At 38.0% G+C, this 278,169-nt stretch overlaps 3 protein-coding genes across 8 annotated transcripts; 2 read left to right on the top strand and 1 right to left on the bottom strand.

Annotated features, from left to right (window-relative positions):
• Nucleotides 1-29,549: 29,549 nt before the first annotated feature.
• On the top strand, nucleotides 29,550-38,440 carry PTP4A1 (protein tyrosine phosphatase 4A1). The gene is made up of 6 exons (XM_004775650.3): nucleotides 29,550-29,688; nucleotides 33,178-33,726; nucleotides 34,751-34,843; nucleotides 35,152-35,282; nucleotides 36,495-36,569; nucleotides 37,010-38,440. The coding sequence occupies exons 2-6, from the start codon at nucleotides 33,622-33,624 to the stop codon at nucleotides 37,125-37,127; spliced, it is 522 nt and encodes a 173-aa protein (XP_004775707.1). The 5' UTR covers nucleotides 29,550-29,688; nucleotides 33,178-33,621; the 3' UTR covers nucleotides 37,128-38,440.
• A 37,864-nt stretch (nucleotides 38,441-76,304) lies between these two features.
• On the top strand, nucleotides 76,305-163,025 carry PHF3 (PHD finger protein 3). Of its 6 annotated transcripts, none has more exons than XM_004775653.3 (16): nucleotides 76,305-76,445; nucleotides 87,055-87,323; nucleotides 120,796-120,957; nucleotides 126,172-127,951; nucleotides 133,671-133,980; nucleotides 143,412-143,595; nucleotides 146,320-146,467; nucleotides 146,549-146,705; nucleotides 148,205-148,321; nucleotides 150,225-150,356; nucleotides 151,149-151,284; nucleotides 153,712-153,907; nucleotides 154,429-154,576; nucleotides 157,160-157,249; nucleotides 159,523-159,718; nucleotides 160,159-163,025. In XM_004775653.3, the coding sequence occupies exons 2-16, from the start codon at nucleotides 87,080-87,082 to the stop codon at nucleotides 162,282-162,284; spliced, it is 6,126 nt and encodes a 2,041-aa protein (XP_004775710.1). In that variant the 5' UTR covers nucleotides 76,305-76,445; nucleotides 87,055-87,079; the 3' UTR covers nucleotides 162,285-163,025. The 6 variants fall into 6 exon arrangements, with proteins under 6 accessions (XP_004775710.1, XP_012902839.1, XP_012902838.1 ...); XM_013047384.2 differs by having other exon boundaries at nucleotides 76,363-76,445; nucleotides 87,147-87,323; XM_004775654.3 differs by lacking the exon at nucleotides 76,305-76,445 and adding an exon at nucleotides 76,625-76,755.
• A 6,474-nt stretch (nucleotides 163,026-169,499) lies between these two features.
• On the bottom strand, nucleotides 169,500-277,922 carry LOC123389275 (protein eyes shut homolog). The gene is made up of 8 exons (XM_045070409.1): nucleotides 277,754-277,922; nucleotides 237,373-237,555; nucleotides 221,048-221,214; nucleotides 219,851-219,995; nucleotides 211,620-211,791; nucleotides 190,872-191,044; nucleotides 176,505-176,666; nucleotides 169,500-170,985 (listed from the first exon to the last, which is right to left on the bottom strand). The coding sequence occupies exons 1-8, from the start codon at nucleotides 277,875-277,877 to the stop codon at nucleotides 169,787-169,789; spliced, it is 2,325 nt and encodes a 774-aa protein (XP_044926344.1). The 5' UTR covers nucleotides 277,878-277,922; the 3' UTR covers nucleotides 169,500-169,786.
• Nucleotides 277,923-278,169: the final 247 nt, after the last annotated feature.

The raw sequence follows: 278,169 nt of genomic DNA, 5'->3' as shown, positions 1-278,169 counted from the left end.
TTTATTTGATGGAGAGAGAGAGAGTACAAGCAGGGGGAGTGGCAGGCAGAGGGAGAAGCAGATTCTCTGCCCAGGACTCTATCCCAGGCAGATGACCTGAGCCGAGGCAGAAACTTAACTGACTGAGCCAACCACGTGCCCCAATTAGCAGCTTTTTAATCAATTAACAACACTTAATTAATTAGGAGTTTAAAACATCCAAATTGATACTATTTATAGCTTCAGTGTTAGAAAGTGTCAGAGATGTAAGGATTAGATGTCCACACAGATGTAAAATCCTGTAGAAAAACTGGACACTATTTTTCTACATGTGTTTACATTTTAACTAGTTTTGCATTTGACACTATTCAATAAAATTTAAGGATTAGCTTTGCTTTTGAAAGCTTTGATTTTATTGCAAATACTAAAGAGCTGGAATGCTGTACATCCAAAAATGAAAGGTTTCAAATACAGTTTCCTCAGTTCTAGTGTTCTCCCAATGCTGCTTACCTCTTGAGTTGGCTTCAGTTCAGACCTCAGACCTCCCCCAGCTGCAGGGACCACATGATTCCTGATTCAGGGCCAATGAAAAGAAAGATTGTCAGTCCCTAAACCAATGAGGGAGGGACTGGCTCCGATTAATCAGGATTTACCCTAGACCAGGGACAGTTAATATTACTGTTACACAGAGGGGAATGGGTAGAATCAAGGACAAATACAAGTTTTGTGAGGGTTGGAATCTATACACTCTTGGAGTTCTCTTTTAGTAAAACAATTTAAAAATACAAATTCATTATGAAAATGAACATTTATTTAGAATTAAAAAATGAATTGTAAATTTTTTAAACACAAGATCCGTGGACATCACCAAATCTAAAAACAAGAACATAATTTTTTCGTTAACTTCCAGACACATTTCCATTACATGTTTTCTACAATTTTTTCACCACAAATTGTTTGTCTCTTCCTATGACAAGTATATAATAGTTCATAAAGAAATAATAAAGATAGAATTCAATCTTTCCTCTAGCATATATAATTTGAAATTCTTTTCATTTGATAATTTCAGTAACTTTCTTTTAGCATCACAATTAGTTATCTGTGATGTTCTACAAATTTTCAGGAATGTTATCAAATTTGGGTAGGCTCCTATCAAATTATTTTTTTCATATATGGCAATAAAATTTGGAGGAATCTTTCACAGTCCAGCTTCTGGATCTGACCTCTCAAATTTTAAATATCCTCCATTACCCACAGACTACCAGCACCAGGCACTATAGGATCTCCTTATGGTTCCATACATACATCCTATGCCTTGGTTGGTACAGCACAATGGGTGATTTCTGGAAACCATTTTACACCAAGGCAGCTATCTGTTCATGGGAGTAATTGAAAACCAGGTAAATATGTGTGCCATTAAACCCCCCCAAAATATTCTATACTCACCATTCACTAAATACCCTCGATTGGATCTCAGAAATTCAGTCCTAACCAATGAGAGTTAATGTGACCATGTTAAATCAGTATTCAGGTCCAATAACAATGCAATCTGTCTGAGAAGTGATCAAAAATTTTTCCTAGAAAAAAATAGTGCACAATTTTTTTTATTATAACAATCAACTTACATGTGCTTCTTAGTTAACTAGTTAATAATTGGTTAATGTATCCCATTCCTGATGTGGTTCCACATCCAGTGGCATGATGGAGGGGGAGATAGACATAGAAATATGTCACCAGACCTTGACTTTGAAGAACTAGTGACCGGATAGGGGCATCAAAATTTATAGGGCATTCATTTTCTGCTTTAAAATACTTGGTAGATTAAAAATAAACAATAAATTAAATATATATTGGCATTATGAACATTGTAGTTTTATATTGTACACATTAATTACATGAAAAATATAAAGGCTACTATATAACTATTTGAAAATGAGTTTGGTTGGAGATTCACACTGACGCTGTGGAAGGAACAGTGTCTACCCAGCTTTAGTGTGCATTGTTTCATCTTGGATTCAAAGCTATTTAACATTTTCATCACTTGTGTGGTTGATGGACTAGAGCGCATGATGATTAAATTTACAGATAATAGTAAATTGGAATAAGTGGTTATTGCTTTGGAGGACAAGATTAGAATTCTAAATGACCTTGCAAAGCTGGAAAGCAGAGTCATATAAATAGACTGATGAGCAATTGTGTTGAGAAATGTGTGAGGAAGTACACTTGGGATTTTTTTTTTTAACTACACAAACAAAATGTACCAATTTCTTGAACAAACATTTTTTAATGCAGAAGCCACTATCCATCACAAATTGAATACACACCAGTAAGTATAGCAATTACGTTTCTAAAATGTTTCATTTTAAAGGTGATTTTAACAACAGTGTAAATGGAAAGAAAGAGAAAATAATATATTTTCCCACTATGTCTGGTACCAGGCAATCTCTCATGGGTCAAGGTTTACTTTAATTCAGGAGATAATGATTTTCTAAGGGTATTTGGCTACAGAGTTTCTGCATCTGTTAGATTTCTCCATTGGGTGGAAAGAATGTTGGAGTAGTGTCAAGAGGGCCTAAAATTGGAGTCTGTTCAATCAGTACTCATAAAACATTTATACATAACATTGTACCAAATACTATAGGCAATAAGATACATAGGGCATGATGTCTCTGGGCAAAGGAGGATTTGAAAGGATTAAAAACACAGTAACAATATGCATTCTCTTCCTTAATTATGTAGCAAAAAAATTTTTTCACTTATTCCATAATTAAAATTGGTGGCATTTGTCAATTATATCTATCATTACAATTTTTCCAAGGTTAATGTTATGAGATAAATTGAATATTAATACAAATAAATATAGAAGTATTTATGAAAACATGGGGCACCTGGGTGGCTCAGTGGGTTAAAGCCTTCTGCCTTTAGGCTCAGGTCATGATCCCAAGGTCCTGGGATCGAGCCCCACATTGGGCTCTCTGCTCAACAGGGAGCCTGCTTCCCTCTCTCTCTGTCTCTGCCTGCCTCTCTGCCTACTTAAGACCTCTGTCTGTCAAATAAATAAATAAATAAATCTTAAAAAAAAAAGGAAATATTTATGAAAATAAGTCTGATACTCAGAGCAACATCACAAACCCACTTAGAATAGCTTTGATGAGTTAGTCACAAGCATTGTGCCCCACACGTATCAAAGGAGCAGAAAGCTGACAGCCTCCAAAACATTATGGTGAGTTAAAAATCAATACATGTTTATTTTTGGCACAAGTTATTTTATTACTCTGTTTTGCTGGTATTTGAAAGCCAGGCACAAAAGTTTAAGGAAGTCTTATTAACTTTGCTGAGAGAGCAAAATACATTTTAAAAAATTGGTTTAAAACAGTGGAATTAGAAAATATCTGAACCCAGGAACCCCGTAGGAAATAAATCACTGTTTATATTTTATCCACATCATTCTATCCAGTTTTAAGCTATGAATGATTTATAGTATTCCCCACTGTAACATTTATGCTTGCTATATTTTAACCTCAAAGATTAAAAAATGTTCTAAAGAAATTTTCTACTTTCTACAAAATAAACATCAAGAAAAAAACAACAGATGGGTCGCCTGGGTCGCTCAGTGGGTTAAAGATTCTGCCTTCAGCTTGGGTCATGATCCCAGAGTCCTGGGATCGAGCCTGCATCGGGCTCTCTGCTCATCAGGGAGCCTGCTTCCCTTCCTCTCTCTTTCTGCCTGCCTCTCTGCCTACTACTCTCTGCCTACTACTTGTGATCTCTGTCTGTCAAATAAACAAATAAAATCTTCCAAAAAAAAAAAAAAAGAAAGAAAGAAACAACTGCAAGAAAAAGAAACTGTAATTTTTATTATATTATTTATGTACCTTTTTTAAAGTCATCATAGTAAATTTAGTTTGGGATGTACAGTTCTCAACAGTCTTAGCTCTCTGTACAGGGCTCTTTTGTAATTTGAAGTTCCTCCCCAAGCACTCCAGATTTTAAATTCTCCTCTGAGCAAACTCTGTGACTGTAACTCTCAGGATTAATGTTTCTATTTCAAATGGCATTTTTAAAGATTGTATTTCTAGGGGCGCCTGGGTGTCTCAGTGGGTTAAAGACTCTGCCTTCAGCTCAGGTCATGATCCCAGGGTCCTAGGATCGAGCCCCGCATCTGCTCTCTGCTCAGCAGGGAGCCTGCTTCCTCCTCTCTCTCTGCCTGCCTCTCTGCCTGCTTGTGATCTCTCTCTGTCAGATAAATAAAAGCTTAAAAAAAAAAGTTTAAAGATTGTTTCTATATTATTACAAAACGTTGCATATCAATGAGTTAGAAGAAGTACCTTTGGTGAAGGAGGAAGGAATGAGAGTAAAAATTACAAATTAAGGTAAAAAACTTAAAAACTAAAATAAGAGGAAGTTTCATGGACTGATGATGAAAAAGTAGAAGGAAGTATGGGTATGGAGAATAATGTTCTTTTTTTTTAAGGTTCTATTTATTTATTTGACAGAGAGAGATCACAAGTAGGTAAGGAGGCGGGGGGCGGGGGGAGGCAGGGAGAGGAGGTGGCAGGAGCAGACTCCCTGCTGAGCAGAGAGCCCAGTGTGATGTGGGGCTCAATCCCAGGACCCTGAGATCATGACCTGAGCTGAAAGCAGAGGCTTAACCCACTGAGCCACCCAGGCATCCCAAGAATAATGTTCTTAATCATTCTAAAGTTTAAAAATAATTTTTTAAACATTTTATTTATTTATTTATTTATTTATTTGAGAGAGAGTGACAGATCACAAGCAGGGGGAGGGGCAGAGGAAGAAACAAACTCCCCACCGTCCAGGAAGCCCAACTCAGGACCCATCCCAGGACCGTGGGACCATGACCTGAGATGCTTAACCACCGACTTTGCCACCCAGGCACCCCTAAAAACGATTTTTTAAAAGGAGAGTGGCAGTAATTCATGGGGGAGACAAACGTTATCTAATAGCGGTTTTCAAGTTTTCACTAGGGAAGTGGTTCTCAGAATGTGGTCCCTGGACCAGCAGAATCAGCATCCCCCAGAAACTTGTTAGAATTGCAAATTATCAGGCCCTATCCCAGACCTACTGGGCCAGCAGCTAAGGGGTGGGGCCCAGTAATCAACTTTTGACAATGCTCTGGAGGTCATTCTATGCATGATAAAGGTGGAGAATCATATTAGTAACCCCTGAGAGCTTTTAAAACTACCAATACCCAGGCCCCTTCCCAGACCAACAATATCAGAATCTTTAAGGATGGGGCCTGGGCATCAGTATGGTTTTCAACACTCCCTGTCTGCTTTCAGTGTTGGGTAGATTTGGGTAAAGAAGCTGCCTTAGAGAGAGCCCTTCTTCAATCCCAGAGAAAGGAGCCAACTGGCTGAACTCCCAAACTAACCCCTCTTCCACAAGATTAGTCAAATCTCAAACCCATTTACTTCTTTTTCAATGACAGATGTTCTTAAAAGAAATTTGAAAACCACAGGTTGAATGCAGTCAGGATTGATTGATTCTATTTAAATCCATTAACACCTTTATCAGTAGATCCTAAAGCCAAGGCAATAAGGACACTACAGTTTCATTTGATAAGAGTAAGAGGGAAGATGACCCCCCTGACCATGGAATGCATGGGGTATGTGTTGAGGACACCTCAAGAGACAAGAATCTGGAGGAAGGGCCACAGCCCTCGTGGAGGGGAAGGTAGGAGAGAGTCCTACCATAGGAGGCCGAGCAGGCCCAGACAGGGATTTAAAAGAATAAAAAGCGGATATGCTGTCACAGACAAATCTCATTGGCGTCAATCAGAGTTTACCTGAGGCTAACCTTGTACAGCCAAATGGAGGTTAGTCAGATATAGAGATAAATTATCCCTGAAATTATTGAGCAAATAGTGGGGAAACTTTTTAAAATTTCCTGACATTAGATGTACATGCAAATTCCAGGCCCTATCTCAGCAGAACTGCGCTCAATCATCTCCATGAAAGGTTCCTCAGAAAAGGAGCTGGGTGTTCACTAACAAAATGATGGGTTTTTCAAGAGACGCCATTTGTGGGATGCCTGCCTGGCTCAGTCAGTTAAGCATCTGCCTGTGGCTCAGGTCATGATCCCCAAGTCCTGGGATTGAACCTCACGTCAAGCTCCGCACTCAGTGTGGAGTCTGCTGTTCCCTCTCCCTCTGCCCTCCTCCACTCCCGCAACACTTGTGCTTGCTCTCTCTCTCTCAAGTAAATGGATAAAATCTTTTAAAAAAGAGAGAGAGATGGTGTTTCCTGGGTTTCCAGTTGGAAGCTGGTATTAAGGGAAAGACACAGAAACTCCCAGAACTGTTCTATTAGTTTTCTCTGGCACCAAGATTTAAAAAATTATACTGAAAGTTTAGCAAACTTGGTTAGAGTGATCTCCATTCTTCATAAAAAAGAATAGACATACAAAAACTGAGACAATAACTTATTGATTAAATTATAAAAGATGAATGTTGAATATTCTGAGTTAAAGGAAATCAGACAGAAATTAGATTGGTTTAACTTTCAGTTGAAGACACTTAGTGATGAAGTTACATGTCCCAGTACTTAAGCTGTGGCATTAGAGAAGCAATACATAGCTTAAAAATTTATGAAATATGGTCCAGGCATATAAAATACCTCAAATACCAAGTAATGGCATTCAAAAAATAAAAATAGAAAAAGCAAATAGCTGAGGGTCTCAAGAGTAAAATTTCTAATTTTTAAGATAGCATAAAATGTGTTTTGGTTTTTCCCTACAACAATAGCTCAAAAACTTTAACTGTCCCAGAATCATCTGGGAGCCTTGATAAATCAGATTTCTGGGCCTTCCTTCCCTCCAGAGTTTCTGAGCTCAGAGTTCTGGAGTGCAAAATTTAAGTTCTCTGGTGATGCTAGGCTACTACTCTGAGAACCACAGTTTGAGAAGCACTGATTTAGAATACTGATTAAATTCTAGCATGTGCGATATGTTTAAAATTACATAACATGTAAGATTGATAAAGAGATAAAGAATAAGTCAATAAATATACTTGACCTACCACCCAATCTAAGAAATTAAACACTACAGTTGAATTCCCCTATTTATTTTTTCTGGATTCCATTCCCTTCCAACTTACCTAAGGGTAATCATTATCCCTCATGTTTAATCATGATTCTTTATGGTCTGCAAAGAACTGCAAATCAACAAGAAACACGAAAGTTTGTGTTTGTTTGTTTGTTTTTTAAGATGCAGAACATAATTGGGCTATTTTCAGAAGAAACTCAAAAGATGATCAGCAATTATATGAAGTCATGTTTGAACTTACCAATAATCAGAGGAATACAGAATTTTTTTTAAAGATTTTATTTATTTATTTGACAGACAGAGATCACAAGTAGGCAGAGAGGCAGGCAGAGAGAGAGAGAAAGAGAGAGGGAAGCAGGCTTCCTGCGGAGCAGAGAGCCCGATGCGGGGCTCGATCCCAGGACCCTGAGATCATGACCCGAGCCGAAGGCAGCAGCCCAAACCACTGAGCCACCCAGGCGCCCCAATACAGGATTTTTTAAAACTATGAAATAACACTTTACATCCATTTAATGGGCAAGAATTAGGAAGCTGGGTAATTTCACGTGTTGGAGGGTTTGTGGTGCAGAGGGAGACAGGAATGTCTGTGCCTATTGGTGCAGCTTTCTAGAAAATAATCTAATTTCTTGGTCATATCAGTATTGGTATATGCACAGTGCCCCCTGCACAGGACCTGCAGGTCCTGACTATCCTTCCCTAAGAAAAGAGACCTGTTCAAAGATTGTGCTGAAAGTCAGCGACAATCTAGTGTCTACAACTGGAGAGGTAGATAAACAAAATGTGGTAGAAGCAATCACCCCTTGAACTACCATCTCACAATTAGAAGAAACAGAAGACTACATTTACACATACAAACACAGATAAATCTTAAAATCTAGTCCTGGTTTTTAAAAAGACACAAAGTGAGGGTTGCCTGGGTGGCTCAGTCAGTTAAGCATCTGCCTTCGGTTCAGATCACGATCCCAGGATGCTAGAATCGAGCCCCACATCAGGCTTCCTGCTCAGGGGGGAGCCTGTTTCTCCCTCTTCCTCTGCCTGCCGTTCTTCTTGCTTGTGCTCTCTGCCAAATAAATAAATAAATAATAATAAAAATTAAAAGACACAAAATGAAATTTCTATCACAATGCCATATGTATACATATTATTTAACTCTCTACTGTTTGAAGGAAAACTGCAGACATGATACACTTAACCCCTTATTATCTAAGCCCCAGAGTCCTGAATAGAAAATAAGAACATTCTCTTCCATCATTGTAGACAATTATAATAATCAGGAAGTTAGCACTGACATGATTATATTAGCTAATTCACAGACTCATATTTTTTCCAATCATCCCAGTAATGTTTAACAAAAGAAAATCCCGGGTCATAGACTGTATTCTGCTGTCATGTCATGCTGCTTTAATGATGAGTACTGTAGTCCCCACTTGTCCACAATTTCACTTTCTGGGGTTTCAGTGACCCACATTCAACTGTGTTCCAAAGGCAGATGATCCTCCTTCTGATGTACAGTCAGAAGAGCAGGAGTAGCCCCACCCCACATCACAATGCCTACGTCATTTCATCTCATCACATAGGCATCAGGTTCAGTGTTATCTGTTATCTGCAGTTTCATGCGTCAACTGAGGGTCTTGGGCCCCCCCAAAGATAAGGGAGGACTACTGTACAAGTAATTGTTTTTAGGATATCCCTCAGTTTGGGTTTGTCTAAAGTTTTCTCATGATTACATTTCAGTTATGCATATTTGGCAAGAATACCCTTGAGGGCACTTGACATCAGTTTTTCCCATTATTGGTGATACTAATATTGCTCATTTTGTTAAGATGGCAGGTTTCCCTCGTTAAAGTAACTACTTTTTCCTTTGCAATTAATAAGTGTCTCTGGTGGGACGCTTTGAATCTATATAAATATCCTATTACATATCAAACATTCGCTCACTACTTTTAGCACCTATTGATTATTTCCTGAATTGTTATTTTGATAGTCGCCAAATGGTGATTTGCTAATTCCATTTCTTCCACATGTACTAAATGGCATTCTACAATAAAGAAGATCTTTCTCTACTCCCTTGTTTATTTAAGTAAGGCCTCATGGATTCTCACTTTATTCAGTGGGTTATAATCTGCTATTATCCTTACTTATTTTGATACCAAGTTGTCCCAGATTTGGCCAGTGAGAGCCCCTGTAAGTTGGTTTCTGACTTCTGTTTATATGTTTCCTTTCATCTCTGAGTACTTCTAAAATTTCTAGCTCAAGATGCTCCAAACCCATTTTGTATTTTCCCAGATTCAGTCCAGGAACCATTCATTTCTCCAAGGAGACCTGTTTCTCTTTAGAGGAGAATGCTTTTCAGAAACCAAAATCTGGACATTAAGTGTGCTTGATATCCAATCCAATATCCCAGCCTTCTCATGTTCCACACTTGCAACTCCCCTTTCCTGGCAGTAAAAAACCTGGTTCCATTATACAAAATATATTTACTTATTTTCTTAATTCATGAGTATTCAGAAAGTAGTTTCAGAGATAATCAAGGCTTCTAACTACACTTCAGTACTTATTTCGAGTTTTTGTCTTTGGGAAGTGTTCTTGAGTAAGGAGTGACAAAAAGATAATAGTCTCCCTGAACCAGGAGGTGGTCCCATATAACCCTGTTTCTCCAGCTGTCACAAGATCCACACATCTAATTGACTCTTGATAATGATTTATTTAATAAGTGATCCACTAGGTTTTTCTTTAATTTTTTTAAGGTTTTATTTATTTATTTACTCACTTATTCATCCAGTCATTCAGTTGGAAAGAGAGGAGAGAGAGATTAGGGGGAAGAGCAGAGGGAGAACAAGCAGATTCTGTGCTGAGCATGGAGGCCCACATAGGGCTCAATCCCACCACCCTGAGATCATGACCTGAGCTGAAATCAAGAGCTGGGTGCCAAACCGCTGAGCCACCTGGGAGCCCCATCCAAATAGTTTTTTGAGACTCATAAACATCTGGGGCACCTGTGTGGCTCAGTAGATTAATTATCTGTCTTTGACTCAAGTCTTGATCTCAGGGGCTGGAATCCAACCTGGGGTCCAGCCCGGGGTCCAGAGGGGCTGTAGCTCCACACTCAGCTGGGAGTCGGCTTCTCCCTCTGCCCCTCCCCCACCGTGCTCTTGTGAGCATGGGCACTCTGCCTCAAATAAGTAAAATCTTTAGATGCTCCCTGGTGGTCTAGTGGTTAGGATTCGGCCCTCTCTCTCAAATAAGTAAAATCTTTAAATTAAAAAAAAAAAAACAACACTCAAAAGCATTATGGGTTGAAATAAAGAATGATTAAAGAAACAAAGTTGGGGCACCGGGGTGGCTCAGTGGGTTAAGCCTCTGCCTTCAGCTCAGGTCATGATCTCAGGGTCCTGGGATCGAGTCCCACATTGGCTCTCTGCTCAGCAGGGGGCCTGCTTCCCTTCCTCTCTCTCTGCCTGCCTCTCTGCCTACTTGTGATCTCTGTCTGTCAAATAAATAAATAAAATCTTAAAAAAAAAGAAAAAAATTAAAATAAAAATAAAAAAAGTTTTGAATTAAAGTGGTAATAGTTGACCTTCACTTATTTTCTGTCAAAAACTTTTGCTTGAGAACTGCCCTTTCATAGACATCATTGAGTATAATTAACACACAATGTGACATTAGTTCCAGGTATACAACATAATGATTCAACTTCTCTATATGTTCTGCTATGCCCACCACAAGTATAGCTACATGTCATCATACAGCATATTACAATATCCTTACTTACTTTTATTTTAGAACTGTGTACATGATCATCTTTTCTATACCCCCTATGCTGTATCTTTTAGTCCCATGATTATCCATTCCATAACCAAACCTGTATCTCCACTCCCTTTCACGCATTTTGCCTATGCCTTGACCACCCCACCCCCTTCCCTCTGGAAACCAGAAACAAACATTGACAAGATTGAAGGCTTAAATTTTTTTTTTTTAATTGGGAAGTAGAAACCACACAGCAAACAACCAACCCACGGTGATTGCTTTCTGAATCTATTTAATATATTTAAAATAAAGGGCTCTGTGTGCCTCTTCCTGGAGAGCTATCAACAGAGGTGTGAAAAAAAGTTCTTGAGAGATAATGTAATCAGTCTACGGCCATACCACCCTGAACGCGCCCGATCTTGTCTGATCTCGGAAGCTAAGCAGGGTCGGGCCTGGTTAGTACTTGGATGGGAGAGATAATGTAATCAATGGGAGAGGAAAGGTTTTCCCGCTCCTTCAGGAGTATAAAAGGGGTTGAGAGAGGCCTGGGTGATCCACTCCGAGAGCTGAGAGTGAAGCCACAAGCTGTGGAATTTCCTTCTGACAACCAGCCCAACGAACGGACCCCAGGAGAACACCTTCAGTAGACGGTGAGTGGACCCACACCAACCGGTGTATTAAAGGGTCTAAAAGTCAATCTCCTCAGCCCTTAGAAACTGTTAACAGCGCTTTGGTGGAGTGAATCTATGATACAGGTGTGGGTGGGGGAATTGTTTCTAAATATATGTAAAATGTTTGATTTTTAGAACTGTGTACATGATCATCTTTTCTATTAAAAGTTTCAGTTTGTACAGAAGGAATCTGATCACCAGATTTCACATGTGTTCATATTTTACAGTCTAAATAATCAGGTCAGTCAATGGGACAAATGTGTGACATCAGACCTATCCCAGATAATTGAGGAAACCATGGCCATAGAATTTATATTTTAATTATTCAAGGTTACCAAACTTTGAAACAATGTCCAGTATAAGCTGTGCCAAGTCATAATGTAATGTAATATCTGGCCACTGGAAGTTTAAAAATCAATTTTTTTATAATTTTAAAAATCAGTCTGATAATGGAAAGGTGAGCCACAATTAATTTTTTATAGCCTGAAATTAATTTTGCTTTGGGAATCTAATTGAACAAACTTGATCATAATTACCTGGACCTTTAAAAAAATATATTGATAGGAGGGTGTGTGGGGGTGGCTCAGCCAGCTAAGTGTCTGTTTTTAGCCCAGGGTCCTGGGATTGAACCCCACATTAGGCTGCTTGCTCAGTGGGGAGTCTGCTTCTCCCTCTCCGCCCTCCCTACCTATCCCTCTCCCCACCCATGGCTTGTGCTCGCTTTCTCTCAATAAATAAACAAAATAAATAAATGTTGATAAGGTTCTTTCAGTACTTGTACTGAAAGCAATAGAAGTCATGTAGATAATTGGAAAGATAAAATAGAAAATAGAAAATAAAATGTCTATAATTTATGCAACTTCAAAAATAGTCACTCTGGAAAAAAAAAATAGTCACTGTATTTTGTTATAATTCTTTCCAGAATGTTTTTTCTTGTACATACAAACATTTTGTTTCAAAACTAGGATTATGTCGTATAATGTATATTATCCTTAACATTGTTTCATGACCAAGACCTCTTTTCAGTGAATACTCTTGGGAAATGTAATATAAATAGTTGCATAGACTTCTTCATACAAACTTACCAAATTGTATCAAATTGATCTGCAAAGATGACGTGGATGGAACTAGAGGGTAACATGCTTAGCGAAATAAGTCAATGGGAGAAAGACAACTATCATATGATCTCCCTGATATGAAGAAGTGGAGATGCAACATGGGGGGGTTAAGGGGGTAAGAGAAGAAAATGAAACAAGATGGGATTGGGAGGGAGACAAACCATAAGTGACTCTTAATCTCACAAAACAAACTGAGGGTTGCTTGGGGGAGGGGGTTGAGAGAAGAGGGGTGGCGTTATGGACATTGGGGAGGGTATGTGCTATGGTGAGTGCTGTGAAGTGTGTAAACCTGGCGATTCACATACCTGTACCCCTGGGGATAAAAATATATTATATGTTTATAAAAAAAAAAACTGATCTGCAAAGTTCAAGGTAGTAAAGAAAAGGTATATCTTAAAAATACTGATTAAATTCAAACCATCTTTCTCCTCAAAGTATACTATTCAACTTTAACCAACATATTTGTCTAATCAAATAAGCCCCCAGTAATCACGTGGTATGACTTAGTGAATGCAACCTCTTGATGATATCAAAGCTTTGCTTTGAAAGATACAGTTTGTTACTCAAGTCTGAGTAGAACCTGCTATAGTAACTGAATAATCTGCACACAGTTTTAGTCCCTGCTGCATAGTGAAAACCAAATGTCAATGTGCTTCCTCCTTATAAATAACCAATTACATGGGTGACCTAAAAATAGAGTTCTTGTTGGCTAAGACAGGTTAATGACAGCCAGCTTGGAATCCTGTCATGTAGCACAGCTATTTTTGTGCCACAGTGTAGCTAGATTTGTCAATCCTCTCTGGCCTTTAGCACATATTTTAAATCTTAAGGCCCCAAATAAGTAATCACAGCTAAGGAATGAGGAGTTTACTAGTGAAAAGTTGATTGCATTATTTCTGATTAGATCAGGAGGGAATTAGAATTCCATGTTTTTGTGTAGAAGAGCAAGAAAAGGTAAAGCATGATTCAAAATTCACAAAAGGGGGGGCGCCTGAGTGGCTGAGTGGGTTAAATCCTCTGCCTTCAGCTCAGGTCATGATCCCAAGGTCCTGGGATCAAGCCCCACGTCGTCGGGCTCTCTGCTCAGCAGTGAGCCTGTTTCCCTCCTCTCTCTCTGTCTGCCTCTCTGCCTACTTGTGATCTCTGTCAAATAAATAAAATCTTAAAAAAAAAAATTTAAAAGGTAACAGGACAAGGGAAAGGAAGAATAAATTATGGTGGGAACAGCTAAGCAGAACTTATTGTCCAGCTTGGGAGTGTAATTGTAACGGCATACAACTACCTTATTTGACTCAAAATATTTAAGAGGTAATGGTTACAGTTGTTTAAAGCAGAAAATAAGAATGAATAATAGCAGGTCATCAAAGTTACTGATGTCATATTCCTTGGCCTTATTTTAAGAAATATATAAAAACAGCTGGAAATACAGTTATCAATCTAGAAACTTCCACAGACCTTTTTTTTTTTTTTTTTTTGGTAACTCAGTGATTTAATTTTTTTCAAGATTTTAATTTTAAGAAATCTCTATACCCAATATGAGGCTCGAACTTACAATCCCAACATCAAGAGTCACATGCTCTACCAACTGAGCCAGACAGGTGCCCCTAATTTTTTTCTTAAAGTAGAATACTGGAAACATAAATATTCAGATTAACGATGGCAGACTTCACTCAGCAGAGCCAATAAAAAGACTTTACAATTCCTCTCACCAGAAATGTAGCTACAATTCAGTCTTACAGTCTTTTTTTTTTCCAAGTACATTTCATTACAGTAGAATTTTCTCTATTCTTGTCAGCTTTCTGATAACTCTGGAAAATTCAACACCTATGAAAACCATTTATGTTCTTTTTATCCAACTACCATTATACTGGGAGTATGTGGTTCAAAATTTGGGACAAAAAATTCTTCGATTCTTTCTTCTATACTCTGGTCCCTCTTTAGGAACACTGTCATGACTTCACATCTACTCCCCATTCCAACCTCCCAGGCAGAACTAGGCATCACCCTGCAGGGTTCCCGTAGGATACAACAGAAAACCTCCATTGTAGCTTTTATTGGCAGTACTATAGCTGTTTACATACGGGACACTTTTGAGGACAGCATCTTTGTCATGGTTGCATAGCCACCTTCTAGACCAGCGCCTAGTAAATGCCAACAGAAATTTTTGTCATAATTCTATAAGAATAAAATTGTTTCTAGGGGCACTGTGGGCAGTTCTGAAACACACAGTGTGGTTTCTGCTGAAGATGTTAACTTGTGGTTGATAGAAGAAGAGAGCCAAGCAAAGCAGCAATTATTCCATGTAGTCCTAGAAAACTTGTACCTCCATTTCCTTTCATCTTTTCACTCCCAGAACAACTCGTGTTTATTTCTAGTAATAGAAATAGTGTTAACTGATCCTCCCTTTTTCCAAGGAGAACATAGTTGGCTCGGCAGAGAGAATGGGCTCTATAAAAACTTTAGAGGCTGTCAAGATAGGTGGAGGTACACGTATGACTCACGATGGCAACCATCTCCATCATTAAAGGACTGAGTCAGTTTTCAGAGAACAGACAGGGACCTTGGAAAAGTTCCCTGGAAATCAGAACATTTAAGAATTGGGTTTTCTTGTCACACTCATTAGAGTAGTTCTAGACCTAAAGTAGGTAAAATACTTGCAATTCCTGTCAGCCAGAGTGTACCCCTCTCTCCTGTCTCTCTCTTTTTTTTTTTTTTAAGATTTTTATTTATTTATTTATTTGACAGAGAGAGAGAGAGATCATGAGTAGGCAGAGAGGCAGGCAGAGAAGCATGCAGAGAGGCAGGTAGAGAGAGAGAGAAGGAAGCAGGCTCCCTACCAAGGAGAGAGCCCGATGCAGGACTTGATCCCAGGACCCTGAGATCATGACCTGAGCCAAAGGCAGAGGCTTAACCCACTGAGCCACCGAGGCGCCCCTTCTCCTGTCTCTTTAGATACAGGTTTGTAGAAGTGACATAGGACCTGGGTTACCAGAATTATTGCTACTACTACTGTAGCTGTCATTGCAGTCACAATTTTGGAACCACAAAGAAGCTTGCATGTCCCACTGCATTCAAAATGGATGACTTTGTCTCCCTGAGTAACATACCTACCTTGTATTACCAAACATATGCTTCCACTCTATCCACCAATGGTGGCTATCTTAGAGCAAGAGCACCCGAAGCTTTTAAGATTCATGGACCCCACATTGTAAGTAAATAGAATCAGCACAGATGTCTCTAATGGGTTTGGGATCCAGGGTACCAGAGAAGATGTGAACATTATTTAAGGGACATGTGGACTCTCGAAGTATGGAAAGAATGAGTCTGGGAACAGTTTTGACTGGCTCACTTAGTAAGTGTGTTTTAACCTCTCCTTACATAAGATGGGATAGCAATTCTCCTCCCAATGCCTTGCTAGAGTAGATAAGGCATATGATCAGATTATATAAAGGAAAGTATTTGGGAAGTTAAATTGCATGGAAATGCAAGTACATTCCTGTTCAGAGGACTTCCCCCGTGGCTCTGTGATGACTACCACTATTAGTGACTCCTTGGATGAGTCATTTATCCTCTCCTGTTCTCGGAGGTATAATTGGGATATCTTCCAGCCCTTACCATTCTCTCTTTACATGACTCTGAATTTCTTTCATCTTCTTATATTTTGGAAAAACTCCGTCCTCCAATCCCTTACTGCATTTCCTGCCTGTCATCGTTCTAACGGCTTTGGAATCTCAGTGCCTCCTAAACAGCGTACAGATAGAAACCCTTCATCATTTCCCCCTGACAATGACCATGGCAGGCAGAAAAAGGTTGAGGCATGTAGTTTGAAAAGATAAAAGGCCCTTACCAATGAAAGATTATCATGTAGAAGCCAGGGATCCAAGAATAAATCACCAAGAACCACAAAGGGCCATTTTTAATGATTACCATAATATCACAAATTTTGGGCATGATTGCAGGATAAAACTCTAAATTGGATGCAACTACTCCCCAAGATATTTGCCATACTGAATTAATCTGTGTATGTACAATAGTCACCTGCCGGGATTTTCCCCACTCTAAAAGGGTGTAATTAATGGAAAACTATTAGAAATAGTGTGAGATCTGGGGGCACCTAGCTGGCTAAGTCAGTAGAGCATAAGACTCTTGGTCTCAAGGTTGTGAGTTTCAGTCCCATGTTGGACACAGAGATTCAAATAAATAAATAAATAAATAAATAAAGGGTTGAAAATCTTTTAAATTTTTAAAAATTAATAAAAACTTTGTAAAATGTTCTTAAATAATCATCATTACCACTGACTGGTCAACAGTTTCAGTGTATATAAAGATTACCCAATAGACAACTGAACATGTGCCATATTCTTCACAATTAAACTTTAACATTAATTAGTATTCTTTTGGTACAACCAACAAAATAAAGACAAAGGAAATATTTCCTTTAAAATTCCAAAAAGTTAGTCCAGTCTTCCATTTCACATTTTTTGCTAATCTAAAGGTTTAATCACACTAATACAGTATAACAATTTTGAAATATTACAATAAACTTGCTTTAGGTTTGCCATGTTAAATAATTTCTCAAGTGCATTGTTTCCATCTGCTTTATAGTACGCAAATTGAAGATAACACTAGAGGGGAAGTTAAATCTAGAATTCTCGGTTCAAGGGCTCTGCCAAAGAGATCAACATATCACTATCACTTTGGGTGAATCTGTACTAGATCAATAATTTATTCCTAAGTCACTGATACTATTTGTCAGTTCTTTTGCCTTGTTATTTTCAAGGAATAAAAAGTAAGTTTATTCTAAACTGTAATATAAAAGTGAATTGCAGTCTTTTAGGAGAAATTCTCAAACACACAAAAAAATAAAAATAAAAAGATAGCAAACAATCTGTCCTCTTGGGTGATACTATCCAAGATAAGTCAGCCTGTTATCATCATCACTTTCTTGATTTCACCTTCTAATCTCATTGTCTACTGCCAGATCCTATTTCTCAAGGTTTCTGTGCCTACCAAACACCGACATTGCCCTCCAAACATCCTTAACTCAAGCATAAAATAATAATAGCACAAAACACACTATTTGCTCATTAAATACCTACCATGTGCCAGGTACTGTGTTAGGAACAGGGAAAATAATAGGACATGGCCTCTGCCTTGGAGAACTTCATGGGATACGAGGGAGACAGATGGAGTTTACAAAAATGATTATCCTAATGCAATAGAGATTGCAATTGAGGTATGGACAGGATACTATGAAAGTACAGGGGATGGAGTATCTATGTTGATGGAAAGGCTGGGAAAATAGCAAAAGATAATTAATTTTCAGGGGCACCTGTGTGGCTCAGTCAGTTAAGCATCAGGTCATAATCTCAGGGTCCTGGTATCAAGCCCTGCATCAGCTTTCACTGAGTAAGGGATCTGCTTGTCCTTCTCTCTCTGCCCCTACGTGCTCTCATTCTCTCTCTCTCAAATAAATATTTTTTTAAAAAGTTAATATTCAGGGGAAGTAAAAGAATTTTCCAGATAAAAGGAATTGCAGATCAATCACGGTCTGAGAAAACATATTTTTTGGAAATCACAATTGGTTTCAAAGGCTAGAAGAGTAACAGTGAAGCAGAAGGTAGGGCTGGTAAGGCAAAGGCATGATTTGGAGTGTCTTAAATATCTTGTTAAAATTTTTAGATTTTATCCAAAACTTAATGAAGGGTCATTGGAGGATTTTAAGTAGGAGAATGACAAAAATACAGGATGGATTATGTGAAGACAAGACTAGAAGTTATTCAATCAAGCTATTTCAATACAACTCAGTAAATATTGTTAAAGGAATTAAGGGAGGTAGTGAGGGAGGGAAAAGGAGAGAAGGAAAGAAGAAAGGAGGAAAAGAAGGAAACTGGGGGTAGAAAATGGAAGGAGGGGGACAATTTCCAAGATATTTAGTAGATAAACTCAATAGAAATTGATAGCCAATGAGACAGAAAGGAGGAAAAGGGAGGAGTCTAGTATGACTGCTGGGTTTCTGGCTTGGGACCCTGAGGGGCAGAGGTGTGATTTACTGGTATCAAAACAAAGTAAGATGAACAATTTCAAGGGAAGGAAAGAGATTATTGACTCAGCTTTGACCATGCTGTGTATGAAGTACTTGGGAGTTTATCCCATGGAAATACAGATCTGAAACTCAAGAGAGAAGTCTTTACTAGAAGCACATTTTAGTTATCATTGGATGTTTGGAAGGTGAGACCAAAGAAGTTCTCTCTAAATGGCTCTGAGACTCTAAAGTGTAAGGGAATGCCACAGAAGAAATAAATAAATATTCTTACAATACCAACACCTGGAAGGCAGGAAAGTAGAGGGAGACAAGCCATCTCTGGAGCCCCCAGAGACATGGAAACAAGAGAGTTTCAGGAAGTAAATAAAGATAAAAATGAGTTTCCTCATCTGGAAAGTGGGTTCTCAGATAATGCTTGGAAAGTGTTCATCACCAAGTCAGCATGTAGTGAGTACTGAATAAATATTGCAGGATGATTAGGTTTGGGCAGGACATATTCAAGGCAGTAAGACTGAGGCAGGGTGGAGGATAATTTTGCTCCCTTTTCCCCCTCTTAGTAGAAAGAACACAGGAGGCGGGCACCTATGTGGCTCAGTCAGTGAAGCCTCTGCCTTCAACTCAGGTCATGACCCCAGTGTCCTAGGATCAAGTCCCACATCGGGCTCCCTACTCATTAGGGAGTCTGCTTCTCCCTCTTCACTTCCACTCTCCTCTTGATCTCTCTCTCTCTCTCTCAAATAAATAGATAAAATTGAAGGAAGGAAAGGAAGGAAGGAAGGAAGGAAGGAAGGAAGGAAGGGAGGAAGGAAGGGAAAAGGAAGGAAGAAACAGAAGTGTAAGTGATTGGCTCAGTGGGTTAAGCGGCCAACTCTTGATTTTGGCTCAGGTCAGGATCTCAGGATTGTCAGATGGAGGTCTGTCTTGGGCTCTGTGCTTGAGATTCTCTCCTGCTCCCTCTCTCTGCCCCTCCCTCCCCTTTCTCTCCATCTTTCTCAAATAAATAAATAAAAGTAAAAAAAAAAAAAGAACACAGGACAGATGAGTCATTGCTATTCACAGAAATGAACTCATATTTACAAATAACACACTAATTAAGAAAAATAATCTTGTAACTATAAATATTCCTTTGTAACAAATTTTTAAAGCCATTCCAAAGTAATTAAAAGGATCATGATGACACTTGTAAACAGCAGGGACTTAAATGGAGTTAGTAGGGGAAGTAATGTATAAAGCTATTCCACAGAGTTCCATTTCCATCATTACTTTTAAAACAGTGAATTTATTTTACACAATGAATATTACATAAAAGGAAAAAGCTTAAATAGCAGTAAAAAGCAATGTAATCATTGGTCTGTAATTTGCAGACATAGTTTTCCTGTCACCATTGTAAATATTTTCAGTCTCCTTTTGAACTCTGTGGAAGTGTGCTATAGTAACTCCAAATTGTCCTGACAGGTGCACACCAATGTAGTAACAAAAATATGTTCATATATTAGTAAAACCACAACCATTGTTCTTATTTAAAGCTTACTGAAGGGAGCTGAGAAATGGTATTAATGGTTTCTTTCTTCCCCATGACAGAAACCCAGGATGGATAGGCTCAGAATAAAAATATTGTAAAAGATGATGGAGTGGCCTCATTCATGAAAAACTAAAGAAAGTACTCACAGTAATGCTTTATATATATAATTTCCATAGTTTTCATGTGTTAGAAAATTTTTAAATGCTTAAATATAGGGACGCCTGGGTGGCTCAGTTGGTTAAGCAGCTGCCTTCGGCTCAGGTCATGATCCCAGCGTCCTGGGATCAAGTCCCACATCGGGTTCCTTGCTCGGCAGGGAGCCTGCTTCTCCCTCTGCCTCTGCCTGCCATTCTGTCTGCCTGTGCTCACTCTCTCCCCTCTCTCTCTCTGATAAATAAATAAAATCTTTAAAAAATAAATAAATAAATAAATGAAATTTAAAATGCTTAAAAATACAAATCTAATTTTTAAAATTGAATTTAATGGACATACACTAACCTTACCAAATTGCTGTAAAGTTTTTAAATGCTTCCTCTCAATTTCTGTACTTATCTCCCTCACACTTGGCCCAAGTTCACAAACTACACTTTGAGTAACATTGCTCTAGAGGACTATTTCTCTTGAAATATTCATGAGAATGAGAGGCGGAGTTTTTAGTAATTTACTACATAATCATATTTTATGATTTACTCATACCAAACTCTTTAGAAAGATGACGTATAAACCAGAATGCAAGTTCCTTAGCTATGGGATAATTCCTTCTAGGATTAGAATATGTGGGAATCCAAATTAGCAAAAGCTTGTTGAGGGGCACCTGGCTGGCTTGGCTGGAAGAGCACGTGATTCTTAACCTTGAGGTCATGTGTTTGAGCCTGACTTTGGTTGTAAGAGATTACAAAAAATAAATAAATAAATAAATAAAAATAAAAGTGTGTTGACCAAAGAAGCAGGGTATAAGAAATAACCAAAGAAGACAAAGAGAAAAAAAAGAAAGAGAAGAAAGGAAGGAAAGGAGAGTGGGGGGAGGGATGGATGGCAGGAGGGAGGGAGGGAGGAAATAACCTTAAAGGGAGGTTTCAAGGCAAAGAGAGCAGCTTGGCAGAGAGGTGGAGGCAGGGACTCTTGCATTCAAGCCACTGAGATTTGAATCCCAACTGCATCCTGTAATACTGGTGTGACCTGAAACTCTCTGAAGCTTCATGTCCTAATTTTTATAATGGAGACACTATCAATGTGGAGAGATTTATAAGAGGATTAATATAGTGCTTAATGCAACACTCAGGGCATAGTAAGCATTCAATAAATGTCAGTTGATGTTATTAATGCCATTCTATAATAATATATATCTCTACAACAACCAGCATACTCGTGGTGTACAGATTGGGTGCTTCTTCCCGAGACAAAGCTGGATAAACACTGCCTTAAATCCTTAGACTTTATTCTTCTGTGTACCTAGTCATCATCTTCCTTCTGTTCTCACAATCCTCTTCTGGACAGATACAAAAAAAATTGATTCTGTTTCAATTTACACATTCCAGTATGACTTCCCTTAGATCATACTCAAGTCACCTTGACTCAAGTTTTAGATATTTCTGGGATCTGGGATGGAGGGAGCAGAGTCTTGTTCTCCCTCTCCCTCTGCCCCTCCTCCCCTCAATCCTCTGCTCCGCTCGCTCCCTCTCTCTCTCACCTACAAAATAAATAAATAAAAATCTTTAAAAAAAAAAAAGAAAGAATCTTGGATATGATTAAATTCCTTTAAACATCCATTTGATCTCTCCCCACATTATAAGAGTGGCATTTTGGGAAAGAAATTAGAAAATAGAGAAAAGAAAAGAAAAAAAAATTGTTCATTCCCATCTCTCAGAGACACCTGCATAGCATTTAAATGTCAGTTACAACATGGTTAACATTTTGGTTTATCTTTTTTCTATTTTTAGCTTGTAGTTTTACATAGCTGTAATTATACAAATTATATAACTTGCATTGTTTCTTTTCACTTAACATCACAAAGTAAGCATTTTCTCCATGTTAAAGTCCTTAATATCTGAAGAATATGCCATTATGTAGCTATCTCAAGTGCTGTTACCTACTATGCGTTGGTTCTTTAAAGAATTTCTCAGAATCTGATTTTTCTAACAAGTTCAAGAAAAAATGCAAATGTGTATCTAACACAGCTTGGAAAGCAATAAGGGCACAATAAATTTTAGCTTTTATTTATTTTTGAGAGAGAGAGGGAGAGAGAGAGAGAAGGGGGAGGGACAGAGAGAAAGACTCTTAAGCAGGCCCCATGCTGCAGAGCCATCTCATGACCCGAGATCATGACCTGAGCCAAAATCAAGTCAGACTTAACCAGTTGAGCCACCCAGGAACCCCATGTTTTTCTTCCCATTATAGATATCTATCAGGAGTTTGATTGTTCTCTGAAAACTTAAATATGCAATTTTTAGGAGTTTCTACTCTACTATGTTCCTTAAAATATTCAGAAATAGTGCCATTCTCCACCCATGCTTTGAGTACCTTTATTTCTTTCAGGCTTCTAGTGTGTTCTTCACACAGTGCTCATGAAAATGTTCATGTGAATTATGGAACTTTATGTCAGTATGCCACCACCATTCAGCATCATACTGTAAAATAGGCTTACAATAATGGCCTTATATCTTTGTTGGACATTAACAAAAATTTCTGGAAGCCATGGGGCATGTTGTGATTCAAGTCTTCTCAATTCTATTTTTGTATCTCTGATCTAGCCACATTTGCCCATTTCCACCGCCCTCTGATAGTCAACACCATCATTGTCCCCATTTATCAAGATAGGAAACAAGTCTTTGACCCCATCACACTAATTCCATTCTAGGACTCCCTCCTGTCCATACTTCACAGAATAGCAGAAACTACGTTCTTAAAAACATATATTTCCGGGGCGCCTGGGTGGCTCAGTGGGTTAAAGCCTCTGCCTTCGGCTCAGGTCATGATCCTGGGGTCCTGGGATCAAGCCCCGCATCTGGCTCTCTGCTTGGCGGGGAGCCTGCTTCCTCCTCTCTCTCTCTGCCCTCTGCCTACTTGTGATCTCTGTCTGTAAAATAAATAAATAAAATCTTTAAAAAAAAAAAACATATATTTCCTTTTTGTTTTTTTAAGATTTTATTTATTTATTTATTTGACAGAGAGAGAGAGATCACAAGTAGCCAGAGAGGCAGGCAGAGGGGGAGAGGGAAGCTGGCATCCCGCTGACCAGAGAGCCTGATGCAGGGCTCGATCCCAGGACCCTGAGATCATGACCCGAGCCGAAAGCAGAGGCTTAACCCACTGAGCCACTCAGGTGCTCTCATATATTTCCTTTTATACAGCTCTTGCTCATCATTCTTAAGATAAAAACTAAATTCTTAATAAGCCCTACAAGGACCTGCATGATCTAGTCCCTGCCAGATCTCCCAGCTTTCTTCTCTTATTTTGCTGCATTTCCTCGGGTCTTTCATCTCTTTGACCACCACCAAACACTTCTTACTTCGGTATTTGTTTTATCATTTCCTCCACCAAAATATCTATCTCCTCTTCTCCCTCTTTCCGTGATTCATTCTCGTCATTTAGTTCTGGGTCTCCTGGGAGATACCACCCCGACTTCCCTGCCTAAAGTCAGTCACCCCACCAGCTCTTCGGATTACCTCCTTCACAGCACATATTACAACTTATAATTATATTCTTTGCTTACTCATTGTTATTTTCTCTTTCCTTGTCTGTGTATCAGTTCTATCGGAGGCAAAAACAATGTTTACGTTGTTCTTCATAAGACAGCAGAGTGCCTGGTTTAAGCTGGGCATTTAATGAATAAAATAAGTGTTGAGGAGAGAGGGGAAGATCAATAGCCAAAACTGTGGGAGTAGGTGAAAACCCCAGGGAGCGGGCAGAACGGGGCCAACAAGAGGCCCTAGGGCAAAACTCTAGTGAACACCATCGTTAAAGGAGACTGCCCAGAAAATTTAGGAAGACTGGAAATGGGATGCCCCCAAAAGGATTCTAGGTGAGAAACTAACCTATCCAAGCAAATATTTGTTGAGTATCTACTATGCCTATTAATATGTCTGTGAATTCAAGGGCCATATAATGACAACTGCCCTTAACTAGACAAAATCTTGAAATGCTTCTATACTCATTCTCCTCTTTAACTGAAGTGTAGTTGACACACAGTGTTTTATTAGTTTCAGGTGTACAACATAGTGATTCTACAACTCTATACATTATGCTATGCTCACAAGTGTAGCTACCATCTGTCACCAAACAACGCTATTACAATACCACTGACTATACTATTCATGCTTTACCATCTGTCCCCGTGACTTATTCATTTAGTAACTGGAAGTCTGTACCCCCCAATCCCCTGTACCCATTACATTGGCCCACCACCCTCCACCTACTCCCCTCTGGCAACCACTGGTCTATTCTTTGTATTTATGGGTCTGCCTCTGCTTTTGTTTGTTCATTTGTTTTATAGATTCCACATATAAGTGAAATCATATGGTATTCATTTTTCTAGGACTTATTTTACTTTTTTCACTTACTCAGTATCTTCCAATGAAAAATGCACTAAGATAGCAATGTTTGTCCAACATGCCCAGTTTTTTTAAAAAATTGTGTTAGAGTAGAGGAAAAAAGTATGACTACTTAAGCTTTTAGTTAAATAAATGTTATGTTTGCCGGAAACTGTTCAAGAACATTTCTCCTTATGTAAGACTTACCCCAGTAATGCTGCTTAGGTCACTGTCTGGATTATCTGCAGCCTAAATGCCAACTCTGTAAATTAAACCTGTCAAGTGACAGCTTTGCCATAGCATGCATAACCAACCTTTAAAATTTATTTATACTCCATTCCCTTTCTCTGGCCAGATTAAATTCTCCTTTCCTAAGCAATATTTTACTTACTCCAGACTGTGGCATAATTCAATATGTTCTAAACAATTACATGGAAACTGATTTCCAATTCCCAAATCACTTTCATCAGACTTTAGAACAGCAAAAGAAATTTTTCGAAGCTCACCAAAAATAAGAATTTTCTTAAATTCCCCCTGGTAACAGTATGTGAATCAGTCATAAAATGGCATGCTATGATAATGTTATGAAGTATTATAGGTTCATAGTAAGTCCTTTATGCAGTGTCCCAAGGAAACAGTTCAACATGCAAATGGAAATATTCTTTTGACTAATCTGTCTATCACACTGTAATGTGCAGGCTGAACCACCACAGAAGTAAATACTACATTAAGTGGCAGGATTTCTAAGGTGAAAATACATTTTCCATTTGAAGACTTCCCTAAGCAATTTCCAGGCTTATATTTAAATGGACTAAAATTAGTCATGAAAAGTAAAGAGACAGAAAATGGGCATTCTAGAGATCAACTGGAGAGAATTATCTTTTCTAACGGTAAAGTTGTTTGAAAATTGCCTTAATTTTACTGAGAAAACACTACTTTTAGTGATTGGGTTTGATGACTTAATAAAGTTTTGATTTCTGATCTAGCATGATTCATTTATCTAAAGATATCTACATGCTTAACACCCACTTGGGTCAGTAATTGGCAGTTCCTACGTCAGACGTAATCAAACACAACAGCCCAAGTATACCTATTGGTGTATGGACTTTGTCCTTGAAAGCCTGTTGTAACAAGCTTAATTGTTAGAGATCTCTGTGTTTAAAATTCCCACAGAAATGATGATGTAGCACTAGCATTTGGTTTCATTATTCATCAAACTTATTACGAAGACTAGATATCTCCATCACAAGAAAAAATAATTGTAACTATGTATGGGGGCGGACGTTAGCTAGACTTATTATGCAAATATCTCACAATATATACAAATATTGAATTATTAGCTTGAACACCTGAAATATGATGTATGTCATTTATATCTCAATAAAATAAGTACACAGAAATATATAGATACAAAAAAAGACTTCATAAAACTTTAATGTCTTAAGGGCTGAAAACTTTTTAACATACAGCATTAGTTTTAAGCATTTTTGCTGACAGTTGTATGTTCACAGAAATGTGAATGAGCTCTACATTTTTAAACATTTTTTACAACCACACAAAAAGATTAATTTTAGATATGAAATAAAATAGGCTATTCTGTAACAGCAAAAGGAAAATAAACTTTTAAAATATTGATAGGGGCTGTGTTTGTGCCCCTGAATTTTCAGGGAACTCTTAATATTGCGCTCTGTACTGGTATTCAGACACCCACTGGGGTATTTGCCTCTACTAAGTATAGCTGGCATATTATTATACCTTGCAGTTTACTGTTTGTTTCTGGGTTAGTATTGTCACATTCAATCTTTCTATCATTGCAATGGTAATATACATACTACATTAAGTCTTCTTTTAATCAGACTTCCTCATAGCCCCAAATCATCATTCTGTAGTCTCAGTCAATGTGAGGAGATTGAAAGGGATAAAATCCTACATTCTTTTCATATGACTGCTATAACTGGAATCATTCCATGTTTACTAGATCGTCCACCATTGTAAGGATTTCTCTGTTCATGCTTATCAGAATTTACGATTTGTTGTCTTCTGCAGTGTTTCATCTTCCATAAGGATCTTCCTCATAATTGTCTTTATAGTCATATTTATCACCCAACTTTTAGATTTTGCATTTTGAATATGCTGATAAAAGGTCTTGTTCACCATGATGAGCTCAAGGACATGTTTTGCTGAGAAAAGTAACTTCTAGCTGGGCATCTTATTCAGTAGGAGAAGAAGTCTTCCATGTCAGGGCTTTTTCTGGAGCTTAGAGTAAGCATTGGCTTTTGGGATTGGGTTTCCTTACCTCTGGATGTCCGGACCACTATTTGCAAGCATGTTGGCTCAGGCTGGAGACCTTCTGCAAATAAGTGTGCTGATGTTCCAAATGCAGATCTGTGGAGGTTAGGTCTTCAGACCACAGGAGTCTTCTGACCCACATTGGGATTGACTACTGTTCTCTAAGAATCAATACCTTTAAACTACTGGGCTCAGTAGACCAGACACCCTCAGTACTGCAGTGAACCACCATGGCACAGGTTACATACAAACATGGCAGCTGCCAGAGTGACAAGCCAAGGGCTACTCTGAGAGAATTGTCCAGCTGGTCAGCAAGACCATATTTATATCTTGTTTAAAGTGCATCCTTCCTCAATACCAAAACCTTTCTCTGGTTTTCCATCCTTGAACTATGTCCTTTTCAAAGTATAAGAAAGTGGTACCTCATCTGAGAGGCTAAGACCTCTGGAAGCTGATTAATGCACTTGCAAGTTTGAGCCCAGCTTTTAGAGCTTGATGAGCATAGCTGACTGGATATTTCATGTCAGCACTACTTGTGGTAATTACAAGATGTGTGCATCACAAGTCTCACAACTTGTATCACAAGTTCTACAAGAAAACTGGCTAGTACTGATTTGGCTCTGCTTACCATTTGTTGAATTTATATCTCATCCCAGCAAATTCATTTTTTGAAAAGTCATTACATGAAAAACTTCACCACTCCAAGTACCATCACTGTTTGCTGACCAACTTTTGGAGTGAGAGTAGCTGATTGAATGTTTTTTAGCTATTGTATATGTTGGTCAAGCTTTTTGTTTATTGTGAAGTTAATTCTGCCCATTACACACTGTTAATATTTTCTCCTGGCGTGCCATCGATATTTTAACTTTATCAAAAGTTTTCATCATATAGAAGTTTTTTATATAATGAAATCTATCTTTTTCTTTGTGATGAGTTCCTGACCTACTTAGAAAGGTCCCTCCCACCACAAGATTTTTTTGAAAATATTTTTTGACATAACACTTTAAAATATTTGCACCTTTCAAAGTTTATTTGTAAAAGGACATTGTTTCTCAAGGTCTTTAGTTTTCCTTCATTTAGTTAGATTCAAAAGTTTCTTAAATGAGTAATTTCTTTAAAATGAAGATTTTACTTTTACTTCTGTAAAAGCCAGACCCAATTCCTTTTTTCAAAAGTGCTATTTTGTTTACAGAGCATATAAAAATGTTGAATAACTACCCAAGCCCTCTAAATAGAAATACTAATAAATCCTGAAATGCTGCAGTACTCTGACTGAGAACACAATTTGATCCCTAAAGCCGTCTCCAATCTACTGGTCAGTGAAAACAGCAAACAAAAGGCCTCAGTGTTAGTAGAAAACCCAGTTCTTCAAAGCAGGTAAAAGTCCTGCTGAGTCCTTCCATACAGCAGAGAAGAAAGGGTTTCCAGATTACAAGTGACAAAGTTGCCTTTGTGTAGCACAAAACAATTATGACAAGGCTTTACTTCTTAAGGGCCTAAATTATGAAAACAGTGGAGCAACAGAACTGAAAATTTAAAAAAAAAAAAAAAAGCTTTAGCTTTGACGCAAAGAATTACAGCAGTCCTTGACATAACCGAAGATTCTTAATTTTTAAAACGCTTCCTTTAGCAGTGACTAACCTTTCATTATCTGTGACAACACATCAAGTGAACAGCAGTACAAAGGATGCATGTGATTTCCAAATGCCACAACTGAGCCAACTGCAGTTGCCCGCGTACATAGTATGGAGGCGTGACCAAAAAAAGACTGGAGGGAGCATGGGGCTTTATCTGCCTCCCGGGGTACTCTCCCAATCTCCCATAGCAGAAGTTTGCAAAGTTTCTCCCCGCCTGGAAGGGCCCCCGGCGACAAGTATTCACCTCGTCCGAGCCTAGGGCCGTGGCATTCAAGGTGTTGAGTCACCGGGTACAGCGGTCGTGCGACGTAAATATTATTTGATGACGGAGATCGTAGTGGCGCAGGGGCCAAGGTAAACCGCCGGCAAACAGGACTGGTTTAACTTAGGGCAGAATAAAGCAGGGTCGGGGCTGAGACACGGTTCTGGCCCTAAAGGGATTGCATTTTAAGTTGAGGCAACTTCAAAGCTCCCCATGTGACATCTGGGCACCCCTCGCCGGCTTGAACTATGAGAGCCAGGGTTTCCGGTGTGATTCCTTCCAGTCGACAGATTGCAATCTTCTCCCGCTCCCACCCCTTCCCTTCCCCAGGCTCGGGCGGCCCCCGAGTCCCTCCACCGCCCCTTCCCTCCCCCGCCCGGGAGATGCTACGACTCCAGCGCTTCGCCATTCATCAACCGGTTCACACCGGCAGCGGCCGCCGCGCGGTGACGTCCGCGGGAGGGGGGTGGGCCTCCGCCCCCGCTCGTCGGCGAGCTGCCAGGGGCCCCCGGCCGCGATTGGTGGCCGGGAGTGCGCACGTCGCACCGGCTATAAAAGGGAGGGCTTGTGACGCAAGGGCGCCTCGCCGCGCGTATTGGCTCCCTCTACTGCGGGCCGGCTGGGCTACGCGCTCTTCTCGGAGCCGCTCACTGCATGGTAGAGTCTGGTGCCCCCGCCGCCGCCTGCAAAGCCGCCGCCGCCCCGCGACGACCACCGGTACCCCCTGCCCTGCAGCCGCCGCCACCGCCGCCCCCTGTGTCGCCGCCGCCTCGGGACCGGCTGTATGATTAGGCCACAATCTTCAATGAGTAAACATATTCCTGTGAGTATCCGTCGCTCCGCCGCCTCTGGGGCCGGGGCTCCACGACCGGCCCCCCCATCCCCACCGTCGCCTTTGTTCCGAGCCCGGCGTCCGCTCCCCACCGCCCCGGCACGCAGTTCCGGTGGGTCCCTGGCTGGAGCCGGCCGGACTACGACCCCGTGGCCGGACGGTGGGGCTGGCTGCGGGGACGCGGACGCTGGGGTCCACCGCGTTGCGGGTTGGCGGTTGAGTGCCGGAGGCACCGGCTTCCTCATCCCTGCCGAGCCGGGGGCGACGGGGGCACTGCGGCCGGGCCTGAGCGGCGGGTGGGGACGGTTTCGGCCACCGCAGCAGGCCGGGCGGGGCGGCACAAAAGCCGCTTTGTGACCGCCGCCTCCGCCCTTGGCCCTCCGGTCTGGCGCGCTTGTCCGGGGCCCGGCGGGCTCCGCGGCGTCCCGAGGCCCCTTTGTTTGGCCGAAAGAGAGCGGCCCGCCTGGGAAGCGGGAGACGTGGCCCGGGGTGGGGCAAGGGCTTCGCGTGTCACTGCGGAGCCGGATACGGGGAGGGCGCGGCGGCGGGGTCGCCACCGAACCCGTGCCGGCGTGGGGTAGGCGGGGCGGCCGGCGAGGCTGGTAACGGTCTCGGCAGGGAGGTCTCCGGGCTCGGGGGCCGGCGCGGGACAGGAGCCCGGTGCAGCCACCCCTGTGCTCCGCGGCCCGGCCCGGCGCCTCAGACAAAATGGCCTCGGCGTCCGCGCCTGACTGAAGGCGCGGCGCGAACCCGTGATTGCGGCGCGGAGAGGGGGCGCCGCGGGCGGGCCCCGGCGCGCACCGCCGCGTGCGCGGAACTGCGGCCCTCGGGGGCTTTCCGCGAGCTACAGCCTTGGCGGGGGCTAGAGCGAGGCTCTGCTAGGTGAGGAGATCGACTCCCTGCCCCGCCCTGCGCCCTCAGTCTCCACCTGGTAATTCGAGCTGTTCCGGATTTAACGCCCCACTTCGGGCTCTGGATAATGGGAACAAGTCGAGTCTTGTCCTTTCTCAGGGGCAAGTCGGTGGAGAAATGGTCTGGGTCTGAGCACCTTGGAAACTGCCAGGACTGCTGTTGCACTGAAGCGAAGGAGTCCATGACCGGGCACCAGTATGCACTTTCCCTGCCAATCTCTGGGGCCCTGGATGGCGCCTTTTAATCGGGGACTGTTTAGAACTGTTCCTGAAATCCTTGGTGTAATGTGTTGTTGCCTGCTTTTGGCTTGTGGCAACAGTAGCCAGCCAGAGCCAGAATTCTGAGGTTTATCTTCTGTCCGTGGAAGCCTTCTACGATTCCAAGAGTATTAAGTTGTTATTTGCACTGTAGTTGGAACCGTCTACCTGCTTGGGATCCAGATTCTGAGGCAATTCTTCCTGTTTCTCTCTTTATATGAATTTCGTTGGATGGCAGTAAATCAGTTGAAGACCAAAAAGCTAGGTCATTCCCAAGAGTAAAGCAGCATTTTACGTATGCTGTATACCAAATACATTACTTAAGGTATAGGAGATCTGGAACAAACTTTTCAACGACCTATTGGACAGAGTGGTTATACGGATTAATTGCTCTGACTCTGCAGTCTGACGAATTTAAGCTTCTGCGCAGAGATTGCTTTGCCCAGACCTCCCTCCCACCCCCGCCCGATGCATATTACGGTGATTATATAGAATGATAGGTGGGAAAGGGAAGAAATGCCTTGGTATATCCGAGCTGCCTATTGTGGATAGTTTTTCCTGTGGCAAGGAAATTGATAGGGAATGTATTGGGCAGAACAGGTGTTAAGTAGTTGTGGTCACTGCTCTTTTGGTGAAAGTTCCCCCCCAGCCACTGGATGGCTCCACTAAGTGAATTAATTATTTCTGTTGCTTTCTCTGCTTCCTGATGAACTTACTTATATGAAGAGATACGGCCAAACTCAGCTTTAACAGGAATTTTAGCTGTTAAATGTGGAAGTTGTATTGTGAAATACTGTCTTTTTCATACATGTGCTTTCAATTGAAAAAAGATGGTATCTGCATATCAGAATGCTAAGCCACGAGTCATTGCACTTAACAGCTTTACAAATGACTTCTTTAATTCATTGTATATCGTGGAAAAGCTGCCAGAATTCACTTTTTTTTATTCTAAGGAAGTAATATTTAGTATCTGAGGCAAAAGTATAGCTGAAATTATTTTCCAGATTATTGCTGTATTTGTTCACTGTAGTAGAGCCAAGCTTACTCAATGGTAGTCACTAATGTTTTAACCCAGGTAGCAAATACATGAAGGAATACTCTCTGAGGGTTCCTTTGAACAGATTTGGAATAATGAAAGTCCTCTTTCTTCTGGGACAATCTTGTAAGAAGTGACTCCTGAGGCTAGTTCCTTTGTTTTGGCAGAAAAATGAACTAGGGTTTTGACTTGCTGTTTTTCACTGATCTGCTAGATCTCCATATGAATTCTTCAAAATGTAACAAAATTATTCTAGAAACTATAACTAGTATGGTTCAAAATGCTATTTAAAGGTGCAAAATGGAAATAACAGTTTGAATTTAATTTTAAGCTTTTGAAATGCTTAAATATAAACTGGGGGGAATCTTTGGTTAAAAGATTTTATTTGGTAATTTTCCCTTGAGAATACATAGAAAGTGTTTGGGGGCAGTGACTGGCACTTGGTACTCTTGTTAACTGATCAGTTTTTTGTATTCCTCTCTTTACTACTTAGCACTCAGAGTCTTTTTTTTTTCTACTTTATGAATGTTCATTCTTGTATTTCATATAACAAGTTGATTAACTTCCAGAGACTCAGATAAGGAAAATCTGTTAAAAGAGAATTGTAAATTGATAGGTTGTTGGATAAAAAGATAGTGCATGTGGAAGCATTTTGAAAACCAGTTACTTTTCTTTCTCTTAAAAACATTGGTTGAAGGGTGCCTGGCTGGCTCAGTTGGTAGAGCCTATGACTCAACCTTGGGGTTAGATAGATTCCAGCCCCAAGCTGGATGTAAAGATTATTTTAAAAATAATTTTTTTTAAAAGAACATATTAGTTGAGATTTTGGAGGAGTAAGTAAATTATGCAAGGACTAACAGCTTCCAGAGTTTTCCTGAAGTTTACAATATGTAAAAATACTTTATTAGCTGGAAAAAAACAATATAAAAAGTTGTAAGTTTTATAACATTGTAAAGCCACTAACTATTTAAAATAAAATGGGAGAGTATGTACAAGTGATATTGTCTAAATGTAACAGTGGTGTTCTTTGAGGGGTCTCTGTATTAGATCAGTAATTTCAATTTAAAGTAATCTACCTGAGAATGCTTGTTTTATGGTTTTTTATTTAATTTGTAATCATCCCTGTTATTTTTGTGGTTTAAATAAAAGTTTAAAAGGTGGCTTGGGCCCAAATTTGAAAGGATAGTCGTGAACTTAAATACTACAAAACCATAATATGTTCCTTTGAATTGGAAAACAACTTTTTTCTTCTCTCTCTTTTTTTCTTTTAAACAGCAGTTCTGTGGTGTTCTTGGTCACACATTTATGGAGTTTCTGAAGGGCAGTGGAGATTACTGCCAGGCACAGCACGACCTCTATGCAGACAAGTGAACTGTAGAAATTCATTACTACTCCACCAAGAAGCCCCCATAAAGAGTGGTTAACCTGGACACAGAAGTGTTGAATTGAAATCCACAGAGCATTTTACAAGAGTTCTGACCTGGATGGGGTAAACCTCAGTGCACTTCCTTTCTATTGCCTCAGTATTACTGGATTGAAGAATTGCTGCTTCTTATTAGGAGGTTCATTTCATTTCCCATTACTCCCAACTTCATACTCAAAGCACTGAGAATTTCAAGTGGAGTATATTGAAGTAGACTCAGTTTCTTTGCGTCATTTCTGTATTCAATTTTTTAAATTCTTTCATAACCCTATTGAGTGTTTTTTAACTAAATTAACATGGCTCGAATGAACCGCCCAGCTCCTGTGGAAGTCACATACAAGAACATGAGATTTCTTATTACACACAATCCAACCAATGCGACCTTAAACAAATTTATAGAGGTAAGGTTTGATACTTTCTAATGTCTTAAACTGATTGCAGTTTAATGGTGGGGCTTTTTATCAATCAAAATAAATAGGTGGTTTAGAGAAATTTTGGTTGGTATGTCTGCCGTTCAATTTCCAGAAATGAAATACCAGTTTCCTCTTCTTTAGGTTACAGGAAAATTATTTTGTACATTTCAGAAAGAGCATGTACTTGAATTAGTTTGCATTTATAAGATCATCTAGTTGTTCATGCCTCACAGTTTGCTTATTTAAATCTATATGAGGGCGGATTCTCACAAGAAATTTATAGAAGGGAGGCTGCCACTTAAAGATAGTTCATATATCTGCTTAGTCTAATGACTAATACTGTAACCAAAGTTAGTTAATGTCTTGGACCCTATTTAATGCTTAGAAGCCAATTTTTGGCTACTAATTATAATTAGTAATAATGGATTATGAGTCTTAAAGCTTGTAGTTTTAAATAGTGTGAGGTTTTTTACACTGTACTTATAGGATTTTAGAGTCTTTGGATATACTTTTAAGGTTTTAAATTACAGTGTGTACTGCCAGTGAGCAAAAGTTTAAGGAGTTAATGTAATCAAGTCAGATTACTTGCAGTCATGAGTGATTCCTTTGGGTTCTATTTACCTTTGTCTCTGAATTGCTTCTCTCCTCTTGTTCTTCATCTCCATCCAGCTGGTGTTGCCATGACTATAAACACCTTCCATGTATGAAGGGCCACATGATTTTTTTTTTTTAACTAAATTTATTAAAAATATGTGATGTTTAATATTCTCCCTTTGTGCTATGCTAGTGTTGTCATTTAAAACAGGATTTCACTTCCCAGAGTTGAGTTGTAAATGTGGGTGGTGTGGAATGAATGAATGAAAGCAAGATTTACTTTCCTGTTAAGCATACATAGGTTATACCGTTTGTTCCGTGATTTTCTGTTAACTAGCAATACCTTTGCAACAATTGGTGAGCAAGTATCATGGTCATAAAGACTTCATTAAGTATTTTTTATGTATGTGTTATCCAGGAACTTAAGAAGTATGGTGTTACAACTATAGTAAGAGTATGTGAAGCAACTTACGACACTACTCTTGTGGAGAAAGAAGGCATCCATGTTCTTGTAAGTGTTTAATAGTTCCTGTGTGTTTGATACTGTGCTACAAAATGACCAACTTCAAAAAGCTTGATTTTTTTTTAAGTTATTACGGAAGTATACAGCATCTTAATTTCTAAATAAAGATGAAAGCTAAGCAACGCTTTGAAGTAATGGGATCTTTATAAAGATTCAGCATTTATTTGCATTTCATTGACAGTGGGGTTTCATAAAAGACATGTTTAAGCATATTAAAATGCTTGAGTGTTAGAAACTTAGAATTATTAGTTGGCATTTATATTAAAAAATCTAAAACATTTATTCTTTTGACTTAGGATTGGCCTTTTGATGATGGTGCACCACCATCTAACCAGATTGTTGATGACTGGTTAAGTCTTGTAAAAATTAAGTTTCGTGAAGAACCTGGTTGTTGTATTGCTGTTCATTGTGTTGCAGGCCTTGGGAGGTAAGAGAATTTTTTAAGTCCATTTAATGGTATTGGTCTTGATTCTAGTAAAAACTTGATTTTGAGTCCAAGAAAGATTCAGTTACCACCTTGTGAGTCAATTTGCTTTGTTAGGTTACATATTAAATTAAGTTTAAAAGTAGGTAAATGTAGGGGCACCTCAGTGACTCAGTGGGTTAAGGCCTCTGCCTTCAGCTCGGGTCATGATCTCAGGGTTCTGGGATCAAACCCCGCTTCGGGCTCTCTGCTCAGCAGGGAGCCTGTTTCCCCCTCTCTCTCTGCCTGCTTCTCTGCCTACTTGTGATCTCTGTCAGTCAAATAAATAAATAAAATCTTCAAAAAAAAAGGGGGGGGGAGAAAGAAAAAAAGTAGGTGAATGTAATAGAATAATATCTTCCAGTATAGCTGGAGCTAACAAATGCTGTAGTTGTAAATTATACTTGTCTCTGTGGGCACAATTACATACAGAATTAATTGTGCGAGCTTATATCAGTGATATCGGTGATACTGGAATCATTGTCCAGGCTCATTAGGAAAAAGAATTATGAATCATTTCTAAGGTGCTTTGAGTTGCATATGGTGTACTTTTGATAGCATTCCTAATCCTGGAGATCCCAGTTCACTGGGAACTCATTACCCAGTAATGCCCAAATATTCATATCCAGATTTGTAACTCACTGTTACTGCCCTCCATCCCACCACCAGGAAAAAAAGTTCTTTTCTAGAAGGTAAAAATAAAATGAGCATTGGCTCTGGGGGTTTGGTATGCAACTGTGTCACAATCTCATTGATAATAAACAAAAAAGGAAGCAAATATTTCCAGAAGATCTTTAGGAAAAGGAGTTCATAATCTTTAAAAAAAAAAATTTTTTTTAAATACTGTTCCTTGCTTGGATTCAGAAAAAATTATCTGCATTTATCAAGATTTACCCCCTTAACTTTTTTTAAGATTGCCCTCAAATTATACAAGTCTTAGTTTTCAGACTTACTTGTAACAATGAAGGACATAGTTTATTTTTGGTTCTAGGTAAAGTCTGGGTTTGGTAGGAAAATGCTGATGCTTTATTAATTTTTTAAAAAGAAGTCAACATTTACTCTAAGGTATTAATTACATAGGGAAGGTGGTGAATAATAGTACTTTTGGGTTAAGGGATGAATGTTTGAGTGATTGAATTTTCCAGGATTGATTTATCAAAATTCTTACCCTAATAGAGCTCCAGTGCTTGTTGCCCTAGCATTAATTGAAGGTGGAATGAAATATGAAGATGCAGTACAGTTCATAAGACAGTAAGTATATAATGAATTTTCTTTTCACTTCTTCATTATCAGTGGGTTTTATTACTACAAAAACAGTTTTTCCCCACAGCCCATCTAACCATTATATTCAAGATAGTATTAAAACCAGGAAATAGGATCTTATTTACACTCCTTGTAAATGCTCATATTACAGAGATTCTAATTATTTTAGAATCTTGTCATGTAAGTGGATCTCCTATAAGTGGATATATAAATTTCACTATTATAACCAGAACACTTAAGATTTAGGACTTTGTAGTACCCTTTTTCCATTTACACATGTATGTCTATCTATAAATTAGTCATTAAGTCGCAGCATAAAAATCAAAAAGATAAATTGCCATAAAGAGGTAGTTGTCTATAGCATAGTAAACAGTAATATGGAGGGAGTTTGCTTTAGTAAAATTCACCTTTTGTTTTTCTTCATGTAGAAAGCGGCGTGGAGCTTTTAACAGCAAGCAACTTTTGTATTTGGAGAAGTATCGTCCTAAAATGCGGCTGCGCTTCAAAGACTCCAATGGTCATAGAAACAACTGTTGCATTCAATAAAAGATCAGGGGTGCCTGATGTCATTGGCCTTCGAAGTGGAATTTGAAACAGGACCTAATTTGTCATACATATTTGCCAATATGTTGGCTTGGTGATTAAGTCTAAAGAAGCTTCCATAGGAGTATTGGAAAGCAGTTTTATCAGGCCACAAGTTTGACGGAATTGCAGCCTCTGTGTTTGGGTTACTATCAACCTATTTGGACAGTTTGCAAAAGATTCTTGCTTTACAGCATTTAAAATGTGCTTACCACTTGTACCAATTGACCTTTCCTGAAATCATGCAGTATTGAGTTATGTCTTTAAATTTATTCCCATGCCAGAATCTTATCAATATATAAGAAATTTAGAAAGATTAGGTGCCAAAATATCCAGCACAATACTTGTTGTATATTTTTAGTATCGTACAGAACTAAAATCCCAGGAACTATGAACACTCTGGACCTTATGTGGTTTATTCCTTCAGTCATTTCAAACATAGAAATTAGGGCCTATATGGTTATTTGCCTGCTCACTTTATGTTTACATCTCCCACATTCATACCAATATACATCAGGTTTGCTCAACTTCTTTTTTTCTTTTTTTTTTTTTTAAACCAGTCTTACAAGGATTATTTCATGTCTTTCTACAAATTTCATTTTGCTCTGTTATGGAAAACCTCCATTTTGAAAATCTATGTTGTACAGAAGCACATGTCTTTAATGTCTCCAGACAAAAAAGCCTTACAGTTAATTTTAATGTTTGCACTTTGGGGTGCAACTTACAGGGAGGGCCTGAAAAAAGAACGGGAGGGGGCTATTAAGTATTTTTAGTAAAATGTTGCTTTTGTCTTGTGCAGAACATGTAGAATATGCTCTTTAATTTAGTAAATATTTTTTTAAAAGGTAGAGATGCTTTGTTATTGTAGCTAAAACAATTCTTAATCAAAATTTCTGAAATTCTTGTAATTTTTTTTTCTTATCTGAAGTTGTTTATCAACATATTTTTGTTTGAAGTGTGATTTTTTTTTCTTTTCCCAACCTCTCTTGCAAAAAAAAAAAAAAGTGGGTTTCTGCTAATGAATTGAGCAGACATCTAATATTTTATATGCCTTTTGAGCTGTGTAACTTAATATTTGGATACTTGATAATTTGTTTTATTATGTAATTGATAAATGGTGATGTGTATTAATGTTAGTTCAACCATATATTTATACTGTCTGGGAATGTGTGGTTGTAGTTCTGTGGGAGAAATAATTTGTCAGTGTTCACCAGCTTGTAAAAATCTAGTGCGAGAGCTTAAACATCTAAATAAATAATGAAATGCATTTATCATCATTGAAATTGTTTGGCTTAAAGTTAACTGGTTTTGTAAAAAATAATATAAATGAATTAGTCTTTACTTAGTGCCATTTGAAGTATGTCCTCTTTTTTTTTTTTTTAAACAAATGAAGGATTAAATGAAGTTGACATTTAGTAACTTTTTGATCGACACAATTTGTTACAGTCATGAGAACTGCTTAACATTAAAAGTACTTTCCATTATAGATTTTCCTTTTTAAAGGTTTAAATAATTTCAAGCCTGTGTACTATGCTGTAATTGAGAAACTAGAGGAAGGCCTTAATTTGAAGCTCAGTTCCACCAAATAATAACTTGTTTTGAGCAACTTCTGAGCCCGTTTTCTCATCATTTGCAAATAATGGATGCCTTTACAGGTTTTGATATTGGAACATAATATTTGGCACATGAAGGTTTAATAAATTTTAAATTTCTTTCAGTAATCTAAGTGCTTCCTTTGCATAGCTCATGTTAATCTAAAAGGGACAGATGTCCTTGTCTGATTTAACAGTTTTAATAGTTAAAACTGAGTAAGATTTTTTTTAAAAAATAGTACTCCACATTGTATTTTTAAAAAGATTTTGCTTCCATTTCTGCCAGTTTAGCACTTAATATACACTATTCTTAAAACTTAGAGCCAAGGCAAAAGCAATAAGGAGGTCCCTGGGGACCCTTAGTTCTTTAAATCTTTCATGTTTTGTAATTGGGAGTAGTTAATTAACCTGAGTTTTTTGGTTTTCTTTTTTTGGTGATTGTTTTGTTCTTTTTTAAATGCAGCCTTCCCCTGAAGATATTTGGTAATTTTGTAAAATTGATAACTAAATGGTTATTGCTATTATCACACAGCCCATAAAACAGCATTTGTTTATTGAGAGGAGGTGCCATCATGATAAATGAAATATCTTGAGTTTGGAAACATTGTTGGTTTGCAGTATTGGATTGTATATATATGGTGCTTAAAATCAATTTATAAACCTCATCTGTACAGTATACAAATGATGAAATTTGCTTTTATCCAAATATTTTGTCTTGTAAATATGACTAATTATAGAAATACACATTATACATTTTGGGAGATTCCTTATATCTAACAAGAAATAAAATAGAAATAATGAGTTGAGATCTTGAATGTAAGAAGTTACCAGATGGTGTTTGAAAATTTGGTTATTACTTGGTTTGGATAACAATTTCCATCAATAGGATAATGTGTTAAGTAGTGACTAGTTGACTAGGCCTGTCTCTAGGAACCATAATGCTGACAATTAAGTAATATGATTACTAAATCATAACAAGAGAATGCAGCCCTTTAGCTGAGAGCAAAACCTAGGTATGTATTGCCAGACTAACAAATTAATATAGCTATTGTGATAGCTACCATTTATTAAGGATCTTATTTTCAGGTAATATTCATAATTATTTTAAAATCTGATATTTCCCCAATTTTATACATAAGGAATATAAACCTCCAGTTAGATGACTTATAAGTAGAATGCAGGGATTCAGGATACCCAGGTGGCTCAGTTGAGAGTCTGACTTCGATTTCAGCTCAGGTCACGAGTTGTTGAATTGAGCTCCCCTTTTGGCTCCCTGTTCAGCAGGGAGTCTGCTTGAGAGTCCTTCCTTCTGTCCCTCACCCTACTCTCTCAAATAAAATCCTAAAAAATTCAGGGATTCAAACATGTGACTACTACACACAGCTATGACTACATATGCCTGACCTTTTTTAATAAGTTGTTGAAGGTTTTAGGAGTTCTTAAACTGCCTGTGGAACTCAATCTCTTTTTTAAAAAGTGTGAATGGTATGTGATTGTGTAAATTTCTTCATTTAGATTGAACCTTTTCTTTCTTTCACAAAACCTTTTTTGAAGTAAATCAGGATCGGCTAAGATAATGCTGCAGAAACAAGCAATCTTGAAAATAATACAGATACCCTTACTTAACCTTCATATTCATTCCACCCAAGCTATGGAGCATCTTTTCTCTAGAAAAGTGCTAGTTGGACAGAAGGCCAAAAGGGCTTTGATAATTTAAGTTTTTGACTAAGAGATCATGCATAACACTTTTATCCAACTCATTGGATGGAACCTGTCACATAGCCACCAGCACAGAAAATGCAGTCCTATTGTCCAGAAAAGCTAGAAATAATACAGCAGTAATTGCTACCACATCAGAGTTTAGACAGTAAACTTTTTTTTTTAAGTAAGCTGTATGCCCATGGGGTTTGAACTCACAGTCCTGCGAGCCAAGAGTCACAGGTTCTACCCACTGAGTCAGCCGGGTACCCCTAAAGTAAGTTTTTTTTTAAAGAGTATATCCACAGTAACATACCACATAACTGAATTATCAAGCACAGAGTATAAAGTTCCCAAGCAATCAAAATAGATACCATGAAGTTTAGGCATCCAAGTGTGCTTATTAGGGAATCAAAGGTGCTTATTTAAGCCTATTTTATTTGACAGTAACTGTAGCAGCATTGGTAATTTGGTTCCCTGCCTGACTAGAGGTAATAGATAAGATGCAGAGCATGGGGAGAGAAGCACATGGGCAAGATTCATGTATCAATCTGATATTAAAAGACTTGGACTATGAAAACTAAGCTGAATTTAAAAAGCACAGCCATATGGGACACATCAGTGTTATGGACGAATAGCCTTAGGTTTATATACCCCTGTAGACCTTCAACCCATCAATGTTTCACACAGACCACAAAACAATTACAGATATATTTATGATTAACTCCATCATCAAAACTATAAACCATTACATTCGGCTTTGTATGTTTTAAGGCAAATTTTGTTATCTAAAATGTTCAGAGGATGTTAAGAAAAATGGTGCCATGAATAAATAAGTTTTGCAAACATGACCTAAACTTAGATATTATTTATTGCTATATGATTTAATGCCTTTAATATGTTGATGTAAATTTTGTATCTTTCCAGGAGTGTAATATATAACTATTGAATAAGTCAGCTCCCAGAAGTAAACAGATGGTACATTCACAGTGGATAATTGAGAATATGTAATAGAGGGAAACCAACAAGGGAGAATGCAGTACTGTTACCATCTCCAGGCCTAACGAGGCGAGGAAGGGAGTGGGGGCAGTTAACAACTGGAGAAAAGAGCTAAATGGAGAGGACTGCCTCACAGAAGCTGTGACTCTAGTAGGAAGACAGCCGACTAACTTGTGGCAATCTCACAGAAGGGAGGTGAGAGACCCAGAATAAATAGCTATCTCCATCTCCCTATCCTTTAATCCTCAGTCCTCCTCCCCATTAGCCCAATCCAAGAGGAAGGCAGGGCAAAGGAACCTGGAGTCTAAGAGAAATCCTTTGGGCACAGAGCAGAAGGAAAACTAGTAGAGAGTGGGGTGGGGAACAAAATATTCTATACAACTGTGGGTTCCTTTTTTTCCCAGATGACTGTTTGGGATACAGTATTCTGCAGAACATGTTTTCAGAAAACTTGACATTATCCATTTATAGACATACAAACTACTACATACAATCACACTTTTTAAAAAAGTGACAGTGGAAGAATCTACACTAATATGAAAGAACTCGTTCATTCAATTTCAGTTTAATCAAGTGTTGGTTTTGGGAGGACAATACAATTTCTCCAACAAAATGGTAAGATAAACAACATAATGTCTATTTCACTTTTGATTTATGAACTGTGATCATGGAGTTGGTCATTTTTGCAAAAATATTCCAGGGCTTTCTCCCATAATCTTTGTTAATCAGTTAATCAGGTAATTTGTCTTGAAGCTACTCTGGCATCTACCATGGCATCCATATAAATTTTCTTTCTTCCAATTTTAATTGATTTAACTCTACCAGAAACTCATCTAATAATAACTTTCGGGGGATGCCTGGGGTGGCTCAGTAGGTACGTTAAGTATCTGCCTTCGGCTCAGGTCATGATCCCGGGGTCGTGGGATAGAGTCCCACATCAGGCTCTTTTTTCAGCAGGGAGCTTGCTTCTCCAGCTCTGCTTCTCCAGCTCTGCTGCTCCCCCTACTTGTGCGCACGCTCTCTCTCTGACAAATAAAATCTTTAAGAAAAAAAAAGAAAACACTTTGTAGTGAGCTGTGCAGTTCTCCAAAAGCACTTTCATTGACTTGGTTCAATCCTGAAACTTAAATTCCACTTGCATATGTTTACATTGTGGTGTTGGCTACACTGGCAAGAAAATGACCAACAACTTGGTATGGATGTATTTCACAATGCTAATGTTAAACAGGGAGAAGGACTGGTAGACTAATTTTTTAAGTGGATGTTCATCAATGAAAATACTATGTTTTGCTTCCCTACAACTTAATTTACGTAGGGAGTCAACGAATATACAGCTAAAAAGGGCCCTTAGTTCAAAGGAATAAGCAAGAGTTCAGCTTCCATTTGACCAAACGAGATATGGATAGGTGTTGACTCTCTTAATTCTTTGTTATTCAGTCAGTGTTCAACAAAAACCTACTAGAACTGGGTGATGAACCTTAAGAAGAGCACATGATGTAATGAGCACTGGGTATTATATAAGATCGATAAATCACTGACCACCACCTCTGAAACCAGTAACTAGTTCATTTATATGTGAATTGAACTTAAAAAAATTAAAAAAAAATTTTTAAACCTACTACAAGTTTTCACACTAGAGGCCCAGCCAAACTGTTGCTAAGAACTTCAGTAACTCCCATATCTCGTCAGCCAACTATTTGGTTTTGCCCAGGGAAACCAACCCATCAGCTGGTTTCTGTAATTGTCATAATGCAAAACCTATAACATGACAATACTTAATGACTATTAACAACTAGCCCACCCTCCACCCTGTACCCTCTTTCAACATATTTAAACCAAAGGACAGTGTTTCTAAGAAATCTCTGTCAGGGGATTTCCCTAATTTGAATTCAGTCACTAAAATAATTAGCATACTAAGCGCTCCTGGGTGACTCAGTTGGTAAAGGAAAGGGCCCATTCCTGATTTCGGATCAGGTCATGATTTCAAGGTTGTAAGGTCAAGCCCAGAGTCTGGCTCTGTGCTCAGCCAGGAGTCAGATTCTTTTTTTTTCCCTCATCCTCTGCCCCTCCCTCATTTAGACACATTCTAAATACATAAATATTTTTTTTAAAAAGAACACCTTTTTAAAAAATTAGCATAGTAAGAAAAGCATACAAGCGTGTAAGACAAGTTGTTCTGTTTTTACTAGTTAGTATTTTATGACTTATTATGTTTGCTGGGATATATTCACTTATTCAATGCCAAATGCCTTCATTAGATGCTTTTTGTCAGTTCAAAGCATACATATTCTTCTAGGTAAGAAGCACTGTTTCTTTTCAAAAAAACGTTAGATATTCTTCTGGTCTGTTGGTGGGGCTAGGGGCAAGAAGAGAGGCAAAATTCTCCTAGCCTTGGGGTGTCTAAGTGGTTCAGTCGTTAAGCATCTGCCTCCCTCTCAGGTCATGATCCCAGATCCTGGGATCAAGCCCTGCATCAGACTCTCTGCTCAGAGGGAAGCCTGCTTCTTCCTTTCCCACTCCCCCTGCTTGTGTTTCCTCTCTCACTGTCTTTCTCACTCTCTTTCTGGGTCAAACAAAAAATAAAATCTTAAAAAAAAAAAAAAAATCCTAGCCTTGAGATAGCTATTGAATTTTTCAATTGACTAGAATCAGGAAATTGTTCATTAATACCCTAGGCATTCATGGAGTAAGCATTATGTATCATGTACTTGGCATTGAAGACAAAGTAATGAGGACCGCTTGGTCCCTGCTTTCATGGAATTTAAGCTAGAGATCCAAATTTAAACTTGCACTTTTGGTTATAGTACAGTAGTGTATCTAAACAAAAATAACCTCTCCCTAAAGGTTCTGGATTACAAGAGAAGTGTATTTAAATTGCTCCCGTTGCAAAGGTATATTCAAATAATCTTCATGGATAGCTACCAGCTGATTGTCTTTAAAACAGATTAAAGAAAGCAAATATTTAAACATTAATGACAGTTGTAGTTATGCCTCATACATATGCTGTGCGTGACAGTTAATACCTCCAGGTTTGGTAGGGCTCTTCGGTGCATCTAAATACCCAAACCCATCACAAAAGTGCAGCTCGAACAGCAAAACCTCAACAGGAGAAACTTCCAACTTGGCACTGAGTCGCTTAGCTGGTTGCACATACAAATCAAGTTGTTCCTTATGGGGAATCTAAAATTATCAATAGTTTCTACTTGAAAAATGATTCTGCCCACCAATTCTACTCCTGCTGGGTGGAAAAAAAACCTCTACTCTGACTTAGTTCTAACAACTCTGACAGTACCATCAATGAAGACTCTTTTTCTGACTTATTGTTTATTTCCTTTTATGACTATAAATGTAGGCAGAACTAGTACTAGAGCCTTTTTGTTTGTTGACAACACACGGTGTCATCAATTCCAAACATTTGTGACATATTGACTACAAATATGGCTTATGAATTCATCCCAGGGAAAAAAAAATTCTTTACTTGGCTTACTTTGTTGAAATCCTTCTCACTGTTTTCATTGTTCATGTGGTTTGCTTCTTAGTACTTTTCAGATTTTGGGAAGTTAAAAAGAGGCTTCACTTATTGCTGTGCACTCTCCTGAGAACTAATCATTTCCACCATGGTGTGGAAGGAACAGATACATTTAACAGAGTTCACAAAACTAAACAGATCCCATTCCTTTGAAATTAGGCCTTGGGGTGATCTTTTTATCCTATCTGAAAGATGCAAAAATAAATTCCCAAACCCAACAGGAAGGAAAATAGGGGCACCTGGGTGGCTCAACCAGTAGAGCATGCAATCTTGATCTCAGGATTGTGAGTTTGAGTCCTACACTGGGTATACGGATTACTTAAAAATAAAATATATATATATATATATATATATATATATTTTTTTTTTTTTTTTTAAATAAAACAATTTGGGCGCCTGGGTGGCTCAGTGGGTTAGGGCCTCTGCCTTCGGCTCTGGTCGTGATCCCAGGGTCCTGGGATCGGGTCCTGCATCGGGTTCTCTGCTCAGCAGGGAGCCTGCTTCCCTTCCTCTCTCTCTCTGCCTGCCTCTCTGCCTACTTGTGATCTCTGTCTGTCAAATAAATAAATAAAAATCTTTTTAAAAATTTAAAAAACAAAACAAAACAAACAAACAAAAAATTTTCAGCCTTTCCAGCATTCTGTTTCTTTCACTTCTTTCTACAGGTTTCTTGTGTTTTTAGGTTTTGCTCAAAATAAGTGATTCCTTTCTTTAATTATAACTTTAATTTATTTTAAAGATTTAGTTCACTGGGGTGCCTGGGTGGTTCAGTGGGTTAAAGCCTCTGCCTTCAGCACAGGTCATGGTCCCAGAGTCCTGGGATCGAGCCCTGCATCAGGCTCTCTGCTCGGCAGGGAGCCTGCTTCCTCCTCTCTGCCTGCCTCTCTGTGTACCTGTGATCTTTGTCTGTCAAAGAAATAAATAAAATCTTAAAAAAAAAGATTTAGTTTATTTGAGAGAGATGGGGGGAACATGCATGCGTGGGAAGCAAGGGCAGAGGGAGAGAGAGAATCCCAAATTCTAAACAGGGAGCCCTGACGTAGGGCTTAATCTCAAGACACTGAGATCATGACCTAAACCGAAATTAAGACTCAGACACACTGACTAAGCCACCCAGGTGCCCTAGAACTTTAGTTTTTGGAAAGTATATAATAATATGAGAAAATTTTAGGCATGTTGAAACTATAGTAGTCAAGTGGTTTTTCTACCCTACTCTTATTCACAAAGATGGTGATTCTCAAACTTAAGCCTGCATCAGAATCACTGGAAGTCTTGTTAAAACACAGATTGCTGGGCCCTACCTCCAGAATGTCTAATTTAGTAGGTCTAGACTGGGATCTGTCTATTTGAATTTCTAACGAGTTCTCAGGTGCAGCTGCTGATCCTAGGAAAACCCTTTCAGAACCACTGCTTTAGAAAAAACTATTCAAATGCTTAAGGAAATGGGAATGTTGACATGCAACCTGAACCATAGTATCTGGGGTAATCCAGAGGACTTGCCATTTACCCAGGCATTAAGAAATAGGTTAGGGATGATAATCCCACATTCTAGGATAGCCCTGCCATAGGTGTCTTCCGTATAGAAGAATAAGAAATATCCTTCCATGCAGGATACCACAAAGGAATTGGATCACCCAACTCCAAGGTGAAAAATGAGATCGTGGAGTGTTAGAGGTCAGGTGACAGTGCTGGAATGTTAGAGATAAGATAAGTGAAATTACTACAGAAAGCCACAGGGATGAAATGGTAATTAGTGTTTTGTTTCTGGGTTCTTTGATGGTGCTCATGGAATCCCTAGGAATGAAATAGATGGACAGCTTACTAAGGTGCCACCTGACTACCATACTTTTCCACTAAGTATGGGTCTTCCTGCCAGAAAACATAATTCAAGTCCCTGTAGTGAGATTCATGGTATTTTCCAATTTCCTAATCCAAGACAATTCAGAGTCTCAAAGGACTTTGCCACTCCTCAGCCAGTGTCCATGGTGAATTTTCCTTCAGACCTTCCCTAGAGTCTAACAGTCGACTCTGCACTGAAGTAAGGGAAATATCCAAAACTTCTAGGAATGTTATTAGACAATCACTCTGAACTTAACACTGAAAACAGACATATCATTGTGTTCCACCAGTCCAGGTATGGGTTTATGAAGGCCAGAGAACGGATAGAAGCTTGACCTAAGCCAATAAAACAGTGGGTCAATGTGGTAGCCAGCTTCTAACATGGCTCTAATGATCTTTATCCCCTGTTATTTATTCCCATTAGTGGTCCCTTTTTACATTGTGCCAGGGCTGGTCTACATGACCAATAGAATGTTTGTTTAAAAAAAAAAAAAAAGACTACAGCTACCAACTTGGGCTCTGCTCTTAGGGAAGCCAGCTGTAACATCTTGAGGACACCCAAGGAGCCTGTAGAAAGTAAGAAAAGTGAGGTGTTCAGCTGCAGCCAGAGGAACTGAGGTCAGCCAACAACCACTGAGTAAACTTGAAAGCAGATTCTCCAGCCTTCCGAAGACTATGGACACCCTGAGCCAGAGCCACCAAGCCAAGTAGCCAAGCTACTTCTGGATTCCTGACCCACAGAAATGGTGAGACAAATGTTGGTTGTTTTCAGTTGCTAAATTTTGAGGTAATTTTCTATGCAGCAATAGATACACCTGATACAATAATACCCCACCAGGTAATTTGAAGCAACTGCCTGATAAAGCATCATTTCATCCAAATACATTTCACTGTACATTGCTAAATGGTAATTTATATTTTTGAAACATACCAGAATACTAGACTTAAAAATTGACAGTAATTGCTTACTACCATTAAGTATCCAATGTATCCAGTCTCTGTTCAAATTTCCCTGATTATCTCATGAATTTTTTTTAAGATTGTTCAAGTTAAGATTCATGTATGCAATTTAGCATACATTTTAATTGATTGGCATGTTTCTTTTAATTTATAGATTTTCTCTCAATTACTTTATTGTCCTTTGTAATTTATTTGTTGAAGAAATTGGGCTATTTGGCCTCTAGGTGTTTCTGTATTCTGAACATTGCCAACTGGACGTGGTAGCATTTGGAATACTCATTTGTGTTTCTGTATTTTCTGTAAATTGTTAGTGATAAAGATTCATTCAAATCAAGGTTGTTTGTTTGGTTTTGTAAGATGTCATCACAGGTACTCCTTTTAAATTCTGAACCATGTGAATATATTTAAAAATAAACATATGACTTTTTAAAAAGATTTTATTTATTTATTTGACAGAGAGAGACCACAAGCAGGCAGAGAGGCAGGCAGAGAGAGAGGGGAAAGCAGGCTCTCTGCTGAGCAAAGAGGCCAATGTGAGGTTCGATCCTAAGACCCTGAGACCATGGCCTGAGCTGAAGGTAGAAGCTCAACACACTGAGCCACCCAGGTGACCCTAAAATAAACATACAATTTTAAAACCAGTTTTCTTTCTGTAAGACAAAAGCAATCATGTTGCTCAAGTAAAGTATAGCCTACAACTTCTCCAATTTGCACACTGATTAAGCATGATTTCATTTTAAAAGGTGAAGTTGCTTGCCAATCCTTAGAGACCTGGTCTATCAAAACTGATGATGCTGGGGTGCTTGGCTGGCTCAGCTGGAAGGCATGTAACTCTTGAGCTTAGGGTTGTGAGTTTGAGCCCCACAGTGGGTGTAGAGATCACTAAAACAATAAACTTACAAAAAAGAAAGCCCCTCTGGGGCTCACCCTCAGTTGGGCATCCAACTCAGGGTGCTAAGATGAGCTCCTAATATGGGCCAACTCCATCTCAGCAGGGAGTCCCCTTCTCACCTTTTACAGTTTGATTTGCCCCTCCTGACATTCACATGTGCTCTCTCTCTCTCAAATAAATAAATCTGAAAGGAAGAAAGAAAGAAAGGAAGGAAAGGAAAAGAAAGCTATTGATGTTAATAAATGACAGGGTAAATAAGCCAATATTTTCAATTTGGTAGATTTCTGGAATGTGCTTTTCATGACTAATATTCTTAGCAGCTGGATTTGATCCTAAAATGAAGGACCTTATGTGTGTCCTTTCCTTCAAGTAACCTCCATAATTGGAACACATACTTTCTTACACTCAAACTTATACTTTTTTTTCTTTTCTGTGGATCTTAACAAAAACATATATGGCAAAGATGTAGCTGGACTGGGATATTCTGATCAAAATCAACCTCAGAACATCTTTAGCATTCTATGATTTCTTTAACTGGAATATCATCCCATCATAACAAGGCTAGGTGAAATCTCTGAAAATCACTCAATAGGGATTTGTCTGTTTCTTTGTTTATTTACTTATGTATTTTTAAGATTTTATGTACTCATTTCAGATAGAGAGATACAGTGAGAGAGAGAGAGAGCATGAGCAGGGGGAGCGACAGAAGGAGAGGAAGAAGACTCCTTGTTAAGCTGGGAGCCCGACATGGGGCTTGATCCCAGGACCTGAAGATCATGACCTGAGCCGAAGACAGTCCCTTAACAGACTGAGCTACCCAGAAGGCCCTGTATCTTTATTTAGATTTTTTTAATGTTATGCATCCCTAAAAGGAATAGGTATTTATTGAGCCCTGTGTAGCATAGTCTGGTAGCACATTCAAAATGGCTTTACTTCATGTAACTAAGGAATGGAAGAAAAATTGTCCCATTAAATTCCCTAGAGTTAACCAAAATTGAATATATGCTTCAAATAATATATAAAATATGGTAGGGCTTAATGATTTTATATGAAGCAAATGATAGGGATTTTTAGTCATATTCCTGTCTATTCTATAGACCATATTTTCTTTTTTTTTTTTTTTAAATACACCCACATGGAGCCCAGTATGGAATTTGAACTCATAACCCTGAGATCAAGACCTGAGCTGAGATAAAGAGTTGGATGCCTAACAGAGCCTCCAGGATCACCCTTAAATGATAGAGTTTAAAAAAAAGAAAGAAAGAAATGTAAATCCTGTTGCCTGGCTAGCTCATTCAGAAGAGCATGGAACTCTTGATCTTGGGGTCATGAGTTCTAGCTCCATGTTGGACATAGAGATTACTTAACATAAACAAATAAAACAATAAAAAGCACTAAGACACTCTTGATTGCCTACCCTACAGGCATTTCTCCCTTCTTCCTTGTACAGACTTTGATTTTGTTTGTTGTACAACATCTCCTGGGAATGAGTCATGTTTAAGCCAAGCCATGGAAGAATTTTACAAATATCAAGACAACACCCCAGCGCAATTAAATCAGAATCTGTGCAAGTTGGGCACAGGTGAAAATATGTTCTAAAAGCTTCCAGTTCGGGCACCTGGGTGGCTCAATCAGTTAAGTGGCTGCCTTCAGCTCATGTCATGGTCGCAGGGTCCTGGGATGAAGTCCGAATCTGGCTCCCTGCTCAGCCAGGAGACTGCTTCTCCCTCTGCCTGCTGCTCCCCTGCTTGTACTTTCTCTCTCTCTTTCTCTCTCTCTGTCATATAAATAAATAAAATCTTAAAATAAATAAATTAAAGCTTCCAGGTTATCCTTACATGTAGGCAGGAAGCAGGACCACAGGTCTAACCCGATTATGACAATCCACTCCACTTGTCAATGGCCAGAGGAAGGTACATTACACTGTTGTAACCAAAAAGACTTAAGGAAGATTCTGCTAAGGGCTTCTGGTAAAAAGAAAAGAAAAAAAAAATTTGTCCCTGAAATAGGAGAAGAATATAAAGAGAAAGATTTAAGTGCCAATACTTTTGCTTCTTGCTTGTGGTGATGGCATGTGAGAGCATTAACAGTTGGTTCTAGTGGCTATTTTGCAGCCAAAAGGAAAGATATTGTTGAGACAATAAAAACAACAGAGCAGAAAGATCAAAAGATTCCAAGTGTATGAATAGGAAAACAGAGCCACTGTAAATATAATGAGAATTAGGGGTTATTATAATAATTGGACCTTAAACAAATATAAGAAGAGTTTCAAAAATGAAGGTCTGGTCAGGGAGTCAGAGAATCAGAAAAATAGCCAAAGGGTGCGTGGACCAACTGGAGCAGGTAGAGAGGTCCAACAAACCAAGTTCAACTGCTTGCCAAGTGGGACTGCAAAGGGAGCATTCATGGAGAGTTCTTTTCCAATTGTCAGCGTTAGGAAGTAGTCCTCTTTGTATAGCTATCACTTCTGGGTCTGTGCTACACATCCAGTGGTGGGTCAGGGGCTGCCGTTGGCTAGCAGCACCAGTAGGTGGCTAGCAGCACCAGTAGGTGGCAAGAGAGGCAAGACACTGATTTGAGACAAGAAAGGACTAGGTAGGACTCACCAGGTATTTCTAGAGTCACCCAGTTTGATGGCAATGACTTTCTGAGCATAACAGCTTCAATTTCATGCACTTTTCAAATCCCACACAAATTCTTCTTTTGTCCAATTCTAACCTGGAACCATGGAGGAAAAGGGATTCTGAGAAATACAGTTCCTAATCTTAGCCAAGAAATGGGATAAACAAACAGCTATAATCTTTTTAGAAAGTCTAAATGTAATGGTTAAATCAATAACGTAGACAAATTTGGATGATGATACCAGCTGGCTATCTTTGAAAACCTTGCCTTTCCCAATTATTGTAAATTAAAGTCAATCTCCTTAAACTTAGTAGGTCCATGTCTCTTTTTTACTAAGTCTGGTACTTCTCTCTTGTACAGATAAATCAATAATAAGCACAGACTACAAACAATAATGGAGTAACAACAAAAATTCAAAAGCTAGGAAGAATTTTTAAAATGAAATTAAATTAAAATTTAAAGAAGCAGATTGATGTTAAAAAATAAAGATTGATTAAAAATTATAAACATTCATTAAGTGGGAAAATTAGAACGGGTGAGAAATTAAAACAGGAGGCCTCTAATTTCAAAGCTATATGGTAAAATAGAAGAATACAAAAAAGGAACCAAAAACAGCACACATTTAGATAAGGATATTAATTAAAACTGTGAAGTTAACTTGAAGAGGATTAATACAATAAATTATTAATTCAGATTTTCAGAGGCAAATGACACTAAGAAAAAGTTAAACTGACCCCACTCTAACCAATGAAGATAAGAATTCTAGTGGAGGCTTTAAGAAGTCCTCATTATGGCAGGTACATAAGGAAAATATGAGTAGTATATGGTATTATTCTGCACTAAAATAATGGAAAATAATGTTTTGTAAATGCTTTTGTGTATTTAAAAAAAAAGGGTAAAGTCTCTTACTAAAAAAAAAAAAAACAAAGTCCTCATTATGCCAACATGTCTCCAATGAGGACTTTTGCAAGACTCACAGTGCCCATCATAGCTCTCACAAACTCATATGATTTGGAAAACTCCTTAAACTCATTAAAAAAAATAAAAGAAGAAAACCACAAAACTTATAGTAAATATTTTTACAATTTTGGGGGAACATTGGCTAATGAATGGAGTAAGTAGATTGATTTCTACATACAATATTTATTTTAAAATTATTTTCCCCTCTGGGGCTCCTGGGTGGGTCAGTCTTTGGGGCTACCAACTCTTGGTTTCTGCTCAGTTCGTGATCTCAGGGTTGTGAGATCCAGCCCCAAGACAGGCTTCAAGTCCCAAGATGGACTCTACTCATTATAGCCTAGTGGAAATTCTCTCTCCCTCTGTCCCTTTCACTCATTCTCTCTCTCTCTCTCTCTCTCTCAAATAAATAAATTGGAGCACTGGGTGATGCAATTGGTTAACCATCTGCCTTTGGTTCAGGTCATGATCTCCAGGTCCTGGGATCCAGTCCAGTACTGAGCTCCTGGCTCAGAGGAGAATCTGCTTCTCTCTCTCTCTCCCTCTGCCCCTTGCCCCTGCTTGTGCTAGCTCTTTCTCACTCTCTCTCTCTCTCAAATAAATAAAATCGTTTTTAAAAATTAATTAATCAATTAATTATTTTTTTAAAGATTTTATTTATTTATTTGACAGAGAGAGAGATCATAAGTAGGCAGAGAGGCAGACAAAGAGAGATAGGGAAGCAGACTCCCTGCTGAGCAGAGAGCCCCATGGGGGGCTCGATCCCAGGACTCTGAGATCATGACCTGAGCCAAAGGCAGAGGCTTAACCCACCGAACCACCCAGGCACCCCTAAATAAATAAATCTTTAAAAAATCAAGAAATCAAATAATTTTCCTCTCAATATTTTTTTTAAAAATTTTATTTATTTATTTGACAGAGAGAGAGATGACAAGTAGGTAGAGAGGCAGGCAAAGAGAGAGGAGGAAGCAGGCTCCCTGCTGAGCAGAGAGCCAGATGCAGGGCTCGATCTCAGGACTCTGAGATCATGATGTAAGACGAAGCCAAAGGCTTAACCCACTGAGCCACCCAGGCGCCCTCCTCAATATATTTTAAATAAATATTTAAGATTATTGATTGAAAGTGACTGACCTAAACAATAACTTTATTTTACTGGTAAACCAGCTTCAAACAGGCACTGATAGATCTGCCATACAACTCCTTGGAAATCGATCTAGCACTTTATACTAATTTTCAGACACACAAGAATATACTGTGTGGGGGCGCCTGGGTGGCTCAGTGGGTTAAGCCTCTGCCTTTGGCTCAGGTCATGATCTCAGGGGTCCTGGGATCGAGCCCCACATCGGGCTCTCTGCTCAGCTGGGAGCCTGCTTCCTCCTCTCTCTCTCTCTCTCTGCCTGCCTCTCTGCCTACTTTTGATCTCTGTCTGTCAAATAAATAAATAGCTTAAAAAAAAAAAAGAATATACTGTGTGTAACCACGGTCACCTCCTAGAAAAGGAAATCATATCCAAAGAACAGGAAAGAAAAGGAAACTTTCATTATTATCCCTGTATACTATAAGGGTTGTACCTTATGAATATGTTGCCTGCTCAAAAACAATTTTTAAGTGAAACTTTTCAGGTTTTCAGCTCCTGCTTCTGAAATTGACAGTCACCTTAAGGAGGAAAGCAATCTCAAGTACCAGGCTCTTGGCTTCCCTCCGCTCCTCCATCTTGGTCCAAAAGTTTTACTTCTTTTGTTGCTCTCTGATGCCTTCAAATTGACTTTCTATCAACCTCAGCTTTTAAAAAATGTATGTAGTCAGAAGGATGAACCAAAATGGTCTAGTTCACCAGTAGCTGAAGAACTTCTTGGATCCTCTCCCCTCCTCTTACTGCCTCCCCATATGTACCTGAAGTGGCAATATTGTTTCAGTTTCCAAGTCACCAAGGTTTAGTAAATATAACATGTTAATCAACAAATGTTCAAATTTATCGTCTCTAAAAATGAGAAAAGAGTAAAGAACAACTGTTCAATTCCACAGACGTTTATTTGTAGCTGTGATTCACTTTGTCTACTGTAACACAGGTCCTATATCAAACGCTATTCATACACCATTTTACTTCATCTTCATGATCACCTGAAAATTAGCATCAGTCATATTTTATAGATAAATAATCCCATCTCAGAGACATGAAATAATATCATATATATCAATTGTTATATATAGCAATGATCAATAGAATTTAATTCAAATTAAGTTTCAATCTTTAAAGAGGGTGGTACATTCTACATTTTACAGCCTCTGCAAGGTACTCTACTAGATCCTGAATCAAAACAAGCAATGAGAGCATTAAACAAACCAAAAAAACAACAGTGTGCCAATGGTGTCATTTGGTTTGATGTTTTCTATTCAAAATTTGTCAATATATTCAAGATACCATTTTTGCAAGGCGGAGTTTGCAGTTAGGAGAAAAATTTATCCTAAAGAATAAAAAGCACCTTAAGATGGAAGTGTTATTTGTTCCTCTTTCATTTCACCACAAATGATACTTCCATACTCATAATAAAAGGTAAAATCCTGAGGGTGTACTAGAGGGAAGTGGGAGGTATTAACTGTTTCACCCATTTGTTTCTTAGACCTGCTTCTGGATATTGCCTCTATGCTACACTTGTAGGGCCCAAGTTGGTTTCTGTCTTCTTTCCATAGTAGCTGAACTCCTTTGGTCCCCAGCTTCAAACTCAGCCCTTCCTCTGGTTCCTAGGACCACCAGTCACTACCTTCAAGCATTGCCAATTCTAATTTCTGGCAAATCCCCTTTGACACTTGCCTGCTTGAGTATTTTGTCAGTGGGTTATCCTTGGCTATAACTCTCTGGCTTCTTCTTAGGTCGTTTTTTCTTGTTATTCCCTTTTCAAGATCTAGATTCATGACTCTGAGTCTCAGTGACTTCTACCATGATACCAAATGCCTGTTTGCTGGAACCTCTTTGTATCACTCACTTTAGACTTGATGTTTTTGCCCTATTAACTATCTGTATCCCTCCCCACCAACATTCCCATCCCCCACATAGTGGTCAATCATTATTGCACTTTACTCTCTCCTGCAGTGAGACACCCACTGCCTTGCATGTACCTTTCCTTATGATGTTGAATGAAGTTGCTGCTTCACAAAACTATGTGAAGAATGTTTGTCTCCTGGATGAATAGATTGAACTATGACTATTGCTTTAGAAATAAACATTTATTTAAAATATTCTTAAGCCTCTCACTACTGTTAATGTTTCAGGTTCAGTAACCAGAAAAACAAAACAAAACAAAACCCCAAGACCTAATCATAATCACCACCCTTTCGGAATCTACAGTCTCTTTAGAGAGCTAAGCTCCCTAAGGAGGCAATGGAGGGCAGAACGGAAAAGTGCCGTAGGAGAACTGATGAATTACTGTGGAATTAAAAAGAAGGATAAAGAGAAGCAGGTATGACTTAATGAGAGGGAAAAAACTTCTGTAATTGGAGATATCCAAAAAGAATGCCTTTCTCTCTGAGGATGTGAGTCCAAGAGCTGCTAATGACTATTTTCCCAGGCTTGAGGAGAAAGTCAATCTTGGGTGTGATGTGAGGATCAAGAACCAAGGAGAAGGAAACCAAGAATTAGAGAGGGAGGAAGAAAAAAGAAGAAAGGGCAGGAAGGAGACCCTAATTACAGTTGAGTCTCTGGTTCCAGACACCTCTGAGGCTAGTTGTATTGCTGATGTTGATAGGATCCATTTATACCATCCAATAAATTCCTTTTTTTTTTTTCCTAATAAATTAGTCCCCTAAACTAGGATTTTCTGATTTACAAACAAGAATTATAATGAACCTATTAAACAAACACTCTGGAAATTTACCAGTTACTAATTACATCTTAGTTAACTAATCTTAGTTAATCTTAGTTAAATTAATGTTTTAACCTTAATGTTTAATTTAGTCATTTTAAAGTTAATTTTTAACCCTTTTTCCTTGGATATCCTGCTTTCTAACCTTTGAAGGTCATTATTTCACATTTGAAAGATGAGAAGGAACAATACACAGTAAGAAGTCTTTGGGTATATGCAATATCTCAAAATTAAACTTGTATACTTTAAGTATACAGTGGCTAAAATTTTCAGATAAATAGGCTAGCATTTTGTTTTATGTGACACAAGCAGGGGGAGTGGGAGAGGGAGAAGCAGGCTTCCGGCTGAGCAGGGAGCCCAGTGAGGGACTCAATCCCAGGACCCTGGATCATGACCTGACCTGAAGGCTTAACCATCTGAGTCACCCAGGCGCCCCTAGGCTAGCATTTTGAAGACAGTGTATTTACCTTTATACTGAAAAGAAAACACCATGACTCAAAAAATGAAGTTAAACTTTGAAGCCAAACTCTAGAAAAATGACTTATCAGACCACTTTACAAAATAGGTGTGTTTCCTATTTGTGGAAAGAACAATGACTCAAAAGCAAGGGTGTGCAATATTGGTGCATTTTCCCAGAACGCTATTTTGATGATGAGATGAATGTGCTCAGCAGCGTCAGACCGCTTCATTTACTCACCACACATGGATTGTTCCCTCTTGATGGATAAAGCTCTGCCAGGGATTGGACCAAAGCACTGTACAAATGGAAAGATATTGGTACTATTAAACCTAAAAATTTGGAGGCTGGTAACTGGTCCTACCCTCTCTTCCACATGTTCCACTTACATATTGTGGTGTAAACAAACAAACAAAACAAAACAAAACACAAAAAACAAAATTTAGTAAAGCAACAACCATTGCCTTATCCCTCATGGTTTCTGTGGATCAGGAATTCATGAAGGGCTTGGCTCTGTAGTTCTGACTGCAATGGCAGTCAGAGTCTGGCGCCAATGTGGGGCTGGAGCAGCTGGGGACGGGTCATGCATTTTTCTTTCCAAGCAGTCTCAGAGTTACTCCTTGTCCTTCAGTGTGTGTTGGTTTAGGCTTCCTCACAGCAGGGTAGCCTCAGGTCACTTGAATTGGTTCTATGCGAGTGGTGCACCCAAGCATGAGCACCCCAAGGGATCAAAATGAACATGTGTAGCATATTCATGACCTCTCCTTGGAAATCCCACTGCATCCCTGTGTTATATGCTCTGTTTGAGGCATTTACAAAGGCCTGCTGAGGTTGAAGGAGAGAAGTCATAGCCTAGCTCCCATCCATCTCTCAGTGGAATGAGAGGAAAAGTCATATTGTAAGGACCCTTAATGGGTTTGGAAAATGATTGATAGATATTAACAAGAGCAGACAGAACCTGAACATTCACTACACATCAAATATTTTAGTCGGCTAGGGCTGCCAAACCAAAATACTACAGACTGGACGGCTTAAACAAGAGCAATTTGTTTCTCACAGTTCTGGAGGCTGGAAGTCTAAGATTCAGGTGCCAGGTGGGCTGGTTTCTTCTGAGGCCTTACTGCTTGGCGTGCAGGTGTCTGCCTTCTCTCTGAATCTTCATGTGGCCTTTTCTTCATGCACTCTCATCCCTGGGGGCTCCTCTTCTTATAAAGACTCAGTCATACAAGACTAGGGTCCCATCCTTATTACCTCATGTTGCCTTAATTATCTCTTTAAAGACCTTCATCAAATACAGTCCCATTGAAGGTTAGGGCTTCAAACTATGAGTTTTGTTAAGAGAAATGCTTGCTAGAAAACTTTAAGAAGAATGCCATATCCATTTTGAGTGAACAGATGTTTATAAAAGCTTAAATAATAATAATAAAAGAACAACAGAGATGAGATTTTATCATCATCATAGTCATAATCTTTGTAGAACTTTGGTGGAATCATTGGACATCCTGGAATTCATAGCATCAAAAAAAAAATCATCTTCAAGACCTGTATTTTATTTTTAGTGATTTAATTTCATTTATATTAAAAAGTCTTTGAAGAAAAAAATCCCTTTTGGAAATTTTTTACTTCTATGAGGCAGAATTTAAAAAAACATTAATTTTGTCAACTCAGATTTGGAGTTGATTGCTTACAAATTATTCATGCAAGATGGAATATCTTCTCTCACATGTATAAAAGGCTGATGGAACCAAAGAAAGCCTTTTAACTATGCTTTGCAGATAACAGTACTAGCATAGCAGAATTTACTAACAACCACTGATTGCCTGCAAGAGTTCATTTGCTGCTGAAGAAATAAAATCATGTGCTTGGGGAAGGTAAGTCTTTCTCATGTGATACCTAGTGTAAAGACTCTCCTGTCATTTAACTCTGAGAAGATTCTGGAATCAGTATGCTTGTAATGAATGTTGAGGACATGAAAATTCAGCGGTGATTCTATTTTCCTTAAAGCCAAATCCATTTCCATTGCCACATGTTTAAATCCAAAATGTAAGTACAAAATGTTTGTGGAAGGGAAGTGGCTGATGCAGAAACATTTTTTTAATGTGTATATTTAAAGACAAATTTTTAAAATTCACTTTTTATCATAAAACTTTTCAAATAGAGACAGGAAAGGACAGCATAATAAGCCCTTTTGGACTTGTCTATCACCTAGCATCTACAATTACCAGCATTTTATTGTTTATCTTTTATCTAATCTCCATTAAGTTTTAAATTTCCTGGAGTCTTTTAAATTAAATTCCAAATATCATATGATTTCATCCCTTAAGAATTTCCACATGTATCTCTAAAAGATAAGAATTCTTTAAAAAACTATTATCATGGGGCACATGGGTGGCTCAGTCGTTAAGCATCTGCCTTTGGCTCAGGTCATGAATCCAGGGCCCTGGGATTGAATCCCCTATTGCCCCCTGCTCAGCAGGAAGCCTGCTTCTCCCTTTCCCACCCCCCCCCCGCTTGTGTTCCCTCTCTGTCAAATAAATAAAATCTTAAAAACAAACAAAAAACTAATATCACACTTAACAAAGTTTTTTAAATTTCATAAATACCCAGTTTGTGTTCGATTTTCACCAATTGCATTTAAAGTCTTTTTTGTGGTTTAGTTATTAGTTCTGCCAATTGTTTATTAGCTTGTTCAAATCAGAATCTAAGTAAGATCTACACATTGTATTTGTTTCACATGTCTTTAAGTTTCTTTTATTTTTTAAGTAGGCTCCATGCCCATCATGGGGCTTGAAGTCATGACCCTGCGATAAAGAGTTGGATGCTCTATCTACTGAGCCAACCAGGTACCCCTAAGATTCTTTTAATCATAATATTTCTTCCTTCTTTTTGTTATTGTTTTGTAATGTTACTTTGTCAAAGAAACTGGTGGGTGTTTTGAATTGTAGAATTTTCCACATTCTGGATTTGCCTGATTGTATCTTCATAGTGAAGGAAACAACAATCTTAAGACTGATTCTAAAAAAATGAATACATAAATATTAAAAATAAAAAGTAAATCTAAAAGATTCTTCTAAAAATAATTAGAAACATCTTTTCCCTTCAGTTTTTAAAGTGAGGAATAATTGACATACATCACCATGTAAGTATAAGAAGTACAGTAAGATGGTTTGATTTACATGTATTATATATAAAGTGATTACTACAATAGGTTCAGCTAACACCCATCTCTCACACAGATAAATTAAAAAAGAAAAGAAAAAATTAATTTCTCTTTGTGATGAGAACTTTTAGGAACATCTTTTTGAGGAAAAGCAAGATGACTTATGTCATTGGATTGTCTTTAAATATATATATATATATATATATATATATATATATATATCAAAAGTATCAACCAAATCTTTAAGCCAGAAATAAAAATAAATCTTTACTTTAGTCAATTACTGCTAGAGAAGAAGGAAAGCTTAATCCCCTCAGTAGCAATATCACTATCCCCAGTACCTACACTGACAGACTTCCCCCCAAAAATCTGTAGCTTCTCTAAAGATCTCAGTTGAAAGTAAATTTAAGAACTCCAATATGATACTTAGTCTCACAAATGTACATATGGTGACCCTAAGGGCAACATAGTTGCTGTGTGATGAACAATAGTTTTTCCTGCACCTAAGATCAAATTGCTGCAGTACCCGGCTGGCTCAGTCAGTACAGCACGAGACTCTTGATCTCAGGGTTGTGATTATGAGCCCCACATTGGGTGTGAAGACTACTTGGAATAAAAATAAAATAAAATATTGAAAAAATTAAAATTGAATGGCTAATAATACTTTTTTTAAAATCAAGAAACAGACTTTTTTTTTAAGATTTTCAAAATTTATTTATTTGACAGGCTGAGATCACAAGTGGGCAGAGAGGCAGGCAGAGAGAGAAGGGGAAGCAGACTCCCCTCTGAGCAGAGGGTTTGACACGAGACTCGATCCCAGGACCTTGGGACCATGACCCAAGGGGAAGGCAGAGGCTTCAACCCACTGAGCCACCCAGGCGCCCTGAATGGCTAACACTTTTAATAATAAACTTGTAATAGTCAAATTTTCAAGGTTTTAGATAAATTATTGTTTTCTAGAGGTTTAATATTATTATTTTTAAAGATTTTATTAATTTATTTGACAGAGATCACAAGTAGGCAGAGAGGCAGGCAGAGAGAGAGAGGAGGAAGCAGGCTCCCAGCTGAGCAGAGAGCCTGATGTGGGGCTGGATCCCAGGACCCTGAGATCATGACCTGAGCCGAAGGCAGGGGCCTTATCCCACAGAGCCAGCCAGGCGCCCTGGTTTATTATTTTTAAAAAGACTTTATTTATTTGTCTGAGAGAGAGAGAACACAAGCAGAGGGAGCACCATGTAGAGGGAGAAGGAGATTTCCCACTATTCAGGAAGCCTGACACAGGGCTCAATCCCAGGACCCTGGGATCATGACCTGAGCTGAAGGCAGATGCTTAACCCACTGAGCCACCCAGCTGTCCATAGAGGTTTATTCTTTTTTTTTTTTTTTAAAGATTTTATTTATTTGACAGACAGAGATCACAAGTAGGCAGAGAGGCAGGCAGAGACAGAGGGGAAAGCAGGCTCCCTGCTGAGCAGAGAGCCAGATGCGGGACCCTGGGATCATGACCTGAGCCGAAGGCAGAGGCTTTAACCCACTGAGTCACTCAGGCGCCCCAAGGTTTATTCTTTTAAGGTATCATTTGGTTTGGCATCAGTTTTTGCTGCATATCCACTTTACCATTCAGCCATTTTTCACTTGCCTAAAATGTTAACCTCTGTGTGACTAAATACTTATTTCATTTTATTGTAATTTTGAAAGAGATGTCCACTTCCTCCTACCTCAGCTGGAACTGGGGTGCTCCAGTCCATCTTCAGTATATAGGAATTCGATTTCCTTATATTCTAGTTAGTGATAACATATTTGAACTAAACATCCTTCATCACTTTTATTGGGGGGGAGGGGGGATAGAGAGAGAGACAGAGAAGAATCTATTGATCCCATAAGAAGTATCAATGGCCAAAATATTTGTTTTTGTTTTTTAAAAGATTTATTTATTCATTTGAGAGAGAGTAAGAGAGAGCAGGGGAAAGAGCAGAAGGAGAGCGAGAGAAAGTCCCAAGCAGATACATGCCAAGCACAGAGCCTGATGCAGGGCTTGATCTAAAGACCCTGAGATCACGACCTGAGCCAAAACCAAATGTGAGATGCCCAACTGACTGCACCACCCACGCGCTCCTAAAATTTTTGGTTTAAATGTATTTGCCTTAATCTGAAGATCAGTGGTTTTCATATAAGTTCACAGTCTTCTATTACTATGCCCCACTTTTCCTCATGTTCATTGTCTACTAAATCACTACACCTATGCTTGGTGAGGGGGAAGCACTGTGAAAATAGAGATGGCCGGGCTGAAGGTCGTGTCTCTCAGAGCTATTAAAACTGGGAACACTTACGATGCTGACAAAGCACCACATTTTCTGAAGGTAGACGTCAAAGCTTCTGTGTTCTACTCCAGGCATGGAGGAATGTCCTTCTACCCTTTCCAGTCTTCTGGATATCAAAGAAGCAGTGCTTTGTATCTTCACATTTTATGAGCTCCTTCATTGAAAACAACTTTGGTTTCTACCTTTAGAAGCTTTGGGGCAAAATTATACTCTCCTTGGCTCATGAGCCAATATGTTGTCTTTTTGACCCCTAGCCTGGGGGATACTGGAGTTGTGTGATTGGGGCATTGGTGGGGTAAAGACAGAAGAAGGATGACAATGAAACACAATAAAAATTCAGAGGTTAAAGTCTTCCTGCAAACTCATTCTTGGCAGATTTAAGTCATCAGGCCTTGGAATGTTTATTGAATTACTACTATGAACCAAATATTGTGCTGAGGGCTAGAGACCAAGATTTGAGCTGCATATAGTCTCTGTTCTTTTGAAGCCTGCAATCCAGAAGAGAGAAGGAACACTAAATTAATATACGCATGCTTAATAAAATAGTTAAAAGTGAGCAGCATTAGGAAAAAGTTGAGGAGTGACCAACAGAATATAATGGAGGACCTGTGATGTAGGGAGTTAGAGAAGGTGTCCTGAAAGAAACAATGCTTGAGCTAAAACCAAAAAATTATATAGTTTCATGATTCCATTTATATGAAATGTCCAGAATAGACAAATCTACAGAGACAGAAATTAGATTAGTGAAAAGTGATTACTGGTTGCTTAGGGCTGGCGGGAGGATGGGAATTGGGTGGTGATGGCTAAAAGATATGAGATTACTTTTTGAAGTGATTTAAATCTCCTAAAATTGTGGAGATGGTGTGCAACTGTGAGTGTACTAAAAATCATTGGATTACACACTTTAAATGGGCGAATTATATAGTATGTGAATTATGTCTCCATAAAGCTGTTACCAAAACAAAACAAAACAAACAAACCAAAAAACCACCAAAAAACCCATCAGATTATGTCAATCCTTGCTTAACACAATGTTCAGTGGAATTCAGTAATAGAGTCTAAATTCTCTGCTTTAGCCTACCAGGTCTTGCCAGTCTCTCAGCTTTCTATCTTGCACCATATGCTCGTCTCACTAGCCTTTTCTTTTTCTAGAGCATCCCAAATTCATTACCATCATAGTCTTGAATTACCTTTTTCATTCCCTAGAGTACTCTTCCATAGTGACCTCCCTGGTTTTCTATTGTCATGTAGTCTCATATGCTTACTTCCTCTTGTTTGAGGAACTCCTTTTCCCTGGTCCTCCCTTCCAACCTTTCCAATATGTGCTCTAAATTCCAACTTGGGACCAGTAAAGTTTTCTACATATTTCTTTTTTTAATTTTTCAGAAAGATGTTATTTCTTAAGTAATCTCTACACCCAACATGGGGCTTGAACTCACAACACCAAGATCAAAAGTTGCAAGCTCTACCAACTGAGCCAGCCAGGTAAGTATGCCTCTCCCCCAACATTTTTAAAGTTACCATGTTTCCTTCTTTATTCTTTCTTTTCTTCCTTTTTCTTTTTCTTTTTTTTTTTTTCCAGTTTCCTACATATTTCTATAGAATGAACTACCTGAGGGAACTTTTCTCATAAAGCCTGTACCTTTCTAGCAAATGCTACATTTTCTTGAGGCTCTGTGTTTATAGACATTAGGTTGTACCTAATATTTTGTTACTTATTTTCTTCAGTGATAGTTAGAGTTCAAACATAAATTATAAACCAGGTATTAGCTTTCGAGGATATAATTTGTAAACGTTTTAAATAGCTACGTAGCCTAGGAATGCCAGGGCTGGTCCGTTTTGAACAAAGCCATGTCTACATTTAGTACCATCAAAAAAGAAGTCCCTCATACCTCATTCCAAGTCAGTCTTGCCTCTTGGGCTTATGTTCTGTTGCAACTTGTTGAGCTTCTTGTTGAAGTTGCTTCACCTCTGGACTGAGTGACACAGACTCAGTGCATCTTGGGAAACTGCAGGCTGCAGAAGCCACTTACCGTCCCCTTCTTTATCTTCTGCTTGGTGTGAAGAGAGCTGTAATCCTTCCCAAGCCTCTGGGCTATGGACCTACCCTTTTGTCTTCCCTCTGTGACTGGGCCTAGTGCAGGCAGCCTAATACTTATCTTAATCATATCTGATAAATTTGGTTCTTTACGACTCAGAGTACAAATCACAGCTCTAGCAACTGGGAAATCAGTCTCTAACTAGTTGAAAGTTATATTTAACTGCCCATCAGCAGATCCCCTTCATGCTCTTGACTTAACTGAAATCTGGTTATTCCCCGAGGCTCTTACTTGCTCTGCAACCCTCTCAAGTAGAGCTCCCTAGTTTTCACACCCCTCTTACCTTGGGGTAGACTTTCCATTTCTCCACTGCAGCTTCTTCTAGATAATTTATTTCTTTCCCTTCTGGGTGGGGAGGAGTGCTACCACCCCCTCTATCCTCCTCCTCATTGCCATCATATATCTGTTCCTGGACTTTTGATGATGCCTTTAGCTTCTAGCTCGGCCATTTGCGCTCCTACCGTCATGTAATTCTCACAATGTTAGTTTTCATTTAAAGGATTCATTTAATACACTGAACTGTCACATCCTTGACACTCATTTCCACTTCGCCTTCAGTATTCATTCCCATAGTCATATCTGAAAACTTGTCATCGCTGAAATGATACCACTTCCAATAGTCTTGATTTCAGAAATTCTCAATTTAGTCTGGCCTTCCACCATCCTCACTTTACTATCTGTAGTACTGTAATTTATCTTAGGTTCATGGAGAACAGCCTGGCCTTCCACCATCCTTACCTTTCTATCTGTAGTACTGTAATTTTCTATCTCATTCAGATGCCTTCCTATTCAACCTCACTACTTTCTCATTGTCTATCACGTTCTTCTCGACTTTACTTCCTGTGTCCCTCTGTTTATAGACCATGGTCTATCAATGTTACTACTCCCTAAAAATTATCTACCGCTTGTTGCTTCTCTCTTCCACTATACTTGCCTGGCAAAACCTCAATGGTAATTGAATCCAATTATCCACATCCTCAATGCCTATTACTGCATAGTAGACTGTTGCCGAGGTAAATCGCACAACCAGGCTGACTGACTTAATTTCATCATCACAAACCTTAAACAAACACCCAACACTACCCAAAACATCTCTTCCATTTTCCTTGGTAAGCTTGCTTTTCCACCCCTAGAAACAACAACTTCATCGCTTTCCCTTTCTCTTCAAATATTCCAACATGCTTCCTTTGCTTACTATCAGCCATTAGGAAGAACTCCTCCATCTTCTCACAACAAAAAACAACAGTTTTAACTGTAGGTTTACCCACTCTTCCCTTCTTTAAAATGGTGAGAGTATCCTTGTGCTTATACAAGGCCAACCTCCAAAGATTTAGGTCAGTGCTTAAGTCAGCAAACTACTCAAACACGCGCGACGCTCCTTTGAGTAGACCGCTGTTGCTTCTTGCTGTCGCTCCATTTCTATGCTTCCCTTAACAACAAAACTTTTCAAACCAGCTGCTATGCACATAAGCTCTGCCTCCACACCTATTTAGTGCTCATTACCTACTGATTCTTCTTCTGTTTCTATGGAGGGAGCATTAGCTTCAAATCAACGAGGTTTTTTTTGTTTTGGTTTGGTTTTGGCTTTTTTTTTTTTTAGGGCAGCAAAGAGAAGTTTATTGAATGACAGTACAAAGCTCCCAAAGAGAGAATAGTCCAAGAGGCTTGCCCTCAGTTAGTTTCTTAATATCAAGCTTGATACTACTCCTTTGTTTCTTATGTGGCAAAGCCATCACTATGACCTGCACATCTCATATTGACAGTATGAGTCAAAAACTGTTCTCCATGAACCTAAGATAAATTACAGAAAGAATATTCCAACAAAACAAAGCATACCCTTGGTAAAGCATAATTATGAGACGAGCAGCAGAACCGACAGTGCCCAAGAGAGGGTTCAACATGATTTGTGCTAATGCACATTGACTAAAGGTTTACATTTCAGTCTACCCAAAGTTAGTTCTCAATGTCTTAGCGTGTGCAATAGCACTCAGGACATGCATAAATACATAAATATATCAATGTCTACTCATGGCTGCTTTAAATATACATATCTTTAAAGAAAAATATTTCAGAACCAAGTGACATAAAAATCAGTGCTGTGTGGGGCAACATTAACCCAATAAGCCAGGCAATAAATGTGCTTACTGCTAGTGACACAAGAGAGAAATTATGTCTTGGTCCTTGAAGAACTCAAATTCTTCTTCTTTTTATTTTTTTCATTTTTTAAAGATTTATTCACTGATTTGAGAGACAAGAGACAGAGTTCACAAGCAGTGGGGGGAGGGGAAGAAAGAGAGGAAAAGAATCTCAAGTGCACTCCCTGAAGAGTTAAGAGCCTGACTCAGGACTCAGTCTCAGGACCCTGAGACCACGACCTGAGGCAAAATCAAGAGTCAGACACTTAACCGACTGAGCCACCCAGGCACCTCTAAGAGCTCAAATTCTAGTGGGAAAGACAGTAGCATAAGTTCTATAACAGAAGTATATACAGGATACAAAGCAGAGAATGAAGTATTTTGCTGTGGGAGAGAGACAATTAGGAAAGATTTTATGAATGAGACATGTAAGAGTTTACCAAATAGAATTTTCCAATAGAGGAAGCAGCATGTGCAAAAGGTATGGAAGCAGGAGATTGCCTCACAGAAGTATAAGGAATTTGGTGGCTGGACCATAAGAAGCAAGAAAAGGATGGATACTGGTAAATTGGCATCAGATCATGGGTGATTTTATAAATCAGGCTAAGAAATTAAGCATAGGATTATATTTTAGTCAGTGTGAAACTTCGAAAGGTCACAAGTGCAGGAAGTAACATTGTTAAATTAGCCTTGGTCTTTGAGAAAGATTGTATCCTGGCCTGTGGTTAACAGATTGAAGGGAAACTAGATGGGAGATTACTTCCACAATAAAGTCCAGAGGAGGGGCAGATTTTGGAGATATCTAGGAGGAAAAATGGATAAGATTTGGTCATTTGGTCATTCCAATAATTTAATCACTACTTCAGAGGAGATGTTCAAAATATTGAGAAGTTATAAATAAAATTTTACACATCCTTTGAATAGGCTCCATGCCCAGCTTGGAGCCAAATGCAGGGCTCAGTGTCCGGCATGAGCCCATGATCCTGGAAATCAAGACCTGAGCTGAGATCGAGTCAGATGTTCAACTGATGAGCCACTCAGGTGCCCCAAGTTTTACACGCTCTTTAAAATGTTGTTGTAGGGCAACCCTGTTGGGACCCCTTTTAGTCTTGAGGGCTTTTTCTGTATCTTCTCTTACTAAGCTTCTATCACTTTACTCACAAAAAATTTAAAAATTAAAAAAAAAAGTTGTTGTAGAGCTACATGATTAACTGGGAAGAATCTTTACTATATATATAATTGATATTTTTAAAAAAAATTTAAAGTAACATATATAGTAAATCCCATTTTGTATATAAATCTTTTCATACTCAACTTCTATTTTCTTAACATAAATTTCTGGAGGCTGAATTCTAAGGTCAGAAGATTAAAAGTTTAAAATGTTTATGGGATGAGGTGCAGTTGTGTGTGTGTGTGTGCGCACACATGTGCATATATATTGTTATATAGAACAAAAGTCTGTAAGATATATACTCATATGATGATTGAACTTATAGGTTGTTTTCAATTTTATATTATAAGCATCCCTATACATAAATCTTTAGATTCCTCTCCTATTATTTCTTTAGTTTAAGTCCTAAGAATAGAAATTCTGTATCAAATAGTGTGCACATTTAAAGGCTTTTGGAAAAAAAAAATTTAAAAGAAAAGGCTTTTGAGAGATGCCTGAGTGGTTCAATCGGTTAAGTGTCTGCTTATTTCTTGCTCTATAATAAATAAATAAATAAATAAATGAATGAATAAATAATCTTAAAAAAATAAAGGATTTTGACGCACCTTGCCAAATTTTCCTCTAGAAAATTATCAACTTATATTCCATCTTTAGTATATGACAGTTTATCCATGCCCACATCAACACTGAATGGTGACTTTTTAAAATATTTTACCTATCTGTCTGATGACATATGATATGAAGTTGATTCTTTTCTTTTTTAAAGACTTTATTTATTTGAGAGAGAGAGAAAGAACGAGCAGGGGGGAGGGGCAGAAGGAGAGAGAGAGAGAGAAGCAGACTCCCTCTATCCCAGTACCTGGAGATCATGACCTAAGCTGAAGGCAGACACTTAACTGACTGAGCCACACAGGCACCACATTTGATAATTTTCTGATACATTTATTAGATATTTATTTTCTTCTGGAGTCTTAAACATATCTGGAAATACTGTTAGCATAAAGCGTGAGATTGGGATTCTACTTCAGCTTTTCCACCAATTGTTGCCATATAGCAAATAATCCTTTCCCTACAGACTTATTAGAGACAAAAATTGTACTTATATTCATTTTTCTGCTTCCAGACTTTTTTTTAAAAAGCTTTATTGAGATGTACATTCACAAATCACACAATTAACCCATCTAAACTGTGCAATTTAATTGTTTTTGGTATCTTATTAATTTTTGAAGATTGTGGTAAATTTTTAAGATTGTGGTATATAAAAATTGCCATTTTAACCATGATTCAATGTACAACTTAGTTCTAAAACTTTTTCGTCATCCAGATGGAAATGCTGTAACCATTAAATTGCAAATCCTCATGCCCACTCTTCCTGGACTTCCTATCCTGTTAATTGAATATGTCTCTGTTCTCCAGACAATCTCAAGCCATTTTTATTATGATAAATTTATATATTCTGGGATGCCTGGGTGGCTCAGTTGGCTAAGCGTCTGTCTTCAGTTCAGGTCATGGTCCCAGGGTCGTGGGATGGAATACCACATCCCATCAGGCTCCTTGCTCAGAAGGGTCACTGAATCATATGATAACTCTTGCTTTCAGTTCAGGTCATGAAATGATATGACATCATATGATAACTCTTGCCTTCAGTTCAGGCCATGGTCCCAGGGTTTTGGGATGGAATTCCACATCCCATCAGCCTTCTTGGTCAGCAAGGTCACTGAATCATATGATAACTCTTGCTTCTCCTTCTGCCTGCCGCTCCCCCTGCTTATGCTCACTCTCTCTTTCTCTCTTAGATAATAAATAAATAAAATCTTTAAAAAAATTTTATATTATGCTCAAATTGAATGCCCACGTTCCACTCCTGCAGATTACTTTTTTTTTTTTTAATTTTCATGACTATATTAGCTCTTCCATTCTGTTAGATTAAAATTCTCTTGCCAAATTAAAAAAGGAATTACAATACATTCATGGTTATTTTGAGGAGAATTGACATCTTCATTAAGTTGTTTTTCTCTGACTAGAACATAATATGTCTTTATTCAAGTTTCTGTTTAAAAAAATAAGAGTTTTACTGAGATAAAATTTACATACCGTATAATTCATCCATTTGAAGTGTACAATTCAGCTGTTTTTAGGAGATTCACAGATAGGGGTAACTACTAGGACAGTCAAATTAGGACACTTTCATCACTTTGAAAAGAAACTTTCTACCTTACATCTTTCTATCATTCCTTCACCAACAGTCCTAAGCAATCACTAATCTACTTTCTGACTCTATAGATTTGCCTATTCTGAAAATTTCATAAAATACACTATATTTTGTGACTTGCTTCTTTCATTTAGCATAACGTTTTCAAGGCTCATCCATGTTGTAGCACATATTGGTACTTCATTCTTTTTTATTGCCATATCCTGTACCATTGTATGGATATAGCACATTTTATGTATTAGTCAGTTGATGTACCTTTACTTTGTTTCCACCTTTTGCTGTTACGAAAAATGCTGCCATGAACATTCATGTGCAGTGTTTTGCATGGACACATGTTTTCATATCTCTTGGATGTACATGTAAGAGTGGAATTACTGAATCATATGATAACTCTATGTTTAACAGTTTGAGGAACTGCAAGATTCCTTTTTAAAGAAGCTGCATCACTTTATATCCCCACCATCTGGGTATGAGTGTTCTTATTTTCCATAACCCCACAAATAATTGTTTTTCTATCTTTTTTATTATAGACATCCCAGTATGTATATGGTAGTATCTCATCGTGATTTTGATGTGTATTTTCCCTAATGACTAATGTTGTGCACCTTTTCATGTGTTTACTTGCTTATTTGATATCTGCTTTGGAGAAACGCATATATACATCTTTCACCCATTTTTTTTTTAAGTGAGTTCTATATCCAATGTGGGGCTTGAACTCATGACCCTGAGATTAAGAGTCACATGCTCTACTGACTGAATCAGCTAGGCACCCCATCCTTTGCCCATTTTAAATTAGGTTGTCTTTTATTGTTGAGTTGTAAGAGTTCCTTTTTTTTTTTTTAATATTTCTTTATTAACCTTAGTGAGAGAGAGGGAGTGCACACAAGTGTGAGTTGTGGGGAGGGGCAGAAGGAGAAAGAGGGAGAGAATCCTCAAGCAGTCTCCCCATTGAGCATGGAGCCCTATGTCGGGCTTGATCCCAGGACTCCAAGATCATGACAGTTGAAATCAAGAGTCACACAGTCAACCAAATGAGCCACCCAAGTGGCCCTGTAAGGGTTTCTTATATATGTATACTCTGGATACCAGTCCCTCATCAGATATATGATTTGCAAATATTTTCTCTCATTTTCTGAATTGTCATTTCATTTTTTGATTTTGCCCTTCAAAGCACAGTTTTTAACTTTGATGCAATTAAATTTATTGTTTTCTTTTGTTATTTTTGTTTTGGTGTCATATTGAATTTGCCAATTCTGAGATCATAAAGATTTACCCTATGGTTTTCTCTAGGAGTTCTATAATTTTTGCTCTTATATTTAGGTCTTCAAGCATTTTGAGTTAATTTTTTGTTTTGTTTGTTTGTTTTAAAGATTTCATTTATTCATTTGAGAGAGAGAGAGACAGAGAGAGAGCATGAGCAGGGGAGAGAAGCAGAAGCAGAGGAAGAAGCAGACTCCCTGCTGAGCTGAAAGCCCGACATGGGGCTTGATCCCAGGACCCTGAGATCATGACCTGAGCTGAAGGCAGACGCTTTACCATCTGAGCCACCCAGGCACCCCAGCTTTGAGTTAATTTTTGCATATGGTTTGAGGGTAGGGCCAACTCTATTCTTTTGGTTGTATCTAACCAGTTGTTCCAGTACATTTGTTGAAGAGACCATTCTTCCCTCAGTGGATGACAGTGATATCTTTGCTCAAAATTAGTTGGCCATGACACATGGGTTTATTTCTGGATTCTCAGCTTTATTCCACTGATTAATAACTCTGTCCTATGTTACTATCATACTATCTTGATTACTGTTACTTTGTGGTTAAGTTTCAAAATTGGGAAATATGATGGGGCTCCTGGGTGGCTCAGTCTGTTAAGTGTCTTCCTTCAGCTCAGGTCCCCATCCCCAGGCCCTGGGACTGAGCCCTGCTTCAGGCTCCCTGCTCAGTGGAGAGCCTGCTTCTTCCTCTACACCACCTCCCCGCCACCCCCCACCCCTCACTTACCCCCATATGTGCTCTCTTTGTCTTTCTCAAATAAATAAACTCGTAAAAAATTAAAAAAAAATAAAATTGGGAACTGTGTATCTTCCAACTTTATTCTTCTTTTTCAAGATTGTTTTGGTTATTCTAGGTCAGGTTTCCTTTGAAGTAAAGTTGGGGTTTTTTTTCTGTATAGTGAAAAATGCAGAATTTTTTTCTTGTTAGGCTGCTTAAGTGTTATATATTCCTGTTGGAATTAGTTTTCCCAACTGTATTGTAACCAAAGCTTGCTGTTTATGGAAAACCTATTAATTTTGTGTGTGTGTGCTGATTTTTAAGCAACTGAGCACTCCAGTGCTCAGTACTCTAGTACTCCTAGCAGTACTCTTTAGCACTCCTAGCACTCCAGGAACTCCTTAATGCTGATAGTCATCTAACTGATTCTCTTTGGTAGGCAGTTACAGCATATGCAAACAACTAATCATTGTACTTTTTTCTTGTTTTATATCTATCATTTCTTTTCTGGCCTTTCATATTGGCTAATATTGAATAACGCTGGCCGTAGTCACATGCTTGCTTATCCCTGGCTTGAGTGAGGAGGCTTCTAACGTTTCACGATTTAGTGTGATGGATTCAGATAGCTAATGTTGAGCTGCCTCTTGAAAGGATGAAGGAGCAATCCACTTAACATGGTGGAAGGGTCTGTGGTGATGTTTGGGGTCAGTTCAGAAGAGGGCACTTCTGTCAGAGATAACAGCATGATCAAAGACTTTAGGTTGAGAGATAGTATGGATATGTGTAGGAAACAGTAAGAACTTACATGTGGCTGTGTCATAAATTTAAAAAGCAGGGAATAGTGAGAAAAGAGGCTGAAGAACTAGACAAGGATCAATCCTAAAGTGTCTTAAAGGCCATATTAAGAAGTTTGGATTTTATTATCTTTATTTTGGAGAATCAGAGAAAGACTACAAGTAGGAAGGTGACACTGTCATTGAGGGATATTATCACACTTACTTTATTTATTTATTTTTATGGAGGGAGAGAGAGTTGGGAGGGAGGGGCAGAGGGAGAGGGAGAGGCCCCATGGTCAGTGCAAAGCCTGACAGTGGGGCTTGATCTTGCACCCTCCAGACCATTGTCTGAGCCAAAATCAAGAGCTAATACTTAACTGACTAAGCCATCCTAGTGTCCCTCATTAACACACTTCCTTTCTTAAAAGAATTTGAATTATTTTTACTATTTTCATTTGTAGTAAATCCAACCAGATAATTAATTTTTGCAGCTCCAGAACCACATATATTTTCTGAAACTTTTTTGTCCTTGAAGGCATCCACTCTAGGCCTGTTAAAACATGAATACATGTCCTCTGTGCCAAGTGCTGTTGAAGCAGTTAATGACAGAGCTGATCCCTCCTTATAGTTGCTAAAGTCTGCAAAGGTGGTTCCTATGCCTTGTGCAGAACTGGTGCATGGAAAAGTTTTATTTTATTGTTTGACCCAGCCTCACTATGCCCCCCTGATCTCTACATGCTGTCCAAACTATTTACCTTGGGTCAGGACATGCACTTCCTTTTTACCTATTGTTTCCTGCTGAAAGCCTAAGGAGCTGGGAGCAATCTTTCTGGAGAAAATAGGTAAAAAACTGTGTGGAAAGAAAGCAAGCCTGACATAAGGAACAATGTGTTCTGGGTTAAGCCTCTAAATTTCACAGTGATCTTAGTAAAATGAATTCAGAATATTTTGATTCCACTTCTTTGTTTTATACAAAGCATATTTGTATTTCACAACATTTGTATTCACAACAATTTGTATTTCACATTTATTACACACTAATAGGAAAGTGTGTCTGTGTATATAGAAAGTGTTTTCCAGGAAAAAACCATTAAATATATTTGATATTTTATTGGTTTTCTGTTTGTTGTATTTAACTCTTCTCATTTTATCATCTTTAGTGAACTGATACCGTAGAGACCGATGTTTCAGTGATGACAAACATCTTTCATACCAAACTTAATTGTGTACAGTACTGTGAGCTGTCTTCCATGATCTCACTTTCTGCCAGGCTCAATTTTCTCAAGTTTTGCAAGATTCAAATTTTGTCAATTTTCATTTTACATAATTTATTAGTCAATTACAAGTACACTGGTCAGTATTAGCCATTATCTTGTCTTATTTTCTACCAAATTTAATTTTCCTGAGGTAATTTGAAGTTTTCAACACTATCAATACAATCTGATTTTCCAGTAGGCTCTTTTTTTTTTTTTTAAAGATTTTATTTATTTATTTGTAAGAGAGAGAGAGAGTGAGAGCGAGCACAGGCAGACAAAGTGGAAGGCAGAGTCAGAGGGAGAAGCAGGCTCCCTGCAGGAGCCCGATGTGGGACTCGATCCCAGGACGCTGGGATCATGACCTGAGCCAAAGGCAGCTGCTTAACCAACTGAGCCACCCAGGCGTCCCTTCCAGTAGGCTCTTTAACCAAAGCAGAATCCTTCATGCTGTTAAAGCCATTCCTGGTATGATTATGATGGCTCTTTCTTCTGGTAACCTTTTAATAGACTGGGTAAAAGACACATTGTATTTATATCTGGGAGCAAAAAACAAAGATTATTAATGAACACATGTGAACCTGGTGCTTGCCTGATTCAAAATAATAGAGTAAAAGCATCATGCTTTGTAATAAGCTTGTTTTTTTTTTTTTAGGATTAGAAACCTTTGCTTTGTGAATGTGACAGGCTTATCACTTCTATGTTTCCTTTTACCTCCATTGCATTTTTTCATAGATTTACTAAAATTTCTTAAGCAAGGTAAGTTTTCCCCAGCTCTTCCAAGGAAATTTTCCATCTAATGATTTTCCATTGGAGTTCTACTCTATTAAGTCCCTTAGGACTGGATTTTGTTTATAATCTTATTCTTTCCCAATGACTTTTTCAAATTTCACACTAAGGTCCAGAAGAAGAGTAAACATAAATTTAAGACTTATTTGTGCAATTCACCCCAAACATTCCAAGTGAAAAAAAAATGTGATTACTCATTTCTATTTTCCTTTCTCCAAAAACAAACAACACCCCCCTCCAACCACCAAAAACCACACACACAAAAAAAAAACCGCATTGTAAAGCCAAGTTTTCAGGGATGGATGAGTCAAGGCAGTGGATGGAATTCTAGGATTCCAGTAGAATTAGGACAATCTTAAACCTCCTTTGTGGAAGAGCATTTAGTATTGGGAGTGTTTGAAATACCAGAAGTCTGGAGAGAGTAAAAAGAACAGCTCTTCACCGCATGCCTGTGAGCTATTATTCTACTCTGCACAAATCTCACAATGTGGACTACAGTTGGCAGAAGGCTTAAATCAACAAGTAAAAGTTTCTGAAGAGCACAGCAGGTGCTGGCTATCATTCTTTAGTGGGTACTGTAATGGTTCTTGCAAAGAGAAGACACAGTCCCTGTCCTTAAAGGGGCTCATTTTGGTCCTAGTGATGACTCGCAACAATTACCTCATAGTGCTTTTAATGGGCTGAGATAGAGGTCAGCCCAAGCTGCTGTGGAAGCTCCTACTCTAGACCAGTGGTTTGCAAACTTTTTGGTCTCAGGACCCCGGTACGCTCTTAAAAATTACTGAGGGACTTCCAAGAGCTTTTGTTTATATGGGTTATTTACCATCATAGGAATTCAATCTAAGAAGAAAACATTTAAAAAAAATACAACAAAATTCACTGTTATAATCTGTTATGAAAAATACATTTTCCAACAAAATTTAATGAAGAGTGGCATTATTTTAAATTTCTGCACATTTCTTTAATGTCTGGCTGAATAGATGGTTGGATTGTTCTATCTGCTTCCGCATTTAATCAGTTGCTACATGTTTTGGTTGAAGAAGATGAAGAAAATTTGGCCTTAAACATTTGTAGTTGTCAAAGCTTCTCTAAAAGGTCTCAAGAATCCTTCAGAAGATCCTCTTGATACCTTTTCAGAACTGCTGACTTCGACCAGGAATGAATCTTGGAGAAGGCAACTTGCGTCCCGAAAAAGACTAGCTATTTGGAGACAAGGTGAGAGTGGAGGTGTTTAATGATGGGCCTGTGGTGCACACCCCGCAGGGATTCTTCGGCAAAGGGCTCATCTACTCCGCTCTAGTCTACCATTCCTGAAAGAACACCCAGTTAATGAAAAGCATCGGGAGGGAGCAAATCTGATCATCAATATTACATTAACTATGAAACCTTCGTGCTTACTACAATAGAGAAAAATCGATCTACGCCTCACCCCTTCGGGCCGCCCTCGAGACGAGAGCTAAAGGGCCCGCAGGCGTGCCGCGCCCTCCGAAGACTGGGAGGGGCGCGGAAGCGCCGCGGAGTGGAGTGCGACTGCCGGGGCCCCGCGGAGGCGCGGCGCGGGAGGGCCCACACTGCGCAGGCGCAGCGTGCAGGCCGCGGCCCCCGGAACGGTAAACAGTGGGGTCACGTGACGCGTCCCGGCTTCAGCCCCCGCGCCGCCGCCGCACGCCGATGGCTGCGGGGTCTCGCGCCGCCGCACGGTCCCCACGAGGCGAGCGACCCTTGGGCCCTGGGCGGCGGCGGCCGCTACGAAGATAAAGAGGGCGGCGCGGAAACCAGGCTAGTGTCGTCAGCGGCAGCCGCTCGGCCCGGTGAGGAAAAGAGGCTGTGGCAGCGACGCCGACGTCCTGCGCGTACCCCCTCTCTTCGGTACCCACCGGGCCCCCTCCTCCTCCTCGGCGGCGGCGGCGGCGGCGGCGGCGGCGGCCACCATCTTCCTCTTGCTGCCAGTGGTAGCGCTCGTCTGGCGGAGCTGGGTGAGTTGCGGCTCTGGCCGCGGCCAGGGAGGGAGACGGGCAATCCTCCCCTCCCCCATTCCCTTCCACACGCACAGCGCCTCCGCGGGCCTCCCCGCCCCTCCCGCGGCGGACACTCCGCGCCTTTCTCCCGCGCAGCCGGGAAACCTCACCGGCCTCTTGCGCAACGTCCTCGGCCTGCCCGGGCGGCGCCTCTGTAGCCCGGGGACCGTTTGGACCGCGGGCTGGGAGGGAGGCGCGGCGGCGAGGTCGCCAGGCGGAGGGTCGGGACCGCGGCCTCTTCCCGGCTTCTGCTCGCGGGCCTTTGGCGGTGAGTGTGCCCTACCGCCGCGGCCGCGCGGGCGCGCAGGCCCGGAGGGACCGCGGGCGCTGCCAGGAAGGCCTGGCCCGCAGGCCCCCGGACCGGGTCCTTCGGACCTCTTCCCTCCAAAGGAGTCCGGCTTTGAGCTTTGGGCCCCGGGTCTGGGAGGCCAGGATTGGCCTTTGCCGCGAGGCCGAGCCCCGTCCCAGCTTTTGGAGAGGGGGGAGTTGGCGCTCTATCCATCCTCCCGCTACCGCGCGCTTTTGTGCTCGGGACCCAAACTGTCGACTCCTTTTGCTTAGTTTGAATTGGGAAGCCTAGAATCTGGCCCTCGGATAATACGAGTAATTTAATGAACCACTTGTCGATACGTGCGTGTTAATGGTGCTAAATAACTGATCACCTGACACGGGGGGGGGCGGGGAGGAGGGAGAAAGGGAGAGAATGTTGGTACCGCGCACAGTCCTGTTTCCCTTCTTTCCCCCAGCAATGTGTTGCCGATGACCTTTTCCCATCTTTGGATTTTTAAATGCTATTTCCTAGAGACTATGATTCGAGGTAGTTTGCATGATTATTGGTGCTATTCAGGAATCATTCGCAGATTATGATCATGGATAATCATTAATGTAAGTGGCAACTACGCTTCGATATCTACCTTTTAAAAATCTTGATTACATGTAGAGATACTTAATTTTAAAAGAGACATTGGTTACTGGGCCTTTCCCAAATGCTTTACTACCATATTTTAAGCTAAAATTTAAAAAACGATACAGTAAACTATTTAGGGAGTACTTATATAGTACATTGTTCTATTTAGTTACTATTTTGGGGTCGAACTTGTCTTCCTTTTTACAAACTGGTTGTTTGAGATCTTCCAGAACTACGCCTCCATTACTCATTCATTTCCTACCATTTTTTGATTCTTGAATGAAGTGTTTGGGATTGTGAAAATGTTTGTAGATGTGTTTGTGGTTGGAAAGAGACGTGAGTTAAAGAACCTGGAAATCTTTGCAGCATTCTTCTGCTGTTTTTGAATTTGTATATTCATTCCAGAGCACAGGAGATGTGTGAAGATTACTATTTCGGGTGGTTTCTACCTTCACTACTAGTCGACCTTTTCTTAATTTACAATAATTATTTTCTGTCCAGTTATTCTGTTTACTAGCCCTATGTTACAATGATGATTTTTTTCTCCATCATTATCACCATTACTATTTTAAATTATAAATTTCATTTCCCTATGATAGTTACATAATTTGAGGGGCCTCGGGAGCTCTTGTTGCTCTGATTAAGCCACACACACAGTTCAGTCCGTTCTTGAGCTGCAGAAAGACTTCTGCTCAACTGTAGTGGGCCACTATTTAAGTATGCAGAATTACAACAATAGATTTTAAGCTTTATTTGATAGCTGTACTGGTGATTTGTCAAAAGGATAACAAATGAGTTACTGATGGGACCAGTTTTCCCTTTTTCCTTGCATGCTTTATAGGTCTGTTTATTGATGAGCATGAAAATGTGATTTATTATACTGCTTTCGCATCCTTTGGGAGGGCAGTGAACTTCCTTATCTATCACACTGATTAGTTTTGGATTCCATGACGTTGGGACAGACTTCACATAACTTTAGTTTATGAGTGGATGTACTCATCTGTTGCATATGCAAATAAGTCAGATCTAAGAGGAGTGATGTGTAAATGTAGGTGAAAATTAGCGTTGGTTAAATGCAAATTTCAGAATAGAAGAGTGGAAAGGAAGTTGTCTTTATGTTAAAATCGTTTAAAACCATTCTATTAAAATTTAAAATGTATTGAGAATGGAATTAATTAAGAAAGGTTGATAATTTTTGACTTAAGTAATAACCTGTTAGTAAAATTATTACTGATAAAAGCTTGGAAGGCAGCAGTTGACAATTTGGATTACTGCAAAATTATCTTGAATTTAGATTTTTACACAGTATGGATTTTACTTGGGAAAAACTGATGAATGTAAATTATGCATACAGTTTGGGCTTTTTTGAGTGCTAAAACATAATGGTTATCTTCCTTGTTAATATGGTATTTACCTTTTTGATACAATTTGCTTTCTTAAATGTGCACTTTTTTCCTTGTTTTTTTACACGGATTTCTCATGAAATCCTTTTTATTTATTTGTCTAGAGATAAGATCTTTTCTTTTTTTTAGTGAGTTAATGAGATTTGTTGATAAGCGTCTCAGGTTTGTACATTACCCATACCTACTTCACCAGTGTTATGAAGTATCAGTAAGAGGGCTGATTTCTTTCTTTCTTTTTTAAAAATGATTTTATTTATTTGACAGAGGGAGATCACAAGTAGGCAGAGAGGCAGGCAGAGAGAGAGGGGGAAGCAGGCTCCCTGCTGAATAGAGAGCCTGATAGGGGGCTTGATCCCAGGACCCCGAGATCATGACCTGAGCCATGAGCCCAAGGCAGAGGCTTAACCCATTGAGCCACCCAGGTGCCCCAGGAGGGCTGATTTCTAAATATTTTCATTCATCCCCATTTCAGGAATTCTTTCTGACATGTGGCTGCTGATTTCTTTCTTGTGTGGAACAGTACATCTTGGGCTCTGTTTCTCATTTCTTGGAGCACCTCTGAGAATCCTGGAGTATCTTTTCAGAGGCTTAGACATTTTATTTTTTAAATTACAAAAATGACTTGGCAAATTGTTAGACACTTAAAAACAGTACAGTTGCATGTTGAACAGCAAAAGATAACTCCCTTTTAGTTGCTGCCGTTTGATTACTGGGAAGAGGTATTTGAGGGTATTGGTTTGATTCAAAATACCTGAGACCCAGGTGCTGTTTGTACCCTCAAGAAACCTGGATTAGGCTGAGAAACAAGATTCAAAGACACGAGATGTTAAATCATTGCAGTAGAATTAAAAGAAGAACTTGCAAGAATTACAAAAGGCATTGTGTAAGGAATTGTCAAATGTATAAGCTGGACACTTACTCCTAGGCAGTGTGTTTAATTTAGATCATTTTGTGATGGTCAGGGGATTTTCATTTTTACGATCATTTGTACTATGAAGAGAGGTGATGGATGAAGAGAAAGAATTTAATAAAAATTTCAAGATACTATCCAGAAGTTTTAATTTGCACAGTCTGTTAGAAGAAGTTTTAAATGGCATAGTAGATTGTACAAAAAGGCTAAACTTAACAGTTTTGGTTCATTCATAATTTGTGTGAGTTGGCCACATGAGAAAATTCTTAAATTGTAGACTGTAAAAATAAATTGCAATTTGTAGTTGATAACTTCCAAAATGATGTTTATACACACTCAGGGTAGCCACTATATTTTTTATGTGTAGGGAGTGGCTAAGTGTGTATTTTCTAGCTATTTTGGAAGAAGTGTATGTCGCTTTACTTTGAGTATTTTGGGGATTTCATTAATGATATATTAAGAACAGAATAATTAGTATGTAAGTAGAGTGCATTAAGTATAGTAGTTTAAATGTGCAGACTCAGGAATCACACTGCCTGGGTTCCAGTTGGGGTGTACTGGATATGTGATCTTGGGCAAATTACATAATAGTTTGGGCCTCAGTTTGCTCTTCTGTAAAATAGATAAAATAATTGCACCTACCTCACAGTGTTGTTGGGAGGAATTAATGAGATAATGTATACAATACACTGAGCATAGGGCCTGGCTCATAGTGTATGCTAAAAGTACCATGTTAGCTTGGACTATTATTACCTCGGCCATAGTTTTAATGATGAACTCTTTCCACTGTTTCTGTGGTTAATCCAAACTGCTAATGCTTCCCATAATATCAATAGGATATAGTTGTTAACTTTGAAGTTAACTCAATACAGTTAGCTTGTATAATTCTGCTTTTGCCAGTTTCAACTTGTACCTGCTAGTTCTTTTTCTAGATTCTTAGGTCTTTAGTATTAGCATGGCAGACACCTTGGGTTCTTACATATTCTTTTACCCGATAAATTCAGAAAAGTTATGAACCTTGTTGCTGCTTATAGATTCTAACCAATGAAACTGAAGTAGAATTTGATGTGTGTGTTTAGAGCAGTTGGTTAAGGTTGCCTGGCTCTATAGAATTGTGCTTTCTAGAATTGTGTCATACCACATGGTCTAACCGTTTAGTGATTTTCCTTACCTCTATCCTGGAAGGATAACCTTTATTCATCTTTAATATTGTTTTATTATGGTGGTTAAGAACTAACCTTTGTCTCAGAGCAGAATTGATTCCTAGCTCTGTCACTTACTTATTCTGTAATATTGGATGTAATGTTGCTAAACTTTATCCCTACTCTTAAAATTTAAGAATAATAATAGTATCTTCCTAATTGTGTGGTTGTGAAGATTAAATGACATGCATTTAGGTTTAGCATAGTGCCTGGCACAGAGTAAATATTCAATCCATTTTACTTTATAAACAGGTAGTGTAGGGTGTAGTGGTAAGTGCATTAATTCTCGGATGAAATTTTCTGGGTTCAGATTTCATCTCCACCACTTACTGTAGCAAGTAATTTAATCTCCTTGATCCCAGTTAATTTCTTCCCTCCTTCCTCCATTTGTTTCTTTCTTTCTTTGTTTATAATATAGTGTTGTTGTGAGGATTAAATTAGTAAATGTAAAGCAGAGTTTCTTTAGCAGTTTTCTGGCTGGATAACTCTTTGTTGTGGGGCTTTCCTAGTGCATTGTAGTAATTTTACTAGATGCCAGTAGCCTGCCCTCCAGTTGGTGATTACCAGATGTCCTCTAGAGGGGCATAATCACCTCTGATTGAGAATTACTGATGTAAAGCGTGTAGAACATTGCCTGGTGTGAAATTAGAGCACATCATTTTATGTGTTTCATCACCATTAGTAGTAGTACTTTTATTTTTCTACTACTACTGCCTATTAGAAATTTGTTCATGGTAAGCATGCCTGATGAATTAATGGCTTACTTTAAACTGTAGTGTAGGGACTGGGAGGCACCAAGTTTCCACTCCCAGGGCCTTTGCATTTAGGTCTTTGCCTAGATTTCTCTTCTCCATTTTTATACAGATCATGGTTTCCAGTTTTTGGATTACATGTTGCCCTATAATAAGCAATGTCTTCATTTAGCATTGTATGTAGAAACCCTCCTTCTCCCCTATAACTATGACCCTGTTTAATCTTTCATCATAGATTTTATAATCTTCTGAATATATTTGTACCCTCCATACCACCCCCCGATACACTTACACACAAACATAGACTGTATGAGACAGAACTTCATCATGGGATAACCTCTTAGGGCCTTTGATAGCTTTACTGATTTATCGTTAGATTTAGATCTTTTTTTTTTTTTTTAAGGAGATAACATTATAAAACACATAGTTTTACTTTGAAGATGCTTCTGGAAAGTTGAGATAATTTTAATGTAAAAGGGGATTTATGTAGAAGTATATATATAAAATATATCTGTGCTATTGGTGCTTTCTAAATCTTTCTGCTTTCTATTCATACATGGAATAATACATGTTGGGTTTTTTTTTAGCGTAAACTAAGTTTGGCTGCAGTATAATTTTTTTTAAAGGTTTTATTTATTTATTTGACAGAGATCACAAGTAGGCAGAGAGGCAGGCAGAGAGAGAGGGGAGGAAGCAGGCTCCCTGCTGAGCAGAGAACCCTATGCGGGGGCTCAATCCCAGGACTCTGGGGTCATGACCTGAGCTGCCAGCAGAGGCTTTAACCCACTGAGCCACCCGGGTGCCCCTGCAGTATAATTTTTTATGAGTTAAGATAAAACAAGTATTTTAAAGCAGTAAATATCTTCAAACTTAGATTAAATTTTATTCAGAATGTTGGTAGTAATACTTATTTTTTAAATTGTATTCTGAGTCTTTCTAAATGGTCTGGTAGGACCAGACTCTGTTGTTCATAATTAGTGCTTGCTATTGCGTTTGTCTGGAGTATTCTCTGGACTTTTAGAATCCAGCTGCTTAGATTTTTTCTTGACCTCGTAAGTTTCACCTTCCTCTGTGAAGATGTCTGCAGTCCTTCAGTATGACACTTTCATATTTTGTTGTGATGTTTATGTATTGTATTTGTTTATATGTCTATATTCTTTTATATTGTGCATTCCTTGACTATTGAGTGGTATTTGTTGCACTGTTACCTATGATAACTAATTAAGTGGATTATCCAAATTCTCTGACTTAGCTGAATATATTTTATGGTCTGTAAACATGAGGTGTGAACTGAGAAATAATTTCTGATTTTAGCATATATATATTCCGTATCAGTTTTTAATTGGATATATATGTATCAGTTTAATTGTATATATATGTATCATTAGCCACTTAGCATACACCCTAGATAGGCTTGTTATGTTTTATTTTTCGAAGATTTATTTTATTACTATTTTTTTTTATTAGAGGTGGGGAGAGACAAAGGGAAAAAACAGAGAATCACAAATAGCCTTCACACTTAGTGTGGAGCCTGCTGTGGTCTTGATTTCACAACCTTGAGGTCATAACCTGAGCTGAAAGCAAGAGTTCGACACTCTGGTGACTGAGCCACTCAGGGGCCGGTTGAAGATTTTATTTTTAAGTATTATCTCTACACTCAGTGTGGGTCTTGAACTCTCGCCCTGAGTTCAAGAGTCGGATGCTCCACTGACTGAGTCAGCCAAGTTCCCCTGTTTTAATTATTAAATTTATAATGCCAAGTATAAGGAAGCATTTAAATATAGTTTCATTGTAAGATATAGAAATTTGTTTAACTGAAGCAGTTTGTTTCATTAATAGATATTGAATCAACTCTTTTTTTTATTTAATTAGATCTGATTGTTTATCCACATTATTAAATACCTCCCCAATTCTATTTTATTATTATGTTTAAATACACTTTTAAACAGTATCATTTTTTAAAAATTTATTTAAGTAATCACTATACCCAACTTTGGGCTCAGACTCATGACCCTGAGATACCAAAAGTCACGTGCTCTTTGACTGAGCCAGCCAGCTGCCCCTTCTCTAATTTTAGATTAGTGTTTTAAAAAAGACTAATTTTGGAATAATTTTAGATTTATAGAAAAATTGTCGACACTGTGTAGAGTTCCTGTATATCCTCATCCTAATTTCCTAATTGTTACATCTCACATAATGCTAATGCCTTAATCAGAACTAGAGATTAAAATTGGTGCATTACTATTAACTAACATCTAGGCTTTATTTTGATTTTACTAGTTTTTCTACTATTGTCCTTTTTTGTTGCATGATCCAACGCAGTTTACCACTCTGCATTTAGTAGATTAGTATGTTCATGTTAAGTGAATTAATATTCCTGCAATCAACTTGTTTGTTTTCCAGTTTAGTATGGAAGATGCTATTATTTTATTTTTGATATTGAACACTTGAAACTGATTTTTTTAAAATAAATGACTTTGTACTTCCATTAAATAATACTTTCAAGATAGTTTTGTGGGATGACTATATATTATCATTTTTGGAATTCTTTGGAATTACCCCCAGAGCCGGTTGCAACTGCTTATGAAAAGTCAGTTTTACTAGTGTACAACAGTTTTACAAGAAAACTAGTCTTGTGATATGCTGTGTAGAAATTGTCTTCTTGGGACCCTTAAGTTTGGGATGCTTTATACCTTATTCTCTGTTGGAATATTAAAGATGTCTCAATGGTAGCTGCTTAACAAACGTTCATTGAATGAATTAAAAGTATTATTAAAGAAAGGTAACTTTGTTATGCCAGTCCTTCTCAACATTTGACCATGGAAGCTTTTTTCCTGATGTGCTTATTTAAATCCAGATAGAACACACTTTGTAAGTCATATACCAGTTTTGGCCAAATACCTGTACTGGAAAATTTGGCTTACCCATCTTATTTACAGTAGGTTTTACTTTTTTTTTTTTAATTGGTCTTTAAAGACTAAATATTGTCTACCATTGAGATTAAAAAATATGCCACAGGCTTTTAAAGTAATTTTTATAAAGGAGTTTTGGCATGGTTTACTAATAGCAGTGTTACTGAAGAAAATATGTTGCATATTTAGATTGCTATTTAGAATGGGCTGGCCTCCCTTACCTTTGTGATTTTGAGTTGTGTGATCATAATTTCTGAATATTCTGAATATCTCCATCACTTGAAAGCACACAGCCAGTAGTAACCGAAAACTGACTTCAGGTGAAGTTTGTAGAATTTACCAGATTTGTATTGCTAGTGGAATGAGTGTGTTTTTAGTAGATTTAGCGTACTTTTTTTTTTTTTTTGAAGGAAAGTTAACTATTTGCTTTCAGAACTGGAATTGTCATTTTTTTTTTCTTTTTGATTCATCTGAGAAAAAAAGGTTGCTAATTGGGATGCAGCTTTGAAGAGGAAGTAGTCTTGGATTCCAGCACATTCAGATAAACTAATTTGTCTGTAGTTCTAGCTACTTGATTGTGTAAACATTTAGTAACATTTTTTTAAATTATTTTTAACTGACAAAAATTTACTATACTAAAATTTTTTTGGAACTTAAAAACATATTAGGGAAGTATTGGTGAAGTATGATAATTGAGCTTTTCTCAGTTACTGAGACTCAGGTAACGTTTGGGAATTAAAACATTTCCCGACTTTTCATCAGCATTGTGAGCTATAATTTTCTTTTAATATTATAGTTAGAAAATGCATATAAAATAACCAGCAAATCAATCAAATAATATTTTATTTCAGTGTTTTATTATATTTTTAACATGAGTAAATTGCAAAATTTGAGAAGTAATACTAAAATCCTTCTATTTAGAAGGGGATGAACTTTTATGAGAAAGAGGAAATTCTCTTTCTTTTGGTTTCAGGACTTTAAATTGAGCTACAGTAAACTTTCCACTTAAAATGAACAGGTTTATAATTTCAGCAGAGGTATACATTCATGATTTAAGGCATTTTCAACATCTCCCAAAGTATCTGCTTGTCCCTTTGCATTCTAGCCTTCTGTTATCCAAGTACCCAGGCAACCACTGATTGGCCAGGAAATTATGGAAAATTATTTTTAAAGAAAAGCCTTTAATGAGTCAAATGTAGTCAATTTCTAGCTCTTGTAGCTTGATATGAAAGGAAGAAGTATGGCTATGGGCTATGGAGCCTTGACCTAGGACTGAATCTTGGCTGTTTTGTGGTTTTGGGGGAAGACATTTAAATTGTTCAAATGAATTTTGTTTTAAACAAATTATTTACATGTTATTTTCTATATAGAGCCTATTACTATTCGAAATAAGTGGGTTAAATTTAAGTAAGATGATTAGCAGCATATAATATATTACCAGTAAATTGTTGAGAGATTTTGGACTTCCCCTTCTTTCATCATTTTTATAGGGGAAAGAATCAATGACAGTTTGATTGACACTGAAAATACTTGGAATTTTGAACCAAAGATGTTCTCAAGTCAATTTTCTAGCTGACTGAATATTATTAGATGTTTTTGTTGATGCCTCCCCTCCACCTTCCAAAGTATATTGGTTCAGTTTTTTCTGAACCAGTATTGAAAATTATTGAACTTTTGACTAAACGAGTCTCTTCTGGGCATTAGATGACCTTTCTGAGCAGTACCTAGTAGTATCAGTAGGCAACTAGCTTTACATCTGTATATATTTCACATAACAGTAAAATGATTTTAAATCTCTGATATGTTGTTTTCTTTTCATTTATCTCATTTTATACTAAAAGGATAAAAGGAGTCCCTTTAAATGCATGTATGTTCATGTCTCTGCTTGCATATGTGTAGGTTTTTGAGTTTTGATTTGTTGGGTTTAATTAATAGTTTCTTTCCATTTTTTCTTCCTACCCCTAAAAACTACCTTTTCGCTCTATATTACCTTTCTATAAATAATTTAAATGCTTTGTAAATAAAACAAGGCTGTTTTGCAGTTTTAGTAGGTATGGGACAATAATTTGATTTTGGCTCTTTTATATTGATATATTGTAAAAGCAGTGTCATTCTTAATTTATGAAAAGATTATGGTTAAAAACATATGGTTTTTATGGTTTAAGCCATGTCATTTTTTTTTCAACTGTATGAAATTAATGGATTATATACATAGGTTCCCCCCCCAATAATGAATTGAGTAAACATTTAATAGGATTTCTGGTAAAATGATATTCTACATGTGTGATAAAGAAACATTTTAGTAAAGACTCATTCTACATGTCCAAATGTTTATTCTAAAAACAGTGAGGATTTTTTTTAAAAACAATTCAGAAATACCTAAGTGTGTTCTTAGACTCAAAACTATTAAAATAATTTGGTTTTAGGTGATTTTCAATTGATAGCTTTATTTCTTATGGTATTTTTTTTGTCTTTCTATAGGGCTGAAAGACACACAGAAGTCTTCATGGATATAGTTGATACATTTAATCATTTAATTCCTACTGAACACTTAGATGATGCCCTATTTCTAGGATCCAACCTGGAGAATGAAGTCTGTGAGGATTTTAGTACAAGTCAAAATGTCTTAGAGGACTCGCTGAAGAACATGCTCAGCGATAAGGATCCTATGCTAGGATCTGCAAGTAACCAGTTCTGTTTGCCTGTTTTGGATAGCAATGATCCCAATTTCCAGATGCCTTGTTCAACAGGTAATTCTTACTTTTTTTTTTCTTTTTCTTTTTTTTTTTAGTCTGCAATTTAAAATAAAACATTTTCAGCAGCATCTTTTTTTTTCTTTTTCTTTTTCTTTTTTTCTTTTTTCTTTTTTTTTTTTGGTGAGGGTAGAGAATTTAGGATTCTTTAATTTGAATTTAGAGCTGCTTTTCTTGACGTCAGAATTAGACTTTAAATTTTCTTCCGAGGAAAGTGGAATTATCGTTGAGGATATGGATGTAGATAGGATGACCAGTGACTGTATAATTATTTTCTAAAGGGGGATACTTTTTGAGAATTACAGGGGTGCTGTTAATAGTTACATCATGACAAAAAGTACAAGTTTGGACTCTCTCTAGTATTTAGGGATTTCCTAGCAAATTGGGACATTATATCACCCTAGGCCTGATGGACTCAAGGGGAACTGCTGTGTTGAGCTTTTTCAGTGTCCCTCCCAGCCCTTTAAATTTAATATATTGTGTGCTTCCATTTCAGATATTTTGACTTTTTATACATGTATCTTAAAATCAGAGAAAGAACTCTAGACCTGTGCTGTCCAACTTAGTAACCACTAGCCACATAAAACTGTTAATCACTTAAGAGGAGTCCAGTCTTAATTGAGATATGCTGTGAAGTGCACATTAGATTTTTAAAGACTCTATGTGAAAAAAGATGTAAAATATATTTTACCAGAGCTTTTTAAATGTTCATTACATTTGCAATGTATTAGATACTTTTGGTTAAAAAAATATGATTAAAATTAATTTCACATTTTTACCTTTTTTTAAAGTGGCTATATGTAGTGTGTGTACATATATATGTATATAAAGTGGTTTGCGTTATATTTCTGTTGGATAACACTGCTCTAGGTTCTGTAATTGAAGTAACTGAAAGATTGAGGTTTGTAACTTTCCATAAGGCTAAACTAATTCTTAATAAGAAATTACTTCAGAGATATATTAATATGTGGAAGAACATGTAGGTTTTCTTTTATAAAGCAAAGCAAGTACTACAGTAAACTTCGGGGCAATTAGCTATTTCTTAACCTAAAATTAAATAAAGGAAAATCAGCTTCACATGGAGAAGTTAGGCTTCCCCTCACTGTTCCCTAGAATAGTTCACAGGTCTATGTGGTCTTGATCTTTCAATGACTCTAGATTTTTGCACTGTAGTTTTTTTCAGTATAGTTTTTGTTTCCTTTTAATATTTTCTATCTAATATTTTAATAATATTTAAAGTTTGGATTAGGCTGGCCTGCTGTTGATCCATAAATTTGTCAGATTATTCTGCTTGAAGACCTCAGCACTTTGACTATTAGGAATCTTGATTTTAACAACTCTTTAATGCTGAGATCTTTTGAATTGCTTGCTAATGGTGTATCTCTGAATTATATACATTGTGTTGTGTTATTGCATAGGTTTACATTGTTTTTGTTGTATTCTAAATGTTACAAAGCTTTAAAAATTTTGTTTTATGTATGCATTGTTCAAGTTTTTTACTTTGGTTCCTGTGTCAGTACAGTATACCTAATTATCTCTATTGTCAAGTGCTTTTGACAGTTCTTGGTTGTATGCATAGTTTCACAGTTCAGTCCAAATTCAGGAAAAACATTTATTGAATACTTCTGTGCTTGTTACTGGCAACATTCTTAAGGATGTTATGCTAGGTCTGAAATTGGCAAATATATCATCTTGTTAGATTTCTTAATTTTAAAATTTCAGCCCTTTAGTAATGCTACTGGTATTCCTACTTGCTGTCCCCCTTTTTTAAAAAAATGATTTCTGCTGTTATGAAAAGCTTTTACTGATGTGAAAAGTCTCTTCAGTTTGATGAACATCTCTTATTTTGGGTGACTTAGAACATCTTTACTGAACTACTTAACAGTTTTTTGAGGTATGATTAATACTTGTTTGTGATTTTATTATCTACAAACTAACTTTTTAATTTAAGAACTTAAGTGAATTATTTTCTAAAATTTTTTTATTATAAATTGCTATAATTTATCTTGGTTCTGAAGCAGAATTGTTGGTATTAACATGTATGTGTAGTATATGTATTTTTTAAATATGTAGGGAATTTGTGGAGGAAATTTAAATAATAAAGCTCTTGTGCTTAGGATTATTGAGATTTCTTTCCCACAAGGTAGGGCATTTATCTTAATTGCTTCAAAGTTCCTTTTGCCCTTTGGGATATTTAGTTGAGTGAAAGAGCTGTGTATTTTCTAATGACAACAAAAATGTCATTTGAATTGAAAAAATTGTTTTGACATAATTTTAGATTTAAGAGAAAGTTGGAAAGAAGTAATTTTTATTTTAAACTATTTAGTAAAAGCCTTATATGGACAACTTTTCTAAGTTTAGCTGTTCACATACTACTACAGCTATTTTATTATAAAATAAAAAGGACATAGTTTTTACCCAAATGTTTGTGGGTCCATAGGTTTTTACTAATTGTCTTCAGCAGGGAAATCACCCTGGCAGTATTCCCCATGTCAAGAAAGCTATAGATTATGGTTATTTTATAACCTTGTCTTAGATAGTGTTAAAATTAGCAAACAGAATAACTGTTTTGTTCTCTGCTATGCTGAACCAAGTTGATTTGCTGTAGTTGTTAAAGTTTAGTTTTTGTTGACATAGTTGAGCAGCTTGCATGTATTTCAGTTGTCTCCAGAAATCATAGAATAGCTTTAAAAATTACAAAAATAGGAAAGAAACATGGAAGATTACTTATAAGGTTCTATTCAAGGCAAAAAAGTTAGAATGCTAATTGTTTCATTTTGGGAAATAACCCGTAGATTTCTTATCCCCCCTCACCCCCCTTTTTAATGCTTTTAACTGTAAAGTATTTATGTACGTATTGCCATATTTACATATGGTTTGTAGATTTGCCCAGTAAATATTTTTTTAAATTTAACTCTAGTAAGGAAAATCATTAAGTATTGGGGACATGTTTGGTCTTTATTATCAAGCCAGTTATTGGTATTCTTTAAAAATCCTCTTATCCTTAAAATTAAACTTAAAATTAAAATATTTGCCCAGGTAATAGGGTCAGGATGCCAAGTACATTATTTATATAAATACTTGAAGAATAGATATAAAATCATTGAAACAGTTTTTGAAAAACTGGTGGTAAAGAGTGTCATGAAGAAATACTTTATCATTTTACAAACATGTTCCCCTTTTATATAGATGGCTAGGATTCATAAAAGTGAAGTAAATCTTGTATTTAACTATATCTTTACATGGGATTTGAAAAGAAAAGTTCAGTGGCTGTAATTTCGTTTATTTTCTTAAGACCAGGAAGACAGATACATTGTAGATACATGGGTATTCAGAGTAGCCTTTCATTCAGATAGCACTCATGGCTACTGTACCCTTCAGTAATATCAAGGTGTTCTTTCGAAGCTACATCGTGGCTTACAAATCTTCATTCACTAAATTTAAAAAAAAAAAAAATGCAACCAAAAACCAAAACTTTCCGGTATCATGGTGTTTGGAGATTAGACAACCCCAAAAGTTGTTAAATTCTTATAGGTATCTTGCTTATATGCTTAATTTGACTAAAGTGGGTATGTTTAGAAGAGAGCAAACAGAAAAGTTTGTAGAATTAGAGATATAACTTAGTGGAGGAGAGAAAATGCTGGAAGATGGGAAGAGTAGGCTATAGTAGCAGCCATAGATCCTTGAAAATTTGTCACATTGGCAAGATATTTGACTTTTTAATGGGTAATGGGAAAGAGCTAGGTCTATTATGTAGCAGTTAGACAGAAAGAACAGTTTAAGTAGCTAAAAGGAAGAACTTGGGGTTCTTACCCCCAAAACAGAGTAATAGTTTCCTGGGGATATGAGATTTACACCTTTTTTTTTTTTTTTTGTTACAATTGACTTTTGCTCTGCTTAGCTTGATGTAGTATAAAGCAAAGTATATCTTAATTTTACTTTGCATTGAATATTTAATTTTCTTTTTAATTTAAAATCTGAAATCATGGGGCGCCTGGGTGGCTCAGTTGGTTAGGTCATGATCCCAGGGTCCTGGGTGGGCTCCCTCCTCAGCGGGGAGTCTGCTTTCCTCCCTACCCCTACCCCTCCACTTCGCTCATGCTCTGTCCCTTATTCTCAAATTAATAAAATTTAAAAAACAAAATCTGAAATCACGTCTTCATCACTCTATCCCTAATTAATGTCTTTTAGTTTTTTCTTTTATCTATTACTTAAAATTCACTTCATTTTTATTCCTGTAGTCCATTGTTTATTTAACTTAAAAACAAAATAAAGACCTTGGATTAAGACTAGAACAGTTTTTATTCTTTGGGTTGCTGACTGAATCTTTTTTTAATTTAGCTTGCATGCCTGTGCTTTTATACAGGCTGCTTTTTTCAAGGTCTTGGGCATTTGGTTCTGTTGCATCTACCTTTTTTGGAGGTCTGCCCCACAGGATGTGTTTGCCATTTGTCTGGGTTTGCCATTCTCTAGGCCTGTTGTATATCTGTCATCCCTGATTTCTCCTGCTGTCCTGAGTAGAGAGTTATTGTTTGCCTATATTTCATTTACTTTCTGTGCCCTCCTAATGACATACTTAGTAACTTTCTGATGACATCATATTTTAGTAATAATTTGCTTTATATAGAAAACAAAGTTGAATATCGCCTTTTTAAAAAAAATTTTAAAGCATTGTTTCTTAGCTTTCTAGTATCTGGTATTGTGTATGGGTTGTCTGATTTCTCCTATGAGACTTATGGGTGGTTAAGTGGCCATCCCTGCACCCCTGCTTTACGATCTTTTCTCTATCTTCTGGTGTTTAGTATTTCATGTTGTGGAGTACTTGGTGGGCCTTTTCAATTTGAAAAGTGAGCCCTTCAGCTCTGTGAAATTTTCCTGTGTGTGTGTGTGTGTGTGTGTGTTTTTTTTCCCCCTACATCTTCTGGCCCTTTCTAGGGCCCATGGGTTTTTAAAAATCACTTTCTTGCTTCTTTACCAGCTAATTTTTTGTCTTTTTAGAGTTCACTACCATATTTCTGTCTCTCTGAATATTTAATTTTGACAATTACATTACTGTTTCTAAGAACTCTTGTCCTCATTTGTACCCTTTAAAAAATAATTAATTAATTAATTAATTAATTTTATTAAGTAAGCTCTGTACCCAGTGTGGGACTTAAACTCAACCCTAAGATCAAGAGTCACAGGCAAAAAAAAAAAAAAAAGAAAAAGTCACAGGCAGTATGTCCTGAGGCAGCCAGGACTCTCTATTCATACCATTTAAAAAATAGTATTCTTGGGGTACCTATGTGGCTCAGTGGGTTAGACCTCTGCCTTTGGCTCAGGTCATAGTCTTGGGTTCCTGGGATCGAGCCCCACATCGGGATCTCTGCTTGGCGGGGAGCCTGCTTCCCCCTCTCTCTCTCTGCTTGCCTTTCTGCCTGTTTGTGATCTCTGTCAAATAAATCTAAAAAAAAAAAAATAGTATTCTTTGTTATAGGGATATAGTAAAAGTCTCTTTATAGTCTGAATTGGTTTCTGTATTTGTATATTTTGATCTTTCTCATTGTGTTGCATACTTTTTCCAAATGTCTAATTATTTTTGGTATTTTGTTGGTGTTTAAACTTGAAGAATTGGAAATTTTTGACAGGTTTGCTGTGGGCTAAGTGAATCTTAGTTAAATAGCCTGCACTTGTTTTAGGAAACCTCTGAATGCCGGGTGAGAGGTGCTTTTTCATTAGGTATTAGCTGTCTTTGTCTCTCAGTCTTGTTCATTCAGTTTCAGTTTAGGGTTAAGAAAAGATTTTCTTGCTTGGGAGTTAATGCTTGTCTGTAGACTTTGTTGGGTGGTATTAAAGTCAGGAGAAAAGATGAGGTTGACCACTCAGCACTTGGTCCTTATGTTAATTCTTTATTTCTAGCCCAGTCGCTACAAATGCCCTTTGCTGGGTAGGATTTTTTCCTCTTAAGTTGCAGCTCTTTTTGGCTCTAAACTGTTACTTTTTCATGCTTTGTTTCATTAGTCCTATTTAGTTTTCTTTTCATCTTTCAGAAGTGTGTTACACTCTTTCATCTGTTTGGGGAATTCTGCATATTCTTTGTTATTATGGGCTTTTACCTTTTATTCCTTTATTCTCATTTTAATGGGATTTAGGGAGAAATAGGAGGTAAAAGTTGGCCATATGAAGCCAGTGACTCTTTTAATTAAATTGGATAAAATTTCTGATACCCAGTAATTCCTACCTAAGACTTGGAATCCTGTCTATTATTATTTTGCCTTTGTCAGTGTAGAATTACCATTCTTTATTTCTTCTATGGTCAGTTTGCATTTATTCCCTTCTTTTTAAGATTTCTTAGCCTATTGCAAGTTTTTTCTTAGTAATAAAGGTATAAACAAACTTCTCAGAGTTTGCTGGTATATTAGTCAATAGTTTTTTAAAGAAAGAAACCAGTGGGGTGTGTGTGTGTGTGTTTGTGTGTGAGAGAGAGAGAGAGAGAGATAGGGAGAGAGAGATTAAAATTAAGATTGGTTTCTGTGATTGTGGAGGCTAGCAATTCTAAGATCTCTGTGGTAGGTTGGTAGCTTGGAGACCATAGAAAGAATTGATGTATCTTGAGTCTGAAGACAAAATTCCCTCTTACTTGGGGGACCTGCATCTTTTTTTCTGTTAAGGCCTTTACTTTAGTTGATGGGGCCCATCCATGTTACGGAGGATAATCTGCTTTATTCAGAGTCTACTGGTGTAAATGTTAATCTCATCAAAAATATATTCACAGTAACACTTAATAGGCATGTTAGTAAAGAACTTAAGTTCTGTGGCATAATGAACTTGAAATCTCAGGATTGTGGGGAAAGTGGTTTCATGGAGAGTTTGCAAGCAGAGGTATCTATCTTACAAAGCTACCAGGTCTTTTCTTTTGTAAGGGATTATGCATGAAGGAAGTTGATAGAAAAGCTAATATATATGGATGTTAATGTAACAAGTACTGTACAAAAGTATTTGGCTAGTATTATTAACTCTTAACAAAAACCTTAAAAGCTGTAAATAATTTATTAATCTCATAGGTAAATTGAAATTCTGAGAGTTAAGTAATTTTCCAGGTTCACTAATAAGTAGGTCATAGTACTTAGACTAGAAAAAATTTCAGTATTTCAGTCTTCCTGCCTTAAAATACATGAGTGCTGTTCAGATCAAGTCTCTAAACTGTATCCCAGATTTTATTTGGCTTCATAATCAGCAAAAGTAGCGTGGGGAATTTTTTTTTTTTTAAGTTCCATTTTTAAAAGAACAAAGGAGACAGTTGTCTTCCTTTCAGACAATGTGTGGATTTGTAGGATAGATTTATGAGTGCCTGATAGGACTCTTCACTGTTAAAAATCAGGTGTTCTAAAGAGAGAGAGTCATTAGCCAGTGATTTAGGCAGTCGTATATACGAGAAAGTTGCTTTAAGGATGTGCTTTTTACTCAGTGTTAGCTGGTAGAAGTGGTCTACAAGCTACGTAAAAACTTCCTCAACAGGTAAAGTACTGATTCAGGATGGTACTCAGTTAGATACAAGAAAAAAAAAATTTGTTCTCACTTTACAGGTGAAGAAATTGAGACTTAAAAATAAACGTTAACTTGAAGTTTTGTTAAAAATGGGTCATTTTGGCTTTATTCACTTACTGGGTGTCTATTTCCTATCAGGTAGTGTACCAGACAGTAGATATACAGTGGTGAGTAAAACAAAAACTCTGTTTTTCTTTTAATAGATCTTTAAATTTAGAAATAATTTTTCCGATGTTTGAGGAGGTTAATAAGTCTAGTTATTTATTTAATAAGCACTTGGTGTGAGAGGTCATCTGCCATGGGTCTTGTGTGTTCCTGCTGAGTGTGGCAAGAATGCAAGGTCTTTTTTTTTTTTTTTTTTAAGATTTTATTTATTTATTTGACAGAGATCACAAATAGGCAGAGAGGCAGGCAGAGAGAGAGAGAGGAGGAAGCAGGCTCCCTGCCCAGCACAGAGCCCGTTGTGGGGCTCGATCCTAGGACCCTGGGATTATGACTTGAGCCGAAGGCAGAGGCTTTAACCCACTGAGCCACCCAGGTACCCCAAGAATGCAAGGTCTTAACCACTCTCAAACTGGGCTATTTTTTAGGGTTGTGTTTGAAGCAAGCAACCTTGAAGAATAAGATAACATTTATTACTTCATACACCCACCTTTCCGTTCCTACCCCCCCGCTTATATCAGATAAATTGCAGGTTTGCCTGTTACTTAGTATGAATATAGTAAATTCCCCATACTGTTCCCCTCCTGTATCTCTACCCAATATGTAGGTTCACCTTTTGCCCCTATAGAACTTGGGGTGGGGGAGAGGGCAAAAAGAATTGACAACACTGTGGTCTGCTGCTTGCTCTGCCATGATGACAGAATTTTTTGTTTCTGACCCAGTAGTCTGATGTCTTTTGTCAACGCCATGTACCAGTAACAGGATAGTTCTTTAGTTTACAAGTAGGGTAAAATCCCAGACCCTTCGTAGTTCTCATCATTACTGTGTTGAAGTTCAGAAATGATAATATGAGGGCTTATTACCAAGCACTTTAACTAGTAAAGATGAAAAAATAATTTACATCTGTGAAGGCAATGATAGCTCTATATACAGTATGTTGTTCATACAGACATTAGAATAGTACCCCATCCAGCATGTAGTAGGTGTTCAGTAAATTTTAATGTCGGGGGAGGGGGGGAACATACAAGGAAAGGGAAAAAGTAGGGCCAGGTAGTGGAACCAGAAGTTAAGGTAGTAAATAAAATGTTTGCTGCAGGTGGGGCACAGCTTTGGCTCTCAGATTTCTACCAGTCATTGTGGAAGAGGAAGACATTCCAAGGTGAGAAATTAGTGTTCTTGAAAACAAATCCAGTACCCAGGAAAAGGAAAACTATTTCTGACACTAAAACTAGAAAGAAATTTTACCCAGTTTTGTCCTAATGTGTGATGCAATTAAAAAAAATCCTTAACAACATTTTATGCTGTCTTTCAAACAACTTTACTTGGCTGTCATTTCTTACACCATATTTTTAAATGTATTCATGTGAAGGTGAGTTTATTAATACTGTCTGAGAACTGGTGGGAATGCAGTTAACCCTGCCCTCCTTTTTTCCTTTGGCCAGTGTAAATGCATAGACATAAGCTTTATGAGTAAACGGCTGTGTATGGGATTTTGTAAATTTCAAAGATCTGATGGGGGTATTTGTTTTGAATAAGAGGCATCTCTCCCTCTCTAGCAGAGGAGGACAGAGCCATTATTTTCCTCAGAAATGATTTTGGGATCCTCCATAACGCATAAATGAACAGAAGCCTCGTAATTTCAGACATAAATGAAGATCATTTTGATATAATCTAATTTTTTATAGCCCTTAAGTAGCAACTTGTTGAGTAAAATTAATAGATTCTACGATTCTACCGGCTTTAGTTCCAGTTGATTATTCTTGGCTGTTCTCTTTTAGTCGTGGGAGGATTGCATAATCCCTTGTGGCTATTTTCACTATTATCACTGCCTAGATTCCTTTGGAATTCTTTAGGCTTGTTCTTTCTACTTCTGCCCCTTGTACTTTTCTCCCCTCCATATTTATTTGCCTTAGTTGAGAATGCTTTGAAAAGATTTCTTAGGTGGAGCTAGTAGTGTTGGTTTTGTCCTCTGCCATCTCTTCTCTAAAATACTGTCTTTCTCTAATTTTGCTGTTCTGTTTTCATAGACTTTATTAAGTCTAAGTGTATCTCAAATGGTAGTCACAAAATGTATACGTAGAATAAAAGAGGTAAATTGTCATGGGGTGATTAGCCAGAATTTATTTACTAAAGCAGAGAAATATCAAAATTGTTATGAGCATAATTGATCTAATTCCTTTTTCCCTGGTAAAGCTATTTCCTGTAATCAGAGTTTGAGATTAGGGTGAAAGCATCAGTTGGGTTGCACACCTTCAGTAGGTACCAGTCCAGGAATACAGTGTGAGTAATACCTCCTTAAGTTGAGTGGACAGCTGCCTGGGATAGTTGAAGGGAGTAAACATTAAATTTATATTTGGATATTTTTATTTAAAATGATGTCTGATAATTATTTAATCATATTGTGATTATTTTAATAGTTTTAAAATTTTCTTAAATAAGAACATTGTATCTGATAAATCTTGTTTAAAAACTACTAGTTTGAAAACTAGACTTCTGTTTGTGATGATTAGACTACCTCATTGGTGGTGTACTCTAATAGCAAGAAAAGAGAAAAGTACCTCCTGTATTTTGAGTCAGAAGGGCAAGATGTTTTTTTCTCTTCCCACAGCTAAATATAGTCTTAATTTTAAAAACTTCCCTCACAGGAAATACTTTTGTTATTTAAAAAATGTAAAATTTATAAAATATGGCTGGTATAATATTTTGAAGAGAAAAATGTCAGATATTAAAGATATCCTAATTATAGTTAAAATGAGGAACATAAACGAATCTGTTCTGATATATAAATGTGAATCTATTTTTCTCATTAATCGGATTAGGAATGGTCAGATTTTCATACTAGCTTTGACATGGTTTTTTAAAACGCATACTCTCTTGAATTAGAATAATAGAGTGAGCTTAACCTTGGTGCCTGGTTTTGTGAGGAAGTATGAAAGAGAGGTGTTGTTAAACCCCTGATCCTGGTACATTCTGAAAATTTGTGATATGCTTATTTTGATCGTCTTATATTTTATTATATGAATTCTTTCATCTTCCTACCTCTTTCTTCCCAGCTGATTTCCTTTTAGCCTCATTCTTTATCTGTGAGTTTTTTTTCCCTCTAGAATTAACTGCTTACTTTATCTTTTGTCAAAACATTTTTTTTTTAAAGATTTTATTTATTTGACAGATCACAAGTAGGCAGAGACTCAGGCAGAGACAGGAAGCAGGCTCCCTGTGGAGCAGAGAGCCCCAGGTGGGGCTCTATCCCAGAACCCTGGGATTATGACCTGAGCCAAAGGCAGAGGCTTCAACCCACTGAGCCACCCAAGTGCCCCGAAAACACATTTTTATGTCTTGTCTTGTGATCTCAGGTCACCATTTAAGTAGAGTAAGCTTACCACATTAGTATCTGGCAAATTTAAACATGATTCATAACTCTTTAACAGTTCCAGAACTAATTATATTATTAAAAAGAGTGTGTTTTCTAATGCAGGTGATTTTGCATTTATTGAATGTTTGTGCATTCTAACATGGTGGGTAAAAAAGTTTTCTGTACTCTATGTCAATAATGGGTAGTATTCTTTGGGCAGGAAAGCTAAGATCATAAGTTTAAAAGTTTAAACTTTTTGCAGTTATAAGTTGAGTTTTAATTTGACAGTTTAATGTGGTAGCAGTGGGGTAGTAATTTGATCAAATATATTTCTCTTCATATTTGTTATATACTTGATGTGAAAAGATTGATATTTAGCTTATTTATTAACCAGCACGAGATGGTTTGTGAACAGCTTTTTAATCTTTAAAGTAGTGAATTCTTAGTAATTTAAAAATCTGGATATAAAAAGAAAATCAAGGTTCCTTGAGCAAATGCTTCTTTGCTTCGGTTTTGATCTTCTATACCTTTGTCTAATTCTGTAACTTTTATTCCTACCATTTTTTCTATCTGTAAGAAAAATAATTAACTCTCATTTTGCTGTCTCTTGATTTTTCTCTTGAGGATGTTGACCAAAAGGAATTCTGATAAGAGTGAGAGGCACATCTGTAGTTCTTACGGGATCTCAATGATGGGACAGTTTGTCTGACTTGTAGTGACCCTAAAGAGAGATTAGCTTGTGTTAGGGCCCTGTCCTGGCTTACTTTCCCTGTCCTAGTGATTGTTGTACCTGCCAACTAGAAGAATTGAATTTCATAATTCCTTGGCACTGACAGATCCCTGTTATTGGAGAATTAGGAATGCTGAATTACCTAGAATTACTTGAATCATAGACCTAGGTAGGCATCCTCAGCCTACTGGCTGATTCCAGAAATACTTTTCCTATTCCAGGCTCTGTTCTTTCCCTAGTCTGTTGCTGTGATGGATTTGGTTCTCATGGGTTATGATTTACTGGGTCATCTTAATAAAAATTTTTGGCTTTTTGGTCTAGGATTAAGTTCAGCTTGGGAGTGACAGAAAACTCCAAATAACAGTGATATGAAGAAAAACGTATTTTATTACATAGTAGCTCAGAGGAAGGAGCTTTACAGTGTAAGGGACCTAAGCTCCTTCTACCTTGTACAATCATATATGAGCCCTAACTCCAGGTTCACCCCATAGTTTGAGATGGCTCCTCCAGCTATGAAGCTGGATTCGAGTCAGTAAAAGAGAAAAGGGGAAAGGGAAGGTATTGCCTACCTCTTTTATGATTGTATCCTGAAAGTTGCATATACCATTTCTCCTTTCATTCCAGTGGCCGTAACTTAGTGGCCATATCTAGCAGTAAGGTAGATTGAAAAGTATAGTCTTTATTTTGGGTGACCATATACTCAGCTAAAAAACTGAAATTCTCCATGAGGAAGGGTGGATGAACAGATACTGAGCAATAGTTGGCCAGCCCTTGCAAGCACAGATTCTGTAGATTACTCTGGAGAGGGTAAGATCAGGATCTTTTTCTTGGTAAGCTGGCCTCAGCATATAGGTTATCCTGAGAGGTTTGAATACTTGGCTTGTTTTCATAGTTGATTCTGCTTCACTCACCAAAGATTTTCCAAGGTTGCATATCTATCTTTTACCCCCAACTAATAGAACTCGGGTCTCAGTTCATAAAATTTCTGGTCTCTGTTCATATATCATGTTTTCTGCTCATTTCAAAAATTCCAAGAGAGATTGAATTCTTGTATTGCTTCACTCTGAGGGGTGGGTATCAGAATTGCTCCTTGTATATCTGAGGCTTTATTTCATTAAGATAATGTTGTCTAAACTTTTTTGGCTATACATGTTTATTAGGCATTTTGGAGTGTTCATCAGTACTTGTATGTGTATTGATATACTTGTCTTACTGTACTAATATATTAATGTCCATTATATAACATATAACATTTTTATGAAGATATTTTAAAAGAAGCTATAGATAACATGTGATACACTGTAAAAATTATCGATTGTACAAGAGCTTTTTTGGAGTGCAGTTTGATTAATTATACTTATTTTTGAATTACATCTTGTTATTTTGATACAGTTTGGTTCCAAGGGGAGTTTATTTTGATGCTTAATTTTAATGGCACTCATGGATGAAAGCCATAAGTCAAGGAAAATATGTATATTTAGAAGATTTTACTGATTTATTTGACAGACAGAGATCACACGTAGGAGAGAGCCAGGCAGAGAGAGGGAGGGAAGCAGGCTCCCCGCTGAGCAGAGAGCCTGATGCGGGACTTGTTTCCAGGACTCTGAAATCATGATCTGAGCCAAAGGCAGAGGCTTTAACCCACTGAGCCACCCAGGTTCCCCAAGATACGTATATTTAAATGGAAGAAATTCACTGTGGGCTCTACAAAACAGATTATAATCCTAGGTTTTTGTTCCTGTCAGGTATACAGAGACTTTTATTGCAGCTAAACTGGAACATTTCTGCCATTTTCAGTGTGTTATTCTTTTAAACCAACAGGAAGTTTTTACCTTTTAAAAGATTTATCATTTGAGCTCATGAAACCTTTTTATTTGGAAAAATTTTAAAGTGTCCAGTAAGAGGGGCGCCTGGGTGGCTCAGTCCATTAAGTGTCTGGTTCTTGGTTTCTGCTCAGGTCATGATCAGGGTCCTACAGTGAGGCTCCACGCTTATCACAGAGTCTGCTTGAGATTCTTTTCCCCTTGTCCCTCCCCTTCTACGTCTCCTCCTGTCTGTACTCTCTTTCTCTCTCAAATAAATAAATAAATAAAATCTAAAGTGTCTAGTAAGATTTCTTTTTGTAGGTACCAAATTTCATTTTTAGTTACAAATCATGATGGAAGCATTTCTGAACATCAGTTTTCTTAGCCCAAGTTGTTGTTGTTGTTCTTCTTCTTTTAATTCTGTTACAGTTAACAACATACAGTATTATGTTAGTTTCAGGTATTCAATATAGTGATTCAGTAATTCCATATATCACCTAGTACTCATCATGACAAGTGCATTCCTTAATCCCCATCACCTATTCACCCATTTCTCCTGCCCACCTCCCCTCTAGTAATCGTCGGTCTGTTCTCTACAGTTAAGATAAGTCTGTTAGTCCAAGTTTCTTTTTGACAAACAGTTTCTTACTCATTACTAAAAATGTCACCTTTATCTAAAAAGGACAGATTAAGGGTGCTTATTTTTTTATATGAACTATCCCTTTCAGCTGCTTATAATAGAAGAGGCTTGTAACTTGTCTCATTTATAAAACATCAGTCTAAGAATGTATAACTTACCCTTAAGTATAACATTTCTTAAGGACTTAGCGGTGAATTAATGGACAATCTCTCTATAGTAGAAAGATTTTAATAGTACTTTCCCATCTTATGAAACTTACTGTAAACAGTCCACCCTTATAAAGGGTTTTCTTTTTTAAATATTAAAAGAACTGTGTTGATGACATCCTATAACTGCAAAATGTTGAAGGCAAACAAGTGGTTTAAGGGTGCCAACTCCACCACTTTATGGAATTCTCACTCTTAGGTTATCTGTCTTCAGTTGTGACTGACAATTCAGCAGGGATACTAGTGTCAGCTTGATTAAATATTAGTGAAGTTCAATTTCTTGTTTGTTTTTAGATAACAGTATACATAGTAATTCTTCATTCCTGGCCAGATATTTTGTGTACATGCCTTTAGATCTCTATACCTCCTTAAGAGACCATTTGTTTAGTATATACTTGAAGTCTCATGGAAGTTGTTAAAAGGCTATCTATTGAAATGGTATTTTATTTAGAGGCAGCACCTTTTAATGTATGCTGACCATTTTTTCATATTCTTCTTTTTAAAGAGTTTTTGATAAATACCTGACAAACTTTGACTTTTAAGCTTCAGAAAATGTGAATATATGTAACTCATTCTAGGTACTTACATCATCCTTGACTTTATCTTAGTTTCTTACTTTTTTTTTTCCTTTTAAATATTATCTTGTTTATCTTTTATAAGACCACTTTAAATCTGTTTTGGAACAAAATGGGCTATAAATCAAATATATGCTGTTCAGATACCTGATTAAGGATATATTTTATTTTGAGCTTCTTTTTTTCTTTTTGAATATTTTATTTTATTATTTTTTAAAGACTTTATTTATTTGACAGAGAGAGACACAGTGAGAGAGGGAACACAAGCGGGGGAGTGGGAGAGGGAGAAGCAGGCTTTCTGCCAAACAGGGAGCTCAATGCAGGGCTCAATCCTAGGATGCTGGGATTATGACTTGAGCCAAAGGTAGATAGATGCTTAATGACTGAGCCACCCAGGTGCCTCTAAAGATTTTATTTTTAAGTAATCTCTGTACCCAACATGGGGCTCAAACTTAGAACCTCAAGAACAAGAGTCACATGCCCTGCCTACCAGCTGAAGCCAGCCAGGTGTCCTCAGCTTCTCTTTTTTTATAAAAATTTATTTAATCTAATCTAAAACTTTATTTAAAATTTTAACCATAAGTTTGAAACATAAAATTTAAAACATACTGAAACAGGAAGAATGTGTACACACACGCATCATCACTAAGATTCAGCTATTACTGTTTTGGTGTAAAGGCTACTTCCATTTATCAATGTGTACCTATTCCTTCCATCTAATCAGTTTATAACTTCATCATGCATCTACAAAAAAATAATTTCTACATGACAGTGTCATATGCACATCTAAAAAATAGATAATTCTCTAAAATATCCTGTCCACATTCAAGTATGCCATTTGTCCACAAAACAATCATTTTCATTTGGTTTGTTCAAATCAAGATATAATCAAGGGATTTAAGTGTTCTATTTAATTCTGTTTCTGAAACTTCCCACTTTCTTTTCCAGAGATACTGACTTTTTGAAGAAATAAGACCAGATATTTCTTAGGAATGCTTCAGGCTTTAGATTTTTAATATTGTTCCTTTGTGATGTTAGTTAGCTTTTTCTCTTCCTTTTATTTCCTGCAAATTGGAGGTTAGGATTAAAAGCTTGATCAGATTCAGGTTAAACACTTTGGCAAGATTCGTCATAGGTGAAGCTGTTTAAGTTAATATTATATCAAATTAAGAAGTCTTACAGTGTTTCATTGTGTTGTTAAATTCAGTTCCTGGGTTTGGCAATAGCCAACACTGTGCTTCCTAAATACTTAAGATAGCAAGTGATCTGTAGGGATAGAACTTCGGCAACATTAAATATTAGTTCTTTATTAACTTTTCCTCTAATGGTTTTATGCAGCCATTGATGATACTTGGTAGAATCATTTGTAGTAAAGTGATGATTTTCTAATTCTATATTTTCTTTTACATTTATTTGTTGGCATTCTTCTGGCAAAGGAAAGTTTTCCCTTATTATCTGGTTATTCTGAACTGCAGTTTCTCCTGAAAAGGCAGATTGAAGGGAAAGAATGAACATTTGATTTCAGTTCCTAGGTTACATCCAGTGTCAAAGGTGGTTGATTGATTTTTGGATCTTTCCTTTTAGGTTGTCTTAATGGGTACACAGATTTTAAAAAAATGCCTTAAATGTGTTACCCTTTTTTTTTTAAGATTTTATTTATTTGACACACACAAAGAGAGAGAGAGAGCATGCATTCAGGCAGAAGGAGGAGAAGCAGACTCCTGGCTGAGCAGGGAGCCTGACAATGGGACTCAATCCCAGGACCCTGGCTGGGATCATGACCTGAGCTGAAGGTAGACACTCAGCTAACTGAGCCACCTAGGCGCCCCTACACTTTTTTTGATGCTCAAATTGTCCTTCTTATTTCATATGCTCAGATTGCCCTAGATGTAATCAGGGAGATGGAATACTTTTTAAATGTATGTATTGATGTCCAGTTGGATACATTTTTGTAGGGAGAATTTACATATTTTGGTTTTGTTACAGAGGTATAGTGCTTCTTACTGATTTCCTTTTTTTATTCTGAAGTTAAATATTATTTAAATTTTGGCCTTAGGACCATATTTTCCTCTTTTACATGTGTAATTATAGTTAATTTCTTGATGAAAGATTTCCTAATAAGCAGCTTTACAAAAGTGTATCTAATGTGTAAAAAGTCATCTTGATAGGTGATCTGTTGGTAGAATTTGGTGGAAAAATTTATCTAGGTTTAAGGTTTAACATAGATAGAAATTCTTTAAATAAATTTGATACACTTTGGTCACAGAATTGTCAAATAAATGACCTTGACTAATGGATAAGCAATATTGACTTTTTCAAAATACATTTTTTAAAGATTTTATTCATTTATTTGAGGGAGAGCGCAAGTGGGGGGAGGGGCTGAAGGAGAGAGAGAAGTAGACTCTCTGCTGAGCAGGGAGCCTGACACAGGGCTTGATCCCAGGACATGACCTCCGCTGAAGACAGATGCTTAATGGAACTGAACCACCCAGGCAGCCCGATATTGGCTTTAATAGAGAAATACCAATGTGATGATGTTTTATGAAAGTAATTATCCCATGTAAGGTAGTCCCCAAGAAAGAGGTAGTTTTAGAGTGATTTTTAAAAAAACTTTTGAGTGGGTCATTTTCTAAAATATGTTACATAACTTTTTTTTTTTAATATCAATGTAGCGAACATGAATTTAGTAACTGTTGATTGAATTATCTTAGGAAACAAATTATTATATCATTCAGTATTAGTGGTATCCTTAGGTACTGTTTTAGTAGGTAGGGCTTTTGGTCCCTTCATTAATTGGACCTAAGACAAATATACTTGGGGAAAAAACTCTTTTTAATGATTTACTTCTTCTTTTTAAATAATGCCTTTGGAACTTAGGATATTTTTAAATCTTAGGGAAATGAGATTAAAAATACATGAAATAAAAGGGGGTGCATGCTTGTAAACAAAGGTGCATGTATGTAACACAGACAAAAATAAACTTTATAAAGTAGTTTTTCACTGATGCCTGCTATTTACTTTTCCTTAGGAAGGGCTCTAGAATTAGAACCTTAACTGAAATGAACTTGATCAGGACTCACCCAGTCCAGTTTATTTGTAAGAGCGTGGGAGACTTACTGAAATGACAGAAAGTGTGTACTGACCTTTCAGCCTACATTATCAAATGTAATATATGTTTTACTATATATACAGTTGCTTGAAGACTAAATACATACAGTATTCATATTTTGCTCATTAAGTCAAGACCTTTACCTAGGTATATTTAAGCTTGGCGGGTATTTTCACATTTTTTTCTCGTGTTTTTCAAGTTGTAATAATTGTCTTATGTATTCTAAATTCATTGCAGAGTTGACAGGTTTTTTTAAAGTCATGTATTTTTAAAAAATTTTCAGTGTTATTAAGTTATAATTGGCATATAAAATTGTAGGACATATAGAATGTATATCATGGTAATTGGATATATGTATACTTTGTGAAAGGATTCCCCATCTCGTTAATTAATACATCATCACCTGATATATTCATGTTCATACATTTTTTTTGATAAGAACATTTTATTTCTCTTATTAAGTTTCAGTTATGGAATAAAGTATCAATTATAGATCTTGTGTTTTACATTAGATCCTCAGATCATATTCATTTTATAACTGGAAGTTTGTACCCTTTACCAACCTCAGCCTCTCCCTATTTCCCCCACCCACCAGCATCCACATTTTTATAGTCTGTTTCTATAAGTTTGACTTTTTTTTTTTTTTGACTCTACATATTAGTGATACCATGTAGTATTTGTCTTTCTCTTTCTCTTGACTTATTTCACTTAGCATAGTATTCAGGGTCCATCCATGTAATCTCCAATGTCAGGATCTCCTTCTTTTCTCACGGCTGTATAATATTTTGTTGCGTGCCTGTCTATCTATCTTTATATCTACATACCACACTATCTAAATAGATAGACACCACATCTTTATCCACTCATTGATGGACACTTCAGTTTGTATATCTTAGCTATTGCGAATAATGCTGCAAACATGGGAGGGCAGATATTTCTTTGATATCCTGTTTTTGTTTGGTTTGGATATGTACCCAGAAGTGGATTGTTGGATCATATCATATCAGTTCTATTTTTAGTATTTTGAAGATTTTCTGTACTGTTTTCCATAATGCCTATACCAGTTTATGTTCATACCAATAGTGAACAAGTGTTACCTTTTCTCCACATCCTCACTAACACTTGTTATTTTTTGTCTTTTTGAAGACAGCCATTCTAACAGATGTGAGGTGGTAATTTATCATGGTTTTGATTTGCATTACTCTGATGATTAGGGGTGTTGAACACCTTTTCTTCATATACCTGTCTATTTATTTGTATGTCTATTTTTGGAAAAATGTTTATTCAGTTCCTCTGCCCGTTATTTCATTGGATTGTTTTTGCTATTGTGTGAGTTCCTTATATACCTTAGATATTAGTCCCTTTTTAGATATATGATATACAGATATTTTCTCCCATTCTGTAGGTTGCTGTTTCATTTTGTGGATGATTTTCTTTGTTGTGTAGAAACTTTTTAGTTTGATGTCGTCCCCCTTATATATTTTTGCTTTTGTTGCCCTTGTGTTTGGTGTCAAATTGAAAAAAGTATTGCCAAGGCTTATATGAGGAATCTACCCTCTATATTTTCTTCCAGGAGTTTTAGGATTTCATGTCTTATGAGCCAGTGTTGAATTAATTTTGAGTTGATTTTTGTATGTGGTGTGAGATCTCAGAGGTCCACTTTTTATTCTTTTGCATGTGGCTATCCAATTTTCCCAACACTGTCTGTTGAAGAGACTGTCCTTTCTCCATTGTATATTCTTGGCTCTGTTGTCATAAATTAATTGCATTAATTAATTATGCAAATAAAGTATATATGCATGGGTTTATTTCTGGGCTCTCTATTCTGTTCCATTGATCTGTGTGTAGTTTTTTTTGCCAGTACCATATTGTTTTGATTGCCGTAGCTTTGTAATGTAGCTTGAAATCAGGGAGTGTGGTGCCTCTAGCTTTGTCCTTTTTTCTCAAGGTGGTTTTGGTTATTTGGGGTCTTTTATTGTTCCATAGGAATTTTAGGATTGTTTGTTCTGTTTCTGTGAAAAATGCCATTGGAATTTTGATAGGGCTTGCATTGAATCTGTAGATTGCTTTGGGTAGTTCGGAAATTTTAACATTAATTCTTTTTATGGAGCCCAACACAGGGCTTGAGCTCAGGACCCTGAGATCAAGAGTCTTATGCTTAACTGACTGAGCCATGCAGGCACCCCTAACATTAATTCTTCTAATCCATAATGGAACATCTATCCATTTATTTGTGTCATCTTCCTTTTTTCCATCAGTGTCTTACAGTTTTCAGTGTACAGATCTTTTACCTCCTTTGTTAAACTTATTCCTAAGTATTGTATTGTACAACTGCTTCAGAAAGCAGTTGTAAATGGAAGGTTATGTCTTTAATCTGTAAGTAATGTACATGGCCAAAGTTCCTTTTAGAGACTTCATCAGTTCTACTCTTCAGGGGAATTAGTTCCTATGCATATATCCTGGAAAAAAAGCTACTAATTGTATCTTTTTGAGTGAGTAGGTTTTTGTTGTTGTTTGGTTGTTCCATGGTGGGATATTTCTGATTTTTTGTTTTTTAAACTGTTAGCATTCTTACTCTGAGTCCTGCAAGGGGTCACAGTGCAAGGTGTCAATCAACACTACTATGCTGAAGTAGAGGTGTTCTTTTCTGTTTCTCTGCTTGCTAAGGGTAATTTCCTCATTAGAGTCTTGTTTAAGGTAGAGGTTCTAATCTCTTGAGATGGAAACTTGGGAAAATGATGTTTTTATGTAGTTCATTCAAACTGTGTTTAAGGTTGAACACTATGTTCAGCTGTGTTCTAGGAATTAGGGATATATTAGAAAGCATGACAAATTCCTGCTCTCATGGAATTTACATTTTACTTTATATTGTTTATAATGTCATTAAAAGTCTTCTTTGGGCCATTACAGATCAGAAATATTAATTGTTTAAGTGTTACCTACTGAAAGATACATAATCCTTTAAGAACTTTTTCTCAGCTTCATTTATCTTTGGCTTTCTCTTAATATATGAGTAAAAGCAAACCAAATGAAATAGAACAAAGTGCATAACTGGAATCTGATTCATTGAAATGGGAAACTCAGTTAATAATGGTAAGATACATATTACAGGATGGTTAAATCCCATTTTTTTCAAAAAAGTTTTGTTTTATGGAATCTCATTGAATAGTATTCTGGGCATCAGGAGTTTACGGCATAATCCACAGTGTGAGGTATAATGATTTGCTTTGGCATAAAAATGATTGGTACTCTCTGCTTATTTAATAAATATTTATTGCATACCTATCAGGTACCAGACTGTTTTCACTGCTGGGGAGTACAGTTTTGTCTGAGACAAATAAAACCCCTGTCCTCATGGAGCTTACAAAAAGTGTAATATATAATAGAAAATATCTGGTTGTTTGGTGCTGGAGGCCATGGTTTGAGTTGGGCTGGTCAGAGGTCTCAATGTGGAGGTAACATTAAAGAAGCAGCCTTCTTAGAGACTTGGCAGTGGCCAGCCTTTGAAGTTCCTGGGTTCCTGAGTAAGTGAAATACATCCATGTAGAGAAAGAGCAAATGAAAAGTATTCATTAATTTAAGTGGCGATTAGTCAGTCCTTTTGTCAGATTAAAGTAATCCACTGTTAATAAGTAACTCTAGAGGCACCTGGGTGGCTCGGTGGGTTAAGCCTCTGCCTTCGGCTCGGGTCATGATCCCAGGGTCCTGGGATCGAGCCCCACATTGGGCTCTCTGCTCTGCGGGGAGCCTGCTTCCTCCTCTCTCTGCCTGCCTCTTTGCCTACTTGTGATCTCTGTCAGATAAATAAAGAAAAAATCTTAAAAAAAAAAAAAAGTAACTCTAGTATCCCCTTAGATTGTGATTACATGATTGATTACATTCGCACTTAGTTTTTCACTGAGGTGTGTCTCTAATTGATAGAATATGTAGATGAACAGTGAAACACAGATTTCCCCCTGTACTGTCCCACCAAAAAAGAAAAAAAGAAGCTAAGAAATAAAAACAAAATTTAGGTAATCAGAAGCAATCCTTAAGCAACTAAGTACTCCCCTGTACTCCCTAAACACTCAAGCTCATATTAACAGTGTTTACATGGTCACTAAGTTTACCAGAGTTAGGTGTGGGCTGCAAGTTGCTTTCTTCTTTACACTTGTGTTTAGAAGAATGGGATGGAGCTAATCTAATCCATGTGAAAATTTGTTATGTGCATCCCCCCCCCCCAAAGGTTTATTTGTTATGAAGAGAGCATGAGTAGGCACAAGCCCTGGGAGTGGCAGGCGGAGGGAGAAGCAGGCTCCCACCTGAGCAAGGAGCCTGATGAAGGACTAAATCCCAGGACCCTGGGATTATGACCTGATCCAAAGGCAGACGCTTAACAGATTGAGCCACCCAGGTGTCCCTGTTACATGCATTTTGATATTTTCCTTAATTTCATAATAAATATTTCCTGGTTAGTTTCCAAAAAAAAAAAAAAAAAAGATAAACCTTTGGTATGAATTTAGTCCTTATATCCTATATTTAGATATTTATGAAATTAGATTTTCATGTTTTGAAACGTAGGTTTTTATTTTCTTTTTCCATAGGCATGATTTGTAGGTAGCATGATGGGGTATCCACTGTAGTTTTTGTTTTATTTGTGCTTGGTAGAATTGAAGTCTAAAAAGGGCATGTGTGTGTGTGTGTATATATATATACACACACACACACACTCTGTCAAAGTCTTTTTTTTTTTAGATTTTATTTATTTGACAGCGAGCGAGTCTAAGCAGGGGGAGCAGTAGGCAGAGGGAGAGGGAGAAGCAGGCTCCTGCTGAGCAAGGAGCAGCATGTGGGCTGGGATCATGACCTGAGCCACCAAGGCGTGCCTGTCAGTCGTTACAATTGAATTTCATTGTTATCACACAACATGGAAGTTCATTTTATATGCATTTTCATATTTCTCATATATTTACATTATCCTCTTCTTTTGCTCTTTGCTTGCACAAAACTCGTGGAAAGAATTTTCTGTGCTATCTACAGTATCTTTCCTCCAAAATCTGATTTTGCTCTACCTACTCCGCAGGGTTATAATTACTATCACTTTTCCGAGGGCATTGTTCTTTTCTTCTGTCAGTGGTATTTAACTCAGTTGATCTCAGCCTTTTGAAATGATCTATTCACTTGATTGGTTTATAGCTTCCTTCCTTATTCTTTTGCCTTCCTATCTTCTTTCTCTGTTTTGTTTGATACTCCTAGTCATTTTCCTGACCTAAACACTGGAGTATCTCAGGGTTCAGATTTTAGGTATCTTCTCTCTTCCTACTTCTTGTTGTGCTGGTTTTATCCAGTTTTATAACTTTAAAAACTCTGCATGGGGTGGCTGGCTTGCTCAGTTGGCAGAGCATGTGACTCTTGAACTTGGTTCTAAATTCAAGTCCCACGTAGGGTGTAGAGATTAAAATCTTAAAAATATACTCTTTATAATTAAGCTTATATAATATCTGTATCTTTCTATGTATTTATCTATATCTTTAGTCTCAACTTAAACTTGGATGTCTATCGGGCATCTTAAGCTTAATATCTAAAACTGAACTGTTAATGCTTTTGCTTTCTTTGTCATTTTCTTTTTCATTCCCCCTCACCAGTTCCCCTAGTACCACTTCTTCAATAGTCTTTCCTATCTCTGTAAATAACAACTCTCTGAGTTGCATAGCAAAACACTTGGGAGTCGTTATTTACTATCCTTTTCTTTCACATTTTGATATTCAGTTGGTCAGCAGATTTTATTTTTAGGATATATCCAGAATCTGACTACTTAGATTTCTCATTTTCTCACTACCACTGTGGTCTTAAGCCATTACCATCTCTCACCTGGATTATCCCATTAGCCTATAAGTGGCTTTCCAGCTTCTGCCCTTGGGGATTTGTTACAGTCTGTTCTGAAAAGAGCACCAAAAGTAATCCTTTACAACGTTAGGTCATATCACCCTTGTGTTCATAGTGCTCTGGTAACTTTCTATTTCACAGAGAGAAAAAAAGCTAAAGTCCTTGTGGCCTAGACCCTTCTTAGTTTCCCCTGATACCTTTGCATTTTTATCTGCTATTTTCTTCCTCACTTTCCCTGATGTAGCCACACAGACCACCGTTCATTCTGTTCTGACATCCTAGGCATGTTCCTTCTTCAGAATCCAGGTATTTGAATATGCTTCTAGATAGCTGTTTTCGCAACTTGTTCAGGTTTTTGCTGCAGTCATCTCAGCATTGTTGTTTCCCGGCCCATTCTAGACTATACAGTGTTATTTGGGGAATTTAAAAAAGACTTGGAGAGCAGACAGGGGCCTGGATATCAGTCTTCACTTTTCCTTTGGCCCCGAAGCTATTGTGAAGAAACAACCAATACAAGTATTCTTGGCTATCCTTGGCTTTCCCTGGCTATTCTGTTTAAAATTACAAACCATCCTTTGTTCCCCTCTCCATACTCTGTATTACTTTTTCCTTTTAAGTGTTAAGACTTATCTAACAGGATGTATGCTTGTCTCAATCTCATTAAAATGAAGCTTCCATTTCATGGAAACCGTTTTTAAAAAATTTTTTTAAAGATTTTATTTATTGGGGCACCTGGGTGGCTTAGTGGGTTAAAGCCTCTGCCTTCAGCTCAGGTCATGATCTCAGGGTCCTGGGATCGAGCCCCGCATCGGGCTCTCTGCTCGGCGGGGAGCCTGCTTCCCTCACTCACTCTCTCTGCCTGCCTCTCTGACTACTTGTGATGTCTGTCAAATAAATAAACAAAATCTTAAAAAAAAAAAAGATTTTATTTATTTATTTGACAGAGCACAAGCAGGGGGAGTGGCAGGCAGAGGGAGAGGGAGAAGCAGAGCCCTGGCTGAGCAAGGAGCCCAGTCCTGGACTTGATCCTAGGACGACCCTGGGATCATGGCCTGAGCTGAAGGCAGACGCTTAACCGAGCCACTCAGGCACCCTAAAAATTTTGTAATTTATGGAAAAGAGCAAAGCAGTAAGAATAGTGTAATGAACCTACATGTACCTGTTACTTAGCTTAAATAGTTAATAGCTGGTTTTATTTCATTCATTTATACCCTACTTGCTTCTCCTTACCCCTCTGCTCTAAGATTATTTGAAGCACCTCCCAGAAGTCGTATAATTTCATCTGTAAGTATTTCCGTATGTATCTTTAAAATATAAGAACTCTTAGGGTGCCTGAGATGCTCAGTTGGTTAAGCGTCTGCCTTTGGCTCAGGTCGTGATCCTGGGGTACTGGAATTGAACCCCATACCGTGTTCCCTGCTCATTGTGTAGTGTGCTTCTCCCTCTCCTTTTGTGCTACCCCCCCAAATTGTGTTTTCTTTCTCTCTCAAATAAAGAAAATCTTAAAAAAAAAAAAAAGAGTTCTTTATTTTTTAAAAATAGCCACAATAATATTATCCAGCCTAAAACATTTAAAGATAGTTCTTAATATTTTCAAGTGTGCAGTCCATCAGCTTTCAGTTTTACCCAGTTCCCTAAATATTTTTTAAAAAGTATGAATTGGAATTGAAATAAGGTCAATATATTAAGTTGGTTAGTATGTAAGTATATATCAGTCTATGTAAGTTCCCTTTCATCCCCTTTCTTGATATTTATTTGAGGAAACCAGGTCATTTCATTTGAAGTATTCTGTATCATTGGTATCTAGAATAATCTAGGCCAACATGTGACATATAGTAGGTACTAAGTAAATGTTTTTAAAGGAATTAACAGGAAGGTAAGTAACTTATAGTATTCTAGGATGGAATTAAAAATTTTTAGGGAATGATTACGATCTCACTTTTACATTAGCTTGATAGAATGTTAATTGAAAATAAATTATTTAGGCAGTTGAGAGGGGGTCAGATGCAGGGTGCTTAGGACTACAGAAAGTTATTAGAAAAGATCTGCCAAAATTCATTAATAATTGTTACCATTTAAGATCTTATTATTTGCACACCAAACACGGTATTAGAAATCATGTTCAGTTTTCACAGCAACCTTTCAGTGCAGGGTTCAGTGTCTTCATTTTCCCAGTGAGTTTTTGAAGTTTATTTATTTATTTATTTTTTAAAAGATTTTATTTATTTATTTGACAGAGAGAGATCACAAGTAGGCAGAGAGAGAGGAGGAAGCAGGCTCCCTGCTGAGCAGAGAGCCTGGTGCGGGGCTCGATCCCAAGACCCTGGGATCATGACCTGATTCAAAGGCAGAAGCCCCAACCCACTGAGCCACCCAGACGCCCCGAGTTTTTGAAGTTTAGTGGGAGAGGTGGTTCCTGGGCATTAATGTTTTTATTAACAAACTTTATAAAACTAGAGACAACTCTGTAAAACCATTTGGATTATAATTTTGATAAAAAAGAAAAATATAAAGAGGCACCAATAATACTGCTAACCTCTACATAGAAAACATTTGTTTAGTGTGTGTCTTTCTAGTTTCTTTTTCTAGAACTATTTTTTGTGAGATGGATTAGAAAATGTAAAAAAGAAGAAAGGGGGAAAATCTCTGAAATAACCATTATTAGCTTTTTGGTGTGTGTGTGTGTGTGAGAGAGAGAGAGAGAGTGAATGTGAATTTGAATATAAAGCTTGGAAGACAGCCATACCACATATGGTTCTTTCTCTCATATAATTCCTGTTTAGCATATTGAAGTCTGAAGATCTGCAGTGAAAAAACTCTTCTAATTTGCTTTAACCCAGTGTCTATACATATTTGATAGAAAATCCCCTTTCCACGACATACTGATAAGTTTTACCCAAAGTATGAAGTTGAGTTTGGCAAAAGTTGAAATATTTGTGCACACTTAAATATAAAACTTCAGAGTGTTTTAAATTACAGCTGAAAGGATGCATAATTTGATAGTATTGGAGTAACTGAAGACAGCATTCTGAGGAAAATTAGCTTAGAGTGACACCAACTAATAATAAAATAAGGTAAACAAGGGAAAATACTTGTATCAAATAGGTAACATAGGTATTACAGAAAGAATTCATATACATTGGAGAGGAAAACCCCACATCTGAGTGGGGGAGTAAGCAGAGCTAAAGAAATACAAAAAGACAGTATACACATCTGAAGTGTTCAAGGTTTTTTAAGTAACTGTTTCTTTTGAAAATCTGGAACTCAATGCCAGTGAGGTTTTATTAACACAAAGCTCTTTGTGCTGTCAAAATTCTTTATAATCTTTATGGAAAGACATAACATGAGATATATAAAATAGTAAAATACGTAGTCAAAGAGTGAAACCTATGTTTTAAAGTTTATTATAAAGAAAGAATTGAAGGGGAAAAAAGATATGTGTGCATGATCGCAATATTTATATTTTTCACATTAGGAACATCTAATATCTAAAATGATAAGTGCATCAAAATGGTTCATTTTATGTAACATACAACTTGATGTATATCACACCACCACTTCTAGGAGTGAGTGGATGAATCATCCATGAAGGAAAGAACTCTCACTGAAGAGAGTCTTAAATAGAGGCTGCGTGGTATTCTGCAATATTAGAGGAAAAAGCTCTGGTGCCTCTGTTAGGAGAATATAACCATATAATTTCTTTTTCTACTTCAAATGCAAGTCCTGTAAATAGATACCTAACCTTTATTGGAACGTTGCAACATCATGCTTGCTCTTTAGGTTTATCTCAGGTCTGATATTTAATGCCAACTTTTATAATAGAGGAAATAATTGTAGTTGAGATAAAAGCAGTAGAGTTTGGCCTTTGTACTGCCAGTGTGAATTAAGGGATGTCAGATGGGAAGAATTTCCTACTGTATTTGTGTGTGGTATTTTTTTTTTAAATATGGAATTAAAGTGATTTAAACGAATCCTGGTTGTTGAGAAATTCAGTAAGTTTAACTCCAAATCATTTGGTTTTATTTTCTTTATTTCACTTAACTCCTCTTCCCAGAAAGATAGATTGGAAATAATTTGGAATAAAGTAATATTAGTGTCAGGATGACTTTACATAGACTTGACTGGTGCCAAGAACTCAGCAGATTTAATTAGGCCCATTTGTGGATAGGGATGGGAGGAATTTTAATGTGATCTGAATTCAAGCTCAAGGATTTATGAGTATGATGATAGATTTTATGCCAATATTTCAAAATGAGAGTGACATCTAATTCTGGAATCTGGGAGGGAGGAAAAGTATATAGTTTCTTTCTGCATGCCGTGACCATACACTTCTGTCCTAAAGAATCCAGCTCATTACATTATTTTGGTAACTCAGAGTTCCCATTTTAGTGAATTTAAAAAGCTGGATATCAAATGCTGAATCTTGGTTGGCCTTGTGGCGGAAGGAGGGGGAAGTATGGGAGGTCCCTGAGAATAGGCAGTGTTCTGAAAAGAGTCCACATTCTCCTTTATTTATATTTATTTTCTTAGCAGAACTAGTTGGATCAAACTCTTTAAAAAATATGAATACCTGATTGGGAGGGGTTTGCCCTAGAGTATTCATTCTGCACTGTGAATTACTTTAGTCAGATGAATGAAATTTATTTCAGAAGAAAGAAATATCAGATACTTTTAAAAATTTTATTTGTTCTAAGGGTAGTTGAAGAAAAGCAGTGAGGGGGAGGGAATACATAATTTTTTATGGTGGGTACATGGGATGGGGAGAGACTGAAACAGAAGTAAACAGTAAATATAGTGCTTTCTAAGTGCCAGATACTCTTCCAAGCCTTTTATTACTTTAATCATCACAGTAGCCCTCTGACCCACTAGTATTTTCTCCATTTGATTGAAGAATTTGAGACACAGAGAGGTTAAGTAGGTGCTTTACTTGTTGGGGCCCTTGTTCACATGAGAGCCCTGGAAATGTTAGAGACCATGTAGAGCTTGATTTAATATAAAGCTGGGCTTTTGAGGTGAAGGAAATGTATGTGTTGCCAGATAGAGCAGGAGTACAAAAAAGGCTGTATTCTTGTGTTCTTGGAAATCTCAACTCAGAAATAGCTCAGATGAAGTCTGAGGTATTCTAATTGTAGGTTGACGTAGGAGGTTTTTGTATGATGATGGGACCTCAAAACATCACTTACCTTCAAAGTTAATTTCCAGCACACATAAACATACTGGGGTCTTTTTTGATTTTCCCTTCTTCCCCTTTCCTCTCTCTACCTCCTGCCCCTCACTGTTTTTTTGCCACATTCTCTCTCCCTGCCCATTCCCATTTCCTCATCTCTCTTTTTTGGTAGAGGTGATTCTCCCTACCATACCTCCTTCTATTTCCCCTTTCCCATTTGTCACTTATATAGAAAAATCACCTTTTGTCCCTCTTAACTTCTTTAATTGATTTCCCCCCTTTCTGTCTTTTACCATTAAATGTCTTAAAAATAAAAGAGACTGTAGTTGTCATTCTTTACTCAAGCACTTTTTAACCTCTTGTCATCTAATTCTCTGCTTCTCTGTGTCAAATTAGTGGATTTTTTCTCCATTGTTTTCTCTTGTAGCATTAACCTTCCTAATCCTACTTCACTGAAATTTTCCGTACCCTTTTTTTGTGTGTGATACTGTATTATCTTGATGCTTCTTTTGCCTGTTCTTTTTCTTTGTATCATCAGTATATATCCAAAAGGTGAAGTCAGCACCTCACTTCCAAGTTTGTTCTTTCCAACTTATCTCTTTCTCTGTTATTGAAAACATTTTTCTCTCACTCATCAACATTTAAATTTTCCTGACTCCTTCTTTTCCCTCATTCTTTTGCTCAGCAAATAATTCTGGAGTGCTTTCTGTATTACCAGGTCCTTATTCTAGGTTCTGGAGTTTCAGCAACAAAGAAAGAGATAGAGTTCTGACTTTCAGAGCTTACGTTCTGCTGGAGAAGATAGTTAAACAGATACTTAAATCAGGTAGTGTGAAACATGTTTTAAAGAGTAAAGTACACTGAGCAGGCAGTGATGGGAATATGTGCTGTTTTGGGTAAGATTGTTATGAAAAGTTTATCTGAGAAGGTGATATTTGGGTATATCTTAAAGAGAGTGAGCCACGTGGAAATGTGGGAGAAGAGCACCCCAAGCAGAGAGACTAGCAAGGACAAAGACCCTGAGATAATCTTTGCCTCTCCCATATCAGGAAAGGCCAGTGTGACTAGAGTAGAGTGAGGCATAAATCGGTAGGTGAAAAGTCAGAGAAGTTGGCTGGGGAAGATCTTAGGATCCTGTGGGCCCTGGCTAGGATTTTGGACATAAGTATTAAGTGCGGTAGTAGAGTTTGGAGGGTCTTGAACAGAAAAATGGTAACAAGATAGGACTTAATATTTTAGAAGGATCATAGTGTATGTGAGGTGTGTATGTGGGGTATGTCAGTAGAAGAACCTGGGACGCTATTATGGTATAGTTGAAATGATGGTAATTTATAGTAGAATGTTAGCTGTGAATATGGTAAATGGTCAGAAGTGATAGATTTTATATTTTTAAAGATTTATTTATTTTTATTTTTTTTTAAAAGATTTTATTTGTTTATTTGACAGAGAGAGAGAGAGAGCACAAGCAGGGGGAGCAGGAGAGGGAGACGCAGGACCCTGGGTTCATTGACCTGAGCTGAAGGCAGGTGCTTCATCAGCTGAGCCACCCAGGCACCCCAAGATTTATTTATTTTAGAGGATGGAGAGTTTGTGTGCATGAGCTGTGGGAGGGGGAAAGAGAATCCTCAAGCAGAGTCCAGTGCGGGGCTCCATCCCAGGACCCTGAGATCATGACTTGAGCCGAAATCAAGAGCTGGTCTGCTTAACTGACTGAGGCACCCAGGTACCCTGAGTGATTATGTTTTTCAATAGAACTAGCAGGATATGCTGATCACTTGGATGTGGTACATGAAGAGAGAGAAGCTAAGGATAGTTCTAGAGTTTTAGGTTTGAACAGGTGGGTGAATGGAGGTCCCATGACCAGGAATACCTTACGAGGGACAGTTTTATTGAGGAGGGATGGGTAGAAGCAGTGTTTATTTTCAGTATGTTAAGCTTGAAATACCTGTTAGACCTCGTGGAGATACCAAATTATATTCTTCCAAAGGTTAGATGTGAGCTTGGGCCTGGAGAAAATAATTTTGGGAGTTGTCCAAGTATGGGTGGTACTGGATGAGATCACTTAGTGGGGTTTGAGTGTAGATAAGAAAGAGATGGAAGGATTGAACCCTTAAGTCCTCCATTGTATAGACCTCTGCAAGAAAAGAAAGCTGTATCAAAGGATACTGAGAAGTAGCTGGAGAGAAGAAGATGTGTGATGTTCAAAAGCTAAGTGGGGAGAAAGGGATTCAGAAAGGAGAAATGGGTAAGCTATTTCAGAAGCTACTAGGACAGGGAGTAACCTAATAATTGACCTTTGGATTTGGCTTGCTAAATCCCATTGATTTTTGCTTTGCAGTGTAGCCCTAAAATCCAGACAATACCTTTTCACTTCCTGCCAACACTGTTGATCAGGCTTTAATTACCCTTCTTCTGGACTATTTTCCTCTTTTGAGTTTTTCCTTTCTCTCCTGATTACAATACAGAATACATGCTGATTGTAAAAAAAAAAAAGTTGGAAAACACAGAGACAGTATAACAATAATGTAGAAAACTTGAATTCCTTATCTACCTTACCACTAGAGATAATCACTGATAACACTCAGGTCCTTTTTTTCCCTGTCCATTTCTTTCTGTGCATATTTGTAGTACATACATTGTATATATGCTTTTATATAAAATTGGGATGAAAAGTAGTCTTAAATTTTACTTTTTTAAATGAATATTAAAATTTTTTTGAGAATGTGTGTGAATGTGTGACAGCATAAGTATTTCATCATGGCAAAATAGCCTTCTAATTGAACTTTCCACCCATTTTATATCTTAAGTGAGTCCTGATGAATTTTCCTTACATACATTCTTCTCTGAGCTTTTAGTGCGTAGGTTAGTGATTGAAGTATAGACTATTCTTGAGAGTAATACATGAATATAGCAGGAAATCTGGAAAACAGGAAACAAGTATATTATCTTTTATAGAATAGCTATTATAATTTTCATCTATTTCCTGCTAATCTTTTTTTCTGTTTTTCTAAATGTACATACACATGCATTTTGTTTTTTACTAACAGATCACAGTGTGTTTTCTGGCCAACTTTTTTCCATAATTTATTCTATTTATAATTTATTGGTCAAAGTATATAAGTAGTTTCATTATTCTGTTTGTTGTCAAAGTGCTCTTCAAAAAGATTGTACTATTTGAAAGTATATTTATAAAGAATTTTGTTCTCTTTAAATTTTAGGATAGACCACTATCTTGTTGAGCTCTTTTAATTGAAGTTCTTCTTGGATACAAAGATGAGGACTAGATAACTTCTTGAGGTTCCTTCTAACCCCTAGGATGAAGATAATAACTAACATTTGTATAGTGCTCTAAAGTTTACAAAGTGAGTTCTCATACATCATCTCACTTGATCCTCACAACAGCTCTGTGAGGTAGGTAGGACAGGTATTGTTATTCTCATTTTAGAGGTAAACTGAAAGAGAGGTTAAGTGACTTGGTCAAGTTTTATTTAAGTGTTTTAGCTGGGATTTGAATCCAGGCCTTCTGATCTAAATAATCAGAATCTCTTTACAAGATTTCCTACAGCTGCACATTTAGAATTGCTGTATGTCAGCTAGTTAAGTAAAATAAATTATTTATATACAGAAATAAACCCAATGACAGTATAAATACGATATTTATATTTTCTTCAACATCCCCCAATCCTTTTCCATATCTCCCCCTCCCCATTAAATGAAATGCTCTCTCTTTTGACTAGAAGGTCATTTAATTATATAGCTATACACCTACCATTTTACCTGGCATTTGGGAGAGGGGGAAGTTAAACAGTTTTCATTTCTCTCTGTGTATATTTTTTTTTTTGCTATTGCTTAAAGGTGTACCTGTATTGCTTTCTATACATGTAGTGTAAAGTCTTTTAAGTAATAGAATTATACTTCGAACTGGAATCTTTTGGGTCTAGCATGTACTTAGAATCACAAGTTTTTCCGGGTATTAAAATTTTATACTACTTTAACTAAAATTGGGATAATTGAGTATTTCAGGTATAGTTGCTTACAGTGTTCACAGAGGTTCATTGAATAATAAGTGAGAATGACAGTGGAGGTCAAATCAAGAACAATTATAGCTAATCTACTCTGACTAGTTACCTCATAAGGTAAAAGTTTGTAAATCTGAATTGGGAGCTTGGTAGTGGCAGTATCACATAATAGAAATAGACCTAGATTTTCAAGACTGTGTAGTATTAGTATTGCATTAAAATGTCTCACAGTGTTTTCTGTACCTGCCTTTAAATACTTAAGATATTTAGTATTTTTAAAAATTAATTTTCTTGTTTTTGTTTTTTCTCTAGTTGTTGGTCTTGACGATATTATGGATGAAGGAGTTGTTAAAGAAAGTGGCAATGATACCATTGATGAAGAAGAACTGATTTTACCCAACAGGAACTTGAGGGACAAAGTAGAAGAAAATTCAGTGAGATCACCAAGAAAATCACCTCGTTTAATGGCACAAGGTAATCTTCCAGAGAGGTTGAGCTAGAAAATCTAGCTAGGAATAGATGTGATAGTTTGTAAACTCACTAAGCAGAGACTGTATTTTCATCATGTTTGCTAATCTGAGTATTTTGATAATAATGAATTTTGAGACTATATCAATTTGTTGGTGTAATCTTTAAAAATTTTTATTGAAACTATATATTTATAAAATTTGAAGGATTGACTGATTCTGTAAGTTTGTAATGCCTATTTTCTTTTTCATAGAGGAAATCATTAATAGCTTTCTCAGCTGGTTTTACTGAGTTTTTGGTATTTACTTCCATGTTTCTGAGTAACATATATATATATTTGCTACTTTTTGATTATTCAGATGTGTAGGTATTTATTGATTTCCCACTCCAGGTCTGAGTTTAGTGTTTGTCTTCTTGTCCTCATCTCACAAAAGTATATTTTCTCATCTTCTTAAAAGTAATTTTGTTAGGTCAGTAGTAATTGTTTGTTATTGTACTATATGTGCTGTTAGAGATGATTGATTTTAGTAAACTAAGGTTACTTTTTTCCTATACAACTTTTTGTCTTTCTGTTTTAGTAATTGTTTTGTTGTTTATTTGCTTACGGTTTTGTACATTTGTACACACAGGTTTCTTTGTACATATCAGTAATAACATCTCAACTACTCTACTGGTTGTCTAAATCTTTCCTAAAAATACGTGTGCATATTGAAGAAGTCCCTTGGAGCTTTCTGATCTACTTCTATGTGTAATAGTTGTTGGCCTTGTATAAACCTGATGCATAGCTAGTATCTAGGGATCTCCCTTTATTATTCTTCTGATGATTCTCTTTGGTGGTGTAGCTCTTATTTTCTCTTTTGGCTTAGCTCCTTCATTTTGGTGACACTTCTTGTAGTTTGCTGTGAAAAAGGAACATGGAGATGTGTTATTTTAAAACTGTGTGTTTGTAAATATATTTAATCTGGCCTCACATTGGTATTATAGTCTGGTTGAACATAGAATTCAAGGTTAGACATAATTTTCTCTCAGAAACTTGATAGTGTTCCTCTGTTTTCTTCTAACTTCAGTATTGTTGAGAAGTTTATTCTGATTCCTTTTTTTCTTTTTTGATATGTTACTTTTTTTTTTTTTTAAAGATTTTATTTATTTATTTGACAGAGAGAGATCACAGTAGGCAGAGAGGCAGGCAGAGAGAGAGGAAGGGAAGCAGGCTCCTGCTGAGCAGAGAGCCTGATGCGGGACTCGATCTCAGGACCCTGAGATCATGACCTGAGCCGAAGGCAGCGGCTTAACCCACTGAGCCACCCAGGCGCCCTGATATGTTATTTTCTTCTGGAAGTTTGTGGAATCTTCCTCTTAAGCTTAAGTGTTTTGTATTTCTTTTCTTTTTTTTTCTTTTTAAGATTTTATTTATTTTATTTGACAGAGAGATCTCAAGTAGGCAGAGAGGCAGGCAGAGACAGAGGGGGAAGCAGGCTCCCTGCTGAGCAGAGAGCCCGATGCAGGGCTCCATCCCAGGACCCTGAGATCATGACCTGAGCCAAAGGCAGCAGCTTAATCCACTGAGCCACCCAGGCGCCCAGTGTTTTGTATTTCTGATAATGTATCTTGTTGTAAGTGTATTTTAAGTATTGAATTCTGGCTACTCCGTAGTTCCTGTTAGTCTGAAGAGTATTATTCAGCTCTGGGGAAATTTTTTGTTTTATCTCATTGGTAATTCCTCTCTTTATTTTCTCAGCTCTTGATTTCTGGAACTCATTATTCAAGTGTTAGGTAGGAAGGACTGGCCTTTACATTTTCTTTATGTTGTCTACTTTGTACCTCTGTATCTTTTTCTCTACGTGGTGAAATTTTTTCATGTTTATCCTCCAACTTTTCCCATCAAATTTTACATTTCTAATTTCTGAATATTCTTTTTTGTTTGTTTGTTTTGGGAGTAGTACTTTTTGTAGTACTGTGGGCTTGTTTCATGGATACAATATCTTCTGTCTTTCACAAGGTACTTAACATTTTAAAAAGTGTTTTAAAAATGTTTTTTTTTTTATTCACATAGTTATAGTTTCTTTTTTCTCCATGTTGTTTGCCTGTCTGTCTCTCTTGCTTTCTCCTTCCTCATTTTTCCTGCTGGAGACTTTTCTAAAATGATTGTTTGCTCATGTTTAAGAGTAGGAACTAAAACTGTATGAAACTAAAAGGTTAGCACTTGAAAGAGTGGGTGGATTGGATTTTGTCTACTGTGAGCTTCACTGTATGGTTCTCTGTTCATGCAGGGTTTTTTGTTTGTTTTTGTTTGTTTGTTTGTCGAGGAATCCCTGATGTCAGAATTGAGGTTATTTATGCCTTTAGGCTCATTAAATTGGTAGCATGTTATGGGAACCTTTCAGGGAAGCGGACAGGGTGTCTCAGCTTTCAGTATGTAAATTCATTTAATGTCACAAATTTCACGGTACTTTACTGCCACATTTTTCTGTGCCTGATGTTCCCTAATCTAGAAACCATGTTTTATACTCTTCCAGAGACCAAGCTTCCAGTCTCAGATTAGGACCAGGAAAAGGCAGTTACCTTACAGATGGAGTGGGGGAGAGGGAGCTAGAGATCTAAAAATAGCTTTCATCTCATCTTCATTTTAACTGTCTCCCTTCATCCACACTTTAGAATCATCTGGGATTACCAGTTCCTAGCCCTTTTGAAGTATTAATTGTACTAATTGGCAAGAACCAATACTGCCGTCTTAGAGTTTATCTTTTTTGGGTCTCCTATACCATTTACTTCTTGAGCATCTCTTGTTTGACTTCCAGAATTGTCACTGTTTTCTCCTGTTCTTCCTTTCATTCAATTTATTATTTATTTATTTTTAATTTTATTTTTATAAAACATTTTATTTATTTATTTGATAGAGCAAGGGAGCGAGCATAAGTAGGCAGAGTAGCAGGCAAAGGGAGAGGAGAAGCAGGGTCCCCACTGAGCAGAGAGCCCCATGCAGGGCTTGATCCCAGGAATCTGAGATCATGACCTGAGCTGAAGGCAGACACTCAACAGACTGAGCCATCCAGGTGTCCCTCTTCCTTTCATTTTAGATTTATGCCTTTTGTATAGCTTTAGTGTGGGATTTTCAGAAGTGGATTAAGTTAGATGCATGTATTTACTTTATTATCTTTTCCTCAATTTATATGTGTTTGTGTGTGTGTATGTGTGTGTGTGTGTATACATATATATATATGTGTATAGATATATATATATATGTGTGTGCATATATATATATATATATATATATATATATATGAAGATTTTATTTAGAGTGAGTGCAGTGTCACGGAGGGGGCAGGAAGAGGGAGGGGGAAAGAATCTCAAGCAGACTCTGAGTGTGGTGCCTGATATGGGGCTTGATCTCAGGACCCTCACATTATGACTTGAGCTGAAACCAAGAGTAGATGCTGAACCAGGTGAGACACCCAGTCTCCCTCCTGTCAGTTTATGTTTTTTTATCAGGTTTTAAAATCTGTTATTTGATAATACTTGTGACTTTGAGTAATGAAAATAATAGGATGAACATTATGGACGTTTGGCCTGTTCAGCCAGGATTCATATTCATTTATATTTAGAGGAAGAAAAACAACTTGATCTTTGGCTCAATAATCAGTTACTATTGGAAAACTTTTTTTGTCATCTTAATTGCTTTTATAGTTGAATATGCTGTTCATTTTTTATTTTTATCAATGCCTGGGTAATGGGTGTTAAAAGTTCATTTATTTTATTTCAAGGCAGAAAAAGAGCTGTAAATTATTTCAGGCTGTCTTTAAAACTTAAAATATATAAAAATATCATTAAAGTATATAAAAATTTTCAGATACTGATAATGAACCATTACATTTTTAGTTATTTTAAAATGTCATATATCTGAACATGTGATAGTTAATAATCCACACTTAGTATTAATTTTAAAAAATTGTTGGGTGCTTATTTAATGATGAAATACTGTGTCATGTTCTGGGGGAATTAGAAAGGATCTCTTAAGACTAGGTTGATTGAATAATTTTTTTTTCAAACTGGGACACTTGAGAGTAAAAGAGTGCTATTAATAATCACATCAAGACTGTATGTGTCACCCAGGACTATTACAGACAAATGAAGGCACATGATCCAAACTCCTTAAGAGTTTCATGGTATATGACAAATAAGGAACTGTTTCAAGTATTGGTTCATAGTAAGGTTTTGCATTGAAGGGAAGGAGGCTTTTTTTTTTTTTTTTAATAATTGATAGTATTCAGTTTTTATGTAAGTTTATTTGGAGGCATTGGATGTGCGTAGGCTTGGAAATAGCTTATTTTGTATTTCAGTTTGTGGGTTTTTCTAATTAATCTCCTTTAGTTCTCTTTCCTTCTGGTTTCTTTTCACTCCATACTTTGTCCTTCTGGAGGGTGTATCCAGATAGGGAAAAGAGGAAAAGTTTGTACTCTTTGTTAGGAATATTGTTAAAGGTGGGAAGCTTTACTAAATTATTTCAATATTTTTGCCATTTTCTTTCATGATATATTTTCTTGGCTTAAATTTCTTTTACTGTATTTTCTCTTTATCTGTGTTTAGTACTCTAGCATGTGCTTCATTTCTTAGGAATAGCTTGTATGCTAAAATGGTGATACAAGTGAAGGACATTCATAAAAGGGAGTTAGAGTTCGTATGAGGTGTTTTTCAAACTCACACAGATTCTGTTTGTCATAGGCGGTCTAGTTTATATTTTGCTGAAACCTGAACTTAATTGGTATTATCTATTTAAAGATATTTAATGTAAAAAAAAAAGACATTTGGTGATTAAAACTGTATGAGAGTCTTGCTTTATGATGGGCATTAATGTGAAGGAAGCTCATTTTACTTATTTTACTCCCAGCTTACTTACTATAGAAAAGAAACTTGATGCAAACATTCTTGTTTTGTAGTAAAGTATATCAGTCTGAATTCTGTAGTTTTTTTCTCCTGCCAGAATTTATAGAACTTTGATAAATCTAAAACCTAACATGGGTATATATGTGTATATATGCATATATACGTGTATGTATGTGTGTGTATATATATATATATATATGATCATTATCATGAGTAACTGTTCAGTACATTTTCATTGAAATCAGCAAACCTATAACTCAGTTAAGTAATATATTCTAAATTGTATTAAAATAAAAACAATGGCAAAATAGCTAAGTTTTTTTTTTTTCCTTCTGATAGAACAAGTAAGAAGTTTGCGACAAAGCACTATTGCCAAGCGTTCAAATGCAGCACCTTTAAATAGCACAAAAAAGGCATCTGGGAAGACTGTATCTGCCCCTAAAGCAGGAGTGAAACATCCAGAAAAGTGTCAGATTAAAGAAGTTTCTGTGTCACCGAAACCTGAGTACCATAAAGAGAGTAGAAGGAGCAGCCGACATAGTGGACAAATTGAAGTGGTACCAGAAGTATCAGTGTCTTCAAGTCATTCTTCAGTGTCATCTTGTCTTGAAATGAAGGATGAAGCTGGATTAGATTCTAAGCAGAAGTGTAATAATCAGGGAGAAGCGGATGTGCCATCTCATGAATTAAATTGTTCACTCCTTTCAGAGACTTGTGTTAGTATTGAGGAAAAGAAAAATGAAGCTCTGATGGAATGTAAAGTCGAGACTGTTAGTAGCCCACAGTTTAAGTTTTCAGAAAAAGAACAGAATGATTCTGTTGCAGATAAAACAGATGGCACTGTTGTTGAAGAAGCGAGGGAAAAGGGGAAAGTTGAACAAGAATCAAATGAGGCAATAAAATTATCCCATGAAGATGACCAAATTACTGAGGAAGCTGCATCTTCTGCCTCTCTCTCTGATGCTGCTGCTTGTACAAATCCAAATAAGACTGAAAAGAACCTTGTAGGTTTGTCTTGTTCTGTGGATGAAGTAAATGAATGTAATTTGGAATTGAAGAATACCATGGAAGTTGCTGATAAAGCTAAGAACTCCCTTCAAAGAAATGAAATAGAACCATTGGGTTATTGTAAAGACAGAGAATCTAATGATAAGCAGTTGCAGAGCACAGAATTAAATAACTCAAACTTAGAGATGGTTGATACTAATGCTTTTGAACCAGAAAGTAATATTTTAGAAAATGCTATTTGTGATGCACCTGACCAAAATTCAGAACAGTTGAATATTGTTGAAAGTATTAAACTGGAGTCTCATGAAATAGCAAACCTTCAGGATGCCAGAAATAGCCAGTTAAGTAGTGTTTCTTGCTTAGAGTCAAAAACCATAAAGTCCAAACAAACAAAACCTATAATTCATTCTAAGCAAAACATAACCGCAGATACTCTGAAAAAAGTTGTTGTAGCAAAACATGAATTAATGCATAACAAAACTAAAGTTAATGTCAAAAGTGTGAAACGAAATGTTGATGAACCAGAATCTCAGCAAAATTTTCATAGGCCAGTCAAAGTGAGAAAAAAACAAGTTGAGAAGGATTCAAAAATTCAGAGTTGCAATTCTGGTGTTAAATCTGTGAAAAATCAAGCTCATTTTATATTGAAAAAAACATCACAGGATCAAAATTTGGTACAGGTTTCCAAACCCTTAACTCATTCTTTGAGTGATAAGCCTTATGGTCACCCTGGTTGTTCTAAAGAACCCCATCATCCAGCACAAACTGGACATTCATTACATTCCAGCCAGAAACAATGCCATAAGCCCCAGCAGCTGGCTGCACCAGTGAAAACCAATAGTCATGTGAAGGAAGAGCTTGACCATACAGGTGGTGTAGAGCATTTAAAGGAGGAGGATAAACTGAAGCTAAAAAAACCCGAGAAGAACCTACAACCCCGCCAAAGAAGAAGCAGCAAAAGTTTTTCTTTGGATGAGCCACCATTGTTCATTCCGGACAACATAGCTACTATAAAAAGAGAAGGCTCAGATCATAGCTCTTCATTTGAAAGCAAATATATGTGGACTCCCAGCAAGCAGTGTGGTTTTTGCAAAAAACCACATGGCAACAGGTGTGTGTGTTTGTGTGTGTGTGTGCGTGTGTGTGTGATGTGCATTAAAGAGAAATTGATTTTTGGGGTGGGGTTATGTGAGAACTTTTTTTAATAAAAAACTTACTTAAAGACTTTTGCAGAAACAAAAACACCCCTCATCAGTCCTGGATAAATTGATAGAAAGATGGAGCCACTGAATTTATAAATATGTTATCTCAGAACATGTAAAGAAGCATATGGGTGGTATATATTGATGTGTTTCGTCATTGTAACCAGTTAGAGAGTGTGATTTAGTTAGAGCATCTGAAAGAGAAAAAAAGCTTGCTGCTAATCAGGAAATTATTTTGGGTCTGTAAGTTATATATTATTTTATTTGGCTTGAAGAGCTAGTAATAAAGTGTAAAGGGCACAATGGAAATTCTATTTTTCTTTCAAAGATTTAAAGAAAAATTTTTTCTTTTTTGAATTGAAGCACACTTACCATGACTTGATACCATCACTTCATAATTACCAAACAACCTTGGAATGAAGTTTGGTAGCAAAAAACGACTTAAATTATCCAAGTGAATTGTGTATGTAACACAGAATAGAAAACCTGTGTTTCTTTTTTGAATGTTTTAGTGATTGAAATGATTTCTTATGAATTCTAATCTTTTAAATGATTTTAGGATTCAGTGTTTTATAGCTTTTTGACACTTCCTGGCCCTCCCCCACTTTTTTTTTTTTTTTTTTTTATTTGCTAACTTTTTAAGAAAAGGAAAAGAGGAGATGAAGTGGATTTTGCAGCTATAAGATTGTCCTGTTCAAGTGTTGAGATTGCTGTTGGAACTTCTATCAACATTGACATGATAAAAGAACATTATAGCTTACACATTGTAATATTATCCTTACTCATGCAAGTAAATATTAGGATGACTTCCCAGTACTGTCAGATTACATAAAAATGTGGAACTTTTTAGGTAGGGACAATTTAGTAAAATATGTTGTGTAATTACTTGGTGTGGGAGCTGGTTGGGGAGAGTGGGTGGAAGTTCGTGGGGCTGTTCTATAAAAAAGTAAGTTTTATGTCAATTTTTCTGTCATAACAAAATTTTATGTCTTCTTTTATGATTCAGTCCATGTCCTATTTTTAGTCAGTTGTTACTCTTTATAACAAGATATTCCAGTTTTAAATGTATTTATTTGAATATAGTGCTACAAATGTCCTCACATATGTGCTCTTTTAAGGTTTTGTTGTTGTCTTTAAACAACTTACACAGTTAAAGTGGGCCTGCTAAATTTTCAAAATTAAGGGCTGGGTGGTGCTTCTGAGTGTTCTTTTAAGCCAACACTTTTTTTCTGCCAGAATCTTCTTAAAAATCATTACACTGACATAGGTCAGAGTAATGGAATAGGAAGCTTAACTTGAACGAGTTTCTGAAATGAAACTTAAGCCCAGAATTGGAAGTCATGTTAGGTATGTTTCCATGTAGTTTTGTTGCAGCTAAGCTGCTCTTCTTATGGCCCAGTCTGTAGGAGTTTGCCCAGGCTTTTTGACCATGGCTCACTTTACCAACATCATTTACTTTCCTAAAATAAATTTTAAGTCCCATTGTGGTTCCCCTCGCCCCCTAATGCCACCTTTTGTATCTGCTTTATAAAACCTAGAGTTCTTTGCCTTGTTGTGGAAAATGACTTAGACTATTATATATGTAGGTATTTTGAGTTTACCCAATGTAATTAACATGAGTAATACATAATGATATTGGAAACAATCAATTTGGGAAGTAAAGTAACATTTCACATTACTTCGTTTTGTAAATAAAAAAGCCCAAGTATTGATTGTTTTTTTTCTTTACATATTAACTAGCCTTCACTACTTTTTTGATGTGCTTGTATACATTGAGCTTACTCAGAAAACTTCCTCAGTACCTGTTATACTGCATGTAATTTTCCTATTTTAATCCATGTGTAAGGTTATGAATTTATTAGGAAGGATATATCTAGAAATCATTTTCATTCATGTCATGCACTAGCCATATGGAAAGCTATTTGTTAGTATCACATTTTCTAGCACTTGTGACAGCTTTGCTTGTGTAAGGACTAACTTCATAACTTCAGCATTTTACATATATTACAACTGAAGTTAGCTTCCTGTCTGTGCTTCCAGCTGGAAATTACATTTTTAAATACAGATTTGTTCATATACAGATTTGTTCATGGCATCCCCAAATGTAATAAATATTTGACCATAAGAAACTTCTATACATATCCTAAGGACAGTAGGTGTGGATTCTAACAATATACACATCAAGCTTTTGTTTGTGCTTCCATCAATTTCTTCATTCAGCCTTGTAACAAAAATATATACATTATTTTAAAAAATGGACTACTTAATACTCATTTTTATAAAATGATTTTTGGAGTTATATTTACAGAAGCCACTTGGCATTTTGGAAGGAAAAAGTGTGAGTCTTTTCATATTGCCTATCTTGCAGTTTTCTAGTATTTCCCTACCTCTCCAGAAGGTGTTTATATTTTTAGTTTGTACTGCAGTTTCTGGCCCCAGCTGTAGATGATAGTATATTGGATGAAATTTGAAAACAAAATCTCCATAGCAGGACGGATTCATAGCTTTATACTCAAATAAGACATCTTTTTCTGAGAAGAAATTTTCTTCCAGAATAAAAGATTAGTGTTTTTCCTCAAGATTTTAAGAGTTTGACACGGAAGTATTTTGTCTGCAGATTAGATTGTTAGTGATAAAAACAGTGATTTAATGTTTATGTGGAAAAGATCATTTTAGAAGAGTGATACACATTCACAGTAATATGGTATAAGTTGTCACACACTTAACAAGAATTGAACACCCATCTTGTAACAGGTCCATTGTTAGTAATTATAACATAAATATGCTAAGAAAAGGCGTTCTCAAATGTTGCTTGCCTTTGTGATTTACTTTGAAGAAACTTGAAAGTTTTCTAAGAATATATTTTAAAAGGCTTCTACCAAAAAGATTAGAATTTTATTTTTTGTCTTACAACTCTAATTTAGTTTCTTTTAAATTTTGTGCATGAACATTTAACAGTAAAAGAATACAACAAATATTTCGAACTCTTCTATTTAACTGATTCATGAGTGTCTGGTTTACTTAACTGATCCAGTGGTAAACTCCTTTTTTTTTTTTTTTTTTTTTAGTGAAATATTTAACATCCAGGTTATAGTCTTTTCTGTAAGTAATTTTGCCTATTAGTAATCAGAAATTCAAGGCCACAGCAGAAAAGGGGGAATAATTCTGTTAGCTGTATGATTGATACTGCTATCCCCCCCGACATTTTTAAACCATGAGGAATAATACAAAAAGGGAAGAAAATAATACTCTCTTTTTGTGATAGGCCTTCCCCCCCATATGGTTCATAAAATTTGTAGTACTTCTAACTTTCAGACCTAAAAATGATTTATATTTACATTTGTGCAAAGTCAGTTTGATTTTCTTTTCTTTTTTTTTTTTTAAAGATTTTATTTGTTGATTTGACAGAGATCACAAGCAGACAGAGAGGCAGGCAGAGAGAGAGAGAGGGGGAAGCAGGCTCCCTGCTGAGCAGAGAGCCTGATGCGGGACTCGATCCCAGGACCCTGAGATCATGACCTGAGCCGAAGGCAGTGGCTCAACCCACTGAGCCATGATTTTCAAGTGAATTAGTTCTGTTTTTCCCTAGGACATGTGAAAATTATTTTTGTCAATGATTTTTCAGAATTTTATTTAACTGCAATATCTTTTATATAAAATCCTAAACTATTAAAATATCTCTGTAGATGGCATTTAGACATTTGCTTTTCAGAATGTCAAGTTTTAGGAGACATTTCCAAAGTAAGCTTAAAATGAAGCATGATGAAATATTATTTAGGTTTGTCATCATAAAACAACTCTTCCCTGGTTAAATAAGAATTTGAAATATTTAAATATGTGCTTTATAATTTGATGCTTAGGGTTGAATATGGAGTAACAGCATAGCCATGGTCCTAGTGTGTAGGTTTTTAAGTAGTGTCTTGCTGAAACTGGTCTAGACTTTGATTTGAAGAAATCATAGCCCTGATGGTAGAAGTAAAGGGAAATGACTGCCAGCTTCCCTTCAGTATTTCAAAGACATTCATATTACCCGCTTTCAAGAAATAGTTCTTACAACTTTGCAACCTGAAATAGAGCAACTGTGCACTTGTGTTTTTCAAAATTATTTTGTTGGTTGGAAGATCTGTATCATTGAAACATGGACCCATCTAAATCTCCCCAAGCCTAGATAGACCATTCTAACTTGCAAACAAATACTACATTGTTTGAAAGTTTTCCTGCTGGATTATGAATCCAAAACATTGTGTTTTGCTTTGTTTTTACATAAGACAGGTTGTCTTGTTTCTGTTTTTTCCCCCATCAGTTTGGAGAAATGAAGACTGACTTGATAAAACTAGCATAGGCATTACTAATTAGGGTGAAGAATGGTAAATTATAAATGTGAAGTCAACCTTCCTCAATGGACAGCAATAGTTTGATATACAATAAAAAGACACAAGAGGAAGACAAAAAATGTGCTGCTGTTAAGGAATGAGTGCTGTGACTTTTTTTCGAGATTTGTAAGGATTGAAAGTGATTTTTATAACTTCAGCCTTAAAACCTCTGGTACAAGAGAGTTGGCCGTACCACTCATTGTATTACCTTAAAATGAGTTTTGGCATTGTTGATGCCACTCTTAACAAAATCAGCAGTAAGTCTTTAATTCATTAAAGAATATACGTAAATCTCTTATTTTAACCTTCCAAGCATAATTATGAATTACCCGAAGAAGAAAGAAAAAAGATATGATTAAGTGAGCTCTCTACCTAACAATGGGTTAAAACTAAAATAATGTCCCTCAAATTGTTGTTTGTACATCTGATTTACCATTTTATTCAAAAGTAATTCCAGATACTTTAAAGTTAGAGAAACAAGGTTTTTAGACTCCTAAATCTTGTATCCGTTGATTTTTTTCATTGTTAGTGAAGTTTTTTAGATAAAATTTAGTAAAGGAAAACTTTTATGAAGAGATCGGAAATTTAAAAAAATTCAGCCTGAATTATTAGGATCTTCATGTATAATCTTTATTCAGAGATACAATTTTATTATCTAAACCATGGTCAGTAGTACGGAAGTCTGCTCTCAAAAGCACATAAAGAGATTTTTCAGCATAATCACTGACATTCTGGCTCATGAGCTAGAATATTTTGAACTCAAAGAATAGTGACATAAAGTGGTTAATAAATAATCTAAGTCTCCATTTTGTTTTTGAGTTGCATTGTTGCTCTGATCTTTTGTTATTCAAAATTATTCATCAAATGAGCGATTCTGTTTTAGGTAGGAGTTTGGGTTTGTGGGGTAAATGTTACTGTAACTGACGGATTGTCTCTGATCAGATTATCACAGCTCTTAACCCACCTTCTCAGTGGAGAAATTTTATACTTTATTATTCTATGCAGTATGCTGACAAAGATCAGGTGCTCTTTATTTTACCTTTATGGTTTTTTGTATTTTCTCATTCATACTAGAGGGGATATATTTGACTTAAAATTTCTGTCTTCATAGAATATTCTTTGAAAACTTGGTCCATGTAAAACCAATAGGATGGGTAAAGACAGAAAACAAATATCAGAAAATGATTAAAAAGTTAATTTAGGCTCACTTTTAACATTTTTTTAAGTGTATTAAAGTTTTTTCCCTTCTTCCCAGGTTTATGGTTGGCTGTGGGAGATGTGATGACTGGTTTCATGGTGATTGTGTTGGTTTAAGTCTTTGTCAAGCACAACAAATGGGAGAAGAAGACAAAGAATACGTGTGTGTGAAATGTTGTGCTGAAGAAGATAAAAAGACTGAAATAATAGATTCAGATATTTTGGAAAACCAGGCTAAAGTTGAAGTCCACAGTGAAGATAGAACAATGGAATATGAAAAGCTTGGGTTATCAAAGCACACACCAGCAAATGATAAAACCAAATATATAGAGGATACAGTGAAGCACAAGGTCAAAATTTTAAAACGGGTAAGCTTATTAAAGCATTCTTTTTATTTAAGAACTTTGTATGGTCTGACAATTTGAAATTTCTCTTTGGGTTTCATTGTTCAAAGTGTACATTTCCAAATGTACTTTTCTGTAAAAAATGAATGGATTTTTAAAAAAATATTTTGGCAGTCTTGGTGAAATCAGGTAGTGAAATCTTCCAAAATATATGTATCTTATTTCTTACAGAATTTTATGCAGTTTCTAGTCTTTAGTTGGTAGTTGGATTTTCTTTGATAGGATGTATGTGTGATCTTGTGGTATTAAAGTAGTACTGAGCTGTTCATTGTGCTTGCTGATAAGGTGGTAAAACTTCAGTCCATAACTGTCTGCTAATTCATGAACCACATTTGACATTATTTTCAGGTAGAAGAGTTGTTTTGTATCTTTAAAGAAAAGTCGACTTAATTCTTTTTATTTTTGTCCAGTGTTTGCTTGGAACCTTCACTTCATACTTTTTCTCTTAAAAAAGTCGGTTTTCCCTTACCTTATATTTTTAACTAATTTCTAAATGTATTTTCTAAATAGAAATTTCAAGATATTTAGTGAGTTACAGGAGAGATGTATTCAGTGTTTTATCTGATTAAGTTTTAATAATTTTCATCATCTATTTTTTTTACCTATGATTTTTCTATTTTGTTGTTCTTATAATGGTAGGAAAGGGATAACAATGGCAACAAATATATGGGGATAGTCAAGTGTAATAATGCAAAAGACAATGAACTTGAGTTGGAGAAGAACCATGGAAATCTTTTAATCCAGCCATTGAGATTGAGGAACATAAGCATCTTTTCTCCGAAATCTTCATTATTTATAAACTCAGTTCTTTGACACACTCCTTATATTACAAATCTGGATTAAGTTACAGTGGCATTCAGCATTTTCTGGCTGCCCATACATTTTGAGAATCAGATTATGTCCTTCTGACATTTGCTTTTCCTTTTTTCTGTTGATTTGATTAGCACCAAAGTAATTGGTATAGAGCTGAGAGCTCCACTGAGAATAGCTTAAAACACATCTTTGGAAAACTTTGTTAATTATTAATGATTAATCATCAGTTTTGGATGTAATATCTTGGCCATTCAGAAATACAGCTCATTGTTTTGTCATTTAGCTAAGTTGTCTTTATCTTGTCTAAAAAGATATGAGACATGTGAAACATTAAGTGTTTTAAGAAACCACTATAAATGTATAGAAAAATGTATCAGAAAAGAAATTGAAGTAAGTCTGATTTTGTAAGTAAATGTACTTACAAAACCCAAGTGATTACTGCTTCCTTTTCTTTTTGATGGTGAACTGCTAAATCTTATTTGGTCTCTGCTGATACTAGGTTATGGAATCTGTTTTTTGTTTTATTTTTTATTTTTTTAAAGGTTTTATTTATTTATTTGACAGAGAAGCAGGGGGAGTAGGAGGAGAAGGGGGCTTCCCTCCAAGCAGGGAACTGGATATAGGGCTGGATTCCAGGATCATGACCTGAGCGAAAGGCAGACACTTAACTGACTGAGCCTCCCAGGTGCCTCTGGAATCTGCTTTTTAAATATTACTTCTTATTCCTAGATTTTATGTTGAACCATTTCTTAAGTTTCTGTTGTCTGCCAAACATGGTACCAGACTTGGGTATCTAGCACTGATTGAAATAGGTTTCTGTTCTTAAGTAAATCTAGTTGGAGAGATAGAAAATAAATAAATAAAAAATTAGAGGATTTGTAGTCTAGAGAAAATCAGTTTTTTCCTGTAAACTCTGTCTTCTTACAGCCTGTCAAAACCTATGATTAAATATCATAGTGTTCTTTTCCCTGTCATTCTTTCTTTTTTTAATTTTCATTTTTCTATTTAAATTCAATTAATATGTAATGTTTGTTTCAAAGGTAGGGGTCAACGATTCATTAGTCTTATATAATACCCAGTACTCATTACATCACATGCCCTGCTTAATGTCCATCACCCACTTACCCCATCCCTCCACCCCTTTCCCCCAAGCAGCCTTCAGTTTTTTCCCTATGATTAAGAGTCTCTTATGGTTTGTCTCCCTCTTTGGTTTCGTTTTGTTTTATTTTTTCTCTCTCTTCCCCAGTGATCCTCTGTTTTTCTTAAATTCCACATATGAGTGAGATCATATGATAATTGCCTTTTTTTTGATTGACTTATGTCATTTAGCGTAATACCCTCTACTTCCAACACATGGTTCAAATGGCAAGATTTCAGGTTTTTTTTTCATGGCTGAGTAGTGTGCCATTGTATGTATGTCCATATCTTCTTCATCCATTCATCTGTCGATGGACATCTTTCCATAATTTGGCTATTGTGGACGTTACTGCTATAAACATTGGGGTGCAGGTGCACCTTTGGATCACTACATTTGTGTCTTTGGGGTAAATCCCTAGTACTGCAATTGCTGGGTTATAGGGTAGCTCTATTTTCAAGTTTCTGAGGAATTTCCATACTGTTTTCCAGAGTGGCTGCACTAGTGTGCATTCCCACCAACATCCTAAGAGGGTTTCCCTTTCTCTTGATTCCTTGCCAACATCTTTCGTTTCCTGACTTGTTGATTGTAGCCATTCTGATTGATGTAAGGTGATATTCATTGTGGTTTTGATTTGTGTTTCCCTGATGATGAGTAGGTGGGCATTTTTTTCATGTCTGGCCATTTGTATGTCTTCTTTGGAGAAATGTCTGTTCATGTCTTCTGCCCATTTCTTGATTGGCTTATTCTTTGGGTGTTGAATTTGGTAAGTTCTTTATAGATTTTGGATACTAGCCCTTTATTTGGTATGTCATTTACAAATATCTTCTGCCGTTCTGTCAGTTGTCTTTCAGTTTTGTCGACTGTTTCTTTGCTGTGCAAAAGCTTTTTATCTTGATGAAGTCCCAATAGTTCATTTTTGCCCTTGCTTCCCTTGCCCTTGAAGAAATGTCTAGCTAGAAGTTGCTGTGGCGTGGGTCACAGAGTTTGGTGCCTATGTTCTCCTCTAGGATTTTGATACATTCCTGTCTCATAGGTCTTTCATCCATTTTGAGTCTGTGTGGTTTATGGTGTAAGGAAGTGGTCCAGTTTCATTCTTCTGTATGTGGCTGTCCAGTTTTCCCAAAACTGTTTGTTGAAGAGACTATTATCTTTTTTCCATTGGATCTTCTTTCCTGCTATATTAAAGATTAGTTGGCCAAAGGGTTGAGGGTCCATTTCTGGGTTGTTTTATTCTGTTCCATTGACCTCTGTGTCTGTTTTTGTGCCAGTATAATGCTGTCCTGAAGATTACAGCTTAGTAAAACAGCTTGAAGTCTGGGATTGTGATGCTACCAGCTTTGGTTTTCTTTTTAAGTATTCCTTTGGCTCTTTCAGGTCTAATCTGGTTCCATACAAGTCTTAGGATTGTTTGTTCCAGCTCTGTGAAAAAAGCTGATGGTATGTTAATGGGGATTGCATTGAATGTATAGATTGTTCTAGGTAGCATAGACATTTTATGTATGAAATGTTTCTCTGTTTCTTTGTGTCTTCTTCAATTTCTTCATGAGTGTTCTATAGTTTTTTGAGTACAGATACTTTGCCTCTTTGGTTAGGTTTACTCCTAGGTATCTTACGGTATTTGGTGCAGTTGTAAATGGGATCAACTCCTTAGTGTCTCTTTCTTCTGTCTCATTGCTAGTGTATAGAAATACAGTTAATTTCTTTGCATTGATTTTATGTGTATTGATCCTGCCACTTGAATTCCTTTATGAGTTCTAGCAATTTTGGGCTACAGTCCTTTGGGTTTTCCACATAGAGTATCATGTCATCTGCAAAGAGTGAGAGTTTGACGTACTCTGTGCTGATTCTGATGCCTTTTATTTCCTTTTATTGTCTGATTGCTGAAGCTAGGATTTCTAGTACTGTGTTGAAGAATAGTGGTCATTCATAGTGGGCATCCTTGTCATGTTCCTGACTTTAGGGGAAAAGCTTTCAGTTTTTCCCATTGATAATGTCATTCACTGTGGGCTTTCCATATGTGGCTTTTATGATATTGAGGTATGTTCCCTCTATCCCTACACTATGGAGAGTATTGATCAAGAAGGGATGCTGTACTTTTTCTGCACCTATTGAGAGGATCAAATGGTTCTTGTCCTTTATTTTATGAATGTCATGTATCATGTTGATTGATTTGTGGTTGTTGAGCCATCCTCCAAGCCCAGGAATAAATCCCATTATTCATGGTGAATAATCCTTTTAATCTACTGTTGGATCCTATTGGCTAGTATTTTGGTGAGAATTTTTGCATCCATGTTCATCAGGAATGTTGGTCTATAATTCTCCTTCTTGGTGGGGTCTTTGTCTGGTTTTAGGATCAAGGTAATGCTGGCCTCAGAGATGAGTTTGGAAGTTTTTGTTCCATTTCTGTTTTTTGAAACAACTTCAGAAGGGTAGGTATTACTACTTCTTTAAATGTTTGATAGAATTCCCCTGGGAAGCCATTAGGGCCTGGGCTCTTGTTTGGAGATTTTTGATTATTGCTTCAATTTCCTTGCTGGTTATGGGTCCGTTCAGGTTTTCTATATCTTCCTGGTTCAGTTTTGGTGGTTTAATCATCTCTAGGAATGCATACATTTCTTCCAGATTGCCTAATTTGGTGTCATATAGTTGTTTATACTGTGTTCTTACAGTTGTACTGAAGGGGAGATTGTGATTTTATTTGGGTCCTTTCTCTTTTCTTTTTGACAAGTCTGGCCAGGGTTTTATGGATTTTATTAATTCTTTCAAAGAACCAGCTCCTAGTTTCCTTGCTCTGTTTTGCTGTTCTTTTGGTTAGTATTTCATTGATTTCTGCTCTGATCTTTTTTATTTCTGTTCTTGCTGGATTAAGCTTTATTTGCTGTTCTTTCTCCCAACTCCTTTAGGTGTAAAGTTAGGTTGTATATTGGGGACCTTTCTTGTTTTTTGAGAAAGGCTTGTATTGCTATATACCTGCCTCTTAGGACCACCTTTGCTGTATCCAGAGGTTTTGAACAGTTATGTGTTCATTTTTTATTTGTTCTCATTGATTTTTAAAATTCTTCTTCAATTTCCTGGTTGATGCATTCATTCTTTAATAGTATGCTCTTTAACCTCTATATATTTGAGTTCTTTTCAAATTTCCTCTTTTGATTGAGTTTCAGTTTCAAAGCATTGTGGTCTGAAAATATGCAGGGAGTGATCCCAGTCTTTTGGTATCACTTGAGACCTGATTTGTGAACCAGTATGTAATTTGTTCTAGAGAATGTTCCATGTGCACTGGAAGGAATGTGTATTCTGTTGCTTTAGGATGGAATGCTCTGAATATATCTGTAAAATCTTATCTGGTCCAGTATGTCATTCAAAGCCCTTGTTCCTTGTTGATCTTCTGCTTAGATGACATGTCCATTGCAGTGAGTAGTAGGGTGTTAAAGTCCCGTGCTATTGTATTATCAATGTGTTTGCATTCCTAGAGGTAAAATACTAATTTAAATTTGTTAATAATTGGTTCTTATAATTTACTGCTCCCATGTTAGGGGCATAAATATTTACAGTTGTTAGATCTTGGTGGATAGACCCTTTAATTATGATATATTGTCCTTCCTCATTTTTTATTACAATCTTTGGTTTAAAATCTAATTTGATACAAAAATTACTACCCTAGCTTTCTTTTAATGTCCATTAGCGTCATAAATGGTTTTCTAACCCCTCACTTTCAATTTGGAGGTGTCTTTGGGTCTAAAATGCGCCTCTTGGAGGCAACATATTGGTGGATCTTGCTTTTTTTTTTTTTTTTAAGATTTTATTTATTTATTTGACAGAGAGAGAGAGACAAGTAGGCAGAGAGGCATGCAGAGGAAGAGAGAGGCAGGCTCCCTACTAAGCAGAGCTCAATATGGGGCTCAATCTAGGACCACAGGGTCATGACCTGAACTGAAGGTAGATGCTTAACCAACTCAGCCACCCAGGTGCCCCTGGGTCTTGCCTTTTTATCCAAGCTGACAGTCTTTGTTTTTCGGTTGGGGCATTTTAGCTCATTTACATTCAGAGTTTAACTATTGAAAGATAAGAATTTAGTGCTGTTGTATTACTTGTACAGAGTATATTCTCTCTGTTCCTTTCTGGTCTGGAGCTCTGCCTTTACTTAAAGGATCCCCTTTAATGTTTCTTACAGTCACAAATTCCTTTAGTTTTTCTTTGTTCGGGAAGTATTTTATCTGCCCCATTTTGAATGATATCCTTTGGATAAATTAAAGTATTCTTGGCTGCATATTTTTCTCATTTAGCATCCTGAATATATCATGCCAGTGCTTCCTGGGCTTCTAGGTCTCTGGATAGGTGTGCTGCCAGCCTAACGTTTCTACCCTTGTAGCTTATGGATCTTTTGTTCCAACTTGCAAGTGTCACTATTATATGCTTAGGTGTTGACCAGTTTTTGTTGATTTGGGGGAGGGGCATTTCTCTGTGCCTTTCTCTGGACTTGAATGCCTTCTTCCGTTCCCAGATTAGGGAAGTTTTCCACTGTATTTTGCTCCAGTATACCTTCTATCTCTCTCTTTTTCCTCTTCTAGGATCTCAGTTATTCTAATATTGTTTTGTTTTATGGTATCATTGATATCTCAAATTCTGCTCTCTTGATCCAGTAGTGTATCTCTTTCTCAGCTTCTTTATTCTCTATCCTTTTGTCTTCTGTATCACTAATTCTCTTTTCTGCCTCATTTATCCTAGCAGTTAGAATCTCAATTTTTTATTGCATCTCATTAATAGCCTTTTTGGCTTCTACATGATTAGATTTTATTTCTTTTATTTCTCCAGAAAGGTATTCTCTAGTGTCTTCTATGCTTTTTTCAAGCCCAGCTCGTATCTTTATAAGCGTTATTCTGAACTCTAGTTTTGACATCTTATATCCAAACTGCTTGGGTCCCTGGCAGTTGGTACTGCCTCTTGTTGTCTTTTTTAAGGCTTTTCTGTCTTGTCATCTGTCCAGAGAGTAGATGAATGTGAGAACAAAATACTAAAATGGCAACAATGACCCCAGAGAAGTGGGGTCACAAGAGACTGGAAATGGGGGGAAAAAAAGGATAATAGAGGTGAACAGAAAACAGCAATAGACTGGATCCTGTGTGTATTTTGGTCTGTTAAAACACTAGGCCCCAGAATTTTAAAGAAAGAAAAACTTTACATATTTACGAAAATGAAATTAAATGCATTGAAAGAATAGAATGTAACTATAAAAAGACAAAAGAGAAAAAAGAAGGAATATAAACAAGCAGGTGAACAGAACAGAGCAGTACACTATATCCTGAGTGTATTTTTGTCTCTTTGTTAGAAGAAACTACATCCCAGAGTTGTAAGGAAAGAAAAATGTATTTATCTATAGAAAAATAAAATTAAATACAATGAAAAGCTACAACGTTACTGAAGATGAAAATTTAAAAAGAGTTTAACAAAAAGAAGAAAAAAAGGAGAGAAAATGATCAGACAGGTGAAGAGAACAGAGCCGTACACTAGATTCTGGGTGTATTCTCGTGTTTGTTAGAAGAAACTGCATCCTGAAATTGTAAAGAAAGAAAAACTTCCATATATACAAAATAAATACAATGAAAGGATGCAATGTAAGTGTAAAAATGAAAATTAAAAAAGGTTTTTAAAAGTTGATGAAATAATTGATTGAGAGAGGAAAGAGAAAAACATAATTAAAAGACTAAAGAATTGTGGGGGGAAAACCATGAATTCTGTATATTATTTTACCTAGTACTCAACTTTTGCATTTCTCTATGGTCAGTAAATTTGGTATTAGCTGGATGTTCTTGATGATCTTCTGGGGGAAGGGCCTGTTGGGCTGATTCTCAGGTATTTATGCTCTGTGCAGAATTGTACCACCCTTGCCAGGGGCCAGGCTAAGTAAGTGGCTCTGGATTACTCTCTGTGACTTTTGTTTCCTTATGGTTTTCTGCCCTGCTTTAGAGGATGAGAATGAAGATGGCGGCCTCCCAGTTTCCAGCCCTAGAGCTTAGAGCTTGGGGTTGGGGGTCGGGGTGGGGGGGGCACTCCTTAGTGCACCCTAGAGAAAAGCAGTCAATCATTCCTGTCTCCCTGGTCTCTGGCTGTACCCTGCAATCACCCAGACTGTGACCAGTGATTCTTTCTCATGGCATGTGACCCCATTTTGATTCTTCAAAACCTGCAGACTCCTGTGATATGCACTTGTGCCCCCCTCCCCAGCTTCCAGGGGGAGGGAAGGAGGAGGTCTTGGGGTGGTTCTGCTGCTTGCTGGGCCCCTGCTCAGCAAGGATGTGATGGACCACAGTTCAGGGTATATGGCAACCCTGTGCTGAGAGCCCACTCTTGGGCTCGCTGAGTGCAGCCAGTTTCCCCACACTGATGCTGGGGAACTCTGCCACACTCAGGCACCCCCAGTCTTGCTGTGACCCCAAGGATCCTGGGACCATAGTATCCCACCTAGGATTCCAACCTACTTAGCCACCAGGTGCATTTCAGGCAGGAATGTCCCTCACTGGAGCAGCCTGCTGAAAGTTCTGATTTTGTGCTCCACTGCTATATCACTTCTGGTGCTGGATGACGGAGGCTCCCTCCTGCTGTGGTTCATCTTCCTATGTATCACCTCAGATTCACTTCTCCACACCTACCTTGCAGAAAGTGGTTGCTTTTCTATTTGTAGAGTTGCATCTAATTCTTTTCTTAGACCTCAAGTTGAGTTTGCAAGTGTTCGGAATGACTTGATAGTTGTCTAGCTGAATTCCTGGGACCAGATGAAACTAAGGTCTCCTACTTCTCTACCACCTATGGATAAACTTCTCCCTGTCTTTCAAACATTACCATGAAGTGATTAATTATTTTAAAGGGTCTTAGAATTCTAGTTCACAAGTTCTTCGTTGGTTATAATTAGGATGAGAGTAGCAGGTATCCTGATAGATTGTTCTACTTTATAGAAGTTAAAACTGCCAGTTAATACAGTGAGAATTTAATTGATAAACTTAGAGGTGGGTATGATTTCATTTGTTTTAGAGAATAGTGAAAAACATAGATACCTGTTTCTCCATAATCTCTCCCTCTTTTTTCCATGTCTGTAGCCAGCTAAGACAACTCTTACTATCTTTTATCTATTTTTTTTTCTAATATTATTAATGGGAAAATGGTATCCAGGTTTTTTAGTTCTCCTTTATAGGCTGTTATGTGTTCTGCAAAATAGGTGCTTAACAAATGGATTTTGAATGAGAGCATGAATCTCCTTTTTGTTATTAATTGAGAGTTATTTTTGTACATCTTTTTTAAAAAACTTAAATATTTATTGGGCTAAAGAATATAATGTTTGCTATCTTGCTAGATTATAATACTAATTAGGTTTAATCTTTTTCATCCACATACTCTTGAGCCTTGCTTTAGTAGTTTTCATTCTAATGAATTAAATAATATTTTTTCCAAGGAATCTGGTGAAGGCAAAAACTCATCAGACTGTAGAGATAGTGAAATAAAAAAATGGCAGCTAGCTCCTCTTCGAAAGATGGGACAACCAGTTTTACCTCGGAGATCCTCAGAAGAAAAAAGTGAAAAAATACCAAAAGAGACTACAACTGTTATTTGCACAGGAGAAAAAGGTTCCAAACCAGGTAGTAAGATTCATAAAAATCCTATGTACTAATAAAGTTATATTTCATACACTATCAATTAGTATATTTTAGGGAAATTTAACCATTTTAATAACTTGATGGCAATAAAAATAGTTCAGGTGATCTTTCTTGAAATTAATAATTATTGCTCTAAATTCTGGGAAGGGCTAATGAACTTAATAAGATCCCATCTTCATGGCACTCAAACACTAGTAGAAGACAGACATTAAGTAGACTAATAAAATGGTGTGCCATTTTTTACAGTGTTTAGGCACCGTGAAGAAAAGTAAGTGGAGTTAAGAGTCACAGTTGAGGAGAGTGGTGAGAGTTTGTTTTAGATAGAATGGAGGGGGTAACTTGTGAGGTATAATTTAAAGTGATAGAAACTTTTTTTTGGAGGACTGGGTAGCGTGTAGTCTAAAGGTTTCAAGGTAGAAACAAGCTTGGTATTTGAGGAGCACAAGAGCCACAGTGGAATGGTTAGGGTAATACATGGGATAGAATAAGGGTCAAGATGAGTTCAGAGAAAATTATGTAGGAACTTTGAGGTCCTGATAGAGTTTATATTTTATTCTGAATGTAATGGGAAAACTTCAGAGGATTTTATACCAAGAGCATGATGGGTTTACTCCTGTTTTTCTGTGAAAATTGGATTGTAGGAGAATAGGACAAAATGAGGGTAGTTAGGAGTCTATAACAGTATCCTAGGGAAAAAAGGATGCTAGCTTGGAACAGAGATACAGTAGAGGAATGAAAAATGGTCAGATTCTGATAAATTTTATAGTAGAATTGGCAGAACTTGCTGTTGGATTAGTTATAAGTAGGTGGGTAGGTAGGTAGGTAGAGTCTTAGCAGAGGATTAACTAAATGTTGGTGCCATTTATTGAGAAAAACAGATTAGGGGAGGAAAATTGAAAAATTATGTGTGGGTGTTTTAACTTTGAGTTGCCTTTAAGATACCCAGGTAAGGATGTTTGACATAAGTGTAGAGCTTAGAGAAGACTTCAAGGGGTTGTATATAAACAAGAGATTTATCAGTGCATAGTTATTTAAAATCATGTACTTAGAAACATCTATTAAAGAGTTTGATAATGAAAAAGCAGAAGCACAGTACTTGGGGGTCATGTCAGCATTTGGAAGTTGAGAAGACAAGAGCTTCCACAAAAGAGACTAAAAGCTGGTCTGTGAGGTAAGAGAACTAAGGGACCATGATGAAGTTTCAAGAAGGAGGGAATGGTCAGTTGTGTTCAGTGTTGTCTGGACATCTATTAAGGAGCATAGATCGTATGTGATTTAGTGAAATGGAAATCATTGGTGACCTTGACTAGAATGGTTTTGGTGGAGCACTGGGGATGAAAGCCAGTTCTAGTGGTTTATGGAGGAATGGAAAGTGAGGAATCAGAGATACTGATTACTGTTTTAAAGAATTTTGCTTTTAAAGGGAACCGAAGTGGTGTGGTAGTTAAAGGGATATGTGAGGTACAGAATTTTTTAAGGGAGATATAGCGTGTTTGGAAGACTATGGGAATGATCCAATAGAGAGAATTTGGTGATGTAGTTGAGGGCTTCAAAATCCATGAAAAAACAAGAGGGGATGGGATTTACATAGAAGGGTTGCTCATAAACAAGGACAGCTTACCCATTTTAACAGTAGGGAAGATAATTGTATATGGTAGGAGGGCAGATAGATGCAGGTAGGCTAGATTTGGTGATGGGAAGATGTGATAGCTGTCATTTTCTTGTTTTCTTAGTGAAATAATGAAGTGAAAAAATCAAATGAGGTTGAAGTTGGGGAAGGAGGTATTGTTGGTTTGACAAGAAAGGAGAAAAATTGTAAAATAGATGTTTTGAGACTGGAAGAGCAGATTTACTAAGAAAACTTAGTAAGATTAGGACAGCAGATTGTTATCTACCTCAGATTTGTGATTATAAATTTAAAGTGAGATCTGTTAGCATCAGTGTTTATTTTTCTCCAGTTGCTTTCAGCTGTTTGTAGGCTATTTGGGTGAAGGATAAAGTTGGCTTTTATTGGGTTTGTGGTTTTGCAAATGCAGGTGTTTTAAAGGAGAGAGGATAAAAGTGTTTAGTATGCAAGGATATGGTAATAATGTTGTACTGTCTGATCAGAGTTGCTTATGTGGGAAAATGAGGACATGAATTATAAAAATGATAGATTTAAGAATTGATGGGTCAGTGCGGGGTGAGTTGGGGGAGTAGTGCCTGGCTGGCCCAGTCAGAAGAACACTAGATTCTTGATATCGGGATTGTGAAGTCGGAGCCCCAGGTGGGGTGTAGAGATTACTTCAATAAATAAAACTTTTTAAAAATGGGAAAAAAATAAAATGGGAAAAGTGCATTTGTATTTCATAGCTTTAGGCCATTTTTTAGTCACTTAATTTGTCATTAAAATTCATTTAAATTAGAATTTCTCTTTTTTAAATTGAGGTATAATTGGTATATAACATTGTTAGTTTCAGGTGTATAACAACAATTGGATGTTTGTATATATTGGAAAATGATCACAGTAAGTCTAGTTAACCTCTGTTACCATACACAGATTAGAATTTAAAAGTCAAATACTTACTTCAGTATGGAATATGGGTTCTGATCTTATTTCTAAATAGTGATTTTTAATCAGTCAGTTTTGTTTGTAAACTTATATTATGCATTAAAAAGGAAGATGTCTTTTTAAAAACAATGAGTTTTGATTATTGTTTAAATTAGGGGCTCATGAGAAGCAAGAAATAAAAAAGAAGAAAATTGAAAAGGGAATGCCTAATATGCATCCTCCTGCTACTTCTACTTCCAAGCCTTCTGCAGATCAGATCAGACAAAGTGTCAGACATTCTCTCAAAGACATTCTTATGAAAAGGTAACACACATTATTATATAGAAGACTGAATAATATATGCTTCATGTATTTGAAGAATAATTGAATTATTCTAATTTTAAGACTTACAGACTCAAATTTGAAGGTGCCAGAGGAAAAAGCAGCAAAAGTTGCCACAAAAATTGAAAAAGAGCTTTTCTCTTTTTTTCGGGACACAGATGCTAAATATAAGAATAAATACAGAAGTTTGATGTTCAATCTGAAAGATCCTAAAAACAATGTAAGTATATTTTGTTCATGTCTATAGATATTTATGCTTCCAGCTTTCCTGAATACATTGGAATTGAAGATTATAATACAGTAGATCTATAATTTATTTCTTCAATTGAGATGGACATTTTAATAGTCTTTCACTACAGAACTGAGATTATGAATTCTGCATAGTGGTGGCTAGTATTATATAATGAGCGTATTAAAATGTAAAATACTAAGTCTGTCTTAACCTGATTTATGGGACTTTTCTTTTTGTCCCTTATTTAATCCAATTTATTAAAAATTCATTCATATGGGGGTGCCTGGGTGGCTCAGTGGGTTAAAGCCTCTGCCTTCCGCTTAGTTCATGATCCCAGCGTCCTGGGATCGAGACCCATGTCAGGCTGTCCGCTCAGCGGGGATCCTACTTCCCTCTCTCTCTCTGCCTGCTTCTCTGCCTACTTGTGATCTCTGTCAAATAAATAAATAAAATCTTTAAAAAAAAATTCATTCATATGTATTCTTTAAAATTGCTGTTAAACCAAAATTCATAATAAACATTGTATTGATACTTCTGATTTAAATCCAAAAATGGAGTAACACTCCTTAAGAAAATAAGTTACATTTAGGTAAAAAAGAATATTATTTTAAAATATTTTGTTAATTTAAATATGACTTTAATTCTAAATATCCTTTAGCAGGGAAGCGAACATTACTTGAACTGTTAATTGTTTCCTGCATTTCTTGTTTGGGTCTCAGAGGATATTTAAAAGCTGTGTATGTGTAAATACAAACTCCTTGTATATTTGCTTAAGTTTTATAAGATTTTCACATAATTGATAACAGTTTGTCAATTTGTGTAACGATATTTGCAATAGATAGAATGTGATACTAACAGCTACTTAAGAAAAATCTAGGTTATACAGTCTGTCATTATTGTCCAGGGGGTCAGATGCTTCTTGAATTATATAGTCTGGAAGCTTTTTTTTTTTTTCAGGAAGTAAACGTTTATTTCCTTTAGGTTTCTTTCGTACAGTGGGTTCTTTGCTCTGAAGTCCTCTCTAAGCCGGTTAGAAATCAAAGATATGAAAAGATCTAAGATATGAAATCTTAAAAATATGAATGACAGCACATTCAGTAAAGTTTTGCTATATTCTAGGTTGGTTATTGTGACAGTGTGTTTCCTTGAGAATACTGGGAATATTCTGAGATGTTGATTTTGGGGGAAGCGGGGAGTGGGTAACCGTCTCAATAGAATTTTTGGATAGAGGTAATGGTTCTACTATACACACTTCTCCACTATGTGTTGATTTTCATATGAAAGATAAATTTTGCTGCCTTAGATGATAAGTTCCTAAAATACAAGGCTGTCATTAAATTTCTCTGTGGTAGATAATGTATAAATCATTAAACATTTGTAAATCAAGTTTTGAAATTACATCTTTATTTATTACAAGTTTTTATACAATATGTCTTCTTTATTTTAAAAATCTTTTTCTCCCTCTTCTCATCTTTAAATATATCCAGATTTTATTTAAAAAAGTACTGAAAGGAGAAGTAACCCCTGATCATCTTATAAGAATGAGTCCGGAAGAGTTGGCTTCTAAAGAGTTAGCTGCATGGAGGCGGAGAGAAAACAGACATGTAAGATTATCTATGACTATGGGTTTGACTATATCAGAACCTATATTTTTCAGCCATAGGGGAAATAAACACAGAGGTAATTTAACACAGAATGCACAGTAATACAAACTTCTTATTCCATAAATTACATATCCCCATTAACTGAGTTCTTAAATTAAATCTTGTTTTTCTTTATCTCTGCTGCTTTTTTCTCATTTTTTTCCAGTTATCAGATTACATAATAAACTTGTATTTTGTTTTGTCTTGTACATCAGAAAGATGGGAAAATAGGCACATCTTAATCACATCTGTACTTTTCAAAAATAGCATTTGAAGGTGTTATGAATATTGGTAATTTTTAGCACTAGATTAAGTCAGAATGAAAATTTTATAGGTGTGTAATCCCTTATTATTCAAAAGTTTCAGATGCCAAAAGCTCAGAGAAACAAGGGTTTCTTTCCCTTGTTTATTGATAAAACCTGATGCAAATTGGCATGTATGAATGTTCATATCTACAGAAATGTTGTGGGCTTAAATAGCTCAATACCTGCTAAACTGAGGTGTTATGTAACTTAAATAGTATGTGTACCATAGTCCATTTTTACAACTAAAAAATTCTGAAAGTAACCAATGCCACGAATTTTAATTTGGGGGTTCTGAACTTTGAAATACCTTAAAAATTAAGTGACTATGTGGCTTAGGGTTATTGTGACAGTGAGATGACCACGTTATCCACTATTTTGATTATAGCAGCCTTAGAATATTAGCTTTTTGTTCTAGGAGATACTGGTTACTAATAGTTCATATGAACTCTGCATTATTTACCTGATTCTTTTTTCCATAATACTTGCATCTCAGACATTAAGCTTCATGTAAGTCTTTTGCCAAAACTAATTTGAAGTACAAGGCCTTGATTTGATATTGAAATATTTCTTCTGCTTTCACCCTGTGTAATTTTTCCTTTTATGGTGAAAATAGTATCACCTCATCTTTCTTCCCTCCGTATCCCAAATATGCCTCTCTCTTCTGCTTTGGAACTGTGGCTGCAAGTACCATTTGCTTTGGAAACCAGCTTGTTCTTTCTTTAGGCCTTAATCTGATTTCTTTCTTTAAAGGATGATTTGCACTTAACAAAGGCAAGCTTAATGACTAGACCCATCCTTACATTTCTTAACCCATTGCACTCCTCACTACTTTTCACTAGTTCTTGCTACACTTGCTTAATATTTTTTTTTTTTTGTCAAATTTGTTCAATTAAGTTATCATTGTCACAAAGTAATGCTTAAGAGACAACTGAGAGGGTCTACCTGATAATTTCTGGTGTTTGAATAAACTTCCATTATTTGAGGGGGATGTTAAGAACATCAAGTTAGGAATCTGAAGAAGATAATTCTCATTTCCCTGGTGGCAGCTGGTAAAAAAACTAAATCAGAAAGCCATAAATACCATGTTTCAACCCTTTGCAAATTACACTGCACTTCAGTTGCCTCTGATTAATTTACATAGAACTTCTCAAGACTTATAACCCCAGCACTTAAAATAGTCTTTGGCATTTGTAAGTACTTAGTATGTGTTTGTTGTTTGAGAGACCATCTAAAAATTAAAAATCGGGGCGCCTGGGTGGCTCAGTGGGTTAAAGCCTCTTCCTTCGGCTCGGGTCATGATCTCAGGGTCCTGGGATCGAGTCCCGCATCAGGCTCTCTGGGAGAGGGAGCAGGGAGCCTGCTTCCTCCTCTCTCTCTCTGCCTGCCTCTCTGCCTACTTGTGATCTGTCTGTCAAATAAATAAATAAACTCTTTTAAAAAAAATTTTAAAATTATCTGTGATGTTTTCATTTTTAGATAAGCTCTTATTGTTTAAAGCTGTACATTTGGAAATATGTATATTTTAGTTGTGAAGTGTTTCTTTAAAATATTTCATTTAGACCATAGAAATGATTGAGAAAGAGCAGAGAGAAGTGGAAAGACGACCGATCACAAAAATAACTCATAAAGGTGAAATTGAAATTGAGAGTGATGCCCCAATGAAAGAACAGGAAGCAGCCATGGAGATTCAGGTAAAAATAATAAAAATGCCATGTTCTGCAGTGCTCAAAACATGAAGATTAAGGAAAGGTTGATTTGTCGAAAATGTTCTTAAAGGTGAAAGAAGAATTTTTTAAAAAAAATGTATATGTTTCAAAGTTTATTTTATTGGTCCCATGGTTTTTTGAGAGTGTTTAACAATACTCTTTCTCTGGATGTAGTGTGCAGACTACGTGCATCACAAGCACCTGTTAAACATTTGTTAAAATGTAGATTCCTGGGGTCTCTGTGGCTTGGTGAATTCTTTAGTAGGCCTAAGTAAGTGCTTCTTAGGTAGACTGGTGTGAGAGCTTGGTACAGCTTTTCTGATTTTCAAATATCAGTGAGGAAATAATACAGAATCTTGTTAGAGGCCTTAAAGAATGAGGAATGTCTGAGGTTTTGCTCTACTTTAAGTAATAATTAATACCTAGCATTTATTTTTTAAAGATAACAGTGATGGGGGGGCACATGGGTGTTGCATTGGTTAAGCAGCTAACTCTGATTTGCTCAGGTGGTCTCAGGGTTGTGAAATTGAGTGTTGCATCAGGCTCTGTGCTCAGTGTAGAGTCTGCTTGAGATTCTCTCTTCTTCTCTCCCTCACTTTCCCCCTGTTTGCTTGCTTGCTTTAAATAAATAAGTAAATAAAATCTTTTAAAAAATATATTGGAAAACATATGAATAGAACAGTTTTCATTTTAGAAAAAATCAGTATGAAATAGAAGTTGATTTTAATAATTAGGGCCAAATTTGCTGAAACATTTTACCTTTTTTTTTTTTTTAAGGAACCTACAGCTAACAAGTCCTTGGAAAAGGCAGAAGGAGCTGAAAAACAAAAAGAAGAGATTGATTCTATGTCCAAAGATACCACTAGTCAGCACAGACAACATCTTTTTGATCTTAACTGTAAAATTTGCATAGGTAATTGGAAATTTTTCATTCTGAAATGTTGCTTTTGTTTTGGAAGAGAGATACTTGTATTTGTAATTTAAGTAGGCTTTTGTTTTCTGTTAATTGGGGATGAAGTATCTGCTCACTCTCATTGAGGAGTAGCACGGTTTTTGAGTGACTGGTCTTCAGAGTTGAGGTATAGATTGATACTGTGGTATACTTTATGATCTAGAATTAATTGTACTATGTAAGATTTGATCTTAACAACCTTGGGGCAAAAGACTAAAATTTAAGCATTAGAGTAGGCATCAGAAATGTTGGGCATTCATGATGGTACTGTCATTTATTAAGTGAAGGAATAAAATAGCATTCATGTCTTATTATCATCTATAAAAAAATGGAACAAATCCCAAAATACCTTTTCTCTAGTATTCTTCTATTTGGTCATTCATTCAATAAATATTGAGTTCTTGCTGAGCACTTTGGTGCAGGGAATATAGTGGTGAAAAAGTCAGATCTTATCCAGGCTTTAAGAGAAACTGTAGCCTAGTGAGAAAGACAGGCAGGTGATGATTTGGGTTACAGAAGTATTTACAAATGTATTTAGCTAACAAGATCCAGTCTAGACTGGGGCATTGGGGAGACTGGGCCGAGGAATCTACATTTAAGCTGAGTCATGAAGGTTGAAAAGACAGGGGAACATCATTCTGAATACTGGGAATGGCATGAGCTTTGAGGTGAATTCGAGAAGAGAAGAGAGGGATATGAGTTGTTTGAAGAGAGATTTGGAGATCACATCTTGTTTGTAATACCTTTTTGCCTTTCAGAGTTCAGTTGTGACTTCTTCGTAGTAGTGAAATCAATTTAGTAAGTAGTTACCTAGCATTTCAAAAACAAAATAGAAAGTACCACAGTGAACTGCACTTAGAAAGATGAGTACCATTTTATGAGACTTTAGTTCCAGTTACTTTTATCATAAAAATACATATACACACATATACATACACATGCACACACAAACCCACAGAGATACACGTGAGTGTGTGTATTTAAGTAATGGATCATGAGATAAAATACAACTTTACCAGATCATGATCAGAAATGCTGAAAATCTTTTGTAGCTGCATTGAAGATTTTGGTCTTTTATCTAAGAGCAGTGGACAGTGACTAAGGGGTTTTACAGTAAGGGAATGAGGTGATCAGATTGGTATTTTATGAAGATATCTCTGACTTTGAGAAGAATTACAGTGGGAGAAGCCAGGAGAGGAAGGAGAGAAACTTCATAGGAACCCTTTGTGCTAGTCCAAGTGAGAGATGAAGATAGTTTTTATTAGAGTGATCATTGGAGATAGAAGTGAGTGGAGGCTTTTGAGATACTCACATTAGGTATTATCAGTAGGTTTTGGAGGTTGACTACATTTAGGGCATAAAAAATGGGGATGTAATAAAAAATTTAAATTATATTCAGTTTATTGTTAAAAATTAGAGTATCAAGAGTTTTGTAAACTCTGGAGATGTGGCTCTCAATTTTTATTTATTTATTTTTACTGTTGTATGCTAAGGAATGATACATACCTTATTCGGTAGCATGAAAAATTCTTAGGTTAATCTATTTGCTGTCCTCCATCATTGGATCAGAGGCTAGATGAAATGTATCACAAATTAAGTAATTTTTCTGTAATAAAAGTAATCCTACTTTCTCAAAATTGTGTTAACAAATTTTATAATCTGTACAGTGGTAAAGACTTAAAGGGCAGAATATTTTTAGACTTCGTTATTCTTAAAGAAAATCATCCATGGTGTAGTAGTATTTTTAAGTACACCCATTTAGTTATGTCTTTAAAAATATTCTTAGTTATTTCTATTAATTTTAATCATTTCTGTGGTAATATTTCAGTAAATTTAATAGTAGCACACAAAAATACTTGTTAAACACTATTAGACCTAACCTATTTTCAGCAAGTTTGAGTGATTTCTTTTCCTTCTTAATGCTATAGCCTAAAACCAGTGTCATTTTTAAACATTACTAATATTTTTCATGTTTAGTAACATGTTTAGTAAGCACTGCAGTATGCATTTATGTCATGAGTTTCTGCTATATGTAACACAAAGTAGGATACAGAGTGGTTTTATTCAGTTCTTACTTCTCAAGACTTGGGATTTGGTATAGTTTAGTTAAAAATTACTAGGGAATCACGAAACTGACTTTAGGTTTTAGTTATAAAGTTTCCATTTCAGCTTATTTAAGTTATTTAACATCATCTTTTCTTAATTTTCACATCAATTAGAGAGGTGTACTACAATGCAGTTTGAAAGATGATAGTTAAAAATTACCCAGGAAATCTAAGGTTATGCAACAATTCAGTCAGAAAAACAGTAACGTTAGAAGCAAAATGGATGATGTTATAGAAATTTCAATTTACAAATTTGGTTTATTTTTGTTTCATCTTGTGTTAGGTCGAATGGCACCACCTGTAGATGATCTTTCTCCAAAAAAAGTTAAAGTTGTTGTTGGAGTATCTCGTAAACATTCAGATAATGAAGCAGAAAGTATAGCAGATGCATTGTCTTCAACCTCGAATATTTTGGCTTCTGAATTCTTTGAAGAAGAGAAACAGGAGTCTCCCAAGTCAACATTCTCTCCCGCTCCACGGTAATTTTCTCTTAGCCATAATTTCTATAATCATCATTATAGATCTTTGCCAGATTATACTTGGATGTCTTCAAAAATAAAAAGGTAACTTATTTCTTAGGAATATTTCTTTTGAGATAGTAAGTACACCTTCTTAAACAGTAAACTAATTGAGATAAAAGAATAAGACCTAAAATTAATTTAGAGATTTGAGTCTGTATGTGGGGACTTGACATTAAATTCTGTTTAATTAATGTTGGTCCCAAGAGGCAGGAGATAGCAATTTAAGAAAAGTTGCTTGTACTTCTCTGTACCTTCATCTAAGCCAACCCGTGAAGGATGATTTTGAAAATGCAACCATGTAAGGTAAATATGAATGTAATTTTTCATAAAAAGTGAAAATCTAAACTCTTTAATCAAATAGTCTTACATATTTTGGCTTTCTTGACATGCTAAAATAGAAATAATTGATGACTTAGTAGAAAATGGATTTATTCATGAGCAGATCTTTAAGGCTGAAATTTTTTAATGTCATGTTTTAGTCCAGAGATGCCTGGAACTGTTGAAGTTGAGTCTACCTTCCTGGCTCGATTGAACTTCATCTGGAAAGGTTTTATCAACATGCCTTCTGTGGCAAAATTTGTTACCAAAGCCTACCCAGTGTCTGGTTCCCCCGAGTATTTGACAGAGGTACTGTGAACTTTTCTGCTCGGACTGATGTATGTGTTTCTAAAAGCAGTAGGAGAGAAAATATTACTACAAATAATAAAGATACTAAATGATAAATTTATTTTCATTCATAAGAAAAATATTGTTAATAGATGACAGTGATTCTTAAACCGTTCAATTAATGGAACTGTGAGTTCTTAGATAGAGTTTATGAACTGTGGATAACTATGAAAGTTTTAAACCCACATGCCCTGTACTCTAAAATGTGCTTTCCTTTGTAAAAGAATTAAAAACTAATGAGCTAGATGTCTACTTGGATTACTTGAGCTTTTCTTTAAACATAGATTTGATAAAATATTGACCTACTTAATATGGTCTTGAGTCTTAGCCTGTCAGGAAGATTTTTTCTTGTGGATAGTTCTTATTCTCCTGTTGCTTATGTTTCCCTAACTGCATGACTATAGTTCTTACTGTCTCTTTCTGTGAATGATATACAGGTTATAGTTGAAACATTATAGCAAGTTGACAGTCTCATGAGACCAATGACTAGATCATGCAAGTACCCTGGGTTTATACCTGAAGGAATAGGAAGGAACTGTAACATAATATTTATGGAAAATAAACAGTTGGACTATTATATTATGGTAAATTAGAAAAATACAACATTTTTTAACTATTTTGAAGAAAGTATTTTTCTGTGTTTATGCAGAAGGAAAATAAGTCATGTGTACTATATTTTTGCTGAGGTTATATTTTCTTTATGTTCATATCTAACATTAACTTTTCCCATTCATTCTCAGTCTGCTGACCATGAAAGCAAAAATTTAAACAAAAAAAAAAAATCTTTTTTCCAAAAGCCTAAATTGTATTATACCTGTTTTTGTTTTTTAAGACTGACATAAACTTTACTTTTCTTTGTATTTGGCTGAAATTAGTTTTTTAAAAATTTTTAATTTTTTAATTTTTATTTATTTTAAAGATTTTATTTATTTGACAGACAGAGATCACAAGCAGGCAGAGAGGCAGGCAGAGAGAGAGGACGAAGCAGGCTCCCCGCTGAGCAGAGAGCCCAATGTGGGCCTCGATCCCAGAACCCTGAGATCATGACCTGAGCCAAAGGCAGCGGCTTAACCCACTGAGCTACCCAGGCACCCTTAAAATTTTTTATTTTTTAATATTTATTTAATAAATTATTATTTATTAGAGAAAGTACATTTTTAAATTTAAAAATTAATTAATATATAAATATTTATTAGCGAGAGAAAGCATAAGCAGGAAGAGTAACAGAGGGAGAGGGAGAAGCAGACTCCCCTTGAGCACAGACTCCATCCCAGGACACTGAGATCATGACTTGAGCCAAACAAGGAATTGAACCACCCAGGTGCTCCTAGGCTGAAATTAGTTTACATGTAATGTGGCTTAGCTAATGCTGACCAGCTTATTTGTTTAGCATTATGTTTTATTAAACAACCTAATTTATTACTTTTATGTATAGTTTGCTTGGCAAGTAGTATTTTAGAAACAATTGATTTTTATAAGAGGAAAATTAAATGGACCCATGTTCTTCTTTTTGAACAAATCTATTTAGAAATGTTGTCTTTGGGCAAGTGGGTGGCTCAGTTGTGAGGCATCTGCCTTCAGCTCAGGTCATGATCAGGTCCAGGGATCAAGCCCTGTATGGAGCTCCCTCTTAGGGGGCAACCTGCTTCTCCCTCTCTCACTCCCCCTGCTTGTGTTCCTTCTCTCGCTGTGTTTCTCTTTGTCAAATAAATAAATAAAATCCTTTTAAAAAGAAGAAAAAGAAGTCCTAAACAATGGAATTTGATTTTAAACAAAACTGTTCACCTTTCTGAGCCAGTTTCTATGTGGTTGCTTTCCCGAATTCTACCTCTGCTTTCTGCTTATTTTTAGTTTAGGACTAAAATCCCAAATAAATATTTAAAGCAATTAATAACTTGAATAAATGTAATTTAATTATCAATTAATTGTGCTTTTTATGAATTTTCTCAGCTTCTTAGAAAAATAGAAATTTACTGATTAGTTTTAAATATTTTCAGTTACATAGTTGATTTTTATGTATAGTCATCTATTTTCAGAAAGATTCTACCATTTAAAAAATAAATTTGCATTATTACAGTGTTATTCTCTACTGTGTAAAAATATGCTCTATAATTAAATAACTTCTGAAATCCAGCTGTTAATGATTAAATGATGTCCTTGCCCATTTCACCAAGAAGAGGGGGCAGGATAGGAGGAGGTTTGAGAAGAAAAATAATATCTCTAATATTCTGATATCTGTTGTATTCTTTCTGGATTGTCAGTTTGTCATATGCTTGCCACTACCCCATTATGGTACCTGTCTTTCCTGCTGAGAACTGACATGACCTCAGATTCAATCTCGGTGGTATCTTGGGTACCCACTTTAGTTATTTGGAATTGACATTTGAGGTAAAGCCTGATTGCTACCCCTGTACTTTATGTTCTGTGATACAAATTTTTTTATTGTTTTTTATTACCATTTCAAATTAGTCTTAGAGCTAAATTTAAATGAATGATGACTCTTATATTCTGTATATGTTGCTTAACTTCATTTTTTTACTGTAGGATCTACCAGATAGTATTCAAGTAGGTGGCAGGATATCACCTCAGACAGTTTGGGATTATGTTGAAAAAATTAAAGCATCAGGAACCAAGGTAAGGAAAATGTCTTAAGTTATACTAGCATGAGAGAATATTTGAAAAGTAAATCACTGAGAGTTCTTTATGCAGGGTACCCTGGGGAGAGGAGCCAATACAAATTCTAAATCTACATATTACACCTAACATAACTGAACTAAACCCATTTGCTAAGGCTCAAAACAGTCCAGCATTCCTTTTGTAGGTTTTTCTTCCTTTCTGGTATGCTTTCTTAGTGATATCTTTGTCAGTGTTCTGGAGGAAAGGTTTTAGAATTAAGTATTGAGATTCCTCCTCGAATTAATCCTTGCTTTGATTATAGACATTTGTTTACTTAGGGTATAGACTAAGTTGCTGCAAAAAGAGACCCTAAAAGTATAGTGGCTCAAAGAATTGTTTATTATTTATTTATTTATTTAAAGATTTTATTTATTTGACACAGAGAGAGAGAGATCACAAGTAGGCAGAGAGGCAGACAGTGAGGGGGGGGCCAGGGGGAGGAAGCAGGCTTCCTTCTGAGCAGAGAGCCCGATGCAGGGCTCAGTCCCAGGACCCTGAGATCATGACCTGAGCTGAAGGCAGAGGCTTAACCCACTAAGCCACTCAGGTGTCCCAGAAGTTTATTTTTTAATAGGTCAGTGGTTCAGAGTAGTTCCAGGCTCTGGTTCTATAGGATCATTTGCAGACCAGTCTCTTATTGCTTGGCTGTTTCCAAGAGTGTTACCCTTATTGGTCAAACATGGTCAGAGCTGACTTAATCAACCTCAAGTGGAAGAATGAAGAATGCCTGTCTAGTTGTTTTAAAAGCAAGACCTGGAAATTCTTGTTACCATTTCACTTCCTCTAAATTCCATGGGCAAGAACTTTTTAGTAACGTAACTTTACGTAAGCTGTTTAGGAGGCTGGGAAATGTAATCTCTGGACATGTTGTGTCTATTAGGCTGGGAAATGTAATCTCTGGACATGTTGTGTCTTTTAGCTGCCCAGCTAAAAGTCATCTTTTCGTGATAGGAGGAAACAAAGAGAATAGATAGTTGGTGATAATTAGTAGCCTCTATCACAATATTTTTTTTCTTTTCTATTTTTTAATCATTTCTTGAACTTGTAGAATAGTGGTACACAGAAAAATTTATGTTAGAAGAAATTCTTTTTCCCTCCATGGATGATAGTTACTAGTATATTACAGACATTCAAAAAATTAAATAAGGGAACATTAATTTTTATCTTTTTCTTAAGATTAAATATGTTTAGTAAGATTAGAAATAATTCAAAATGGATGATCTCAAGCTAAAAAGAGTATATATTTTTCAATAACTGATTTTAGAATTTAATTTGATACAGTGTTAGAATACAAATAAACTTTGAAGCACTATTAAAGTGTTATAATATTTATTTGCCATTACTTTCTCATGATAGTAAAAGTCATGGGAAAGCATTCGCAAGGTGTTACCCTTGGCTGTTTTGGGAATCGCTCTTGATCTACCCATATATTTCTGCCTAGCATTTTATAGTACGCCTCCTTCCTGAACTGATTGAAACACTATAATAGTTGGTACCTCTAAAAGAGGACAGTTTAGATGACCTTTTATAAGAGACAGAGCTGTAGTTTAGCTCATTTGCACGTTTCCTTTAGGAACTTGAATCAGTTTAGGCTTTGTAGCACTTCTGGTTCTCTCCTTCATGAACAAAACCTTCATGAAACAAAACCTAGAACCTAGAGGCACACAGATAAGTTCCCAAGTAAGCCAAATGAGTCAACAAAATTTATGGCCTTTGCGTATTTGAGTTCTGTCACCCAGCCTCTTTTATTTCTAAATCCAGTCCCTGTAAGTGGGATTCTCAGTGGATTTGAGTGGTTTTGTGTACATGGCAGGATGGTGGTGGTAAGTGATATTAATTTTCAGTATGTTGAAAACACGGGCAGCCCTTTGTGAAGGTTGTAACATATAAATATAAAAACATAAATGAGGAGATAGTGTAGATACTGAAAGACTTGGGTTTAAATATGTTTTCTATCACTGAAAATTGTGTCAACTTGAGCAAATTAATTACCTTGGGACTCAGTGTCTTATGGGACACCTTCAGATGAAACAAATGTATCAGTGGATCAACAAAGATCTTTTCCCAAGAGTTGCTTCTCTTTACTCTTTTTATCTGCATTTAAGTTGGTAAAATCGTGTTATTTGGTAATCATCATTATACAGTTTACTAGACTATTACTAATTGGGAAATGATATTTGCTGTTCTTCAGGTTATTGTTTTCAGTAATGATTTATTATTTTCTTGAATAGGAAATTTGTGTGGTTCGCTTCACACCTGTAACTGAAGAAGATCAAATTTCTTATACTTTGCTGTTTGCATACTTCAGTAGCAGAAAGCGCTATGGAGTAGCTGCGAACAACATGAAGCAGGTTAAAGATATGTACCTTATCCCTTTGGGTGCTGCAGATAAAATTCCACACCCTCTTGTGCCTTTTGATGGACCTGGTAGGTACACATTTTAGTAATAGAGTATGAATAAAATAAAGTGGGAGGTGAGACCAGAGCAACAAAATGGACTCTGCTTTCTTTCTCAGGTTCCAGCCCTCTAGAGCTGACTTGACAGGGGCAAGCCTTATGCAATAGGCTGTAATAAGCTCGATGCTAAAATATACTATTATTAATGGTTGAAAATGACTTTTAAAATTTTTTTTTTTTTAATTTTTTTAAACATTTAGTTAACATGATGTGCACGCACACAAAAGCAGGGTGGACAGGGAAGGGGTGTGGCAGGGAGAGGGAGAGGCAGTCTCCCAGCCTAGGAGGGAGCCCAGCATGGAGCTCAATCCCAGGACCCTGGGATCATGACATGAGCCGAAGGCTTAACCGAGTGAGCCACCCAGGTGCTCTGAAAGTGACTATTAATTGGTGTTTTCTATTTCACACAGGGCTTGAACTGCATAGACCTAATCTATTGTTGGGCTTAATTATCCGTCAGAAACTGAAGCGGCAACATAGTGCCACTGCTAGTACTAGTCATACGGCTGAGACTTCTGAAAGTGTACCAGTGACTTTGCCACCTGATAAAAAAAGTAAAATAGATGTTTCCACAGAAGAAACACCAGAGGAAGAAAATGACTTTTTTAATTCTTTTACAACTGTATTGCATAAGCAGAGAAATAAGCCTCAGCAAACTCTTCAGGAAGACCTTCCGACAGTAATTGAACCTTTAGTGGAAGTCACCAAACAGGAGCCACCAAAACCTCTAAGATTCCTTCCTGGGGTATTGATTGGCTGGGAAAATCAGCCTTCTACTCTGGAATTAGCAAATAAACCTCTTCCTGTGGACGATATACTTCAGAGCCTTTTGGGCACTACTGGTCAGGTATATGAACAGACTCAATCAGTGATAGAACAGAGCACACTCAAAGAAATTCCGTTTATAAGTGAGCAGGCTGACCCCAAAGCAGAGAAAATAGATAAAGTGGAAGCAACTGATGGTGATGCCAAGGAGGTAAAGGTTAAAGCAGATGATCTTTCAGAATCTACAGGTAATTCAGTATTAGTAGGAGAAGAAACATCAGTAATGGGGTCTTCTTCCATTTCTCCTGGACCTGTGACAAGTCTTAGCCTCAGAGGTAAGCCACCAGATGTTTCTACAGAAGCATTCTTAACAAATTTATCAATTCAGTCAAAACAAGAAGAAACTGTGGAGAATAAAGAGAGAACATTAAAAAGACAGCTGCTGCAAGATCAAGAGAATAATTTGCAAGATAATCGGACTTCAAATACTAGTTCTCCAGGCAGGTCTAATGTAGGAAAAGGAAACATAGACAGTAATGTCAGCTGCAGTGAAAACCCTGTTGCTAATACAACAAGATCCCCACAGTTTATCAACCTGAAACGGGATCCTAGACAAGCAGCAGGGCGAAGTCAGCACGTAACTGCTTCAGAAAGCAAAGATGGAGATAATTGCCGGAATGGAGAGAAACACACCCTGCCTGGTCTGTCATACAAGGAGCACTTAACAGAACAAAGCAATGTAGAGGAAAAGTTGTCTTCTGTGGAGAAAAACTCTTGTGTTCAGCAGGGTGATAATTCAGGGGTTGCACAAAACTCACCGTCAGTAGAAAACACACACACTTCTCCAACAGAACAAGCAAAGCCCTTACAGGAAGATATTTTAATGCAAAATATTGAAACCGTGCACCCATTTCGAAGAGGATCAACAGCAGCATCATCTCATTTTGAAGTTGGAAACACTTGTCAATCAGAATTTCCTTCTAAAAGCATCAACTTTACTTCCAGAAGCACCAGCCCCAGAACAAGTGCAAACTTTTCACCCATGAGGCCACAGCAGCCCAACCTTCAGCATCTCAAGTCTAGCCCCCCTGGATTTCCATTTCCAGGGCCTCCTAATTTTCCCCCACAAAGCATGTTTGGATTTCCACCACATTTACCACCCCCTTTACTTCCCCCTCCAGGGTTTGGCTTTGCTCAAAATCCCATGGTTCCCTGGCCACCTGTTGTTCATCTGACAGGCCAGCCACAACGTATGATGGGTCCCCTTTCACAAACATCAAGGTATATAGGTCCACAAAATTTTTACCAGGTTAAAGACATTAGAAGACCAGAAAGGCGCCATAGTGACCCTTGGGGTAGGCCAGATCAACAGCAACTGGATAGGCCATTTAATAGGGGTAAAGGAGATCGACAGAGATTTTATAGTGATTCACACCATTTGAAAAGAGAGCGACATGAAAAAGAATGGGAGCAAGACTCTGAAAGGCATAGACGCAGAGACAGAACCCAAGACAAGGACAGAGACAGAAAAAGCAGGGAGGAAGGGCACAAAGATAAAGAGAGGGCACGGTTATCACATGGTGATCGAGGAGCAGATGGAAAAGCAAGCCGGGATAGTAGGAATGTAGACAAGAAACCAGATAAACCTAAAAGTGAAGACCATGAAAAGGACAAAGAACGAGAGAAAAATAAACATAGAGAAGGAGAAAAGGACAGAGATAGGTACCATAAAGATAGGGACCACACTGACAGAGCTAAAAGCAAAAGGTAAAATTTGCAGGCTGCTTCAAGATTACATTTAAATAACTGAAATGTTGTATCTTAAAAACTTTATGATTGCCTGCTAGGATTGTGCCATCTTTTAAATTTTTAATACTGGTGGTTTGCAGAACAATGAAATCTGTGTGTTGGTGCAGAGTGCTCTCTGTGCTGGTGCCCATCATCCTTTCTTCATACCAACTGTCCCTAGTTCTAGGAATTTAATATTTTTAAAAGTTTTACATTGCTGTATATTCAAAGATTTGTTTTATTAATATGCAATAAAGGCTTAGAAATTTTAGTTTTATTCCTTACTTGGTAAATATGGTTAACTATGGAATATATTTACTGCCTCTAGTGAATGTCCTTTATATAATGACTAATTTGAGAGTAATGTGTGCTCTGTAAGTTTGTTTTAAATTGCACTGTTTTTAAAGAAACTGTAGAGGAGCAACAGAAAGCCAAGCAACTTCATAATCAGATTATATTAATCATTTAGTTGAGCAGTTTTTGACTAAGAATCAGACGCCCAAGGAATACATTTATTGCTTTAATCTGCACTCATTGAAGGCATTTATTACCATATACTACAACTTTGTGGTAGGCCATTTTTTTCCTTTTCATTTTTGGCTCTTTGGAAACTTGAATACTAAGCTTGTACATGATCTTGTGTTTTGCTATCCTTTTTACTGTAAAATGTAAATATTTTAAGGGATATTTTGATTCTAAATATGATAAAAGAATTTCTCACCTATTTTGTGTGTGTGATTTGAAATTCAGTAGTAAAAGTATTTCTTCTTTAAAGCTTTTCAGATACTAAACTCTTTTTCTGCCAAGTACACACAGATAATAGCTCTCTACGTTAGGCAGTAGATGAGGTGAAAAACAATTCTGTGTCATGGATTACAGGCTATTAAGATAAATCATAGAGTTCTAAAGAGGTTAGAATTGAGAACTACCAATGAAAAAGTGTATAGGTATAACCCAGCGTAGAGGTACGTTTTTGAAAACTTGTTTAACATCAAAATTTTTGGTATACTGATCATTACAGAACTTTAAAAGAAACATGGTGTGAATCTCTGTAAGTTGTATATTTAACTCTAATTTGTTGGTGGAGACGGGCAATTATAGTTCTGAATGCTAATTTTGCTTGAAATAGCACACAGAGGCTATTGTTAATCCAAATTTAAGTTTATTCACACTCTAAATTACCTACTATACTGCTATAATTTAAAGCAATGCTAACACTTGAGACCAAAAAAGAGAGAGGGGGGAAAAAAAAACCAGTGTTTTTGCTCATCTATATTAATGAAGAAAAATATAAATCACTTCACAAAATTAAAAAGATTAAAAAAAGATAAAGTTTGTTTTCTTAAAAAGTCTAAAGATCGGGACGCCTGGGTGGCTCAGTTGGTTAAGCAGCTGCCTTCGGCTCAGGTCATGATCCCAGGGTCCTGGGATCGAGTCCCACATCAGGCTCCTTGCTCAGCAGGGAGCCTGCTTCTCCCTCTGCCTCTGCCTGCCATTCTGTCTGCCTGTGCTCGCTCTCTCCCCCTCTCTCTCTCTCTGATAAATAAATAAAATCTTAAAAAAAAAAAGTCTATAAAGATTACAGTTAAAAATAGCTTTTGAAGTTTAATCAGCTTTGCTAGTCTCACTGGAGAGAAAAGAGTGTAAGTTCAAAACCAGATATTTTGTCTAATTTGCAATAATTTGCAGCCCCTTTTTTGGTTATTATCCTCTGAAATTAATCATCATAAAAGTTCTGAAATAGGGGACTTGTTTTTAAATAAAGTGTGTTTAAGTTTGGTCTACTTTTCTTTTGGAAATTAACTTGTTAAAAAACTAGTCAGTTTGTAAATAAAACCTAAAGTCATCTTCTGCACTATTATGAAATTATTTTCAGGGTTTTACTTAAAAAACAAAAACAAAAACAAAAAAAAAACCTCAAACCAAAAGTTAGCTTTTTGATTTCACAGATGTATGTTGTAGTAAGTCTGCTTTCTCTGATTTATCCGGTTGTGGGGTTGAGCAGACAGACACTGAATTTTATTTATTTATTTTAAAGGTACAAGTAAAGAAGAATGGGTTAAGCAATGGAAGAAAGTCATTAAGTTAGTTTTTGATTACTTCATAGTAGTTTCTTGTATATATTGTTGCAATGCTTACTTTAAAGTTTTTTATATATCACTGGAACATGTTACATTCCAGAGGCCCCTATTAGTAGTGGTGGCCATCTAATGGGATTACAGGTCTAAGTGTTAGATCCAAGTCTGTAGATCCCTCGATGACTGAAATATTGTGGAGAGTGGGCAAAGTATAGGCATATTGACAGATTTTAACTTATGAGGAAAAAGGGAAAAAGAAAGGTTTTCGATGAGTAGATCCAAAGACATTCTCAGTCTTTAAGTCTCACCTGTAACTAGCCTTACTTAAATGTGAGTTAAATAAAGTTCATCTTTATTTATCTCGTCTTAAGGAAAACTTGCTCTTTAAAAACATTTTGATGCTTTTTAAATAAATTTAGATCCATCCTAAGATGGTTTATATATACTTCTGTTAAGTAAAATGTACCAGGGTGTCTCGGTACTTAAAAAGTCGACCTCTTGTAATTCTTCTGGCAGTAAGCAAGCCTCTGTGAACCCTCTGTATGTCAGACCTTGTGTTGGGGCAGGTTATATAAGCCTTGGTCATCCTGAAAGGTGAAGAAGACTTACCTTAGAGGTCTCTTGAGGAAATTTGTACTTAACACAAATTTAAAAACTTGCCCAAGATTAGACTGCTACTGTCAGAACTGAATTCTATCTCAGTTCTCTGAATTATTCTCCAGGGTCTGTGTGCATGTCTGCTGTATGAGAATTGAGAACAGGAGAGAGAGAGATGAGAGCCTGATTACTATATATCCCTTTCATATCCCCTTTCCTCTCTACTCCACCAACCTGTCTGAAACCCTTTACTGAACAACCCAACTCCTCAAAGTGAACAGAAGACACAAAAACCTGTGTGATTCCCTTGTATAGATTTGCAAAGTTTATATTCACTTAAAATCCTAATTCCCAAGTCTTATTTTCTATTGCTTGTTTTCTATTGCTGCTGTGACAAATTATTCAAAACCTAGTGGCTTAAAATCACACAAATTTATTGTACATTTCTGTAGATCAGAAGTCTGAAGCAGCTCTCAGCAGGCTGAGATAAGGGGTCAGAAGAGTGCATCACTTTTCTGGAAGTGTTAGGGGAAAATCCATCCCCCTTGCCTTTTCCAGGTTCTAGAGGCCACCTACTTTCCTTGCCTCATGGCCCCTTCCATCATCTTCAAACCCAACAATGTGGGCTCAGTGTTTCTCATGTTGCCACCTCCAATTGTTTGATTCCCTCTTCCGCTCTTAAGGGGTCTTGTGATCACATTGGGCCCTCCCAGATAATCCAAGATAACCTTCCTATTTTAAGATCCACGGATAAGCAACCTAAATGCCGTCTGTGACCTCCGTTCCTTTTTGCCATATAACCTATTTACAGGTTCCAGGGATTAGGATGTAAGCAACTTTGAGGGGCTATTCTACTTAACACAATTATTGATTTTTTAATTACAGCTTATTTGTGGGTATGCTAAGTTTTTGGAGTTTTAACATCTCAAGCCATAGTAAATATGTCTAAGCGTTAAGAAAAATACCAGTAACAGAACAAAATGGAATTGACAGTTTAGCCACTTGGCACTGGTTGTGTTTATGTGTTACAGAAAACTAGTTAACTGGTAAGTTTAAAATCAGATGTTTTTAGTTTTTTCATAGTGGTTTTTTTTTTTTTTTTTTAAGATTTTATTTGACAGACTGAGAGAGCACACAAGCAGAGGGAGTGGCAGGGAGAGGGAGAAGCAGGTTCCAATGTGGGACTGGATCCTAGGGTCCTTGGGATCATGACCTGAGCCAAAGGCAGATGCTTGACCTACTGTGCACCCCACCACAAAATGTCCCAGTAGCTGTGTTTTAAAGATAAATATGAATTAAATGCATTAGGAGAGCTAATGAATCAGCTAATGGAACTAATTATTAATTTAGCTTACTTAATTTTAGCATTTAAATATGCCATTTGCACTATTCCAGCCTCAGATCCCTTTAAAGCATTGGTCAGGTTACCACTTAACTAATGACAACAAAGGGCAATATACAGGATCAACTACTGACCTTTGTCTCCCAAGCAAATCATGAATAGAATTGGTTACTTCTTTTTAAAAGGTGCCAACCCTGATTCTTTGATTCCTGCTTCATTAAGAATTTAAGTAATTCATGTATAAGGCAATACTAGGTTTATAGCTTAAAAGTGTCTTGAAAACGTGAGTCTACAGATTGAGAAGAGTTGGGGGAAACTCCAACATATATACTTAAAGCAGTGAGTTCAGTAACTACAATTATCCCCAAACGCCTTTGCTTTTTCTGGGAAATAATTCAGTGTGTATGGATATATCTGCCTAGGTTGTTTTTTAAAAATATTCCTTATTTTAAAAAAGAATGCTTTATCCTGCAAAATAATGATTTTTTTGCAGCACCTTCTTTAAAAGGAATCTTTAAGGGGTGCCTGGGAGGCTCATTTGGTTAAGTGTTAGACCCCTGGTTTGGGCTCAGGTATGCTCTTGGGAGATGGAGCCCCACGTTGAGCCCCCACAGGAGGCAAGCGCTCGGTGGGGAATCTGCTGGGATTCTCTGTCCTTCCCCGCCCCTTTGGCTCTCTCTAATACGCAAATCTTAGAATCTTCAAAAAGGTGAACAATGGGACACCTGGGTGGCTCAGTTGGTTAAGCATCTGCCTTGGGCCCAGGTCATGATCCTAGGGTTTTGGGATTGAGCCCACCATGGGGGCTTCCTGCTCTTCTCTCTACTGCTGCCTGCCGCTACCCATGCTGGTGCGCTCTCTCTCAAATAAATTAAAAAATAAAAAGGTAAACATGGCCACCACCTGGCTTAGTAGTTATTTCACCTTTACTTTAAAACATGTTCACATTCAACACTGTTTCAGAGGCATTTTAACATTTATAGTAAGGTTATCTTAAAGGGTTTCTGTATCAATTTTTATTTTGTGTTGAAAAGCATATCACAGGAAATCTTAAACACTGTCATCCCAATAATAGCAAAAATGAATAATGGTGATAATTCACCACATGATATTTTAGATTTTAAAGGTAAACATTTTTTTTTTTTTCACCAAACCATTTTAACCTACAGGGAATTGCTAGGTAGCAGTTTTAGATTCTTATTTGGTACTAGATTTTTGGAATTCAGTGGTGAGCAGTACCGTTAGCTGGCCTCCCATCTCTTGGAGCTTGCCGTGTGGTATAGAAGACAAGTGGTCACATCTTAATGTAAAATTGCAGCTGTCAGAAGCAGCTCTAAAGCAGTAACTCACACACTTTGGGTTCAGGAACCTTTACAAAACTACTGAGAACCCTAAATATGGATTATATCATTTAGCAATTTAGAAATTAAATGTTACAATTTTTAAAATATTTAACAATGATCCTGTTATGTTACTATAACATTTGTATGAAAAATAACTCCCACTAATCTTAGTAAGAATGTCATTGTTTTCATTTTTGCACATCTCCATAGTCTGACTTAACACAGCTGGATTCCCGTACATGCCTCTGCATTCAGTGTTGTGCAATATGTTGTTTTGTTTGAAATACATGAAGAAAATCTGACTTCGCATGGAATTGTCACTGAGAAAAGAAGTACTCTAGGGATCCCCAGAAAACTTACGGGCTTTCAGGGGTCCACTGAAATGTTGGGAAGAGCTGCTTTAAGGATAGTACTCTGCATTTATTTTGAGGGAATACATGGCCTACTGTAACAGGAGGTGTGGTTCATTGAAGCTTTGGTAGCCTTACATAGAACAGCTTTCTTACCTGTATACATAAAATGTATATCTTTGAAGTTAGATCTAATTATCAGCCATCCAAACAATTTAAGAACAGGTATCATTATCTTGATATCAGCAAAGTTAAATGGTACAATGCAAAACAAATTTAGGTCACAGTTTTGCAGCAAACACTGGGCAGTTTTCTGGCATGGGTTTTGTTCAAACAAACAAAAAAAAAACTACTTTGGATCAATATTTAGACATTCTGCAGTTTTACATTATCTTTATTCACACACATTTTCTAATGTTAATATACTTAATATACACAATTTGTGTCCCACTGAATGGTGCCAAAATTCTTCACTTTAGTTCTGGGGCCCTCCAAGGGCATTTACAGCTTTCTGATTGCAATGGTGTGGCAAAAACAATCCCTGCCCCCCAAATCTAAAATCCTTCAAATGATAAATTGCTTACCTGGTTTCTTTGTACAGACTGGAACTTGCAGAGGCAGATCCTGCTTAATAGCATTGAGAAGTTAACTATGCACCAGTCCTTTTTGTAAACTCTCTTCGCCATTGAATAAGAAAATTATGTACTTTTCCTTTCAAAAGTCTACAAGTTGCTTATTAAGATCATTTTTTTTTTCTCCACATAGTCCTACCTATTAGTGCATTGTGTCATTGGTGGTTTCCGTTGCTTTCTTGGTGGCCAAACTGTCACAAATATTAAACTCTAAAAATCCTAAATAACAACAACAGCAATAACTACTTTCCCCATCCACAGTGGTGGAGTGGGGTGGGGAGAGAAAATTCTATTTACAAGTATATTAATAAATGGTGGTTGGGTAAAATGGACTTTCACAAGTTATGCTTTTAGTGGTACAGAGAGAATCAGTGGCATTATTCAGAACCTGCTTTATGCCCAATTGTGAGAACTCTAGACTTCAAAGTTAAGTGTAAATAAAGTTTTGTTTTATATTTGATGAGTTATAGAAGTACCTGGTTTAAAAGGTCAAGTAAGTCTGTAAGGTTTATAACAACAACCCAACACAGTGTTTGCACTATTCTTTTCTCCAGAGGTAACTATTTTTGATTCTTTTAGCCATTTCTTAGGATGTTTGCCTTCATATTTGTAACATGGTATTTACTAAAAAAAAAAAAAAAAAAAAAAAAAGGTTGCAAAAGCTATTAATGTCTTACTGTGGAAGATAAGTGTTTAACCCTCACCAGCCAACCCTGCCTTTCTCCACCTCTGCCTTCTTTTTGTTCAAGTCCATATTTAAATTTCACATTATTTCAATTTTGTAAATATTCATAACTGAACCATGAAATACAATATAGTTATATATTTTTAATATAATTTTTATTTTTCCTATGGTTATTTGCTTTTTCATTTATTTTTCTGTGTATCATTTATCCCACCTAAATTTTATTTAAAAACAATTCACAGATGTGTAAACACAAAATGGAGCTAAAACTTTGGAATCAACATATTTACAGATATATTGGATATAGGAAAACAAATAATTTCCTTAGCTATATTTTATAAACTTACAGAAAAAAATGTGTAGCATTTAGACTACAGTGCCAAAGAAATGACTATCTGAAACAACTACATTTACACATACATTTTGTAAATTAAAATCACAAGTAGTAGCTTATATGATTAATTTTGTTCATCTCCATTAAAGACATTGTATCCCTCTGATTTAATTAGCTCAATTTTTTTTGAGTCCTGAAAAAATACATCTTTAATTTTGCCTACAAAAGCTCTTTTAAAAATCTCTCGAGTCACTTTATTTACCTTTTGGCCATATTCAAAGCCCCCTAGATAACTAATGCCATCATAGTTTAGAGCAACAAATTTTTTGTGGGGGTCAATATCCTCAGAGATGACTAGATTGTCATCTAGGTAGGCCTTAATAAGAGTCTGATTTTGAATTACTCTTACATGGTACCATTTGTTATGACAGAATGTGCCATTGTTATAGGTCATAGGCACAGAAATGCTTTCTCCTAAATTAACTGCTATTTTCAAGGACTGATTATGGAGACCAATTGCCAGAAAATCATTTTCTTCATTTTCTTCATTTTGAGCTTTTCCTATCCATACAATTAAGCCTTCTGTTTCAGTAGTACTGAAATTTAAGGATATAGTAGTGAACTGAAGGTTTCTCCTTCTGTAATCTGGATCAATGTATTTAATATAAGAATTACCCATAAATTTTGCAGTTGAAAATGAAGTTTTGTTTTCACAATACTTTCCCACCCAACCCAAAGCACACAAACAAGTGTAAGAATATGACTCATCAGGTATACATAGAGATTGGTGAAGACAAAGATTATTCAAACAATACACAGACCGGTCACATGTATTTCCAGCCCAATGTGGCAAACATCTGCAAGAAAAAGTTGTGCCATTTACTACACATGCACCCCTATTTCTGCACACATTATACCCACAGGGTGTCCCATCACAGTCACCTACATTTGAACCTCCTTTTGCTCCTAATTCAGTTAGTTGTAATACTTGATTATTTATAATAACTTCTCGAACACAACCATGAAAACCTATAGGTTCACTTGCTATTGACATAGGATTTACAAGATTTAAGGATGACACTCCCCCAATATAGAAGTCAGTATTTGTGTCCAGGGAGCTCATTTTAGCATTGGCTTTTTCCGTTACATTTATCCCATCCAGATCCAGGTAGCCTTCCGCACCAACTCTTCCTGCTTTAATCACATGCCAAGTACTTCCATCCGTAGTTACTTTTTGGAGAGTTTCTAGAATGATAGTTCTGTCACCAAGGTTGTAGCGAAATTGAACAGAACCATTTACTAAGGAGATACATAAAAAATCACCTATTGAGAAAGAAAACAAGTTAATTAGTAACGGTAAAATGTTGCTCCATTAAAAACTCGTGCCCTTTGGCCATTTGAGTAAGCTTTGGTTTTGGGGGAAAAAAAGCAATAGTCTTGATCACAATAATGTTAGAGAATTTTGTTTCCATTTACAGATAAAAATATATCTGTATATATTCGTACATACATCTTGTATTATTCAGGAATTGGCCACGTAAGCTTTTCCTAGTTGTAAATATTTCACACTGAATGAATGTATTGTGGTTCTTCAGTTAAAGTGAGGCTTTCCTTTAACGATTTTATATAGTTAAGGATGAACGTGTAAAAAGTAACTTAGATGTGTTACTCCAAGCTGCTGATTCTGTTTTTGAGATTGAAGAAGTAAGCACGAGGATTAAGAGCAGTTAATTCTGGTGCTATAACACCTCTTTCAGTGTATGCTCCCCAAAGTTTCAGCCATGTCCTCCACGTCACGTTCCATCTACGACACAAATCCTTAGTTGAGATCACCGCTTGGATGTTTTAAAGGCACATCAAACTCCAAAGTTCATATTTCAATTTGTGAACTTCCTCCCACACACCTGGCATCTTCTGGTCTTTCCAAACCCAGTGAGTCACTCCCTTGTCCTCCAGTTCTTCAAACCAAAAATTTAGGTTTGATCCTCAATTCCATATATTTTTTTGTTGTTGTTCCACAATAATCAGTTTATCAAAGCCAGGTCTCTAATGAAACATTTATCAGCATTTGGTTCACTGTAAACCTCTTACTCTGTCTGCTTACGCCACCTTCATTAGTTTTACTGTCCTCTCCAGCGTAATTGATTGCTAGAGCCTCCTCACTTCCTTTCTATTGATTTTAGCATCGACACTGAAGCTAAAATGATCTTTTCAAATGAAAAGATCTGGTCATTATACCACCTTTTAATGGCATTCATTGCTGTTGAGATAAGAGCCCCAAATCCTTAACATGTATAGAACCTCAGTGGGTCCCTTGCCCCTTTCTCGAGGTTTACCTGGAGTGTATTCTCCGCTCTTCCTCTAATCCCTTTACTCCAGCAACACTGACCTTGTTCTTGCCTCAGAATCTTTGCATATGTTGTTTTCTTTTTTCTGGGAATACTCCCTCAAGTCCCCATTCCGTCTCACCTAGGTGACTACTACCCTTCAGATCAGAGTTTAAATGCCACTTCCTCAGAGAAGTGTTCCTAGATTCCCCCAGAGTCGGTCAGGTTTGTTTCTATTAGTTCTTTAATTGCACCATGATTCCCTCCTTCACAATATAAAATTGTATTGTCATCTGTGAACAAATCTGAACAAATACGATCCAGCATATGTATGAAATTGCAGTGAGGCATTCAGATGAACTTGGTGCCTAGTAAAGAATGCAGCCCTTCAATGTAAGACTGTTTTAAGAGGTTAGCAAACTATAGAGATACCTTCCTCAAAATAGCATTTTTTTTTCTAACATTTCACAACCATAGTTTCTTTTCTTATCCAAGGAGATTTCTTGGCACATGCTACTCTTCCTTTTTTTCTTGGGCAGTGCCACACTCCTTCACTCCCCTCCTACAAATAGTGTCCATTATTCTATTCATCCTTGTGGTCCACTTCAGACCATTATTCTAGGACAGTTGGGAGACCTAGCAATTCTACAGTCCTACACTTATGATTTCTGCTTGAGAAAACTATATGATTCCATGCAAAATGTGGGTCTCTTAATGATTTTTCTTACAGAGAATTTCTAGTGAATATAATCTGTCATTACATCTGTGATTATTTGATTAACAGCTGCCTCAGCCTCTAGTTGGTAAACTTCATGAGAATAGGGTCTGTGTCTGATTTGGCCCAACAGTTATCTCCAATACCTAGCATAGTACCTGGCACATAATTAGATGCTAAATAAACAACTGTTGAATTAAGGAATCACCTTTGTGGAGCACCTGGGTGGTTCAGTGGATTAAAGCCTCTGCCTTCAGCTCAGGTCATAATCCCAGGGTCCTGGGATTGAGCCCCACATCGTGCTCTCTGCTCAGCGGGGAGCCTGCTTCCCACCACCCCCATCTGCCTCTCTGCCTACTTATGATCTCTGTCAAATAAATAAATACAATCTTAAAAAAATTCATCTTTGTATAGTTGTGGGGTGAGATGATGCAGAGTATTTCTCAAATACTAGCTTGAAGCTGAAAGCAAGAAATATAACCTCTTTATCCTATAATGATGTACAAATTTTAAAAAATCCTAGAAAAGGAAGAAATTCACTTTATTCATCTATTTTCTAACATGAATAATATTTTGAGTCTAAAGAGAGAGAAGCAGCATTTGCAGACTTTTAATATGAAAGAAAAATGTGGACTGAATCATCTAAATTTTGTACCATAAGAAACTAGAACAATGAAACATAATTGATACTAAGTTTTAAAAATGTATAACACTCTGAATATACTTGTGACTATAAGTGGACACAAACAAATCTTCACAGTATTATGGAAGAAGTTTCTCTTGCTACTTGTGTCGTAGAGTGTCCTGTAGTAAACAGTGTTACAGTGAAGGGCTACAATGGAATATAAAATATCTAAAAAATGATTAGGAAAGCTAAAGATGTGATCTATAATATCACTGGTTAAGTTGTCAACTCTAAGAGCAAAGAGAATGCTTTTTTTTTTTTTAAAGATTTATTTATTGGACAGAGAGATCACAAGTAGGCAGAGAGGCAGGCAGAGAGAGAGGAGGAAGCAGACTCCCTGCTGAGCAAAGAGCCCAATGCGGGGCTCCATCCCAGGACCCTGGGATCACGACCTGAGGTGAAGGCAGAGGCTTTAACCCACTGAGCCACCCAGGCGCCCCAAGGATGGCTTACTTTAACAGTTTTGTGGGTATGTTCTTGTCTTGCGGTGAACTGACCCCCCAAAAAGTGTTTTTCTTTTCCCCTCTGTGTCCTTGGAAACTAAAATTGCTGTTGTAAGTGTATTGGCAGATTTTGTTATGCAAATCTTTATTTTAGTAGTCTAGAACATGGGTCATTGCTGTAGTCATGGGTCATGAGTACAGACTGCCATTAGGGTAAGTATATGTTAGAAGTTGACCACAAGTGGATAGTACTTCTAAGAAACTGAGGTCATAAATGGAATGAATGTCATAAATAATTCACCTTGGCTATTTAATGCCTATTCAACCATGTCTAGGACCCTCCCTCCCTCATCTGTGCTGCCATTGCCTCCACCCCTCACCTTCCACCCCAACCATGCATCAGAGATCAAAGCAACCTTTTAGGACCTCACATTTGTGAAGGGACTATAGAAGAAGTATATTAGGGAAATTTTATATACTTGATCTCCCTAACAGGAAAGTGAAGGTAATATTAATTTACTTATCTTTTATTATTTGTTTGAGTATTTTTAATGTTACATTGTGGATGACCAGGCTTTTTTAAAAACACATTTTGTGAATTCAGGCTGTCTGTGATTATATGTGCTTAATATAGTATTGGTAACTTTTATGTATCAAAACACTTTAAGGTATGAAATAGTTAACAGCAATGGATGAACAGGTGCCAAGGGTATATTTCTTTAAAATCTCTTTCCAAAATCAAAGATCTCAAATCAATGAAGATAATTTTGAAATTATCATTTTGTTTTAAATTTTATATTATTTGAGATTATTAAAATTATTAACCTCTACAGAGATAAGAGATACCTTATAAGCTGTGAAATTTAGGCTTTTCACATATGAAAACCTATTTGGTTGCTGATACCAATTTATTTTTTTACATTGTGTATTTAGTGGGCATTTTTTTAGGAGAAGCTCCTCTCAGCAGAGAATCAGAGGGCTCAGTTAACGTTTACATCAGACATAACTCTTAAAGAAGGTACAAAGTATGAAAACATCACTTGTATTTTATGCAACTGTAAATAAATGCAATATACTTTACCACTTCATTACATCATCTGAACACTAATAAATAAATAAATAAATAAATGCTTTTCATCTGATAAATACCTTTAGATTAATCTGAGTCCGGGAATGTGAAGCTTAGATTTTTAATATTTTAGAGTTTTCATGATTCCCTTACTTAAGTGTCAGATGCAGCACCAACCATGACATGAAACTGATATATCTGTTTTCATCTCTCTTTGTAAACAGTGTCTGAGGCAGGAAAAAGGAAAATCTTGACTGACATGAAGTGCCATTTAATAACAAATGTAAGAAAAATGTGCTTTTGGACTCCTATGTATATTAATGTGTATGAGCTTTTAATTAACATACATAAACATAAATATGTATCTAGTGTACTAATTATAAAACTACATTATGACAGTCTTTGCCAGTACAGTGCCAAATATATTCTGATTTTATGCCCTTAACCATACAAAGGTTAATCCTGAATTTTTTAATGGGAAACATAACTAAAGTTGATTTTTTAATGTCTCTTGATTTAGAAGTAGAAAGTTTGTGGACAATTCTTTTATTTGACATTTTCACAGGGAGATTTAATCATAAATTTAAAATGAAATAGAAAATCTCAGGAAAACAAATCTCTTCTAAGATATATTTTGTAGCACAATCATGTTATCTTTTTTCTTTAAGATTATCTTTTCTCTTTGAAATTATTTTGAAGGTATTTCACCTTCAAAATAATTGAGATGGAAACACTTTAGTCTAATTCTCTGATATTCTAATCATTTAGCAGCATATTAAGACACATTCAAAAGAGGTACTTAGATTAGCTTGTGAAAATCAGGGTATCATTTGTGTTGGCTGTGGAAAACAAAAACTGATTTAATTATTTCCCAATACTAAAATTTCATTTTCTGAGAAACAAGATGAAAGAAAAGCCAAATGTAAAATTTAAAAATATTTTTCAATAGAAATGTAACTATAAATGCAGATGTCTTCATCAAAATTCTGGAGAAAGATATATGAAAATGAAAATCAACAGTAAAGTAATAAAAACTAAAAAACAATTTTTTAAACTGCAACATACTACATGGATACTTTTATTCCATATTATTCTGCAATAATTGTGCTAGTTTTATAGTTAATATTTTTACAAACATATTTTGGAATGTGAATCCTAGGTTTACTATGTAGATAACATGTTGAATAACTTAAAGAAAATTTTTGGAGCTATAAATGTGGATGGATTTACTGGAAATATATCAATCGTGACTTCCTTTCATTTATTTCTTATATACATATTTTGTTCCTTTTGACATAAAACTATTATACTTGGCTTTAACCTCTTTTGTGATGGGATTGTTATGCAGTTGAGAATATACTATATTTGGTTTTTGCTAACTTTAATTCTAAAACTCTTGCTATTTTATTGAAATTTATAGTTAGTCAGTTCATAAACATACACTTGCAGTGATAACAGAACATATAAGTATCAAGTATTTACATATTTTATAGGCTCAGTGACTTAAAAAAATAAAAATACTCCATTACACATTACTTAAAAGACTACTGGGAATATGTTAGGGTCCCAATTCCCCCCACCATAAACATCCTGCCAGCTTTACCTGATTGCGCTTTTAAGTGTTGTGCAACATAAAATAAGATGCCGTCTGCAGAAAGAGGCTGAAACTGCAATTGAATATGTGTCTTTTTTCGAATACGGAAGGAAGCAAAAGACATCCAGGATAATTCATGGCTTCTGAAAGATGGATCACTTATAGAAAAAACTAAAAAAACAAAAACATGAGTTAAAAAAGTCAGTATGGCTGATAAATACAGTAAAGTTACATGATTTTATCATTTAAGAACTTATCTTAATTTAACTTTCAAGAGTTATTCCTTGCTAAATACATTGAACCATGGTAATAAATCTGTTCTAATCCCACTAACTGCAGGCTTTTTATAGTGGAGCCAATTATTGAAAAGCCGCCTATTACTTGTGATAACTATGCTCCTTTTTGCTGGTGCTGTGTGCCACAGATCCTCTAGATTATATTATATAATCCTCTAGATTATATTATAGAGAGGCATAGATGCATAGATTTTGAGAGTTTTATTCTTATCTCAAGAAATAGAAATTCTCGGGAATGCCTTGCATTAATAATGCTTTAAAAAAAATGATTCCGGGGCACCTAGGTGGCTCAGTGAGTTAAAGCCTCTGCCTTCGGCTCAGGTCATGATCCCAGGGTCCTGGGATTGAGCCCCACATCAGGCTCTCTGCTCAGCAGGGAGCCTGCTTCCTCCTCTCTCTCTGCCTGACTCTCTGCCTACTTGTGATCTCTGTCATATAAATAAATAAAATCTTTAAAAAAAAAAAGTTACTTTAAAAAAATAAAATAAAGGGACGCCTGGGTGGCTCAGTTGGTTGGGCAGCTGCCTTCGTTTACTGAGCCACCTGGGCGCCCTCTATTTTTTTTTTTTTTTTTAAAAGGAAAGCCTGATCCTAGCTCCCCCAGAACTGAAGCTGATGCTTTGGAGAGCACTCTATTTTCAGTAGACTTGGTACATGTGGGTGTCTGTGCTGGTCTTCTGAGGGAGAAACTCACTGAGCTGGCTCACAGTCAGACCTGCCCTAGTAAAGATGACCCTGCTGGAAGTCCGAGAGTGGGGTTTGGTGTTAAGTGACCCCAGCCTCCACTGGAGGTGCTGTGTTTCTCTCTGAAGTCCAACAATGCCTGTGTGTTGGGGTGGGGGGAATAGAGAAGGTAGTGGAGTGTGGAAGATGGCATCACCCACTTTCTTATCCCTGAGGAAGGGGACTCATGGCTGCTGCCATTCAGGAGGCCCTCATGGAAGAATGAAAAAAAATCTCCCCTCCCAGGGGATCCCCACACCATGGCATCTTGCACAAACCCTACATGCTGCTCTCTCTTCCACTCTCTCCCTGACTTTTCTCCATGAAAAGGGCTCCCTCCCCTTCACAGCACTGTAGCTCTTCTCTCCCCCAATTCACGTCTCCAAACTTACATCTGCCATGTTCTCTCTGTCCAATCGTGCAGATTGTTTTCTTAATCCTCAGACTGATTTCCTAGTTATTCAAAAATGATTTGATGTTGATTTAGCTGCAATCGAGAGGGTTTCCAGGGTTTCCCTACTATCCTGCCAACTTAACTTCTTCCCATGACCTTGACATAGTTGAAGAATATTTTCCTCTTCTGTTATTTTTTTTAAAAGACTGGTTTATTTATTTTAGAGAGAGAGAGTGCGCATGTGAGTTGGAGGAAGTGCAGAGGGAGAGGGAGAGAATCTTAAGCAGACTCCCAGGTGAGCAGGAAGCCTGACATGGGGCATGATTCCATGACCCTGAGATCACAACCTGAGCTGAAACCAAGAGTTGGATGCTCAACTGTCACCCAGGTTTCCCCCTTCTCTTCTTTTTGAAAATAATATTCATCATTTTGGGTTTGGCTGGTATTACTTCATAATTAGATTCAGGTTATGCCTGCTTGGCTGAAATACATCATAGATGATGATGAGTTCTTCTCAAGGTTTCACATATGGAGACACACGATATCTTTCTGTTCCTCATTGGTGAAGTTAACTTGATTACCTTGGTCATGGTGTTGACCACTTTTTTTCCTACTGTATAATATTCCATTGTATAATTGTGGCTTTATTTTTTTCTTGCAATTTGTATGCAGTCGGTGGGGAGATACTGTGAGACCATGTATTATCTGCTATTCATCAAAACTACCCCCTAGATTTAACATCCACTGATGATTCTAGCCCAAGTAAGTCCTTACTTGGATGCAAAATGATAATTTTCCAGCCCTACCAGTCTCTCCACAATTATGGCCTGGGTACTGTAGCTTCTCAATAGGCCTCTAGAATTCTCACAGAGGTATGATGGTCCATTTGTTGTTAACTTGGCGTCTGTTGAGGGAAGGAGAGCATGTAGCTTCCTATTTAGCCACCTTATTAACCTACTTCTCTGCTTTTAGTGCATTCATTTCTCTTAGAACCTAAAGCTCTGCAAGATTTTCCTCCTGTGTCAAAAACTTCATCACCTCCCTATCTTGGATGCAGCAACTTCATTTTTTTTTTTAATTTTCTTTTTAAAAATTTTTATTTATTTGAGAAAGAGAGAGAAAGAGAGAGTGTGTGCATGAACAGGGAGGGGGCAGAGGCAGAGAGGGAGGGAGAAGCAGACTCCCAGCTATGCAGGGAGCCTGAAACAGGGCTTGGACCCAGGACCTTGAGATCATGACCTAAACCAAAGGCAGACACTTAACTAACCGTACTACCCAGGTGTCCCTCCACCCCTTTTTAAACACACCTCTAATCACTAAAATTGAACAAGTCCCACTAAAGGTTGTTTTACTACCAAGTGCTTTTGTTTTTAAGGATGACCTTAAGATTTCTAAAATAGATTAATTCCCAGAACACTGATTCTTAATGTTGGACTCAAAGTATGGACTACTTAATAAACAGGTAGTTCTCAGTCTCCACATCATATAAGGGTATGAGGTTAAATAGATATTCCTCACTTATGCACATCTGCTGTGTTCTCAACAAATTATAGATTCAGGGCTATCCATTTTATACTTTCAATCTCATTATATTTAATGCAAAAGATTTTGATTTTAACCACAGCTCTTCTACTGTACCACAGCTATGTTTTATTCAATTAGTAAAGACGATGAAATAAAAATAATTTAAGACTTTTTGTGGTATTTATTAATTCATTTTTTGCCTTTAAGGTCTATGGGTAAGTGCATATAACTTCAATGTAGATTCTTAACGTGTTAGGATCTAATGGATAGAAGTAACTTTTTTTCCACCCTTAACTATGTGAAGTCTTAAGTAATTATCTTTCCATTTCAACTTAAGCAGGTGGACAAATTTTAGGTTAACTAAGTATATACCTTGTTATTATAGCAAAAATGGAAGCTAAACATCCTTTCTCTTTGTTGGATTTTTACGAAAGTCTACTGGGAGTGGTGTGAATGAGCAATTGAACCTGTTGGCTAATTGCTAACAGAAGGAATGGTTAAGTATCAATTATAAAAAAAAAAAAATTATCCCTTTAGGCAGACTTTCTTTAACACCCATATGGATAATGCTGAAAAACACTAATTGTTTAACTCATTTAGTTATTTGGGTGGTGATTTGGTTCTAAATGATCTTTGGAGGCCCATGAAGATGGAGTGTTGCTTAAAAATTAAGTATTCTATAAAATCACAAGATTGTTTTATGATACTTAGTGACATCTGGTGATTCCTGCTATCAAAATCTAGGATGAGGTGTTCTACTCCTTGTTTTATGGAGCAGAATTTGAACTGAGGCCAAGTTAAACTTTCTAATTTTCACACAAAAACATCAGCTTTGTCACTTATAAATCTGAAAAATAAAGCTTTAAAATGAGAAAAAATGTGTAATAACATATAATTCAATTAATAACCATGATACCTAGATTTTTTATAAGGATCTTAATTTTTAATTTTTTGCTATGCCTTAACTATCAGAAACTTAGCTGACACAATTCATATCCAAAGTAATGGTTTAAAGAAAATGTTAAATAATTATTTGTCAGGACTACTGACACAATATGCCACATCATTAGAAATCTACTTTATTCAGTTAGCTTTGACATAATTACATGGAACTATGACTTTATATTATGTCCTTAGCCTTTAGTGTGTGTCAGTATGAGAAAAGACAATATACATAATGTCTCTTCATTTTCTAGAAAACTGTCATCAATTATATATATTGTTGTTTAATTTCGCTTTTTATTTTTTTAAGATTTTATTTATTTTTTTGACAGAACAGAGATCACAAGTAGGCAGAGAGGCAGGCAGAGAGAGAGGAGGAAGCAGGCTCCCCGCTGAGCAGAGAGCCCGATGTGGGACTCGATCCCAGGCCCCTGGGATCATGACCTGAGCTGAAGGCAGAGGCTTTAACCCACTGAGCCACCCAGGCGCCCCTAATTTTGCTTTTTAAAAGAATTGGAGCTTGATCAAAATATTTTCATAGAGTTCAGTGCCATGACACAATTCTGTGTCCTTGATGTGATGACTGGTATGCTTTCTTCTATTAGGTAATAGTAGCGTAGGTAGCAACCTTTGTATTTTATGTTTTGCTTTGATTTCCAGGAATCCTAAAGCTAATTTTACATTGAGTTGCATGCTGTGTTTTAGACTTCGTTTTGTCTCACATTGCTTGGCGCGCCCTTCTTGTTCCTCTCCATACCTCCTCCTCCTCCTCTTCCCTCTTTTCTTTCCCTGAGAGAAGGCCACATTTTATCTTTCTACCACTATCTCAGCTACTTTTCAAATATATGTATTTTCTTACTCTAAGCTCTTCCTTATGCTTCTTGGAGTGTCATAAATAATAAAGTCAGCCATTTAGTCAGGTACCTTGTGTAGGCAGGTTTATGGTTGTTTCAGTAGTCCCAAAGGCGTATTAACAAAAGGTCTGGGAGATTATATTGATTATATGCACACTCTACCCACGTTTTTGTTTTTTTTTAAAGATTTATTTATTTATTTGACTGACAGAGATCGCAAGTAGGCAGAGAGGCAGACAGAGAGAGAGGAGGAAGCAGGCTCCCTGCTGAGCCGAGAGCCCGATGTGGGGCTCTATCCCAGGACCCTGGGATCATGACCCAAGCCGAAAGCAGAGGCTTTAACCCACTGAGCCACCCAGGCGCCCCGCTACCCACATTTTAAACCTTGAATAATCATCATCCACTTTACAAATGTTAATGGAACACCATTTATGTGAAAGGCACACCCTCCAGCTCAGTTTTTAATCCATTGTGCCTTACACTGGTCTCTTCCTTTCTTTTCTCAGAGGTATTGTAATAATTTAGGCTCTCTGGGATGAGTTTCTTTTTCAGATGAGGAAGTTTACTCACATTTGCAAGTGCAACCTTCTGTTCTTCTGCATGCTTTTCTATAGGGCTCTCACTCAGGAAAGCTACGTTACCACCCCAATATGAGTCTATCCAAATCTTACCTATGTATTGATACCTAACATAATTCCATTGTTTTACACTGCCTGTTCAGGCCTCAGTAGTGGGAAATAATGCACATATGGTGTCATTGTTTGGCAATTAAAGCAGTCAATTTTTTCCTCTTTTCTCCAAATTGTGATTTAAATTATATATTTTGATTTGATTTTCAGAGACTTTTGCTTGGTCTCCATTTAAATCATTGGCTCTTTGAAAGGAGGGACAACCTTATCTGATAGTGCTTTGGATCTCTTCATGTGGCCTCGGTGGCTTCTCAATAAATGCTTTCAAAATCATTTAATAATCAGTTATACTTCAATAGAGAATGAGTTTTTGAAAAAAAAAATTTATTTGGCTATTTTGAAAAGTTTGTCTACCATGTTGACCATAATGGTTTGAAATGTTTTTAAACATCTTTTATACAATAAAACTACTATCTTTTCAAACTAGGAGGTTTAAAATATTTTAACTTAAGAATCTATTTTAAACTAACCCATATTTTAAAAATGAAACAGATCAAAATGTCTATGTGGATCTGTCTGCATTTAACACAATGTAATCTAATACCGTGTTCTTCTTTTTGGCGGGGGGCGGTCGCTGATTATTTCTGGAGCTCTGCTTGTGTGCCAGGCACTGTGCTGGCCTCTTGACTTCAGTGACTCCCTATCATAACTTTATGAGGCTGTGTTAGGAGACTCTTAGCCAATTCTGCCTCTCAGACCAGATAGATGGCTTTCTGACCATTTGCCATGCCATATTCCTTGGTCACTAGAATAGTGTGGTATAGGAATGTTTGCTTTTTACATTTTTCCTAACATAAATTACACAGATTTTAACAAAAGAAAATGAAATGATATTTTACAATCTTTATGTCTTTCATGATCATGAAACTTGTAGTTTGCTTGTCACTTTTCAATATTGCTATTAGAAACTAGAGGGCGTCTCTTGCTTAGTTCCCCAAATTTGAAAGTAAAGTTTGTGGTTGGTTCTGATCACTATTATTCATCTCAGATTTAAAAGTGAACAAATCTGCCTCAGGTGAAAAGGCAACCACGTCCTGTCCATAGAAATTGACGGTAAGCAAACTTTTTTTTTCTCCCTCCCTTCCTTAGGTGGGGGACAGGGTTTACGTTTCAACATGTGAAACATTTCAAGGGAGGAAACAGTAGTAGAGAGCAGCAAATTTAATGTGAGTGTTTTTTGTTCGTTACTTAATGTTATCTTGAATAGAAAATAAAAAGGACTTCGTTGAAGAAAAACCTTTTATAGATGTCTGTCTCTTAAGAGTTTTTAACCGTTCCCTCACTAAATTAGTAATCATTAATTCAGGACTTGACAAAGAGAATGGACCCTCCTGGGATTTTGATCAAAAATTTCCCTAGAGATTTTGACATATTCTCTTTTTCACACTTGAGAAGCCTGATGTTCTGGAAAGTTACTTGCCTAAAGTCTAAGGTTAGGAAAAAGCAGTTGTGTCTGTTTCTTTCTACTAAGATTCACCTGCAACTTCTATTCTTTTAGATGCTTGAAAACCTTGATGTTCATATAAACCTTAGAATTGTTAGGTGTAATTCACTTTCTCACTGAGTTTCACCATTTATGATTTAGCAGGTTGTATTAAGGAACCCAGAAGGAAGACTAAAGAACTAAAATGTGTGTTCCTAGGTATGATAGCTAGTTCAAGTATTATAGAATTGTAGAGTTAGAGGATCTAGTACACATGTAACCACATCCTTACTAATTATCAAGATGGGATCGAAGGTAGGGGTACAAAAGGGGTAATAAAGACTAAAATTCACGGTTTTTTTATTTGTTTGTTGGTTTGTTTTCTATGAAGAAAGCTTTTGAAGTATATTCTCTATTCTCACATGGCTAAATGCACCTAGAAAGGAACATCTGAAAATGAGGCAAACATTCCTGAGATTGCCATCTGCAAGTGCTGTGGACCCTTTACTACCAGGAAAACCAAACATTTGGTAGGAAAGCACACCATGAGTCAGGAAGGTTTAAAGGACAGAATTCCTCCATTAGCCTAAATTAATTTCAAAGAAGCCTTGAGCTAGGTGGACCTAAATAAAGTATCCTTGGCATCAAGACTGTCACTTGAACATTTGCCTATTTCATTCAAAATGCCAGCACATGAATGGGTTTCTATACCTTAGGGAATGAGAAATGAATGGACAAAAATTGCACTAGGTATGGAAAGAATATAAGAAAAATGGAAACATTTTTAATATTTTCCCGGCCAAAAAGTTAAAAACACACATATTATAGAATCTTATTTGGCTAAATGTCAACAATATGCAATAACTAAAATTTAGTGGTATAAAAATATTCCAAGAAAAAAAACAATTTACCAATAATGTGGGAAAAATAAACCAAGAGGAGAGATTTATGATTCAGTAAAGGTTATATGTGTAGTTGTAAGCCATAGATTCTAACAGGAAATACAGCTACAACAGAAAAAAATCAAATGAACAAGCTTTGAGCATATGAGAAAAGAAACTGGGCATATTGTTTGTCTCACAAAATAATTGAAAACCAGAGTTCTGCTAGCAATAGAATATTTTAGTGACTAAACTGGATTGCAAAATATTTACCCTAACCTGTGATTTCTTTTTAGGTTAAGATCAATAGTCCTGTGAACTGTCAAACCCAGATGCTGTTGCTTGCTGACCACCCTTCTTTAGCTTCAGTTTAATTTTTAAAGCTGGGTTAGGGCCTTTGGATGTTTAAAAAACACACATCCGAACTGGTTCCTGGGCTAGACACTGTGAAGTTGTGGATTCGCACTTCTGGAACTAGGCTCAGATATTTGAGTCATTTTTGGTGCCTGTGCTGAAAGCCATCCAATTCAAGTGGTCTATTGATATCTTTCTCACACAGTACCATACCTCTGTGGAATTCCTAAGGAGTTTGGGGTGAGGCCACAGTGAGAAGAAAAGCTATGCTGACCAGGAATTCTCCTCTTGACCTTAAATGGATTTTTCTTTCTGTCAGCTACAGGTTAATGTTTTAAGGGACTTGAAAGATCATTTCCCCCCCATCAGTCAGACATCTTAAAAAGTAAGGGATAGACAAATCCAAATTTCACCACTTACATTGTAACGCTGGGATAGAAAATTTCCCCTAGCCACCCTCTCCTCAGATACAAACATGCACTTTAAAAATACTTAAGACTGGAACAAGGGCATTTAATTAACTGGTTCTGCATGCCACAGGCTGCGCAGGTTTCCACTTATTTCATGTGACTGGTAGTTTTCATATTTTGATTAACTATAAACAATACAGTGTCTTGGGAAACTTACTGGATTGGCAATATGAAGACTTAAATTCTCAGTCCCACTGACTCAGAGTTTTCATTTTTACCTCTTTCAAAGTAGAAGAATTGGGATTATGTGATTTTTAAGGTCCTTTTCAATCCTAGCCTTGGATGACTCATTTAATTACCAAGTTTAGTTTTGAAGTTATTTGAATTTTAATGATTATGCTGCCCTTTTATTAGGTGTCCCTAGATAACTGGAGAATGATGGTTGTTGATAAATATATTACCTCTACATTGTTAGTTCTTATGCTATATTTAGTTGTGGAACGGCTATTAAAAGGGTCTGCTAAGATCTAGAAATAGAGTGTTAGTAACTTATTGATGGTTGACTGTTTATATATATATATATATATATATATATATATATATACTGTTTATATTTATTAAAATTATTAAGCAACTGCTAATAATTGGATTGAGAATCCAGAGACTTGATTCTGAGGCTTTTGGCACACTAATTTCTCTGAGCATTAGTCTCCTCATGTATAAACTGATACTGTTGGACTAGGAGATGGTTGGTAATGTCCTATGGTTCTATACTCCTGGACCTCCCTATACCAAGATGTGTATTTAGTTCACAATACAGCTGAATTTTTTTATTAGGAGTGTTGGTCTGAGTTTGGGATCTTGAGAACAAGAGGAGAAAATAATACTTTATATTTTATAGTACTTTGTACTTAGTAAAGAATTTTTATATACATTACCTTCTATGACTTTTTTAAGATAGGAAAAATAATATTCTTTTAATAAGGGTTCTGGCAGTGAACAGATGGTATGCTCATATAGGGTAGTTTGAAGGTAAGGGAATGAAAAGGCCATTCCAAAGATGTGGGCAGGATTTAGGGAAACTACAGGATACAGGGTGTTGCCCTGGGGTTAGTCTCAACGGGGAGCTGTTTCTACTACTTAGCCTAAAGTTGGGGGTAGGTGAGGATCTCCCAACAGAAACTGTGTCCTCAGGTGAAGGTAAATTTTGGTGACCTAGTGGCAAGGAATCTAGGGAAATAAATACTCTGTCTTGCTCTCCTGTCGTCTGATCCCCTGTTGGTGACTTCCTTGGTTAAACTCAACTAGAGGCAGACTGAGGGAGAACCCACTGCTGCCATCCTCTGAGAGGACCCTGGGAGTACAGAGCAGCGGGGGAGGGGTGACAATAGAACTGGAAGGGTGGGGGCAGATGGAAAACAGGTGACACACTTACTATTGCTGCTTTCCAGGTAATGAAATAGTGGCTCAGAGAGTTAAAGGACACAGCAGAAAGGAAATCGCTGGTTAGCAGAAGCATCAGAATGCAAGTTTTCTGCTTCTTAGATTCCTGCTTACAGTCTTCACAGGCTTCTTATTTTGCGAGCATGAAATTAAAATTCTTTACCATGTTTTCCAAGACTATATGATCTGCCTTCTGCTTGCCTTTCCAAATTCATCTTATAATACCATCTCCCATTCTGAGAACACTGGCTGCCTTTCTCTCCCTCCAATTATGTAATACCGTTTTCCTGTTTCCAGGTTTAGCCTCTGCCTAGAGTACTTGTCCCACATGCCTTCACACATGGCTAATTCTCACTAGATGCCAGCTCAAATGTCCCTACTTACAGAGTCCTTTCCTGACCATCTCAACTAAAATGTACTCTTGCAGTGAGTTTTTATTTCCTCTTCCTCTTTATTTCCTTTCTGGCATTAACTCAATCTGTATTTTTCCTCACTGATTGGCGGATATGGTGTTTGCTTGCCTCCTCCTCTGGAGGCAGAGCAGCTGTCTGTCTTCTCATGTCTGTCTTCTTATCCCCGGCACTTGGTCTGGAACCACTAAAGAATCTTAATACATTAGTAAATACTCCCTACTGTAAGCAGTACTCCAAGGGAAGGAGAAAAGAACAAAGGTCACCAGGACTTGATTGTATTTGGAGGCAAGTGACACCCTTTCACCATCCCTGCCCTCTCTAGCGTCATCAGGTTTGCCAATCAATTGCATCTTGTTCTTGTCATTCAGAGATTATAAACACCAGTTTTGATTCTTATTGCGGGTGGGGCTTCTTTACAATAAAGATGGTCATTAAACTAGGTAAGTGTGAAAGCTGTAAGTCAGGGGTTCCATGTACTGTTAAATTAATGTTCCCTCTAAGACTTACGGTTTCTTGGAAGGAGGAAGTAAGAAAGAAGAAGGGAAAAGAGGACTTATTAGTTAGGCATTTGTGAGTTTAAGGATGCTGGTTATTCATTATTCATTGATTATTTATTGATAAAAATTCATTGATAATTTTTTTTAAGGATTTTATTTATTTATTTGACAGACAGAGATCACAAGTAGGCAGAGAGGCAGGCAGAGAGAGAGAGAGAGAGAGAGGGAAGCAGGCTTCCTGCGGAGCAGAGAGCCCGATGCGGGGCTCGATCCCAGGACCCTGAGATCATGACCTGAGCCGAAGGCAGCAGCCCAAACCACTGAGCCACCCAGGCACCCCTCATTGATAATTTTTATACCAGTTTATAAGTACAATAAAGGTGAACTGAACCACAGGCAGTTCTTCTGCATTGTAGGTGCCCATAACTGAGTAGAAATTATGAGGCATCATCGACAGTACTGCTTATGATGCAACTGGGAACAAGCTGTGTGGGAATAAGAAAAATGTAACCATTGGCAAGACACAAGGGTGCACTGTGGTCTGGTTTCAGAGGCCCAGGTGCTATCTGCTCTCTATTTTGTTTCTTAAATTGAATTTTAGTTCTATAGAACTATGAACTACTATGTTGAAAAATTGCAAAGTCAATGGATCACTGGAGATTTAAAAAAAGACTTAAAATTAGACTTAAAGTTTCTGTCATTTAGGATCAAACTCTTCATTATTTCTACTTCACCACAAACATGGTTAAGAGTCCTTAAAATCAACTTTAGTATAAAAATTATTATAGAAAATAACTTTCAATTGGGAATCTAAAACCTAGAGTCTCTTCCCCACATAATAATTTATCCCATCGAAACAATAGTATCTATGATATGAGTATTTATGACTTATTTTTTTAAATGAACCAAACTCCTATTATAGCATAGCAGGCTATATTGTTAGTTAACTTACTGTTCAGAATTCTGTGAGGATGACACAAGTTTTCTGGCAGCTTTTTTCATACTTTTTAGACTCTCCATGAAATAATTTTATTGCTGTCACTATTTATCTATCATTTTCTATCTATCAACCTACCTATCTATCATCTCTATCTGCCCTCTCCCAATCTATTTATATACATACCAGTATCATTTATTTATATACACACAAACACAATTCCAAACAAACTCTGGGTTAATCCCCCAGGTTTTCATCATTTGAGCTTTTAAGCTTCAAAAATCTAGCTTGCCCTGTTGTTACAGTAACCAGCTCTTATGTCAGATTATCCTATTATTTCTTTCAGGTTATAATAACTATCTTTTGGGGAGGTCCACTATCTTAGTAAAATTTTGAGTACTTTGTCGTTCACTACCGTCAAGAACTATTTCTTGAAAACTATTACAATCAGGTTTTATTATTTTAGAACCAGTAACTTGAAGTGTATACACCAGATATATATATATATATTTTTTTTTGCTGTGCACAGTATGGTGGGTGATAGAGATTCAACAACAATAAATGAAAACAGGCACAGTGACAGCCCTCATCTCTCTGACAGAGAACCCAGGAAGGCTTCCCTAAAGAAGCATGGTCTGAGTTAAAACCTGAAGGATTAATAAGTGTTAGCTGAGTGTGAAGGGGAAGATGAGAATATTACAGGCAGAGGAAAGAATATGAGGAAAAATCCCCATTCCAGGATGGAGTGTGGCACATTCCGGGAACTAAGAACTGCCATTTTTTAATGGCAAGATCTGTCTCTAAAGTCATTATGAAAACGACTGATTTCCTTATTAAGCCAGGCACAAAGTTCCATCTCATTATTTCATAGTCACACCTTATGACTTGATTAAAATTTCTGTCACTAAATCACTAGTATTTTAAAACTCCAATGTCTAAATCACTAGTATTTTAAAACGTCTAAATGTCTAAATCACTAGCATTTTATTTTTTTTCAAGATTTTATTTATTTATTTGACAGACAGAGATTACAGTGAGGCAGAAAGGTAGACAGAGAGAGAGGAGGAAGCAGGCTCCCTGCTGAGCAGAGAGCCTGATGTGGGGCTCGATTCCAGGACTCTGAGATCATGACCTGAGCCGAAGGCAGAGGCTTTAACCCACTGAGCCACCCAGGCACCCCATCACTAGCATTTTAAAACAATGTCACTAAATCACTATTAGTTTAAAACTCCAATGTCTTTCATTTATCAACACTTTTGACTTTTGGAGGAGAGTTAAACATACATAGAGTCTCAAAGATATAGGATAAAAAAATGTTTGCATTAGTGTATTTGATAAAGTGATCTGAGAGACCTTAAGTTTGTTCTTACCACACATATGAATATGATATAACAATAATCCCTGCAAATTACGTTAAGGTGTATCTAACCCAGTTGGTGATTGGCTCCTCTACTCCTTCTCCACCAGCCTCTGTTCCTGTGTAGGAGAAGTAGAGGCTAAAGCTTTATTTTCCAGGTGGTGGCTGAGGTGGGAGAGAGTAAATAGATCATCCAGTCTCAGGAACCCAGGAGATAGCAGGTAAAACTCCATGACCCCCTATTTTCTGGCTAAATCTCTTGAGATTCCTTAACCATGAGTTTCTTGGACTCCCTGACACACTGACCTGAACTCCCATTCAGCCCCAACACCCAGAATCATCCTTACCGATACTTAAACTGGAAAGGACAGCAGCCAGCAGGTGGCGGCAAACTGAAGTAGGAGCAGGACCCACTCGGACTGTGCCACTGGATGCTTGACTGGCTGGGCAGGTTCACTCAGGCCAGTCCATTAGCCTTAGCGTAACACAACTGTGTCTGTTACACAACTGAATTTTTAGGACTCTGAGCATGGTGTTTCAGAGGTCTTCTTTTACACGAAATTTACCGTGGTATTTAGAACTACACTAAATACGACAAAATGAAATATGAAGCATTGATTTTTGGAAGATGCCGAATTTGAGACATTCAACAGCATACGCTTCCCTGATTTTATCCATAGACTCATTTGACAATGTCCCCATTTAGACCTTGTGTTTGTCATCACTGTTCATCTTAGAGGTTCTCTTGCCCGAGGGTTCCTAGAGCTTTAGCAGTGGCTTGTGGCGTGATTGAGAAACGGTGTGAAGATGGCAGTGTTTCATTAACACTCTATCAACCTTGCCTATAAGGGCAGGAATAGGGGAAGGTGGTCAGGGAAGTTATAGGAGGGGATTAAAGCATAAATGTAACATGATTCTCGCTTGCCGTTTGGGGATGAAAGGCAGTAGAGAACCACATTCCTCCTCCTGCCGGTGTTAGCTGAGTGGTGGTCTATGAAGATGAGTTTATTCTATTAGGCTACAAGGAGCACAGCAGAGAAATGACTTTGGTCCATCCTGCTTATGATGGCTGGAACACTGGCCTCTTACACTCACTCCCTCTCACCCTGCAGTGTGCTTGTAATGTGGAGGAAATCCAGATCTTATGCCATTGAGGATTATTATATATTTTTCATTTTACTTTTCCAGAAGGAAAGTGACTTAATTTGTGAACAATCAAGAGTTGAAATTCTGCCTTACCTTGTTCACAGTAGATTCCAGTGGTTCCCAGAGGACAGTAACAGGTGTATCCATGGGGCAGTGAAACACAAGTTGCCCCTTTGCTACAGTTGTGTGGAGGGTCATGTTCAGGGTCACAGGTGGAGATGGTCTCTGTGCAGAATTCTCCTTTCCACCCAGGGGGACAATCACAGCTGTAGGGTGAGAAAGAAGGTCACATGGCTTGAACACTTGAACAGAGATCGGTATAAACTTGCTGATGTTAAGTTGGCAGTTGTGACCAAGGTTCCAAGATAGAAAAGATTCTGTACATCAAAGCAAACTGTGATTCAAACTACTAAGAGCCAAACGTTCAAAGGAAAGAGCCAAGAACTGATTACAGGATTACTGGACTCCACATAAAAAAAAATTAAAAAGGTTTAGTGCATGGAAATTGAAGGAGACTTTAGAGAATCATTTCTTTGGGCAAAACAGCATGGTAAGACCCTCTCCCTGCCTGACATCAAACACCAAGGTCGAGAGGCTGTTAACAAAGTCTCTGCCTCTTAAACTGGAGCCTACAGAAAGAAATTCAGCTTGAAATATGTTCCCTCACCTTGGTGAACACATAAGTCCAGCTCCTGGGGCTGGAAAAGGAGCTGGAAAAGGCAAATTGCCCCTCCAGAGACTAGGCAAATGGCAGTGAATCCCAGGGATGGGTTGTGGCCCTCTGAGTTGGGATCAGCTTGCAGACAAACAAAAGAGATCTTGCCCAGAGGGTATCTTGGTAGTTGAAGAAACCTCAGCAGCGAGAGGCAGTTAGTAAATGGCCAGGGCAGAATCTGAGAGATAAAGAGGACACCCTATTTTGAAAACAGACTGTGTCTGGATTTAGAGAGTGATATTGGGGGGAGCCTCACAGGAGAGCGATGGACCGACCCCCTAAATGTAGAGATGCCAGATAAAATGTAAGGAATTTAATTAACTTTGAATGTCAGATAGGCAATGAATAATTTTTCAGTCTGTCCCATGCAATGTTTGAATTTCAGATAAGCGACATTTGAGATATACTAAAAATTATCTGTTGTCTGTCTGGAATTCAAATTTATCTGGGTGTCCTGTATCCCCCCCCCGCCCCCTAAAACATCTGGAAACCTTACATACCAGGGGCACATGAGAGAAAAGGGTTAATTTTCATCCCTGCCAGGCCTAGGGGAACACTAAACCATTAGACAATGGTGCAAGTCAAGGAAGTCCATTCCAGGATGTGGTGTGTGGCACCGAGTCAGAAACCACCAGACTGGGATAAGACAGCAGTAGCAGATCACACACACCTCTTTTGGAGACCCTTTGTTCATGTGGTCAGCCCTGGCTGACTTTAAGCCAACAGTCATGGACAGTGAAGTGAACCCTCCGAAGGACTGAATGGAGAGTGTATTTGCAAATTCAAGTGTCTTAGCTAAGCTGGAGCAGAATATTCAATGGATCTCCCATGTTTCAGTCCAGGTCCAAGAAAAGGATGACTCCTAAGCAGGTTTAAAATGACAGCGAGAAACTAAAAGTAAATTTATTTTATGAATAGATCCATGAATCTGGGGTCAAACTGACTTGCCCTCAGCTTATTACTATGGCTTTTACTTAATGGCAAGCTGTAAACACAGATGACATTAACAGCGCGGCTGGAATTGTGGAAAAATCACTTAACAGTATAATTCCCAAAGTGAGCAAGTCAGGATAAGACCGGTAGAAAACAGAAGTATCTTCCGTTTTCTTTTTTCTTTATGCTGGAAGAATCCTCACAGTCTCTGACGATTGACGGCAGCTCACGCCGTCTACACTAGTGGATCACCCAGGACGTGACAATCTATGTCAGTATCAACATGTGGCCCTTTATACGCCACGTGGAGGGGAAACATATTTAACAACCTTTATGATTTTATAGAAACAACAGGTAAGACCTTCATAAAACTGGGATTAAACCCAAAGGAGAGAATCAAAATCACTTGTCACTTCCGATCACAGGAAGGCTGACATTTTTTGAGCACTTGGCAAGTATCTTTCCACTACTTCCTCTAAGCAAATTTTAACATTAAAAGCGCCGGTAAATTAGATATTTATATGTTAAAGAATGAAACTAGACTCCTATTTTAAGCACTTAAAAAAATTAACTCAAACCGGATTAAAGAATTAAATGTAAGTCCTGAAACTGTAAAACTCCTAGAAGAAAACAGGGTTTTCAGTTTTCCTTTTCTTAAAACATTATATAAATGTAGTGATATTACTGCCTTTCCTTCAGGATTATGTTTTTGGGATTCACCCATGCTGACGCACATAGCTGCTGCATTCATTGTCAATACTGCATAACCTGACGAACAGAAGTTCCTATCTTTTGTGTAGTTAAAATTTCAATGTTTTCTTTTATGGTTTGCATTTTTTAATGACTTATTCAAGAAGGCTTTCCCTACTTCGAGGTCAGAAAATTATTATTTTATGTTGTCTCCTCGAACTACTATTATTTTTATCTTTTACATTTAAGTCAATACATCGGAAATTATTTTTTGTGTTTGAGGTGGGGTCAGAGATCCAATTACAGTTTTCCACATGGATGACCAATAGTTTTAGTTTCCTTCACTGACGAGTTCATCCTTTTCCACTCGTGAGCTCTGTCCATGTGTGCCCTGTCCTGCGCCTCTCCATTCTGTTCCTTCAGTCTATCTGCTATTTTTAAAAAAATGTTTTAAAAATTTACTTGACAGACAGAGATCACAAGTAGCCAGAGAGGCAGTCAGAGAGAGGGGAGGAAGCAGGCTCCCTGCTGAGCAGAGATCCCAATGCAGAGCTCGATCCCAGGACCCTGAGATCACGACCTGAGCTGAAGGCAGAGGCTTTAACTCACTGAGCCACCCAGGCACCCCCCTTCAGTCCATCTGCCTCACCTTGCACCAGTATCACACTGTCTTAATTTCTCCTGCTTTTCTAATAGGTCTTGATAATTAGAATGGCAAGCTCTGCTCTCTTGCTTTTCTGTTCGGGACCGTCTTGGTTATTCTTAGCTCTTTGCTTTTGTACATCTTTCTCTTCAAACTAATCCCAAGTTCAAGACAGGCAAATTTTCCTTGTCTAAATCAAGGATCACTTTTCTTTTGTTCTTGCATTGACCGTGTGCTTGTAGGAGTCCCAGGCCTGTGAGGGGTTTGCTATTAGATCCCCTACCTCAGGCATCCTTAGCCTTTAAAGAAGGTCCACTATAAACTGTGCAGCCCTCAAAGGTAAGTTCAGACATGCTTCACCTTTTAGCAGGAACTCAAGGCAAAAGCCAACTTTGATGCTTACTTTCTAGAGTCTGGCTTTCATTTCATTTGGAATCTATAGATGTATTGTTTTCACTTCAGGTAACAGTGTTCTGAATGTATAATACTTCATATTTTATTCGGATTTCAACATTTTCATTTGGAAGGGTCATTCAAGATGTGTAATACCCCATAGTTCCACAAACAGAACTCCTTATTCCATATTCATTAACTTCTCCACAACCTCACATTGAGTGGTTGAATGTTGAATTCATAAAATATACTTTATTTTTATAGTCACTTATGAGATATTATGTTTTTAATTTTTTACTGCCTACAAGTAACAGTGATAAACTCTTATAGTTAAATCTTTGTGCACATCTTGATCATTTCCTTTGGATAAATTTAAATATCATCATGACTTCTAGGCTTTGAACACATATTCCAACCTGCCCCCATAATGATTGTACCAATTTACATTCCCACCATCAATGAATGAGAATGCTCCTGAAATAATAGATGTGTATATACTAAAAAATATGAAATATTTTATAGACTTCTTTTTTATTGACCCAATTATTTTCTTTCTTTCTTTTTTTAAAAGATCTTATTTATTTATTTGACAGAGAAAGAGACAGCGAGAGAGGGAATACAAGCAGGGGGAGTGAGAGAGGGAGAAGCAGGCTTCCCGCTGAGCAGGGAGCCTGATGCGGGGCTTGATCCCAGGATCCTGGGATCATGACCTGAGTCAAAGGCAGATGCTTAAAAACCAAGTCACCCAGGCACCCCAATAATTATTTCTTAAGATAAAATGACTTCGTGTCTGCCTATACATATTTACCAAGAACATATTCATTTCAAACTCCTATATTTTCCTATGTTATTTGGCAGTCTAATCACATTTATGCTTCACCAAAGTTCATTTTATCAACTTAAAAATTTTTTCAGTATCTACTGTGTGCACAGCACAGCTCTGTCATAGGTCATAAAGGATAGGCAGAAGATGTATAAGGAGTGAGCTCTGGCCTTGGCAGAGGTGAGGTATGCTGGAATAAAGCACCAGGGGCTCCATATGCCGAGGAACCCATTGAGTGGCACAGAGAAGTGCTGTCAGATTCAAAAACCAGCAGGGGGAATAACTCCAGGAAAAAAATTAACATTACCGCCACATGTTCATCATTGCGCTGTGACGCTGGTGCTGGGGGGTATTCAAAACAACAGTTCTCAGCTCTTTGGAACTCAGAGACTAGGCACAACCACAGAGTAGTAAAAAAAGCAAACAACAGTTTCTGAGGATATTGCCATTTCATTAAATAGAGTGGTTAGCTCAGTCCTGATTGAAAAAAAAATTATCTGATTATTGTATCTAAGTTAACATTTGTGCAAAAAAATATTTGAAAAGTTGCATACAGTTCTCCAGAATGGAGAGAAACAAAATACAGATTTAATCTGCTACAAAATTACATATTGATTTGAGTTACTGTTTGAAGAGCACAAAGGTCATGAAATATGTAAGGACATTTTCTACAAAAATAGACTGTCTTCTGGCTCACAGTCCTCTCTTCTGGCCTTCCCAGGGATGGTCCCTGTGCTGGGTGGCCTGTGCAGGGATTCCTCACGTCGGGGTGCACTGCTGTCCTCCCACGGGGAACTAGGTCAGCACAGGCATTCTACTGTGTGCAACCTTCTAAATGTACCTATAGACCTTCAGATTTGAAAAAACTGCTTTGGTTGGATGGTTTTGACACGTTTCAAGTGGCATTTTGTACAATGGAATTTAGAATTCAGGAATGTAAAGTGTGTGTAGAGTCTTCCTGGGCTAGCACAAGATGCCTTTCCGACATAGGGAAGACATGATAAGCACTATATGCCTTTTGGTTGTTTTCCTGTAAATGTTATTTTTTAAAAAAGTAAATCTGCTTTTTTTTCCTTCTGTTCAAATTGACAGAGTTCCTATTTAATAAATTCTAAAATAAAAAAACTCAAACCAAAAATAGACTATTCTACCAATTTCATAAAAGAAATAAAGGTATAAGAATTTTTATATAAAAATTACTTTTTTATGATGATTGCGCCATCTAGTGGGTTATATTTTTATCAACTTGGAAAAAAGATAAAATCTCGTTGCTTTATAGACAGATATGACAATGGTAAAATATTTGTTTTTACATATTTATAATATAAATATTTAAAAATATTTATTTTTACATCAAATATAGATTAAATCACACTAAGCATAATATAATGCAAATGTTATAAACTTATTTGAAAAATAAATTTTAAATAAAATAAATGCTCTTATGGTTCTCAGAAGTTTTAGGTCTGAAGCAATTAACTCTATGTTTGAAGATTTAAAAAATTATATTTAAATCCAATATACCACTTTCTTACATTATTTATATGTATATATATACACACACTATATATATTTTAAACATTTTATTTAAGAGAGAGAGAGAGAGCGAGAGCACAAGATTGAGCCCTAATGTGGGGCTCAATCCCAGGACCCTGGGATCATGACCTGAGCTGAAGGCAGACACTTAACTGACTGAACCACCCAGGCACCCCTCTTATATTTTAAGAGATTTTTTTTTCTTTTTTTAAGATTTTATTTATTTATTTAACAGAGAGAGGCACAGTGAGAGAGGGAACAGAAGCAGGGGGAGGGCGCCTGGGTGGCTCAGTGGGTTAAGCTGCTGCCTTCGGCTCAGGTCATGATCTCAGGGTCCTGGGATCGAGTCCCACGTCGGGCTCTCTGCTCAGCAGGGAGCCTGCTTCCCTTCCTCTCTCTCTGCCTGCCTCTCTGCCTACTTGTGATCTCGCTCTGTCAAATAAATAAATAAAATATTAAAAAAAAAAAAAAGAAGCAGGGGGAGTAGGAGAGGGAGAAGCAGGGTCTCTGCTGAGCAGGGAGCCTGATGTGGGGGCTCCATTCCAGGCTCCGTCCTGGAATAATGACCTAAGCCAAAGGCAGGTACTTAATGACTGAACCACCCAGGCACCTCTCAAGAGATATTTTCATCATAATGATTTTAAACAAGATCAAATTTTTCTTTTTGTTCCTTCCCTGGCTTCTTTATACTCTGTGAAAGGTAAATAATAAAAAGTCTCAAATCTTTATTCTTTATTTTCCACTTTGGATGACAGTATTTTTCTAAGCCTTGAAGTTAATTCATTGACATTTCTTCCTTTCACATATTTATACTTACCTTGAGGAAAAATAGGTTTTGGAGAGGTGTGTGTGTGAGGTGGTGTGTCCATAGAGTGGAAAAAGCAGAAAAAAAAACCCCAAAGAGAGGTATATATTCATTCATTTAAATAATATTTGGTACTATTTTATTTATTTTATTTTATGCAAGCTAAGTGTCTGCCACTGACCTTAGCACTGAACATTCCATAAGGCATAAGGGCCCCATCCTTGGCCTCATAGACTTGCACTTTCTGAGAGGATTAGATTAATTAGTAAATAATTTAAATATTTTATTTATTTGACAGAAAGAGAGCAAGAAAGCACAAGCGGGGGAGCTACAGCAGCAGAGGGAGAAGCAGACTCCCTGCCAAGCGAGGAGCCTGGTTCAGGACTTGATCCCAAGATCCTGGGATCATGACCTCAGCCAAAGCATGGCTGAATGCATCACCCAGGCACTCCATAAGCAGACAATTTAAATACAATGTAACAAGTGCTAAGATGAATACTGTGGGAGCCCTTGGGAAGGACATCTAAGCAATATTAGTGAATTCAGGGAAGGCTTCTGAAGTGAAATTTGCCTACATGAATGAGTGCCTTGAGAGGGAAGGGCAATAGAGATTAGGCTGGAAAAGAAGCTTTGAGTTCAAGGGCTTTGGCTAACAGGCTGAGATAGTTCAGCTTTTTTTTTTTTTTTTTTTTTAAGATTTATTTATTTATTTGACTGACAGAGATCACAAGTAGGCAGAGAGGCAGGCAGAGAGGGAGGTGGAAGCTGGCTCCCTGCTGAGCAGAGAGCCCAATGCTCCAATCCTAGGACCCTGGGATCATGACCTGAGCCAAAGGCAGAGGCTTAACCCACTGAGCCACCCAGGCGCCCAATAGTTCAGCTTTAAAAAAAAAAATTTTTTTTTTTTTAATTTTTAAGTAATCTCTGTATCTAATGTGGGGCTTGAACTTACAACTCCAAGATCAAGAGCCACATGCTCTGCTGACGGAGCCAGCCAGGTGTCCCAAGGTAGTTCAGCTTCTAAGTGACAGACATGGGGAATGACATGACTGATGAGGCATATTTAAAAATATTAAAAATTTGGTATGTATAGGATGACCCCATGGTGTAACAATAAACTCTCTATTGATGTAAGTTTAACCTTAGGGGGATCTTACTATTTTTTTTTTTTTTTAAGATTTTATTTATTCACTTAGAGCACAAGGGGAGGGGGAGACAGAGAATCCCAAGCAGACTCCCTGCTGAGTGTGGAGCCTGACCTGACATAGGGCTGGGTTTCTTAATCCTGAGATAATGAACTGCGTGGAAATCAAGAGTCAGACACCTGACCGCTGGAGCCACCCAGGTGCCCCAGATCTTACTGCATTTTTACCATTAGATGAGTTGGGGCACATTCAGACTGGTATGGCCATAGATTGTTTTTGTCATTAGAATAGGGGTTAGCAAACTTTGGAAGTATACGGTTTGCTTTGTGTCCATACAGACTCTGTTCCAACAACTCTGCCAACCATTGAAAGCAGCCACAGACAATCCACAAGTGCATGGACGTGGCTGTATCCCAATAAAACTTTATCTATGAAACCAGGTGATGGATCTGATTTGGCCCATAGGCCACGGTTTGCTGACCCCCGCGCTAGATCATTAACTGAATGGGGGCAGAGATCAGGTCTGTTTGACACTCTTTTGTAGTCCCAGGGGCTAAACCAGTTCCTGGCATAGAGTAATTTTTCACTGAATGTCTGGGGAATAAATGAACAAGTAAATGAATGAGTCATGGCTGGAGAATGAGCCAATGGATGGATGCAGAGGCTGGACAGGGAAATGGTTTTGAGGATGGAGAGGTAGAAGCAGATGTGACAAACATCTGGTAAATGCTGGTTGGAAAAATGAAAGACTATAGTAATGGCAATCATTTACCGAGGCTCACCATGCATGGGCCAGGCATTCTGCATAGCACTTTAGATGTATTAATTCATTTAATCCTCCTTAAGGTTAGGAGGACACTATTATCATCCTCATTTTGCAGAGGAGGAACCTGAGGAACAGAGAAGTTAAGCAAATTGCGTGGCGATTTGTGGCTGAGGGAGTCCCCGCATTTAACTGCTGTTCTGTATCTTTCGATCTATGGAAATCTTTGGGTTTCAAAATTAAATGACTGAAAGAAAATGGTACCATTATTGGGAATAGGGACATCTGGAGAATACAGTTTAGTGGAAACCTATAAAAATCTTCTTTGAGCTACATTGAGTTGGAGGTGATAGCTGGTGATAAAAGGGCTTTTTTCCTTTAAGTATCTAGTGACATGGCTCTTCACCTTGATGAGAAGCAAGGACCTAAGACCGATTTGTGGTTAAGTAGAACAGCAGACAAATGGCTGAAGCATCTATTGTATAAGCTAAGAATAGTCAAATGATCCTGAGGAATCATTGATGTTATACATAGAACTGTTCTCTCAAGTCCGTTCTGAAAATATTAGCTATCTTCCATTTTTAATACATAAAGAACAGTTTGTGCGTTCTTCTGCCTCTAAACATGGAGAGATGATAACACAGAAAAAGTGTTAGCACTTTAGAGATATGAGTAACAGCTGCTCACGATGGCAATCGAGATTGAGTCTTAGAGATTTTACTAATATAGTTAATTATTTTACATTGGTGTATTTAGAATGAAACTGATTTAAATTTCTAAATTGCAGATAAACTGGGTGTTATTAACAATTGACAATAGAAATATCTATGGATTAATTTTTTCTTGTTACAATAGATATTCAACATGAAGAATTTAATTTTCTTGTAATTAGGCAAGTCTAAGACTTCTGAAGTTTAGGATGAACATTGATAATATAAAAGTTAACTGAAAATGAGATGATGGAAGATTTAATATTCTGTGTTTGAATATCACTTAAACATCATTCACTTGCTTACTAAATATTTACCAAAACAGAAATATGGTGCACCACTCCCTGTTGTTATCAGGGTGAATTCGAAGCAGAAAACATGGTTTTGCTTCCGAAGGCCTTCATGATAATTTATTTACAACAAATTAATCGTGTGAAATATATATAATATATTTATTTTTTATTTTTTTTAAATTAAATTTATTTATTTTCAGCATAACATTATTCATTATTTTTTCACCACACCCAGTGCTCCATGCAATCTGTGCCCTCTCTATATATGATATATTTACATATACAATTCAAAGTTTATTAGGGCCTCACTTTAGCGCCAGGCACCATGTGAAGTACTTTGTAGCTAGTAACTCATTTAATACCCGTATTAACCCTCTGAGGTAAATCCAATTACTAGTTTTCTGTGTGTAGTTAAAACACAGAGACATAGAGAAGTTTAACCCCTGCCTAACCTCCTTTTTCAGTTTACCGCGTAGATTCTTATTGCTTTGCATAAGAGAGATTCTTTTATATATGTTGAGGGCAATGAGGGAAAATTATTTTAGTCGTCATTGTCAGATGTGAGTAGAAAGAAAAGCTCTTGGAGCGGGGCACCTGACTGGCTCAGTTGGTAGAGCATGTGCTCTTGATCTCAGGGTTGTGAGTTCGAGCCTCAAGTTGGGTGTAGAGATTACTTAAAAATAAAATCTTGGAAAAGAAAAAGCTCTTGGAGGAAATTTACCTTGAGCAGGATCTACAAAAAAGTTATGGTTAACAGATTTGTGGGTTTTCTCTGCATACGCAACATCACATACAGTACTTAAAACGAAATAATAAACTCACAGGAATAATGGAAGTAATGCATGTTATTTAGCAACATATAGTCACATGGCTTAAAGGGTTCCACATCTGCATATACAACTTATTTCTCTGCTATTTGAGGGAAAAGAGAAATATACATGAATCTCTTGTTGCACTGAATGGCTTCATTCTTGTTGGTTTGCTTTCCTTAATGATTTATTTCCATTTTAGTAGTAAGCTGGGACGATAAGGTAAGTGTGATATTGGATTCGAGCCTTTGAAAACTATGCCGACAAGCATGTAACAAGGGAACCTCCCTGTGCGGTGGAACGTGATGCCGAGGCTGAGCGTATCCACGAGGAAGGGCTGCCAGGATCGCTGCCCCTGCTGAGTTTCCCCTTGGCCCTCCCTTCCTTGCTGGTGATAGCACTCAGCAAACTCTTTGGTGACATCTCACGGAGTGTAGAAGGAGGAGAAGAAACTACTCTTTACCTACTAATAAAAGTGGTCTGTGCGCCCCAGTCCTCATGGTTCTGTCCTCCAAGGGGAGGGGCCGAAACAATCTTTTACGTCAACAGCTGGACTCCGTTTCTCTTAGTGACGAAATTGTCTTCAGGAAACTATTGACACGAGCTTCTTGGAGTAAATGGTGGGCCCTAGCAGACGTAATGTGAGCTTGAGCCTGGACTACAAAAAGAAAATAGCTAAACTGCTCTGCAAAGAGCCAGAAGGAAAATTTGGTTCATTCTAACCCAGAATCAGTTGGAGCAAAATGAAGCAAAGACAAGAAGACAAAGATTAAGTGGCGTGGATTGACCATGTATTTTTTCCTGCAGGGGTGGGATGACCAAAACACAAGCTGAAAGTTGTTTAGGTGGCCAGGAAATAAACGGTTCCCTTCTACAGCTGCACATATCCCTGCCCGCTGCACCAATATAAACCGCTGGATCTGTCTTAAAGTGTGAACGGTTTTGTTAATTTAATAGAAATCAAATAAGTTGTCACTTTCAGGCACACACTGTATGGAGTAGAGTCTGTATGGGTGGATGGGAGATTTGGAACCAGACAAGGTTTTGAGAGTATACCTAATCCTCCTGGAGTCTGCATTAACCTTGGAAAAATCTTTGGACCTTCACAGTGGATGGATGTAGCTCTCAAGGGTCTCAAGAAAGCAGCTGACATCTGAGCTACACAAAAAGCAGGAGAGAAAAGATATTCCCCTTAAACCACAGTAATAGGGACGCTTGCTAAAATCTACACTGAATTCGTAGTTCCGACCGTTATTTTCTCCCTGCTTTAATAAAGGAAGAGAAAGTATGAACTCCTTTCAGAACTTACATCCTTCAAACGCATTTTCCATAGGTGGCATCAAATAGCGGATTTGCAGAGTTTTGGCAGCTAAGAACTCAAGGTGGGGAAAGACTGGAATAAAAGAGCCCCACATTTTAAAAGTAGTTATCTATAACTGGTGGAATCATGTTATACTTTATTTTATACTTTATGAATTTTACAAATTAGACAAGATGTATATTATATGTACTATTGTTTTTTAATTCAAATATATGTAAAAGTATAAAAACATAGTATTGATCAACCTCTTTAACCAGTTTCAAATGATCAGTTTTTAGCTCTTTAGTTTCATGTGCTTCTCTGTTTACTCCCTTTTCTTTTTTGGACAACATATTTTGAAGTAAATCCAATTATCTGTAAATACTTCAGCATATATCATTAACAGATAATAAACTTAAAAAACCTCCACAACCAAATATTAGTATCATACCCAAGAAAAATAACGTTAATTCCTCATGATCGTCTAATTTTTGTGTTCAGTTAATTATGATCATCTCAAAAAAATTTGTCCTTTTTTTTTTTTGTTTTGACATTTCATAAGGATCCAAACAAGTTCTACAGATGATTCTGCATAGCAGAAGCAGCATCTTAAGGCTTCTTACTTAGATAAAAATTCTCCCTCTGCATTTCTTTCCATCCATATGCTTTTTGTGTTGTGTGTCCAGTAGAATTTACCATATTCTAGATTTGGTTGGTTAGATCCTTATAATATTACTTGACTCATTTTCATCAATTGCCCTGATTTTTCAGAGCCTGGTAGATATAGAGGCTCGATCAGATTCACTTTCAGGTTTTTTACTGCGTGAGAAGTGGTACTGTGTAGGTAATGACATCATATCAGGAGGTGCATAATGTATGCTCTACATTAAATTATGATGGGCCAGTTGGTTCAAGTGGTCTTAGCTTGATCCAAATACAGTTTTTTGTCAACCTTTCATTTTGATCCAAGCAGCCATTATTTTCTCTGATGGTTATAAAATGGTGATATTTCAAATTCTATTATTTATCCTGCACTTAGATTAGTTCAGTTCCTTCCCCCCGCCCCCAAGATTTTACTTATTTTCTTGACAGGGAACACAGGCAGGGGGAGCTGCAGGCAGAGGGAGAGGGAGAAGAAGGCTCCCTGCTGAGCAGGACCCTGGGATCATGAACTGAACTGAAAGTGGACGCTTAACCAACTGAGCCACCCAGGTGCTCCTAAATTATATTTTAGTTCACATCAATCATCTGGCTAGTTACTTTTATTTTGTATTAGTTACCTATTGCTTCATAATAAATTACTCCAGACCTTAATGGTTCAAGGCCATAATAACCATTTATTGTTAATACAGACTCATAATAGATTCCTCTGCTTTCAGGCTTGCCACCTGCCAATTCGTTCTCTATACAACTGCCAGAGGGTCTATAAAAAATAGAGTCCAACCATTATTAAACTCTTCAGTGGATAGAGTCATTTAATTCTTCAATCTCAAAATTTAAGGAAGGAATAAGTGCTAATGACTTTTTACCTAGCTTTGAAGTCAAAAGTTGTCATTTACAGAATATCTTATGATTTATACAGCTCAGCCCTATTCTGTGTGAGAAAGGACTGCAGAAGGATGCGTCTCCTAGGAGGGCCACTTGGAGGCTGGCTACTATACTCTTTCTAGGAAAGGAAGGTTGAACCTATACATCTTTCACTTTAGTCAAATTTCAGAATAATGAATGGTACATTAGCAACTTCCATAGGTGACAAGTTTTTTTTTTTTTAATCCCTTGGTGGAATATGTGTATGGAGTATCATTGCAACTACACGTATTTTATATATTGGCATGTTTAAATCCATTACAGACATTATTCTCTGGAATTCTGAGATGGTCCCATCTTTGGCCAGTGGGAGTCTCTTTAGGTTGGCTTCTGTCTTCTTTTAAAATTGCCCTAGTAGTCTTTGACAACTCTCCTGCTTTCAGGCACAAAAACATCCAGGATCGTATCATATATTTCCTACCCTAGAGCTGAATGTTCAATTATACGAAAAGTCCTGGTTTATTTATTCTTATTTTTTTTTTAGAAGTCCTGGTTTATTATTTTGTGGAAAATGCTATTTGGAAATAACAATTTTGGTATTAGAGTTTTCATTCTTACTGAATTACTGTTGCTCCTAGATTTCTTTAGTGGATATAGCTAGGAAATACGTACTTTAGAAGGAGAAAATCAGGTCATGAATTCATATGTTATTTCTAGTTACTCCCTTGGGTGATAGCCATCCATTCATCCATCCATCCATCAAGCTATCTTACTAAATAGCTATTTTCATCTTTATCTGTAGTTTCAAAATAATACCAATGCGACCACTAACATGGAGACTGTAGGATGCGAAATAAAATATCCCTATGGTTCTTTTTGTCCTTATGATATAACCCACTGTATAGTCAATTTATAATCAATTGAACTAAATCTTCTCTCTTAGGTTATGCTACCAATTTGAAATACAGTTAGATTCATTTATTTCCTTATTTTCTTTCAGGGCTTAAGAATTCCTCCTTTTCTATTTTCTGGGTGATTAAAAGTCCAGTTTTTTTTTGGGGGGGGTGAGCCTTGGTGATGGGTATTAAGGAGGGCACGGATTGCATGGAGCACTGGGTGTTACATGAAACAATGAATCATGGAACACAATTAAAAAAAAAAAAAACAAATCCACCTTTCGTCCCTGTCACTTCCTTGTTTTCTTTCTCATTCTACAGGTGGCAATTTATAATTTTTTTTCCTGTAATCTGCCTGTTTTTTTTTAATCCTTAGAAAAACATGACCATATGTGTATGTGTACATAAATACACATGTCTATGTGTATGTATTTATATCTATTTATCTCTTTCTATCATTCCCTCTTCTTGCATGCTTCTTTACCCTACTTTTTTCACTTGCTATATCCCGAGGATCACTCCACAGCAACATAGCAACATATAAAGATTTTCATAGCCGTGTCCTCTGTGGTGTAAATGTTCTCTAGCTTTACTTATCAGATGTGTAGTGATGCACATCTTGTATTTAAACGAAGAGACTTTGGTAGCACCAGTGTCTGTTTCTCTATAGCCTCACCACAAGATTAGACAAGTTTTTGAACTCTTAATCTTAGCCTTAACTTGGAACCCCTAGAAAACAGAGTCTAAAAGCAGTTGCACGGAAATGACGGGGTACTCTGCCTGGCAAGCAAGAGTGAGAGAGAGCAAAGTGAGGGGAAGGAAGAAAACCAAATGGGAGGTAGTGAGTTACCCAGCTGGCTACACCCGCTGGCTGCTTGGAGATGGGGTATTTCTTGAGGGGCTGGACAGAGCGATACAATTCTTGGGAATATTGAAGCAGGGAGAAAAGCACAGCGGGAGCAGATAGGATGACAGCAGGCCCTGTCACACCTCGAACAACAGAAGAAAGAACTCACTTTTACTGCATTGGCAAGGAAAGATTCAGGAGCATTATGAGCAGTAAAGAGACAGGAGAGGAATTTTTAGCAAGATTCAGAGGGAGGGAGGTTGGGGAGCACGGCACTAGTTGGCAAACGGCACCATCCCACAGAGGAGCGCTAGGAGACTGCACGAAACCCTTGCTGGGTGAAAGCAGAAGACAACAATGAACAAAGAATTCTTAATTTGGAGAGTTTGGGGGACCCCAGAGAGTCTACGATTGGGCACGATAGTTTGGAAACCTCCAAAATTTTATGCAAATTTTTGTGTCTTAAGCGTGTTTATTTTTCAGAGGAAAGGATTTTTAGATTTCACCTGATTCTTGGACATCTGTGAGCCAAAAATAATCAGGAAACCCAGCGGCAGTGAGATTCTGCACTCATGGATAGATTTATGTTGTGAATAAGCCTCATTTATGAACTCAGTGTAAGTCTCGGGTGCCTTTCACATCTTACGGCCACATTCTCTCTGAACTCCTATCCCACTTACTGTCTGTGCAGCTCACTTTTACATTTAGCTTGGTTTTTGTAAGTTTCGGTTTTCCTACCCTGTGCTTTTCTTTCTTTCCTTAAAAAAAAAATTTATTTATTTATTTATTTGACAGAGAGAATGAGAGAGAGAGAGAGATCACAAGTAGGCAGAGAGGCCGGTAGAGAGAGGGGGAAGCAGACTCCCTGCCGAGCAGAGAGCCCGATGTGATGTGGGGCTGGGCTCGGGGCTGGATCCCAGGACCCTAAAGTCCTGACCTGAGCTGAAGACAGATGCTTAACCCGGGCGCCCCTATCCTGTGCTTTTCTTAAAGGAACAAGCCTCACATCACCCTCAGTCATCGTCAGAATATGACCTTAAGGTGTGAAAAGAAACTGAGACATACTAAACATGTTGAGTTGATTTGAGCAAAGATTGATTTGAACCGGGTAGCCTCCAAGCTAGCAGAGAGAAAGGAGCTCTGAGGAGCTGTAGCAAATGAATGCCTTTGACGGCCAGCAGGGAGTGGGAAACAAGGAAGTTACAGTGGCAAGAAAGCAGACTGGTTGTGGCAAGATCTTGTTCCTTTAGAGGATGGCAGGGATCTACCAGGCAGGTTATCTAAGTCGTTGCTGATCAGGCGATTCACGACTGACTGGTTTCAGACTCCACTTCTGGGACAGCCTAAACTCTAATTAAGTCAAGTATCGGTTTGGCGCTGTAGGGCTGAGCATAAGCAACTCTATTTGGGGCCTATTGTCTTGTTTTTAACAAAGGTCAAGCAAAATGCAAATTGAATGAAGTAAAATCTGCTTAAAAACCTGTTGCACAAAACGCATGTACATATATGGATAAGTCACAACTAAACAGATCTCTTCTTTTAGCCCTGGCTGCTGACTAATAACCGAAATAGCTTACTGGTTCTCTGTTGCATCAGAGCTCATCCCAGGAGCATGAAGGCCTTCCATGAACTCTGCCTAATTTTACCCTCATTTGAGAAACAGCATTAGGACACAGCTGGATCTTTGTATGCTGACATACTTGGAACAGGAAAGCAGGGCCTGCAGGGTTTACTGAGTCCAGAGTCCTCACCTCATCAAACCCGACCCCCTACCTTACTTGGCACAAGACTTTCCCTTATGTATCCATAAGGTCTCCTACTCCCACCTGTGAGGCAGATAACCAAAGGATCATTCTGAGGGTTTTTTTTTTTTTTAAATGTATACCATCCAGCTATGCATTGGTAAGACACTCTGAGCAATTTTGAGAGTTTGCATGAAACACCATGAAATTTATGCTTCTGGGCTGGGACTTGCTTTTTGAGCATTTAAAAAATATTGTGTTTTATTTATTTGACAGACAGAGACCACAAGGAGGCAGAGAGGCAGGCAGAGAGAGAGGAGGAAGTAGGCTCCCTGCTGAGCAGAGAGCTGACGCTGGGCTCAATCCCAGGACCCCGGGATCATGACCTGAGACCCCGAAGGCTTTAACGGACTGAGCCACACAGGCGCCCCTAGAGGAAAACTTCTTAAACACCACTGAAAAGTACATTACAAAGAAAACATCTTTTAAAAAAGGATTCCTATTATTGAGATTGGAGCAGAATTACAAACCTTACTGAAAGGAGTAAAATTCTCTGTAAACTCCTGCTACTAGTAGAACTGAATATCTGTGAGTGGGAACCTTAATATTTTTAAACAGCTTTAGTGAGGCATAATTTATATACCATAAAATTTGCCTCTTTTAAATTCAGGAAGCTGTACTTTAAGTAAGTTATTATATGCAATAGTCACAAGAGCTACTTCTGCCTGTACAGTAGTGCTTCACGTGTAGTCAATACGGTGACTATTTTGTTATTTTACTTATTTATTTATTTAAAATATTTTATGTATTTATTTGACAGACAGAGATCACAACAAGTATGCAGAGAGGCAGGCAGAGAGAGAGGAGGAAGCAGGCTCCCCGTGGAGCAGGGAGCCCGATGTGGGGCTTGATGTGGGGCTTTATCCTGGCTGAGACCATGACCTGAGCCGAAGGCAGAGGCTTAACCCATGAGCCACCCAGGCTCCCCTTGTTGTTATTTTAGTAAGAAGATCCCAAACATTGGTCCTAATTTTGATAAGAAAGATTTATAATCCTGTAAAGAAACTTGTCAGAGGTGTCGTTCCCATTGTACATGATTAGGCAAGTCTATGAGTTATTCAAGTCAAGGCTCTCAAGTTAGACCATAAGAAACAGCTTTCCACCCACACAGGAATTGATGAAACCACCAGGGTTTGTGTTACAAGGCAAGCTACTTCCAACTTGGAGAAAATATGAAAAGTCAATTGAAGTCAACTTCATTAAAAAAATTAAGAATAAATGAACAGATTACATCCTGCGGCTAAAGAGATATTTAACACTTTTGTTACCTTACTATATCATTAGCTGCTTTAAAATTCATTTCTCGTTATTTAGGTTCTGGAGAGAACTTTCATCCTGGAGCTAGAACATTCAATTTGGGGGCCTGCTATACTACTTTTAAAGTGTTGGTTTATCCTCTTGATTCACTCGCAATCTCTGAGGCTTACTTTCCCATCCATTAAATCGGGACTAGGATATTTGCTGCGACTAATTTAGGAAGGTGTGATTAGGAGCAATGGAAATAATGTATGCAAAAATGCTGCTGTGCAATTGTATGGTATTACTTTTGTTACCACAGATCAAGAAGATTTTCTATATTACTCAAGATGATCTGCAAATTGTTTTTAAGTGTCTATCTACACTTGCTGTATTTTCCAAGATAAACACCTGTGGCTTTTAAATGGAAGCAGGCCCTTTATCCCATATGGAATTATGACGAGTTGGAGTGAATTTCTTACGTGGTCCTTCAGTTTCCTCTACTTTCTTACTGTTACTTCTATTCTTTACTACTATCAGTTTACTTATTATCACATTAAAAGATGACAAAAACACCTCATAGATGACCTGAAGAATGACCACATTTCCTTAGATAAAGTGAGGTAAATTTGCTTTTTTGAATAACTAAGCTTAGTTAAATAGCAAATTAGAATGCATAAGTTGTAAAGCAAACCTAAAGATTTCATTAAAGATTGTAAAGAAGTAACAACAAAATCATAATGGTTAAGCTAATTCAAACATATCTTTATGAAGGTGGTGTCCCAAGCCTCAGGTTTTGTCCTAAGTACCTCCATGGCCTTGAGCACATTACACATTTTTTCTTCGCAAGTTTCCATACAATTCAGCTAATATTTTAAATTTAAATTTAAATTTAATGTCCAAGGCACATTAGATGCCTTGGACATTCCAGAACACCAAGACTTTTCATTCTTGTTTTGGATTAATTTAGATTTGATTCCCCACTGACCTTCCTCCCACAATCGTAATTGGTAAGTCATAACATCCCATAAATATTTCTCTGTAATATCTTCTAAATTAATTCTTTCCTTTTTTATGGCTATTTATTAAAACCAGTCCCTTCATAATGTACTTAGATTTTCCAAAACTGTCTCCTACTGATACTCCGATATATCCATGCTGTAAGGGGATGTCGACAGGATTGTCTTCACCGTGGCTTTCTCCTGCCTAGAAACTGCTTCTGTCTCATTCTTGAGGACAATCAAATCTGTTATCTATCACGTCAATTTCCCATCCTCCTATACTTCTTGTGTCCCATTTCATATAGCTAATCAATTACAGTATTAGGTTTAGTCAGTTTGGCTTCATACTCATGATCGTCATGGGGTCACCTTGCTTGTCCTTACACTGGCACTTGTGTTTAGAACCCTTGGAATGAAGATTACTTCTACTTTTTCCTGGAATAGCTACTCATAGGTTCATGAACTGAACAAATAATTAATGAATGCCTATTCTATGCTGGGCAGCTCTTCAAGGTGTGAGGGATACAATGGTAGAATGAGAGATCAGGCCCATTGTCAGGGGAAAATAATAACTAACATGTAAACAAGCAAACAAATAAAATTTGAGAATAATATTTATGGAGAAAATAAAAATATGATGATGTGATAGAGAATGAATGGAGGGGGGGATAGTTTTGGGTTGCTCTAAGGGGGAGCATCTTCCTGAGGAGGTGATAAGGAGGCAGCCAAACGGAGACTAATGGCAAGGGTGCCCCCTGCTGGAAGATACCGTGTACCGGTCTAGAAACCGCAATGAGCTGGGTGTATTCCAAGGACAGAGGTAGACTAACTGGACTTGAGCATACTGAGGGAATGAGAGAGAAGGTCCAAGAGGCTGCCATGGCCAGATCATGGAGGGCCTTATCAGTTATGGTGGAGGCTTTAGATTTTACTCTACATGTCCTAAGAAGTCACTGGAGAGTAGTTTTGGGTAAGACATAGGAAGATCTAATGGTATCTCCTCTCTACCTCTCTACCACCTCTCTAACTCCCCTCTACCTCCACCACCTCCCCATCTGCTTCCTGCCAAGAAGCCTTTCCTCACCAACTCAGTGCATCGTAATTAGCAGTCGTTTGAACATTGCACTTTGCTTTGGGTTATTTTCTGGTGAGGAGGTGGGGGAGAACTGTTCAGGGGAGGTAAGGGATTCACGTAGGTGTTAAAAAACTGGGTGCTTTTCTACCCTTGTCTTCCAGGGGATGTTCTGATATCTTACTTCCCGAATTGCTCTGCAGGGAGCTAGCTTAGTGGCGAAGGGCATCATGCCTCCTGACATGCCCTGTGGGACAATGCTGACTGATCACTTTGTGGCTGTCTCATACAGATGGAGAACAGCTATGATGTAAGAAACTGAATTGAATAGCTAGAGTGGAAGAAATGGAAGGACGCACTGCTTACGTCCTCTTTCTTTGGCATATTCCCAGAGCACCCTCTCACACTACATATGCGCCGGGAGGTGCCCAAGAAAAGAGGTTCCTTACAAGACAACACTCCTTTGTTCTTCCCACTCAATAGGTCATTTTCTTTCATACTAACGTAGTTTGGAAGTCAAATCACACAGCTTTGCGAGGGTCCACCTAGCGAGAGGCCCTTTATGACAGAGCTCAAACCCAAATACGAAAGCGAATCTGGTAGGCAAACCCTTGATGAACGTTTCTGGTAACACTCTCAACGCTATGAATTCAAGATTCTTTTCCATGGTGTCTGGAATGAGATGTAGTGGCTTATTTCCATTGTTTAAAAGAATTGAGAAGATGGCATAAATGTTGCACGGACCCTTCCCAGGTGCTTTTATCCGTCGCCCAGTCACCTAGGAAGTCACATCAAAATATTTTGAAAGTGAGCATCGGTGTGGGTTTCTAGTGTGTATGAGTGGAGTGCTGCTTAGCACGCAAATGACCTACCAGTTTCTTACTTAATAATGTTATACTTACTAAGCAGCAGATCTACCCTCTATGCATGTCCCACCGTTGGCACATTTCATTAAGCTGCAGGGAGAAGCATCGCACTGGTCAACGCTGCGCCCGGCGGTTGGGTGGCCCTCAGGGTCTCCCAGGTCTCTGAAACGGCCCTTCTCAGTACGAACTTGCACAGTGAAAATGCAACCTTGGAGAAAGGCAAAAATACTTCATATTAAAACACTGGAAGAAACAGACAAAACAAGAAGAGAATTTTTGAAGAAGCACTTCTTTCATGATAAAGTAATATATGTCAATTTTTAAAAAAAAGACTATAAAAATATAAAAACACAGAAGCACAGAGAAAAAAAATTATTTTTTTACAGTATCAACACTGTAGAAAAGACAATGTTTTTTTTTTGTTTTTTTGTTTTTTAAGATTTATTTATTTATTTGAGAGAGAGAGAGTGAGCAGGGGTGGGGCAGAGGGAAAGAATCTCAAGCGGACTCCACCACCTAGAGTGGGCAGCCTGAGATCATGACCTGAGCTAAAACTAAGAGTCGGCTGCTCAACCAACTGAGCCACCCCTTGCCCCCAGAAAAGACAATTATTAACATTTTGGTATGTATTATATACCACTAATTATTAACATACTAATTATTATGCACATAGCAGTTTTTCTATGGTTAGCTGTGTTTTCTTGTAAACAAAACATTAAACTGCATTAAACTCTATAATATATAGTATTCCAAGCATTTGTATAGCATAAATACCATTAACCCTTTTTTCTTTTTCTTTTTTTTTTTAAGATTTTATTTGTTTATTTGAGATCACAAGTAGGCAGAGAGGCAGGCAGAGAGAGAGAGAGGGAAGCAGGCTCCCTCCTGAGCAGAGAGCCGGATGTGGGGCTCGATCCCAGGACCTTGGGATCATGACCTGAGCCGAAGGCAGAGGCTTTAACCCACTGAACCACCCAGGTGCCCCCATTAACCCTTTTTTCATAGCATTAACTATTTTTAAATGATGGCCTACTGTTGTTTCATATAATATACCAAGTTAACCTTCAAATATTGGGCAATTGACTCATTTCTACTTTTTTGCTATTAAAAATAATTCTGTGATTAACATTATATGGATATTCTTTGTGTATTTGCTAATTATTTTGTTAGTATTATTTTCTAGTAGTAATACTACTAGCACAAAAGATATGAATGCTTTGAAGGATGTCCCAGTGTCATAGATATTTTGCACAATTTTATTTTCCCCACTCACTACTGGAGCATCTGCTTCTTCATAATCATCACATGCAAGAGATTATTGTGTTTCCTTTTAAAATGAAATAAAGAATAAGATTTTCTTTTGCTATTTTTAAAATAAATTTAAATATATTTTTTTAAGATTTCATTTATTTGTTTGTCAGAGAGAGAGAGAGAGAGAGCACACATACAAGCAGGCACAGTGGCAGGCAGAGGCTGAGAGAGAAGCACACTCCCTGTGGAGCAAGGAGCCTGATGCAGGACTCGATCCCAGGACCCTGGGATCATGGCCTGAGCTGAAGGCAGTGACTTAACTGACTGAGCCACCCAGGCGTCCCTTTCTTTTGCTATTTTTAATTGGGGTTGAAAACCTCTTAGTAAATTTATAAGCCATTTGTATTTCTTCTTTTTCATTTGTTCATTATGTATTTTTCCCCCTCTATTCACCACTTTAAACATTAATTTGGAAGACCTGCTTACATAATGAGTGTATTAGTTGTTTGTCCTATATTGTTAATACTTTCCTCAGTTTAATATTTGCCATTTAATCTTTCTTATGGTGAAGCTCTTATTTTTTTATGTAGAGAAGTTTGTAATTTTTATGTTGTCTCATTTCTCTTTTTTTCTCTCACGGACTAGTCTCTGCATATATCCTTAGAAAGGTTTTTCCCACGTATACACTGAATGATCTTACTGATATATGGAATCTAAATAAAATTTAGCTCATAGAAGCAGAGTGGAATGGTGGTGCCAGGGGCTGGGAGTGGGAGAAATGGGGAGAGGTTAGTCAAATGGTACCAACTTTCACTTATAAGATGAGTAAGTCCTGGGGATCCAATACGCAGCATGCACCTATAGTCAATAATACTGTCTTATATACCTGAAATTTCCTAAGAAAGTAAATTGTAAGTGTTCTTACCACACATACATACAAGGTAGCCATGTTAGTTGATGAATGTGTTAACTCGACCATAGTACTCTTTTCACAATGTATATGTATTCCAAATCATAACATTCTACACCTTAAATATATACTATTTTATTTGTCAATTGCATTCAGTAGTGCTGGGAAAAGAAAGATCTTTAACACCCCAAGATTAGGAAAATATAAACAAAAAGGTCAGTTCAACAAAGACTTTATATGCAACTATTTGGGACCCTGAAATGTATTATAATTTTACTTCTCTCCTTCAACACTTACAGTTTATTTATAAAGTATTTTTAAGTCAATATGGTTATCAGTCATAGTGTCTTTAAAATGAGAAAATAAAGGCTAGCCTAGATATTATTTTTGAAACTTTAAGGAGCTAAAAGCATGGAATAATTCCTCATGGTGAAAAAGATGGGCTCAGTTTTGAAAGGTCATGGATTTACTTTCCAACTTAATTTCCACTGGCATTTTCACTGACGAGCACCTCTCTCAGCAGGCACTGATATTTTCTTATTGTGAGAGAACAATGATTGTCCTGCCTCAGATTTAACCTTTGTTATTTCTCCAAGTCTTGCCATCTGCTCTTACACACAAAAAAAGCACTGCACAAAATGAAGAAATTAATGAATTCAACTAGCTGTATACAGAATAGCCAGGTAACTTAATTAACAAAGTAGGGTTTCCCATGCTTTTTGCAGAGTGAAATGCACTCGGCAGAAAGCAGAAGTGTAAGTATAGAGTGGAGTCATGTGGCTTTGGGTTCAAGAGCCACACTGTGGGTAGCTGATCCAAGCCCGAGTGCCAATCTTTGTGCTTTTAAAATGGGGACAAGAGTAACTATTCTGTGAATTAAGAGGAATGGGGTAATATCCATAAACTGGCCAGTATAATCCTCGGCAATTAGCAGGTGGCATACTCATACTCTGTCTCCCTAATTGTCTCAAGACATTTACTGCCTTTATAAAACTTTTTTTTTCTTTTTAGCAAAAATTGAGCTTTTTGTAGTTTTTATAATCATGCACTTAAAAGAAAAACTTGCAAATGACTATAACAAATATTAAATTCTGAAATGTTTCATTTAAAACCACTTTTCCTTTGTATGGATAAATGAAGTGCTTTTGTTATGAGGAACTGCTGAAATAGATTTTTGGCTAAAAACATGGCAGTGCTATATTTAGAGAAACATTTGGCTAATACAAATAGTTAAATGTGTTTATTTTACAGAGAAGTGCTTCGTGTCAGCCAACATATGCAGTTTACGGGCAATGACAGTTGAAGCCATATGTAGAATATATACTGCATATTTTCAGTCCTACTAACACAGCAAAGTATAATCTGCTTAGTATCACAACATGCAGGGGCGCCTGAGTGACTCTATTGGTTAAGCCTCTGCCTTTGGCAGAGGTTGTGACCTCGGGTTTCTGGGATCGAGTCCAGCATTGGACTCCTTGCTCAGCAGGGAGCCTGCTTCTCCCTCTGCCTCTGCTCCTCCCCCTGCTTGTGTTTGCTCTCCCAAATAAATAAGTAAATAAAATCTTAGGAAAAAAAAGTTTAGCACCATGCACCACATATTCAATACATACCTCCTGCAAATGATAAAGTACTTATGATAAAGACGTGGAAGACATCAGCCGTGTGTATCATATAAGTGGTGGCATTTTTTGGACAGTAAGATAATACTTAAATTGTGGCAATAAATCCTTTCTCCCCCTCACCTTGTGTTCTGGTTTTGAAAAGTACCATGCCATTAAAAAGAGAGAAAGAGAGAAAACTGAACTAGCAAGAAACTGACCATACTGGCAGAACAAGGTGTTTTAGTTGGAATAACATGTTCTTTACAGTGTTGTCGATGAATCTGAATCGATTTCATGCCCACTCTGGTATTCAGTTGAGTGATAAATACTGAGTAATACTGAGTATGGTATTGATACCATAAATACTGGTATCAATGAATCCGCACTGCTGTAACACTAGAATAATAGCTGAGACGGTAGATTTCCCCAGGTTCACATTGACCAGAGTAACTTCTGGTTCCACGTTAGGACTAAATAGGTCAGTCAGTGAAAGCAACAGATCTTGGAACCCTGACGAACGTGAGGGATCTTCTTCATATAAAATTGCACATGGGGGGGGCACCTGAGAGGCTCAGTGGGTTAAAGCCTCTGCCTTCGGCTCAGGTCATGATCTCAGGGTCCTGGGATCGAGCCCCACGTCGGGCTCTCTGCTCAGTGGGGTGTTTGTTTCCCCCTCTCTCTGCTTGCCTCTCAGCCTACTTGTGATCTCTCTCTCTGTCAAATAAATAAGTAAAATCTTTAAAAAAAAATGCACATGGGCACATGCGCAATTATGGGTGTGGTTTCAGAAGACTCAAGGACCCACTGAATCCCACCCAGGAACCTCAAGCTGAGAACCCTGCAGCTTGGGAAGAGATGTAACTTTGGAGAGGAGGGTGGAGTTCTTACAGCAGGTGAGAGAGTAAGGCCTTCTCTGTCTGGCTTATGTCGATTATTCTGGTTAAGGGTTAAATATCCTCAAGATCTTCATAAGTATTAAAGATTATACGGAAGTCATGGCTCAATAGAAACCATTTCCAGAACAAAAACAAATGGGCTTTATCAAGAGTAGGGATTTATATTTTAGACAGGGAACTTCTGGATTAGAGTCATTTATCACTAGTGTTTATAAAAATATGAAAGCCCAAGTCATATACTCTTTTACTATGTGTAATCACCACTCTAAAGCATATGTGGTAACCTTAGTCTATTGGGTTTTTTTTCTTAAAGATTTAAATTTATTCATTTGAAGAGATCACAAGCAGGCAGAGAGGCAGGCAGAGAGAGAGAGGAAGAAGCAGAGAGCCTGATGTGGAGCAGAGAGCCTGATGTGGACTCGATCCCAGGACCCTGGGATCATGACCTGAGCCGAAGGCAGAGGCTTTTAACCCACTGAGCCACCCAGGTGCCCAACCTTAGTCTATTTATTAAAATTTTTCATGAAACTCTGCATTTGTTTTATTATGATTAATTAATACAGTGGCTTCCAAATTCATGGAAGCTTATTGAAATGCAAATTTATTTATTTATTTATCGAAATGCAAATTTTTAGATTCCACCACAGATGTCATGATGAGGTTGTTCTGGCATAGTGTCCAGAAATCTATATATATATATATATTTTTTTTTTAAAGATTCCATCCATTTATTTGACAGACAGAGATCACAAGTAGGCAGAGAGGCAGGCAGAGAGAGAGAGAGGAGGAAGCAGGCTCCCTGCTGAGCAAAGAGCCTGATGCGGGACTCGATCCCAGGACCCTGAGATCATGACCTGAGCCGAAGGCAGCGGCTTAACCCACTGAGCCACCCAGGTGCCCCAGAAATCTATATTTTAAGGAAATTATCCTATATCCTTCTTTACAGACAGTAGTAGTGGGTCATGCTGTGATCCGGTTGTGATGGTACACGTGCAAGAAGTATCCAAAATTTTCAGAACATAGAGAACGTGTGTTAATAATGGACGAGAGGCAGTCAGCAGGGGAGGATTCAAGAGACAAGTGATAAGATTAGGGGCTTTCAAGGTCATGGAACTTCCATGAGATCAGATTAAGAGGCATTTGCTGAGACAACCTGCCCAAGACTTAGATCCCGGGAACCCTGGCAGCCGACGTGGTTCCAGGTGTGCACAATCCTAGTGTTTCTGTCAGAAGAAGGACCTGCTGTGTGCTTGCTGCACTCGGCTCCCCGACACACTTACCGACAAAATGACTGGTTTGGGGAGAGCCTCTGTTCTCATTAGCAAGTGTACAGAAAATTCATAATACAAGGGAGAAAATCACACGAGAAAACCACAGGAAGCCCTAGATTTCAATAAATCTGACGATATCAAATCCAAGGACACGCGATAGAATTATAATAATATCAACATACATCGAGTGTTTATCATGCATTAGTTTTGGGGATAAGCATTTACTATAATTATTTCACTTAATTGATTAACTCAGAAGAACCCTATGAGGTAGATATTTTTCTCCTCTGAGGAGAAAAGAGAAGGAAATGGAAGCGTCGAGAGTCCGAGGGGCAGGCTACAAGTTAGGTAGTAGCTACGTGGCAGAGCCTGAATCTGAGGACGCCCTGACTCCAGAGCCTGCTCCTAACCGGTGTCCGCACGTGTAGTGAAGAAGGAGAAGCCAGTGTCTGAGAGGAGCTGTGCCCCGTCCCACCAGCAGCGCCGTCATTGTCACCGATGTGAAGCAGGCACCGTAAGCCAGGCGCCAACCTTGTGCTCTCTCAGCATTCCCTCAATTTCAGAGCTACACAGGAGAGAAGTGCTGCTCTTACTCCATTTGACAGGTGAGGCACAGTGAGGCACGGGGAAATGACTGCCCTGAGGCTTGTAGGTGGCAGAGCTGGGGTGCACACCCCAGCTGGTTCTTGGGTTTCAGAGTCCACGCTCTTATCCCTATTCCCGGAGTATTGACGTAAGCCTCGTCTGTGAATAAATGACAGCAAGGTTTGATGACCCCCTCCTGCCCCCAGGGTCTCCACTTGCTAAGGGGAAGATGCACATCTTTGTATTCATAAATTTACCCATCCTTTTTCTTGAATATAGTGTTTTTAAGAACTCATTGATTTGTCATGCCCTTACAATCCTTTCCAGATGATCTGCTGCTGTGCAAGAACTGTCGAGCTCCTACATTGAGCAGAGCGCCTTAATATGCTTTAAACTCATCTGTAAGACCCTTCTGAGACTCCGCACTGATTACATATTCAAGGAAAAAGTTTCCTGGACAGCCTGGGCAGATGAACTCATTTTACCGGAAGATTACCTTGTATCACGTGGGTTAGCTGTGTTGCTTTCGTATTTTCCAGTACATGGGCTCCTGCATCCGTGTTTCGGCAGAAGTCGGGGAAGGTGGGGAGAAGGATGCTGCCAGGTAGGCAGAGGACTCAAGTGCCTGGAATGGCTTGTGATGGCAACTCCTGTCCTGCCGAGATGTGCCTCACACCCTGCTCCCTATTCCTGGACTTCTGCCAGAGAGTAGGCTGGTCGCGGGCGGGTGGCCCAGGACTCTATAACCAACAGCTCCTTGAGCAAATATTCTGAGACTAGGATCCGTCAAAAAGCTTATTTTCACCAAATGCACTATATAATAATTCAATGCATGTCTTTATCTCACCACTCTACTGTGTAATCAGCTTTGTGGGAGAAGGTCTGAGTCTATTTCCCTTCTGAACACAGAGAGACAGACTAAGACAATACAATCACTTGCTCAAGCATAATGTTCCCCCTTAACCCTCTTCACTTATGGGCTACACCTCGGTGGTGTGTGGATCAGTTAACCGCTGTCATTTCTCACCTGCATATCAAGTGTGCTCCAAAGTTAGTTGGAGTTTTAGTTTTTACTGTGACTCTGTGAGGTTTACCTTTCTTGCCCTATATTAAAAAGCACTATATATATGTATATATATATATATATATATATATATATATATATATATATAAATTAGAGGCAGCTGGGTGGCTCAGTCAGTTGAGCATCTGCCTTCGGCTCAGGTCATGATCCCAGGGTCCTGGGGTCCAGTCCTGCCTTGGACACTCTGCTCAGGGGGAGTCTGCTTCTCCCTCTCCCTCTGTCACTGCTCCTACTTGTGATCTCTCTCTCTCTCTCTCTGTCAAATGAATAAATAAAATCTTAAAAAAAAAAAACTTAGCCATGCCCCTGATTCCCCCATATCATGCTCTATTTTTCCTTCCCCCCCCTACAGAATTTGTCAGCTTATACTCTTTTCTTATAGTATTTTTACTTACTCATCATATTCAGTGTTTATTGTCTTTACCCAACTGGAATGTACACTCACAAGGGCGGGGATCTTTGTTTTCTTCATGGAAACACAATACACAGGTAGTACATAGGTAGAAATTGATGAATGAACAGGGACCGAATGCTTTCTATTAAAACCAGATTTTGATCAAATCTGATTAGAAAGAAATCCATATTTCTGGTTTTGGAACAAGAAGTACATTATTTAAGGTCTCAGAATTTGAAACAGGTAGGTAGAACGTAAAACCATCCATGCCTTACCTTGAAAGCCGTTTTTAAAATCAGCTCCACTGGGTAAGAGATCTGGTGTATATTCACTGTAGCCACCTACATAAAACTGACTGACGACATTGAGACCAACCAGTCTTCCCGGGGAGATGACGGATTTATTTTTATGATCATCTACCTTCAAAAGGAAAAGAATTCAAAACCTATTAAAAAAGGAATTAATTCCCCAGGGTGAACTGTTAAGATACTGTTTTGTTATTTCCCATTAACTTGGCATGAAAATTCACAAAGACCTGAATTTTGGGGAAAAAAAAAAAAAGACCTCACCACTCTATTCTTTGCTTCTCTGCTGGTGTCTGTTACCATGGATATATTAATATAGCAGTCATGGCTTTGCATTTCAATCAAAATCACAGTTCTCCAAAGATCAGGCGCTGGCATCCCACTGGTATCCCTCCGTCTAGCCTTGGTCCCTCCCCTTCCTTTCTCAATACAGCCACAAGAGTCATTTATCAAAAAAGGTCAATTGACTGCGGTACCCAATCCCCCTTCTTCAGTTTTTCAGTAGTTCCCCATAGCTCTTGATGAAACACTGAATCTAACTTTCTGGGGACACCTAGGTGGCTCAGTTGGTTAAGCGTCTGCCTTCAGCTCAGATCATGATCCCAGTGTCCTGGGATCGAGACTCTGGGATGGAGCCCTGAGTCGGTCTCCCTGCTCAGCGGGGAGCCTTCTTTTCCCCCTCTCTCCCCCCGACTCATGGTCTTCTCTCTCTCTCAAATACATAAATAAAATCTTTTTAAAAAGTCGAACTTCTTAGTGTGATGTCTAAGTCCTTTGATAATACAGACTTGGTCTACCAGTTAGCCACTTCTTTTGCTCCTCCCTACCTAATAAACCACACTGAACTACTCATGTTCTTCAAGTCCACACTGGCCACTGTTGTTGTTCTGAACTCCCATTTATTTGCAGTTATGCTCAAACATCACCTTTTAGGGGGAGCATTTCCGGAGCCCTCTCTCTCACCTTTTCTACATTAGTCATCCCCCTTACTTATGCCCATACCACCTAATTGCAAGCGTGCCTCTCGTCCTCAGCTGTGAACATTTTCTGTGAACTGCGTGGGACAGGAAGCACGGGCCTCTTGCCTCTGGCCTCCACTACACAGATCCGATGGCATATGGTAATGCTCAGCAAAGATGCGGGACGGAAGAAGGGATGACATTTTACCTTCAGCCAGCCCATCTGGAAGCACCTCCCCAGACGGACGGTGTGGATGGCGAGGCTCAGATCGAGGGGATCACTGGTGATACTGGCTGTGCCCGATCCCAAGTTGTAAGTGTAAACCACACTGCCGTTGTGCAGACCCACGGCCAGGAAATCGTCGCCGTTCAACCCTGGGATGAGAAGAAATGTGTGGGGCATGCTCGCTGAGAGAAAATTCAGGAGTCTAGTCAGATTTGCTTCATCGTCTAGTTCTGAGGCACAGACCAGCATACAGGAAGTTATAATGGACGTGCAGCCTCTCGTCCACGCTCAGGTATGTGTGCATCTGGGTATTGTTATTCACACACCCAGAAACCGTGTGAACACTAGAAGTTTTTCTTTGAAGCCATGAGGGTGCTCCTCAACCCAGAAGCATGATCAATACCTAAAAAGTGGGGATTAAAATTTCATTTTTGTCTGAAGGAAATTCAGTGTGCACTTCACAACACATAAGACTTGATCATAGAGTTGAACTGCTCTGATAGTTCAGAAGATTGAGTTATCTCAAAAGATTGAGATAACTGAGCTTCAGCTTTGAAATTCTATGATTTGAAGTTTTAAAAATGTTATTTCCATAATTGCTCAGGATATGCTATGATTGTTCTATTATAAAAGCTCTCGACCATACCTCTATGACCACTTAAAGGTGGGTTGTTTCTGTGTTCCCTATTCTCATTCTCCCTCCATTAATTCAGGACCACCCATGGAGAACAGTGAATTGCAAGACCCAGGACATTCAGGATACAGCTGATACAGACCCACGGAGAAAGGGGAATGTGGCTGGGAAAGAACCAGCATCAGACACGAGAGGAGGGTCCTGGCAGTATGCCTGGTACCATTAGAAAGCTTGGAGATGGTCAACGGTGTCATTCCCAGCAGGCGGGCAGAGCACCCGCAGGTCAAGGCAGAGTTTCTTGAGTTAAGTGGAGACAAGAGACCTGTCCACAGGGACGAAGGACCTAAATATATCATCCAGTTTCTGAAAGATGTGGTTGTGGACCTTAATACTGAAGTTTTCAAGTAGGAAACTAAGGCAAGTATTTCTGGTCAGAGGAAGAATAGGAGGCCTGATAGAAGTAAGAAGTTTCATCAGGAGGCAAAAAATAGAAGCGACTCCTTGGACATGGACAAAGTTTGTTATGAATGTGCACAACTTCCTTTTCCTACACTGTTATGGGCATTGTTGTAGTCTCCCTTGGCTTCTGTTGTTAGGCTAAGCAGGGTAAAGGAGAGAAAGATCTGGAGGTTTCTAGATAGTGTAGAGAGGTGTGCTTCCTAAGGCACTGGAAAATGGAAGACAGATATGTAGAGATATTTGAATCTGCCTGTGCTTTTCTTTTCTTTTCTTTTTTTTTTTTTTAAGATTTTTATGTATTTATTTGACAGAGAGAGATCACAAGTAGGCAGAGAGGCAGGCAGAGAGAGAGAGGAGGAAGCAGGCTCCCTGCTGAGCAGAGAGCCCGATGTGGGACTCGATCCCAGGACCCTGAGATCATGACCTGAGCCGAAGGCAGCGGCTTAACCCACTGAGCCACCCAGGCACCCTGCCTGTGCTTTTCTAATGGGCCTGCCATGGGCCCTGAGCTGGGTTGTTTTGGAAGCTGCTTAGGTGAGCGTGACATGCAGCCAGGGTTGAGGCACTGTGTTACGCACCATCTGTGTTGGGAACTCATAACAAATCTCGTTCTCTCTCAGGTGATCTCTTCCCCCTCTGTAGTGGTGGAGCACCTTAGGTGGGTTATACACTTAAAATGGGAAGACTTCCCAGGAGAAAACAGATTCAGGAAGGCAGTTTGGCAGAAAGGAGAAAAACCATTAGAAATTGAAGTCTTTAAGACAGTGGTTGGACTTCAGAAGTCAAAGGGAGAACGGGCTGAAGAAAGAATTGTAAGAGCCTCTTCCGGGGGCTGTGAATGGGGGTCTTTTTTAAGGCGTTCTAGTGGGCATCGGCATGGTCTTTTCAATTGCTCAGACTGCTGCAGCGGAGATGGTATTCTGCCAGTGGAACTGGTGGCAGGAGAGCAATTTATGTGAGACATAGCCTTTTCTCCTTTCTGTCCTCTTGCCATTCCTCCTTCCTCAAGTCATCAAGAGCCTGTGTCATGCCAAGAACAACATGATCCGCAAGGTTCTCCAGCCTGGCTGAGAGGAGATGGGAAGTTTGTCTCAAGCGCCACAGGGATCAGAGGAAGAGCAGCAGTGGGGGCCGTCATGATAGGGTGGGAAGGACAGTTAGGAAAATCCAAAAGAAAGTGATTTTGGAGTTGGTTTCTGAGCTAACCCGCAAAGCGACAAATGAGAAGTTTGCAGGTAGATGAGGAGAGGGGAGGTTCTGAAGAGGGCTGGTCAAAGCAGAGGGAGGATCAGCGCCGTAGAGGCGGAGGAGACGGAATGCTTCCAGGACTGCTGCGGGCTGGGCAGGGCTGGCGTTTGGTGTCTGTGGCACAAGGAGCCATATCCTCAAGGCTTAGTCGACTGCAGTGAGTAAGACGCTCAGGAGCCATGAAAGGATTCTGAATGGGAGAATTATAGACATTTTAGATTTTATTTGCTCATTTTAAAATTTTATTTATTTATTTTTCAGAGAGAGATTGGAAGAGAGAGAGAAGGGAGGAGGGGCAGGTGGAGAGAGAGAGGATCTTAAGCAATCTCTCCACCCAGCACGGAGCCTGACGCGGGCTCGATCTCACAACCCTGATCCTGACCCGAGCCAAGTCAAGAGTCGGACACTTAACTGACTGAGCCACCCAGGTACCCCTAGTCTTAGATTTTAGAGGACTCTCAGAGCATTGTTGGGGGGAGAACGGAGGCAGATTTGGAATCTCTCTGGAAGATGGTTCCCGTGACTCAAGACTCGTGATTTGGTTAAGGTCCAAATCAAGCTAGAGGCAGAGAGGATGGAGGAAAGAGGAGGGTCGTTGGTGTGTGATCTGGAAGGAAAACCTGAAAGGACAGATCAGTCTGCAGGAATGAGTTGAGGGAGAGGAAGAACTGAAGGGGTCCCAAAGAGTATGGTTTAAAGAAGCAGGTGGAATGACTGGGTTGTTATGGAGACAGAAGCCTTGGCAAGGGGCAGGGTGGGGAGAGAGTCTGACGTCAGTTTATGGATACCCCTGCCTGCAGACCTGTCCCGGAGCACAGAAGTAGGGATGCACAATAAGCAGATCCAGGAAGCTAATCAAACTGCCAAGCAGATGATCCCTTCTTACTTACAAACCATGGGTCCACCCGAGTAGTGTTCCTTTTCTCTGCCACACCTTCCCGTCTGGACTTTTCCTCAGTGGTAACCCCTGACCATGAGGGATGGAAGAGATAAGAGAAAGGAAAGCCGTGAACTACCAGAGCCGGTGCCTGGAAGGTGAACGTTACTTCAGGGAGTTGGAAGTGCTGAAGGAAGAGCTTGTCAAAAATAGATTCTAGACTGACCTTACACCACCTGTGTGAGAATCTCTGAAGCTAGGGCCTGGAAATCTATATATTTTAACAGTATCCCCAACCTGACTAAAATTAGTAACTCTAGGAGGGCGAGGGCACATGACCATCTGTCACCCAGGGCTTCGTGTTTGGAAGGGCCTCATGCTTGGTTTAATGCTCTGTTTTTTTTTTGTTTTTTTTTTTTGTTTTTTTTTTTAAGATTTTATTTATTTATTTGACAGAGATCACAAGTAGACAGAGAGGCAGGTAGAGAGAGAGAGGGCGGAGCAGGCTTGCTACTGAGCAGAGAGCCCGATGCAGGGCTCAATCCCAGGACCCTGGGATCATGACCTAAGCTGAAGGCAGAGGCTTAACCCACTGAGCCACCCAGGCGCCCCGGTTTAACGCTCTGTTGTCACATTTTGAGTTTCTCCGAACTGTAAGGTGAAGGTGAAGTCCACGGACAACAGAGCATGACTGAGAACAGGGGCATACATACCTACAAATGCATGTCTGTTGTTTCTTGCCACCCCACTCACAGGTGGTGTTTGGGACGAGAATCCCTCTAGTACCTCGAATTCACTGAGACTCCAACTGAGCACAACATAAGTGTGTTGCGGATACAGACTGCGTAGGTGTGGTGCTGACCACCCCGAGAGGCTATGCTTTCCGCTTGAACCACAAACTTGCTTCTGGCGCAGAAAGGCCATGGTGAGCTCAGAAAGCTGGAAGATGGAAGAGGCTTAGCATTCCTTTCTTACTGTCATTACTTCTCTGCATTGGCTAATCACTTACACTGAACGTGCAGACCTCGAGGGAAGGGAAAGAGAGGGAAGTCCGCAGATACCTTTCTTTTCAGTCCTTCCTTACCCCACAGTGAGCCAAGGGGAGAGAGTGCTGATAGAGTGTGGGTGTATGAAGGAGTGAAATGAAGACAGTTGACTTAATTTTGTGCAGCAGCTCTCGTATTCTGGTAAGAAAGAAGTACCCAAGCAGGTACACACTATAAAATACCAATTGTGTAGTTTTAGTGATTCTGCATATGGGCTAAGTGCTCTGATATTTGCATTTTTTAAAAGATTTTATTTATTTGACAGAGAGAGATCGCAAGTAGGCAGAGAGGCAGGCAGAGAGAGAGAGAGGAGGAAGCAGGCTCCCTGCCTAGCAGAGAGCCAGATGGAGGACTCGATTCCAGGACCCTGAGATCATGACCTGAGCCGAAGGCAGAGGCTGAACCCACTGAGCCACCCAGGCACCCCCTGATATTTGCATTTTTAAACTGGCATCTCATGATATAAAAATGAATGATAAAAGTCATGTTAATAATTTAATATTTTATTTAACGTGGACTGACATAAAATAGCAACTAAAAGACACCATAAAAAGTGGAGAGACCCCCGAAGGAAAGAAGTGCTTTCAATACTTTTGATGGCATTTTTTCTTTGCTTTCTGAACAAGAAACCCTGAATTTTCATTTTCCGATGGGCCCCACAATCATGTAGCCGTGCCTGAGGGGGCCCTTTGTTGCCTTCACACAACAAACTGGGAGGGAAGAGCAATGAAAACGAGAGTGACCTGCGCGTCCGAGGCCGTCGGGAGGTTCTGTAGGTAGATGAGATGCTGAGACTTGTGGAGGCATATCTGCCTCAGGGTTTGTTGGGTGACGCTGAGGCACAAGAGTGTCCGGTAAATGTCACCTAGCTGCTGGGGTCAGAGCCTGCCTCTGAAGTCAGCCTCATGTCCCAGCCTGTGCTCCTAGCCACTGCCCCTGTAGCAGAGCGAGAGAAGCTTGTGTCTGCCAGAGCTGCGCAAGCTCCTGCCACCACCAACACTTCCTGGAGGTTCCTTGCTGAGGAGTAAGGGGAGTCATGACATCTCTTAGGAGCTTTCTAGGGATTAAGTGATGTTTAATATCTAGGTATCATCACAGTGGCAACCTAGCACCTGGCAGGTTCTCAATAGATGCCTTTTTTTTTTCTTTCCCCCTTGACTATGGCCTTACCTTAGCTTTGAGTATCTTGTCGTCTTCTCCTGCTTCATTAATACAAAGGCTGGGAAGCAGATATTCCTGACCTGCAAGCCAGAGCATGCCTCTGCTTCCAGTTAACCTTTGGGGTCAGGGACAACCGTGAAATCTCCCATTTTTCTTCTTCTTGAAGCCGTAGCCCTGACTGCTTCAGTGTGTTAGTCTGATCTAAGTAAAATATTTTGGAGGGCCAACCATGGAGGTGAAGTGAAGTGACTTGAAGGTCTGTTAGCATCCATTTATATGTCTTATGTCACTTTTCTGTAATTTACTGAAGTGAAAATTTCTTGCCTTAAAGCACACAGTAATATGAACAATGCCATATTTCAAACAACCACCACTAACTGTATCCTCAAATTTAAGTGCTTGTTTATAACATTGGTCTGTGAGAAGCTTTGAGAAATAGATGGGCAATTTCTATTTTTACATTTGTCAATTCACAAAGTTAGAGATGATATTGGGCATTTATACTGTTAGAGATTTTTAGTGTCTGACACAGTGAGTTTTTTCATGAAAAGAACTGGAACTAAGCTCATTTGGCATGCAGAACACAAAGCCACGGCGAATCTTAATGAAACCAGGCTTAGGAAGAAGATTTTCAGACAAAGCAAGGAATAGTTGTTGGATATTCCTTAGGAGCTGGTGCTAAGAAAGAAGGATTTAGCAAGATTATGTTGTGCAAGTGGCGAAGAGGGAGGAAGAGAACAACAGGAGAGGACTTGGGATGAATAGTAGTTAAGAATAACAAGATCCGGGAAGTGAATAAAAATCCCTTTAGGATGTACAGAAGAAAAAAAAACACACAAAACCCAAACAAACTTGGGCTCTCATTGGCTAGAAAGAAGAGTCTTACTCAGTTCTACAAATATTGTTACACAGAGAGCTTTGAAGTGGGTGTGTGGTGGTGAACCATATTTAGCGTTGTAACAACTCATAATGATTCTTACAGATCTCATGGGGGAAGATGATGAGATGCTGTGGTCAGAAAAGCATCCGGCTTCATAATGAACAGAACAGTGGCTTAGCAACAGAAGCAAGGACTCAGTCTAAGGGAAGAGGGGTATGGTGGCCAAGGTAACAATGATAAATAATGGAAACAAATGAACCCTTGTGCTCTGTGGGTGGGAATGCAAACTAGGGCAGGCACTGAGAAAATCAGTATGGAGGTTCTTCAGAAAAACTAAAAATAGAGTTACCACATGATCCAGTAATTCCACTAGTGGGTATTTATCCAAAGAAAATGAAAACACTACTTTGAAAAGACACATGCATGTGCCTGTTTTTATTGCAACACTATTTACAATATCTGAGCTGAGATACAGACATGTCCATTGATATATGAATGGATTCAGATCATGCATATCTCACACACACACACACACACACACACAGGAATACTACTCAGCCATAAAAAAGAATGAAATCTTGACATTTTCAACAACATGGATGGATCTAGAGGGTATTATGCTCAGTGAATAAAGTCAAGCAGAGAAAGACAAACGCTACATGATTTCAGTTATATGTAGAATCTAGAAAACAAGACAAACAAACAAAAGAAGCCAAAACAGACCCTTAAATATAGAGAAGAAATCGGTGGTTACTGGAGGGGAGTAATGAGGAGATAGGCAAGATGGGTCGACGGGAGTGGGAGGTACAGGCTTGCCCTTATGGAATGAATAAGTCACTGGGATGAAAGGTGCAGCATATGGAATCCAGTCGGCGGTTTTGCGATGGTGTTGTATGGTGACCGACGGCAGCTACACGGTGGGCATATCATAGCCTACGAATTGAGTGAATCGCTATGTTGCACACCTGAAACTAATGCAGCACGGCGTATCAACGATACTTCAGTTAAAACAAAATGGAGACAAGGTGAAGGATGCCACCATGGATATTCTGGAAGGAAAGATCAAAGAGGCTGAATTTGGGATGCCTCGGTGGCTCAGTTGGTTAAGCAGCTGCCTTTGGCTCAGGTCATGATCCCAGCGTCCTGGGATCGAGTCCCACATCGGGCTCCTTGCTCGGCAAGGAGCCTGCTTCTCCCTCTGCCTCTAGCCTGCCACTCTGTCTGCCTGTGCTTGCGCGCTCTCTCTCTCTCTCTCTCTAACAAAACAAATTTAAAAAAATCTAAAAAAAGAAAAGGCAGAATTTTACTGGCTTTGTTTGTTTGTAGTTTGTTTTTAAACCTAAGGGTTTTAGTTTTCATACCACCAGTTCTCCAACCTGGTGGGACCATATCCGTGTAGCCTCTGATTAACGGGCATGTGAGGACAGGAAGGGGAAATCTGTTATACAGGAGGGAGGGAGGGTACTAGAGGCGTCAGACAGTCATCCCAGGAGAAATCACACAGGTCACTTCGGCCTGAAGGAAAAAGAGAGAGAGACAGACAAAGAGAGAAAATAGATAGACCTTGGCACACCCTGGGACACCCCGTGGTGATTATAATGGACTTTTTCTGAGGAAAAAAACCATGCAAATTCAGTAGCAGTAATTAGAGTTGGTCTTACGAGCTTCACCTTGAAGGAACGCCTGGACAAGAGTAGCTAGTGGTTGGAACCACTGTTTCATCAACGAAGTCCTTAAAAGGAAGAATAAGACTCATGTATAAAAGAACTAATCCGAACCTATGCATCGGAGAGATCTTCTGGGAGAACCTGTCCTGCTGTTTCTCCCACTGATCCTGATCAGTCACTGTCTGTAGTAAATCATAAAGCTGCACGTTCACGTGCTCTCACTTGGTCTGCTTAGAGGGATTAGAACCACTGGCCTGGGAAGAGGCAGAAGCTCATTCTCAGGTGCCCAGTGAGGATTCAGAACTGTCAGAAGGCTGTTCCTGGGTTGTTCTGAGGGGGCATACTGGGAATCTAAAATGTGTCTAGAGACAGTGCCCTAATATTCCTGTGTATTTTAGCACTCACCAGGCTTAAAGGTTATTATTGAGATTTTTAATGTCACGGAAGCATGATAATTCCTGTTCAGCTGTCCAGCAATCTTTTAATTCCAATAGAAAAAAAAACTTTCTGAAGTATGAAATTTTGATTTATAACTACAGAAAGAGTGAACATGATTTGTTATTATTTCCTTAAACTATTCTTCCAATATGGTAAAGTACTATCATGCATTAAATCTAATTTACCTCTCTAAAAATGATAATGTACTTGGGACCTAAGGAGATAAGCAGCGCCCTAGGTGTCACAAAGACACGAGAGTTCAGTCTTGCGCGCTTTGCTCGTGGAACTTCTGGCTGCTCATTTCCTCTTCTCTCTCTCTTGTGAAAAAAATGGTGATGATAACACTAACACAGGATTGTCTCTAGCAATAACTTAAAGTGGATTTTTCCTCTCCCTTCTTACTTTCCTGTCCTGAAGGAAAGAAAATATGGGAGAGGAGCCACCAAGATGGTGCTGTGACTTTCTGGTCCACCGAACCCTGAGTGGTGAATGGCTCCTGAGACTGGTGTGAGTTCTCTTCGGAAAAGCCTGTCCTTCCTTGTGTGCAGACACTTTGTCAGTATATTTGACTGTTACTCCGGGGCCTATAAAACTTTTAGATTTCTGAAAGAAGGAAACTGTCTTTTGATCAGATATTCTTGACATTGGAATACAATGATGCGGACACCGAGACACCAAGATAAACGGAACTAAGCTTTAGTAGACTATTCAAATGCTCCTGAGAGGGCAGAGCCGGTTTTCAGAGAGGAAACTGAATTAGATAGGAGTCAAGAGTTAGGTAGGTGTGAGCGATTTCAGGAAAATAATGGGAGAAGCTTATGAAATCAGAATCAAAGCTAACGTGAAGCAAAGCAAAAATATATCTAGCTTGAGGTGTGAGAAATAAGACCCGAAAGAATGAAAGTCTCCTCTACCGGAATATGTATGAAGTGGCACAGGATTCTAGATACTCAAGCCATTTTTACTCCATATTCAATGGCGTCTGCTTTAGTGGGTGCTAAACTAAAATTAAGATGACTGGAGGTTTTGGGGCGCCTGGATGGCTCAGTCAGTTAAGCATCAGACCCTTGACCTCAGCTCAGGTCTTGATCTCAGGGTCGTGAGTTCACACCCCACGCTGCTACTTAAAAAAATAAAAAGAAAGAAAAACGATAAAGCAAAAAAAGATTGGAGGTTTTTGAATGAGTTCTTCAGGAGCATACAGTCTCGGTTTGTCTTAAGATCTGTACTGTACAGCTTCTCTCTCTCTCTCTCTTTAAAAAAAGCTAGATTTATTTATTTATTTACTTACTTATTTTAGAAAGAGAGAGAGAGAGTGGGCGGAGAGGCAAAAGGAGAGGGAGAAGCAGACTCTCCGCTGAGCGTGGCGCCCCACACAGGGCTTGATCTCATGACCCTGAGATGGTGACCTGAGCGGAAACCGAGAGCACAGGCACCCCGTACTGTACAGCTTCTCATCATAGTGGCGAACTTCCAGCTTCCTGTTCAGTTAGATACGACCATTAAACTAAGGATATTCTGGAACTTCAAAAGCGTCAGAACCATACACAGCCGTGTCCACGAGGGTCCTTTGGTAGCCATGGTGTACAGTGGACACCGTGTAATTGCCACTTCGGGAGATCAAGTGATTAGAATGCGAGCAAGGTAGACCCGGCTGCCGTTTGTGGTCAAGGCAAGGTGATGTCCTGGCTTCCAGCTGTGCTGGTGAAGGCGCAGGGAGGGAAGGCGACGGGGACCACAAACAATGCTGTGCTCAGAGCGTGCGAGCGCGTCATGAACCACCTTTCCCGAGGCTACATATGGCCCGTATTTTTCTATGTTTTGAAGAGAAAGCGCGGAGACTACAAAAAGGAGGGAGATCTGGATCTCTCTTGCTGTGTGCTATCAGAGATGAGATCATGACAATAAGGGATACGCGCACCAGTGGGTGGGGCCACTTGAATTTCCATCCGGTGCTCGCTGGAGGTGTAGAACAAAGAGTGAGAGGGTGGGCTTGTAGGTAACGGATTTGCATTTGGGGCCTCCCTTTTTTTTTTTTTGTCCTCTGGATGTTCTTCTATGAGATCGAGGTTATGCCCATTGAACTACACATAAATGAACATTCCCTTCCATACTTAAAAAAAAAAAAGGAGGGTGTCGGGTGGTTCAGTTGGTTAAGGGTCAGACTCCTGATTTCAGCTCAGGTCACGATCTGGGGCTGGTGGGATCAAGCCCTGTGTTGGGCTCTGTGCTCAGGCAGAGTCGGCTTGAGGGTTCTCTCCCTCTGCTCCTTCCCCTCCTGGCATGTACGCTTTCTCTCTTTCTAAATAAATAAATAAGATATTGAAAAAAAAACATAAGTAAAAGGGGAGGTGGATTTTCAAGGATCTATATATTTTTGTCACTTCAACTCCATTTAAGCACTGGTCGAATGTGACAATTCTCATGTATTTCTCGTCAGTAAAATGACTTAGTTTAACTTTTTTGGGGACAATCTTAAGAGTTTGAATTATTTAATAACTTAGACCACTTTGACACTACAGTCCAGGTTATTTAATTTCATAAAGACTAAGATTTGATAGTTTTGCATTTTTCAAGAAGAAATTCTCACAATTTCTAGTCACTCTGATGTGATTATGGAAGAAAATAAGGAACATTCTTCATTGGAGAACATGTTGGGTACGAGCGTACCCTGTCAGTTACGTCACAAAATGCAGCGCTGGGAACTTGGGAGATGTGTTCTATTACGGATTGGGCTACAGACTGCTCTCATTCATCAGGCATCTTCCTCCCGCCTGATCTGAAGCAAGGCTCCATAAAGAACAGGCTGAGCTGATTGGATTTTGTGACACGCCCCCTCTCATTTTTCCTTTTCTGTACTATAGATGACATTCATTTCATTTTTTTTCCCCCAGAAAAACATCAGGCTCTATGTACGTGCTCTTATTTCTGTTACAGTTAATAACCGAGGGCTTGAAGTAAATAAGAAGTTATTTGGCATGAAATATGAGGTAACCTTTCATAGTTAATTACCGCAGCAGAGGACACCTCCACGCTAGGGATTGACAGAGAGCTAAGTGCACAAAGCACGTAGTACATAGATCAAGGAAGCAGGAAATTACAGATTTTTTTCTGATTCTATCACTGTATTATGCCTTTATACTATGGGCTAATGTTGAGATTTTAACTTATATTTCAATGATGTGAACACAGACACATGTGCCCCCTCCCCCTTTATTCAGGTCCTACCTTCTTCACTGCCATCCACATCGATCTCGATATCCAGTGTTACAAGCTAACCGGGATAGTCTATGTCTTCAGAGAGCTTTTCAGTTAGTGAAAGAATCAATAAGTATGTAATTATTGATTTCTCACACAGTACCAATCCTGTGAATGATGCAGTTGGGGATACAAAAGGTATGAAATGCATGGATGGTCTAAAAGGAATTTAAGATGAATCTTGCCAAGGCAAGATTCAGATTATGAAATTGCCAGTATTCTTGTGTTTTTGATTTATGAATATGGTATCTTCATATGACTTGATGGTTGTGATTGAGAATAACAAAGCAGTATATAATTCTTATGGGATATAAACTAGAAGTTGTACATAGTACATAGGCTTTGTGTCGATAGCTATAAGGAGCCCTGAATTCATCAGAGGATGTTGGGTAGAACTGGAAAAGGTAAAGAGAACTTGGTCAGGCATTCCAGGTGAGAGGAAGCTTTGAAGGGAGAGTGAATGGTGGCAGGTAAACTGGCTGCTTACACAGACATCGGGCTGGGGACTCGCTGGGACCCCGGCTGGGAGAGGATGGGAACAGGGATGCTGGCGGGGCTGCTCCCGCACTAACTATAGAGGACTGGTGGAAATGGAAGGCACAGAATGAGAAACAGGCAGATGGAAAGAAATTTCCTGATCCTTCTCCTAGGATGAGCATTCTGCTTTCTGAATTCCATCTTCTGCGTCAGTTACGTGCTTCTTTTCATTCAGCGATGTCTATGTTCCCGGTACACATCAGACAGAGTGATGGAGGCTGTGTGCACCAGACATGGCTTCTTAGCTCTGATGTAGGGCTAAGGTAACAAAATTTTGCTGCCAATTCAGACTCCCTGAATTGAGTGTTAGTTTTAATGTAACAGGGACTGGGGATCTTTGTCTTCATTCTTCCAAAAATGTGTAGTGACTGTCTATATGTGACAGCCACTCTTGTTATAAAAAAGAACCCCTGAAGAGATCCCAGCAGTTAAAAGAAGATAGGATATCGGTTTCCAGCAAACGGCAGTGTGATTAATTCTTAAATTCTCCTGGAAGGGTTAAAGACTGCCAAGAAGAATGATCTTTTGAACTGAGGCTCAAAGGATAGAAATGTTTTAGAGGCAGGCAGGTGATGTGTGGGTGGCTCAGGAAGGTGGAACAGCATAGAAGTGAGGACACAGTGACACATCACAGAAGGTCCGTGTGTCCAGTGCAGCCAGCTATAGGGTAGAGTGAAGGAAAAGGAGGTTGTGTGATAGGCAGGGACTGGCAAACATCTGTACATAGTATGCAAAGGATCTTGCTATGTACGTTGTGATGAAGCATCCTGATTAGGCAAGATAAGTTTGGATCTGAATGTTTAGAATGATCCCCTGTAGCAAAGTAGGGGGGGAGAGGGGAGGAGGAACATGACTACAGTAGTCTGTGGTCGACTGGGCATGATGAGGAGAAGAAAGAATAAAGAAGGGGAAAATACAAAAAGGAATTGGGAGGTAAAATGGACAGACTTTGGCGCTGGGTGGAACGTGGGTAACAGAATGAAGAGAAGGCAAAGACTGTGTCTGTCTGATTCACAATGCATCTTTAGTACCTAGAGGAAGGCCTCCTCAAGGCCTCAGCAGATACTTGTCAAAATGAATAAAAGGAAGAAATCTAGACGACTCCTGGGCTTCCAGCTGAAGCAGAATGTTTATTAACGGCAGTCGCCGGCAGAAGGGAGACAGGAGGGGAAGATAATGTAATCACCTGTGGGTCACCGTGGGACATAGTGACGGTTTCCAGAAAAGTCAAACTAGAAGACATCTGCTACAAGGGAGTGGGAGCTATGGAAGGAAGGAGAGCTAATAAAGGAAATGCCAAGAATGACTGCAGAAACACGGGCATAGGATTAGTCAGGTTACCATCGCAAGTCACGTGAGGCACGTGGCCACCCTCCTCCCACCCCGTGGTTTGGGAATTAGGATCTTAACAAGCACCTTCATGTGATTCTGACACAGGCGTGAAGAGGTCCTTCTTAGCGAACACTGCCTTAAAAAGCTCTGGCGCTACTTGCACTCTTAAACTGGTGTTCTTGCTCCCTCACGTGGTCGGATGTGGAACTGCATGCTTCAGATTTTTCATTTTCACTCTGGGCAACAGAGCTCCACAACTCATCTGCTGTAATCTAGCCTTTATTTAGCCATCGTATATACCTAAAGCAGTGCAGCATGCGCTTTCAGCTCCTATAAAGCAGATGACTAGAGAAGACCAAAAAATGTCACAAGAAAGATTCCACAATTTACAAATGCTGTGGCTAAATCTTCACTTTTCACCTGTTTGTTTTTGAGAATTTTGAAGGACTCTTCATAGAAGAATAATGAAGAGTTACTCAGTAGCAGCGTTTTTGTGGGCCAAGTGTTTGTCCTTTCCTTGGGTTCTTCTTCTCAATCTTTCAGAATTTAGAAGATTTGTTTTAAAACAAGACAGAGCCAAGGTCTTCAACGCTCTTTTTTTTTTTTTTTTGAGTGTGTGTAGGGAGGGGGTGCTAATTAAAAGGATATAATCGATAAACATATGATGCAGGGGTAAAAATTCTGTCTTCCCTCCCTTTCTTCCTCCCGGACTTCTGGCAGTCACTCAATAGGTATTTATTAAAACCATCCGAGAGGCTTCTTGGCAATGTAGTGATACCTGGGGCACCGTCTGTACGAAGGAGAGAAGTTTAGCGAACCCCAGTTTGTGATCAAGGGTCTGTGCTCTATGTGCCGGGCAGGTTCTCAGGCTCAGAGGCGGGGGGACTGCCGGAAGGGGTGGGAGGCGAGTGGCCACGGGGAAATCCTGATGGAGAGGACGGCGTCTGGACTGGAAAGCCCCAGAATGGCTACTTTTTAAAACATTGCGCAGCTGAGTTGCTGTCTTACACATCACACCATTATCTGTTTTTAGGGTGGTTCTCGTATTCATTACTCAGTGCTGACTGTGGGTCAGGCAAGCGTGCTCCGTGTAGGTTTATAAAGTCAAAGACCACTTGCTTGGTCTCTGTCCACATAAAGCTCCCATTCGAGCAGTGGAGACAGTCAACAATAAACTATCTAAAAAATAAATTAAGGGGTAGGCTTTGAAGAAAATAAATAAGAAGCTGGGGTAGAGAATGGGTGCGGTGGGATAGCATCTACATTTGTGAAGGTGGCTGGGGTGCCTCCCTGAGACAATCTGAGTCCCGTTCTCAGTTTCAAGTGTCTTCCTGTCTTGACTACCTTAATCCTCACAACTCCATTAGAGCATGTGCCGTTATTAAATCATCTGACAAGGGAGGAAACTGAGGCACAGAGACATTAAGTAACTTAACCCACAGTCTGTAGGTGGTGGAGACTGGATCCAAGTCTACATGTTTGGGCCCCACAGCCTGCTCTCGACCCCTCTGGCAGCCGTCTCTTGTCACGGCAGAGGAAATAAGCCGCACAAAGCCTCTGCGTGCGACAGGCAAGCGCTGGGTGGTTAAGGCACTGGAAGAAGATGTGTAGGAGAGGAGCCCAGAGACGGAGGGAGGTTGGAGACGGAGCCAGGGGCCCGATCCTGAAGGCCCCCAGAGAGGACACGGTGGGGAGGTCTAGACTGCATTCCAAGTAGAGTAGAAAGGCACAGGTGGGTTTTCAGCAAGGTTTTTAAAAAAGGAACTTGCTGTAATCGGAGAAGGATCTGCAGGCAGCAAAGGCAAGAGGGAAATCAGGTTGGCGGAGGTCAAGCAGGCTCTGGCAGGAGAGATGGGGCGGAGATCCGAATGGACTTTGGAGGTGGACTTTCTCAGTTCACGTGAAGGGCTCCCCTCCCCCATCCTCCCAGAAGTGGTCGGAGGCTGACACACTACCCTTCACTTGGGCTGTGGGCTCCTTTCAGACACGTGTTAATTCAGAAGCCAGTGTTCAAAATTAGAGGCCGGCACTGAACCAGTCAAAAAGAAGAGAACATGTTATTTACCCTAGTACCAGAGAATCCTTGATGGTTGAGAGAAAGGTTCCTTTCTGGTGTACCATGTTGATTTCACAGATGAGAATACTGAACTCAGAGAAAGTGGGTGATTAATTGTTTAACTACTTAGCTGCTGACTCAGGAATTAAATATACGCACTTTTCCTTGATTCCACACAAGCACAACTGGTTTCTACTTAGACAAATTTAACTTGCATGTTCATTTCCCACCAATTCTAGGGCACTGGAGGACTTCATTACAGGCTGAGAACTTTCTTAATTAGTTACTTCTTAAATCTGGAATAGTTTCCTTTGAGGGCAACCATTCCCATTTCACAACACATGGTGAAATGGTGTCCCTTCTGAGAATTTCCCTTCTCTCCTTATATATGGAAACAGAAAGAAACGGGAAAGAACAAGTCAATAAGCTCATCTCTCATGTGACGCACGTTCACCTTCTCTGTCCTCACGTTTGCCTGCTGGCATTCTTGCCCTTGCTGATAAGCAGCAGCCCTGGTGTGAACAGGTTTTGGAAAGGGTCAGGGAATGTCTAAACACCTTGGACTACAAGGACCACGCTCGAGGCAGAAAACAGGAGGAGGTTGTTTGCAGGCAAATGTCTCCTTTATCCACAGTTAATGAGAGGAACCCTGAAGAATTTCTTAAGTATTCTTAAAGGAGCTAAGCCAATCCTAGAGGGGTCAATTAATCTTACCATGGCCCTTCTGTCCAGTGAAAAATATTAAGTTATTTTGCAGTGCCGAGTGATTATTTGCTAGCTGAAACTTCAAGTGGAATTCATAACCGAAGCTGATGTCTGGGATCCGTGAATAAGCCAGAAATGACGTGTATCCGAAGGCGTCTGTGCCCCTGAACCTGGGCCGAGAAATATCAGCAGCTGTGGAAAAACCCAAACCAAATAGTTAAAATAAACCTGAACATGTCCTTGTAAAAGGAGGGCTATGTTTTGCTGATGCATCTGGCTGGGGAGTCTGTTTACTATCACGTTAATTAGACTTAAGTGCCCATCAGCATTGAGCAACTGAGTGAGTCAATGGGGAGTTTCAAAACCGGAACAAAGGAAGTTCAGTGTTTAGAGAGCCTGTATATAAAACTTTCACTCGCACACCCTTTCTACATAAGAAAGAACTGACTTAAAAAGCAAAACACTATATATATATATTTTTAAAGATTTTATTTATTTATTTGACAGACAGAGATCACAGAGAAGCAGGCAGAGAGAGAGGAGGAAGCAGGCTCCCTGCTGAGCAGAGAGCCTGATGTGGGGCTCGATCCCCAGACCCTGGGATCATGACCTGAGCTGAAGGCAGAGGCTTTAACCCACTGAGCCACCCAGGTGCCCCGCAAAACCCTATATTTTGAAGAGTAATTTTCAAAATAAAAAAGATCATTGGTGGGCGCCTGGGTGGCTCAGTGGGTTAAGCCGCTGCCTTCGGCTCAGGTCATGATCTCAGGGTCCTAGGATTGGGTCCCGCATCGGGCTCTGCTCAGCAGGGAGCCTGCTTCCTCCCCCCTCTCTCTGCCTGCCTCTGTGCCTACTTGTGATCTCTGTCTGTTAAATAAATAAATAAAAATCTTAAAAAAAAATCATTGGTGGTCAAAGTATTTGCCCAGGTGCTTTGTAAAGGTGATTGGCATCTGAGCACTGGCCATGACTTAGAGAGAATCTTGCAGCTTGAAATTGGGCTTTTCAAATCCTGTGATTTTGGAAAAGTCAAAGTCATAGGTCAGTGTGAGAAGGCCAAGACGCGGGCAGGCAACAGATCAGTTTCCATCATATTGTCATCAATGTCTGTCATTAATCACTGTCATCAATGACCAGAACGTTTTTTTAGGTAGAAATTGTTATGCCCCAATAATGGGTCCATGATTAAAGGAGCGAGACTGATACAAAGCGAAGGTCAAGCAAAGCTTTATTTCGTGCCAAGCATCAAGAATATAACCGAAAGTTTGGGGCCGCACCTCTTACAAGAGAGGGCGACCCTTCTCTGTTTCACAGTCTAGCTTTTAAGGGCAAAGGCCATGCGGTTGGGCCTGGCCACGCACAGGTGACCAATGAGATTGTAACACACACAGGAAACGCCACAGTGATACTAGGTGACCAATTGAGTTACAATTTACCCTAGTACACATTTGAACCAGCCTATCGCCTTGGTTGGAATTGACGCCCAAAAGGCTCCCAAAGGGCAGGGCCCACAGTCCTTGGTAACCCGGGAGACAGTATGCATCCCCCCACCGATCGGATGTCTCCACCTGGTCTGACCCACCCTGTATCTGGGCTTTGTTACCTGGAGCTGGTTTCTGGGACTTATTTTTAAGTGAATCCCCTGGGGGAAGGGGAGCAGGGACAGTTTAACTTTAATGAAAGCCTCTTGCTAAGTAGGTCCTTACCGAAATCTTTGTTTAAAAAAAAAAAAAAAACAAACATGTGTAGGGGCGCCTGGGTGGCTCCTTCAGTTAGATATCTGCCTTCTGCTCTTGACCTGGGGTCCTGGGATGGAGTCCCACACAGGGCTCCCTGCTCAGCAGGAAGCCTGCTGCTCCCTCTCCTACTCCCCCTGCTTGTGTTCCTGCTTTCACTGTCTCTCTCTCTGTCAAATAAATAAATAAATAAATAATATATATTTTTAATACCAAAGACTTTTTTTTCAAAGATTTTATTTATTTATTTGGCAGACAGAGATCACAAGTAGGCAGAGACACAGGCAGAGAGAGAGAGGAGGAAGCAGGCTCCCTGCTGAGCAGAGAGCCCGATGTGGGACTCGATCCCAGAACCCTGGGATCATGACCTGAGCCGAAGGCAGAGGCTTTAACCCACTGAGCCACCCAGGCACCCCAATAAATAAAATCTTTTTAAAAAAAAGTTTATTTTTGCTCTGTTACAATGCTTGTTAAAAAAACGAAAGCATGGGTTTCATGGGAATGAAACTGCAGGGAGATTTAGTAGAAACAGGAAATGGTTAAAAAACGAAGTTCAAGAGCCATGGTGGACAAAACAATTTAATTGAGGGGTACCGTTAGCCAGCTGGGCTTTCTGTCCTGCCTCTAATCTTGTTTCCAACTTTTCTCTTTGATTGCTCTGTTCTGTTTGTAAATAGTCCCAACCGGCTTCTATTTCCCCCACCCTGAGAGGATCACAGGAAACAGGAAGGGGGATGTTGATCCCTATCCCTGTCTGTTAGGGATGCTATTCCCAGATTAAAAGATGTTCCCAGGATCTATTCTCCCATCCAAGTACTAACCAGGCCCGACCCTGCTTAGCTTCCGAGATCAGACGAGATCGGGCGCGTTCAGGGTGGTATGGCCGTAGACCCAGGATCTATTCTTATTAGTTTGAGATAGCTTGACAGAGGGAAGAAGAGCTTGTTTTGATTACCCTTCATTGTTCTCTTCTCTAGAGAGGTTGCCTCTCCTAGGAAGTTGTAAAACTAGAATTTTTATAAGCCTTAAGAAATATCCCCACTCTGGTACCTATGTCTGGTTATAATTGTTTATACAGCAAATAATTGTACTATCCTGGGAAAAGTAATTCTACTTCTCAGAGGCTTTTATTTCTGTTTGCTTTGTGTAACTGTTAAAGTAGGGTAACTGTGTGGAATCAGCAGAATAAGATTTTGTTAAAATCTTACCAGTTTATTCCTTGGGATGTATGGCCTAGAATAAGTATTCTTTTTCTGAAAACTCACCAGCATCTCAGCATGATTTTGAGACATACCACCTCTTACATTTATTTATTCTTTTTAATCTAATGAAGTGATTTATGGTCTGTGTTCCAGAGACAATAGGCGAGGCTCTTTCTATCAGGGATTTCACTAGCTGTGGCCTCATAGATAGGATAGTTGAAGGAAATGAAATGTACTGGAATTGAAAGAAAATGAAAAACTGACAATGTTTGATGTTGCCGTTAAAACAATAGAATTCAACTAAATTTAATGTTAAAATAGAGGATTTTTTTGGGGGGGGATGACTTTTTAAATAATATATCTTCCTTATAATAATTTACAGTTGGGTCTACCTAAAAGTTTAGTACTACATTTGGGTTAGATCAAAACCTATACACCTTGTCCATATTTCACTGTCAGACTCTGTGCTGGATGCTGGTGACATAGATAACAGAGCACCATCCCAGCCCTCAAGGAACTAGTGTGTGGTCAACCAACTGATCCAAATGAACTGGATGGAAACTTGAGTTGGAAGCTGATGAGCAGCAATTCACCTGGCAGATAAAAAGGAAAGATCATTTCAGGTTGAAAGAATAGCATGTTTTCAGGTGAGGAGGCCCAAACATGTCATACTCAAAGAACTCATGGGGTATGCCAATTTTAAAATGAAGTATTAAAAGGAAAAGTACAAGGAAATGTAATGAGGTAGTCAGACAGGGGTCGAATTATGAAGGCCTTGACATTTTTTCCGTAGTCTTTGAGTTGCCTTTTAGAAATATCACCCTAGAGATGAAATGTGAAAGCAGGATTATTTGGAAAGAGCTAGAGGACCAAAGTTTGGTTTGAATGAAGAATGAAAATGAGGACTTTGGGGCGCTTGGGTGGCTCAATGGGTTAAAGCCTCTGCCTTCGGCTCAGGTCATGATCCCAGGGTCCTGGGATCGAGCCCGGCATTGGGCTCTCTGCTCAGTAGGGAACCTGCTTCCCTTCCTCTCTCTCTGCCTGCCTCTCTGCCTACTTGTGATTTCTGCCAATAAATAAGTTAAAAAAAAATCTTTTTTTTTTTTAAAGATTTTATTTATTTATTTGACAGAGAGAGATCACAAGTAGGCAGAGAGGCAGGCAGAGAGAGAGAGAGGAGGAAGCAGGCTCCCCGCCGAGCAGAGAGCCGATGCGGGACTCGATCCCAGCATTGGGCTGGGATCCACCCTGAGATCATGACCTGAGCCGAAGGCAGTAGCCCAACCCACTGAGCCACCTGGGCTCAGAATTACCGAAAGACAAAGCCCCTTGAAGTAAATCACAACTAAGGATTTAGAGAAATCACTTACCCGCCCAGATACAGGCGCCCTAAAAAAAAAATCTTAAAAAAAAAAAAAAAAGGGAATGAGGACTTTGATGATACCAAGAAATCCAATAGTTAGCTAAGCTTACACTGAATTGTAAATGTGAGGAAATTTATAGGTCAGTCATGAAAAAAGATAATGGTGTGATACTTATATAAACAGTGGACAGAAATGTGTTATCAGTTCTAGTATCCAATCAGAATAAGTTTATGAGACAATTTCAAACTACTGAAAAGAAGTACAATGTATACTGAAGACTGAGGATAATCGTGTGCACAGGAAAGGATTTGTCACACTCTGTATTTCTTAGTCTAATGCTATACTGTTGAACAGTGCAGACACCACATGTGGCTCTTGAGTACTTGACTTGTGTCTAGGCTAACTGAGAGGGCCTTGTACAGAGGAAAGAATGTAAAATATCTGTTTTTAAAAGAAGATTAATTTGAGAGAGAGACAGTGAGAACACGCATGTGCCATGGGGAGGGGCAGAGGGGGAGAGAGAGTCTCAAGCAGATTCTGTGCTGAGCTGGAGCCTGATGTGGGGCTCTACCTCACTGACCCTGAGATCATGACCTAAACCAAAACCGTGAGTTTGATACCTGGCTGCACCACCCAGGTGCCCCAAGAATGTAAAATATCTTGTTAATAATATTTTATATGCATTAAATATTGAGTCAAATAAAATATCTTATTAAAATAAATTTCACCTGTCTCTTTATTTTTAAAAATGTGGCTACTAAGAAACAAAATTACACAGCAGCTGATATTCTAGTAACCAACACTGCAGAGAGAACCACCTGTATCTGGGCAGGTAAGTGATTTCTCTAAATCCTTAGTTGTGATTTACTTCAAGGGGCTTTGTCTTTCGGTAATTCTGAGCCAGTGAAAAGATAGGGTTTCTAAGGGGAAGAATGGGAATCAGGAGAAGGGGTCAAAGGATGTCCATCCCAGTATGAAGAGGCTCCTGTGTCCTCACCTACGTGATCTCCATCCTGCTGGATCAGGCAGGAGAACATGCCGGGACCCAGATTCCAGAAAGAGGATTTTCAGCCTTACAAATGTTTCTTTCCAGTTCTTGAAAGTAAGCCTTTAATGATCTTCAACCAGGCAACATTTGGTTAATTTGATTACTCTGTTACACAAATTCCCAGATCAGACTTCTAGAAGCGTCAGTCGTCATCAAATCAGTAGATTGAACAGATTGTAATGGGAATATTTTAGGGCTATTAAGTGAATTTTTTTTTTTCTTTTGTAATCCCTAGTTGCCTCATGGTTTCCGTATGTGAACGTCTGCATTTTTTTCTTTAGTACTTTTAAAGTTACAGCAGTAGAAAGGAACCATGAGGAAGGAAGGAGCATGCTGGGAGTTGAACTAAATATTAATTATTTAGTGTGTGGAAGAAGGGAGCAGAATCACTAACAGAAGTCTGGGAACATTTCAGGCAGTCAGAAAGCCTTATGTATCTCAGCATCACCTAGGGTCATTAAAAATTCTACAAACCTTCAATGATAGGAGAACGTTATAATCTTTTCTGCAATATAGTGCTTGGTTGCAGGCTCAACATGGAATCTTTGCATAACATATCACATTACGCTCACCGGAGACAGCTTAGCAAAAACTACCACAAAAAGGGTATAAACTTTTGTCTTCTAGAACATTTACTATGGCAAAATTTTCTTATTCCCCATCAGGACAGAGAAACAGTCTGTGAATGTTTTAAATGTAACTGTACTTTTTTATTTTAAAAATACGCTCTGTTTAGTCCTCTCGCCTGAATTGTTGACATTTTTGCACAGGAATGACCAAGATGGGCTCCCGGGATGTGGGAAGGAGACATATAGAAGAGCTCAGACTGCAGAACACCTTCCTTTCAACGCTGCAATCAGTGATGCCTCCTGAAGCCCACTGGCTGGTCGTGACGTATGGCATTATGAGGTATTACACGTCCTGGTGATTGAGGAGAGGCCCCTGGACGCAGCCAGCTCAGACTCCATTTTGGATTTCCTCACTTTCTATGTAAATTTGGGTGAGGTGAGCTTCTCTGTTTGAGTTTCTTCCAGTGTAAGATGAGGATAGTAAGAATGTCCACCTTTGTGTGAAGAATGAGAAAAGTATGTGGCTGAAGGAAACACATCAGAGCTAACCTCACACTTCAAGTGGATAAGCCTCTTGCACAAACTCTGTAATCCCACTTCATTTTACCAGTCAAGTCACGAAGGCGACTAATTTATGCCTCTTCTTTCCCCCTCTAACACCTAACATTCATCATTTCTCAATGAATGATCTTGCTTCTTATTTCACAGAAGAAAATCAACTAAGAGCAGAGAACTACCCCAGTCTTCTGCCATCAGCTCCTCCTTGCTTCGGAGCTTGAATTTTGATTCCGATGTTCTGCCTTTCCTCTGGTTACCAGGCTGACGCTGCCTGGGTATCAGATCCACCCTTCATTTACTTAACGGCACCATCTCCGCAATCCTGTCCCACTTCCTTGGGGGAGACACCAAATTTTTCTTCTCTACTGAATCATTCTCTTCAACACCAATTATGCTAAAGTATCTCCATCTGAAAAAAACTGCTTTCCTCTGCTTTAGCTCTACATTCCTCTCTAGCTGCTTCTTGTTTTTCCGTCTGTCATTCTAGTAAGAGTGTTCTAAAGGAGTATCTCTGTTGACTTTCTTTCTTCTTTGTTTCTTTGTTTCTTCTTTCATTACCCATTCACTCTTGATTTCATTCTAGTCAGCTTATCTTCTCTCTTTCCGTTAGAACTTCCGATGTCAAGGTCACCAGTGGCCACCATCTTTTCAAATTCAATGCCAATTCTCTGTTCTCTTCTTATTCAAAATCTCAGGAGCAGTTGGCAGTTGATTATTTCTTTTTTCTGGAAATTGTTTCTTCACTTATCATCATGATATTCTTCTCTGCTAGTATTCTTCTGCCTGCAACTGCTGTTCTCATTCTCCTTTTCTTTCAGTTGTCTCCATCTGCCATCACTCTCTTATCTCCTTGTATGAACCCCCTACAGCAGGATGACTCCTGAATAAGCGTCTGTATCCTTGACTTCTTTTCAGAGCGCCACATTCCTATATCCAACTACCTACTGGATATTTGACATACATTTGTATGACCAATGAGAATCTTAAACTGACCATATACAAGACAGAACTCTTTATTCTCATATCCTTATAACCTCTCCTCCCAATCAAATCTCTCCCCCAGTCTTCTCTCTCTTTTTTCCTGTTTTATTTACTTGAGAGAAAGAGAGAGAGAGAGAGAGAGAGAGAGAGAGAGAGAACACACAAGCAGGGGGAGAGGGAGAGGAAGATAACTCCCCGCTGAGCAGGGATCCCAATGTCCCAATGCAGGGCTTTATCCCAAGACTTTGGGATCATGACCAGAGGTGAAGGCATACACTTAACCGACTGAGTCACCCAGGCGTCCCTTCTCTGTCTTTGTTCAGAACAAAAGCTAGTCACAACCTAAATTTTTTCTTTCTCTGCCACATCAACCAGTTGGTTGGAAAATTCTGTTCCTTTTCAAAATAATCTCCTGAATCTCACAGCTTCTCACCACCTCCATCAATGCCACCAAAGTCTACTGCGCAATTCTCTCTACTCTGGACTACTACTGGCTTCTTAACTGGTCTCTTTTGCCACCTTTGTCCCCTTGGTGTCTCTTTTTTGTATTGTAGCTAGTGTGTTCTTTAAATATTAATTGCATATTTAAAAGTCCTCTAGTGTTTTCCCTTGAATTTTGAAACAAAACAAACAAAACAAAACAAAAAACAACTCTTCAGGATAGACTCAAATCCTTATTCTCCTAATTTATTTTATACCCCTTTCTTCTTGCTCATTCTGCTCCAACCTTGCTAACTTCTTTGTGTTTCTTAAATAAACCAAATATGCTCCGAGTTCAGGACTTCTGGTTCTCTAGTTCCAATGCTCAAACATCCTCTCCCTCACTTTCCCCAAGACTGTGGACAAGTATCCCCTCTTCACAGGGGTCTTCTCTGACCACCCTACAAAATTATTAATTCCTCCTACCCCCATCATTCTCTAGTTTTTTAACCTCCTCAGTTTACTACAGCCTATTTACATAATATGTTATTTATTTTTTACTCTCTCTCTCCCCCCAATTTTTTTTTTTTTTTTTTTTTTTTTTTTTTACTGTCTCAATCCCTTAGACTGTAGGGCTCATCAGTGCAGAGAACTTACCTGTCTTTCACCAACTCCAGGGTGTACAACAGTGCCTTGACTCAAGTGGGTATGGAATACATCTTTATCAAATAGTTGAGTGGATACATATAAGGGGCTTACCATAGTGTTGAAAAAATGGTAACACTGATGTGTTATTTTTCTGTGGTTATTGTTTATTTAATATCTTAATTGTTCTGCTCTTATGTCACTAAAGAAAGAATTGGATCTGTTGGATGAAGTTGGGAAAAAGAATTTCTATACTATCACCAATGCTAACCATTACTTGTTTGATTTTTTTCCCCATTTTTCTAGTCTTTTGCTTCTAAAGAATAAGGATATTTCTGGATGTTTACAAAGATATTAGAATCTTAATTTTCAAGTATGGGCAAAAATTAAAATAACATTCTATAGTGATACTGAAAATCAAGGAAGATACCCCCAACTTCACAAATCAGTAGTTTTTTGTGACTAAGTTGAATAAATATAACTATAATTTCATAAGATTTTTCTTCTAAAATTGTTTTATGTTTAATATTTGATAATAGTTTCTTCTGAACTTATAAGATAAAAACACTGTTTCTTGGGGCAGCTGATAGTTTTTGACAGAAATTTTTGGTTTTTACGTGGCAAAATGTCTGTATGATTCCCTCACAGTCTTGTTTAAAATTTTACAATATGGACTTGAGAAAAGTGCCTTAAGTTCATTAAAGAATTTTTCAAAATGTACAGTTATTTCAGAATAGACTGTCTTGTCCAAATCTATTTTTCTAAAATAAAGCTCTTTGCTCTATTTTTATATAAATAGAAATGACAAGAAGGAAATAAAATAAAACTGGTTGATTTTTTCACTTGGATTCTGTTTTCTATATAGGCTGCTGTATATAACCTTAGCCGACTGGACACCAGGGAGCGCTGAGCTGGTAAAATTGCAGTTCAGTTCTTTCCTCCTCTATTATGTATTTTAATGAAGCAAGCAGATGGTAGATGGATTTTCCCCTGGAAACTGCTGATTTTGAAAGACTTTGGTATGCCAGTTTTGCAAGCATGGTGTTTAGCAGCACAGACTACCTCGAAATATACATTTAACTCTGCCAGGAAAAAAAATTCGTATATCCTTAGGCAGATGGGTGAATTTGCAAAAATACAAGACCACTGTTCGCCTCGCCAGCTGTCTTTTGTAGGTTTGAGGTGTAAACATCTTTCTTCTCTCTTTGTTCTTAAGTTCTTCTTAGTAAGACAGCAATAGATTTAGCTCAATATCCTGCATAAATGCAATTAGGGTATAAAACCATTTATACGACCACTGTTGTTTCTACTTCTTTTCTTTTCTTTTCTTTTCTTTAGATTTTATTTATTAGATGGAGAGGCAGGCAGAGAGAGAGAGAGATAGAGAGGGAAGCAGGCTCCCTGCTGAGCAGAGAGCCCGATGCGGGACTGGATCCCAGGACCCTGAGATCATGACCTGAGCTGAAGGCAGCGGCTTAACCCCCTGAGCCACCCAGGCACCCTGTTGTTTCTATTTCTGTTGTTGAATAAGTTCCTTGTCCAGCATGCTTCCACACCATTCCGTGTTAACATTTAGAAATAAAAAAGTGGTAACCTACAAATGTGATTTCATTTATTTATTTATTTTTCTCTAAATATCTTTTAAAAATTATTATTATTAACATATAATGTATAATGTGTTGCAGGGGTACAGGTCTGGACTCATCAGTCTTACACAGCACTCACCACAACACATAAAATGAAAAATAAGTTTCTTCTAAGATGTCATTAACAGTAATAAGTGATGGTGACTTTTACAGAAAACATACTTACCTATTCTTTCTGAACTCAAGATAATACTCAATACATGAATAAAATCAAGCTCTCTATTCAAATGGACAGAAAATATTCAATTCACCCTCAGGTATGAACATGAAATAAATATCCTTGATTGATTGCCCATTCCTGTTCATACTAAATCATTCAAACATTCTATGTAGATACAGAGTTCTACCATTCTCACTTCTTTAATTGTCAGAGAAAAGCTAAGAACAAACAGAATTTTACAGTAGGATAAGAAAACTGATGAAAATATGGATCAGCATTATTTCCACCAGGAGAAGAAATGGCAAATGATCAGAATCCAAAGCGGCACATTCTTTTTAGATGTGTAAATCTTAGAAATTAGTGCCATCTTCTGGCTTCTCGAAGTACTGCTTTCAATCTGAACCAGATAATGGGATTTTCACAGGACCATGAAATGTCAAAGAAGAAGAAAAACTCCCAAAAGATATGGGTCACATTGTAGCTCTGCGTTACATCTTATGGCATACACTTTGAGAAGGGTCTCATGTATCATGTATCCATCATTCACATTACATAAACAGTGCAGATTTATACCAGATTAAATATGCTTTGTAGTTAGTTTACTGTGATAAAGCAAAACTCCCAGATATCATACATGGAATATTTGAGAACTGAATGTGTTTGGAACACTTTTCTCATTCCTAAGTCCTGAATTTCTTCATTTTAATGGATTCCTAGTTAAGAAATTAAGAAACATCAAAGTTGGAGTAGGTCATCATTCAAATTCAGGAGAAATTAAAAAAAAAACATCTTTTTAATCTATTATTTTTTAAGTCATGGAAATATAAATGTATTTTTATATACTCCAAAGTAATACAAACAATAGCAATGATAAGAACTACTACGTTCTAGTTGCTAGGTGTTCTCTCACAACTGTTTTATTTCTCAAGGTGGCCCCATGAGGTGTTCTTACTCTTGTATTTCTGTCTTATAGATGGGGCTCAGACAGGTGAGGTCACACAGCTAAAAAATGGCAGTCATTCTGAAACCCAACTCGTCTGACTCCAAAGCCTGAGCTCTTTCTAATGATGGCTGGGATATTTATAATGTTGGCTGAATAAAAGTTATTGGTAGATATTTATATTATTAAAATTTATACCCAAATTAATTTCATACAAATTAGTCTTATTTCCTTGCCCAAGTCTTAGTCCATGCACTCATGAAAATTAGCAGTAATCTTACATTTCCTCTTCCATATTTAATAGAAATGTAAATACATTTAATTGCCTTGCAGTGTCAATTATTTAACTGGTGCTCAGTATATACCAGTGAATTTATCAATAGATAAGTTTGAATAGGAGTTTAATTACTTGATAATATGCAGAGAATATAAATAAAAAAATAGTGGTTAAAAAGATCAGTAGGGGCCCCTGGGTGGCTCAGTCGTTAAGTATCTGCCTTCCTCTCAGGTCATGATCCCAGAGTCCTGGGATTGAGTCCCACATCTGGCTCCCTGGTTAGAGGGAAGCCTGCTTCTCCCTCTCCTACTCCCTCTGCTTGTGTTCCTTCTCTTATTCTCTCTCTCTGTCAAATAAATAAAATCTTTAAAAAACAAAAAAAAACCAAAACAAAACCAAAATACAACCAACAGAGGTCTCTCAGGGACTTTGGGTTATCCAGTGTCAATCCATATTCTTTCTCTAGCACATGCATTTTCAAATTAAAATGTCCTTCTGTGACAAAGGAACCAAGAATATACATTGGGAATAGGACAGTCTCTTTAATAAATGGTGCAGGGAAAACCGGACAGCCACATGAAAAAGAATGAAACTAGACCACTATCTGATATTGTACACAAAAATCAAATAAAAATGGATTAAATATTTGAATGTAAGACCAGAAACCATAAAACCCCTTGAAGAAAACATAGATGGTAAGCTCCGTGACATTGGTCTTGGCAATGATTTTTTTGTATTTGAGACCAAAGGCAAATGCAACAAAAGCAACAATAAGCAAATGGGACTATAACAAGCTAAAAGTTTTCTGCACAGCAAAGGAAACTAACAGCAAAATAAAAAGGCAAACTCCTAAGTGGGAGAAAATATTTGCAAATCATATAGCTGACAAGTGGTTAATGTCCAAAATATAAAAAAAATTCATACAACTCAATAGCAAAAAAATTTCTCATTTAAAATTGGGCAGAGGACCTGAATGGGCATTTTTTCAAAGAAGACATACACATGGCCAACTGGCAGTACTAATCAGGGAAATCCAAATCATAACAGCAGTGAGATACCACCTCACATTTGTTAGTGTGGCTATTCTCAAAAACACAAGCAATAACAAGTGTTGGCCAGGTTGCGGAGAAAAGGCAACCTTGTGAGTTGCTGGTGGGAGTATAAATTGGAGCAGTGAAAAACAACATGGAGTTTTCTCAAAAAGTTAAAAATAGAACTAACCATATGATCCAGTAATTCTTCATCTGGGTATTTATCCAGATAAAATGAAAACGCCGACTAAAAAAGACACACACACATGCCTATATTCACTGCAACATTATTTATAACAGTCGAGATATGGAAACAATCTAAGTGTCCATTGTCGGATGAATTGATAAAGAAAATGTGATGTATATATGGACAGTGGAACATTATTCAGCCATAAAAAAGAAGGAAATCTCGTCCGTGACATTATGGATGGACCCTGATGGCATTAACCTAAGTGAAATAAGTCAGACAGGGAAAGACAAACACTGTTGATCTCACTTATGTATGAGATCTCAATGTATGAGATCAATAGCAAAAAAACTTCTCATTTAAAATTGGGCAGAGGACCTGCCCAATTCAGCCATAAAAAAGAAGGAAATCTCGTCCTTCAAACAAAACCAAGCTCATAAACCTAGAGAACGGACGGGTGGTTGCCAGAAGCAGGAGGAAGGGGGACAAAATATGTGAAGGGGTTTAAAAGGTACAAGCTTCCAATTATAAAATAAATAAGTCACAGGGATGTACCATAGAGGATGCTAGCCATAGTCAATGACACTGTACCGCATATTTGAAAGTTGGTAAGAGAGTAGATCTTGAAAGTTCTCAGCATATGAAGAAAATTTTATGACTATGCATGGTGACTGGTGTTAGACTTATTGTGGTGGTCATTTTGCAATATATAGAGATAAGTAATCACTATACTGCACACCTGAAATGAATATAGTATTGTATGTCAATTATATCTCAATAAAAACAGCAAGCAAAACAAAATAAAAACTTCCTCTGACATAATGCAATAATCCTATATAATTTTTTAAAGCCATTCTCTTTTCCAAAATGGAGTCTTTTTAAAGTCTTTTCTTTTATTGCATTTTGTTCCAAATCCAAGATCTCTGCAGAGTGGCCATTTCTTCTCATTGCATGTTGTGATTCCGTCCTGTCATGGATAAGGTCTCAACAATACTAAACCTGAGTACTTTCCATAAAGACCAGTCTCCCACGATTGCTGTAATGGTATGTGTGATTTTTCTTGGTGATAGAATCAAAGGTGCTGCTCATACTGTTGTGGTTTGCTGCCCATGAGAGCCCACAAGAGGTGGTCCATAGGAAGGAAATTGATATGGATAGTTAATCTTAATGCAGGGAACCAGAAAGACAGATGATGTTGGTGAGGTCACCCAGACACCAGTGGTAGCTGAACAGGTGAAGGCAGCTGCCATCACTAAGCCTGACAGGACAAAGGGAAGGGCCAGTGTTTTTAAAAGCCCCAAAGCCAGACTACCTGGTGGGAGCCTTTACTGGGGCTGTTCATCAGGACATGGGACCATGGATGGGGAGGTCTGGAACTAGAGCGGATATGGCTACTGGCAGACAAGCTACCAGAAGCAGCGGAGTGGGGAATAAATACTGTGTCTGTTCTCTTCCTTCTGCTGAACCCTCATCCAGTTTTCTTCTTCTGGTGGGGAAAATGTAGTCTGCACATGTCTGAGACATGGATCTCAGAGAAAACAGGCAAACAAAACACATTGCAATGAAGGGAACACCGAGGCTACAATCCTTATTTCCAGAACTGGTCAGAACTCCACCTCTGACCTTATAACTCTCCTCCTCGAACACTGTCTCTTTTCAGGTAGGGACAGCAAATTCAAATCCTTCCCTCTGTGTTCGTACAGGAACTGTGACACGGATGAGATTCTATACCTGGTGTGGTGACGCAAGCCTTCATGCCTTAGAGCCCCAGCCACGGTGGGCCTGCTGTCTAGGGCTTCATGAGGCCTCTGTCAACTCTTAACACTAGATGTGGGAGGCAGGATCCCAGAGTGGACTTCTCACTTTCATATGTGTGCCTGTGTGTCCGTGTGTGTTACACCTACATCATGGCCTCCATTAGCACTCTAGTGAAGTCAAGGGCAACCCTCCTCAGAATAAGGATTCTAGGGGTGCCTGCATGGCTCAGTCAGTTAAGCATCTGCTTTCAGCTCAGGTCATGATCTCAGGATCCTGGGATTGAGTCCTACATGATGGGCAGGGGTGAGGGGGGGCGGTCCCTGCTCAGTGGGGAGTCTGCTTCTCCATCTCCCTCTGTCCCTCCCCGTTGCTTGTCCTCTCAATTTCTCAAATAAATAAATACAAATCTAAAAAAAAAAAAAAAGAACACAACATTTCTAGATACACAAAGTAAAATACACAGGATTATAAAATAAGCCACTTTTTGGAAATATACTTAATAAAATTTAACAACAACTTTGTAATAAAGTAAAATTATCCTTCCTTCATACAAGATTTAGCAGCAGGTATAATAACCCCAGCAATTTCAAATGGGAAGGAACACAAAACTATTTTAGTATAGTATATAACAAATTGTAATATAAAGAGATCTGATTTCTCTCAGTGACAAAGCACAGTTACTGCTGATAACTACTGTGATTTGTCGCTGCCATTCATAATAAGAATTTGTTAAATTTCTGTTGGAGGTGGTAAGAAGTTGTAACTTTTTTCCTCATCCACATTCACAGCTTCTTTGACCTAGAGAGTAACCCGAATTCCGCCAGAATACTTTTCCTCACCTGCCAGCTCATTCTCCCAATTCAGTGTTTGCTTAAAGTTTCCCTTCTTACTGAGGTCTATCTTGTCCTACTTCACTCATTATATTTAATGGCACCTTTCCCCTGTGCCATTTTAAAAATGGCACTTTAAAAATGCTGTCTTGACCCAGTTTGGGGACCCTGGTTAGAGGCTGGTCAGTTCCTTCCCTGAGAAGCTGCGTCCACACTCGCAAACACTTCACTTGCTGGGCTCCACACCATTTATGCATCACCTTAACGCCTTGGGACCAGGTACCAGACAATAGGAACAGTGACTATTTCTCACAGTTCAAGATATTATTCAGGACAGCCAATTCACAGGGCTCCCTTAAAATCTAACAACTCACCCTAGTTGCCACATATAAGCTGTCTTCTCTACCTCTGGCTTGCTGTACTCTGTCTTTGGTACACAACCCAGTGTGTGGCCCTGTTTAACAACCTTCTTTTGTTTGGAGCTGCAGTAGCCAAATGTTTCACCTTTCATCCATCTAAGTGTATTGTCCTGCCTTCAAAAAAAATCTCCAAATCTTATGATAAGACAACTTAATTTCTCCCTGGCATTCCTTTTCTCTCTTTTTCTTCTCTACTTTTTTGTTTGTTTGGCCTTTAGTACTCATTATCTTTTAACAATTCCCCAGCATGTCTCAGCCCACAATGGAGTGAAAAGTGTGAGGCAAAATTTCATTTTTGTTCTTTGTTGTGTCCCAAGCACTTGAACAGTGTCTGACACATAACAGGCTCTCTATACACATGTATCGAACGGATGCATGAATCTCCATCCCGTGCCTATTGCGATCAGTCACTCTGGGCAACATCTTCAGTTGAAGGAAAACAACCTTTTTGTACATGAACACAGTATACGAGAAGCCTAAAGTGGGAGATGGCTATTGTAGTTTCTAATTCAATGGGAACATTACTGGGTCTCTTGGTAAGAGCTTTTCTCTTTTGTAGGCCAAAAGCTTCTAAGTTAGTGGAGCTCAGACTCATAGAAAAGGGAAAAGTTGTGAGTAGGTCTTCAGGGGTAATTATGAGAGGGATTGCCCTCTACAACCCCATGGTTTCTGAATCCGTGTAACATGGCTGCAGGAGATAGAGCACTGCGTATCAGTCATGGTGTCAAAGCATACGTGGCATCTTGCAAAACAGCATATGATCTTGAAAGGGGCCCAGGAGGTGCTGTCATAGACTATTCTGCCATTCTAAAAAACCAAAAGCTAACATAAACTAATGGGATTCTATCAAAATAATAAGCTTTTGCACAGTGAAGGAAACCATCAACAAAACAAAACGGCAAACTACAGAATGGGAGAAGATATTTGCAAGTGATCTATCTGATTAGGGGTTAATATCCAAAATACATACAGAACTTATGCAACTCAATACCCAAAACATAACCTGATTAAGCAATCAGCAGAGGATCTGAATAGATTTTTTTTTCCAAAGAAGACATACAGATGGCTGACAAACACATGAAAAGATGCTCAACAGCAATGAGCGTTACAGAAATGCAAATCAAAACCACAATGAGCTATCACCTTACATCTGTCATGTGGCTAAAATTAAAAAAAAAAAAAGCAGGTAAGAGATAGCAAGTGTTAATAAGATTGTGGAGAAAAAAGAACTCTTGTACACTGTTGGTGGCAATGTAAATTGGGACAGCCACTGTGGAAAACATTTGGAGGTTCCTCAAAAAATTAAAAATGGAAATGCCATATAATCCAAATTTTCACTACTGGATATTTACCTGAAGAAAACAAAAACACTAATTTGAAAAGATATATACATCCCTATGTTTATTGCAACATTATTTATAATAACAAAGATATGGAGGCAGCCTTACAGTCCACTAATAGATGATAAGGAAGATGTGGTCTAGGTACACGATGGAATATTATGTTGCCATTGAAAAGAATGAATCTTGCCATTTGCAAAGACATGGATGGACCTAGAGAGTACCAAATGACTAATGAACAACAACAACAACAACAAAAAGCAAAATCAGACCTATAAATACAGAGAACAAACTGATGGTTGCCAGAGGGGAGAAGGGTTGTGGGGATAAGCAAAATGGGTGACTGGGAGTGGGAGAGCCAGGCTTCCAGTACAGAATGAATAAGTCATGGGGATAAAAGGCACAGTATCAGAAATATAGTCAATGATACTCTAACAGTGTTATATGGTGACAGATGGTAGCTACTTGTGGTTTAGCATCCCATAATGTATAAACTTGTAGCATCACTGCATTGAATGCCTGGAATTAACATAACATTCTAGATCAACTATATTAAAAAACAAAAAACAAAAATCCAACTGCTTTTTCATAAGACCAGTATCTGTCATTGCTTGATTTCTTTTTTTTCTTGTTAAAAAAACCAATCCCATTGATTAGAAACAATGTTGCTCAGAATACCATGATGTTTCATGCTGTGTGGACTGAGTTATCAGTAGAAGTGCTGGTAGAAGCATGACTAGTAGAGCAAATGATCAGGATAATAGGGCAAGTTCTTGCTGTTACTGCAATGTAATCAAGAGGCCGCTGGTGGCTGGCTGGTGTCCCTGCAGCCCTGAGACTGTATCAAGAGTCAGGATTGTTTATAGCCAAATGAAGAGTCAGAAGGGCCACTTCTCAAGTTTCTTTTTTGTTTTTGTTTTTTTCTTGTTTATTTGACAGCGAGAGAGACAGAGAGAGAGGAAACACAAGCAGGGGGAGCGGGAGAGGGAGAAGCAGGTCCCCCACTGAGCAGGAAGCCCGATGCAGGGCTCAATCCCAGGACCCTGGGATCACGACCTGAGCTAAAGGCAGACACCTAACGACTGAGCGACTCAGGCACTCCCTGAAGTCATTCTTATTAAGCAAATTCTTATTAAGCAAAGTCAACTTTGAGGCCGTGCATGGCCTCAGACTCCTCTGCCAAAGCCATTTCCATGGACTGCATTCTAAATCCTCTAACAACTCCTATTTCTTCCATCAAAAACCATGTGTAATATTTTCTCACATCCCTTCCAGTCATAGGTGTCATCGCTTTTTCTAGGTTGGATGAGTGATTTGTCTAGATACTACTTCAATCACATTTCTCCAATTACTAGGGAGTTTGAACACCCTTTACATGTTGGCTATCTGCGTACTCTTTAGTGAAACATGTTAGTTTCCCTACCTCATTTTTTCTTTTATCTTTATTTTCAGAATGCTTAAGAACACTCTCGCTATTATATCCTTTTTCTATCACATTGCAAATCGTTTCTCCAAGCCTATTGTTGACTTTAGATGTGATACTCTTTGCAACTTAAAAGTTTATTTAAAAAAAAATTATCCAAATATTTTTCTTTATAGCTCCAAAATTTTCTGTCTTGATTAAGAAACTTTTCTTTATCCATGGATTGTACATATAGTTTCCAAGATTTGGTTCTAAGATATTTATATTTTATATTTAAAATATTATATTTTAATACATAATATATTATATTATTATATATTATATATTATAATATATTAGATTTATATTTTATATTTACATCTTTAATAATTTTAGATTTCATTTTAGTACATAATGTAAGAGAGAGCCGACTTCATTTTTTTCCAGTTGGAGAACAGGTTGTGCCAGCTCCATTTATTACAGAAGGCATTTTCTCAGAATTGAATAAGGCAGCAATTTTATTCTCTAGTGCATTATCCTATATACTGGGATCTCTTGCTGGGTTGTCTCTTTGACCTATTGTCCTATTTGTATCTTACTATGGCAGGACCATATTAATAATGATGATGGTGGTTTAATGTGCATTCTTTTATCTGTCAAGGCAAGCTGTCCTCCTGTTTCTTCTCTTTAAAATATTTTTATAGGATGGGGCACCTGGGTGGCTCAGTCAGTTGTCTGCTCAGGTCATGATCCCAGGGTCTTGGGATCAAGCCCCACATCCAGCTCCCTGCTTGGGGCGGGGGTGGGGGGTGGGGAGCCTACCTCTCCCTCTTCCTCTCCTCCCCTCTTACTGCTCCCTAGCTCCCTCTTTATCTCAAATAAATAAATAAAATCTTAACAAATATTTTTACTGGATCTTAATGGGCTGCTTATATATATATTATTCTATATAAGGTCCAAAAGCTTTGAAATTTTATTGGAATTATATTTTTTATATACTATATTTGAGAAAACATTTTTGGTATTTTCTTCTCATCCAGGAATGTGGTATTTTTTTCTCTAGCCGTTCATGTGTCATTTTATAATCCCTAAGGTTTTATAATGTTCTACACAGAAGTCCTGGACCTTTCTCATGATATGTATTCTAAATATTTTGTGATATTTTTGGTCGTAATTGTGAATGAAAATAATTTTTTACTCCTTCACATAGCTTGGTTTTATTGATGTAGCAAGATATTAAACTAGAAGTTGCAGCTAAAATACAAAGAAAATAGAAATGACATATCCAATGGAGGTAACCAGGATTTACAAAGCAGGCAGCTGAAAATCAGCTGGTAAATCTTAAATTTCTCAGCTTGCTGAGGGTATAAAATACTTATAGAGCTCTTTTCCTTCACTTTTTCACCTCAAACCTAGAGGGGATTTAGGAATATAACCTGTAGAGCTTAATGTGTGTTCCTGAAGTTTGAGGTGAGGGGACACAGTGGACAAACTCTTGCCTGGAGAGTCTGAGAGCTGAGAGACTGGTTGGCTGCATGGAGGGAGCGAGCCGATGAGAGTCTGATTCTTGACTGGGATGGGTGAGCATCGCAGGGTTGTCAGGGGAAAGAGGTGGACATGTTTGCCTTGGGTCTGCTGTGGGCCATGTGTGGGACACAGAAACAGATGTGATTTTCTAAGTTTTAATCAAAAGAACCACCTCAAGAGGTGAAGAGCCCTAAGCAGGGAGAGCTGGAGGTGTCCTTAGATGGCTGGGATATAACCAAATGGAACAGAGATGCCTTTTCCGGCAGCAGAGAAAATTGCCTTTGAGAGAAGACCAACAGGGAGGGCTCCAGAGAACCCACTTCAAGGTTGGTTTTAAAGTATCTGCCGAATCCAGAGGGCAGCCAAGCAAAAACAATGTGACCTTGTTGGTCAAGAAAGAAGTTTCCTGTCTCTTTGCTCCCTGAGCTCCTTGTGACGCAATCAGGAACTGCAGTTAACAAAAGAGGGGAGGAAAGGTTTAAGTTTCCTTTTTCTCTGACTTTAGACTTTCGACCTGACTCAGCCCCCATTTGGGACAGCTTGCAGCTTAAAGCAAACAGAAGATTTGCCAATTGCATAAAAATCGATGACCTCATTACTAAATGGAACTGAGAGTTTGTGACCCAGGAATGACCATATCTAAATTTCCACTTGAGGGAAAAAGGAAGAACTAACATCACTGAAAAAACTTAAAGGCAGAAAGGAAGACAAAGTGAAGTTGTTTTGGGACACCTGGGTGGCTCAGTGGGTTAAGCCTCTCCCTTGGGCTCAGGTCATGATCTCAGGGTCCTGGGATGGAGCCCCACATTGGGCTCCTCCTCGGCGGGGAGCCTGCTTCCCCCTCCCCCTCTGCCTGCTTCTCTGCCTACTTGTGATCTCTGCCTGTCAAATAAATAAAATCTTAAAAAAAAAAATTGAAGTTGTTTTATGTATACCTATGACTAAGCTATTATGAAAAAAAGCTATTGCTTTTTTGGGGGGGGTCCAATAATTAGTGACAGCACCAAATTTTCTCATTTAAATGATATCAATAAAAAACAGATTTGTATCTTGCTCTCCCATGTTAATACTAATTATTAAATTTTTTTCTCACTATTTTTTCCCCTCACATTTGCTTGGACTATCCTGAGAATGGTAAATAATAACAGTAATGGTAGTTAATTTTCATTGTTGTCAAGTTTTCATTTTAACTGAAGTCGTTTTGTTGTTTCCCCATTAGGAAAAGTAAATCTTTTAAGTTTGCTTTAAGTTGTAGTATTTTATTCAAAATTTAGTTTCTATTTCTGTTTTCTAGTTTCCTTATAAATGGTAAAACAATAAAACACAGCTGCTAAATTTGACTGAATGCCTTATCCGTATCTTTTGAGTGACATTTCAGTATCTTTTGATATGATCATAAATCAATTTGCTTTAGAATATTTGACTTTGAATTATATTGATAAATTTCCTGATGTTGAATCATCACTCTTACATTCTCAGAACATATCCAACTTGGTCATAAAATATAATATTTTCATACCTTGTTGGAGTATATTTGCTAAGATTTAGCCTTTGTTGTTGGTTGTCTTTGCCTCTGGAGTCATTTAGTGAGATTGGCCTACAGTTTTCTCTTCTTGTATTAATGTCATGGTGGCTTAACACAGTGAATTGAGAAGCATTCACTTTTTTCTTTGGTTTGAGAAAACACAAGTAAGACCAAAATAATTTGTTCTTAATAGGTAAGATAAAAGAGCTATAAGCAAGTATCACTGAGGCGACTTTTAAAATATTAGTAGATATTTTGGAATGTCTGGGTGGCTATTCTTCAAATATTTTTTTCTTCTTTATCATCACATTTTCATTCCTAATCCTATTTTTAGCCTTTTTACTTTAATCAGACTCTTGAGGATATTTTTTGGTTTTATAAAAAGCTGAGGTCTTTTATACTTTATTTATATTTTATTTATTTTAGTTTCATCAATTCCCTTTTTTTCAATTTGCTTTTATTTCAATATTTTATGTCTTAATATGGGTGCTTGCTTACTTCCTGTATTTTTATCTTTTGTCTTTAGTTATATTTTATTTTTTTCAGCTTTCTTTTTTCCTAACTTATTTTTATTTATTTTGTTTTCCTTTTTTAAAAATTTCCTAATATCAATGCATGCAAATTATTTTATTTTATTTTTCTCCTGGATCCCTTTGTTTTAATCATGTCTCAGAGTTCTGAGACTGAGATAACTGATCTCTGGGCTCCTGCCTGATACATAAGGAAGAAATCTGCTGTGCTGGTATCCCCTTAGAACTCAGGATCCTACTTTTATGAAGCTGCCTCCCAACCTCAGAATATACCTATCACAAATGACAGATTGGAATTGGAAATAAAGGAAGATATCTTCCCCAAATTCCTCTCCTTTCCATTTAAAATGGAAGTATAATATACAATAGGCAAGTTGTAAATAAAGAAAAACTGAAAATTATTGAGACATAAAATAAGTTTGCAGTAAGTAGAAATACATATATGTTTAAAAATAGAGCTGTCTTAAGATCTGTAAATTGCACTGCTAGGTATTTACCCCAAAGATAGAAATGTAGTGATCTGAAGGGGCACGTGCACCCCAATGTTTATAGCAGCAATGTCCACAATAGCCAAACTATGGAAAAAGCCTAAATGACTATCGACAGATGAATGAATAAAGAAAATGTGAGATAGTCTCTTCAATAAATGGTGCTGGGAAAATTGGACATCTATATGTAGAAGAATGAAACTCGACCATTCTCTTACACCATACACAAAGATAAACTCGAAACAGATAAAAGGCCTCAACGTGAGGGAGGAATGCATCAGAATCCTAGAGGAGAACATAGGCAGTAACCTCTTTGACATCAGCCATAGCAACTTCTTTCAAGATATGTCTCCAAAGGCAAAGAAAACAAAAGTGAAAATGAACTTTTGGGACTTCATCGAGATCAAAAGTCTGCATAGCCAAGGAAACAGTCAACAAAACAAAGAGGCAACATACAGAATGGGAGAAGATATTCGCAAATGACACTACAGACAAAGGGCTGATATCCAAGATCTATAAAGAACTCAAATTCAACCCACACAAAACAGACAATCATGTCAAAAAATGGGCAGAAGACATGAACAGACACTTCTCCAAAGAAGACATACAAATGACTAACAGACACATGAAAAAAATATTCATCATCACTAGCCATCAGGGAGATTCAAATCAAAACCACATTGAGATACCATCGTACACCAGCTAGAATGGCCAAAATTAACAGGACAGGAAACAAGTGTTGGAGAGGATGTGGAGAAAGGAGAACCCTTTAATACTGTTGGTGGGAATGCAAGTTGGTACAGCCACTTTGGAAAACAATGTGGAGATTCCTTAAGAAATTAAAAATAGAGCTACCCTATGACCCTGCAATTGCACTATTAGGTATTTACCCCAGAGATACAGATGTAGTGAAGAGAAGGGCCATCTGTACCCCAGTGTTCATAGCAGTAATGTCCACAGTCACCAAACTGTGGAAAGACCCAAGATGCCCTTCAATGGATGAATGGATAAAGAAGATGTGGAGTATTATGCCTCCATCAAAAAGGATGAATATCCAACTCTAGTATCAACATGGACGGGACTGGAAGAGATTATGCTGAGTGAAATAAATCAAGCAGAGAGAGTCAATTATCATATGGTTTAGGTTATTTGTGGAGCAGAAGGAATAAGACGGAGGACATGGGGAGATGGAGAGGAGAAGGGAGTTGGGGGAAATTGGAGAGGGAGATAAACCATGAGAGACTGTGGACTCTGAGGAAATAACTGAGGGTTCTAGAGGGGAGGGGGTGGGAGGTTGGGTGAGCCTCGTGGTGGGTAATGTGGAGGGCACGTATTGCATGAAGCACTGGATGTGGTGCATAAACAATGAATTCTGGAACACTGAAAAGAAATTTAAAAAATGAATAAAAATTAAAAAATATGATACCATAACAGCTTTTAAAACAAAAGGCATGGATTAATATAATTTTAAACTTTTTAAAATGGCTATAGTAAAAGAAAACAGAAAGTAATAAACTTGGCTCCTTAAAATTGAAAAAACTTCTTTATGCCAAAAATGTGTTAAACAAAATCAAAAGACAAATGGGTTTTACAAATGCAAATAGCATATTTTCATTATCCATTCTGTTGATAAACATTTGAGTTGCTTCTATTTTTTTTTGCTATTATGAATAATGTGCTATGAACATTCTTATATAGTTTTTTTTTTTTAAGATTTTTATCCATGTATTTGACGGACAGAGATCACAAGTAGAGACACAGGCAGAGAGAGAGGAGGAAGCAGGCTCCCCGGGGAGCAGAGAGCCAGATGTGGGGCTCGATCCCAGGACCCTGAGATCATGACCTGAGCCAAGGCAGAGGCTTAACCCTCTGAGCCACCCAGGCACCCCTCTTAAGGTTTTTATAGATATGTGTTTCCATTTGTCTTGGGTATGTTCTGGGAGTGAAATTTCTGGGTTGTACAGTAACTCTTGAACATTTTGAGCAACTGCCAAACTGTTTTCCAAATTCATTACACCATTTTAGAATCCCAACAACAGTGTAGGAAGTATTGCTACATGCTACAAAATGGATGAACTCTAAAAACACTATATTAAGTGAAAAAAGCCAGTCACAAAAGACCGTGTATTATATCATTCCATTTATATTAAATGTTCAGAATAGGTAAATCCATAGAAATAGAAAACAGATGATTGGTTTCCAGGGGCTGGGGCAAGGGAATATTGAAACTGAAAGCTAATGAATAGAGGTTTCTTCTTAGGATGATGAAAATGTCTGAAATTAGACAGTGATAATGGTTTCAGTGAACTGTGCATTTTAAAATGGTATAGGGCTGTCTGGGTGGCTCAATCGGTTAAGTGTCTGACTTTAGGTCAGGTCATGATTTCAGAGTCCTAGGACAGAGAACTTGTTCAGCTCCCTGCTCAGTGGGGAGTCTGTTTCTCCCTCTTTCTCCCTCTGCCTCTATCCCCACTCACGTTCTCTCTCGCTCTCTCTCTCAAATAAATAAAATCTTTAAAAATAAATAAATAGGTCCATGTTATTGTAAGTAAATTATATCTCAATAAAACTATTATTTTTTAAAAAAAGACAAATGGGGAACAGAGAGAATTCTTTTTATCACAAAACACATGATAGTGAAAATGCATTTTTCCTCATTACGAGGAACTCATTCAGAAACATAGAGCAAGAGTAAACAATCTGAGAGGTGCCTGGGTGGCTCAGTCTGTTAGGCATCTGCCTTCAGCTCAGGTCATGATTTCTGGATCCCGGGATCGAGCCCCTGCGTTAGGCTCCCTGCCCAGCAGGAAGGCTTCTTCGTCCTCTCCCTCTGACGCTCACATGCTTATGTTCTCTCTCTCTCTCTCTCAAGTGAATAAATAAAATATTAAAAAAAGAATAAAAAATCAGAGTAGCATTATGCTAGCAAATGTTTAACAGCTTATCAGAGGGGTTGGGGCCTGGTGAGGGAAGACCTTTGTTTGCAAGGTTGGTTGATTTTTTTAAAGTTCTATTTATTTAAGTAATTTCTACACCCTACATGTGGCTCAAACCCAGGACCCTGAGATGGAGATTGGCTCATACTCCTCTGACTGAGCTAGGCAGGTGCCCCTAGCATTAATTAATTTTGATGTTGTAAATATTCCTACGATGGCTACTTTCAAGCTTTTGTTAACAACATTGGATCCAGCACATATTGCATTCAAGTGCAAATGGTCATGGAATATAAGTAAGAGATTTACAGAAAAACAAATGGCATTGCTGAACCACACTTCTAAATAAAGGAAGGCAAATTAAAACAGTGGTGAGATCATTTTTTAAAATCCCTTGTGGTTGAAAAGTTTTGAGAAAGGCCCTCTCATAGTCTTCTATTTTGGTGGGAACATAGATTGTTTGAAGGACAGTTTAGCAAAATCTTTTAAAGTTAAACATGAACAAGTCATTTGACCTAATAATTACACTGATAAAGTAAGTGTCCTGCTGACTACTTCCTAGGGAAACAGAAATTCTATATGCTCTTGGGGGAACATAAGATGTAAACATTTTGTCTTTTACCAAAAAGAATATAAAGCCTCTAACAAAATGGAAGAAAAAGGAAAAATGGTTCACATAAAGTTATCGGCAATAATACAGGCCATGATGAAAAAAGCACTTTTTATGAAATATCAGATATTTGTTTAATGTAGGAACAAGAAGGAAAAAAGTGAAAAATAACATAAAAATGATCTATCAGAAATTAATGCTGAACAATGGCAATAATCATTTTTCTAAAAAATGGAAAGAAAATATCTAATCTACTTAATGGAAAAAAAAATCCTGTCTATAACTAACATATGGGTAAGAAGTGAAGGAGCAATTATAATGGAGTGATTTTCAAAATAGTAACAGAGGGATTAGATTTATTAGGATCCCTATTGCTTGGAGAACGGTAACACATGCCTCGGTCAGCACAACTCACAAATGTAGTGCAATCCATTCCGCTAATATTTATTAGTCTACTAACACAGCAGGTGAAAATCACAGCACCCAGTAACTCTGAGGGACATAAAGATGAATGAGACATAATCCTTTGCTATAACTCAGCTTGTACCATTCTTTGATTTTTTTAATAAAAAGGTTTTTTTTTTTTTCTCTCTTTACTCCATCCATTCTCACCTTTCAAAACAATAAATTTGAGGGTAAAGACTATACTTGTTTTGTATTCCCCACAGCATCTGATATGATGACATTCCATCAATTCGCATGTGGCATTCAATCGATATTTGTTGACAATGCTGTTACACTGACAACAATTTGAAAAAAAAATAGAATATTTTATAAGAATACCACATTTGAACATACTCTGGAACTGTCATAACTTCCACAGTGACATGTTGTGTCTTTGTTTTTCTACTTGCCTACACATGCCCTATCCTCGAGCATCCTGGCTGAAATGAAAACCAGTGTGCAACCTGATGAGGCTTTTCTCTTCTCAGTGGAGAATTTTGTTATTGATTTCTTTTTTCTTGCCACAGAGACAAAGCTTCAGTCATTCATCTAAAATAAAGCAGGTTATCTCTGTTTATATGTCTTTCAGTGAGCATTCTGTGAGGGGCACAGGGAAAATATATGTCCAGACAGTGTTCTGAATAAGAACCAAGAAAGGGCGAAAATAGAGAAAAATTTTAAGTGGCTACGGTGCAACCAAATGGCACTCTAACCTTCTGATGAGGCAAAGGGATGAAGTTAAGGCTGATAATTTAGATAACTGATTTTCTTATATTTAACTTTTTTTAAAAAAGATTTTATTTATTTGACAGACACAGAGAGAGATCACAAGTCGGCAGAGAGAGAAGGGGAAGCAGGCTCCCAGCCGAGCAGAGAGCCTGACTTGGGACTCAGTCCCAGGACCCTGAGACTATGACCTGAGCCGAAGGCAGAGGCTTAACCCACTGAGCCACCCAGGCGCCCTATATTTAACTTTCTATCGAAGCAGAAACTGGTATCTAACCCATCTTCCCAAGTGGCCTGGTTTGTTTAGGTAGTGTTTTAATAATGTGGTAAGACTTGATCAATGACTCATAATTTTATACTAGATCTATTATTCTTAAGAAGACAGTTGTTTTTTCAGTCTCTGCTAATAAAATCAGTAATCACTTTCAAGATTAGATTTTGCTTTAAGTAGTACAGTGTGACGGAATCTGTATTTGAGACCTATTTGTGGGGTTCAGAGTAACATAAAAGTTAAGAGCATAGCTCTGCCACTAGGCAGTCATTCCTCATACTGGTTATTTACCTTCCTTAATACTCAATGCTCTCATCTATAAAATGGAGATGATCATAATAGCTGCCCTTTGTGCTCTTTTGAGAATTAAATGAGGTACCTTCTATGAACAATTATCTTCATTGCAAGTGTGAAATACCTGCTAACTCATTTTATAATGAACTGTAATGAAGGAGACACACAATTAAACTGCACTTGAATCAGTAGCAGTAACTCATAACCGATTTTCCCTATTCTCAGTCTATGGGTTCTGACTGGAATAAAAACACTGAAGAAGGAGAGGACAATCTCTTCAACTCCTTTATTAGCTGATGAAGAAAGTGAAGTGCAGGGAGGTGAAATGACTTGTTGGGGGCCGCACAGCTGGTTGTGACACATTTTGGACCTGGATCTGGCTCTGTTCTCCAGGATCGGGCCTCCCCATCATACGGGACTAGTGGTTCAAAACTGCCAACGTCAGTTTCATCACCTAGACAATGAGGTAGAGACTAACAGTATCTGAGTTTGCGGAAATAAATTAATTACAGCTTGCAGATGTTAAAGAGTTGATAAGATGCAGCACCCCACTCCACTCTGGAGAAGAAAGGGTGAAAAAAAAAAAAAGAGGTGTTGTTCTTTCTGTATCTAAGAATGCTTTGAGAAACACTTCTTTTCAATCTTACCAAGTAGCACATTTGGGATATAATCATTTCTAAGTTTGTTCTTACAAAAGCTGCTTCTCTGGAAATAGGCTTTTGTCAAGGGGATTTTTTTTTATCAAGTTATAATTAGACTTCGCTTAATACACCCATAAATTTGCAGCCCTTTGTGTATTGCACAGGTGTTCTGATACTCTCTTATTCCAACAGGCCAAGTGTTGAACAACCAAGAAAGCTTTTAGATGTTGGCAGAGAGGCACCTCAAGTCCTTTGATTTGCAGGATGGGAAATTGTGTGAATCTCTAATTACCATAACATGTGGGAGAGATGGCTGTTGAGGCTTTCCATTTTCCTTTTGCCACACTGATTTAGACTAAGATTCAGTAGCTCAAAATCCGGAATCCTAAACATGCACTCTTCCTCTAAGTATTTGTTTCTTACAACAAGTAATGGGGGGGAGAGGTAAAATGGAGGCAGGAAGCAGGCGACACATGGCAAAAGGGTTTTATAATCCACAGACAAAAAGAGCTATGAAAGACATAATTCTTCAACGTTCTGTTTTTAAAGTTTACACAGGAAATCAAACTTAAAATGCAGTGGATATGGCTACTTCAGGAAAAATCAACTCCACCATGGTTAAGATAGCAACGCTGACAGATACGTAAGGGACACAAGCAGCAGGGCAGCCAGAGTGACATCCCTGCAGGAAAGCCCCCTTGGGTGGTAGCTGTCAGGAAGGTGTGTGTTAAGCCACCTACTTGGAGACTGACAGGGATACACTCCAACAAACAGGATTATCAACCACTCACTCTGATGACAGCTTTTCTTTCTCTAGAGCTTAAAGTCTCAGGGGCAGAAAGAGTCGCACTTCAACAATTTCAAGTTGATTTAATACACAGGAACCAAAAAAGATGAGATTCAAAAATACCCTTGGCCCCTTTGGAATGGCAAAGAGAATTACAAAATGTCATCCTGGAGACTGAATCATTAGGTGCAATATTTAGATTTGCCCTCTGGAAAAGACTGGATGTTATCTGACAGATGTTCAGTCATGGATGCAAATTGAAATGGGCAGTAAAATGCTGACTTTCAAAGAACCCTATGAACTTGACAAGGTACTAGTTATGTTCTTAAGTTACCAAGAATGGCAGAGTCAGGAAAGAGTTAATTCTCTCCCCATGAATCCCTTACTCAGGACCAACATGCTTGTCTTAGAACAAGGGAATTAAAAAACACCTATATCTGTCTATTGTTTAGCCCACAGGAAAAAAATGTTAATTTAAAATAGATTAATAGGTGAGCTTTTGTGAGATATTATTTGCTCTGAAATTTTGAAATTTCAGAAATGAATAGCAAGCCCAGTTCTTAGTAATCCCTATAATGCGCTCTAGTTCTAAAAATGAAGACTCAAATAGCCCTTTGGGAATTATGGTTCACATTAAGTGCTTCCAGTATTTTGAGACATGAGCCATACTACTGATATTGGATGTGCATAACTCCCTTTGTAGCTCACGTTCATATTCATGTTCAGGGTTTATAACACCATCATTACAGCCAAACTGGGATCATGACCTGATTATCTAAGACTGCTTACCCTTACCTTTGGATTTATCTTTTATTTCCCAAGGGTAAAGGATACGATAAAGCCAGGGAGGGCATAAGGAATGTTCAGTATAGTAGAAAGCATGTATATGCTGGATACACTGGATAATCTTAATGTAATATAGGAATGCATGAAGTCAGGCTTTGTTTACAAACTATAACTATTTTCCAGAAATACTCTCTGGCTTTGTTTACAAACTATAACTATTTTCCAGAAATACTCTCTTTCTCTACTTTTTCTCATCATTCTCACATTGTATCTTTGTTTCACAAATGCATCAATTATGATAGGAATCCCAGAACTGATTTGCCAAGTCTTTTAATCATAGGCAAAGGACATGATAGCACTGAAATGATCAGTTTAATTATTTTGACTAATCAATTCTACATTAATTGATATGCTTTCTAAAAATGCTCCTTATATGGTTTCATATTTTTCTCTAAGAAATTGTTTATCTGTCTGAGTTAACAAAATGATACCTCTGTCAGTTTTTTCAGGTTTATTCTTACCAAACATGTGAAATATCACTTGCATCTCCCCTCTGTATGAGTGGGGATTCCTGTTAACGGATCGTGTGGTTCCTTATCAAAGTTGAGTACTTTTCATTACACTTAAAGTATTGAAGGGTCATCGTTTGCTAAAAGTATAGGGCGGGGTGGGGGGGGGGAGAAGCAAGTATCAATCATCTGACTCACTGAGAAAAATCAAAACAAAACAAACCCTAACTGATAAATGCATAGTATAGTTGTGAGCACTATTTTTTTTTTTATTAAACTGCAATGCAGAAAAAGGAGAAGTAGCTCTTACTTTAAGTTATTCTGTGTAGTTTAGGTCTCAGTGGCCATAGGTTACTCTTCCTGTCTGGAATGTCTACCATAAATGAACATATTTCCCTCAAAGAGCCACATGACACTTAATCCTTGTCTTTCTAGGATGGGATTGCTGCTGCTATTAATAGAGGCATTTGTCACTTTAATCCTGCATCCATAGTCCTCTGGCTGTCTTCTGCACTGCTCAGCTAGCATAAGCTAAGAGAATGCAAATTTAAGTAAATTCAATTGTATTGGGGTGAGTGGGTGGTTTTAATGTACTTTTAGAACATGAAGAAGCAGCTCTTGAAAATGCCACTCCATTGTTTCCTCTAACAATCTCAACCAATTGGAAATAGAAAACAAATTTTATATATTATATATCCTAAACATTCCAACCATAATTTGAAATTAGCTTCTTTAAATTAATTCTCTGAAATTAATGTAACTAATAAAAACCGCAGGCCATGTTTGAAAGGGAGTGGTCTAAATGAGTGGTCTCTAAACTTTTTAAACTATGGCCCATATGTATTATTTATTTAAAACTGTTATTGGTGTATTAACACTAATATAACAAGGATATCATAAAGCACGAAAATAGAAATTAAAAACTGAGGCAAAAAAAAACCCCAGATATTTTCTTCCAATACCACAATGGAGTGTACAAATACCACTCGGGGAACTACTGCAGTGTATTTTGTAAAACGCTTGTTTTGTGAGAAAAAGGAGCTCCTTGTCTTAATGCTGGGTCATTATAGGACTTCTCAGAGTTTTCACTGTGCTACTGATGTGGGAAAGACATTAAGGTTCAAAGCCAATGGCCAAGAAAGAATTCTTGAGAGGTCTTTGATGTGGAAAGGTGGTTTTATTAAAACACGGGGACAGGACCCGTGGACAGAAAGAGCTGCGTTGGGGTCACAAGGAGTGGCACATTATACACTTTCAAGATGAGAGGGGGTTAAGAGTAGTTCAGTCTCTAAGAAATTCTGGAAGCAAGCTTTCCAGGACCTTCAGGGGCTAGCTATTTTGGGAAAAGGTCCTTTATTACTGTTTAATAAAACCTTAGTCATTAGACCCCTCAGACATATATTGGCGGGTCATATCATATGCTTGGGGGATGATTGCCAATATGTATCTTGGGGAGTTGAGATAAAGGAAGTTTCCAAAAGAATTTCTATATGTTAAAGTAAACTTATAGGATCCTGGGTGTCAGGCTAAGATTGCCTTTTGCCCTTAGCCAAGTATTAACACTGAGGCAGCTGAGTTCCTAGAGGAATGTCCCTTTGCCTGTTTCAAGGACTTGCCAAGGGGCTGTAAGTTGTAAGGAAATTTAATTTTTCTTTTGTCTTTGTTTCCCACACCACTATGTATACTTGAATTCCTAAAAGGAGAGCAGAGTACTATATAATATTTTTTTAAAAAGCTGAAGTCCAAGAGACCTGGATTCCAGATTTACCCACTACTCTCAAACTATTTTACTTTTGACTGATTATTTAAATTCTCTGATCTTCAGTTTCCCGATCTGACTTAGCTGAGGGCCTGGCACAGAGTAAGCACTCAGTAGAGGTGAGTTAATTTCAACACACTCTTTTTTGTAGGTCACCTTATGGCACCAGTGTGCTCTGGAACACACTTTTGGAAATGTTCCAGATTAGACTATTCATTCACTGATAATGTTTTATTAGTTTACTTTTTCAGTTTGACAAATACTTACTGACTAGCTCCTAATAGTCATAGTCATAGTAGTAGGTTCAGGGTAATAGCTTAAATGAATATTCTGAAGAACTTTGAAATCATTTTCAATTCAGCCAAAACATGAGAGCCTCCCATATGCCAGGCAACGTGTGCCTCTCCACAGATACGGCGATGGCCAAGGCAGATGTGATAGCTACCTTCACAGAGCTGTCTGTCTGAGGGAAGGACTGGGGCGATAAATGGCCAACATTTAAAAGATAAATACAAAAAAAAAAAAAAGATGAATACAAAATAGTGTGAGCTGCCAGAGGGTGGATAAGGTGGGGGCAGCAGGATCAGGTGGGGTCTTCCCATGTCAGGTTTGCACTTTGTTTTAAGCAGTCCGTAGCTCATACTAAGAGACACAGGAAGCCATTTTCAAGCACACAGTCACGAAATGACTAAATACTGGAAAAGACAAAGTGAGCGTGTCAGTGGAAATAAACAAAGAACCCTTTGAACTGAGTAACCGCTAATCATTGTATGGAATGGTAGGCAATTTACATCACACACATCTCCATCCCTGTTTATCTCATTCCTAGTAGTCAATAAATTCCATTGCCTCTTCATAAAATGTTGACTTTATAGTCTTTCATGTAGCATAAATTTATCCAGACTCTAATCAATTTTCCATTTCTGTGAAGAATTTTTTAATGTGTGACAAATGTGTTTGTGTTCTCCAGTGCTTGGTAACTGGCAGGTGCATCACATTAGCGCAGCTCTTAAACTGACCAAGCATAACCTGCTAGGTGTGGTAGCATCTGACAGTATTCATTTGATATGAAAAAATGGACTCTATGTGGAAGGTCCTGGACTGACAGACCTGCAAAGTTCAGTTCTCTGGTGAGCGATGGGATAAACCGCAGAGGTTTCCATTTCCACAAATGTCTATAAAATCAATTTGCCATAAATACATTCAGGAGAGACAGTTCTACTCCTGTGCATAGTCTATCCATTTTAAAGACATTTTTGAAAGGCAGGAAATGCTCATGTGGGGAGGAAAAATTCTGTGAGGTTGCTAAACAATGATAAAGGGCTGGAATGAACAAAAGGCACATTCAGCTTTTCCAGTTTAGTGTCCCACTGACAGTGTTCCAGAGGCAAACAGTTAGTATGAGTTTGGTAGTGAATATTCTTTGTTCTTTGTTTAAAAGCAGACAATAATAGCTGCATGCCTTCCTAGGAACTGAGATATGGAAATGTACAAACTAATTTGATTTTTCATTTAGTGTGATTATTAGAAATTGACTCATGTGGGTACTTTTAAAATAAGAGGTAATTGTTTCATAAGTAAGATCTAAAATTTGCTTTCTTATTATTTTTCTAATTTGCAAAAATGTCGTTTTAATTTCGCTACTTACTTTGATGTTTCTTTTACAATATTGGAACAACATTTATACCACACTTTCACTGGGTTGCAAAATATACTTTATAAAGTTGTAATTTATTAAATCTTCTAGACTGAAAGAAGAGAAATAAGATACAGGAAATCCTGTACTTTTTCCTCTTATGGGCTTATGAATACAATCAGAAATATTTGAGAAAACCTAGCAGGATATAAAATTCAAGGAAACCTTGGCACTGACTGTATCAGTAAGTATTAGGTTTAGCTACATGTAACAGATAATGAATAACAAAATAACAGAGGTTAAAGAAAAACAGATTAGTTCCCCTTCATTAACAAAAAGTGTGATGTTGGACAATGGTAAGGTGGTTCTGGAGTTATCCAGGATTTAATTAAGCTTTTCCATCTTTTTGCTTCACATCCTTGCATGTATTTTCTATTCTCAAAGTTGCTTTATGACCCAAGATGACTTCTGGAATTCGAGTCATCTCATACACAATCAAGGCTTACAATGAACCTAAAAAAGAGCAAGGGTGGGCGCTGTGCTACTCTTCAGAAGTCTTCCCAGAGGTCAGTACAATTCTCCAACACTTCTGCTTATATCCACCCATCCTAATTGAGTCCCATGGCTGCACTCTGTTTTAAGGGAAGCTGGGACATTTTAGCTGGGCACATTACTGCCCCCAATATACTCAGGGATGTATTAATAAAAAAGGAGAGAATATACTGGCCGAGCAACTGGCAGAGTCTGCCAGAGCTAATATAATTCCCCAAGACAAAATACCTTACTATCTTGTTTTTAATAGCAGTGTGTGTGTGTGTGTGTGTGTGTGTGCGCGCGCATATATAATAACTAAATCCAACACCACTCATTGGTAGGAAACATAATGCTGTTACTGCTAGAGAAATGACAGAAGTAACTATAGATACCTAATGAAAGGCTTTGACCAGAAAATCTTTCCCAGATACACACACACACACACACAGCTCATTTGCTTATGAACACAAAGTACCGGCAATAATTATTGGAACAATAACTGTAACTTTGCTCTGCAGGGACTGCCGCTTGCACAAATGGAAAAAAAAAAAGGTGTTAATTCAATGCAGTGGGTTGGATTGCAGGAGTCCATCAAAGCTGTTTTTCAAGAACGTTTCAGTGTACAATAATACATATATTTATTTTAAGTGCTCCTTTTTTTAGATGTGCCAATCTAACTTTTTTCTTTACAGATGCTGATACAGAAAAAAAGGTGAAAGGCAGGGGGTGTGAACCTTCCCACTGAGCTAAAGGAGAGGCAATTCCCTCAGTTCTCAAGGAAGAAACAATGCAGGACACTCAAAGGTTGCCTTCGACCCAGGGTGAGAGGAATCACTTTCCTGAGTGATTGTATGGCCACAATCACTCCTGTCTCCTTGCCCCCTTCTGAGATCAGGCCTGATCTTTCAACATTTCTTTGTAACCAGGAGCTGGAAAATAGAGAATTTAAACATGGAGGGAAATGAGGGATATTGAGATGGGTTGAACAGCAGGGTAATCAAACAGCTGTTGAGTCGGAAAGAGAAAGCTGGATCATATCAGAGTGGATGCTATCAAAAGAGTTACGAGCTTACATGACAGAAAATTACATGTACTTGAAATATGCCATTACAAAATGCCAGCCTGACATTAAGCTGCTTTATAGAGGTAGCATGTCCTTAAACAGCCTGGTGATTATCTGTATCCCTGGAGCGCTGCTTTCCTACCTGACTTTGTAATACCCTGGCTTGTCTCTAATCATTGCAAAGAGTGTCACCAAGTTAGAAAAATTCTTAAAAGGAAATTAATTTTGATTTCCTTTGACATCCTAGAGAGTTTTCTTTCTAGCTAGGTTGGAGATCCAGCCTTCTTTCCCACAATGACGAGATGCAGGATGCCGCAGTTCTGAGGGTCAGAATCCTGGCTTGAGGGCTCTTAAAAAAACAAAAGCATTTTCTTTGTGTCCAGTGATACATTAAGCGATTTATATGAATCATCTCAATTAATGCTCATCTCTCTGAACCTGCAGCACAGAGAGACCAAGTGACTTGCCCAAGGTCACCCTGACCACTGCTCAGCGCGGGGACGGGGGATTTTAACCCAGCCGAGCTGATTCTAGACTCTTAGTCTGCATGTTTCACTACTTTCTTCAAAAACTATGTTCCATTGACAGACGCAGGCAGGGAGGATAAGGTAAATTAAGACAAATTTTAGAAAGGACACAGCCATTGAGAGACAAAATAAAGTGTCCCCCCCTTTGTCTTTAAAATGATGTGGTTAAGGAAACAAGAAGCTTATGCCTGCATAGGAGGCAACAGGAAGTGTGAATGAAGAGCTCAAATGTGGAAAGTAAAGCACTTTACAAAGGAAGGCAGCTGCGAAATTTCCATTCGCAGTGTTTGTTTATTTTGGCTCCTGTCATCACTGCCATGATTGCCCCAGGATGAATTTCCCAGTGGAAACATCAACAAGGTAGGAAACGTCATAATTATATTTCTTATTATCCCCCAAAGAATTTATTATTATGGTAGATATGGCTATGATCTGAAAGAAAAGTGCTATGTAGCAAATACAACTGCTGTTAAAACTAGGTGATTTTTCACCCTCTGGTATTAACAAAAAGGCAAAGATGAAAAAAGGAGTTTTTGGATATTATTTTCTGCCTTTTCTCACGTGTATTTGTAACTGGGCAACAACTATGCTTATCAGTTTGCTCTATGCTTTTCTTTACTGAATAGCTACATATTCAGTATGTTCTGGAGAATCTCCTGGAGGTCACTGGTAGCAGTGAATGGTCCAAGAAATGATATGGGGCGCTACCTCACACTAGCTGGGGGAGTAAAGAAAGCCTTGATTCTTGCTGGATGCAAAGATGGCTCCTGAAGGGAGCGGACACTTTAGGTGGGCATTTTGTGACTGCTCATGGAATGTTGATATGCTAAACTATACTTCCTGGATCCCCAGCTTCTCTGGAGCTTTTGCTTGCCTGAGATGCCTGCAAAAACTAACCCTTTTGCTAGTTTCATATGGCAATGTAGAAGTGTAGGAAAATTAAGGTCCCGTAGGGCAACCCTCAATCAAAAGGAACCATGAATCAATGGTTAGATGCTTCTCTCTTTTGTCCCTTTGGCAGGCAATTTTTAGAATCGTTCTATACATTTCTTCATAAGATCAGAAAATTTTGTCAGTTTAGACAGTTCCTCATAAGATCTCAGTAGAAGCAAGCACAGCTGTTCACGCTTCAACCCCATAAGACACCTATGTACTGACTTTCTCCCCTTTCCTGTTTTAGTCCCTCCAAGTCTTCACTACACTCCTGTTTCTTGAGATCGTTTCCAAAATAAACTACTTCAGTGCAATTCTTTATCCAGGTTCTGCTTTGATGGTGGATCTGGGTTAAGACAATGCAACATTACCAAAGGAGCGATATTTATGGGCTGAAAGATAATGTGCGTGTATGGGGGGGCGGTGCTTGTTTGGGAATGGTACTGGCATTTCACATGGCTTTCTCTCCTTTCCCAGATCCCTAAGTAGTGGAATCCTGGTCCACAGCCCTCTTCTCTTTATCTACACTTTCTCCTTAGACAATCTCCCGTTCTGTAGTGTTACCCACCACCTCTACTTTGATGACTCTCCAAATTTTATCTTTAGTCGTGACATCTCCCATGAGCTTGAGCACCATTTACCTGCTTGCCTTCATAACTTCTTCATTTGGTTATCTTAACAGGCATATTTCCCTTCATCCGTACATGGTGGAACTCTTGTTTACCTCCCAATAATGCCCCATAAAAACCCTGTTATGCTCCTAATCCTCTTCATGGTGCCACAATCTACCCATAGTCCAAACAAATAAAATAAAAAAATCTAGATGTACTTGACTCAGCCTGTCCCACACACTTCCCAGCAAGTTCTGTCAATTCTATCTCCAGAACAGATCTCAAGTTTATCCACTTATTTCCATCTCCACCGGCCATCACCCTGGTCTTAAGCAAAATTATCTTTTGTCAGGGTTAACTGACAAAAGCCTTCTAAAATTGACATACGGCAGTCAGAATTGTTTAAACAAATATATATACCACTTGCCTCCTTAAAACTCTCCGATGGCTTCTTAAGGCACCTAGAAATCAAAGTCTAAGACCTTCCCATGTGCCCAAGATCCTTTATGATGTAGGCCCTGCTCATTAAAGATATGGTTTTCCCCTTGCTCCCTTATGCTCTGCTAGAATAGCACCTTTCATTCTTAAAAAAAATAAAAATAAAAAATAAAAATGCCTAGGTTCTAGCTCTCTTCAGAGTTTTTCATTTTTCTGAAATTTCTGCTTGAATAGTTGTTCTCCTGGTTTCATATGTCATATTTCTTATTTAGGCATTAGCACTAATCTCTACTCTTCTGGAGTTATTCCCGTTATGAGCACCTGTCACCCTATTTACTCCTCACACTCCTGTTTATTTCCTTCATAATTCTTCCCATAAACTCTATTCTGTGTCTTGAGCCATTGTTACTTTCTTTTGATCTTCTCAGAAGGCAAGTTCCATGAGGGTAAGAATCTCAAACTGCTCTGGCACTTTTGTGGAATATACTAATGGAAGAGTTATTTTGAGGAATTCCTCTGAATGGGTGCATGTAGGAATTTCTTCTTACCTACAATGAAAGGTAAATTTTGTCTAATATTTCCTGTCTCAGTAATCTATAAATCTCTGCCTCTCTGGAGCCATAATATGACCAAGAGATGGGAACAAACAATTTTTTGTACATATGTGAAGACATTCTTATAAATCTTCATTTCTTGGGGTGCCTGGGTGGTTCAGTTAAGTGTCTGACTCTTAATCTCAGTTCCAGTCTTGATCTCAGGGTTGTGGGTTCAAGCCCCACATTAAAAAACAAAAACAAAAATAAAAACAAAAACAAAAACAAACTTCATTTCTTATTTCATGTGATCAGTCTAATTTTCAACTAGGAAGCAAAACTGATGATTCATCCTTAGTAATCAAATTTTTTTGTGATCAACTGCATTTTTCAATAGCATTTACCTCAATAGAATAAATGGTTTTGTTTTTATCGGAATGGACAAAACTTCAATTCCATCTGGTGTATGATGCCTTTTTTATGATAAAAGTGACTTGGCTAACTTCTAATATAAACGTGCCATACAGAGAATGAAACTCATAGTACTTCTTAACTTCCCCTCTCCCAGCTACATAGAAATACATAGAACTCAATTCCCTTAAAGATATATATGCCAAAAATTTCAATACCTTTTAGTCACAAATTCTTCTTTATTCTAGTTTCAATTTTCATGCCTGTTAAATCAGGGTGTGGCACTCCAGCTTTCTGATGAGTCGGCACAGGTTAGATCTGTTTGTTTCATTTTGTGCCTGGGACATAGTGACCTGTGCTCACTTTGATAGCCTTGTGCTAGAATTTGATAACAAATACCACCAGCACCAGAAAAAACTTTGTTTTTTAAATTTAATTTAATTTAAAAAATTTTTATGGTGAGGGGCACCTGGGTGGCTCAGTCAGTTGGGCATCTGACTCTAGATTTCTGCTCCGATCATGATTTCAGGGTTGTGAGACAGAGCCCCTCCTTGGTTTCCCTGCTCAAAAGGGAGCCTGCTTGAGATTCTCTCTCTCTCCCTCTCCATCTGCCCCTCCCCCTCCAAATAAATAAATAAGTCTTTAACAAATTAAATAAAAATTTATGGTGAAAATAAAAATGAAACAAGCCCAACTCTGAGTTGATAAAATAGTAATTCCAAATACCTTTAATTATTTCCAGAAATATTTATAGACATATTTATTTCTATATATCAAAGCTAACATTACATTCTTAGGCAAGTTGCTTCTTAAACAAACTTATTTTACAGCATCTTGTACCTTTTTGTAATTTAGGATTTTCACATACTGGATTTTCCTAAGGAGAGGCACATAGATTTTATTTGTGATTTTGTTTCTTGCTATTTACTAAACATGTCATGGGTTTTGTTATCTTTAAACAAAAAAGAAACTGGTCTACAACACATAGATATGTTAATATTATATCCTCAGTTTGCCAAAATGAGAGAAAATATTTTGAATTTATGTTTTGCATCTGATTTTCTTTGTTACTCTCTGAGCATCAGAATGACTTTGAGATTTTTAGAATACGGAGATTTTCTGAAGTCTAACCTCAGGGTAAATTCATTACTTCCTTTGTAATTTCATGACTGGCTGTGAGAATTACCTGCTCAGTGATCAGTCTCACTAGGTCTTTTCTCCCATGACTTGAAAAGAACCAAGGAAAGGATTCGACCTATTTGATCAGTCAGGGGCTGTCCTTGCTTCCTTCACGTGACTTCTCTACTCCTCACCTCCTTCCCCCGCCCCGTGCACCATGCTTTCTCATCACATGATCTTACCATCCGTGCAGAGGAGTCCAGACCTCCCATATGGGCAGAGGCAGAAGACATCTGTCTTGGATTTAGGAACACAGGTGGCACCGTCCCCACACGGGCTGTTTTCACAGGTAGCAAACTGGCACATTTTGCCTGCGTATAGCCTTGGACACTCACAAAACCAGTTTCCATGATCACTAAAAAGGAAAAAGGGAAGATAAAACCAATCAGAAAACAATTGATCTTTTACACACAGGCGCGTGCACACACACACACACACAAATAAAATGAAAATTGCAGCTTGTCTTCTCCCTTTCTCTTTCTGTGTTTTTCAACTTTAAAGTATTTCTCGCTGTGTACTTCACATTGAAAGCAGACTAGCAGCTTTATAGTTTGCCTGAAGCCATAAATTCTATTTTAAGCCATCTATTTTTATTTTT

This window comes from Mustela putorius, unplaced genomic scaffold (assembly GCF_011764305.1).
Source record: "Mustela putorius furo isolate JIRA1106 unplaced genomic scaffold, ASM1176430v1.1 tig00003969_pilon_pilon_pilon, whole genome shotgun sequence".
Lineage (NCBI taxonomy): Eukaryota > Metazoa > Chordata > Mammalia > Carnivora > Mustelidae > Mustela > Mustela putorius.
This window is presented reverse-complemented; position numbering and strand designations above follow the sequence as displayed.

What these genes read in the sequence shown, in the direction of transcription:
- PTP4A1 (XM_004775650.3), top strand. Translation starts at nt 33,622, where the DNA reads ATGGCTCGAATGAACCGCCCAGCTCCTGTGGAAGTCACATACAAGAAC. An exon ending in CCTTAAACAAATTTATAGAG is followed by an intron (nt 33,727 to 34,750) that starts GTAAGGTTTGAT and finishes TGTGTTATCCAG; the next exon opens with GAACTTAAGAAGTATGGTGT. An exon ending in GCAGTACAGTTCATAAGACA is followed by an intron (nt 36,570 to 37,009) that starts GTAAGTATATAA and finishes TTCTTCATGTAG; the next exon opens with AAAGCGGCGTGGAGCTTTTA.
- LOC123389275 (XM_045070409.1), bottom strand. Translation starts at nt 277,877, where the DNA reads ATGTGCCAGTTTGCTACCTGTGAAAACAGCCCGTGTGGGGACGGTGCC. An exon ending in CACTGGACAGAAGGGCCATG is followed by an intron (nt 221,215 to 237,372) that starts GTAAGATTAATT and finishes TTCTCATCCCAG; the next exon opens with GGTTGAACGGCGACGATTTC. An exon ending in TCCAGATGGGCTGGCTGAAG is followed by an intron (nt 219,996 to 221,047) that starts GTAAAATGTCAT and finishes TTCCTTTTGAAG; the next exon opens with GTAGATGATCATAAAAATAA.
- PHF3 (XM_004775652.3), top strand. An exon ending in AAAAAACCACATGGCAACAG is followed by an intron (nt 127,952 to 133,670) that starts GTGTGTGTGTTT and finishes CCTTCTTCCCAG; the next exon opens with GTTTATGGTTGGCTGTGGGA. An exon ending in TGTGCCTTTTGATGGACCTG is followed by an intron (nt 159,719 to 160,158) that starts GTAGGTACACAT and finishes TATTTCACACAG; the next exon opens with GGCTTGAACTGCATAGACCT.